Below are 288,358 nucleotides of genomic sequence, written 5' to 3' on the forward strand. Positions count from 1 at the left end.
TACTTACCATGTTTGATGTTCCAGGACTCCATGGGGGCATTACCATCACTGGAAAGTCCTTGAATGTGACAAGTCTCCTCACATCTGGACTCCAGAGGCAGCCTATGACTTTGGTTTAGAGGGTGTGAGGAGCTGAAGTATTTGGAATACTGGTGCACATGTAGATGGTTCTGGAGTCTGTTAAAAAATGAAGATTAACTCACAAGCTATGGATGCTGTAGGACTTAGATAAGCATGGGGATTTGCAATGTGTATAGGTTCCTCCTGGTCTTGGGGTAGGCACTATGATTGTCTTATGATTGCAGATCTCTCCCTGCCCCACATAGGTGAGCTGGTGGGTAGTCTTTTGTACAGATGATAACTGGTTTCCAGCTCTGCCTTCCGGGCAACATATGCATGCACCATGTGCGATGGGGGCTGGGCTGAGGGACAGCTGTGACCAAATGAGAGAAGTGAGGACCACAGCTGGTCAGAGCATCTAGCAGCCATCAGGATGCCACTCACCATATTCTCGTTCTCTTTGCCAAGGCTACTGGCAATGTTTGAGATGGCGCCTTAGGCTCACAGTGAATCATTTCATTATTCCATTCATTTACACTACTGATAAATTCATTTGCATGATAACTATTTTTCAACATAACTTGTTCCACTTAATGCCCTCTCTGTGCTAGGGACTCCCCACTACCAGAAGGACACTAGTGAAGGGAACATGGTTACCACTATCACCATGCTTACAGCCAACTGGGGAGACAAATGTTAATCAATTCATTACTAATTAAAAAATTAGAGTCTATCAGATTCTCTACTTTCAGCTGAACGAATCTTCTAGCTCATATTTGGATAATTGAATTCTTCACTATCATGGAATCCTGTTTCTTGTCCTGAGATCTAAATCCAGCTCATAAATTTCCCCTTGGTGAGGTGCTTGAAACTATAAAGGCACACTGTCTTGCCTGAGGAGGTAGAGTTCTCCAGGATCATTTCTATATTGCCCGGCTGCTATCCTCCTGTGAGGAAGCATATAGGTAGGGATATTTGTAGTTTGGGGGATAGGAAATTACTAAGGTAGTCTGTCACAGGATTAACTCAGCCAGGATCACAGAATGGAGCCAGTTGCAGCTTCTACAACTCCAGAGTGGCAAGTTCATGAACTTTTATCAGAAAGTAGTAGTGAGTGGGTCCTGCTCACTGAAGTCCTCAGTGAGCCAGGAAATGTGGGAATGAGGGCCTGTCCCAGGAATTCTAGGAATCAATGCCAGGATGAGAACACTTGAAACTTATTTCCACCTTATTTCAGTTGGTAGTGATATCTAAAAACTCACACAATTTGAGACGATTAAATGCAATGTCTGGCCCTAGAAAAGATCTTACAATCAAGAGGAAAAAAAATACTATAAAGTATATCAGATCAACTGGCAAAACTGGAATATAGACCTAGATTAGATACATGATGTATCTTATCAACATAAATTCATGAATTTGGTAACTGCATTGTGGCTGTGTAAGATAATCTCCCTACTGGTAGAAAAAAACACACCAATGTGCCGAGGAGTAAGGGGCCATGGAATGTGGAACTTATCCACAAATGGCTCTGAAAAAAATACCATGTCCAAGTATGTAGAAATTTTCAAACATCTATAAAAGTCCCATGACCTGTCAGGCTTTCTGTCTGGAACAGGCATGGATTTCTGATCAGAGCACGTCTTGCATAGCTACAATGTTCAAAGCTTATAAACTTGCCCAAAGTTGGCTCAAATAGTTTTCTCTTTAATTTTCTTTTGTGTTCTTTATCTACAATAAGAGTCCTTTGTGCTCCTTTCTTCCAGGAATCTAAGATCCTTTCACATTATTCTCTCTTGATTTTTATCTTCTGGGATCCTGAACTTGGACCAAAGGACTGAAATTTTGGAGAGGCCCGTTTCAGTTATAGAAAAGGTTGACCTTTCGTTGATTACAACGGTCTAAGGTGAGAACAACTATGCTGGAAACAAGAGTTTAAAACAAAAAAAAAGTGCCAATGAACGGTTTTCAATTCTTGCCCTGAACTTACCAGCTACTTGACCTTCAGAAATCACTTGGAGATTCATTTTCCGGCTCTGTACAGTGGGTATTTCCTAGGAATCACCTAAGAGGACCAGAGTGAGGGTTAAAAACGAGCATTCTTGAATGTTTTGCACAAAGTGTTTGCTCACTGAAAGTAATTTATTGCAGTAGGTGTTTTTATAACTTCAAGACCCAGAAAGAGACACACTCAAAGTCACACTATCTGTATTACAACTTTGACACAATAGAGACATTAAGAATCATTTATGGCAGTGATTTTCATTAATTCCGGAATCCGTCGAGCAGTCAATTTATGTTCCCGGTATGACCTCTTTGAATCCCGGGACATCACTTCACAGGCGGGCTTTATTCCCCAACTTCGAGGCAGCATTAAGGAAAAAAGAAGGGCTTCTCTACGCCCGCCTTCCAATACTCACACACACAGACAAGAAACTGAGGATCGGAGAAGCGAGGCCCTTCAAACAATTCGTTTACAAAATGCCTTTCGGGACGGGTCCGATTTGTCGGCTGCTCGGCTGTGTCGGCTGCTCGGCTGTCGCGGTTTGGTGTCCAGGGATGCCGGGGGCCAGCAGGAGGTGTTCCCGTGGGCTGGCCCGGGGCAGAAGGCTCCGGGCGCGTCAGGCCCCCGAGCCACCGCCCAGACCGCTCGTCGGCCGCCAGCGCGGGAGGAGCCGCGGGCGGGGCCGGGGGAGTTTAAAGCCCTTCGAGGGGGTGGGGAGGCCCCGAGGAGGCAGGAAGGGAAGGGAGCTGCTGTTGAGAGGGTGGGCGATCTTGGCGCTCGGAGACCCGCCGGAGCCCAAAGTTTCCACGCAGCCCCCGGCGGAGGCTGCAGTGCGGGGCGCCCCGGACAGTCCTGCACGCCGTCCTCGCCCCGAGGGGACTCTGTGCCCGCCGCCTGCTGCACTGAGTGTCGCTGGCGGCCACGCGGAGGCGGCGAGGAGCGGCGCCGCGGCAGGTACGGAGTTGGGCGGGGAGCGCGCCAGCAAGTTACTTTGTGGTCCGCGCCGCCGCGGGGCCGGGCGGACCGGGCGGGTCCCCGCCATCATTGTCTGCGCTCTAGCCGGCTGCGGCCAGGGACGGCGGGCCCCGCTGAGGCGCAAAGGACGGAAGGGCGTCGCCTCAGGGCCGGGGGCTTCTGCACCCTAGGCCCGTGGCGGGCGGTACTGTGAGGCGGGTCGGGGACTTCAGGTACGCTGGCGAGGTGGCGGGGCGCCCCGCTGGGCTCTCCCAGCTGCGCTCTCGACCCCTGGGGGGAGGTGTGGCTTTTTATTGTGTTCGAATTTTCTTGGGATTGGAAGAAAGGCCAACTTCTTACTGTTTGGTTTGATAAAATGTTGTGGTAAAGTAGGGGAGCCACAGGTGATTTTACAGGGGCCTTGATCTTTAGGATTCTTTTGAAAGAATGTTTTCTTGAAAAAGGTTTCATTCAAGAGATTCAAAGAAAAGACCCAAACAAGTAGTGCTCATGAGTAAATTTGCGTTATTGCACAACTTTCTCTTTGCTGCTGTTTAAAAGGCCAGGCCCAGAAGACTTTGTTTCACAAAATGCTGATTCAGCTGTTTGGAGGCCCTGAGTTTCAAGAAATGGTGTTCTATTTAACGTTTCTCTCTGTTTTACTAAGAACACATGTTGTTAGCGCAGCAACAGGCATAGACTAGGGTTTATAGCACAATGATGGTAATATTTTAACAAGAGTTGACCTAGAGCTCCTCTTTCCAGGAGAACAGAGAGGTAGAATCTAGATTTTTACAGCAGAGTGGATTCTGACTAAGGTAATGATGAAGTGTCTATTAGGAAAGTATTTTTCGAAGTAAAAGTCCTGAATTCAAACGTTTTTTTCACCAGGAATGATTGCTGATGTCCAGGTTTTTCTGTTAAAAATCAATTCTCCAGGATTCCTGCACATAATATTTGAGTTTTACTGGGAGCACTTGAAAGAGGAGGGCTGCACAGGCCAATCCCCAGATTACAGGAAGGGAATTTAAGCACAGACAGAGTTACATGCCCAGCAGGCATTGCAGTAACTGAGAAGTGTAGCCACTGATACTTTGGTAGCATTTCACAGTTTACAAGACACTTTCAAAAGCCTTGTTGCTTTTAATCCACTGTATAGTCCCCCTGATCCCCATTTTACAGGTCTGGAAACCGAGGCTCATGAGGTTAATTGGCACGCCTTAGGTCGTTCCGGCTGGCAAATGATAGAACTATCACTAGAGCCTAAGCTTTGGATTCTTTTTAGTCCTGTGTTTTATGCTTGTGCAAAAGTACATCCACTGCTGAAGGAGAAATGGCATGGAGGAAGTACACCCTGCCACTCACACAGCTGGACAATAAGAGGCTGTGGCATGATGGTACTTAATCTGGTGACTCCCAGCCTTCAAGATTAATGCCACATTGGTGAAACCATTATCGATATTTATTTTTTATACTTGAACACACATTTGTTTTGGGAAGAAACTTTGATATCCATGAAGTCATAAGTTTGATATGGTAGTTATGTTTACGATAATTAAAATAGAAAATCTGAGTACCCCCAAAGTCACCTGTTGCATATCATCTGTGGTCTGCATGGCTTTTGGAGCAGTGTTGAATTGGTTAAAATGGTTTTCATTTGTGGACCAGGAAACTGGAGCTGAGCAAGTTCATGGCAGCTAACTGTCCCGGGCTTTGTATGCTGCCCACTGCCAGGAATGGAACCCAGGGTAGCCCTGGCTCACTTTTAGTGACAGGGTCTGTGTCTTGTCAGTCTCCAGCAGGAGAAAAGAGTAAAGTTAGAATCTAAGTGCTGGCTCAGAACTCTTGATTTTGATGACTTAGCTGGGTCAGAGACTTTAAAATGTATGGAACTCAAACTCCTGAGTGAACAAAGAAATCTATCTTCATCTTGGAGCTGCAGATTTTTTTTGGTTGGAACAGCTGATAAAAATGAATGCTTTAAAGTGGCATAAGTTAAGGAACTTATTTCTTTGGAACTCTGTCCAACTTTTAACTACAGGGGAAGAAGAGCCTACAGAATAGTAGCATTTATTTGAGTTTGTAAGTGGAATTATGTTGCTAACCTGACAGAACTCAGAGCAAACTGCAGGGGATTTTGGTCCTGTTTCATAGGAGAGAAGCATGTGCATTTGCATGTTGACTGCATAATCCGTTTGTTAAAGTAATGTGGAGTTGCATGGGCTTGTGAGGAGAAAATATTTGCCTTGTCTTTGATTTAAGTACTCAGTCGTAGGTTCAAAATTTAAATGAACTTTTTCTGTTAGTGGAGATTTTTTTTAAATCTATCTTATATTTTTGCTTATCTGTGGAAATTTATTTCCTTCTTACTTGATTTTAATTTTGATGATTTGGCTGGGTCGGAAACTTTACAATGTATAGAAAACAAACTACTTACTACTTCAACAAAGGAATCTATTGTGCCTTTAGTGGCATCTTTAAGAGTCTTAGAATTTCTTGGATTGTTAAGCATTTCTTAAGGTGAATCTTGGGACTGAATCTAGACCTTTCTTTTTGAATGTAAGCATTTAAAGCTAGAAGTTACCCTCTAGGCACTGCTTTAGCTGCATTCCACAAGTTTTGATGTTGTTCTTGTTATTTTCTAATAAAATTCAGTTCAGAAATATGGGAGATTATGGAAGAAATTAGGTTGGTCAAACTATGTGGCGGGGCTTGGCAAACAGGTGCTTTGGGATTTGAGGTGTGTTCTTCAGGGTGTGCACAGTAATGGGTGTATGACTGCCCTGATCTATTTAAGCACTGGATGGTACTGAATTTGTGTTAATATTATTTGAGCAGTGCACTTTTAGGGGGCTTTCTTTGTTCTCCCTTCTGGTTGGAAATCCTGACGTTTAGCTGCCCTCACAGACTCTGAGATGCAACCTTTCCTGCCACTTGTCTTTGGGAGGCTTTTGTCTACCCTCCTAGTGATACCAGGACCTGTTCACTCTGGGTACATAAAAGCAGGGAGAAGGGTAAAACCACCTGCTCAATCATGTAAAGGCAGACTGACAAGTTCTTTAATAATGGGATGAAAAATGGTGTGATTGTCCTTTGAGAAGTCAGCAACAAAAACCATTTCTTAGGGTTATCAAAACTCATCTCAGAGGTAGAAATGAGTGGTGCTGGTTTCTGCTTTTTTTTTTTTAATTTTTTATTGTTGGCTGTTCAAAACATTACATAGTTCTTGATATATCATATTTCACAATTTGATTCAAGTGGGTTATGAGCTCCCATTTTTACCCCATATACAGATTGCAGAATCACATCAGTTACACATCCATTGATTTACATATTGCCATACTAGTGTCTGTTGTATTCTGCTGCCTTTCCTATCCTCTACTATCCCCCCTCCCCTCCCCTCCCCTCCCCTCTTCTCTCTCTGCCCCCTCTACTGACATTCGTTTGTCCCCCTTGTATTATTTTTCCCCTTCCCCTCACTTCCTCTTGTATGTACTTTTGTATAACTCTGAGGGTCTCCTTCCATTTCCATGCATTTTCCCTTCTCTCTCCCTTTCCCTCCCACCTCTCATCCCTGTTTAATGTTAATCTTCTTCTCATGCTCTTCGACCCTTCTCTGTTCTAGGTAATCACTCCTGCAAGGTAGGCGGGCCTGCGACCCACCGGCAGAAGAGGAGCAGCCGCCTGCTGAGAGGCTGAGCCGCCCCCTCCCCCTGCGCCGGCATAGTAGAGGGAACTGTGACCAAACACAGAGCAGGCCCAGCGGCTGGCTGAGGGGCAGAGCCGCCCCCCACCCCCCTCGCCTGCCAGGTAGGGGAAGGGTGACCACCGACAGAAAAGGCCCAGTGGCCCGCGGCGGGACAGAGCTTCCAATCACTCCTGCAAGGTAGGCGGGCCTGCGACCCACCGGCAGAAGAGGAGCAGCGGCCTGCTGAGAGGCAGAGCCACCCCCTCCCCCCCGCGCCTGCAAGGTAGTCGGAACTGTGACCACTATCAGAACAGGTCAGACCTGCAACCGAGAGACAGAACAGGCCCAGTGGCCTGAGGAAGGGTAGAGCCGCCCCCCTCCACGCCTGCAAAGTAGGCAGACCTGCGACCCACTGGCAGTACAGCCCCAGAGGCCTGCAGAGGGGCAGTGCCGCTGCCTGCGCCTGCAAAGTAGGCAGAACTGCAACCACCGACAGAACAAGCCTAGCGGCCCGCAGAGGGACAGAGCCGCCGCCCGCGCCTGCAAGGTCGGCGGACCTGCTACCGACTGGCAGAGCAGGCCCAGCGGCCTGCCGGCGTGGTTTCTGCTTTTGGCATATAGACAATAAGAAGATTTCCCTTCTTCCTATTTTAGAATATTAATATTTTTCAATCATCTGCTTTATATACGGATTTTCCTTGAGCAGATCTTAAATTCAAAGAGCTTTTTACTTAGGCTGGGTCCAGCAACACAATAGACTTTTTTCTTTTAAAAAATATGCATTTTTAATTGTTGATGGACCTTTATTTTATTCATTTATTGATATGTGGTGCTGAGAATCAAACCCAGTGCTTCACACATGCCAAATAAGTGCTCTACCACTGAGCAACAACCCCAGTTTTTATTGTTAACATTTACCAGGGCAATGGAGATAGGTACTGCATTTGGGAGCAGGTTGCCTTTCCCATCATATTGCTCCCTCTTTGCTTTGTTAGACCAAGGTAGCGGCTCACACTAACCATTCTATGAGGCTTATTGCGTCAATTGAACTGTTGGTTTTACCATTTACAAGTTTTGTGAGCCTGAAAAAGTTAATTAACTTCTTTCATAGAACAGAAATTATAAGATGGTTCATCTCTAAGTGTTGCCATGAAAGTAGAATGACATTAGGTTTGTGTGAATGATAGGAGCAGTGCATGACACATGCTGACTTTGGTGGTGATGTGTCACAGTACTGTGCAGTCAGTCTCAGAGTAGTTTGTATGTTTGATTGCTTCCTTTCTCTTCATTTCTAAGGTCTGCTAGAAAGGGGACCCTGCTCTTCGTATTTCTGTCTTGCTGTGCTTTGCACACATTCATTGTGCAAAACCTTGTTGAATTGATCTGAATGTTCTGTGGGCCACTGTCACTGTTAAGAATCTTTTTATTGACTATGTTTCGCATGGCAGTTTGAACTCCTCACAGGTAGGATGCTAAGATCAAAGAGAGGTGAAGGACCATAGACTTCACTTTTCTGAAAACCATTTGAAACAGATAATAGTGTATAGCAGGTATCAAAAATTGGTTCCCTGTGACCTGCAGCAAAAGATGCAAAGACCCCTGAAAGGCACAAGCTCAGCTGGCTGCAGTTTTGGGTGAACAGAGAGATCCCTTGTGGAGCCTATGACATTTGTGTTTGGGCCCCTGAGGTTGGAATGAGATGAACATGAGCCACTCATCCTGGATATGCTGACCATGCCTTTGGGAGTGCCTTTGAACCCCATCCAAGGGCTGTACTGGTGGGCAGCCCACTCCTCCCTGAAGTCTTAGCAGCGTTTGAGCCAGTTAAATGGTCCTAGGCATAAGCAGCTGCCATCTCACCAACTAACATGGGCTACTAAAGCACATGGCATGGAAAGAGCTCAGTGTATGTTGTGTAGGTACTCCAACCTGAAATCCTTTTAATATAAAAACCTTAATACTATCACAAATCTAACACAGGTTGACCATCTCTAATCTGGAAACCAGAATTCCAAAATGTCCCCAAACCTGAAACTTTTAGGGTGGCAAATTGATACCGTAAGTGGAAAATTCTACATCATGAAACTTTGTTTCATGCACAGAATTAGTAAAAATATCATATTTAATTATCTTTAGGCCATGTATATACAGTATATATGAAATATAAATGAATTTTGTGTTGGAATTGGATTCCCTCCCCAAGATACCTCATACTTGTTCAAATATTCCAAAATCTGAAAAACAAAATCAAAATCTAAAACACTCTGATACCAGGCATTTTAGAAAAAGAATACTACCCAGAGCAATAACTTTAGGATTCCCTACCACAGGAAATTTAAAATGATGAAAAATTGCTATGAATTGAATGACTTTTAAATTTAAATGTTTGTATAGTACCCTTGTGCCTGAGCACAAACCCTTCCTTGAGTCTGGGCCTCTGCTTGAGAGAGCTCTCTTTAGAAGGTCTTTGTGTTGGGAAGAAGGTAGAACTAGGCGAGTTCAGTGACCCTCTGATTGTCCTGAATGGGTTGGCTTCAGGCAGAGGCTGCTGCTCTCCTTTCCACCCTGGCAGCGTCACCTGGCCCAGCACAGGCTGTGGTGTGTTCCCTGAGAGCCTCCACGTTGCCATTTCTAGGGAGCTGCCTGTTCTCTTCCAATGAAAATTGTGTGGGTCTCACAGAAACTGCTCCAGGATGTTCCTAGAGATATGAGAACATTATGCGCCATGGCCTGCATCTCCTTATTGGGATGGGGGAGTCTAGGAGGAGGGAATAAAGCAAAAAGAGGAGCTCCTTGCTTCCTTCTTGGGTCATCCCCAACTGCAGGCCTTGCCTGCCCGCCCTACCCTGCACTCTGAGGCCTGCAGGCTGTGAGGGAGGGGATGCAGACAAATACCCCTATTGTGGCCCTCTGCTGAGACACTGTCCCTACCACATGAGTGTCTCTACTGTGTTCATCTGGAGGGGTACCTGGCTTTGTAATTCCTTGACTCTTGAACTGTTCTTTTTTTTTTTTTTCTTTCAGTTTAATCAATGATGGAGGGACATAGTTTAGAGAGTCACCTAATTCCCCAGAAATAACCAGGATTATCAGGATGTTTTTTCCCCCATGTTTACCTTCATATTTCTAAATAGAGGTCTGAATAATATATTACAATTTCTTTCCATTTATCCCTGTTCCACTGCCCTAGTAGAGCCCAGTTTTTCACATACTTCTTTGAGGTTTCACCCTTTTGCCATATCCTGTGCTTACTCCTCCTGTCCTCCTTAGTAAGTTTATCAAGATCATTATGCAGAGTGGGGACAGTACCCTAAATGTTGCTCATATTTGAGCCATAAAGTATATAGTGAAACTTTTTTTTTTCTTTATACATTATTTTGTTTTATCCTGGAGTTGTTTCTGCTTAGATGTCTTTACTCACTCCACTCCCCTCAAACTTACACAGTTATATGAATCTCAGAAGCATTAGGTAATCTGCTGGTTTTATCTTTGCAAGCAGTCTTCCAGGTGCTCTTTGGAACGGTCACTCTGAAGGCGCCCTGCACAGCTGTCATCTTGGAATCTTTCATCTCCATCATCCTGGAAATGCCCTTTGCTTTTCTCTTAGATTTCATGACTTGCTCTTTCTTGGTTTATTCCCAAAATTTGGAAATACATGGGATGTAAATTTTTTGAGACCGAGCATGTCTGAAAATGTTCTTAATTCTAATTCCACAGTTTATGATTTTATAAATTTCTAAACAGGACAGTTTTCCCTCAAAAATTTTGAAGGACATCTACTGTCTTTAGGCAGTATGGGGTTGTGGGGTTGAGAATAAAGTTCATTTGGTTCTTGATTCTGAGTATGAAAGAATACCAAAGTGTTTCTTTCTATTTTTTGGCTTTGGCTTTTGTTTCCTTTCGTTTTGTCATGGTAGAAGCTTCTAGGGTATTCTTTCTGTGTGTGTATTCTGAAGTCCTTGAAGAGGTGTCTTGTTGGGTCTGGATATATTATGTAGCATGTTGAGGTTCCTTTCAAGTTGGAAACTCAAATCTTTCTGTTTTTTTTTTTTTTTTTTTTTTTTTTGTTGTTGTTTGTTTGTTTGTTTTGTTTTGCTGGGGATCCAACCCAGGGCCTCATGTAAGCTGGGAAAGCATTATACTGCTGAACAACATCCCCAGCCCTCTTTCTGGGCTTGAACATGTTTTTGAATAAAATCTTTAATTTATTTTCTTCCATTTTCTCTCTCTCTTTTTTTTTTTCTAAAATGGAAGTTGTTAGCCTCCTACATTGGATCTCTTACTTTTTTTATCTTCTATTCTATATTGATTGTATTGTTTTAGGTTTTGGATTATATCCTTAATTTGATCTTTTTAACCTTCCAATTTATTTTAAGTTTCTGTTGACATTTTTAATTTTCAAGGATCTTTTTTTTTCTTTTTTCTTAATAGACTTTAGTTCAGAGCCATTTTAAGTTCACAGTACAATTGCCCAACCTCCTGTGATATCCCCCACTATGGAAAATTTGAAACCAGAGTGGTACATTTGTTACAGCCAATGAACCCATGCTAACTAACCCATTTTTGACACCAGAAGGAAATATTTTTTTTTTTTTTTTAGTGGCATGATATTCTTTTTCTGTAGATATAATAGCCCCTTTTATCTCAGCTGAAGAGACTTAAAAAAAAAAAAAAAACTTTTCTTTTTTTTTTTTTCATACTTCTTTTATTTTTATTTTTTTTATTTTTAATTTTTTATTGTGGGTTGTTCAAAACATTACAAATTTCTTGACATATCATATTCCACACTTTGATTCAAGTGGGTTATGAACTCCCACCTTCACCCCATACACAGATTGCATAATCACATCAGTTACACATCCATTGATTTACATATTGCCATACTAGTGTCTGTTGTGCTCCGCTGCCTTTCCCATCCTCCCCCCTCCCCCCTCCCCACCTCTCCCCTCCCCTCCCCTCCTCTCTCTCTACACCCTCCACTGTATAACCCTGAGGGTCTCCTTCCATTACCATGCAATTTCCCTTCTCTCTCCCTTTCCCTCCCACCTCTCATCCCTGTTAAATGTTAATCTTCTTCTCCTGCTCTTCGTCCCTACTCTGATCTTAGTTACTCTCCTTATATCAAAGAATACATTTGGCATTTGTTTTTTAGGGATTGGCTAGCTTCACTTAGCATAATCTGCTCTAATGCCATCCATTTCCCTGTAAATTCTATGATTTTGTCATTTTTTAATGCAGAGTAATACTCCATAATGTATAAATGCCACATTTTTTTTATCCATTCGTCTATTGAAGGGCATCTAGGTTGGTTCCACAGTCTTGCTATTGTGAACTGTGCTGCTATGAACATCGATGTAGCAGTGTCCCTGTAGCATGCTCTTTTTAGGTCTTTAGGGAATAGACCAAGAAGGGGAATAGCTGGGTCAAATGGTGGCTCCATTCCCAGCTTTCCAAGAAATCTCCATACTGCTTTCCAAATTGGCTGCACCAATCTGCAGTCCCACCAGCAATGTACAAGTGTACCCTTTTCCCCACATCCTCGCCAGCACTTGTTGTTGTTTGACTTCATAATGGCTGCCAATCTTACTGGAGTGAGATGGTATCTTAGGGTGGTTTTGATTTGCATTTCTCTGACAGCTAGAGATGTTGAGCATTTTTTCATGTACTTGTTGATTGACTGTATGTGCATAGTTTATTCTCTCCAATTTTAAACTTTTCTGCTTGTTTGTGTCTGGCTTACCTGGAAAGCAGACCTATGGCAAACACTTGTGTGTTTGAAGGAGGGTGGGAGAGCTGGGGGAGGGGGCAGGAAGGAGGGATCCTGCTGGGCCGCATTGCATGGAACTCAGTGAAGCTGTGTGTGTGTGTGGGGGGGGGCTCCAGTGTGGGTTTGACTTGTGGCGGGAACTCCTGATCCTCAGGACAGACTTGAGGAACAGGTGGGAGTGGAGGATGTATCTTCTATCAGTGCCCCTTGTCATGATCCAAGGGGTGAATCTGTACTGTTCTGTTGTTAGTCTGGGGGCCTGGAGGAACCTAGTGGTTCCCATGCAGGCTGCAAGGTACCTGGGAGCCCTGGGAGGAACATGCTCTGCAGTGGGCAAGGATAGGGCCCAGAGAGGTGAGGCCCACTGCTCCCTGTGGGAAGTTGGAAGTCTTTTATCCTGTGAGTCTTTATGAGTGGGTGCTTTGATTCACGGACAGATGCTCAGCTGCCCAGTTATATGGAGGAGGAACCCATACCTCAGGTTTCTTCTCCATGACTCTGAGAATCCTTATTTGTTCCTTCTGAAGTGAGGCTTGGGGAGCTCCCTTGACTGACCTGTTTTCAGTCTAGGACCAAAGAATTGAATGAACCTGCTGACCTAAGTCCAGAGACCTGTCTCATTGATTCCAGAAAAGAAGCCCCTTCACTTATCTGTGTGAGGGAGCCCAGGAGAGACTGTGGTTCTAACTCTTCAGTAGATTTCTAATTCATCCTCTTATTTTGGTCCTTGCCTTCCCTCCAATATTGGAGGTAAATGATATTTCTACTAATCTAAGGATTATTAGATAGTTCTGATAGTTCTGGCAATCTAATGATAGTTCTAATCTCTAATGAGATTTTCTGGACTTCCCTGAGTATAGCAAACTTTTTCTATTTTTTGACTTAGCTTTCAGCTCTTATACATTCCTAAGTCAGTTACCCCCATAACACGGGGGTTTTGGTATCTTCAAAAGATTTATCTTCCTTTGTTCTAGCAGAATAGGACTTCTCTGATTCCTTGCCCAATGTTGGACCTTTTTCCATTGCTCTTCCCACATCTAGGAAGAGCTGCATTGAGCTCGGATCTCCCCCCCCCACCCCCCCAAATCAGGGAAGTGTGTTAGGGAAGCCCTTTGTGGATGTAAACTCTTGTAGCCTAAGTGCCTGCAGGGTGGGTGTGATGTTCAGCTAAGGGAGTTCACCATGCAGACAGAGAGCAGCCAAGCAGGGAGGCCTAGGGACAGCTAAGCCACCTTTGTGGTATTGACTGCCGAGGTCGGGTGGAGTCACCATGTCAGAATTGCAGACAAGCCTCCAGTGAGTCTGGTGTACCAAAGGAAGACAGATTCTCCCTGCCAGCCTCTTTCTTGGGGCCTTCAGTGAAGTATGGAATCTCTCTGTGCTTGATATTTTAAAAGAATCTCAGGGTTGGATTCTGTTCTTCCATCTGCCATTTTATTCCTTGTGATGTTCACTCTGTAACAGCTCCACTTAGGTGGTGCCCAGTTGAAGTGAAAAGCCTTCACACCTTAGGTGATTGTAATGCAGTGCCTCCAGGAGCAGACAGACTGTCCCTGTTTGCAGCTGGAACACAGCCCATGTATTTCCCCTTTAGCCATGGCCCCTGTGCTCAGCATATTGGGTGGGGGCATGGTAGAGGAGCTTATTTTTCTCTTTCTTCTATTAGTCCAGAAAAAAAAAAAGGTGATAAAAGACACTTTATATTCAAGGTTCCAGGCAACTCTGTGCTGAAGCACAGTTTAATAGTAGTGTAGGGTGTGATATCATGTTGTGGATTTAGGATTGAATCCCTGTTGTGCTTCTTGTCCTTCCCTGTATCTGGACCAGTGCAGCAGGAATAATAGTTTCTGCCCTGTAGAATTAAGAATATTGTATGCTAACTGTGGAAGAACACAGTAAATGGAGTTAATGGCAAATTCACTACCAGTTTGAAGTGGGTGGGAAAGTTCCAGATAGGTAGAATAAAAATGTGAGTTATTTTTATTCCTAAATCTCTCCTAAGGATTTCCATCACCAGTTACTCCTTCAGCCCTCATGTAATTACCACCCAGAACTGGGCTTCTGAACTTTCAGAGAACACTGCATCTTTTGAATTTTAGAATTAGGTGACATTTAGGCGACAGTCTAAATTCACTGACATTCAACCCTTGTGGCCCCACAAAAGCCAGGCAGCTTGTTGAAGTATGTACTTGTGACTTAGTAAGAATATTTTAGGAAACTCTCTTGGACTAGAACAGTTTTGTATTCCTTTCAGGCTTGGGAAGCGGCACTTTGATGATGCCCAAGTGGAAAAATATGTGGGGAAAGACCAGGAACATCAGGGTGTACCCTGAACTCCCGCCGCTTAATGCTTATCTTTGGGCCCCTCTTGGCTCTCTGCTACTAATTTTCTAGGCCCAGGAAATGTCATCCACCATTTCTATGAGGCACACCAGGTGATACTTAACAGGCACAAAGTTGGGGAAGCGATGCTATGTTCTTGGCCTTGGAACCACCCCACTTTCTGGCGATTAGGTCGGAAAGTTGGCAGCTCCTGTCTGGTGGAGTTGTTGCCTGACTGGAGGGACAAGGGCAGAATGACGGGTGGCGTTGAGGCAATCTGAGCCCTGTGGCCCCTGTGAGGTCTGGGAACATGTGTCAACAAGAGGCCTTTGTGTGGGCTTTCTTATTCACTCTTCCATCAGACTTAAAAAAAGAAGTTAGCTCAGTCCCCAGGGCTCCCCCAGCTCCACCCAGTGCAGGAGAGTGAGAAGCAAGTCTGGCAGTTGATGTGGCCACTCATCCAAAATTGGCGCGGTGGATTGTATTTACTCATATTTCATAGAATTCTTTACCCAGGGTCCCTGGTTTTTGGCTTTAGGATGGTGTGAAAGCAATACACATTTGGTAGAAAATGTTCTTTGAATTCTGAATTTTGTTCTTTTCCTGGGCTAGCAATACGTGCTATTATCCTCTTTTGCAATTCTGGGAGCAAGCTCGTGAGGGGAAATAGCCGACAGACACCCTAGTGTACTAAATTGCTATAATGCTCTGTGGGTAGGTATCTTAACTGCGTTTCAACTTACAGTGTTTTAAACTCATGATGGGGTTATATTCTAATAAACCTTTGTTTACTTATTTGTTATCAAAGTAGTACTGGTGGCTTGAGACTGGTTATTTGCATTTGTCACTCAAGGCCATGCAACTCCACGCAGTGGTTTAGCATGTAGGTGGGGGTGAGAACTGCAGGGAGTGCTCTGATGGCTCTTGACAGGGACTCTTCCTGGAGTCACTGGAGTTGTTTGAGGCTGTCTTCTCAGCCCATTCTTGCCCTACTTAGATTGAAAATACAAAAACCTTTCATTGTATAGAAAAGGACAGTGAGAAGAGAGATGGTTCAGGATGACTCAGTGATAAATACAGGATTCCCACCCTTATCCATAGAAGATGTGTTCTAAGACCTCCAGTGGATATCTGAAACTGCAAATAATATTAATGTTAGTCAATTTTCCATTAGTACCACCATTAGTGTTACCTAAAAAAGGTGATTATCTCAGGCTCATGACTCATGGCCCATGAATTCAAGGTTTTAGTTCATGGTCGCTTGGTCCTGTTGCTTTGGGACCCATGGTAGTGCAGTATATCATGGTGGGGAATGTGTGGTAGAATAAAGCTGCTCATTTCACGGCATCTGGGAAGCAGAGGGTGGGGTGGGGTAGGGGATGGGTTGGGGAGAAGCTGGCATTTCACAGTTCCCTTTAAGGGTATGACCCCAGTGACCTAAAAACTCCCACTAGGCCCTTTCCTTTAATGGTTTCCAACTTACTCCTCTAGTGCCAAACTGAGGACCAAGCCTTTAATGTGTGGCCCTTTTGGAGACATTCCAGTTCCAAGCTATGGCACTACTGAGATTAACAACAACTGCTAATAAAATAGAGTATTATAACATTGTACTGTAAAAAAAATTGCACTTTGGGACCATTATTAAGTAAAATAAAGGGTTACTTGAACACAAGTACTGCAGTGCCCCAACAGTCAATTTGATTACTCTGATGGCTACTAAGTGATTTAACAGGTGGATGTTAAATTTTTATGGTGTGGATATGCCGGACAAAGAAACGATTCAAATCTTGGGTGGGATAGAGCAGGACGGCACAGGATTTCATCACGCTACTCATGCAAGTTAAAACTGATGAATTGTTTATTTCTGGAATTTTCCACTTAATATTTTCAGCCATTGGTTGACCGCAGATAACTGAAACCTTAGAAATTGAAACCATGAGTAAGGAGGGACTATTGCAGTGATATTAATATATATTTTTTAACTTATTTATTTTCTTGAGGCACATTTTAGGTCGGATATAAGTTAAATATTAACAGTGCTTGAAAATAGTGCTTCTTAAACTTTAATATGCATGTGATTCTCCTAGGGGTCATGTTAAAATGCAGCCTTGGTACGTGTGGTATGGGACGTGAGATTATGTTTTTTCTGACTGGCTTTATGGTGATGCCTGTGTAGCTAATTAGTGACGGAGGCTTTGTGTGGTAAGGTCTTAATGTACTTTCCTCCATTTTATCTTTGGTTTCTTTTTCTCTAGAAATTCTCTGAACAGGTCACTTCACTCTTTAGGAATTTTTGCCAACACATTTCCTGTGATTAGCCCGATGTTGTTATAAGTGACATTCTTAAATATGCCCATGCTTTATTCTAATAATAAATATTTGCACATTATCCTGCTTTTCTATTTACTTGGATTCCTGTGGGTTTTATTTGGTGATTTCTCTCTCTCTTTTTCTCCCTCTTTTTTTTTTTTTTTAAATAAGGATGGTAGAACCCTGAGAAATGTTTTGAACAGATTGAGCAGCCCTACCTGCCTGCATTTAAAAATATAAAATTTGTAGTGGGGCTCAGTGGTGCAGTCCTGTAATCCTAGCAATTTGGGAGGCTGAGGTTGGAGAATCGTAAGTTTGAGGCCAGCTTTGGCAACTTAGCAAGGCTCTGTCTCAAAAGAAAAAATAAAAAGAACTGGGGATATAAATCAGTGGCAAAACGCCTCTGTTCAATTCCAGGACTACTGCTGCTGTTGCTGCTATTACTACTAATTATTATTATTATTATTATTATTATTATTATTATTATTATTATTATTATTTGTGTTTACGTTGAGCTTGGGTACTCTAATGCCTCTCTTTTCTGGAGGCCCCTGCTAAGTGCTTCCACATCTCAGGTTATAGTTAGGAACTAGGAAGGGCTTTCAAACTGTGAAGAGAAATAACAAAGATGTCCCAGGGAGGCTGCCTTCTGGGGCCCTTGCACTGTCTTCTGTCAGCATGATCTTTTTTGTGCCCCATAAGGTAGAGTTGGGTGTCCTGATTATTTCCCTGTTAGGGGACGTGACATTAAATTAGTGTTCCTCTTACTTGTACCCATAGGTCTGTTTTCTCTGTGTAAGGTTGCACTCTGTGGATCACCTTCTTAGTGCCACCTTTTGAAAAATTCTGCTACAAAAATGCTTCCTAGTCATCCTTTAACAAGAATTTTCCTAGTCATGTTGTGATGTTAGACAACTTAGTGCTTCTTCAGGTTAGTAAGTACTATGAGATATAGTAACCTATAGCCAAAGAAGCTTGGAAATGGTGGGTTAAAGTTGGTTTCTTATGGCAGAACTGTTGAGAAAATTTAGTACACCATGTACTGTGACAATCCAAAGGGGAAGATGACTATGGTGATTCCAAATTTAGGCGACATAGGAACCCCATTTTTTCTGATATTTAATGGGGTTAGCTTTTCACGTAGCTTCTCTGTCTCTCTGTCTTAAAAAAAAAAAAAAAAAAAAAAAAAAAAAAAACAGCTTTCTTGAGATATGATTCATATACCATACAATTCACTCAAATTTAAAATGTACAGTTTAATTATAATTAGTATGTTCAGAGGTATGTGCAATTTGTTATGTGTTTGTGTGTGTATATATACATGTTGACATAATCTGAACGCATCCCCCAGATCCATATGTAAACTAAACAGCCACTGCGATAGGTGGTATTCAAAGTTGGAGTCCTTGGGAGGTGATTAGGTCATGAGGGCAAAGATGTCATGAATGGGATTAGAACTTTTCTAAAAGGGTTTGAGGGAGTGGATCCACTCTCTTCTGTTTTTCTACTATGTGAGGACTTGGTGTGTGTGTCCTCTCTGGAGGATGCAGCACAAGACACCTCTTGGAAGCAGAGCACAACACTCAGAGGATACAGAACCTGTTGGCATCTTGATCTCGGACTTCCCAGCCTCCAGAACCGTGAGCAGTACATTTCTATTATTTATAAATTTAACAGACTGTGATATTTTATTATAGCAGCACAAACAGACTTAAGAAATTTGTGTCTAAAATGGGTTGTTACTATAACTAATACCTAAAAATTGGGAAGTAGATGCTGGGATTATTTAGAAGTGTGTGCTAAAAACAAAACAAAACAAAACACCAGATTCTGTGAATAGTCCGATGGGCGATTCTGATAAGGGCTCAGAAGAAGAGAAGCTGTATAGAGAGCACAAGTCTTAGAAATTATCAAAGTGGTTGTAATCAGAATGCTTGTAGAAATACAGCGAGTAAAAGACATTCTGATGAAGTCTAAGAAATGAGGAGTATTTTTTAGAAACTGGAAGAAGGATCATTCTTACTAGAAAGTGGCAAGGAACTGGGCTGAATTGTGCTCTTGTCCTAGGGCTTTGTGGATCGCGGAGTGAAAGAGCAGTGAACTCTTTGATTCAGATAACCTGAAGAGCGGGATATTTGGCAGAAGAACTCTCCAAGCAAGGTATTCAAGGTGCTGTATGGCTTCTCTTAACTGCTTACAAAAAGATGTGAAAAGAGAGAAATGAGTTAGAGGGAAAATTTATACTCAAAAGGGAAACAGAATTTAAAGATTTGGAAAATTCTCACCCTGGCTAAATTATAAAAGCATGCTTAGGAGAAAATACTAAGGATATATGAAAAGCAGAAGGAAGCCAGATACGACTCAACAACACAAAGAAAGAAAAACCTTGAAGGCATTTGGGGGATTAATAATACTGTCTAGCTTTTATCAAGGCCCAGGGAACTTCAAAGGAGGTGCCCACAGGATCGCAGCATTCCTTTGCCTAGTGCCCCTTTGAGTCTCTGTACCTGCATTCTGGTGCAGCACTCCATGGCTGTCCCAGGTATGGCTCAGTCAAGCCCTGATGCAACTAGAGGACTGCCTCTGAAGGTACAGGTCTTCATGTGGTGCGAACTTTGCTGGCATGCAGAGTGTAAGATCTATGCAGGCATGGCTACCTCCACTTTGATTTCAAAGAGATCTTGGGTGCTCAGGCAAAGAATTGCCACAAGGGCAAGGCCAGGGTAGAATTCCTGCTACGTTAATGCCTGATGGAGCTTTGGGGATAGAAAGCCCTTCCAAGGACAATGCTCAATGGTACCATGGTAGCAGGGTCACCCTTGAGAGCCTGTAAGTTTAGAGCCACCAGTATGCAACACTAGCTTGGGGGACCTGCAGGCATTTGACTCCAACCCATGAGAATTGTTGGGTGGGCTGTACCTAGCGGAGATGTGGCGGGCAGGACCCTCCAGTGCCTTGGGGATCCAGCCTCCTACTCAGTGTATTCAGAAGATGGAGCACATTGAAAAGTCAAGATTATTCGCCAGCTTTAAGATTTAATATTTGCTCTGTTGTGTTTTGGATTTGATTGGGACCTGTTAACATCTTCTTTCTTATTTCTTTCTCCCTTTTGGAATCAAAATATCTGTCCTGTGCCTGTTGCTCTGTTGAATTTGGAAGAATACAACTTGCTTGATTTCACAGATTCACAGCTGGAGGACATTTTGCCTCTGGATGAAATATTCCTTTGAGTCTCACTGATACCAGATTTGGATGATACTTAGATGAAACTATGAACTTTAAAATTTGATTTGGTGGGCTGGGGTTGTGGCTCAAGGGTAGAGCACCTGCCTAGCATATGTGAGGCACTGGGTTCGAGCCTCGGCACCACATAAAAATAAATAAATAAATAGAAAAATTTTAAAAAGTATTGTGTTTAACTAAATATTTAAAAAAATTGAGTTGACGCTGGGTGAGATAAAACTTGGTGCTATTAAGATGGAAGGGAATGTATTTTATCTGTGAGAAAGACATGTATTTTGGGGGAGGGTCCACATACTAGGTTTGAATGCTTACATCCCTTCCAAAATTCACATTAAGATGTAATTACCAATTCAACAGTATTAAGAGGTGTGGCATTTGGGAGGTGAAGGGTCATGAATAGATTAGTGCTCATATCAAAGGGTTGGAGAGAACTAGGTGGGGTCTTCTTTTTGCCCTGCTGCCTTTTGCCATGGGAAGACTCAAGGATTCCAAAGAGGGCTCTCGTCGTTAATTGTGTGCCTCTTGATATTGGACTTCCAAGCTTACAGAACTGTGAGAAATAAATTTCTGTTCGTTATATATCACCCAGACTCAGGTATGTTGTTATAGCAGCATGGAGAGACTAAGACATACATACACATGTGCGTATTTTGTATGTATTAGCCAGATATTTGGAATCACTACTGTTGTCCGGTTTTAGAATGATTTCATGACCTCAAAATGACACCCTCTATCTTTAGCTATCAGTGCCCCCCACCCGCTGATTCACCCCACCCAACCCCACCGAACTCTACTTCTGTCTACACAGATTTCCTTGTCTAGAGTACTTTATACAAAAGTAATCATCTGTGGTGTTCGTGACTGGCTTTTTTTGTACAGCATGGTGTTTTCCAGGTTCATCCATGTTGTAGCATTTTTTTTTTTAACTTCATACCCTTTTATTATCAAATACTATTCCATTGAATATGTACAACACTTTTTGTTTATCCATTCTATTGTTGATGGGTATTTAGCTTGTTTATACTTCTCAGCTATTGTGAATAGTGCTTTTATGCTTACTGTTGTACAGGTTATCTTTCTGAGTACTTACTTTCGCCCCCTCTTCCCCATATATTTAGATGTGATGTTGGATTATATGGTAATTCTGTGCTTATCTTTTTAAGGAATTGCCAAACTCTTCCACAGTGGCTGCTCCATTTTACATTCTCATCAAGAATGTAAAATGTAGTGTCTGATGGGCCCAATTTCTCCACTTATTTTCTGTTGTTATTCTTACTATGGTCATCCTTAGTAAGGTACCATTCTTACTATGGTACCTCATTGTGGTCTGGATTTGCATTTTGGTTTTGAGTTGTAGGGATTTTTTTTACCCCATATATTCTGGATACTAATCTCTTATCAAATTTGATTTGCAAGTATTATGTCCCTTTTTATTGGTTATCTTCTGACTGTATTGGTGGTGTCCCATGATGCATGAAAATTTTATTTTTTTGGATGAATTTCAATTTAATTTTACTCTTTTTGTTGCCTGTGCTTTTGGGGTGATATTTGAGGCGTCATTGTCAAATTCTAAGTCATAAAGATTTCCTCCTCCTTTTTTTTTTTAATTGAGAAAAGATGATTTTACTTCTTCCTGTCAGTTTGGATGGCTTTTATTTTTATTTATTTATTTATTTATTTATTTTTTTTTTTTTGCTTAATTGCTCTAGTTAGGACTTCCCTGTGCTGAATGGAAGTGGCAAAAGTAAAAACCCTGTATTGTTCACAATCTTGGGTGAGTAGCTTTTACTTCTTTCACTGTTGAGTATGAGCTTTGCTGAGAGATTTTTTAGCATGCCCAGCACCCTTTGGGTTACTAGGTACTCAGTTCCCTTTCCCTGGGGGAGTTTTTTTGTTTGTTTGTTTTAAAGAAAATTCTGTGTTCTTTGACAACCCTTTAACTCTTGAATTGAGAATGGTCTTAAACCAGAACTACAAGCTGGCTGGTAAGTTTGGGAACATAGGTGATATTATTTTGTACTATATTGTAAGTAATGTCAGTTCTCCTTTGTTTCCAGATGTGGTGGCTATTTTGTGGTTCTGAGTGTGGTAGAAAAGGCTTTAGATTTAAGAGACAGGAAGTAGATCTTGTACCACAATTCCACAACTCTTTTGTGTGTGTGTGCAATATATACACATAAATATACACAAGATATATATATATATATATTTTTTTTTTTTTTTTTTTTGGTCCTAGCGTTCATATCCAGGACCACTCATGTGCCAGGTGTACCATTGAGCTATACCCCAGCCCTGTTGCTTCTTGTTTTTTTCAGAGCAATTGAGACTGAAGGAATGGTGACTGTGGTGAGTGAATTTACCTGAATAGATCCACGTCTCTCTTGTGATTTCCCATAGTCACTTTGATTTGGTACCAGGTTTAGGGTACACAAGGCATTCAAGTTAGGTCCACTTTGTAATACCTTCTCAGGGTCAGTTTTGGCCTCCCAGAGGGAGAACATTTTACTTTTGCAGCATACTGACTGCTCAGGGGTAGACGTGAGAGGTGTGAGCAAGGCCTTGCCCCATTTGGAAGAGTACATCTCACATTCTTAGGTCAGAAATAGATCCTCTTTCAAGTGTTGTGTCCAGTCCCCAGAGTAGTAATCCAGCCACGAACAAAGGGGGGCCTCGTGCTGGAGCTGCGGAGGCCTGGGACACAATGTCGCTCTCTATAGCCCCTCGGGTCATTCCTTCCCGGCAGCGGACTATGGTCTTTTAAAACATCAAACAGTTTGAACAGAAGACGCAGATAGCTGGTGTCAGGATAAGTGGAGAACAGTTGTTCTTTCTGTGGTTGGGAGGACCTAAACTTGGGCACTGATGTGTGCTGTTCACTTTTGGTCCCTGTTCTCACACAGGGAGAGGGAAGATGGGGAGGCTCTGGCCACCTGTGAGTGTTGGCAGCCCCGAGGAGACAGTCTGTCATGCGGCTGCACTTCACCCGGGGCCAGGCCTCGAACTCTGCCGGGAAACTGGAAATACTGGACGTGTGACATTTTCTTTCTGTCTCTCCCCATTGGTGTGGCTTATTCAGGAGGCATTGGAAGAACATTCTAAATGACAGAGTTATGCATCTTGCCAGAATCAACAAGCAGGATAAGCCTTTAGGGACTATAGCTGAGCCACTTTTCAAAGGCTCTGACCCTCCTGGGGCCCCTATTAGTCCCTTGAGAAGCAGAATGGAATGCCCTGCCCTGCCCTGCCCTGCCTTGCCCTGCCAGGCTGTGTGCAGCTTGCTGCACTGCACGTGGTCTGGCTAGGGATAATGATGTGTGGCCAGGTCTCAGGTGAAAACTTCTGGAAGTCAATTTTATTTTTAAGAAAAACTATTTAAATGAAGAAGTCTCCATGGGTTCTTATTGCACAAAAGCTAGGAGTTTCCCTGAAGAGTTCTATTGAGAAGCAGTGCAGTGTCCAGGGGGTGGTGGATGATCCCATGTACATTGAAGTCTTGGGTGCTGGGTGAGGTCATGATTCCCAGGGGAGCAACCCCAGGTGTGCAGGGCTGTAGAGGCAAAGGACGTTGTATCAGAAGCATCAGTTCTTAATCTGTTTTGGTCCCAGGGCCCTTTAATACTCTTAAAAATGACTGAAGACCACAAAGAGCTTGTGGTTATATGACTATATATACTTACATTTAACATTTTAGAAATTACGGCAGAAATTTTTTTAAAAAACCCTTCCATTTAAAAACAACAAAAAACAAAACCGTCATCTGTAAATATGAATAACATCTTTTTTGGAAGAATAGCCATATTTTTGAAAAAGAAAAAAGAACAAAAAGAGCAGCATTATTTAAAAATTTTGAAAATTCCTTTAATGTCTGGTTTCAAAGAAGGCAGCTGGATTTTCCTGTTTGCGTCTGTAGTCACATGTCCTGTGGTCTCCAGAAAATTCCAACCTACACTTATGAGAGAATGAGAAGGAAAAGGAGAGATCGCATCTTAGAGTTTTGAAGATAGTTTTCGGCCTCTCTGATCCTGGAGGTTCTGCCCCAGGGTTGGAGATCCATCATCACTAGGCTTCATATGACATGTGGGAGTAGAGCATCAGTCTGAAAGTCCAGGGGTTACTCTGAAGCCCTGGCCCTTGCTGTGAAGATGGAGTGTCAGACCCATTGGTTCCTTGGTGGATCTCTGTTTATTATGTCAACTTCAGACTCAGCAACTTAAACCTCAGGGATCCGGGGGGACACTTGGTCCATAACTCTTAAGCACCAAATTAGGGGAGCACTGGAACATGACTTAACATAATTAAGAGTGCTTTGGAACAAAAAAGAGCTAATCATACTCAGCAATGACCTGCACAGTTTGAACAGGTAGCCCATTTTATCTTACATGTAAAAAGGAGGGTTTTGGTGAGCTGAGAAATGAGGGTAGGGTGTTGCAGAAAAAGCAGAGGGTCCTGACTCCTTTCTTCCTCTCCTGCCCTTGCCCATGTGACACTTGGATGTGCTGTGCTGTGCCCCATCAAAAGGCCTTGTGAGCCTGGCTGGCACCTGAAGCCGGGAGGTCAAAAGCTAAAGGTCCCCTTCCAGACCCCTGAGGACAAGCTCATCTAGAATGTGTTTGAACATTAGCACGTAGTTTTTGCAGAACTGATAAAAGCAATGGTTGATCATGCATGGTACGAGTTGTTTGTCTTTCCACATTCTCATTCCTAGGTCTTGAACAATGATAAGATTTGGCCATACTCCTGACATCTTGAACCCGTAGACCTACAGAAACAAGGTTAGGGACCAGATTGGAGATGGCTGTGTAACTGATGGTACTAAGATTGAGAACATAGAAAGCACTTTAAAAGTGTTTGTTGAGTGAATTAATGAAAGAAATAATGAATAGAAAGAATAATGAATTTCAGGACTTAAGGTGATCAGGTAAAGGGTTAAGGAAGATTGTTAGAGAAGTTAAAACAAACCACACAGCAGATGGCCATGAGTCCGAGGTTTAAGAGAACTGGAAAAGTGATGAAAGCATCCTTACTGGTATAGAAATAATATTTTCTTCCTTTAGGGCAATTGATTCTAAATTGAGAGTCATGAAAACAGAAAGATGTCACAACACAAGCCTTTACCTTTTCTACCTAAATTACCAGAGCCAGGTAAAAACAGAAATAAGTGCAGGATCTGCTATTTCAGCTTCCCACGTTGGTTTCCCTAAATTGTGACATTGTTGGTTGTGTAGTTCATTTAGTCCAAAAGAAAAGAGCCAAAGCATTGCTACATGTCTGCCACTTTCATTCCACAGTCCATATCTACATCCTGGGAGCTGGTGCCAGGTGGAGAGCAACTGTAGGGTTGAGCTATCAGCGACGGCATGTGGTTGGGGGTGTTGGGATTTGAGAAGTTCCTAGCTGGGGCAGCACTATAGGCTACTGTGTAGATATTTTTGGACACAGATCACTTCCCTACAAGTGGGAAAAGCTCTCTCTCAGAACCCCGAGATAGGAAGCAGATGAGCACCCCAGGCCCTCTGCACACGTGAGAATTTGTGGTTTGTAGAACATGACGTGGTTTCTTTTGCTCACTCAGTTTGGACTCTCCCAAGTCTAACCAGGCAGAACAGGGTCACTGTTCTCATAATACAGGACCCAGATATCACTTTTGGAATGGGTTAATCAGGCACTGAAAGGGCTAGGTAGTCCAGTATTTCTGAACCATAGGGTCTCCCACTTCATAGGACTGGGCTGCCGGATAGTGGGGACTCAGCTGCTGCAGTGGTTTAACTGGGGACAAAGAGTATCAAGTACAACAGAATCATTTACAGTCTTTTTAAAAACTATGGATAAATTTTAGAAAAGTAATAAAAAGATTGCATTGTTAAATAAAGTCATTTTAAATTTTTATTAGGTCCATACCCTATATCTTATCATACCTGCCTAGTGCAATAGTAATTCATTTCAAAGCCATTTATAATTACTTTCTTATCATTCTTATTTGGATGAACCATGTATTTCTAGTATTCTTGCTAAAATGTTGATTTTTCTGAGCTGAAGGATCAATTTTTCTTACATATGAATGTATATACTTTATCCTGAAAAATGATGGCTCTTTGTAGTTACTTAATGAATATAAAGAATGATAACTGAGAATACAAAGATGTGATTAACTTTAAAATCTGAAGTTCTGGTCCTAGAAGTGATGCATATTTGGACTTTGGGGTTTACAGGGTAACTTGGCCAGTTTTGATAACAGGCTTCTTTTGGTGTGCTGATAAAGCATCTGAACAACATTGACTCCACTTCTCAAGAGAGCTGTTCATGGAGGAGGGCAAGATCTTATCTGTTTGCTATGCCTGCTTCGCTCAAAACTTCCTGCTTGAATAATGTTAATGATTGCATTATATAATTTATCTACAAGCAGTAGTGTATTTCTTCTTTACTTTCCAAGTATGCACATCTGTCTTTGTCTTGTTTTAAACCCCTTAAGAGAAGAAAGACGAGGAAGAACAAAGAAAGGAAGGAAGGAAAAGACAAGAAAAACAGAAGGCCAAGTCCTTCTGCACTTCTGGAAGCAGCCTGTACAGAGAAGGGTCTGTGCAGTTAATGTTCATGTGACTAAGCCTGATGCACTTAATAGGCTCATTGTGTTTAGGTATAGAGCAGGAATTTCTCTGGAATCCCTAGAAAGGGAGGGAGAGCTGGCCTAGGGTAGAGGGAGAATCACGGGAACTCTGCATGTAGATTTTGGGGTGAGGGCTGGAAGAAGCAAACAGGATCTTTGGTTCAGAACTTGACTAAAGCACTTTTTACATAGATTTCAATTTGACAAGTAATTTGAGATCCTTATTTAAAAAATTCAAACCTAGAGTGCAGAGTGAGAGATTGCCACTTCCTGCCTCTTGTCTGTACCACATGGCAGCCCTCTGTGGGGGTGGGAGTTGTTCTGGGTTCTTCAGCTTTTCCTTGTGTAGAATCACAACACATGTAGGCTTGTCACGTGTATCTTTTCACAGCACCAACTCCTTATTTCTACTCCTTGGCTTTTTTTTTTTTTTTTTGCCTCCTTCCTCACATAGTTAAACTTCTGTGAATCCCATGCAAAGCCTTTTGTAGAAATTACTGTCTTTTTGTTCTTACATGAGGCTGGGATTGTGGTCCTCATTTTACAGGTTAAGGAGAAAAATAGAGGCACTGAGAGACTAAATCCTTGCTGTGATCTTCTTCTACTTCTCTTTTTAGGGTTTTGTAGTTTTCATTATATAAATCTTTCACCTCTTTTGTTAGGTTGATTCCCAAGTATTTTATTTTTTTTGAGGATATTGTGAATGGAGTGTTTTTCCTCATTTCCGTTTCAGAAGTTTTGTCACTGATATACAGAAATGCCTTTGATTTATGCGTGTTGATTTTATATCCTGCCACTTTGCTGAATTCATTTATTAGTTCTAGTAGTTTTTTTGTAGACCCTTTTGGGTCTTCTAGGTATAGAATCATGTCATCTGCAAATAGTGATAATTTAAGTTCTTCCTTTCCTATTTTTATGCCTTTAATTTCTTTCGTCTGTCTAATTGCTCTGGCCAGTGTTTCGAGAACTATATTGAATAGAAGTGGTGATAGGGGGCATCCCTGTCTTGTTCCAGATTTTAGGGGGAATGCCTTCAATTTTTCTCCATTGAGAATGGTGCTAGCCTGAGGCTTAGCATAGATAGCTTTTACAATGTCGAGGTAAGTACCTGTTATCCCTAGTTTTTCTAATGTTTTGAACATAAAGGGATGCTGTACTTTGTCGAATGCTTTTTCTGCTTCTATTGAGATGATCATATGGTTCTTATTTTTAAGTCTATTGATGTGGTGAATAACATTTATTGATTTCCGTATATTGAACCATCCTTGCATCCCAGGGATGAATCCTACTTGATCATGGTGCACAATTTTTTTGATGTGCCTTTGTATCCGATTCGCCAGAATTTTATTGAGGATTTTTGCATCTAGGTTCATCAGAGATATTGGTTTGTAGTTTTCTTTCTTTGAGGTGTCTTTGTCTGGTTTCGGAATCAGGGTGATGTTGGCCTCATAGAATGAATTTGGCAGAGCTCCTTCTTTTTCTATTTCCTGAAATAACTTGAAAAGTATTGGTATTAATTCTTCCTTAAAGGTTTTGTAAAACTCCGCTGTATACCCATCCGGTCCTGGGCTTTTCTTGGTTGGAAGTCTTTTGATTGCTTCTTCTATTTCATCTATTGTTATTGGTCTGTTTAAGTTGTGAGTATCCTCCTGACTCAGTCTGGGCAAATCATATGACTTAAGGAATTTATCGATGTCTTCACTATCTTCTATTTTATTGGAATATAGGTTTTCAAAATAATTTCTAATTGTCTTCTGTATTTCCATAGTGTCTGTTGTGATATTGCCTTTTTCATCCCGTATGTTAGTGATTTGAGTTCTCTCTCTTCTTCTCTTCGTTAGCATGGCTAAGGGTCTGTCGATCTTATTTATTTTTTCAAAGAACCAACTTTTAGCTTTGTTAATTTTTTCAATAGTTTCTTTTGTTTCAATTTTGTTGATTTCTGCTCTGATTTTAATTATTTCTTGCCTTCTGCTACATTTGCTGTTGTTTTGCTCTTCCTTTTCTAGGGCTTTGAGATGAAGTGTGAGCTCATTTATTTGTTGGTTTTTCCTTTTTTTGAGGAATGACCTCCAAGCGATGAATTTCCCTCTTAAAACTGCTTTCATTGTGTCCCATAGATTCCGATATGTTGTGTCTGTATTTTCATTTATCTCTAAGAATTTTTTGATTTCTTCCTTTATGTCTTCTGTAACCCATTGATCATTCAGTAACATATTGTTCATTTTCCATGTGATGTAGGATTTTTCCTTCCTTCTTTTATCATTGATTTCCAGTTTCATTCCATTATGATCAGATAAAATGCATGGTATTATCTCCACCCCTGTATATTTACTGAGGGTTGCCCTATGGCATAATATATGGTCTATTTTTGAGGAGGATCCATGTGCTGCTGAGAAAAAAGTATATCCACTTGATGATGGTTGATATATTCTATATATGTCAGTTAAGTCTAGGTTGTTGATTGTGATATTGAGTTCTATAGTTTCTTTATTCAGCTTTTGTTTGGAGGATCTGTCCAATTGTGAGAGAGGTGTGTTGAAGTCACCCATAATTATTGTGTTGCGGTCTATTTGATTCTTGAACTTGAAGATCTTAGAAGATGGAAAAATATACCCTGTTCATGGATAGGCAGAACTAACATCATCAAAATGGCGATATTACCAAAAGTTCTCTATAGGTTTAATGCAATGCCAATCAAAATCCCAACAGCATTTCTTGTAGAAATGGATAAAGCAATCATGAAATTCATATGGAAAAATAAAAGACCCAGAATAGCAAAAGCAATTCTAAGCAGGAAGTGCGAATCAGGCGGTATAGCGATACCAGACTTAAAACTATATTACAGAGCAATAGTAACAAAAACAGCATGGTACTGGTACCAAAACAGGAGGGTGGACCAATGGTACAGAATAGAGGACACAGAGACTAATCCATAAAGCTACAACTATCTTATATTTGATAAAGGAGCTAAAAACATGCAATGGAGGGAGGATAGCATCTTCAACAAATGGTGCTGGGAAAACTGGAAATCCATATGCAACAAAATGAAACTGAATCCCCTCCTCTCGCCATTCACAAAAGTTAACTCAAAGTGGATCAAGGAGCTAGATATCAAATCAGAGACTCTGCGTCTGATAGAAGAAAAAGTTGGCTCCGATCTACATATTGTAGGGTCGGGCTCCAAATTCCTTAATAGGACACCCATAGCACAAAAGTTGATAACAAAAATCAACAAATGGGACTTACTTAAACTGAAAAGTTTTCTCTCAGCAAGAGAAACAATAAAAGAGGTAAATAGGGAGCCTACATCATGGGAACAAATTTTTACTCCTCACCCTTCAGATAGAGCCCTAATATCCAGAGTATACAAAGAACTCAAAAAATTAAACAATAAGAAAACAAATAACCCAACCAACAAATGGGCCAAAGACCTGAACAGACACTTCTCAGAGGAGGACATACAATCAATCAACAAGTACATGAAAAAATGCTCACCATCTCTAGCAGTCAGAGAAATGCAAATCAAAACCACCCTAAGATACCATCTCACTCCAGTAAGATTGGCAGCCATTATGAAGTCAAACAACAACAAGTGCTGGAGAGGATGTGGGGAAAAGGGTACTCTTGTACATTGCTGGTGGGACTGCAAACTGGTGCGGCCAATCTGGAAAGCAGTATGGAGACTCCTGGGAAAGCTGGGAATGGAACCACCATTTGACCCAGCTATTGCCCTTCTTGGACTTTTCCCTGAAGACCTTAAAAGAGCGTACTACAGGGATACTGCTACATCGATGTTCATAGCAGCACAATTCACAATTGCTAGACTGTGGAACCAACCCAGATGCCCTTCAATAGATGAATGGATAAAAAAAATGTGGCATTTATACACCATGGAGTATTACGCAGCACTAAAAAATGACAAAATCATAGAATTTGCAGGGAAATGGATGGCACTAGAGCAGATTATGCTTAGTGAAGCTAGCCAATCCCTAAAAACCAAATACCAAATGTCTTCTTTGATATAATGAGAGCAACTAAGAACAGAGCAGGGAGGAAGAGCAGGAAGAAAAGATTAACATTAAACAAATACATGAGGTGGGATGGAAAGGGAGAGAAAAGGGAAATTGCATGGTAATGGAGGGAGACCCTCATTGTTATACAAAATTACATATAAGAGGTTGTGAGGGGAATGGGAAAATAAACAAGGAGAGATATGAATTACAGTGGATGGGGTAGAGAGAGAAGATGGGAGGGGAGGGAGGGGGGATGGTAGAGGATAGGAAAGGTAGCAGAATACAACAGTTACTAATAGGGCATTATGTAAAAATGTGGATGTGTAACTGATGTGATTCTGCAATCTGTATTTGGGGTAAAATTGGGAGTTCATAACCAACTTGAATCTAATGTATGAAATATGATATGCCAAGAGCTTTATAATGTTTTGAACAACCAATAAAAAAAATAAAAAAAAAATCCTTGCTGTGTCTGCTTTTTTTCCTGGAGCTGGCAGAAGCTGGATTCTGAACCACTTTGAAACTGCCTGCCACAGACCAGAGACTCATTTCTATGGGAGCTCTTTTAAAAGGCTATTGCATGTTTTTTTAAAATTTTGTTTTTTCTTGTGGGGTTTGAACCCAGGGGCACTCTACCACTGAGGTACATACCAGGCTTTTTTTTTTTTTTTTTTCTTTTCTTCTCCCCCCCCCCACTGATTTTGAGATAGGTTCTCGCAAAATTGCCCAGGCTGGCCTCAAACTTGCAATCCTCTTGCCTCAGCCTCACAAATCACTAGGATAAAAGGTGTGCGCTGCATACTTTTTGTGGCCACTGCATACTTTTTTTTGATGCCTAGCATTCTGGAGGATTGCTTTACTCTATTTAAGTAGGTGCCTATCGGGGCATTTTTCATTTGTTCACCAAAGATTTGAGCTGCTTGATCTTGTGCTGAGAGTCAAGGATACAGCAGTGACTGGGACAGAGGGGTCCCAAGCTTCAGAGTTGGTTCTCCGAGGAGAAATCACTGCAAAACAAGTAGGCAGGAAGAAACAGCAACAACGAACCTGTTGTGTTCTGAAGAAGAGGAAGTCAATTGACTGAGCTACAGAATCACTGTGGATTTACTTGTACGTGAGTACACAGAGCAGCCAGATCTCACAGGGACGGGACAGAATGGATGGGAGTCTGGTTTCTACAGTGGGGCTGTAGACAGGAAGGTGGAAGGAGGTTGGAGGCTTGAATATTTGGGAGAATTCCAGATAGAGAACAGAAAACATGCCTAGCCTCTGAGGGAAAAGTGTGACTGGTGGATAAGGTGAATTAATCATGGGACACTGGTTTCTGGGTAGTCTGAGGGGAGTCAGGAGCCCTTGGATCATGCATGGCAGCTGGTTTTGAGTGTTTGAATGCATTTAGAGTGTAGCAAGTGTTGTAGGTTGAATGTGTCCCCCTAAAATTCATGTGTTGGGAACTGAATCCCTAAATTCATATATTAATGGTATTTAGAAGTGGGCCTTTTGGAAGCAATCAAAATTAGATGAGGTCATGATGGTGGAACCCCCGTGATGGAATTAGTGACTTTGTAAGAAGAAAAATAGAGACCTGAGCTGGTATGCTTGCTCTGGCCATTGGTTGTTGAGTGAGAGGCACTTTTAGGATCAGATTCCTACATTGGGATACCTTTAAATTATCTTTTCTCTTAGCTAAAACTTTTTGGAGAAACTTAGAGAGTCAGCCATGATCTCCAAAATCTTAAAGACACTCTTAAGTTTTTTTTTTTTTTTTCCTTTTTAACTTCCTAGCAAACACATGGCTTGTTATGGTATTGAACTTAACATGCCCAGAAATTTTTTTTTTTAGAGAGAGAGAGAGAGAGAGAGAGAGAGAGAGAGAGAGAGAGAGAGAGAGAGAGAGAATATTTATTTTTTATTTTTCGGTGGACACAACATCTTTATTTTATTTTTATATGTGGTGCTGAGGATCGAACCCAGTACCCTGCACATGCCAGGCGAGTGTGTTACCGCTTGAGCCACATCCCCAGCCCATGCCCAGAAATTTTTATGTCTGTCATTTTTCCGACCCTGAACTGAGCATGCCCAGAATCATCCGTGTTGGCCACCCTACATTTTTTTGTCCACCATTTTAACTTTTTACTTTGTCCTCTATAACCTTGACCTGAGGTGAGCATGCTTAGGAATGCACCCGCCATCTTTTCTTCTTGAACTGTGACGCTGATAAGAGCATGAGCAGAAGTGGACATTCTAAACTGTGCATGCTCAGGAATGCATCTCCCCCTAAAATGAATATATATAGATTGCCAAATCAAATCACCAAGGTTCCTTTAATCTGGGAGAACATTGCTTTGCGGACAACTCTGGTGCTCTCTTTACATGCTATGGTTAATATTTCTCCATTCTTTTATCTTCTGGTTGTGCTCTTTGTGTTTTCACTGACCAAGAAGCAAATATTCTATGTTTGGTCACTTCAACATGTGATGTTGTCCACTATGTGGTAATGCATCAGGAAGGCCCTCACCAGATGTCCAGCATATGCTGGTGCCTTGCTCTTGGACTTCTCAGCTTCCAACTTCCATGTAAATTACACAGTCTCGGGTATTTTGTTATATAAGACAAAAATGGATGAAGATAGAAAATTGGTACCGAGAAGTAGGCCCTTGCTGTAACAAATACCTGAAAGTGTTGAAACAGCTTTGGAAATGGGTAATGAGTAGAGGCTGGAAGAATCTAGAAAAGCAGGCTAGAAAAATCCTGTTTTGCCATGAATGGAGCAATAAGAATGATTCTGGTGAGGACTCAGGAGGTGAGCAGTTGAGAAAAAATCTGGAACTTCTCAAAGATTACTTAAGTGGTTATGATCAGAATGTTGATAGAGATGTTAGAGAAAGGCATTCAGATTCGGTCTCAGACAAAAATGAGGAGGAGTGTGGAGGATACTAGAGTGAAGGCCATTACTTCTAATAGTGGCAAACAGCTTTGCAGAATTGTGTCTATGTCCCAGGACTTCGTAAAATGTAGAACTTTGGAGCAATGAATTAGGATATCTGGTGAAAGAAATTTCTAAGCAGCAAAGACGTCAAGCTGCTGCGTGCCTACTTTTGACTGCTTATAGTGAAATGAGAGAGCAAAGAGATGACTTCAACATAGAATTTATAATTAAGGACATGGGAAAGGGTGGAAAGATTTGCAAAATTCTTAGCTTGCGCATGTGGTAGAGAATGACAGCATTTTTATAAGAGAAAATCTAAGGTGTGGCCAAGTGATCTTTTGCTTAAGAGATTAATAGGGAGAGAAGGAAGCAAGGTGCTATTTAGCAAGACATTGGGAGAAGGACCCAGAAAGCAACCTAGAGATTTTCAAGTTTGTGCCTCCCAGAGATCTAAGAGGCCTGAATGGTTTCTGGGGATGAGCCTGGGGCATTCTCCAAGGGCTTACTGCACAGAACCACCTGAGTCTGCACTGCTGCTGCTCTCAGCATTTTGGTACAGTGCTCCATGGTGTCTCCAGCTATGAATTAGGTGGCCCCAGGCATGGCTAAACCTGCTGCTCCGGAGGGAAAAAATCTGTAAATGATGGCCAGGTCACATGGTATTAATTCTTCAGAAAAACAGAATGTAAGGTCTCCGGGGCATGGCTACTTAGATATCCTCAGAGCATGCCCCCCTAGATTTCAAAGGCTGTTGTGGATGGCCATGGACCAGGCAGAGACTTGTTGCACACAGTCCCCACTAGGGCAGTGTCTGTGGGAATTGGACCACTACCAAGACCCTAGAGTTTTAGAATTATGAGTGTGGGCTGGAGCTGGGAGATCTGCAGTCATGAGACTCCAACCTGAGAGAGCTGATGCATGGTCTGCACCCATCAAAGCTGTGGGGTTATGGCTGTCCAAGGCCTTGGGGGCCTGCCTCTGTATTAGATGTATCCATGAAGTGGGATATGGAGTTAAGGAATTTTTTTCTGGAGCTTTGAGATTTAATGGTGTTTACCCTGTTAGGTTTTGGATTTTCTTGGGACCTATTACTCCTTTCTTCTTGCTTATTTCTCCCCTTCAGAATGAAAATGTCTGTCCTGTGCCTGTCTCACCATTATGGTCTGGAAGTAGACAACTTGTTTCAATTTCACAGATTCACAGAAGGAGGGAATTTACCATAGGATGAGTAGTGCTGTGAATCTCACCCATCACTGATTCACGTGAGACTCTGGACTTTGGACTCTTGAGTTGATGCTGGAAGGAGCTGAAATTTTCTAGCTGTGGGGGTGGAATGAATGTATTTTGCATGTGAGAAGGATCTGAATTTTAGGGGCTAGGGAAGAATGCTATGGTTTGAAGGTTTGCCCCCAAATTTCATCTGTTGGAAATAATCCTTCCATCCATACATTAAGTTACCTGGTCTCAAGTATTTTGTTAGAGCAACAAAAATGGATTTTCATGGCATGTAACCATTGCTAAGTCATAGGCCTTGTGGAGTTGGAGAATGGTGGGTGGGCACAGAGAAGGTACTGGGAGATGATGAGGCAGTGTTCATGTCAGGGAGAGGTGGCGGCCACTGAGATGGAAGGAAGTGGGTGGCTTTCATTTGCTTCTACAACCAAAGCTAATCCAAAGACTGGTGGATTGTGTGGAAAAAAGGTATGAGAGAAAGTTGTAAATGGAACTGTTACTGTTGGTTTTACTTGAGTCTAAAATTGAGACGCAGGTGGAGCCTGGGCCCGTCTATACTTTTAGGTTAGGTTTTGTTGGTTTCAGTGATGGCGGCCAGTTCCAAAGGTCTTTCTGTTGTGTCAGCATCTGTCCCTTGGCCCGGTGCACCATCTTTATGGACCTCTCTTGGTGTCTGCTGGTGGATGAGTCACTGAAGGAAGGACACTTGTGGGGTTGGACAAGATGAAAAGGGCTATAAAACTAAGTTGTTGCTTAAGTTTTCTGTGTGTTTGACTTTGAATGTCTGACGTTGGCAGTTAGGTGAAAAACGTCCTGCATTTTAACTTACTTCCTCTGCTGTATTCCTTTGTCCTCATGTTCTGAGGAGTTACAGCATTTAGACTGTGCACTGTCTGAATGTGCCCCCAATACAAGTGGCGTGAAGTGTGGCCTTTTTGTATTTAATGTTTTTTTTTTTTCTTTTGGCAGTGCTGGGGGTTGAATTTATGGCCTTGAACATACTAGGCAAGTCCTCTTCCACTGAGCTACACCCAACCCCTGTATTTAATTATTGATTCACTTTTAAGCTGTCTACAAGTTTTAGCAACAGCATTCTGAAATTCTATAATTACTTTTTATAGGAATTAGCCTTTTCTTCAATTTCATTTTATTCATGTATTTCTTAATTTGTCCTCATAAATGCCTTCTTACTTAGTGAAAACACAGTTGTCTCTGATATCAGTCCAATATGGAATTTAATTTTTGTAAATTAAAGGTATTCTGTTGCCTTTTGAGAAAGCCTAGACTTCACTCCAGAGCTGTCTGGCAAAGAGGCTGAAAGTCTTTGTGGTGAAAGTTGTGATTTGTTGGGTGTCTAAATAGTCACTGTTATTACTCTAAATATTTAGTGTGAGAAAGCTAGACAGAAGGAAAACTTTATAGGAATTTTTGGAAGATATCAAAGATCCTCGACAGGAATCAAGAGGCATTTTGTTCCTGAAATATTTTAGAAGTAAATAAAACATTTATTTTTGCCCAGGTTAGTATATTCTTTAATAGGATCTTAAGTTTTTGTCACGTCTGACTGGAAAACTGCAAGAGAAGCACTCTCTTTACTGATCGGGGAAATAGACAGAAATGAGTTCCATCTGGACTCTGTAGGTGCCTGTCCTGTAGTCAAGGTCAGCGTGTGAAATGTGCTGATCTGTGTTCTGGGTGTTTTCCTGCTGGGTGTAGGTGCCAATGAACTGTCCTGAACAGTGCTCAGAGGTTGTGTTTGCAGCGGGCTCTTTGATGGCAACCAGTTAGCACTGAGGTTATTGTCAAGGGATGTATCTTAGTCACTCTGTTCAGTTTGTCAAATTCAAAATTCCTATTGTCTTTGAAAATTGAAGTTTCTTATCAACTTTCTTGAAAATAGACAAAAATGGTTGAAGTAGTGATGAGCTTGACAGGACAACTCTATTTCCTTTTACCTTAATTATAAATCAATTTCTTGTGCCCAACCACAATTAAAAAAACAGATCTCCTAAGCATATGTTCTGATTTTTGAAGGCATATGCTTGGCAGATGCATTGGGAAGTGGTCCTGGGGCATTCGGATCAGAATTCAGGAAAAGATTAGGTTCCCTGGAGATGGAAGCCCCTCAGGATATAAGGATTACAAGTGATTCATAAGCTGTCATTATGGTGACCCAAAGTCCATTTCCCAATGTTCTGGCCCACTGCCATTTCAAAAACCATCTGTTTTTTTTTTTTTTTTTTTTTTTTTTTTTTTACTGTGTACCTTGCTTTTTTACCTTCCTTTCCCACCCCCCACCCCCCAAATTTTATTCCACTAGCTACTTGAATTTCAACATGTTCAGGATGACATCATCATTGTGATACTTTTCAAATATTCTAATTCTTTTTTTTAAAGGATTAAAGTAGGTACCCTTAATAAATTACCTTGAAGTATACATATGGAGCCTTCAGTAGTCAAATGGTCTTGAATTTCCCATTTGGGTCCTGAAGAGATCAAGATCCTCTTTAAACATCAAGCTTGCAGTTTGCAGGTGTTTAACTTTGTATCTGATTATGAGGAAATTGTTTGGCATGTTATAGGTCATGATAACTAGTATTTGTTTAGTGTTTACTGGATGTTGGATCTTGTCCTAAGTCTTTATGTGCATTAACTCATTTATTTCTTGTCAAGGTTGTACAAGGGAGGTACGTTTTTTTTTTTTTTTTTGGTTTGTTTTGTAACTGGGGACACTGAGGCTCAATGAGTTTAATAATTTGCCCAAATATCACCTGCTGTGTCAGGAGATAAACCAAGGCTGTCTGGTTTTCAAGGTTGAGTTCTTAGACAGGGTGCCTTACAGGACACACCAAAATGGCTGTATTTGCAGATTGTTTATCTGGATTCTGAGCTCAGGACTTCTTCCATGACAGGTAGGAGGCTGGTAGGCTTTATTTTCACCCTTTAATGTTAGGGAAATCTAGTTGTTCTTCATTGAGTGACCTGTTCAGAGCACACCCATGTCACAAGTGTACCAGATAGGGCGGGAGACACCCAAAACAGCAACAACCATAATAAAGTCTCCTTTTTTTATGCCCTTGCTCTGTGTTAATCACTCTTGTAAGTCATTTAGGAGTATGTTCCATCCAGCAATTTACACAGTGGCACCCCAGTGGAATATACTAAAATCCCCGATGATGTGGGTTTTATCCCTAGTGCCCTACTGAAGAGCCAGGGTGTGGGAAGGTGAATGAATTGCCCAATTCACTACAAAGCTTCCTCCTGAAGGACAAGGGTGTCTCACCACCCTCTCCATGACTGGAACAGTACCTTGGATTGCCAGGGCATAGAACTTAAGTAAATGAATCAAAGTCGATGGGAAGGGGTAGGAGCCAAGCTGCAGGCCTGCCTCCCTCTGCTGTGGGGAATCTGTGTGCATTGTTCTCTGCTCAGTGACCCTATGTGGAGATTGGTGTGGGGTTTCATGGGCTGGTGTCTGGTCTGAGGTGGAGACAAGTCTCCATGGGGTTGGTGGAAGGTATGGGTTTATCTGGGAGAATCCCTTGAAGGATGTGGTCTTTGACCTGGCCTTGAGACTTCTAGGTCAACTTCATCTTGAGTCTTTCCTTTGATCTTCTGGTGTCTTGGTGGAAGTGGCAACTAGAAACCTACTTTTCGTGGACTCGCTTTCTTGTTTTGTTCTTGGGAAGAGTCTTTTAAACCATTTCCTTAGAAAAAAAAAATTCAGTCCCAGGTATCCGTGTGAAGTGCACATTTATGTCTTAAAAGTTTGATCCAAGTTCAGTGATGGTCTCTTTGACTTTTCAGCTTTGGTGCTGACAGCGATGCTGAGTGGGAGGAGACAGCCCTGGGGAGCAGCGACCCAGTGACTGGAGGGGTTCTCACCTCTGTTGTCAGTGAATCCTGGTTGGCCTCCCAGGCAGTCAGAGCTGCTGAGCCAGCTGCTGACAGGTAAGTCCTGGGTGTTTTCAGCTACAGATAGTGCCTTTCTTTGCAGGAGAGTTGTCTGTTAAATATTGATCAAGGCAAGGTCAATAAATGCATGTCACTATAGACAAAGACTAACACTAGCTCCTTTATTCTAGGGTTCCCAAGGGCGTTTCCTTGCCTGTCTGTTCTTTCTTTTGCTCCTCTTTGGCTCCGTTGTGCTTGGGAACACTGAGCTGGGATGGGTGTGTTGGGAGAGCTGGGCCACTTGATCTTGCAGGTCCCTTCTGCCCTTCCATGAGGTTGGGGTATCAGTGCTGCCTCCTGGGTTGTTCTGGGCAACTTGTCACACTGTGGGCATTCAGAGTTGGTAGCTGTTGTTTGTAAAGGTGGGCTACCACAAATTGGGCTGGGGTGGAGGGCATCTTGACCTCTGACTTATTTCCCACAAGGTGTGTGTAGGTCTGCTGTGATCTTGAGTGGGCATGGGCTTCACTGACTGAGCTGAGAGGACCTGGGATCCAGGGCAGGACATCTGACCTGCATGCTCTTGTTTCTTCCCATTGTTCACCAAGATAGATGTTACGATTGGGTTCTCCAAGGATGAGTCCAAGAGAGAAAGTCTAAAACTTCTGTTTTTGTTGATTTGTTACATGGCTTCACATTGCACCCCAAGTCCTTGCCAGACAGGTACTAAAACCTAATCTGATAGAGATGTTGATAGTAGCATGGGTGGTACTCTCTAGGTTCTATGCTCTGGAATGTACGTTCTCTCTAAGACAGTGCCAACCCCACCAGGGCCACTGGCATCCCTGATAAGCCTCTGCACTAAAAAAACTGACCCAAAGCTAGACGCAGTTAACTTGGGAATGTTTTAGAATGTATTTGATTGAAATTGTTAAGAGGATTAGTTCTCAATTTCCTAACTTGTTGGTATTCATTCCATAAGTTACCGGTGCACACCCACCTAGTACCAGGTACTGTCCTGTGTGCTGCAAACACCATGGGCACTAGATGGCCAAAGTCCCTGCCTGGAGGGAGTATATTTTTAGTAGAAAGATATTCTGTCAAGAGCTTGTGTTCTGTTTCACCTAAAAGTTGAAGCCCAATTCCTTAGGGTATTAGAAGGATGATACAAAACAAGAGGGTGTGAGAGGAACCAGCTTTTGTCAGAGCACCTTATGGTTTACAGAGTGTCTCAGCTAAAGGCACCCAGGCCTGGGTGTAGACAAAGCTATAGGTGGGAATCAGGGACCCTATGTGATGGAGCCTCACAGGATAGATTATGAGGGGGTTAGGCGGGTATCAGGATAGGCCTTGCTTTTTTCTTCAGTGTTCACTGCATCTCAAGATCCATCCCTGTTTATTTGTGGTCATAGTGAGGAGAGAAGAAAGGGTTAGTCATCCAGTTTTATCTGGATTTTACATTCCATGTTTTCATTTACATGTGGTCAAGTGTAACCTCAAGTCACAGTTATGGTACAGTAAGATATTTTGAAAGAGAGACCACATTCACATAACTTTTATTATCTTATCATAATTGTTGTTTTATTATTAGTTATTATGATTAATCTCCTACTGTGCTTAATTTATAAATTAAGCTTTATCATGGGTGGTATATATGTGTATGAAAAAACATCGTATTATATTGTTCAGTACTAGCTGCCATCTCAGGCATCCACAAGGGGTGGGGAGGGGGTCTTGGATTATCCTGCATGGATAATGTAGGACTACTGTGTGAGTGTCTTAATCATTCCATTTTCTTTCTGTTCTCCTACTCTTGGAACTAAAGAGGACCAAGTGTTTGCCTTAAGCCTGTACCTCTTTGGGTCTAGTTTGGCTCTCTTCTATCTCCATTTTTGCCTGCTCATTTTGTTCTTATTAGAGAATTTCTAGGATCAACAGTTGAGTTGGGTTCAGAGCATGGCATCCTCAAGCTCAGTATTCAGTGCAGCAGCTTCCCACTAGTGCTACTGCACCTTGAGGAAGACACTCTCCTGTTCCTGGCTGTTGGGGACTGATCAACTTCCCCAGGGTGCAGCTCTCAGTGGGCTTTTCTCATAGAAGAGGGTGGTTCTCTGCTTGCTCTGCTTACCCTGGAAGATTCAATCGGAGGAGGGTGCATTATTGTGGCTACACCCATTCTTATTAAGCAGTCATTTCTCTGCCCAGTTGCAATGGTTGATCGTTCTTTCTCATTTATGGTATACTGTAAACCAAAACATTCTGACACTCTAACTTAAAAATGATATGACTTCTACCTTTTTCTTTCCTAAGTTGGAAAATTGTAGCAGCTGTGTCGCACAACTGGTCGGTAAGGTCAGATAGTCATGATCTGGTCTTTGAGAAACTCTTGTACACTGTGGTGTTGTATCTTGCTGCCTTCATGACATCTTGTTGTTTTTGCCTTCTTTAACAGTTAATACCCCTTATCCTCTATTTTTGCATTTCTTGTTCCCCCATCTGTTTGTCTACTGTTTGATCTATATGAAAACACTTTCATATTCTTTTGTTGGACTTGTGTTATCCTGTGGAGTTCCCTTATTGTTTTATTTTTGCCTTATTGGGGCACTTAACCCAGTACATTTTGATTTGGTGGTTTTGTGTGTGTCCCCTTTCAACACATTGCACCAGAAAACATATCATATATCATTTGTCTTGCTATCCCTGTATGATGCCTTTTCCGGCAGAATCTTGATAATCACCTGGTTGAATTGTTGCCTCAGTTGGCTTCTAATATGTTGGAGTCTTAACACGTTGTTCACTGATTCACAGAATCTAAAAATCACCAAGATTAAAGGAAGAAAAATAATCTCTCTGCTTGTGAGTAACTTAGAGATGTAGCACATTAGCTCTTTGTTTCAAGAGTGTTTGTGATTCTTGTGGAAGCATTTTTATGATGTCTGCTTTAAAATTCTTGTCAGATAATTCCAGCCTCTCTGTCTTCTTGGTGTTGGCACTTGATAATTGTGTTTTCTCATTCAAGCTGTCATTGTCCTCATTCTTGGTCTGAAAGGTGATTTTCACTTGTATTCTAGTCATTTTGAGTGTTACTTTGTGTGAATCTGGATTCTATTTAATCTAGAGGGCAGATTCACTATTGACCTGTAGTGTGTAGATCTGAGTTGGTGTGGGTATTCTGATCCTTGCTGGGCAGTGCTGACACCCACGTTAGGGGATGTGGAGGTGAAGGGCTCACACATACACTGCTTCAACATTGTAGGATGTGGGTGGAGACAGATTACATGGGAGGTGAGGAGGAAGCAGACGTCATTTAGTTCTACCTCTGACCACCATGTTCTCCGCATGGACCCGGGGTGGTGTTATAACTTGAGCTCCCTGTTGAACCTTACCTACTTTACCCCTGAGGAGGAATTGGCTCACTGCCTGCTTCCAAGTGGGAGATAGATCTGCTTCCATTTTGTTAACAGACACCATGATTGAAGATTAGAGTGTGAGTACCTGCTTATGCAAGCAGCCAGGAAGGGGTAGAAAATTAGCTTCTTACTTAGCTCCCCCCAGAAACTAGAGTGTCAGGAAACTGTTAGCATGTGGTTGGGCTTTTCTTGATCCTTTGGCTGAGGGACAGGCTTTCTTGGAGCTTTTCTGACCTGAGTCTGTTGGCAGTTCTGGGCTGGAGACTAGCACAGTATCCTGTCTGGGATTCGAAGAAGAATAAAGAACATGGGAACTCACTACCATATTCCTCCTGAGGCCCTTTCACAATCTGACTTCTTTTGGCCACTTTCTTGTTCTAGGATTGATCATACTTCATCTTGTTTGGAATTGGAAGGCTCTACTTTGGAGGTTTGAAGTCTCCTGTTTGAAAGCTTTTATTCTCTCATGGCTATTGAATGTTAAGGAGAAAGTTATAAAAGATAATTTTAATTGTCAGGATCCTACCTATTAGAGGAAAACTGCTTACAAAGCAAAATGGATGATTTTTAAAATTCCAGCATTTTCCAAAATTGGAAGGATTATGTCTCAGTAATATTAGTGGTTGATAACTTGTCAGTCTTCTCAGTCTTTTCAAGTCGTTAGTCTGTCTTTTTGCTATCATTCTGAAGATTCAAAACAAAAACAGTATTTCTGCCATTATTTCTGTCCATCAGAGTCAGGAAAAGATCTGATTGCTACTCAGGAAATCATGGTGCCTTAATTTTGGTGACTTCCATTGTATCTATAAAATAAGTTTTTCTCAAGAGTTGAAATTACATTAAAATATTAGTATTGGTAAGTTTCTGATAATTTGGGGGCATTGGCATATTTAGAGATAAGGTAGCTGGTATTATTTCCTTAAGCTTGAGGTTTTTAAGCAGTGATGATGCCAAAGTTACATTTGAACATAGTGTACTGCAAATCAAAGCAGTTTGTATGGTATTTAAGATAAGTTACAGAGATCAAAACCCAGCAGTCTCAGCTTAGGCACGATCTGTGGCGCCTCTGATGTCACAGAACGTGGTCTGGTCCTTGGAATGTTCACAGATATTGGGAGTGGTGTGTAGGGAAGTAGATAATAATGCAGAGAAGTACGTGACACATGGAGGGAGGGAGGTGCCTGTAGCTATGGATATAGAGTCCAGATCCGAGTAATACCAGTGGCAACAAGAACACCAGCTAAAACTCAACACACTTCATGTGTGCTTTGTATTGTTCTAAGTGATCCCAGGGATGAGCACACTTGGTCTTCATGGTAGTCAGGGGAAGTAACTATCCCTCTCTCCAATTTAAATGTTGAGGGTACCAGGGGCTGAGGCTGTGGCTCAGCAGTAGAACGCTCGCCTAGCACGTGTGAGGCGCTGGGTTTGATCCTCAGCACCACATAAAAAATAAAAGCAAATAAAAATAAAGGTATTGTGTCCAACTACAACTAAAAAAATATTTAAAAAAAGATGAGGGTATCAAGGCACAAAGAAGTTAGATACATATTTGTGAATTTGCCTATTTGCTAAAACTTTTTTATAATCCCCAAATTTATATTCATGGTACCCTTGTGATCATCCATGGACATGCAGAGAGCGGTGAGAAAACACACACATTCCCAGTGGAGGTTGAAGAAGGCTCTTGTACTGGGGACATGTGTCCTTTTGGTAGTCTATGTGGTGCCGTGTTTTTCCCATTGTATTTTTTTTGTTGGTGATTTCGCTGTTTGAAATGGCCCCAAAGCATAGTGTTGATGTGTTTCAGAGCTCAAGAAAGCTGTAATATGGCTCATAGAGAAAAGACTTGTGTTAGATGATCGTTGTTTGGGCATGAGTTACAGTGTTGTTGGCTGTAAATTCAGTGTTAATGAATCAACAATATATTTTAAGTAAGGCGTCTTTAAACAGAAACACATGTAAGCCAAGGTCATATATTGGTTGGTTGACAAAAATGTGACTAGAGCTCTGTTCCTCTATTCCCTCTATTTCCTGAAGGGCCAGTGACTCAGTATTTCCTGATTCACTAATTCAGTGTTCACAATGACTTGAGAATATAACTACTGCTCTACTTGTCCTTGGTCATACCAAGTCCCTTGGTAGCCTCTTGCCCAATTTGTTTTATTTATTTTTTTAAAAAAATAGTTGTTGAGGTGTCATACACTGAGGACAATAAACTACACATTTTTAAAAATGTGTGATTTTTTGTGTTTTGATCTATGGCGGGAATCGAGGTGATGAAAATATCCATCACTTCAGTTTTTCCCATGCTCCTTTGTAGTCCTTCCTTACCCACCCTTTCCTGGATTTGTTTTCTCTCATTATAGATTAGTTTTTGTTTTCTAGAGCAGTGTATAAAGGGAATCAATGTATTTTGTCTGGCTTCTTCCACTCAGCATATTTATTTTGAGATTATCTGTGTTAAAGCACATATCAATAGTTTGCTCCCTTTTATTGCTGAGTAGAATTAATGATGTCACACTTAGATCATCCATCCACCTGGGGATGGACATTTGGATGTTTCCAGGCTTTTGCTGTTTCAAATACAGCTTCTGGAGGTTGCTTTGTCTTTATCTGTTTATCTTTCTTGGCTTATAGGAATGCCTTATCTATCCTTCTGTCATTCTTTTTGGATTTAGTCTCCTTTTGCTGAGGTCATGGACATCTGGTTTGGTGCATGACTGTGAGTCTGCTAGTTATCTGAGTTCTGGTTTAGAACGGAGTAGGGTTGAGTGGTGAGGAAGACAAAGTCCAAGGTAAGCTGAGGCACCAAGCCGTAGACAACTGTCTCTGACAGGGCTGAAAGTTCTGGATGCATGTGGATCAGTTAATTGTTCCTGAGTCTGATCTCTAGTGTCAGTGGCCAAATCACTGTAGAGACCTCAGAATCTACCCTTTATTGTATTGATTCCAGGTGTGGCATAAGGTGGTTAAAGATAATTCCTGGGAGAGCTGTCCTCAGATACCCCAGCCTTTGGTTCAGGAGGGCCCATTGTGGTCAGCATGAGCTATTTTGGGACCCTGGAGATCAGTGCAAGCTTTACTTTGGGGCTCAGGGTGGATCATTATCCAAGGCCCTGCTGTCTTGCCCCTTCTACTAAAATGACTAGCTACTTATACTGGGAACTCCTATAACTCTTGTGATACTAAAGCTTTGCATTTCTGGCATTGCCATGGACATGTAAGAGGGTGGGCCTGGGAAACTCTGGCATGATACTTATCCTATATATTTATGTCCACTGTTGGTTATTTAAAACTGTAGGATAGCATGCTCTAGCACTTCTAGATGTCTCATGCCAAGAGTGACTCTTGCCAGACTCTCCTTCTGTTGTCACCATTAAAGCTTATCTTGAACAGGATTGCCCAGAAATGGAGACACAGAAGAAGAACAACCAACAGAAGCCTTGTCTGCGTGTGTACCTGCTTAGGTGGAAAACAAGAAAAGGTGCAAAAAAACAAAAAGTAAGGCATCTTGGCAATTTTGGTGTTGTTTTTTATTTTATTTTATTTTTTAATTTGTTTGTTTTTTGTTGTTGTTTTTTGTTTTCTTTTGGTTTGTGATCTTTATCCAGTGTTTGCAGCTAATTCAGTTTATATATAGGTTTCATGTATATGCAATGTTTTATATGTACAGCATTGTCTCTCAAAATGTTGCTTATTGTCATCTTTAAAATTCATGATTAAAAAAGAAGGTAAATTTTGCTAAGAACTTTCTTCCCTGGCCGCTCCTAAGGAAATTTAGTTCCTGAAGTAGCAAAATAAACTTGTTTCAGGGTGCTTCCCTGTGGAGAACTGCCAGGGACTTCTCTGTGTTTCCATGTATGATCTGAAGGCCAGACATTCCAACTGTCTTTAAGAAATAGGCTTTTCTTTTTTTCTTTTTGAGCATGGGGGCAGCCTGGTGACAATATTGCCAAGAGAGTCCTCAGATCAACAGGCGGTTACAATTCATTCTAAGTTGAAAGGAGGATTAATTTAAAAAAAAAAAAAATATAGTCTCAGTTAAGAGAAGATACAGGAATGTAATAACATGTGATGAGATTTATGATAAGAGGTACAACTGTGATTGAATAGCTACATGTAAAACATTTCATGCTTTCAGTAATGACAGAGCTGTGGGTGTAAAGACGGGATGGAGACGCGAAGAGGGTAATGTTTCAAAGGTGCCCTCTTCTTTGTACTGTCAAGGGATTATTTCCCTTGGATGGATTATTTCATAGATGAGTTGATGACTGAGGGCCCAGTATGTGTGTGATTGATGTGGATAATTTCATCAGAAGATGATTACTTTCTTAGTTATTGCAGTTTTTAGAGCCAATGGAGGGGGGGGAAGAATGTTCCTTTGAAATGACAGATCATGCAGATTTTTGCCAACTTCATACCTAAAACTCCTGATGGTCATTTGTAGTGACTCTGGCTGTTTGGCACCAGTGTGGCCAGAGTAGATAATCTTTTTTTTTTTTTAATAAAAACATTTAAAATTTTATTTTATAATTGGACATTAGGAATTTTAAAATAAAAAATCCAAGTTTTACATAAAGAAGATTGACATGTTTGTAAACATCTAGAACATTAGAGTTTTAACAATTTCAGCATGGTACAGATTAGATTCTAGACCCATTCCAACCTTTGTAGGTGACAAAACCATAGTTTTTGCATAATGTGTACTTTAATTTAGCATATCATTATAGAGTGTCTGACTTCTGATGGTGGTTTTGAAAGAAATGTCCTTGCAACTGTTCCCTTTTTTGTGGATGAGGGGTATATTGCTCCATTTTCTTGTTGGTGTAACAAAATTCCTAAGGCTGAGTAATGTATAGAGAAAAGAGGTAAGATGTTTATTTGGCTCACAGTTTTGGAAGCTGAAACTTCAAGATCAGGTGGCTCCATCTGCTTGACCTCTGATGAAGATCTCCTTGTCCGTATCACTACCTGGCAAAGAAGCTGAAAGGGAAATGACTGTATGTCGAAGAGGCCAAGAGCATGAGTGGCCTCACTTTGTAACAAGCCATTCTCTTAAGGACTCACCCCATAAGACCAGCATTAATCCCTTCTGAAGGCAGTGTCCTTGTGATCTAATTACTTTGCACTAATGTCCACCTCTTAAAGATTTGACCACTTCCCAGCTCGGCCACACTGGAGTTAATGGTCCAGCACATGAACCTTTGGGGGACACTCTCAAGCTACATTCCAAACTGTGGCAGTGGGAAACCTTTTATACATGGATTTCACATTATCCATGAAAACAGACTGTTGTGCCTCAAAGTGTGTGTGTGATCAAGATGCATGTCATTATGCTTTACCCCAGTTGGTTTCTATTCTCAGGATACTCTGGGGTTCAGAGGACCAAGTCCCAGCCACAACAGTGAAATGTAGGTGTTGCTTAATTCCTAAGCCTCAGAATCCTCAGGAGCAATAGCTGCTGAAATGTCGCGACCCCTTGCCCGCAAGGAAGACGCAACTCAGGAATCTTCTTTCAGCAGTTTATTCAGGCCCTTGATATTTCTTCTTCTCTCTCCCGGATGCCCCTCCCAGCCTTAATAAAGCATCTCAAGCCCCAATGCAAGGCTGCCACGTGGAGCTTTCTCATAGGGTGATAAGGGATTACGTGCCAACTCTCCAAAAAAGGAGTTGTTTATCACAGGCCACAGTGGAAGCCGGCGCCATCTTCTAATGGCGGCCACGGTCTATAGGAATGGCTCACCACACTGAAAAATGAGTAGGGAAATATACAGATGGTCCTCAACTTAGACAGTCTCAGTAACCTCACCCCAATTTCTCTCTGCACCCAGCTGCAGCCAATTCTCCACAGAAAAGCCAGGGTGATCCTGTAAGGTCTGCTCCTGCTGCCTGGCTCCCCTGCTCATATGCTTGCAGTGATGACCACCCACTTCTCTGAGCAGTATAGTAGAGTGCTCACTGTGTGTTCTCTACTCCACCTGCCCAGCCAGTTCTTTGAGGGGCTGAAGGGTGGGAGGCTGGGAAGGGAAGAGGAGAATGGGGGTGGGGAATGGAAGAAGAAAACCCAAAACTTGGAAAGAAGGTAACAGCATGTTTGAAAAACACTTCCTCCCACTTCTCTTGAGAGCTCTGCCTTGCTAGATTAAAGGCTTAAAGACGTGTTGGGAGAAAGTAAAACATTTGGCTTTGTATAAAACCCAAACTTATTTTACTGTAAAGCCTTTTCTGTTTTTGTGGATTTGGAAGGAATTTGGGAAGCCACTCCAGTCTTCCACTCTGCTTTGCTTGCTTCTTCTTCAAGAGCGTGTTTCCACGCCCCACTCCAGGTTGAAATTCTGCACCTGCTGCTTTGGCTTGGAGAGGACTCCTTGTCCTTCCTCAGCCTCGCCTACCACCAGTGACCACTAAGGGAACTCTAAATGCCTCTAATAAGTTTTCAAGGGATCAGAATCACTCACAGCTCACTGTACAGTTTCTAGCTGTTTCAAAACAAAGCCTATATTTACCACAGTTACAACCCTTCAGCCTGTATACAATCTAATCCCAAATATATAACCTTAGGGAAGACATACACTTAGGGTGCAGGATCCAGAAGAGGTTCAGCCACGTCAGATAATGGTGGGTGTGAGAGCCAGAGAGAACCACGGAAAGAGAGTTGTCTTGTACCTATGATCTTTGGAGAAGCTGGGAGAGAATTTCACTGGAGAGATTATGGTTTGAAGAGACTGCATTGATTTGATGCATTGGAAGCAATTGGTTTAGAATAAGCTTTATCAACATTTGTAAGAAGAGTGCAGAGAGACTGAAGAGCCAGAGAGGAGATGGTAAGAGAAAGCGTTCCTCTCCTTTCCTTTCCTTCTGAATATGGGAAATGCACACAAATATTTAAAACCCAAGGGAAGGAGACAGTGGGGAGGGAGAGATCAGATATAGAGGGGCAGAGCAAAGAGCACGATCATGGGGTGAACCGGAAGCAGAGGCTTTGGGCAGGATTCAGTGCTGGCAGGGGAAGCCTGAGGGCATTGGTGATAAGGAGAGGGGAGAATGATCTGTTCATCCTGAAGGGGTGTCCATTTTCTGCAGGGAAAAGGAGAATGGGATGGGGGAAGACTTAGGGTAATAGAAAAAAAGTGTTGTGGGGAAAGAATAAGAATAATGAGGATGAATGAAAGAGGGCCAAAGAGTAGAAAGGTTTCCTCAGAGTATGTTTTTTGGTGGTTGCCACTACCCTCCTTTGTGTTTCCTTAGAAAAGTCATAAAGCTTTTGATTTGGTGGATTTTTCTCTGACATGAGGGTGTTGCTGTAGTTTGAATCTCAAATGTCTCTCAAAGGTACTTGTGTTAAAGGTTTGGTCCCCAGCTGGGTACTATTGGTAGGTTGTGGTACCTTGAGGAAGTGGGATAGTGGAAGGTCATTGGAGATTGCTCTTGAGGGGAATTGTAGGATTCCTGTCCCTTCTTTCTTTCTTTATTTATTTTTTGCTTCCTGGCCATGTGGTAAGAGTGTTTTTACTCTACCATTGTGCTTTTCCCATGATGTGCTGCCTTGCTGAATGTCTAAAAGCAATGGAACCAATTCATTACAGAGTGGATGGAAGCTCCAAAACTGTGAGCCAAAATAAACTTTTATATTTATATTGTTTATTTCAGGCATTTTGTTATAGTGATGGAAATCTGACTCACACAGGTAACAACTTTTGTTTCTTTGGAAACCTGATCTTCAGGATAAAAGAAAATAAGTCACTTATCCCTTCTTTAGAGAGAATCAGCGTCTTTACTTGACTTGTGAGGTATTCAAGTCTTGCCAAGAACAAAATGCTTTAATAACTTGTCAGAAAAGACTTTATTTGTCAATTAAAATGGGTGTATTTTCTATTTCAGTTCTTTTGAATTATGAGCAAAACCTCATGCAACAAAATTGGATCTAATGGATTAATCTCATTCCTTTCTCTAGCACTACTACATCAAAACCAGGGACCACATCTTGATGGAGCTTAAAATTCCAGTGCTCTTGTTAAGACATGCAGCTTGAGACCAAAATAAGAGCCCCTGGAATTAGAGTCTCTTGGCACGATGACATTAAGTTAACTAAGATAGTAACCTGTCGTCATCGTCGTCTTTTTTTTTTTTTTTTTCGAAACCTGGTAACCTTTAATCTTCTAAACTTGGTCAAGAACAATTAGACAATTATCAGCTTTTGCAGTATTATTTATCACTGATACCGTGGACAAAAATTGATTGTTGGCTTCTATTGATTTTCAAAATTTATTGGTCAAGGGCAGTAGAGGGGCATACAATGGCCTTGTTTCTTCTCCTATATGTCTCTTTGGTTTGACAGTCATTGTTAGATGGACCTGTATGTCTTCTACAGTACACAAGATAAAATGCCAATTAATTATACCAAGGAGACTAACCTGGGAAGACATTTCTTAACTGATTTAACCTAGGTTTGGCAGTTTGTGGGGAACTCTGCATGGCAGTGTAGCTTAGAACAGATATGTCGCAAAATCAGACAATGAAAGATCACTTCAACAATGAATTACATAAACAAATCCAAGAAGCAAAAGATCAACTATACAGGGAAATAGAGGTTATAAAAAACAAACAAACAGAAATCCTAGAAATGCAGGAAGCAATAAGCCAACTTAAAAACTCAATTGAGAATACTACCAGCAGAGTAGAACACTTAGAAGACAGAACATCAGACAATGAAGATAAAGTATTTCAACTTGAAAAGAACATAGACAGCTCAGCAAGACTGTTAAGAAACCATGAGCAGAACATCCAAGAAATATGGGATAACATCAAGAGACCAAATTTAAGAGTCATTGGGATACAGGAGGGGACAGAGTTTCAAACCAAAGGAATGAGCAACCTATTCAATGAAATAATACGAGAAAACTTCCCAGACTTGAAGAATGAGACAGAACCCCAAATCCTAGAAGCCTACAGGACGCCGAATGTGCAAAATCATAAGAGACCCACACCTAGACACATTATAATGAAGATGCCCAACATACAGAATAAAGAGAGAATTTTAAAAGCTACAAGAGAAAGGAAGCAGATCACATTTAGGGGTAAGCCAATCAGGATAACAGCTGATCTTTCAACACAGACTCTGAAAGCTAGAAGATCCTGGAATAACATATTTCAAACACTGAAAGAAAATGGGTTCCAACCAAGAATTGTGTTTCCAGCGAAATTAAGCTTCAGGATGGAAGATGAAATTAAAACCTTCCACGATAAACAAAAGTTAAAAGAATTTGCAGCTAGAAAACCATCTCTTCAAAACATCCTTGGCAAAATATTACAGGAAGAGGAAATGGAAAATAACAATGAAAACCAACAGTGGGAGGTAGGACACTAAAGGGGGGAAAATAATCAAAGAGGAAAACAAACCATGTTTAGTAACATAAATAAAAAAATATGGATGGAACAACAACCCATAACTCAATAATAACCCTAAATGTTAATGGCTTAAACTCACCAATCAAGAGACACAGGCTAGTAGAATGGATCACAAAACAAGACCCAACAATATGCTGCCTACAGGAGACGCATTTGATAGGAAAAGACATACATAGGCTGAAGGTGAAAGGTTGGGAAAAATCATATCACTCATATGGACTTCGGAAACAAGCAGGAGTATCCATACTCATATCAAATAAAATAGATTTCAAGCCAAAGTTAATCAAAAGGGATAAAGAGGGACACTACATACTGCTCAAGGGAACCATACACCAACAAGACATAACAATCATAAATATATATGCCCCAAACAATGGTGCAGCTATGTTCATCAAACAAACTCTTCTCAAGTTCAAGAGTCTAATAGACCACCATACAATAATCATGGGAGACTTCAACACACCTCTATCACCACTGGACAGATCTTCCAAACAAAAGTTGAATAAGGAATCTATAGAACTCAATAACACAATTAATAACCTAGACTTAATTGACATATATAGAATATACCACCCAACATCAAGCAGTTACACTTTTTTCTCAGCAGCACATGGATCCTTCTCAAAAATAGATCATATATTATGTCACAGGGAAACTCTTAGACAATATAAAGGAGTAGAGATAATACCATGCATCCTATCTGATCATAATGGAATGGAACTGAAAATCAACAATAAAAGAAGGACGGAAAAAGAATACATCACTTGGAGAATGAACAATAGGTTACTGAATGATCAATGGGTTATAGAAGACATCAAGGAGGAAATTAAAAAATTCTTAGAGATTAATGAAAACACAGACACAACATATCGGAATCTATGGGACACATTGAAAGCAGTTCTAAGAGGAAAATTCATTGCTTGGAGTTCATTCCTTAAAAAAAGAAAAAACCAACAAATAAATGATCTCATACTTCATCTCAAAATCCTAGAAAAAGAAGAGCAAAACAACAGCAAAAGAAGTAGAAGTCAAGAAATAATTAAAATCAGAGCTAAAATTAATGAAATCAAAACAAAAGAAACAATTGAAAAAATTGACAAAACTAAAAGTTGGTTCTTTGAAAAAATAAACAAAATCGACAGACCCTTAGCCATGCTAGCGAAGAGAAGAAGAGAGAGAACTCAAATTACTAACATACGGGATGAAAGAGGCAATATCACAACAGACACTTCAGAAATACAGAAGATAATCAAAAATTATTTTGAATCCTTATACTCCAATAAATTAGAAGATAGTGAAGGCATAGATAAATTTCTTAAGTCATATGATCTGCCCAGATTGAGTAAGGAGGATATAGACAACCTAAACAGACCAATATCAATTGAGGAAATAGAAGAAACCATCAAAAGACTACCAACTAAGAAAAGCCCAGGACCGGATGGGTATACAGCAGAGTTTTACAAAACCTTTAAAGAGGAACTAATACCAATACTTTTCAAGCTACTTCGGGAAATAGAAAAAGAGGGAGAACTTCCAAATTCATTCTACAAGGCCAACATCACCCTGATACCTAAACCAGACAAAGACACTTCAAAGAAAGAAAACTACAGACCAATATCTCTAATGAACCTAGATGCAAAAATCCTCAATAAAATTCTGGCCACTCGGATACAAAAACATATCAAAAAAATTGTGCACCATGATCAAGTAGGATTCATCCCTGGGATGCAAGGCTGGTTCAATATACGGAAATCAATAAATGTTATTCACCACATCAATAGACTTAAAAATAAGAACCATATGATCATCTCGATAGATGCGGAAAAAGCATTCAACAAAGTACAGCATCCCTTTATGTTCAAAACTCTAGAAAAACTAGGGATAACAGGAACATACCTCAATATTGTAAAAGCAATCTATGCTAAGCTTCAGGCTAGCATCATTCTGAATGGAGAAAAATTGAAGCATTCCCTCTAAAATCTGGAACAAGACAGGGATGCCCTCTCTCACCACTTCTGTTCAACATAGTTCTCGAAACACTGGCCAGAGCAATTAGACAGACGAAAGAAATTAAAGGCATCAAAATAGGAAAAGAAGAACTTAAATTATCACTATTTGCAGATGACATGATTCTATACCTAGCAGACCCAAAAGGGTCTACAAAGAAACTATTAGAGCTAATAAATGGATTCAGCAAAGTCGCAGGATATAAAATCAACACGCATAAATCAAAGGCATTCCTGTATATCAGCGACAAATCCTCTGAAATGGAAATAAGGACAACCACTCCATTCACAATATCTTCAAAAAAAAATAAAATACTTGGGAATCAACCTAACAAAAGAGGTGAAAGACCTATACAATGAAAACTACAGAACCCTAAAGAGAGAAATAGAAGAAGATCTTAGAAGATGGAAAAATATACCCTGTTCATGGATAGGCAGAACTAACATCATCAAAATGGCGATATTACCAAAAGTTCTCTATAGGTTTAATGCAATGCCAATCAAAATCCCAATGGCATTTCTTGTAGAAATAGAGAAAGCAATCATGAAATTCATATGGAAAAATAAAAGACCCAGAATAGCAAAAACAATGCTAAGCAGGAAGTGTGAATCAGGCGGTATAGCGATACCAGACTTCAAACTATACTACAGAGCAATAGTAACAAAAACAGCATGGTACTGGTACCAAAACAGGCGGGTGGACCAATGGTACAGAATAGAGGACACAGAAACCAATCCACAAAACTACAACTACCTTATATTTGATAAAGGGGCTAAAAGCATGCAATGGAGGAAGGATAGCATCTTCAACAAATGGTGCTGGGAAAACTGGAAATCCATATGCAACAAAATGAAACTGAATCCCTTTCTCTCGCCATGCACAAAAGTTAATTCAAAATGGATCAAGGAGCTTGATATCAAATCAGAGACACGCTGTCTGATAGAAGAAAAAGTTGGCTACGATCTACATACTGTGGGGTCGGGCTCCAAATTCCTCAATAGGACACCCATAGCACAAAAGTTAATAACTAGAATCAACAAATGGGACTTACTCAAACTAAAAAGTTTTTTCTCAGCAAAAGAAACAATAAGAGAGGTTTATAGAGAGCCTACATCCTGGGAACAAATCTTTACTCCTCACACTTCAGATAGAGCCCTAATATCCAGAGTATACAAATAACTCAAAAAATTAGACAATAAGAGAACAAACAACCCAATCAACAAATGGGCCAAGGACCTGAACAGACACTTCTCAGAGGAGGACATACAATCAATCAACAAGTATATGAAAAAATGCTCACCATCTCTAGCAGTCAGAGAAATGCAAATCAAAACCACCCTAAGATACCATCTCACTCCAGTTAGATTGGCAGCCATTATGAAGTCAAACAACAACAAGTGCTGGCGAGGATGTGGGGAAAAGGATACACTTGTACATTGCTGGTGGGACTGCAAATTGGTGCAGCCAATTTGGAAAGCAGTATGGAGATTTCTTGGAAAGCTGGGAATGGAGCCACCATTTGACCCAGCTATTCCCCTTCTCGGTCTATTCCCTAAAGACCTAAGAAGAGCATGCTACAGGGACACTGCTACATCGATGTTCATAGCAGCACAATTCACAATAGCTAGACTGTGGAACCAACCTAGATGCCCTTCAATGGATGAATGGATAAAAAAATGTGGCATTTATACACAATGGAGTATTACTCTGCATTAAAAAATGACAAAATCATAGAATTTACAGGGAAATGGATGGCATTAGAGCATATTATGCTAAGTGAAGCTAGCCAATCCCTAAAAAACAAATGCCAAATGTCTTCTTTGATATAAGGAGAGTAACTAAGAACAGAGTAGGGTCCAAGAGCATGAGAAGAAGATTAACATTAAGCAGGGATGAGAGGTGGGAGGGAAAGGGAGAGAGAAGGGAAAATGCATGGAAATGGAAGGAGACCCTCAGAGTTATACAAAAGTACATACAAGAGGAAGTGAGGGGAAGGGGAAAAATAATACAAGGGGGACAAACGAATGTCAGTAGAGGGGGCAGAGAGAGAAGAGGGGAGGGGAGGGGAGGGGAGGGGGGATAGTAGAGGATAGGAAAGGCAGCAGAATACAACAGACACTAGTATGGCAATATGTAAATCAATGGATGTGCAACTGATGTGATTCTGCAATCTGTATATGGGGTAAAAATGGGAGCTCATAACCCACTTGAATCAAATTGTGAAATATGATATATCAAGAACTATGTAATGTTTTGAACAGCCAACAATAAAAAATTAAAAAAATAAAAATAAAAATCACAATAAAATTCTGAAAAAAAAAAAAAAAAAAAAAAGAACAAATATGTCACATTAAGATTATATGAGTCTCTCCAGGGTTCATGGGTAACTGATAGCACTTCCCCAAAAAGTTTTTAAGCCAACATAACATCTCCTATGTTGTAGGAGATGGAATTCTGGGATCTCAGATGGACCTTCATATTTCCAGTGTCCGGTGTGTGATGGGGACACTGTGAGTCTTTTTTTTTTTTTTTTTCTCCACACAGCCGTCTGTGGAATAAATGACTGGAACAGGGTTTGCACATTTTCTGCCAAGGACCACATAGTAAATGTTTTTGACTTTGCAGGCTACATAGTCTCTGTGACTACCCAGCTGTCATTTTGGTATGAGAGCAGCCGTACATAACATGAAAATGGGTAGGGTTGGGTTTGATTTCTAAAAACAGTCAGTGGCCAGTAGACCCCTGAAATCGAGGATCGTCTACCCAAATGTCAACCGTTTAAATTGGACCTGGGATTGGTTTTACTTGATATGGTAAGTTGTAGAAATGACTGTCATGAAGGACGAAATTTCTATTCATAGTTCTCTAGAAGTAGCAGGAAGGTCCCATGCAGGGTATGTGGAAAAACACCAGGGTTCATCAGGAGGCTAATGGACTGAAGGAGAACAGGGAAAGAAGATTTCTTGTGGTTTCCACAGGAAGCAACAGGTACAGAAGGGAAGCTGTCACTCAGATTCTATAGCCACGTTGTTCCTGGTGAAGCTCCTTTGGCTTCATGCTTCTTTGCCCCATTCTCAGCCACACTGGGGATAGAGCATCCCTACCTAAACTTACACATGAGCCTGATTGGGAAGAGAGGGCTGCACACCTTTCACAGGGTTTGCTGAAAGAGTGAGATTAAGACAATCAGATGCTGGGGTCTTCAGTGCTTTATAATTTAACCACGGATCTCAGTCTAGCGGATCCAAAGGGTGATTAAGGTATAACTTGAAGAGTTTTCCTGTAGGTAAAAATAAGTCTAACACCATGATTCACATTTCATTACAGGGACAAGTGTGGATTGAAAAGATTCTGGAGTATATATATTTTCTAAAGTGTTCAAATCCAAGGGCTATTTTATATTTTATTTCTGATGAAGTTTTGGACATTTCCCAACCATTACAGGATTTTGTTCAAAGTGAAGTCAAATCTGAATGCCTTGTTTTCTTATAAACTGTTCCATGTGAAATGTTGTGGTGGGGGGGTATGGTTGGTAATGGAGGTGTCATGGTTATTTCCTTCCCGTCCTTTTTGTTTTGAGGGGCTAGAGATTGATCACAGTGTTTCACACGTGCTAGGCAAGTGCTCATTCACAGAGTTAAAACCCTAATCTTCCTTTACATTTTTTAAAATTTAATCAATTTAATTTTTGTTTAACTTTTGTTTTCTTTTTAATAGATTACATGTACAAAGATTTTCCCTTACATGTGAAAACTTTCAGTAATTTGTAAGTTCCTAGAAAAGTAATGACACTAATTGGAAAAAAAAAAGAAATTTAATGAATCTAGAAAAATGTATGAAAATGTAAGTTTTTTTTTCAGTGACTCCAATTTTAGTTCTGTAGGTAAGTAATCTACACTTAATAATGGTGTTCTTTCTTCTCTCCCATATACCTCTGGGCAGTATCTGGGGTTTACTTGCAGGTAGGTAGGATGCTTTGATATTTGGGGAAGCTGATGCCACTCTCTCCCCGCTGTGCCTTTCTGTGATTCTCTAGTCTGACAACCTGCAGGATTTCCCTGTGGTTCTTTCCTTGTCCAAGAGGTACTGTGTTTGTAATGTCATGGTATCTGTGTCCTAACTGTGAGATCAGGACAGTGGTGCTGATCTGTTCTACTCACGTGACTAAGCTTCAATTTATAAATGTATTCATATTGTCATATGTACTCATCAACCCATTGGGCAAGGACATTCTCTCCTGTGAATGCAGCAATGAAAAGGTCTGTGTGAGAAGTTCACGTTGGTCCTCTCAGTACTCCAGAAGGCTCGTGGTGTCTTCCTCTGGTGAAGCATTTAGGATGGAGAGATTCTGGTATGCTCTGCCTGTGGGTGACTGAGGCTATTTTATGTGATTCTCCTTGCTCATGTTTGCTCTTGACTTTGTCCATTGATGCAGGTCTTGAACCAGTGGGGTCCCTCCTTAAAAGGAACCCTTGAGGGTTGGGTTAGCAATCCTGCCATGTACCTCCATTGCTGCACACAAGGCACTGCCAAAGTGAAGACCATGTCTTGGTCATGTTGCCAGGGGTGAGAGGACCTGGAAGTGGAAATCAACTTCTAGCATTGACCTCTCCTTGCTCATAGGAACTCAGTGCCACTTTTGGAAGGCTTATGTAGTGGTTCAGGGCTCTGGCTACGGATTTAGGGAGAGCAGAACCCGAATACTGACCATAGAGCTTCCCAGAAGTATAACCAGAAGCAGAACTTTCATGCTCTGTCTCCTGTCTCTTAAGTGAGAACAGTCAGTGTTGTCTCCACACAAGACTATGAAGGGGACTTGATGCTTCACACAATGGGGGTAGAGGCGTGGGTTACAGCTGTCACAGGGTGAGGCACTGCTTAGTGGAGCTGCATGTTCTGACCTCTACTCATGTTTCCAGGTCATTGAAACAGATTCAAAATCATGTACAGGTATTAAACATCTACCCTTTCTTATTGGGAGGCTCACCAGACCGTAGTGGAACGGGCTGTTGATACTTGAATAGAATTTGCCAGCAAGTCTTTTTCAAAAGCTGAGAATATAAAACTGTAGACCCTTGTTTCTAATAACATGTAGTGTGGGACAAGAGTGTTCTTTTCTGCTTCAGGTGATTAAAATAGCTGTTTATTCTAGGCCTTCTCCTTAGTCCATTGATACATTATGAAAGGAAAGCTAAACTTGGTGCTTTAGAGGGATTCTTTATATTTGTATAGAAAAAAAAGATGTTTAAAAGGTAGAAAACATACCAGGTACAGCTTCGAGTGAGGGTCTAGCGTTTATGGCATTTCTAGTAACTGACTATACTTACATTTATACTTACATTTAAATTTGTATTTATACTTCCATTTGTATTTATATTTAGTTTCCCCTTCTTGGCCCTCAGAAAATTATGCATGATTCTTCAAAGCTGTATTGCATTTTTTCCTCCCAAATTTTGCCCCCTGCAAACATCATGTAAAAGGAATAATTTGAAGAGAAGAAACGAGAGTAATGATTCTATTCTTTGTAAACACCTGAGGAACTTCAAACAAGACTTTCCCCCACCCCCGAGATTTCATTTTCATTGACTTAGGGATAGCCTGGGCACCTGAAGTTTTACAAACTCTCCCCCAAATTATAATGTGCATCTCAGGAGTTGGGGCCAAGTTAGGGTGATTCTCAAGCTTCATTGTGCAGTAGAATCCCCCAAGGGCTTGTGAAAGCACACACTGTAGGGCTACACTCTTGGAATTTCTGATGTAATTGGTTGGGCTCATGGCTCCACAACTGGCATTTGAATAAACCCCCAGGTGATGCCCATGCTGTTTGTCCTGGGACCATAGTTTGAAGCCATAGGCACTATAGATTAAAAGATCATGGGTTTCTGGACTGAGCTCCATCACCACCTTCAGGTCCCTTTTTCCAGACCTGGGACCATCATCTCCACACTATAATTTCTTCATGTGAACAGCGGATTAATAATAGTGGATACTCTGTGTGCACATGTGTATTTACACATTGACAAATAAGTGTAAAGCACTGAGCCAAGTGCCTGCTGTAACCAAGCACATCAGCATCTTTTCCCCTATGACAAATTTTAATAATTTATTAGTAAGAACATCCAAATCTGTGATTTTCTTTATATTGTGAGGTGGGAGTGGAGGAGGTTGAGTTTGACTCAATTTCATCTTTTGTGTTTTTTTTTTTTTCCTTTTTTAATTTGGTGATGGCTGGGATTGAATGCATGACTTTGTGCTGACAAGCACTCTCTACCTGTGAGCTACACCCCAGCCTCTTTTATTTTATTATATTTTTAAAAATTATATATATATATATATATGTATATATATATATATATATATATATATATATATATATATATATATATATATATATATATTAGTCTTGCTAAGTTGCCCAGGCTGGACTTGAACTTCTGATCCCTCTTGCCTCAGTCTCCCCAGGAGCTGGAATTACATGTATGAGCCACTGCATACCTGTATTTTCTATTTTAAGAGCTTTTCCTTTACTCTGATTTTGTTGAATATTTTAACAAAAATTATGATATCATTGAATTTTCTAAGGTTTTTTATGAATGCCTATCAAATTATTCTTAATTTAAAAATTATTTTTTCTCTTGATAAACTTTTATATTCTTACATTTTTTAAAAGATTTATCTATTTTATTATCTTTCTTGGATTTTAATAAATTTTGTCATGTTTTGCTCTCACTTGTTTTTGACTATTCTTCCTTTTGCCTTAAGAATAGGTTTGTGTTGTTCATTTATTTTATTTCTTTCTGTTATAAAAGACACAAGTGTCATGATAACTAGTTTTCCTCCTCTTTTATTTCTCTTGCCTCTTTTATTTGTCTTGACACATGATTGTGTTTATTGTCCTAATTGTCTACAGACTATTATTGTATCTTAATTTCCTCCTTGGCCCAGTTATTTAGGCCAGAGTTTGGTTTTAATTTTCAAATGACTAAGTTTTTCTTTCTTTTAAACATGTATGTAATTAATTTCTGGTTTTGTTATATTTGTCTATGGTGTGGAATCCCTTGCCAAATGGACACCCAGTCACTATAGCAGCACCTCAACCCCTGAGATTCCATTTGCAGCTTCAACCAGACCAAGAAAAAGTGACCTATAATAGGTTCTTCCTTGGAGCCACATTTTTTTTACACAATACTTTTATTTTATTTATTTATTTTTAGTGGTGCTAAGGCTTGAATCCAGTGCCTCACATGTGCTAGGCAGTACTCTATCACTGAGCTACAACCCCAGCCACAGAGCCATATTCTTAACCACTAGAGATGTTTGAATTTGTTCTTTGTGTTTTAGTCTTTTTAAAATAATAAACTATAGGAGTTTGCAAATGTGATTTTTTTCATAAATGTGCATTTGTTTTTTTCTTAATACACACAGCTTATGCATTCTTTTTACCCTAGTTTTATTTCTTGTTGTGCCCTGTGTGATGAATCCAAGTTTCTAATAGCAGGTGATTTTTCCCAGTTTCTCAGTGAGAATCCTTTTTTTCTTTTATTGTAGTATTGGTGATGGAACTCAGAGGTGCTCTACTATTGAGCTACATCCCCAACATTTTTTTAACATTTTTAAGATGAGATTTTGCTTAGTTATCCAGGTTGTCCTTGAATTTGCTATCCTCCTGCCTCAGTGTCACTATGCCCAGCTTCTTTTGCATCTTTAGTTATTTATTTTTAATGGAAACGTTTTATTAAATTATAACACTCATTCTTATAATTTTAGGCTCATGTATTTTGATTCTTTGCTTTTTGGAGGATAAAAGCTGGATGCTGTTTTTATGTATTATCAACTACACTTTCATCCAATGCATCACATTTTTAAAATTTGAATTAGTATTTTTTTGCCTTAAATTGTATTTTGCCACCACTACTTTCATTGTGTCTGTTTGTACTTGGTTTTTATATCTGTGCCCATTCTGTCTCTGCCTCTCCTTTTTCTCTTTTTAAAGCTTTTCTATTTCAATTTGCCTCAAGTGTTTTTTTTTATGTTAGAATATTTTTAATAGTGTCCTGAACCAGAGATAATTGGAGAGTTGACATTTATTGCAACATGTCATGTAACTTTTGTCATAAATTGTTTCTGTTTCACATGTTTCTTCATTTGTCTGTTCTCTGTTTTCCCTTTGATGTACTATTGGGTTCCTTTTATCCTTTTATTAGGATTTAGAATGCAAATATTTTGTTGTTAGTCCTATATGTGATCATCTTACTCTATCATTGCTCAATTATATTTTTCTTAACAAAGAGTAAGATTTTCTAGCTTTTATGCAAAGTATGACTTTTTTCTCCCTGTAAGTCCTATAAAATTTATTTTAAACTTGAAACTTCCTCTTTCAATTGTAATTTTTATATTGAATTTTATTACTTAACCTGCCTGTCAACAATTATGATTTCTAGACTTACTAGTTAGCCAATCATTTTGAGTCTCTATTACTATGTGGATAGGCGGAACATACTATGTATGTTCAAGGTCAGCCTTGGCAAGTTAGCAAGACCCGGGGAGCCAGCACATCATGGTGGGGACTGTGTGGTGGAGTAAAGCTGCTTGCCTCATGATGACTGTGAAGCAAAGAGAGATAGGAAGGATCAGGCTCCCAATATCCCTTCCTCCAGTGAACTCACTTCCTCCCTCTAGGCTCTCTTTCTTAAAAGATGCTACCACCTCTCCATAGTGGTGACTGGGGGTCTAAACCTTTACCACATGGGGCTTTGGAGGACATTCTAGATCCAAACTGAGGCATGGATTTTGCCCTAAACAATGAGTTAGAACTGTACATGTTGAAGGGGTCAGGTGGACAGGCATGTGACTATCACCTGAATGTCCCAGGAGTAGGCAGCAGCATATGAGGGGAACAGAGGAAAATGTATAAAACATCCATTCTGGAGAGTACAAAGATTTCCCAAGGAAACAGAGTAGAATTTCCTGGCAGTATTGAATATGTATTTTTAATTTGTGAAAAATCAAAAGCATCTCTTTAGCACATCTGTAGGAGTTCTTTAGTCTCATGCAGCTACTGAGGTACAGAGATTCTATAAGCTGATGAATAGTGTTTTCCTGAAAGAGCAAGTTAGAGGAAGAGATGGGCATGAGAGCCATGTTGTTTGCTGGGAATGATTCTGCAGTAGGCTGTGGATCCTGAGCCAGGTAAGAGAGGAGTTAGGACTGAGGAGTGAAGAGGAGTAGAAATGACAGAGCAAGTGAATCCTCCTCTCATGCTAGATGTGGCCTGGGTGGGAGGAAAGCAGTTCATAAGTTTAGAGCCATGGGCAAGGATAGTGGGTAGGAGTCGGGGGTCCTTGGGTAGAATTGGTAACCCTGGCTTATCGACAAACCCAAACCCCACCCTGACCCTATTTAAAATTGTGGATTACAACCCATCAAATCATGCTTCAAAATCAAGTTAGTAGGTTATAAAAAGCATTTTAATCAGCAAAATTGAAGAGGGTGGTTCACATAGAAACTTTGCATGCATTGGATGCAAAAGGTGATGAGCTTTTGTCCCAGGAGATGAACAGGTGAGCCTGGATTGGTCATGATAGTGTCAATTTGGTCATCTGTTGGCATCATGTTGATTTTTCTAGTAGATGATGTCAGTTTTGGGGAGGGGGTACTGAAGATTGAACTCGGTGGCACTTGACCACTGAACTACATCCCCAGCCCCATTTTTTTGTATTTTATTTAGAGACGGGGTCTCACTGAGTTGCTTAGCACCTTACTTTTGTTGAGGATGATTTTGAACTTGCAATCCTCCTGCTTCAGCCTCCCAAGCTGCTGGGATTACAGGCATGTGCCGCCATGCCCAGCAATGATGTCAACTTGACCATTATCTAAATAGGAGGATGAGCATTCCACGTTCAAATTTACCATAAATGTAATTTTCAGGTTGTTGTGATATCAAGAACCTAAGATTGTCATCTGTAGTTTGTCAAAGACTCCAGGGTTCTCTTCTGAGCACCCAGCATACTTTTCAGAAAACATTATTGGGTGTAATATTTTTCAAATTTATTACAGTTGTAGAATTTTAATTTAACCAGCACAAACTGCTCTTAAAATGGAAAACAACCAACAAAACATAGCGTCAAAAGAACAAAGGCATGTTCACATTCGGTTGGTGGATCCCAAAGTATAAATATTGACATTGTTAAGAAAAATGTTGACTTCAGTGTCAGCCAACTTTTGACTTTACCTGAAATATTTTTTAACTATAGTCTAATAAAGAAGTACAAACTTTATAATGAATGTTATTTAAATTTTTATGATAAGGTCAAAACTCAATTAAGATGAACAGGCTTCTATACATTATTTATTATGGTAGTCTCGCAAAGGAGGGCTTAACCTTCAATAGTGAAAGGACATGTGAAATCAACACAGTAAGACAAACTTGGCAGTAAGCTTCTTTAACCAAAGACAGACAGTAAGGATACAGTCATGGCAAATTTTCGTAGTCATTCTATAATTGTTAATGATTAAACTTTTTGTTATGGATATAAAGCTGCTATGTATTACTGGCTTATAAAATTGTTCTTTAATATCTATGAATGTGGTGAACATAATTTTGATAACTCAGCTGATGATTTAGAACTTGAACTTTTTAAGGTAGCACAATAGTTAGGTGCGGGGCGCACGCTTGTAATCTCAGAGACTCTGGAGGCTGAGGCAAGAGGATCACTAATTCTGAGACCAGCCGGGACAATTTAGCAACTTTTTTTTGTCTCAAAAAATAAAAAGGCTGGAGATGTAACTCAATGGTAGTGCATTCCTGAGTTTAATCCCCAGTAGTGGAGGAAAAAATAGCACAGTAGATCATCAGGTATATATAATTGTAGGGTACTTAGAAATGAGGGTTTTGAGCTGGTTTGGTACAGGTTGGGTAACCCCTATCCAAAATGTTTGAAAACAGAAGTGTTTCAGAGTTTGGAATATTTCTATGAACTTTCTATATTGAACACCCCTAATCTAAAAATCCCAAACCTAAAATGCTCCAAAATTCAAAACTCTTTGAGCATGTACAAGCACTCCAAAAATTTTGAATTTCAGACCATTTTGAATTTTAGACTTTCAAATATGGAATGCTCAATCTGTGTAGGTATTCTAGTCTTCGTAAAAGCACCGATAATGACAGAACTTTTAATCGTTGTTGGGTATGGGTGGCAGAATAATTTTGTAGATGGATTGCATCTGACCTTTTGGATGCCTGGTGTACATAGAGTTACAGAATTGGAAAAATGCATCAAAAACTGTAAACAAATTCCAAGTGACAAATGTGATCAGAAAACATGATAGTGTTATTTCTTTTAAAAAGCTTTAATTTATACAAAAGTGCTGTTTAGAATCAGTACTTTATATATTTCCAAGCTTTGTTTTCTTAAGACATTCTGCTAAATTTCATGGTTGTATCAGAAATTCAGTGGAAATTATTAATTTTATTAAAGGTTGCTCACAATTTTCAATTTTTTGATAATTTTTTGGGGGGATAAACTATACAAAACATAAAAGTTGATTTTTTTACTACTTTTAAGTGTACAATTTAGTGAAATTGGTATGTTCACAGTTGTACAACAATCATTTTTGTATAACAATCATTTCCATTTCTAGAACTTTTTCATCATCCTAAAGAGCAACTGTGTACTCATTAAACAATTTTCTCTTCCCCCAAATACCTTGTGAATTCTACTCTACTTTTTGTCTATAATTTTTTTTATAATACTAGGGATTGAACTAAGGGTACTCAACCACTGAGCCACGTCCCCAGCCATATTTTGTATTTTATTTAGAGACAGGGTCTCACTGAGTTGCTTAGCATCTTGCTTTTTCTGAGGCTGGCTTTGAACTGGTGATCCTCCTGCCTCAGCCTTCTAAGCTGCTGGGATTATAGGCATTCAGCACTACACCTGGCTATCTATAAATTTGTGTATGATAACTATCTCATATGAGTGAGATTATGTTATTTATCATGTGACTGATTTATTTTGCTTATCATACATAATGCCTTAAAATTTCAGCTATGTTGTAATGTAAAAATTCATAACTTTTTAAGGGTGAGTATCATTCCATTGTAAGTATACTTTACGTTAATTTATTGATGATCAATGGGGTTGCTTTTGCCCTTTGATTGTTGAGAATAGTGCTATGTAAACATGGTGAAACAAGTGTTTTGAGTCTCTGCTTTCAGTTCTTTTGGGTTTTATTTCTAGTAGTTGAATTGTTGGATCCTTTGTTAGTTAATTCAGTTTTCAAAGAAATCATTGTAATGTTTTCGATAGGAACTGTACCTTTTTACAGGGACTCTGATTTCTCTACATCCCTGTCAACACTTGTTAGTTTCTGTTAGATACATATTTTAGTCCTCCTGAGTGTGAACTGATATCTTATTGTGGTTTTGATTTGCATTTTTCTAGTGCCTTTAAGCATCTTTTTCATGCACTCATTGGCCATTTGTTTATCTTCATTGGAGAAATATCTATTCAAGCTTTTTGCCTATTTTTGAATTGGTTTATTTGGAATTCTTTATATATTCTAGATATTAGTCCCTTATCAGAGAAAGGATTTGCCAATATTTTGTCCCATTCTGTGGCTTATCTTTTCAATCATTTTTTTTCTTTCCACATTTTTCATTGGTACATTATAGTTGTATGTGATAATAGGATTTCTTGTTACATATTCATATAAGGTATACAATAAAACAATATAATTTGGCCAGTATTATTCCCTGACACCTCTCCACTCCCTCCTGTTTTTTATAAAATATTTTTTTAGATGTTGATGGACCTTTATTTTATTCATGTATTTATATATGGTGCTGAGAAATGAACCCAGGGCCTCACACATGCTAGGCAAGTGCTCTAGCACCGAGCCACAACTCCAGCCCATCCACTCCCTCCCTTCTTTCCACCTACTGTTCTTTCAATCTCCTTATAATTTTTTTATGTACAAAAGTTTTTATGGTAAAGTGCAATTTATCAATTTTTTTGTTGCATTTTTTCCCCATTGCTTTCTTCTATGAGTTTTATTGTTTTAGTGCTTAGATTTAGGTCTTTCATCTACTCTGAGTTAATTTGTTTATATTGTAAGGTTAGGATTAATTTTATTCTTTTGTGTTGATATCCAGTTTAACCAGAACCATTTATTGAAAAGACTGTCCTTTCCTCAGTGAATAGTCTTGGCATGCTGTTGAAATTCTATTGATATATGCAAGGATTTATTTTGGGGCTATTTTATTCCACTAGCCTATATCTGTCTTCATGCCAGCATTATGTTGTTTTAACTGCTGAGCTTTGTGGTAAGTTTTAAAATCAGAAAGTGAGTGCTCCAACTTAGTTGTACTTTTTCAAGATTATTTGGGCAATTTTGGGTCCCTCAAGAATCTCTATATATTTTAGAATATTTTTTTTCTATTTCTGCAAAAAATGTCAATGGGATTTTGATGAGAGTGCATTGACTTTGTAGATGGGTTTAACAATATCAGGTTTTGAATCTATGAACATGGGGTGTCTTTTCATTTATTTATGTTTTCATATTGTAGCAGCATTTTATTATATTTAGTATATAAGTTTTTAATAATATTTAGTATGCAAATTCTTAAATTTGTTCCTAAATATTTTATTATTCTGATGTTGTTGTAAATAAATTGTTTATTATTCTTAGGATTATCCTTAATTTAAAAACACAACCGATTTTTGTGTGTAGCTTTTGTGTCCTGTACTCTTGCTGAATTTATTAGTTCTAATATTTTTTTGTGTGTGATATCTTTAGCATTTTCTACATATAAAGTCATTTCATCTGTGAACAGAGACAATTTTTATTCCAATTTTGGTGTTTTTATTTTCTTTTGTAATTGCTTTGTCTTCTATCATCTTAAATGGAAGTGGGCATCCTTGCTTTATCCCTGATCTTATGGGAAACCTTTCCATCTTTCATCATTGAATATTATGCTATTTTTAAGTTTAATACATTTTATTTAAGACCAGAGATAGTACTACTTTCTTACTGTATCTTATAGTAGTTTACTTGTCCTGAAGGAGAATTCAGTAGGGATTGTGGAACACACATTTTCCTGGCTGAAATGCAGTTTTATTTGGCAGATACTTTCAAAGGTGTTTTTAAATGTTAGTTTTGAGACTTATGCACAGTAAGTTTGATACAACAGGAAAATAAACATATAAATCTATAACTCTTGGATATCCTGAACATAGCTAAGCATTTCAGAGGGTAGACAAATTAGGGTAAATAAGTGTATATGGATTGAGCCTAGGGAGACTGGAAATAACAGCAGTAGGAAGTCATTTGTGTGGGGCATGGGGCAGCCTGATGGGATGAGCAACAGGGACTGCTCTTCTGGGGCTAGGAAGAACTCTTATCTGATGCAGCCTATAACAGAGTCTTATCTTGATTACTACTGTTATTTTTTAAGCTATTTTTGTCAGTAGAATAAATATCCCTTATTGTACGCAATAGCAGGTACTGTGTCCTGCTGGAGAGTGTGTTGAATCAGTATGGTTTGATGTCCATTAAGAATTATGGTTTATTCTTGGCTGTGGCTGGTGTAGTCAGCATTCACACAGGTGAAACTCAGTTTTTCTGGCCGCAACAACACCCACCTTCCTTTAGGAGTTCTTTGGAGGCTAAATTCCAAAGTGATAAAGTCTTTAGGATGTTCATGAATGCTCTGGGGGAAAAAGAGCTAAGCAATTTAGGCAAGTACTGACAATGAGTGAGTTTAATTTAGTGGATTCAATGTCACCTTCATCCTCTGGCTGTCCTTCTCCCACAAAGACTGAAGCTACTCAGATATCTTCTCAAGGTTCTATACATGTTGACAACCATCTCCTCCTGAAGGAAGAAGCTGGCATCCCCGTGAGCAGGCCTCTTAACAAGACCCACAAGTGTCTTCCAAGCGTAACCCACTCAGACAAGCCACACTTGAGCCAGTTATAAGCCCTGACTTGTTTCTCGGCTATGGCTTCTCACAGTTTGTCTTTTTTCCACGTTCTGTGGTGCAGTAAATGTAATTTGAAGAAGGCAGAAGGAACTGGGCTTTAGCTGGCTGCCTAGATTCCTTTTAGCACCATCAGTACTACCAGGTATAGATGAGCATATACATCAGATTCTGGCAAGATGGTGCTGGTTGAGGGCCAGAAAGAAAAGGTAGCCATCAGCCTTGGACCATTTCCCTTACTAGGACATCACCAAGGAAATGCCTGAGTAGGGGCAGGTGGCTGGCCTCACAGTGCAGAAAAACTTGGCACGTGTTGCATCCTTCTTCCTTCTGTTGCTCTGAGTTGTAAGAAGATAATACAATTATTCCAATTTGACCACAGCATCCTCTTCTGAAAGAGTTTCATTGTCACACAAACTTGTCTTCTGATAGCTGAGATTAGTATTGGGGAGGAAGAAGGAATTTTCACCTCCTGGCTTCTTAAATTCTGCATGGCAACTTGGAAGGATGATGATGAATATTAACAGAATACCCGTGATGGGTATCAGCTGCAGGTAAAGAATGAGAATGGAAAAGGAGCAACTGGTTTCTTTATGGACAACTTCTTGGCCTGATTGTTACCTGCCATTTACAGAAAGAATCCTTTCCACAGTCTGCCTTCTTTTCCTGGTGGCCTCAGATGAAGTTTTGTGGGAGGACAAGTTCATTTCTGTTCCTTCAGTTTCTATAACTCTTCTTCATGGGCTGCTAGAAAAATTCTATCTGTAGGTTTCTTCACTTTCTGGAAGGGATTTGATTTTGAACTTGTACTTTGAGGTATTAAGGATACATTTTTAAAAGATGGTCTTTGTCTTCTGATATTTGATGAGTAAAATCTTGGTTTATTCTTATCAATACTTCTATTGAAGGAAGCACTTGGGACATTTCTCTCCAGGACTCTATCCATCCAGCTGGAAGAGTTCTGAGTTTCGAAGTCCTTCCATATGTTCTAGCTTTGATCAGATTTTTGAATTTGTGTTTTTTTCCTTCTGTAGTCTGTGAAGTCTCTTTTTTAGTTTTAAAGATGAGAATTTGCCTACAGTGTTTTGGCTACAAAGAGAAGTCTCTTTCATTTTTTTGATCTCCAAGTGGAACAATCCTTCAGAGAAAGGCTGAAGATGAGGAACACCATTGATTCTAACCATTGAATGTGACACAAAACCAAAATTGCTTACACACTGAAGGAGACAAAATCTGTAGCACACGTTGGGTAGTGACCTCCACATGGACTCTTTAGGCTGTGACTCTAGGAAAGGCAGATAATCGTTTCTTCATTCTTTTAGAAGCCGTGGTGAATTTAAGGTCCGTGCTACATCCACCAGTCACAGGCATGATCTCGTGTAGCCACGAAGCATTGGCTCCTCTGGGACCAGGCTGCACTTCTCGCCCCAGCCTGATGCCCTGCCTTTCATACCTTCAGTCCCAGGAGAAAGGGATCATTGAATTCAGAGGATAGCATCCCAAGAGGAAGTCTGTCTGAAAGTTAATTTAGAGAAACTGGGTCATTGTGGGCAGTGTGCAGGATAGACTGGAAGGGCTAAGTCATGGCGTTGGGAAGGGTCATGGCACTGAGCTGCTCTGACTTCTCCCTTACCTCCCGCTGGCATTTCCACTTCCTGCTGGTACATACAGAACGGGCAGAAGCATAAACTCAAGTCAGGACCTTATTTCATAGAATTGTTGGGTGTTGGTCATCCCTGCTTCTGTGCCCAAGACCTCTCCCCAGGAGCCAGGACACTGACTGAAGCACCAGTGGGCATTCCCCAGACTCCTCTGTCATCCTTTGAGGAAATGCTCAGTGCTTTTCAGTGGCTTCTTGAAGACACTGTCTTACTCTTATAAATATCCAGCACATGACTTGGCAGCATTTATTCTGTGTTCCTGGAAAATTAGATGACAGTTCCAGAATTTCTCAGAAGACGGGATGATTTACAGTGGGTTCTAGTCTTGAGCAATCTGCAATTACAGCAATTAGAGAAATCTCCAGGGTTTTATAGGGAAAATTTTCTTCTTAAAATCTTCAACATACAAATAATTTTCTAATTCTAGCTGTATTCACTAATAGTTGTGGCTTGGATCGGATATATGATTTAGTCAGTGAGTCACTGATAATATGATTTTTTTTACAAAAATACGTGCAGAAGCACCAAAATTATTTTGCACCATTAATTATCCTGCTTTCTGCTTTAGGATGGAGGTGGTGGATTGGAGTGGTGAGGCAGGGGTCTGGCAGGTAGAGAGTGATTGGATTCACTTATAAAACCTAGGCTGTTACTTTAAATAGTGATACTTTATAGTTCTTTTATGTTGGAGAAATCATGCTACTTTCTAGCACCTCAGCTGGTAAAAACGGATTGATGCTGTCCTGGCTATTGATGGGAATAGAGGATATGCATGGAAATTACCCAGCTTTGGGTTCATCACATTTCAGATGTTTGTCAAGGATGATGATTTTTAAATTTTAATTCTTGGGACATTGACTGAGCACAAACCAGATTATCAGGCAGACTTTGGGGGCTAGGGAGCCATTTTGGAGCTCAACAGACGTATCCATGGATCCTGGAATAGGAGGCAGACATGGAATGATTGGTAAATGAGGTCTTCATGAATAATAATAATAAAAACAATTCTGAAGCAAACGAAATAGGACAATAAGTGTAGAGGTGGCTGCCTTGGCTAGAAGGTGAAGTAGATCAAGAAATAGTCTGTAGTTCATTGTTGGTAGTTATGGAATCTCTGGACCCTGTTCTGTCAGAATCGGACTGAACTATCCAGAACTCTGCTTTCCATGCCTTCTGCCTTGGCCACATATGAGATTTATGGAGATCACCATTGACCCCAGTGTGTCTGTGTTTGTCTGTTTTTATTATTGTGACCCTGCATTTGTTTTGCATCCAAAATATTCTTAATCTTCAAACATATCTACCTTCCAGGGTCTTGAAGAAGGGAATATGCACCAGTGGCAGGAGTTATGGTAAATGAAAGCAACATATATCATCTTTCAGCAAAATACAGTGAAATGTACCAAGTACACCTACCTGCACACATTATAAAACTATTATGCTTTAGAAATGAATCATTTGAATTTAAATTTTATGTTATTAAACTTCCTTTATTATTGAATTTCCATAAGCAGTATTTTAATTTTAATTTTTTTCTTGATTCCTAAATTAAAAACTTACCTGACTGTGTTAGAAACGAACTGCCTTATAAGTCCCTGCTCTCCTCTCCAGAGCTGTGGCTTGCTGGTGATTTGGACAACAGCACCAGTGCTCATGAATTCCCTGCTGCCCCCAGGTTACCAAAAAATGCTTTTTTGGTTCTGGCTCAGTGCTGCACCTCTGAATATTCTCTCCCTGCATAGGAATTAACATAAACTACAGCCCATGGCCCAATCCCAGCCCACCACCTGCTTTTGTACATAAAGTTTTATTGAAACACAGACAAGTTCATTTATTTATTTCCCTGACTGCTTTCTGGCTGTCTCATCAGAGTTGAGTAGTTTTTGGTCCTTTACAAGGACCACATCTACTTCAGGAACTTTGTTTATAATAACTTCTGCTCTTATAGTTGAGGTGAGGGGCCACAAAGATCACTAAAAGCATTTTTTATATATTTGACTGTGCCAGCTGATAGGACACTCACCTCATGCAATTTTACAAATTATATAAAACTGTGATTCTGAATTTAATAACAGCAGCCATATTATAGAGATGTTTTCTGAGGTGAAACATGCAGTTTATAAATGTGTTGACATTACTATTCAGCTTCATGTGTAGGTACTTTTCAAAAAAATTCTCTATACACTTCTTCTGTTTACAGTGTCATTGTGACACTGTAAACAAAATTAGAAATCACTTACAAAAAGCCCTTGGCATTGTGCTTAAGCACATAAAAAACCTTCATTAAAAGAGCCTTTATTTTCATCAGTTTCAGAACATGAGCTGGCTATGTGATTGTTTTTTTAAAGATATGGAATTATTTTTTAATAATATAGAATTTTTAAGTGATTTTTATAATGTAACATTTGAGATATGATCTTTCCAAGTCTTTGAGATAACAGTGGAATACTCACTTAAAAAAACAGATGTTATTTGGTTTGGGGAAACACTTCTTTATGTTTTGGATTCCAAGGTAGCTAATGATTGTGAAAAAATATTGCGTGCTTTTTATACTTTTGGTAACTTAAGCAATCAGTTTAAACTCCCATTGGTTAAATGTTCTGACTGACTTTGGCTAATTTGTTTAGTTCCTCACCATTTCATGGATACAGCTGGTAGGCAAGTTGGGGTACAGGATGAACAGGATCCACACGTACCTCCAGAGGACTCCCAGGCCCAGTGGGAGGTAGACAGGTGCAAAAACTATCCAGGTCAGCATAGCTTGGGATGTTGTCAGTGGTGTGCTTTGTGAGGTCAAGGAGCGGGGAGTGGGATTAATTGTCCATCTCATGTCATTCCATATTCAACAGCCCACAAGCTGTCCACTCATTGCGAGTGAGGCGGCATGGGGAAAAGATGAAGAGCTTTCTGTACACATATTTTGTCTTTACGTGTTCCACCATCCCTATGAAGCAGATAGCTTCATGATAACCATCTTAGAAATGAGAAAATGGAGGCATTTACTGTGTGCTGGCCCTCTTGCCAAGGGCTTGACTTGTATTTTTCTACTTAAACCTTCTACCAACACTCTGAGATGGGGACCTTCAGGTTTTTTCCCTTTCAAATGAGAGTACCAAGGCAGAAAAAGGCCATCTCACCTCCTGAGTAACACAGGAAGGCTTGTGTCTGAGGGGTGTGTTGTTTAATGTTGGTGAGACTGAGCAGATGATGAAGAGCTCATTCTCCTCAGAGTTACTGTAAAAAAACATTTAATTTAGATCCTGTAATTTTTCTCTTATTGAATTTCTTTGTTCCTAAAATGACATAAGTCAATTTTAATGATAGCTTTTCAGCCTAAATAAGAAAAAGATTACAATTTATAATCAATTTCTAAATGTGTACTGACCATAAGGTGTTTACATTTCAAAATTAGTAAGAAGGGGAGGCATGCCTTAGAACCAATAAACTATAACAAGTAAATAAAGATACATAAATATAAATGTGTACATTTTCTTATATATGTGCATGTGTATATATATATATAGAGAGAGACCTGCAATATTCTGTAATGCTTTTCTTTTTAATGCATAAATTTCATCTTCTATAGTAGTGACATCCCCTTAAGTGTGAACCAAAGTCTTAAGACTTCTTCTGAGTACAAACAGTATTATTTTGTGCCCAATACCTTGGCAGTTCTCTGTATGTGTTCTTTTTTGTTGTTTTTTTTTTCCCCTAAGAAACCAAGGCTTGCAGATGTTGTTCTTAGTAGAAGGTCACGCTGTTTGTATATGATAAAGCAAGGATTAAAGTAGTGTTCCTTGTTGGAAGCCCATGCCCTGACCACTATACAGTCCATGTCTCTGTGGTAATGCATGTATGTCTGGATGGGTGTGTGCAGGTTGACTGATGTTTGAGGGGTGGAAGTCATTTCTCTTTAGTAGGAATTCATAGGCAGTAGAGGAACAGAGATCATTATCAGTCTATGAATTTGTCTTGTCTTCAAGAGAGATACATACACCTAATTCTAGACACCTATATTCCACTTCTGTTTTCGTCCTGCTTGTCAGGGACAATAAGTCCCCACAGAGATACCCATATTCTTTTAATTTTCCATCCTACGAAGGTCAGATCACCTTTTGATAATCACCTTTTCCTTTCCCATATGCCCATGGGTCATTGGGGATCCACTTATCAAGTGCCTTTTTTCTTTGTGCTCATGAGATCAGAAGGTTGCCTCTTCAGTTGTATGATCTCAGAGTTTACATGCACCTACAAAAACCAAAAGTCACCTGCTGGTAGGCAAGGCCAAGTCCTGAGAGACAGGCAGGAGGCGGGCAGCAGATATAAGCATGACTTCTCTTGCACGGCTACTTCTCTACTACAGACAAAGGTGTTGCAGGTTCTTGGAGTTGGAAAGGCATCTTGGTATAACTAGCTGCCCTCTGAGTCCTTGATTCAACTATTTTCCTTGCACAGAGTTATTTTATAGTAATTGGTTTGTTGAATTTAATAATATAAAATTGGGTATGTATCTTACCTTTGTTGTTTTATTTTCTTATGTAGTCATCCCCTCTTATCAGCAGAGGATATATTACAAGACCCCCAGTGGGTGCCTGAAACCTTGAAGTACTAAACCTAATACATGTTTTTTATTCCTGTTCATACATACCCTTGAGCTATTTTAACTTGCAAACTAGGCACCGTAGAGATTAACAACAATATCTAATAATAAAATAGAATAATTAAAACAACATATTGTAATAAAAGATATTTAAAGCTTAAGAATTGTTTATTTCTAGAAATTTCCATTTAATATTCTTGGATCTTGACTGCGGCTACATGAACTGAAGAAAGCAAAACTGCAAATAAGGAGGGACTGCTTTAATTCACTATAGCACGCTTTATGAAATATACATGTTTGACACACTGGACACAGGATAATCAGCAAAACCTCCTTCCCCATGGGTGGTTTGAGAAATGCTGGTCTGGACCAGCTCAGCATATACCAGTTGTGCTTGTGGCTTTTCTCTTCATGGCAACTTGAGAGACCCAACCTGACTCCTACTGTTCTTTTGCCAATAATCTCTGACCAACTGCTTGCCCCTGCTCTGGGGTCTGAAGGTTGAGGAGTTTTAAGTAGTGAATTTCTCTGAGCTCTCAAACAGACTTGTCTTCTGTCTGTCTGTCTGTCTGTCTTGAGCAGCTTTCTAGTCCTGACAACCTTGCCAAGAGACCATGCCTGTCATGGATGTTACAGGGCTTGGTTTGAGTGAGCTAGTTCCAGAGCCAAGCAGTCCTGGGTTCTCTGAACCTTATGCTGCTACTGGGTACCTGAGTCCAACAGTTGTATTCTCACTTTCATGAAATGGGAGACTCAAGGGCCAAATGAGTGGAAACTTGGGACTTCCCATTTGACTAGGGCCACTATGGGATGGTATGTGAGACGCTCGAGAAGTCAACTTATATCTTTGCTCCTGGAATATAAGGAACTGTTTCATGAAGATGCTCCCCTTCTCTGCCACAAAGCTCTGGTTCAGTAGGCACTGGGGTCTGTCCAAGGAGTTTATCATATGCAGTAGTCCCTCCCTATCTATGGGATACATATTCACAGACCCCCTATTAGATGCCTGAAATTATATACAGATAGTACCCTCTATATATACTATTTTTTTCTTCTATATGCATTAATGGTAAAGGTTTACCTTTTCACTTAAAGGAAAAACCCTATGGGCCCCTCTTTGGCATATCCAAATCTCCAGCATGACATTCTTGTGCTTTGGGGCCATTTTTAAATAAAATGGGTATTACTTGAACACAAGTACTGTGATACCACAGCAATCTAATGAAGAAAGCGACCAAGTATCCTAACAGGTAGGTAGCTTATACAATGAGGATACGTTGAACAAAGGGACGATGCATATCCAGGTCATGACTGAGCGGGACAGTGTGAGATTTCATCATGCAACTCAGGACAGTGCTCAGTTTAAAACTGTAAATTGTTTATTTCTGGAACTTTATTTAATATTTTTGAATTACAGTTGATCATAAGAAATGCGTTTGTAGGTAGGGGGTTCTTACTGTAATTTCAGACCAGCTGAAATCCAGCTAGTTTTAAGATGAGAGTAAACTACATTATAACATTTTGTTGTTGTTCTTTGGACAATGTGGAAATGGTTGTCATTTTCCATCATGAAGCTTTGAAGCCATTGATCCTTGTACAATCTGTCTGCTATGTTCTTGCAGATGGAAACATACTTTATTTGCCTTTAAATTCTTAGAGCAGGTGAAATTTTCCATGTTTGGGCTGACATGCAGGGTTGCAGGTGCCTTAAACGGATCTACATTTGTTGTCTGGTGTCTCTGTCATCTTACCTCCTGAAGCACCAGGTAAGCAGTTTTGGGGCCTTTAAGAGGCCCTTTGTATCTTTCTCTTAGGGAACTGCTCCAGATCTTGGATAGACCCTTACTGGAAGCCTACAGTCATGACCATAAGTATATGGTCCATTCTTCAGGGTGTCCTGTTTGGGAAGGGTAGGGAGCCATGGTGTGACTAGGTAGTGGGTAGGTTCACCTGGTGAAGAAGTAGCCTTGGACTGCTGGGATCACTGGGGCCCCTGTGGGCAATCTGGCCAGAGGAATGTGGTGGGGTTGCCCTCAAGGGGAGTGGAATCTGGACAGGAGGGCCTGGGCCAGCCGTCTCACCCTGCATCCATGTTCTATCCCTGCCCACCATCAGCCCAGGTTCTCCCTTGCCACGGCAGTGCTGACCACTGTATCCTGGCCTTCTTCCAACCTTTCTCCACATTCTCTCTTCTATTGCTTTGCACAGCCCTTTCCTCTGCCTTTTCCCTGGTCTCCATTATCTCCACTGAGCTGACCCATCCCTAAAGTAAAGTCCTGCTGCTGCCTCCACTTGAGTTTCTCTTCATGCTGCCATCTTTTCTATCTTTTGGCCATCTCAGATGTACTACCTAAGGACAGCAAATTCTGTACACCACCTTGCTTGGCCCCTCCCTGGTGAAGCGCTGGGATATAGATGGCCCCATGTGGGACTATACCCTGCCCAGGTCAGAATGCTGAGGCCTTATGTTGTGGGGATTGAAAGGCAAAGGCTGGTAGGGTAGAGGATTGGGCCATCCCAGTGGGAAAGTGGCAGTGGGATCTGGGCTTTTCACTTGTCTTCCTTATGGGCTGTACCATGTAGGGGAATATGGTGGGGCTGCCCTTAAGGGGAGTGGAATATGGACAGGAGAAAATGGACAAGTGTAGCCCTTGCAGTGGTGGGTCTGAGGCTCTGGCTACTTGGAAAGCTTTGATCCCTTCTGTGTCTTCCTAGGGTATTCTTTTGAGGGTGAAGTAGGGAAGAGGATGTGCATTGCATTGTGGGTGGTTCAGCATGGCTGATACCTGCTCAGGAAGGTGGGCATTGGTTTTTGAATGAGGCTGAAGCCTGCTCAGCACACAGTCCTATAACCGTTTCCAAGAAAGTTTAAAATATATTCATGGCAGGGTACCTTTACCGTGTTATAATTACTTAAATGTGGCAAATAATACCCATGGTATTCATGCTAACTGTTTATGAAACTTCAGTGAAGCAGGATATTTCTTTCCTTTTTGGCACCTGGATGAAGAGGGTGTTTGTTATGACAATTTCACTTGCTGAATTTAGATGCTGTAAAACTTCTGTGTTCACTCAGTTGCAGAAGAGAAAAACTATTGGATACTTGCTGTTAGCTGTTTGAATGGCTACAGAGAAAAATGGTATAAGCAGTAATTATACTGATTGATGAAAATTCAGGTAATTGCAGTTATTTATTTAAAAAATGATGTATTAGGTGGGACAGAGGAACTTTAAAATTGCTCCTTTTATTAAAGCATACAGAGTAATTTAAACATGAGTTTCTTTATTTCACTTCCTATTTAAGTGTTTGGTCTTTAAAGTATCAACTATGTTTAAATTTTATTTTTATGTTCTTTTACCATATTGACTCATCCTGGATTTTGTAATGGCATGAACAAATTCTTTTATTGTCACTATTCTTTTCTTCCTAGGTAAGTAATGCCTTTTTTTTTCTGGCCTCTTTGCCTGAGGCATGCTGTGTCCCCTACTCCATACCTCACATGGCACATGTGGTATTTAGCTTTCTCACCTGCTCTTGCTGCCTCCAGTTATAATCCCCTGAATCTCAGCAGAAAGAGGGTCATTTATACTTCACAATCATATCTTTGTCACACAGGAAGCAGCTCTCTTTGTCAGTTTCCCCTGAATGTATTAAATAGTCCTATATGTTTGAGGCTTATCCCCATCCCAAGAAAGTGGTTACATTACACGGGTTTCTTCTCTTCCTCTTTCCTTACTCTCTCTCTCCTACTCCTTCTTTTTCATATTTTGTTAACCAAGAAGAAACAAGAAGTATTTGAAGTTATTATGATATGAAAATTGACATTATTTTTGATTTCTGTGAGATTTATCTATAATTAATTGTCTAAAGAAAAGGTAAATATTTAGCTTATGTTCAGTTTTTCCTATTTCTGAATTTTCTGTAACTCAGCCATGTTTCCTAGTGTTTCTGAAAAAGTGGTGGGAAGCCCCACATTTCTCTTTCTGAAGATGAACTTCTGCCTGCAGCTGTGCTCTGGGGTTCTCTGGGCTTCTGGGGGAGGCATTAACATCCTGGGACAGTTGTCACTTCTGCCTTGGGCAGCTGGGGTGCTGAAAGGAGAAGGATGAGTTCCCATCAGCTATTTCTAGGTGCCTGAGGATCTGCTTAAGATACTGGAACTGGGATTTGACCACTTGGTAGGAGTGCTTAAAATATATGTTTAAGAGGAGCCAGGCTTGATGGTGCATCTAATCCCAGAGACTCAGGAGGCTAAGGCATGAGGATGGCAAACTCCAGGCAGACCTCAGCAACTTAGCAAAATCCTGTCTCAAAATACAAAATAAAATGGACTGGGGATATACGTGACAGGAAAGTGCCTTTGAGTTCTTCCCCAGTACTAAATAAATAAATATTTGCTGAGAGATGATAGATAAATGAGAGGGGGGTGAGGGGAGAGGGAGAGAGAGAAAGTGTGTTTGTGTGTGTGTGAGTGTGTGTGTGTGTGTGCAGAAAGAGGTATGGAGAGTCAGAGCAAATACAGGAAAAACCAATTTTCCATTATTGGTGGCAAATTCCAAAGTGTGATGGAAATCTAAGGAGGTAGTAGAGAGATTTTTCTCATGGGTAAAGTGACATTTACTTAACTGTAGGGATGATTAAGATTTAGATGAAGCCTTATAGATCTCTTAGCATGACTGTAGCATACCTGACCCTTGGAGACCCATGACTCTAGCCTTCCTCCGTAGTGCCCCCCTCTTGCCCACCTTTGGGAGGCTGCTCCTTCTGTTCCCTTTAAATTTCAGCCTCCTGCCTTGTTCTTCTCTTCAGCCTCTTTTTATTCCTTAGCAATGTTCTCTTACATTTATAAATAAATAAATTGCATAGCATGTTTATTGCTATTTGTTTTCTCCAGATAAATTATAAACTCCATGAGGGCAGGATCTTTGCATTAGTCACTAATGTGCCAGGCATAGACTAATAGGTACTTATAAATATTTGTTGAATGGATGAGTCACTTTGCACAACAACTATATAGATAATCTTCAGCTTACAATGGGGTAAAGCCCATTGTAAGTTGAAAATACTACCATAAGCTGAACATTCATTTAATCATCTAATTTATTGGCCATCCTAGCTTTACAACCCAGTATGCCTCACAGTGTCAGTTTCCCCTAGAGATTCAGGGCTGCAGCTTTCTGCCACTAACCTGCATTAGGAGAGAGGATTGTATCATGTTTATCATTAGCTGGAAAAAGATCCACATCAAAATTCAGGGTATGGATTATATCAAATGTGTATTGCTCTGGTATCCTTGTAATGTTAAAAAAAATCTTAAGTCAAACAGGCATGTCAGGGTAATTTGTGTTCTCTGCTTAGGTGACTCTAAAGTCATACACTCCACGTCTACAGAGTTCTGTGTTTGGGTCCCCCATGGCTGTGTCATCTTTAGGGAGAAATTTGTTCTACAATTGTGAGCCCCTTCACAGTCCTTAGTGAAGCTGTCATCCCTGAGACCAGTGAACAACAATTTGTACTTTTGATGGTTGGAATTTCATTATGGTCAATGTGTATGTTGAGTTTCTTGTGAATCAGATCTTAATGTTTTTGAAACCCTCTTTTTAATGTGCAAACTGATTTGGAGTGATTTTTATTAATCTCCGTTTTTTTTCAAAGACTGAGATAGGAGGTGTAGAATAAGGATGTAAGATGAAGGCTCGTTGGTCTCTGGGTTCCATGCTATCTAGCTTTCCAGGGAGTAGGATTCTGGCAGAGCAGTCACTTCTTGGCTACCTCAGTCAGTGGTGTTCAGGCCAAGACAGTACAACCTGAGCCCAAAGTTCTTTAGTGGCTATGAGAATAGCGCATGGGTGGAAGTCAATTTAGAAGGTAAAATAATGAGGATTTGGTGACCAGCTTGAACATGGATAAGGAAGAGTTTGGGCTTCACTATGATTTCCAGCCTGGGTCACTTACTGAAGGTACTGGTATTCAGTAACCTGGTTCTCGGGAGCAGGTTCATGTCACCATTTTAGAAGAGAGGTGTGTCAGCTCAGATTCCCTTTCCTATTCCCCAACTAGACGCTGCCCTTAATTCCTCTCTCTGTGTTAATTCACCCTTGTCCTGGTCACCCAGGTTTTCAACTTTTGAAAAGCTGGGATTCCCCTGCCAACTTCTCTTCTACATCCATTATATTTTCTCCATTGCTTCCTTATGAACATGGTTCCATGTGTCTCTGGTTCCTGTCTTGGAAACCCATATCTTGTCTCATATCCCAGCATTTAGTCTCCTGGGCTTGAATCATTTGGACAGAGCTCTTGGTCTCATTCCTTCTCCAGGCTCCTGGAGCTCCTGGGCTCCCCAGAGTGGCGGAGGAGTCATAACCCTGGGAATCAAGATCATGTCAGCCCTGTTCCCAGTTGCTCCATCTTGAGCAGTTTGGAGAAGCATTGTGTTCTCATCGTTTCCAATTCGAGCAGCTGGAATAGAGTCAGTTGAAACTGTTGATAACTCTTGTTATCACTCCTCACACATCCCTCCAGGAACTGGTACCAAGGCAAGGTTAACAGATGTGTGTATCAGACTATTGTGTCATATGAATCCAGGGACTTCTTAGCTTATGGACCCCATTCTAGTGAGTGAAACCTTAGATAGAGGTGCTTAAAGCAGTTTTAACACCTGATTGAGATATGCTTAAACAGGAATGTACTCTTCTGAGACCCACTGAAAATGAATAAGACTTATAACTCATGGGTTGGATGTGAGGTGTCCCCCTCAAAGCTCACATGTGAGAGAATAATAGAAAGTTCAGAGGATAAATGATTGGGTTGTGAGAGTCTTAACCCAATGGGTGAAATAATCTCCTGATAAGGATTAACTGAGTGGTAACTAAAGTGGTCGGGTGTGGCTGGAGGAGGTTGGAATTGGAAGCATGGCTTTGGAGTATATATTTGTATCTGGCAAGTGTAGATCTCTCTCTCTCTCTCTCTCTCTCTCTCTCTCTCTCTCTCTCTCTCTTTGCTTCCTGATCATCATATGAGCAGCTTCCCTCAACTATCGTACTCTTTTGCCGCAATATTCTGCCTCACTTTGAGCCCCAAGGAATAGAGCCAGCCTTCTATGGAATAAGATCTCTGAAACCATGAACCCTCAAATAAATTTTTCCTCCTCTACAATTGTTCTGATGGGTCCTTTTAGTCATAGCAGCAAAAAACCTGACTAAAACAACTAACTAGGGAGAAAAATATTTGGGCAAAGAAACCTTTTGTAACTTTAGTGATAGAAAAAGGGCTTGTAGTAGGTGTAGATTATCTCTGCCTTGTGTGTGTTTTCTGTACTGCTTGTCCACATGTACAGTGTTGTATGTTATCTCCGTGTGGGTATACATACACATACTCCCATACTTCTTCATCTTCTCTTGCTAGCATTATTCCATTTGGTGACACTATTAGAAGCACACAGCCTGGCAGCTGGCTTCCTGTAATGGAGGCCAGCTGGCTCTACCTCCCTTGCTGTCTGTTGAAGCTGGAGTGGCCCTATGAATAGCCAGGCTGTTGCCATTTATAACTGCTATTCAAGGATAGAAGAGAATGTACACCTCTGATTAAAAAAGAACAGTGAAGACCCTCCATTTTCTCCACTGGATTCTCCTTCCATCTCTAGCCCATATTAGGATGTGACAAAGTGGAAGACTGTCTCCTTGGGGATGGAGAAGACAACTGGCATATGTTTTGTGACAGGACTTTGGACTTTTTATATCCTGTCTCACTTACTGCCCAGCATACCCTTTGAAATAGGGAATATTATCAGTATCATTAATATCCAGATTTGCCTGTGATGAAACTGAGGTACATTGACTTGTGTTGACTTATCTAGCTACGCCAAATATCTACAAAGTAGAAGACACCAGCTTCCACATCAATGCTCTCTGGCCCCAAACCTGAGTTCCTTTCCTGCACCCCCCTCACATGGAGTAATTTGAGGGAGTTGGTCATTATCTTTTCTATCTTTGTTTATCCTCTGTGTACCATTCTGGATAGTTCTGTTGCTTCCCAGACCGTATCATCCTTCAATGTCAAGGAGCCTCCAGGAAGTGTCCTTGGACCATTGGTCTTCAGGGAGGGAGAATAGAGAAGAAAGGTGGTTATAATCTTTGGTTGATCTCATCCAAAATATTTTTCATTTCACATGATTTTTTAATCTCCAGTGGCTTGGTTTATTCATTTTATATCTTCCCTTTCTCTCCTTATCAGGCTCATGGTTCCTTTTACCTCCGTGACCATATGAAATATGCTTCTTATCATTATTTTACCCTATTGTCTTCTGTTTGTATCATCTTTGACATTTCTAGATCTGTCTCTCTGGGTCAATTTCTTTTATCGTTTTGGGTCTTATTTTCTTTTTGTGTCTGGTAATTTTCATTTAGATGCCAGACATCATGAGTTTTACATGATCGGGTGCTGTTTTATTTTCAGGGGAAGATAATCTTTTCAATATTTTTGAGCTTTATTCTGGGTACATTTAAGCTTCTTAGGAATAGTTTGATCCTTTTAAGACTTTCTTTTAAGCTTTGTTAGTTGGGTCTACACATACTTTTAGTGTGGGACTGATTTCCTGTTATTATTTTAGAAGGACCCTTTTGGGGACTCTGCTTAATGGCTCCCATGTAAGGAAATTTTCCATTTGGGCTTGTGGAACCATGCTTTTCTCTACCCTCTTAAGCTCTGAGGATTGCTCTGCCTCCTCCTTTCTGGTGGTTCTTCTGCCCTTTATATGTGTGCACTAATCAATACTCAGCTAAACATTTGCAGAAAACCCTCTGCAGAGCTCCAGAACTTTCCCCTTTGGAGCACTCCTTTCCTCTTTGCTTTGGCCTTCCTGAATGCTAAGTTCTTTCTCATTAGGAGACCCCCAGCCTCTGCTTGGTATGCCACCCCTTGTACCACAGCTTAGAAACACTCTAGCAAGTGAAATAGATGCTTGTGGGACCCACTATTTTGTGTCCTCTCTCCCAAGGATCACTCTCCCATTTGGCCTATTGTCCAAAGTATGAAAACTTTTTTAGTCATTTTAGGAGAGAGGGTTCATTTGATCCATGTTTGCCAGAAGCTCACTAATCAAATGTCATATTATTTTAACTGTGGTTCTAGGAGGAGATTAGCTTTAGAATATTTTTGTGTAGTGGGCAGACTCAGCCTTGATGGTAAAAAGAGATTTAGTGATGATGTGGTCCAAAGACCTGAATTTTTTGGATGAGGAAATGGGCCCAGAAAGTGATGTTATTTGCTCAGTATCACTGAATTTGTCTCATAGCTGTTTATAAGAATTTGGTTCATTCCACAATATGGTTTTTCATATAGGGAGTAAGAGGTGAACTGTTTCTTGTAGGGATGAATCAGTCCTGCCTGCTATGAGGACTAGCTGTTTTGCCTTACAGGGGAAAGTAGCTGAAGGACTGAGTCTGCTGTGTCCTGGAATCTGTGCTGTATGTTCATTTTTTTTATTATTAACCTGTTGCTTTATCTAAAAATCCATTTAAGATAGACCTCAAGGAAGCATCTCTTTGAACTACTATCACCTTGACCTGTCAGCCATCCTTTTCATTGTGTTCTTGGCAGCTGCTCTTTGTCCTTCCTTGCTCTATCTCATACCTGTCTTCTGACGAACTATCAAACCTGGTCCAGGTATGCCATTGGGGACTCAGACTGGAGCTCTGGGCCAGATCTCTCTCACTTCCTTCAGACTCCAGGTTCTTGGCCGCAAGCCGCCATTTACCCTGGGGTCTCTGCCCTCTGCCTGCCAGAGGGACTTAGAGAGGAAGGAGGAGCCAACCCTGGGGCCTTTTCCTGGTCAGCCAGGACAGTAAGAACTCTTTCCAAGTTCTGAAATTGTTGTTGAGCAAGTTCAAGGAAGAGATGTCAGTGCTTATTCTGCTAAATGGAGAAGAGTATAGGCATATCTTTTCATGTGCCTACTATAGTATGTACTTGATTGTCTGCTATAAAGTTAACATTTTCTCAGTAGTTCCAGCTACATATAATTTGCATCTCTGGTTTTAGTGCAGATGTTGCAGGGGTTATTAAAATGAAAAAAAAAAGCAAAGCTTAAAGCTGAAGAAGCTGTATTCAGCTTAATTGCAGTGGCTTTGTGTACCACCATATGCTTAGGCTTCATATTTCAAAAGTCAGCTGAAGCTCAGAGATGCTAAGGAATTGTCCCCAATTCCTTAATACACTAAGATTGCAAACCTTATCTTTTCAGGTTCAGAGGTATGTTCTTGTTAGCATTCTATATGCTAACTAGTACCTTGGTCTTTTTTCTTTGGGGTCTGTGGGTTCATATGTAGGAGAGGGGGTTTTGGATTTCTCTTTTGTCTTCTGGGGGGATTTGACTCATTGATGGCATTTTGGCCTAGTTCTCTGAGACTCCTGAAGCCCAGTACCCATAGTGATTTTCTGTGACAGGGAGGAACAAGTGATTGGAGGAAGTGCTCAAAGAGTGAAAACATGAATCTCTTCCATTTTTCCAGAAATTTATGTAAGAGTTGGCCATAATTACTTGGGGCTAGAGTGAAGATACATTTTATTCCATTTGAAATTTTGTAATTTGTTTTTCAAATTACACTCATACCATAATTTGCATCTTAACTGATAATCTTAGAGTACTTTAAAGGGTAGGCTGTTAGCGTTATTTATGTGGGAGGTTCAGAGATTCTGTAGTTGGATCTTCTAATTTCCTGAGTGAAGCTACTGTAGAACTCATAGTGGGTTAAGGTGCTGCTTTCTGACTATTCTAACAAATTAACCTTATGTTAATAAATGGGGAAGTTTTGGTGTCTATTCAGTTGCCTTTTACAAAGAGGTTTGTTCAAATTGAGGATGAAGAAGCTGGTGTTGATAGAGGTGGAGACGACGGAGATCACAAAGATGGTGAAGGTAGAGTTTAAGTGAAGGAGGTTGGAGCTGGTAGAGATGGAGGTAATAGAGAAATGTGGTGGTGGAGATGGAAGAGGTGATGGTGGTGGAGGCAGAGAACATGGAGGTGGTGGAGGAGGATGAAGTAATGGGTAACTAGTGGAGAGAAAAGGGGAGGAGGTTATGGAGAAAGAGGTGGGTCCATAGGGATGGAGTGGAGGTGATGGAATGTACTGTTAGAGGATCAGGTAGTGGAGTAGTGGAGGGGAAGGTGGAAGTGGAGTTCATGGGAGGAGGTGAAGGAGATGATGGAAGTGCTGATCATGAGTGATGGTAGAGGTGGAGGAAGTGATGGTGGAGGTAGAGGTAGGGGAAGGAAGTGGAAGTGATGGTGGAGGTAGGAGGTAGAGGTAGGGTGATGGTGAAGTTGACTGGGAATGGAAGAAGTGGAGGTGATGGAGGAAGTGATCACCAAGATTGCAGGAGGTGAGGGTGATAGGGAGTTGGTGAGAAGAGGGGGAGTTAGTGGAGGAGGGGATATTGAAGAGAGTGGGAAGTGGAGGTGGGGTAGTGGTGGAGTTAGTAGCAGGGAGTGGAGGAGGTGCTGGTGAAGATAGTGGGAGGTAGAGGTGATGGTGAGGTTGGTGAGAGGGAATAGAGGAGGTAGAAAAGATGGAGGTGGTGGAGGAGATAATGGGAGGTGGAGATGAGGAGCAGCAGGAGCAGTAGTGGTTGTAGTAAAAATAGCAGCTAACATTTACTGAGGAGGGATTTATGTGCAGGATCACACTAAATCTTTAAAACAGTCTTCTGAGGTCACGGGAAGGCTGAATGTCTTCCCCAAGGTTATGAAGCTGTTCATCTGCAGAAATTCTAGAGCTAGTGCCCTTCACCTTTAGGATGAGCTGCTTCCTTGATGTGGGAATATTGGATCAAAAACCGGGAACAAAACTGACTTGGCAAAGGCATTTTATTTTGGGAAAACCATTTGTCAAGATTGACAGGCCCTGGGCACGAGGTTTCTTTGTGGGGTGATGGAAATGTTCTAAAATTAGAACATTGTGAGGGTTGTTCAGATCTGTCATTATACCAGCACTCATTGGATTGTATACTCCCACCAGATGACATGCATATTATATAGCATATCTCAATAAAGCTATTTGAAAAATGAAAGATTGACGGATTTCCCCCTTCCATGAATAACTGAAATTGATGTTTCTGTGTCAAACATTGCAGAATGGGTGGTTAGGATAGACAATTTATGTATTACCTTTGCTGAAATTGTCAAGAATAGCTGCACATGGAGGTAGTTATGTTGAAGGAAATGTCTTTGTGTTCAGTACCTATGGCTGTATTTGTCTTTTTAGATGTACAGAGTTGTGTGCAGGAAGATTTAAAGGAAAAATTGATCATTTTTTAAAACATGGTAGCATTTTTGCTGCAAGTTTCTTATATTCCAAGAAAAATCCAGGTATTTTTGTGTCATACTCAGCAAAGTACATAAATAAAATTATAAATAAATGCATCATTGAATACCATTAATACATTTTTAAAAAGTTACCGTCATTGCTTGATGTGGACTGTTGGCATGTTGAGTTTTCCTTCTTTCATCTCAAGATCTTGGAAACAGTTTTTACTCTGGATTTTTAAAGAGGAGTTTGACATAATTCTCTGTTGAGAAAACTCTCACTCCCTTTGCTTTTATGTAGACATAAAGTGTGGAATCTAAACAGGCAGTGACATTTGAGGCCCCCCAAAAAGGGGGTACCCTAGCTCATTTGATACAAATGTTATTTCCATTTGAGGGGACTAATTTACACACCTTGCAACTATCAGAATTGGAGTGCTGATATGGTGACTTTTAGCACTTCTCTGATACTTCAGGGTTTTTTTGGTTGTGAGGATAAAGATAGATTTTGTAGTACCCAGCTCAGTTGTTAAGAATGTATTCTCTGTGTCTACACCCACAGGTATAAACTGTGATATCATGGACAATGTGTCTCCTTCCTTTCCCATATCTACGCCAATGTGCTAACAACATAATGTATTACAGGAAGAATTTAAATAATAGTCCATATAAACTTTCTAGTGCCACCGAATTGGAAACTCAGGAATTGCAGTAGAAAATGTTGTTTCTGCATTAAGTTTTTTAATAAAAATAAGAAATTGTAGAGTTGGATGGTAAATGTTATTAGTCTTTAACTACATCACACCTAAATATCATCTGCATTTGAAAGTTCTGGAATAGGCATGCCTACAGAAAGTAAAAGTGGGCATCTGGCATTGGAAAGAGGTTGATAAGATGGTAGGACGATGGCTCCTCTCAGAGGTGCAGGTGACACAGCAGCAGATAGCTTTACCACTTATTCTTCACTAGGCCAGTAATCTCACACGTCAGTGGATTTTCAGTTCGAATCACTTTAACTGCATTTTGTGTGAAACGACATATCCCAAGTCTGTTATATTTCATATACCCATCTTGGGAAGCATTGCCCTGTTGTATTTCAGGTAGGGCTGCAACAAGTTGCACCAGCTGTCCCAGCCAAGGTTCCCAGGTGGGCAGGAGGTCATGGATCAATTGTGAGGTTTAAATTAAAATGGCACAAACTGTGAGCTTGTCAGTGACTAAAGCAACCTAGGGTACTGATTGGCCTTACACCTACACACCAGGCCCACTAAAGTCCACATCCTGCTCTGCCACTTTTCTCTCTCCTGAGTCACTTTTAAGTGCATTCATTGAAACCTCAGTAGAATGGGGAAAATTAAGTGACCTGCCTCCCTGGACCAGGGTCTCAGAAGTATGCATTGGGTGCCATCCTGGAGGGCTGGAGAAAAAGATTTGAACAAAAGGGGGAGACAGGTGGGAGGTCAGGGGAATCAGCAGATAGAGGCCCCGGCCTGGGGACCAGTAAGGGTCTTGAAAAAGCCTGGCCAGGGGCCTTCATGAGCCCCCTGAAGTATTATTTATGGAAGGAACAGCTGAGCCGGAGAACCAAGCCCTCATCTAGTCCTTGTCCATTCCTGGCCTGCCTTGTTCCACCTGCCACCACTACTGGAAGCCAGGAGTTATCTGGCATGCACAGGAGAAATGAGTGGAGGAGACTGTCCTCTTCACCTGCCTCCCTCCTGACTCTAGGGCTTTGTATGAGTTCTGTAGAATAATAAAGGATTGGGTCCCTCTGGGGAAAAGTGGACTGTTCTTGTGGATTTTTATGAAGGTGGTGTTTCTGCCTAGGCTGGATTTTTACTTTGGTGAGTATTTCCAAAGCCATATGAAAGGTCCAGCATTAAATAGTGAAAAAAAAAAAAAAAACTTGTGTGACTATGAGGAGGTTTAGGACAATATTCTTCCATCCTTCTACCTTTGCCTGGAGGTAGACAGCATAGTCATAAAGAGCTACAAAAGGCATTTGCTGCTAACTTGACTTAAAGAAGAAAACCCCAGCTTCCCTTTCCAGCATGCTGGGGCCTCTTAAGTGCAAGACATTGATAGCTCTAACCATAAGGCAACGTTGTCCTCCCTGTCTAGCCCTTCCCTTATGGGGAGCCATTGGAGGCTCGGAAACAAACACACAAATAGAGGAAACCATGTCAGTGCAGTGATAAACCTTTTAGTCTCGTCCCAGTGTTTACTCCCTTCCTCCTGGCAACCTGCACTGTTTGTCTCTGAATGGTGGATGGACATTTGCTCCTGACCTTCCAGGCTATAGGAAATTTTTTTTAACTACTCAGTCAGTGGTTAACTTTTCCCCGTTGCCTTTTGTGTGTTGGCTTTATTTTACAAATGCTAACTTTATCCATACTATAGGTTGTGCATCCCTAATTCAAAAAGTTCCCAAATCCAAAACTTTCTGGATGCCAACAAGATGCCACAAGTGGAAAATTTTACACCATGAGACTTTTTTTTTTTTTAGGCACAAAGCTATTAAAAATATTGTATAAAATTACTACCTTCAGGCTATGTGGGTAAGTTCTATATGAAACATAAATGAATTTCATATTTAGAGTTGGATTGCCTCACCAAGATATCTCATTATGTGTGTGCACATATTCCAAGATCTGAAAAAAATCTGGAACACTTCTGTTCCCAAGCATTTCAGATAAGAGATAGCCTACCTATATTAGTTATTTCTTGGCTTCTCAAGGGAAAAGAATCCTTGTCTGAAGCTCTGGTATGTTGAATTGAAAAAGGTACAACTTTTTTGACCTTGAAAATTCATAAACACTGAGCCACTTGAGATTTCATGGTTGCTGCCATACTTTCTCCTGAAAGCCTGTCAGACATTGAACTTGTTTGAGGCATAGAGTTGCCAGATAAAAATAGAGAATGCCCAGTGAAAATTGCAGGTAAACGACTAATAAGTTTTTTAGAATATGCCTTATAATATTTGATACATACTCGTACCAAATAATGATTAGATATTTTCTGAAATTCATATTTTAGTGGGCATCCTGTGTTTTTATTTGGTAAATCTAGTGACACTATTTAGGCAAGTTTCCATTAAATTACGTTTTCCAGTGACTTGTCTTTTAAATTGGTGATGTCATTGGAGCCTGGCTTCCTTGTCACTTAAAAGGCTTTCCTAGGGAAAGTAGAGCATCCAGGGATCAGTGGGTCTCAAACTTGAGTGTTCCCAGGAAACACCCAGGTGTTGGTTAACCTGTAGGGCCATGCCCATCCCCTGAAGGTCCTTACAAGTGTGTGAGTTTTCAGGCACCAAGAGGCTGGTCCCATTCTCTCTGGTGTTATGTATCTATTTGACATACTTTTCTCAGTGTTTCTATGATCTGCTTCCAAGGACATGATCCAGTAGCAGAATTTGTATGAGGAATGCATAGCAATTACTCATTTACATGTAAGTACATATTTCAGATGAGAAGTTTTAATAATGCAAGAAAATTTTAAGACTGAAATCATGTACCAGGGATATTCTGAGAAGTGCATTCTTAAGTGATTTTGTCATTGCACAAACATCATATTGCATAGGTACACAAACCTAAATGATATAATCTACTAGGTTATGTGGCTTAGCCACCATCACACCTGTAATCTGTGATTGACAGAAATGTAGTTATAGGTGCATCAACTTTTTCTTAATGTGTATTAAATCTTTCTTGGCCCTAAGTTTGTTTGGAAGAAAATGACTAAGGAGTCATGCAAAAGAAGAAGAGAGGAAATATTCTGCTGATGATAAAACATGTTGACAGACTGTGAATAGAAAAATGTGGGGTGTCAGCCCAGGAGTGGGCAGCTCTACAGAGAAACAGATGAATGTGTATATAGGATTATAATATGTGCACAAAGTGACTTCCCCAGTAAGGCAAAATGAAGAATCATGAGATACATGGTGCTATCGTTTGTGTGTTACCTGTCCCCCAAAGGCCCAGGTTTTAAAGGCTTGATACCCAGGATAGCATGACTGGAAGAGGTGGAATCTTTAAGAGGTGGGGCTTAATGGGAGATATTTAGGTTATTGGGGGCTTGTGCTGAAAGGGGATTGTGTGACCTTGCCTCTTTCCTCCTTTCCTTTTAAGTGCTGGTCATGAGGTAAGCTGTTTTGCTCCCATTGCCATTTATCTGTTTTCCCACCATTGCCATTTAGCACCCCTACCAGAGGCCCGAAAGCAGAGGGGCTAACCAGTCCTGGACTAGAACCTTCAACAGTGTGAGTCAAAATGTGTGTGTGTGTGTGTGTGTGTGTGTGTGTGTTTCATTTTAAGTTGATTATCTCAGGTATTTGCTATAGTAACAGAACACTGAAAGAAATGGGTTGGGAAAATGGGTTCACCATGGTTGAGGGCTTCAGTGTAATTTCTCCCCTCTCACTAGCCACCAAAATAAACATCAGCTAAATGAAAGGTTAATACATCATGTCAGAAGGGAAATTAGAATAAAATACAAATGAATGCTTTTCAGTTTTCTTGATAAATGATGACAACAGTTTTTAATGCTCAAAATAATGAATGGAAAAGAAAAGTTTGGTCAACTTGATTACACTGAAGGAAACCTCTAAGAATCAAAACTATAATAGCATCTAAAGAAAAATGGGATTGGAAGAGCATTTGCTACAAGTGTAAGTAAGCTAGTTTCCTACAGCATTTAAAAGTCTTCACAGGAAAATTAAGATACAATGAAAGTCCCATGGGCCAGCACATGAATGGGTCACCACAACAAGCCAACTTGATGTTCTGCATTGTAAACAAACCTCCCAGCAGTTACTAAGAGATTCTTTAACCCATCTTATTTTATTTTATTATTTTAAATTATTTTTGTAGTTGTACATAGACAGCATGCCTTTTATTTTTTTTTTTTTACGCTGTGCTAACGATTGAACCCAGTGTTTCGTACATACTAGGCAAGCACTGACACTGAGCTACAGACCCAGCCCTAACCATTTTATTGAGGAACCAGTTGACTGTAAGTAAATGGCCCCAAGCTAGTGAATGGTATGAAGTTCACAGGCATATTTATTGGAAAGCTCTTGTGCTCTCAGGAACTAGTATAGCTAGCCTAAGAGAACCTCCCAACCTCCAAGAAAAAGAAGACCCAGGGCTAATATGCTCATGAAAAACTGCTCAACCTTAACATTAAAGATCTGCATATTAAAACTGGAGGGTTGAAGGCACTGCTTACCTCTGGAATTGGCAAGAAAAAAATTTCCAGAAAAATAACCAGTCACAGTCCTGGCTTCCTCGGGTGTTATGAAACGGACACTTCACCTCTACTCTGGGCAGAAGGGTAAATTGGGTGAAGAAGAGTTTAACAGAATATTATCTAGAGTCTTTAAAAAAAATTGCACATGACCATTGGCCTATTCATTCTACTTCTAAGGATCCTACACAAATAATCAGAAATGTGAGCAAAGTTTTATGCCCAAAGATATTTTTCTCTGATTACTGTTCATGTTATTTGCAAGTTTGAACTACGGGAGAGTGTCTACTGCAGTAGTTTCCAATATGAAAAAGGTGATGTTCATGAAGGTTTAAAACAACCTATATGTTAATTACAGGTGCGTAGGAGGGGCAACAAAACACAGAATAGTTTACTCAGTTTGATTTCCACAGTGACTATCTATGCACTAAAAAGGTACAAAGACCACGAAACTGCCTTTATCCTACCATCACAGGATTTAGGCTAATTTCAGTTTTATATCTATTATGTATTTCTAAAACTTTTACATGGTTTGTTTTAAAATTCAGAGAAGAGAAAAAGGTTCATACCAATCTCAATTTTATATGTAGTCTATTTTCCAAAAAAATTTGGGTTTGTTTTAAAATTCAGATTAGAGGGAAAAAGAATTTTGCTTTGAGGGTAAAGAGCAAATTGGATAGGATGACAACATTTGCTATAGAATTTCAGAAATTAGATGGGCTGACCCCAATAGGATGCCACTGAATCTGGAGGGTTGGGAGTCTTATTAATCAGCCATGAGAGCATACCTCCTTTCTCTTGTCTTCTGGATACCACTTCCCCCAAACTATCCTTCCCTTCTTTCCTAGTCAAAAACTTACTGTATTATTCAGATATCCGTTACTGTGACAAAATACCTGAAATAATCAACTTAAAGAGAGGAAAGGTTTGTTCTGGCCCAATGGTTTCAGAAGTTTTGGTCCATGATGGCTTGGCCTGTCTGGTGGAGGATACCTGCTTATCTCATGGTGGCTAGGAAGCAAAGAGAGGAAGAGGTTCTGGGGTACTTTTCATTTCAAAGGGCACTCCCCTGATGATATAACTTTCTCATACTAAGCCCCAGCTTTTTAAGGTGTCACTACCTCCAAGTAGTGCCATGGACTAGGGACCAAGTCTTCAACACATGAGCCTTTGGGGAATATTCCAGGTATAAATTATTGTACTTACCATCTATATGCTCACCAGTAGGTTACTAGCTAAATAAATTACCTTAGAACATCCTCTCAGTGAGGTGTGATAGACCTACGAAGGAATTCTGTCAATAGAGATAATGTTTATTGAAATGGAAATTTTCAAAGATATGCATTAAAACACAATAATATAGAATATATTATTTTATATATATGGAATATACATAAAAAGCACATGTCCCTCCCTCCACAGTTGCTTTTAAAATAGGATCATTTGTGACTTCTATGTGATTCAAATATAACATACATGTTCTCTGTAAATAATGCAAATGTTCTGCACATGTGCACATGATTTTTTTTTTCTCTCCCCTCCCATTCCTTTTCCTTCCCATTTGTTCCTTTCCTTTGCTGAAAGAACATTTGTGAAACTGATTAGATAACTCCCTGGGTATGAGAATAGAGAGAGATTTGCTTTGATTTTTTTCTTCATATTTTTCTTTAATGCATAGATATTTTCATAATTAGCGAGTATTCTATCTAAGTAACAAAAAGATATTTCTTTTGAAGGGGAAAAATGAAAAAGACAGACAGAGGGAGGAAGGGTGGGAAGAGAGGCACCAGTGAAAATATCTGCAGTTTCGTAGAACTTTGTTTTGTTTTCTACAGATTTTCTGGAGGAGGGTGTGAATGTAACTTCGCTTTTTTTTTTTTTTTTTTTAGTTTTTTTTTTTTATTGGTTGTTCAAAACATTACACAGCTCATGACATATCATCTTCCATACATTTGATTCAAGTGGGTTATGAACTCCCATTTTTTACCCCAAATACAAGTTGCAGAATCACATCGGTTACACATCCACATTTTTACATAATACCATATTAGTGACTGTTGTATTCTGCTACCTTTCCTATCCCCTACTATCCCCCCTCCCCTTCCCTCTCATCTTCCCTCTGTACCCCATCTGCTGTTGTTTAATTCTCTCCCTTGTTTTTTTTTTCCCCTTTCCCCTCACAAACTCTTATATGTAATTTTGTGTAACAATGAGGGTCTCCTTCCATTTCCATAGTTTCCCTTCTCTCTCCCTCCACTCGTCTCTGTTTAATGTTAATCATTTCCTCATGCTCTTCTTCCCTGTTCTGATCTTAGTTGCTCTCTTTATATCAAAGAAGACATTTGGCATTTGTTTTTTAAGGATTGGCTAGCTTCACTTAGCATAATCTGCTCTAATGCCATCCATTTCCCTGCAAAATCCATGATTTTGTCATTTTTTAGTGCTGCGTAATACTCCATTGTGTATAAATGCCACAGTTTTTTAATCCATTCATCTATTGAAGGGCATCTGGGTTGATTCCAAAGTCTAGCTATTGTGAATTGTGCTGCCATGATCATTGATGTGGCAGTATCCCTATAGTATGCTCTTTTAAGGTCCTCAGGGAATAGACCGAGAAGGGCGATAGCTGGGTCAAATGGTGGGTCCATTCCCAGCTTTCCTAGGAATCTCCATACTGCTTTCCATATTGGCCGCACCAGTTTGCAGTTCCACCAGCAATGTACAAGTGTACCCTTTTCCCCACATCCTCGCCAGCACTTATTGTTGCTTGACTTCATAATGGCTGCCAATCTTACTGGAGTGAGATGGTATCTTAGGGTGGTTTTGATTTGCATTTCTCTGACTGCTAGAGATGGTGAGCATTTTTTCATGTACTTATTGATAGATTGTATGTCCTCCTCTGAGAAGTGTCTGTTCAGGTCCTTCGCCCATTTGTTGATAGGGTTGTTTGTTATCTTGTTGTTTAATTTTTTGAGTTCTTTGTATATTCTGGATATTAGGGCTCTATCTGAAGTGTGAGGAGTAAAGATTTGTTCCCAGGATGTAGGTTCCCTATTTACCTCTCTTATTGTTTCTCTTGCTGAGAAAAAACTTTTTAGTTTGAGTAAGTCCCATTTGTTGATTCTAGTTATTAACTTTTGTGCTATGGGCGTCCTATTAAGGAATTTGGAGCCCGACCCCACAATGTGTAGATTGAAGCCAACTTTTTTTCTATCAGGTGCAGAGTCTCTGATTTGATATCTAGGTCCTTGATCCATTTTGAATTTACTTTTGTGCATGGCGAGAGAAAGGGGTTCAGCTTCATTTTGTTGCATATGGATTTCCAGTTTTCCCAGCACCATTTGTTGAAGATGCTATCCTTTCTCCATTGCATGCTTTTAGCGCCTTTATCAAATATAAGAAAGTTGTAATTTTGTGGATTGGTCTCTGTGTCCTCTATTCTGTACCATTGATCCACCTTCCTGTTTTGGTACCAGTACCATGCTGTTTTTGTTACTATTGCTCTGTAGTACAGTTTGAAATCTGGTATCGCTATACCTCCCGATTCACACTTCCTGCTTAGAATTGCTTTTGCTATTCTGGGTCTTTTATTTTTCCATATGAATTTCATGATAGCTTTATCTATTTCTACCAGAAATGCCGTTGGGATTTTGATTGGCATTGCATTGAACCTGTAGAGAACTTTGGGTAATATCGCCATTTTGATGATGTTGGTTCTGCCTATCCATGAACAGGGTACATTTTTCCATCTTCTAAGATCTTCTTCTATCTCTCTCTTTAGAGTTCTGTAGTTTTCATTGTATAAATCTTTCACTTCTTTTGTTAGGTTGATTCCCAAGTATTTTATTTTTTTTGAGGATATTGTGAATGGGGTGGTTTTCCTCATTTCCATTTCAGAAGTTTTGTTACTGATATACAGGAATGCCTTTGATTTATGCGTGTTGATTTTATATCCTGCCACTTTGCTGAATTCATTTTTCAGTTCTAGTAGTTTCTTTGTAGACCCTTTTGGGTCTTCTAAGTATAGGATCATATCGTCCGCAAATAGTGATATTTTAAGTTATTCTTTTCCTATTTTTATGCCTTTAATTTCTCTTGTCTGTCTAATTGTTCTGGCTAGTATTTCAAGGACTAAATTAAATAGAAGTGGTGAGAGAGGGCATCCCTGTCTTGTTCCAGATTTTAGAGGGAATGCCTTCAGTTTTTCTCCATTTAGAATGATGCTAGCCTGAGGCTTAGCATATATAGCTTTTACAATGTTGAGGTAAGTTCCTGTTATCCCCAGTTTTTCTAGTGTTTTGAACATAAAAGGATGCTGTACTTTGTCGAATGCTTTTTCTGCATCTATTGAGACGATCATATGGTTCTTATCTTTAAGTCTATTGATGTGGTGAATAATATTTATTGATTTCCGTATATTGAACCAACCTTGCATCCCAGGGATGAATCCTACTTGATCATGGTGCACAATTTTTTTGATATGCTTTTGTATTCGATTCGCCAGGATTTTATTGAGAATTTTTGCATCTATGTTCATTAGAGATATTGGTCTGTAGTTTTCTTTCTTTGAAGTGTCTTTGTCTGGTTTCGGGATCAGGGTGATGTTGGCCTCATAGAATGAATTTGGAAGAGCTCCTTCTTTTTCTATTTCTTGAAATAGCTTGAAAAGTATTGGTATTAATTCTTCTTTGAAGGTTTTGTAAAACTCCGCTGTATACCCATCTGGTCCAGGGCTTTTTTTGGTTGGTAGTCTTTTGATGGCTTCTTCTATTTCTTCCTTTGTTATTGGTCTGTTTAAATTGTGTGTGTCTTCCTGACTCAATCTGGGCAGCTCATATGACTTAAGAAATTTATCGATGTCTTCACTGTCTTCTATTTTATTAGAATATAGGGTTTCAAAATACTTTCTAATTATCTTCTGTATTTCTGTAGTGTCTGTTGTGATATTGCCTTTTTCATCCCGTATGTTAGTGATTTGAGTTTTCTCTCTTCTTCTCTTCGTTAGCATGGATAAGGGTCTGTCGATCTTATTTATTTTTTCAAAGAACCAACTTTTAGTTTTATCAATTTTTTCAATGGTTTTTTTTGTTTCAATTTCGTTGATTTCCGCTCTGATTTTAATTATTTCTTGTCTTCTGCTATATTTGCTGTTGTTTTGCTCTTCCTTTTCTAGGGTTTTGAGATGTAGTGTGAGTTCGTTTATTTGTTGGTTTTTTCTTTTTTTGAGGAATGAACTCCAGGAAATGAATTTCCCTCTTAAAACTGCTTTCATTGTGTCCCATAGATTCCGGTATGTTATGTCTGAATTGTCGTTTATCTCTAAGAATTTTTTGATTTCCTCCTTTATGTCTTCTGTAACCCATTGATCATTCAGTAACATATTGTTTATTTTCCATGTGATGCAGGATTTTTCCTTCCTTCTTTTTTCATTGATTTCCAGTTTCATTCCATTATGATCAGATATGGTGCATGGTATTATCTCCACTCCTTTATATTTACTAAGAGTTGCCCTATGGCATAATATATGATCTATCTTTGAGTACGATCCATGTGCTGCTGAGAAGAACGTGTATCCACTTGATGATGGTTGATATATTCTATATATGTCGGTTAAGTCTAGGTTATTGATTGTGTCATTGAGTTCTATAGTTTCTTTATTCAGCTTTTGTCTGGAGGATCTGTCTAATGGCGAGAGCGGTGTGTTGAAGTCACCCATAATTATTGTTTTGTGGTCAATTTGACTTTTGAACTTGAGGAGAGTTTGTTTTATGAATGTTGCTGCACCAGTATTTGGTGCATATAAATTGATAATTGTTATGTCTTGTTGGTGAATAGTTCCTTTTAACAGGATATAGTGTCCTTCTTTATCCCTTTTGATTAACTTAGGTTTGAAGTTGAGTTTATTCGATATGAGTATGGCCACTCCTGCTTGCTTCCGAGGGCCATGTGAGTGGTATGATTTTTCCCAACCTTTCACCTTCAGCCTGTGTATGTCTTTTCCTATCATATGAGTCTCCTGAAGGCAGCATATTGTTGGATTTGTTTTTTTGATCCAGGTTACCATCCTGTGTCTCTTGATTGGTGAGTTTAGTCCATTAACATTTAAGATTACAATTGAAATATGATTTGTACTTCCAGTCATGTTTATTTATTTATTTATTTTAGTTTGGCTAGTTTTTACTTTTTGGTTGTTTTCTTCCGCCTTTACTGAGATACCTCCCGCTGTTGGTTTTGGGCACTGTTTTTCCATTCCTCTTCTTGTAGAATTTTGCCCAAAATGCTTTGCAGTGCTGGTTTTCTGGCTGCGAAATCTTTTAGCTTTTGTTTATCGTGAAAGATTTTAATTTCATTGTCAAATCTGAAACTTAATTTTGCTGGATACAGTATTCTTGGTTGGAATCCATTATTTTTCAGCGTTTGAAATACATTGTTCCAGGATTTTCTCGCTTTCAAAGTCTGTGATGAAAAATCAGTCGTTAACCTAATTGGTTTACCCCTGAATGTAATCTGCCTCCTTTCCCTTGTAGCTTTTAATATTCTCTCCTTGTTCTGTATGTTGGCTATCTTCATAATTATATGTCTTGGAGTTGACCTATTACAGTTTTGGATGTTTGGGGTCCTGTAGGCTTCCAGGATTTGGCAATCCATTCCATCTTTCATCTCTGGGAAGTTTTCTAGGATTATTTCATTCAATAGGTTGTCCATTCCTTTGGCTTGAATCTCTGTGCCTTCTTCTATCCCAATGACTCTCAAATTTGGTTTTTTGATGAAATCCCATATCTCTTGGATAGATTGCTCGTGAGATTTAAGCATCTTTTCAGTATTGACTATATTCTTTTCAAGTTGATAAACTTTGTCTTCATTATCTGATGTTCTGACTTCTACTTGATCTAGTCTATTTGTAATATTCTCGTTAGCATTTTTAATCTGGTTTATGGTTTCTTGCATTTCTAAAATCACTGTTTGGTTTTTTTTTAAGATCTCTATCTCCTGGTAAAGCTCGTTCTTTGCAGTTTGTATTTGTTTGTTTAGTTGGTTTTCAAAATATACTTTCAATTCTTGGATTTGCTGTCTCATGTCTTCTCTAAAATTCCGTTCCATCTGAGTTAGGTATGCCTTGATTTCTTTCCCTGTCCATGTTTCTGATGCTTCTAGGTCCTCCTGTAGATTTAAGTTGTCCTGCATTATCTGTACTCCTTTTTTCCCTGTTTTTTTCATGTTGTTCACGTTACTTTCCAGCTCTATTTGACTGCTTTGTAACTGCTTTCTCCTATACATTTGTTTTGGCTTTGTTTATATCTGTTGTTTCTCCTTTGTGGTGGGAGATTATGCCTATAGATGTTGGGCTTTATTGTACTTTAGAGCTGATTCATTCAATTTATAAAGGGCTTCCGGATTTTGTATGCATATGGTGATTTGTTTTTTGTTCTTAGGACTTTATGTTGAGTGCTATGAAGGTATACGGGTTAGTATGTCTTGGCTACTTTAGAAGATTGCTCTACTGAAGGGGGATGCTAACCGTCAATTGGATCAGGGTGTTGGTAGTAGCTAGGTATTTAGGAGCAGTATAGACGGCCTCGAAACATTCACCTGTTTGCATTTAGACAGTTACACGAAATGGAGGATGTAATGCTTGGGATGAAAGTTGGGGGGAAGGGAAAGGAAGGTGCTCTTGAAAAGTAAGAAGGAGGGGGAGTTAGATAGCATAGAGGAGAATGGAAAGAACAATAAAACTTGGAAGGGGAGAGAAAGAGGGAAAAAGGGAGAGAAAAGATAAAATAAAATGAAAAATAAAATTAGGTCTTAGAGATCCATTTTCTTCTCTTCCCATAGGCAAAGCTGTGCCCTCCAGGCTGAGATTTGCCCTCAATGTGTCAACAGCAATCCCTGTAAGGCGGCTCCTGGGAGTCTCTCAATCCTGTTGGTCCAGAGCCGTTTCACTTCTACGGCCCCTCCTCCCCTTCCTCTTGCCAGCCAGCCAGGTCCTGTGCACCGGAGGAGGTTCTCCAAGGATTTGGTTACACTTTCAGCACCTCTGGGTGCTCTATTTCCCTAATGAATGAGCACTCTCTCTGTCATTCATCTAAGCCCCAGTGCTGTGGAGCTGTGTTCTGGGAGTCAATAGTTTAATTTTTCCTGACCCCTTTGGTGGGCACACCTTCGGAGTCTGGCGGCTAAGACCATTGGTGTCGCCACTGGTGGTAATGGGAGTTGGGGGTCAAGGATCCCATCTGCTTCCCTCAGCCCCTACAATCACGACCACTCCGCTAGCAGTAGGAGGAGTTGGGGGTCTGGAGTGTCCTCTGTTTCCCTCCGCCCCTACTGTCACGCCCTCTCAGTTGGCGGTTGGGGGAGTTGGGGGTGGGGAGTCTTCTCTGCTTTCCTCCACCCCTACAGTCATGCCCACGTCACTGGCAGTATTGGGAGTTGGGGGTCGAGAGTCCTTTGGCCCTTACAGTCACGCCCACGGAGAGATTTTGAAGTTTCCCGGTTGTTTGTATCTGATGCGGGTGGGAGTCACACACCTGCCAAAGTAGATTCCGCTGGGAAGGAATCTCTTTGGCCGAACTTTGGTGACTTCCCCTCTCTGCAAGGGCGGGCCCCTGCCTCCTTGCTGGAGTGTCCGAAGGGAGGGGTGGAACTGGCTTGTCTCTGGTCTGACCCAATCTCTGGTTTTAGTTCCCAGTTCGCTATTTCATAAAGGCTTGGTTAGATTTCCTTCACGCCCTCTCAGGGGGGGAGCCGTTTGCCGGGTGGGCGGGGCCGTTCGCAGTGGGGGCGGGGCCGTTAGCAGAGCTGGGAGGGCACAGGCCGTCTGCCGGGCAGGGACCCTTCTCGAAGCGCAGGGCCGCTGGGGGCCGACTGCAGAGCCTGGGGTGGTGGCCACGGGAGGGGTGCCAGCAGAGCCCGGAGGGCGGGGGCCCCCGTTTGCCGGGTGGGTGGGGCCGTTTGCAGAGCCAGGGTGGCAGGGGGCCCGTTAGCCGTGTGGGCGGGGCGTTAGCAGCGCTGGGAGGGCACAGGCCGTTTGCCAGGCCAGGTGGGGATCCTTCTCGCTGCGCCGGCCGCCGGGGCCGCCTGCAGAGCCGAGCCTGTGCTGGCCGGGGGCGGGGCCGCCAACAGAGCCGGGAGGGCGGGTGGGGGGGGGCGTTTGCCGGGTGGGCGGGGCCGTTAGCAGAGCCAGGAGGGCGGAGGCCGTTTGCCCGGCCAGGCAGGGACCCTTCTCGGCGCGCCGGCCGCCGGGGGCCGCTTGTAGAACCCGGTAGGCAGTGGCCTCGTGGCTAAGAGCCGGGCGGGCGGGGTGGCCGATCACCGAGCGAGCGGGGCCGCCAGGAGAGCCAGGATGGCGGGAGCCGTCTCCTGGGCCAGGCGTGGACCCTTCTCACTGCCCCGGGCCGCCGGTGGCCGCTTGCAGAGCCGGTTGGGCGGTGGCTGCAGGATTGGACCTCTGCACCCGCGGCCGGCCAAGATTCACTTGTCTGGGGCCAACTGTCACCTCTAATATAACTTACTACTTCCTGGCAGGTCTCCTTTCAGCGGAATTTTGCTAGAAGTTCCTCAGTAGGTAGAATGTAGCTGTTTTAATGGGTGTTTCTGATCCGGTTAATGTGGAGATACTGAAAGTGCTGCTTCCTTGCCGGCCGCCATGTTGGATCCTCGTAACTTCGCTTTTCTTCGAAGTGTAGATATGAATGAGCTGGCTCTTGTGGAATCTCTTCCCTGGGCTTTCCCTCTTCTTCCCCCATTGTGAGCAGCCCCAAAGCACAGCATGGACCAGACATTAACTGTTCACTGGCAGATTGTTGTGCTTGTAGATGAGAAGTTAGCATTTAGTGTGTTTTGTACATGACAAGAAACACTCTGGGCACAGGAGCCTCTTACTGGGAGGCATTCAGGCAATGAAGTATTCATGCCCTGCTCCTCTGATACCTTGGTGAAACCCGTGTCCTGTTTTTAGTCTTTTGGGGCCTTTGGATGCGAACAATCAAGGAACATGTAGCCAGCTGCTCGCATCCTGATGCTGAGGTGGCTTAGACCACTGGGGATGGTGGGTGTAAAGGCAGTCAACCTTCCTGTGCCTCCATGTCTTCCTCTGAGAAGTAGGAGCCCCACCTCGCACAGTATGCACACTGGGCACGTTGGCATTTGCCAGCACTCTGCAGTACACAAGCATGCCAGATATTTCACATGCTTCAGTTGTGATGCTGGGAGGGATAGATAGGGATGAGGTTGCTGATGTCAGCTGGGAGTGAGCCTCGTTTTTGAAGGTTCCATTTAATAATTTTTTTTTTTTAATTTTACAATGGTGAGAAAGCAATATGCATGCAGTAGAAACTCTACTTCAGATGTTGAACTGGGAACTTTTCCTGAGCCATTGCTATGAAATATGATGCTGTCTTGTGACGTTGGGCATAGGCAGCAAGCTGTAGCTTCCAGTCAGCCCCGTGATCAGGAGGGAAACAGCCAATACTCTACAGTGGGGTGTGCCACTAAGAGTGATGTTTGGTAGGTCAGGTGAATTCAGTGCATTTTCCAGGTACAATATTTTCCATTTATGATGTGTATTGGGTGTAAGTCAAGGAGCATGTCTACTATATTTTGAATATATGTGCTATGTATTAGTAATCATTTTTAGTGAAGACTTTGTGCTTTGGGCACAATTCATATTCTTTCTAATTATAGAGGTAGTATACATGATTGTAAAAACTTCACAGGTTTCATTAATCTGTAAGAGGAAGTCAGCATTTCCCCACTGTAAGTTAGTCATTGTTGTTTTTTCCTAAGTATGTAAATATTAAAAAGCACCCCCAACAGTTTATTGTGCCTTTCATTAGCAAATTGTGTTTCTATGAAGATGTTTTTCTAGAATTCGTGTGTTTGATATTGCTGTTTTAAATTTGCCAAAAAATTTTCCCCTCACTCTGATATCTGAAAAATGCCACTGAACTCCTTATCCATTGTGGAGAGAGCCATTTATAATACACTATCTGGACATTTCTGTTCCAGGTAGCAGAAGGCCAAGGCTCAATTACCAGTAATTGTTATAGAAAGTACATGTGCTCCATGGAATGTTAATTATTGGCATTCATCGCCTAAGCTAAGCAGTTGATAATCATTCTTTTTGAATTTCTATTCAGGGGCGGGAGGGGGGGCTATTTCAGTAGTAACTATTCTTCTCACTCCATCACCAACAGGTTATACCTTTTCATGATTGACTTTCCTAATATAGTATATTCTAGACTATCATTTAAAATGAAAAGAAACTAAATAAGTCAAAAAGAATTAAGGAACTGAGCAGAATGGAAATGCCATGGAGGATGGTTATTGAAAAGTGTGAAATGCCTCATTTGACCCTGTTGTCCTTTTTTTTTAGGAAAAAGCGGAGCAGGCACCTCCCAGTCCACGAGAGCTGGCACAATCTGAACGAGCGAACAATCCAAGTAAGTAATGAGCAAGAACTCAACTATAGCTTTGCAATAGTACTAGGATTTTATAGTCCTCCTTTGTGTTCGTGGGGTGGGGCAGGGGTGGGGGGGCTCAGTTCCATGATCCTGCAGAGACAGCAGAACCCAAGAATACTCAAATCCCTTGTATAAGATGTCCTAATGTTTGCATAGAACCTATGCATTACCTTCTGCATACTTTTAATCATTGTTAGATTAGTTACTTAATACAATATAACTGCTAAATGAACAGTTGTTATACTGTATTGTTAGGGAATGATGATCAAGGAAAAAGTCTGTTTGTGTTCAGTACATGTGTCATGATTTTTCCCCCCAAATAATTTCAATTCATGATTGGTTGAATTCATGGATATACTGCAAAAATTATTCTTGACACAAATGAGTAAGATTCTAATCTTACTGTTTTTAAGGAAACAAATTCTAATATAGTCATCTATATTTCAATGAATATAGATTTCACTGAGCTAAACTTCAAAAATCTGTTTTATGCAAGTTTCTTGGTATTCCACTTAAGGCGATTTGATGTTACCTTTTGTGAGGGATTGTGCACAGGGGAACCCCTTTGTTTTAGCATTTTTGTATGTTTTTTAGCCTGGTTTTGCATCTATGTATTCTTGGTATTTCTTGACCCTTTTTGAGTTTCTTCTGTTCCTTCTCCTCTGGATCATTATGAGGAAGTAAGGAATCACATTAAAGGAATACAAAGTTACTTCATAAATTAGAGAAACTGATAGAGGATGGGGAGTCTGCTCCCTACATGAAGCACAAACAATGTAATGGATTATTGTAGCATTTAAGTACAAGGAATCACAAGGTTTAGAGCTGGTAGGCATTAGAATAATCAGTTTTAAAAATTGCTTAATGAGAAAGAAGATGACTTTAGCCAAAAATCAAAGCTGAGATCTAACTAGGAAGTCAAATAAATGTGTTCCCAAGCATTAGAAGATTTATCATAAAATCAGTCAGGATTTTCTGTAACAAGTCTAATTTCAGGGTCACATTTCAGAAAACATTCATATGAGATGATGGAAGGGAAAGATATTGGTTTATGAGTACTGGTTTTGAAATTTTGAACAATTTTGACTCATTACATTGTATTGTCTAGAATGATCTCTTTCAAGCTGAAATAATCTAGATCTTGGTATCGATGTTCATTTAGAATTCTGTTAATGCTTTTATCAGAAAATTATAAGAAAAATTACACGGAGAGAATTTCCATAGTTTATCTCTCATCCTTTGTCTTTTTTTTTAATATTTATTTTTTAGTTTTCGGAGGACACAACATCTTTGTTTGTATGTGGTGCTGAGGATCGAACCCGGGCTGCACGCATGCCAGGCGAGCGCGCTACCGCTTGAGCCACATCTCCAGCCCATCATCCTTTGTCTTTACATCGTACTTTCAGATACTCTCTAGGTATCAGATATACCCAAGCAGTGTCCTGAAGGGGAATTTGCAGAACAGTACAGGGAATAGCCTTCCACTAGAAGAGAGCTAGTTCTCCATTCTGGCTTAGAGTTAAGCAGCACACAGTTGAGTCTGGGTCTCTGATGCATTGCAGTTCCTGAAACAAGGCTTAAAAGAACAAAGGAGCATTTCTCCATATTGAACTCCACTTCTCAACCTCCCAGAGTTCTTACCTATAAGTGCACTCATGACATTGGCTTCAGTCCTTGTTCACAGGTAGCATACAGAAAAGGAAAAGTGAAGGACACAGCTTGGTTTAGAACAGGCTATTCCACAGAGGACTGAACAGTGCTGGCACAACCAAAAACAGCCACCAGTGCAGGCCACTCAGTCCTGGGGATGGAGGTCCCTTCCCTATGCCAGTGTTGGGGAGCAGAACCAGAGCCAAGCCCACTGTATCCAGCCAGGAGCTGGGGTAGGGCTTCCCTGCTGTCAGAAGATGCTGGAAAAAGACTGTTGCCAGGGAGGACTAGAGCACATGTGAACTCGTGGCCAAGCAGCCAGGCACAGCCCTGCCGCCAGAGCTAAATGGAGCAGCGTCCTGGTGGGCACAGTGACTCAGGCTGCAACCTCCACAGTCTTCCACCAGGCAGTGGCTGCAGACTGCCCCGGCTCTACCACTCCATAGGGAGGAGTAGGCAGAGAGAGTGGTGGAAAAGACAAACAAAACAATCCACCCCAAATGAGTCTCCAATCCAACATTCCAAAACACATGAAGCAATCCCATACTAGGAAACACAGCTAACAAAATCAACAGATGAACAATTTAGACCATATGCAATAAAAATAAGTCTCACAAAGGCTTTGAAATAGGCATGTTTATATTACTCAGATGAATGAAAGACTAATGTCTGTAATACTGCAAGAAATCATGAACACAACCTGAAGAAACAAAGCAAGAATAGCTGGGTATGAAAAAGAACTGCTAGAAATTTTGAAAATGAAATATTTCAAACACTGAAATATTTTTATTGATGATTATTGATATTATTATATCATTTCCATTTTTTAAAGTGTTTTCTTCTCTCTAAAGGGGGTTCAAGAGTTGGAAGTTAGTCCTAAGAGAGTCAACTTGCATAGATTACAGAGAGGTAAAGGAAGAGGGAGTGAGCAGTCAGGTACCAAAGATCCTACAGTCTTTTGGGGAGGGAGAAGTAGAGAAGGAAACTCAGAGATAACAGAGATAAGAGCTGAGAATTGGCCAGAACTGAAGAAAGATACAACGCTCAAATTGCATTCAAAGAACTACCAAGGAAAAAGGAAGATTAGTTCATATCTAAAAGCATTTAGGGGTAGTCCAAAAAGTGGAAGAGAAGAAGTCTTGAAGGAAAACACAGATGTACTTACACAGGAATAACCTTGGGGTTGATGTTGACTTAGACACAATAAATGCCAGAGACAATGTGATGTACTCTCAAAGTTCTGAGGCAAAAAATAACTGTCCATCTAGAATTTTATACCAACATATTGCTCCACAGTGAGAGCAAAGTACAGCTTTCTAAGGCAAAGATGGAGAAAATGGGTTTACCAGTAAAGACCAAAAGAGTAATTAAATTTACTTCAGGAAGAAGGAATGTGAAACATGGCATATAAGGAACAGTAATGTGCAGAGACATTGGTACAATGTTGAAAATGTAATCCCATATGAATTGTTAAGATAAGGTTAAGCTGAAACTCCATATAGATGTTGAGAGTGTGTATGTGTGTCTCTGCGGGATTCGGATTACTCGGTGGTTAAATCCTAAAACGGCTTCATATGGAGGAGTAAAATGTGAAATAACTGGACATCTTTTTAGGGAAAAAATATATTTAATCATGTGTTTTAACATATTATGTGCAACTAAAATATTGACTGTTATCACTGAAAGAATACACATATAATTTATAGCTTTTAACCTAGCAGAAAAAAGTACAAGGGGATACATATTTTTAAAAAATCAAACAACATCAAGTAGAAAAAGAAGAAAAATTAAGATATGAAAGAGAGAAGATGTTAAACAGAAAATACAATGTAAGATAGTAGGGGTAATCCCAGAAATATACACCACAGTATTGCCAGACTTCCATTGGTAGAGACACCTAGGACCCTGTACCCAACAGAGAGACAGTCTTGATTCTTCTTAAAACCTGTCTTAACTTTTTTGAGAAATTGACCATATATGGAAAGTTGCACTAAATTTTAAGCAATCCATTCAACACAAGCCACGTTCTTTGACCCAGTGTGATTAATCAGACATCAACACAAAAAGTTCAAGACAAAACATGTAAACATGTTTGTGGAAACTTTAAAAGAGACCCATATTTTACTCATGGGTTAAAGAGAAACTCACAATGGAAATGTCAGTCATTTAAAACCTAATGGAAATGAACATAGTACAAGTGGAAAGTTGTATAGTGCTACTCAAGTAGGACTAAATTCCTAAGCTTCAAAAGGAAGAAAAATTGAAATTAGAAAAATGCAAATTGAATAAGTCTAAGAAATGCAGAAGGAAGTAATTATAAAAATTAAAGTGAGAAATTATTGAAATAAAGTGTCAATAAACAAGAACAAAATGAAAGCCAGTCCTTGTTAAAAACAAAACAAAACAAACAAACAAAAAACATCCTAACAGGAAACCTCTAGCACAGATGTGTAGAAGGACAAAGGCATGAAAGAAGATAGACAAATTTATTGCAAAAATATAAAAGTAAAATTGATTCTTTTTGAAATCATTTTTTTTTTGGTGGTCTTGGGGATTGAACTAGTGTCAGGGCCTCATGCATGCTAGACATGTGCTCTACTATTGAACTACATTTCCAGCCTCCAGGTACAGAAATATTAAATAACTCTGGCAATAATCATTACTGCCCCTTCAAAAATACCGAAGTAGTTCTGTAGATTAATGTTAGCAAACTTTCCAGGAACAAATAATGTCTTTCTTTATACAAATGTTTTCAGAGGTAGACAGAGGACCAAGAACTTTCCCCTATTTATGATACGTTCAGGTAGCTTTGAGACAATACTAGAAATCAAAATCCCATTTCACATGTTTACAAAATGAAACAAAAGTCCAAGTAAAACATAAATGAATCAGATTCAGCAATTTCTCTTAAATGAAATGTAAAACAATTAATATGACCAAGTTGGGGTTATTATAGTAATGCAAGGATGGTTTACCATTGTAGGCAGTAACACATTTAATATAAAGAAAAAGCAAGTGGTCATCTCACTAGACATGAAAAGAGAATTTTCTGCTTATTGTAACACAGAACAAACAACAACAAATCTCTTAAGAGACCAGGACTGAAAAGGAAACTTTTAACCTTTTAAAATTGATTTGTTGAGGCTGGGGTTGTGGCTCAGTGGTAGCTAGTGCCTAGCACATGTGAGGCCCCGGGTTCAATCCTCAGCACCACATAAAGATAAATAAATAAAATTAAGGTATTATATCCATATACAACTACAAAAATATTTTTTTTTTAAAAAATTGATTTGTCCAGAACCTACAGCTTGCATCATCCATAATGGAGAAATATTAGAGTCATGCCCAGGAATATCCAGAATCAGACATAGATGTATACTAGAGGTTTTAGCAGTTGCAATAAAAGAATAAATGAAGACACAAAAATGTAAACTTTGAAATGGAAGAAATAAAATCTGTAAATATTTGCAAATAGTATGATTATTCAAATAGAAAATGTACACAGATATACAAACTATTTTTAAAATATTTATTTATTTTTTTAGTTGTAGTTGGACACAACACCTTTATTTTATTTATTTATATGTGGTGCTGAGGATCAAATCCAGGGCCTTACACATGCTAGGTGAGCGCTCTACTGCTGAGCCACAACCCCAGCCCCGATATACAAACTTTTAAAATGAATAAGAGTTCAGTAAGATGGCAGATATAATGTGATATCAACAAGTAAAATTTAATAGTATTCTTCTATACTATTAAGAAACAATCAGGAAATATAATGCCCAAAGAAATCTCATTTATATTAGTAATTAATTTTTTTTTCTTTTTTGGTACCAGGAATTCAAGGGTGTGTAACCACTTAACCTCGTTCCCAGCCCTTTTTAATTTTTTTTCATTTTGAAGCAGGGTCTTGCTAAATTGCTGAGGGCCTCACTAAGTTTCTGAGGCTGGCTTTGATCTTGTGATCCTTCTGCCTTAGCCTCCTAAATTGCTGGAATTGCAGGAGTATGCCTCCATGCCGGGCAGTAATGAAAATTATAAGGTGTCTAGGAATAAACTCAACAAGATTACCAGACATAGGATGTTGCTAAAGAGATTAAAGTCCTGAAGAAGTGGAGAGTTATACTATGGTCATAGATGAGAAGACAGAATATAGTGAAGATTATTACATCTTTTCAAGTTTATCTTTAAATTAGTTGCAGGTGCAACCAAATATCCAGCAGAGTTTTGTGTGACTTTGCAAATGTTTCCTAAGTTTAATAAGGAAGAGTGAAACTTAGTAAGACTTTGTAATAGCCAAGAGAAATGTGGAGAAGGACAAGACATGTGGAGGGGTGATTTGCACTATCAGATAGCAAGATTTCTCATGAGACTTCACAAGAAGAAAGTATATGGTTTACTCATGGGCAGAGAGATAGATCCAAGGATCAGAGTAGATACCCTGTTGACACCAACACATTAACAGAAATGGCATACAGCAACAATAGTCATGGGAGAACTGAGATCACAGGAAACATGACTATGTATATTGGGGGCGAGTCGGGTGCCTGGAACCTTACTATGTATTATACGTAATACTCAATTTTAGGCAAGTAAATAACAATAGTGAAAAAAGAAAATGTCTTTTATTTATTTGATTAACAGAAATTAATGAATAGTGAGAATCTTCATGTAGTATGTCAAAATCAGACTTTACTAAATAAGATGTAGCTGTACTATAAAGGAAAAATGGTAAGTTTGCGTATAAGTGTACATTTTTATGCAAACACACAAGATGATATTTAAAATACTAAAAGCACACTTCAACCTGGGGAAAAAAATATAATGCATGTATCATGTGGAGAATTACTGTCTTCTGTTTATTTAAAAAAATGTTCTGTAAGTCCTATAAATAAAATAAGTAACAGTCAAATAGAAAAACTAGCAAAGTGCATAAGCAGGAAGTTTGAAAAAAAAAAAAAAGCAAACTGATTCTGGACACTTATTTTACATGAAAAATAAGGAAACCAACAGAGCTGGAAATCAAGGGAGCCAGTGCTCCGAGGTCTGTTTCAGGGAACAGAAGGGCACAGTCCCTCTTTCAAGTGTGTCCAAGTGCAGTGTTCATCTTCCCTCTTAGCACATGCACAGCCCTGGGAGTCTATGATGAGTGGACCTGGGATGTGCTGCTCTCTGGCAGTGCAGTACAAAGGCTCATTCCCTCCCTGGGAGCGGTTGGCCAGTCTCCCAGGCCAGCATGGAGCACAGTCTGCAGGACCTATAGGAGTCTGTGGTGTGCCTTCTCAGTACTTCCCTCACATCTTCATTCCCTTCCCTTCCCATTCTTGTGCCTGACACCAAGTTCATCCTGTGGAATTCTTTTTAACAAAATGCCATGAGATGTGTGATCAAATATGACAAGATATAGTGCCATTTTTTGTTGTTGCATTTCTTTTTCTGCTTCCTTAATTTTCAAGTCCTAGTCAGATACTCTGATTTAGATCTGGAGTTGCCTGGTTCCTTACAAGGGGCCTGATGTTGAGAATATAAGATTAGCTGTGACTTTCCTTGACCTGTTACTTCTATCTGGAAAAGAGGATTTATTGCTCTTGTTTTATTACCTTGTTCCTAACATAAGCTGCTTATTTTTGTGTGACAGTTGCTAAAAATGCTTCATGCCTTTCTTAGTAGCACCCTGCAGGATGGGGTGCATTTTCCTTTGAAAGTGCTTGGTTTTGTAATAGCTGGAATTACTCTTAAACAATTTCTAAGAACTATTTCTTCATTGTGGTAAAATATATAAAACACAATTTACCATTCTAATGATTTTAAGTATGCAGTTCAGTGACATTAATTATATTCACAGTGTTGAGCAACTATCACCATTATCTATTTCCAAAACTTTCTAGCACCCCAAACAAAATTGTACCCATTAAGCAATAATTCTCCCAGCCCTGGTAACCTCTAATCTACTTCCTGACTCTGAATTTGACTATTCTAGGTAACTCATATAATTGGAATTATATAATATCTATTCTTTTGTAACTGGCTTCTTTCATCTGGCATATTTTCGAGGTTCATCCATTTTACACATATTAGAATCTCATGTCATTTATACCCGAATAATATTTCTGTTGTATGGATATACCACATTGGTTTGCCCATTCATTGTAGATGGGCGCTTGAGTTGTTTCCCCCTTTTGGTTTTGTGCATAATGTTCCTATGACCACGGACATTCTAGTGCAATGGTGGAATGGGAATCAAAGCCAAGTGCATTTAGCACCAGGTTTAAGATAATTCAAGAGGGCCACCAGGCACACACCTGAAAATACATAAAATGATACTTGAAGGAGCTTTGCCTTTCCCCTGTCCGCTTTCTCCAGAGAATATAGATTTCTTGAGGACTCTAACCAAGTCTTACTTTAATCCTGAAGGTTCTACCATAGTGCGCTTTTTGGAGTCATGTTTCACAGATATTTATTTAATGAATTCCTGAACTCACATGTCCTAAATAGACGTGAGTTCCAGAAAACTCTCAAGCCCTGCCTGCACATGTGACATTCTGGTAATTCCAGGCAAGCAAAGACAACCAGCTGACAAAGCCCTTCCCTTCTTGCCAGGCTATTCCTGGGCATCAGGAGAAGCTTGGATAAGGACAGGATCATAGAGAATACACACAAGTCTCCCAAGAAGACAGTGGCTCCTCATGGCTGCTTTTGAACCAGGCTTGCAGAATCTTTAATGACCTCTCATTTAGTCCAACAGTCTTACAAAAATGGCTTCCAACTTTTAATCATTTCTTTGTATTCATATATATGTAAAAGTAACTTTTGTTTTTCTCAATTATCATTTCCTTATGATATTATACTATACTATATCATTTCCTTATGATATTATACTATACTATATATAACTATACTATTTTCAAATATGTTTATTTGAAACAAATAGTTGTGAATATGGGCCTTTGATTGGCTATTGATACCTAAGATTATGCTAATTTTGATTTGTTTCCACTTCCCCCCAATATGCCTAACACTTTTTATTGAGGTTGAGATGCCAGAAAAGCTAGGAGAATCATCGTATAATCCTTTCCCCACAAAATTCTCCCAATGTCCATGTTCTTTTTGCTTTATGGAATAGGAAATGGGCCATACCACATAGAATAAGGGCAAATACACAAGTTGGTGATGATCCTCCTGTAGTGTCAGGTAATGTGATGATATGGTAGTCTTTTAGATTTCTGTGATTTCTTTCTTCCCATCTTCTACTTCCTCCATGTTTAGGTGACTTCCCTATTATAAAATTAAGATCTTAAACTATTAAGAATTTCCATACTTAGAAGTTTAGGTTAGAAACTGATTTTTATATATTCAAGGACTGAGCAAAGAAGTAACTATTTTATCTAAATAATGGGATTTAATGTCAGAAAAAGTATGAGAAAGGAATGGTGGATGGCTCAATAAGTCCTATGATGTTAGAATGTAACTGAATTTTTCAGTATGAACTCATGAAGGTATCCAGTATTAAATTATAGTTGTTTTTTTATTTGGTAGGGGAGAAAAAAATCTTTCCTATTATTTTTTGATTTACATAAAATTTATTTAAATGTTAATATATGCTGATATATCAAAACATTGTCATTATCATAATTATCACAGTTAACACATCTATCACCTTAATATTATATTTGTGTGTGTTGAGAACATTTTACCCCATTGAGTCCACCTAACTGCCCCATGATGGAGGTATTATTATTTCCACGGGAAGAAGCAGAGGCCAGAGGTGGGCGAGTTGCCCTGGCCACACCCATCATGTGTTACAGAACTGAGATTTGACCAAGGCCGGTAGACTCCTCTTTGAGCCTTTGGTTCCTCTGCTTTTCATACCTCCAGATTAGCCTGCCTTCCTTATCCAGGCCCACCAGTATTCTCCTTCCTTTTTGGCTCTTGAGATTTTTTCAGTGACTGGAACTGAGATTTCAACTGTAGGGATCAATTTTCCTTGGCCTTGAAGGCAGCCAAGGAGATGGGATCTTTGCAGCCCCACCCCCATCATGGACCGTGGCTTCCCCTTAATTGTGCTTATTCCTTCCTTTCCACTTTGAAGATAATTTATCTTAATAAGGAAGATAGGAACAAAAAGGCAAGGCATTGAGGAGCTTGCATTCTCTCTGTCTTTCCCCAATGTCAAGCAAGCAGCAGACCTCTTCCTCCTGGTCCTTATTTGGAGCAGAACTGAAAAAGCCATTGTTGTCCTTTGTCATTTTTCAAGTCTCAGTTATTCTGCGCCTTCGCTTTCCTGATGCTCTGACAGTTCACGCCACTCTTTTGTCTCATCCCTTTGAGCAGATAATTGGACTCCATTAATGTTTCATGTTTCCTTTAGCTGTCAGGATGCTCCCTGCTCAATAGAGGGCTTTATCCCAGCAACTCTTTCTGTTCTCCTGGTGGGTTTGCTTTTCCTCCGCTCGTTTGCCCTGTGGTTCTTCCGTGACTTCCATTCATTCGTTCATTCGTTCGTTCACTCATTAAACGAGTGTGTCTGGTGCTTGTCAAAGCCATGAGAGGCATGGGGCCCAGGCCTAGGGCATACACAGTGATCCCTGTGTCAATTCTGTCTTAATGATCATGTAACGTGTGGATCCTTTTGCCCAAGGAAGTACAAATTCTTTTTAGGTTGTAGCAGGATTCATTTAGAAATAAATAATTCTTTTATTTAATTATGAAAGAATATCTTTAAATTTCCTCCATGTAAAAAAAACCCAAATTATCCTTTCTCTTACAATTCAATATTATTATATTTTTCCACCATATTGTACCTTACCTAATTTTTTAAAAATTTATAGTTAACCTGTATTAATCAGCCTCCATCCGTATCAGTACATAGAAAGCTTTTTTAAAAAAAATTTTGGAAGGAGTTCTTTTTCTTACATAATTTTAAACTCTATCCCCAAAGTAAGACCTCAAGCTAGAGATTTTAAGGAAGGTTAAAAAGCCCTCTGTCATTCAGTACAGAATGTACTACTGCCTTCAGAAGCAATTTAACAAGATCTACAAAAATCACTTTCATTAACATAGCTAATGCATACCCCACTGTGAATTAATCCCACTTCTAAGTAGTTACTCAAAAATGTTAGTTCCTCACCTGTGGACAGGCACTATTATGCATGCATATTTGCAGTGAACCTTTGTAGCTAGAAGGAGTAAACATTTTAGGGGAGTGAAACAGTCTATCAACTATCCAGGATGCCCCTGGAATCCACAAGGGTTGGAGAGCCTGCTGCTGTCCTTTCCTCCGCCATTTTCTATAGGAAATGTCCTATGATTGGTTGCTGTTCAACTCTAGATTCAATTCTGACCAAGTCCTTGATAACATTCTCCATGAGATGATGTTAACTTTTAGTTTCTTAACCTCCCATTTTGTCAATGTATATTTATTTTTTATATTTTTAGTTGTAGATTGACACTTTGTATTTTATTTATTTATTTTTATGTGGTGCTGAGGATTGAACCCAGTGCCTCACATATGCTAGGCAAGCACTCCACCACTGAACTATAGCCTCAGCCCCTTGTCTGTGTATTTTTAAATGTATTTGGTTGTCAAATAGCATAAACTAATAACTAATGCTTCCTGCTGGAGGACTCTGTGCAGTGAATGGGGACTCTTGCATCCCTGTTCTTGATGGAGGAATAGGCTGAGTCCTGTATCATAGAAGGCGGACTAGCTGTGGAGCAGATGGGGCAGTTCTCAATGTGATTCTGTGGCCCCTGTGGGAGGCCTCTCAACTTTCTGACTTACCACACCACATGGCACCTGTACACATCCCTTGGGCACAGTGACATAGACTGGTTGCTTTTCTGGAACCTGCTATTGATTTGTGACCTTCTCTATCTGGTGTTTTAGCCACCCATCATCCAGGACTAGCTATAACCATTTCTGTATGTTTACATTCAGCTATTCTTTGGTCCATACCACTACTGCCTTCTCCCTGGGCACTTCCCTTTGTTCTCCACTGACCATTAAAATAAATTGCTTCCTCTTTGTATTCCTTTCCAACTTTTTACTGTTCTTCTAAACATACCACACTTTGTTTTATGATTTGTCAAACACATCTCTGTTCTAACAGTTTATTTCTAGGTATAGTCACACAGTTACCAAGATATATAGTGGAACCTCCACCTCAATTCAAAGTAGGACATACTTCATCCTTTTTATATGTTAATAATTTAGTTAATTCCTTCCTTCCTTCCTTCCTTTCTTCCTTCTTTCCTTCCTTCCTTCCTTCCTTCCTTTCTTTTGTTGGACTAGGGATTGAACCTAGGGATGCTTTACCACTGATCCAATCCCCAGCCTTTTTAACTGTTTTTGAGTCAGGGTCTTGCCAAGTTGCTGAGACAAGCCTTGAACTTGAGATCCTCCTGCCTCACCTCTTGAGATTACAGGTGTGCTCCACTGTGCCTAGCTTCTTTACAGTTTCTCACACTTTTGGAGACTGAATATCCAAGATCAAGGCCTTGGCAGTTTCAGTGTTATATGAGGGTCCACATCCTCACAGATGCCATCTTGCTGTGTTTTTTGTCTGGTAGAAGAGTTAAATGAGCTCTCTGGGGCCTGTTTTATAAGGGGGCTCCACCATCATGACCTAATCACCCCATAAGGTCCCACCTCCTCATACCTTCACCTCAGAAGTTAGGTTTCTATTAACACATAGATTTTCAAGGAAAACAAGCATTCAGATATAGCAGGATCTCTGTCCTTCCCTTGAGCCAAACCCAATAGGGTAGGATTCAGTATATCAGGTAAGTGCCAGGAAACTGATTTCACCTATACCGCCACCCCCAACCCCTGGTGGTCCTGCCGATGGATGGATTGACAGAGGAAGTTCTGGGTAAACCACCCCTCTGCCCCATCCTGAGTGCCCTGTCCTGGATAAACTGCATTCCCATCCAGGTCCTGGAGAGCCAGCTCCTGTCTCCTGGGCTTTTCAGTTCTGGGAGATGTGCCAGTTCTTGGAATCGCCTGGTAGGGTTCTCCTGGGATGACTTTCCACCTCCAGATGCCTCAGAATCAAGGCTTTTTTGAGCTGAATACCCTCTCCATGATTGACTTGCCTGGAAACAGAGATCTCATTTTAAAACTCTTCTCTCTGCCAAGCAATAAGCATAACCATGCTAGGAGAATTTTTGGCCCCTGGTATATGTTCATAGAGCAGGAAGTTTATTCATTTCACCACGGATCTCTTCGTCTGAGGACATGATCTGTACTCCATATTCCCTTTAACTTCCTACCTATCACTAAACTGTACTCAAAATGCAGGGTCTTGGGACCTCCCCTCCCCATCCCAGCCCTTTTCAGCTTGAGGCATGCCATTTCAGTTGGAAGCCTATTCTTTTATTCCTACAGGATACATCTACCTCCTTTCTCCTTGTTAGTTGCCACTTAACCAGATCAGGTTTTAACTTCTTTGTAGAGGGAATTATTTTTCCAGAGGTAGTAAAAAAATGTTTCATATCCTTCTGTGCTACTTTATATTTAGCATTGGAATCCTTTTCCAGAGCTTGTTGCTTAAGGCATTACATCTGGGTGGCAGGGATTTTTGTTTTAATTTACACATAAACATTATATGTATTTATGGAGTATCATGATGTCTTGATACATATATAAGTTGTGTAATGTTCAGGTCAAGGGAAGCATCTCTCATCTGTGTCCTTAAACATGCATTTATTTGTGGTGAAAATATTCAAAAGACATTGGACACACTATGCATTTGTGTTGTCATCCTTGCACAGGGGCTGTGCTGATGGCCTCTGTATCGTTCCAATTTGTAGGTGAATCCTGTCTTTGTTAACATCTGTATTCTAGCACCTGAAACGATATTGGATATGCAGTCAGCTTTCAGTAAATATTTGTTGAAGGAGAAAAATGTTGGTCACATGAACGGATTTTAAATTTATGGAGTTAAGTTCATGGAATTATAGAGTGTTAATGTTGAATGTGATAATAAAGATTCCCCAGTGTCTCATTTACCTTTAAAACATTGACTTTTTTTTGAGAGCCCAGTGCCAGTGAGTGACAGGATTTTGTACCATAAGCTGGATTTTCCCTTTTCAATTCCAGTGTTCTTGGACTAATATTTTTAGGGTTGATGGAAAATGGGTACCTTCCAGAATGACAAGTTATTTATATAGTTTCTTGTACCCAGGCTTCTGCCTGATTTATGATGTAATAGAAGAATTAGGAATTAAAATCAAAAGGTTGAAAAGAAACATTAAATTGCTTGAGAAAGATACAGTTTATCTTTCGCCCTTTTTAAATGATATTTTTTGGGTAGATTTCTCCTCCTACCCCGTTTCTTCTAAAATACAAAGAAAAAATTGCATAGCTGAATCTGTGCTTTTAAAATGCAATTTGTAGCTCAGGTCCTTGGTCTTTACTTGGCAGGGTGAAACTTTTTGGTAGTGGAAAATTCCTTTAGTGTGTTGTGTAGGCTCTGTGGTGCAGAATTCAGTCAGTCTTAAAGGACCCAACAGAGATTTAGTAATGCCCAGGTGCTTCCTTGCAACAATGTGGCAGGATAAAATATAAGAAAGAATACTTTACAAACTTTACTAGGTGACACTCACTGAATCTTGGATGCCAGGTCTTTAATTTTAATGAACGGAATCATTGAGTAAAATAATAGATTTCCTTATTTTAAAAATAGATTATTGTACAGTGCCCTAAAACGTAGATTAAAATATAAATCTCAGTGGAATCAAGGCACACAGGGATTAATCATTATCTTGCTTTTTTTTTTTTTTTTTGGTTTGTTTATTTGTTTGTTTTTTGGTGGTGGTGGTGGTGGTGGTAGAGGTAGAATTGCCTAGTCACCAGGATATCTTGATTTGATTTTGAGATTTGCTCTAGACCTTAGCCTATACCAACTATATGGGGAGTCGCCCTGAGGAAACGGTTGTCTCTAAGAGTAGATAGACTTTCTATGTATATATAGTTCTATTTATTGAGACTCTGTTGGCACTGAGGGTTTGCATATACCATTATAAAGTGAACACTTTGAGTAGATCCTACCTAACACAGTCCAGAGGATTGATGGAGGAAGCATGCAAAATTTGTACTAGAAATCCTTATTGTTGTTGGGATAAAGGAATATGTGTTTACTGCAACTCTACAAAGAGATGGACAGACTTGTCTTTAACAAGCCAGTCTGCTTGTCATCTCCTGGAGGGGAAGCCAGTTCCAGGTGCCTTTGCACATTCTCACCTGTTGCATTGGGCCTCCTCCTTGTTGGGGTTTTTATGAGTCTTATTTTTCCTCCTGACCAGGTCCATGCCTCATCTTGTTGATTGAATATTTCTTTTTGAGAACTGTCCCTTGACATTTTCCTACAACTAAGCCTGTGTCACCACTGATCATCCAAGACCACATTGAGGCTGACTTCTGTGAGCCCAGCCCCTAAACTGGCCACCCTGAGTGACATCCATTCCTGGAGTTTTTCAGCTCCAATCATGGAGGAGGACCAGTTTGAGTAGGCATGCTGGCCCAAGAGTCAAGAAAACAGTGACGAGAGGGCAGTTCAGTGATAGGGATAAATGATCCCCACAAGGGCTGGAGTGAGAAGGAGATGAGCCCAGGACAGACCCCTTTTGCTCACCAGAAGGGGCAGTGCATAGTGCTATGGGGTGGAGACTCTCTTCATGAAGAGTGAGTGTGGCACTGTGTCACATTTAAGGTAGATTAGGAAGACAGATTTTAATTGACCATGTTTGAAGGTATTGACAAATCCAATTTTAAAATGTTTTTTTTTACTATGGTTAATTATGATAAAACATGCCTAAAATAAAATTTGCCATCTTAACCTTCTTAAGAATCATGCAGTTCAGTGACTTTAAGAACAGTTACCTTGTTGCACAACTACCACCAACATCCATTTGTAGAACTCTGTCTTCTTCCCCAGCTGAAACTCTGTAGCCATTAAATACCAACTCCCCATTCCCCACACCCCACCACCCTGGCTTCCAGCATTGCACTGTCTCCATGAATATGACCTCTCTTGGGACCTCATGTACGTGGATCATAAGTTTTTTATTTACTAATTTTTGTGATGAACTTATTTCATGGAAAGAATGTCCTCAAGGTTCATCCATGTTATAGGGTGGCTAGTATCTCTTTCCTTACTAGGCTGAATAATAGTCTTTTGTGTGTATATTACATATTCTTTATGCATTAATCCATTGAGGGACACCTAGGTTGTACCCATCTTTTGGTTGTTACAAGTAGTGCTGCTGTCAGCATGGTTATGCATTTTTTTTAAAGCTCTGTCTTTAGTTTCCCTGGGTATATTCAGTTATCCTTCAGATCTTTGGGGGATTGGTTCCAAGACCCCACAGAAGCCAAAATTTTTTGGATATTCAAGTCCCTTCTGCAAAATGGTGTAGTTCTTGGATATAACCTGTGTGCATCCTCCCATATACTTCATATCATCTCTCAATTACTTGTAATAAGTAGTGCAAAGTCAACACTGTAAATAGTTGTTACAGTGCTTGTTTAGGGAATAATAAAGGGGAAATCTGCCTATGTTTAATATAGGCACAGGGTTTTTTGTTTTGGTTTGGTTTGGTTTATCCCCTGAATATTTTTGAGCCATGGTTGGTTGAATATGTGAATGTAGAATCCAAGGAAATGTAGGGCCACTTTCCTGCTTTTACAGTTTGTAAATGAAACAAAGAATAACTATATTGACTCTTAGGACTTTCATCTAATTATTGAAGATGTTTAACAATTAAATATTAATATACCCAAATTTTCTATTGTAATGTTTTAATAGGACATTGAGGTGTAGCTCATTTATGTTTCCTTCTCTTTTAGGTTGGAATGGAAATTGTAACATAGTTGCTAATTACCAAATCTGTTTTTCATAATGAAGTTTATTAGGTAACCTTTCATCAGATTCAAATATGTTTCCCAAAATGTAGATTTTCATTTCTGTCTTGAAGCTTTTCAAGCCACTTTTATGAAATGACAAGTCAAAATGCAGATAAACAAAGTAGCATGCAGGTTGCTTTTTTGGCTATGTGAAAAATGACAGGAAATAGAAAAGTCTTGGAAACTAAAAAGCAAAAATGGGAGCCAGGTGCTGTGGTATACTTTTGTAATTCCAGTGACTCAGGAGGCTGAGGCAGGAGGATCTCAAGTTGTCTGCCAGCTTCAGCAATTTAGTGAGGCCCTAAGCAACTTAACAAGACATAGTTTCATGGTAAAGTGTCACTGGGTTCAATCCCCTGTACCAGAAAAAAAAGTGGGACTTTTTCCCTAGTTAGGATGTTATCAAGCAATGGTAGGTGTGATTATCTTTTCAAAATATTGTTAACCAATCTTTTCCCCTCACTTAACCAAAATACTGATCTTTGACTTGGCTTGAGGGGAAATAAATGACTTTTCCTAAGGGATTCTAGATCTGAGGGAAATGTTAGCTACAGTTTAGGTCAAAATGAAATACTCTAGTAGTCTACCTGAAAAGAACTGTTAGTAACACTGCATAACTGGTGTGATTCTCACTTCACACTGTGCGAAGGGACCAAGAAGTTATGAAATAATTCTAGTTAGCCAGTTGGTCAAAGCATTCTGGGGTGAGCTGTTGTCCATTCTGTCCTGGAGTCATCCCTCATGCCCTTCAGGTCCCTTCCCAATTTTTCAGCCACTAGTCAAAGAGGGAGGGAGAAGAAGGATGGGAGAGAAGCTGTCCCCTGCTCTGGCTGGTCTGAGGATCACCTAACATTCTGGATTTGTTGACTAGGGGCCTACAAGGCTCCTTTACCCAACATTAACACAACCAAAATCTAGAATTCTACCAGTATGCCATCACTGTCTGTAAAATTCAACAGAAGTGCAGGTGCAGAAGTAGAATAGCCAGTGCAGAGTGTTTGATGAGGAAGTTGCTGCACGGGTGTGGATGGAATGGTGGAGCTCCCGGGAAACATGAAAGACGCAACCTGGAACTTGCAGAGAAATGTGTCAAAACATTGGCTTTCATGTTTCCAAAGAACCCCATGAACTCAAATACACTCAGATGCCCAGGAAGATTTTTTTAGGGCTTCATAACACAGGAGAGGGGATAATATACCTGGATTCACTCAACAACTAGACTGTTTCTAGTTTTAGCATTTGGGAATTACAAGAACAGTTCCGCCTTCCATGAGAGAGAGATGATTTTAGCAACTCAATTCTGCAGTGCTGATCTTCTCCATCCATTGTTAATCCTCATATCTTCAAGGAACTAAAGATTAAGGGGTGCAGGCAGCCCTGAAGTTGGTCACCATCCTGGGGCCTTAGTTGATATCATCCCCCAAGTCAGGAGTAGAAGGAGACCTGAGGATGGGGAGCAGCTTGTCTAGAGTGGAACTGGGGTATGGAGTGAGTCCAGGGTCCTCTTGCATTGCACTGGTAGGGAGCCTGAGGCTTCTCGAGGGAACTCCCGACCACCACATGGCTCATGTGTCCAGTCAGGCAGCCGTGGACTGCCTACTCTGCAGCTCATCTGCCTGGTTGTACACAAAGTTTAGATCTCAGTTGGTTGTTGATTGCTCAGAATCTAATTAGCAGTTATGGATACTTAAATAATCATCAGGGATAGTACTTTACTTGGAAGGAATATTAGAATCTAAATGCAGTTTTAAGGGGAACAGCATATAAATTTCATGAAAGCAGAATCAGTGGTTAACATTTCTCGTATTATCTACAGATCTGTTGAGTAGGATGCTGAACCTAAAACTTGTTAGTAGATGTTCTTAGAGGAGGATTCAGATAAAGTTCTAACGTGATAGAAGAAAATGCTTAGCACTGGAAATAGTGATTATAGGACTTAATATGTATGCAGCCTCCTTGAATGCATGGCCTTACATTTGCTTTAGGAAAAGGAAAAGCATTACAAGAAAAATCACTAAGATGCCACCTGTAAATACAATGCAACAGATAGGTTGAGCCAGCATTGACAAATTAGAAGAGCCATTGTGAGGTTAGCTTTGTTAGACTGTGGTATACGTAGGATATGTGTTTATTTTTATCCAGATTCATATCACCAGCAGATCATTGAAAATACTTTGGATGATTATTCTTCTCACATAAGCTGTGGGTCCTTGACTCCAGGTGGGGGCTAGAGAATTTACACAGGCACAATGCATTGATTGGAGCCCAGCAGCTGCTCTAGGCACTCTTCCAAATGTATATGGCCACCAAGCAAGAAAACAAACAACAACAAAAAGCATGGTATTCTTACAAATTATTAACTCAATCAGCTTGTTCGTATGCATTTTCTCAGTAAATAGAGATTGAAACTGGCAATTAACTAACATTGATGTGAGTTGGGTAGAGAGAAAAGGATGCCCTTTTCATCCAAGGTTAGGAAAAGAAGTTTCTCTTATAAACACTGAAAATTTCGGTATTATGGATGAACAACTCTGATTTTATATATGAGAGTACTTACATACATTTACTAGACAGACTAATTCTGGAGCTTTTATTTCTTGTCTGCCTTTAGGAATTACTGCAATAGAACATCAATTCCATGTGTTTTTTGTTTTTGTTTTTGTTTTTTTTAAATAGTGATATGATTTAGAAGTTGCATTTGAGTTTTTCTTTAGCGTTATTAAGTGATTTGCTTTTACATTAGCTGAATATCCTCAAGTATCCAGAAATATATTCATAATAATACAGAAAAATATACTAATAGTATAGTACTTGATTTTTCATATGCATATTTATGGCCAAAACCAATTTATATTGCGATCTATACACATGTGTTAAAAAATATGAGAATAGAAAATATGAGAATAGAAGATGAATTGGTATGCAAAAATATTTCAGTAAGACTGTTACATTTGCATAACTTTTAATTGGTTAAAAGTCAGCAGAAATAGCTTGCCAAGTGAACAGGTCTGGGTTTAAACACTTTCATAGCCTAGCCTTCAGCTCTTTTCCAGATAGGCATGGGTAGGAACTTTGACCTTTGCACTTCTCTTAGAAACTTTTCAGGTATAGTACCACCTTTTTTTTTGTTTGTAGGGACTCAGTCTGTTCTTGCTTAACCATATATGACACATACCCCCGTCCCACAGCTCTTTGTTCCCTAACAAGATGGACACTCAATGTAAAAATAAAAGGAAGGGATAAGAGAGGAAACAGGGATGGCATTGCACCTTACCAGAACTTATGTGGGTCTGCACACAAAAGAAGTAGTGGGTGTATTCTAAACACATGGTGCAAATTGCATATCTTTAAGGTGCCACAATAATTTATTGCAGAGAATCCAATGCCATCTTTAATCTCTAATTAACATAAAGAAGACACTAGATGGTGCTGTAAACTAAGAAGTGCATTATTCATTAAGGAGGTAAGGTGGTGTAGGAAGTTAAATCCTCCTCTGCTAACACCATCTTTCTCCTCTTTGCCATTTCCTGGTCAGCATGTCTCTCTTGGTTTGTGGAAAACATTCACTCATAATGGTTTATAAAGCCAAATGCAAATTTGTTTCCCTGAATTTATTTTAGAACTTAAACTAGCCTCAGTTTGCTAATGACAGTGACGGAGAAGAGATGTGAATTTGAGTTAAGATGAGCTACTCAAATATTTGGGACAAAGTACATGCCCAATTTTGGACTGGGTTATTTAAGGAAGGAAAGTAACTATTAATAACCTAACAGCCATGTTTTTTAGCTATATTTGTGCAGTAAATACATTCTCACAAATTCATATGAAGTAGCATTTTATATATAAAATCATTTTCCCTTTCACTTCTAGAATTCCTTCCAGAAAGATAAACTCATGGAAAATATTTTTGTACCACGTTAGCATTGAATAGATACTTAATCTGAACATTCATTTCCAGAAGCATCAGTTTTTCTGATGTTCCCACTTCCGTTACCTGGCAGAAAGCCTTTCACAAATGGGTGATTATTGATCTACTTGGATTCATAGGACTAGAAAAGAATGTAGAAGTTGGCTACATGTATGGAAGAGACATACAGGATTCTCACTGCGATGGATGAGCTGATGGAACACAAGCCATATGGAATGTTTATAAGAACTAAATGTGATTTCAGTAACATCCTAGTCTACACTAAGAGTTTTAAACACTTGCTATAAAATATGAAGTAGTGTTAGAAAGATTTCATTTTGTTTCACTTTAGAATTTAAGGAAGTTTGCCTAAAGTCAGATAACTATAGTCATTTTATTATCAAAACAGATAAAATGCTAACTGACCCTGCAGGACATTTTAAAGTTTATTTTACAGGAGGGCATTTCAGATTCTTTAAAAAGCTTTGTTTTTGCTCTAAAAGCTGTAGAATGTTTACAGGTTTGAAGTATATATATATATATATATATATATATATATATATATATATATATATATATATATATATTCAATTTGTGAAAATCATAACTAAGTGAATGTTACCAGATTAACCTGGCTGTGTGTTTAAAGAAACCCAAATGTACTGAAGTAGAAATTAGTTGTAAATAACCTACTTCGGAAGAGAGTAAAAATATTCTGAGGACATGTGTTACCTTTCTGTTTTGACATCTGTTTACCATATATTTACTGTAAATAATGTCAAAATTGTTTTGCATTTGACTTGACTACAGAGGTGTAACCCAGGAATTATTTGGTTGACTGAGAAGTAACAGGAGCAAAAAGACCAGAGACACTAGGGACTGTCACTGGGGGTGGGCACTGCCAAGGGCTGTCAGAAATACCCAGGGGGGAAAATAACTGCAGCTGAAAATATGCCAGCAAGAATCGAGACATTTTATTTTCTCAGATGAGACCTGTCTGAGAGTAAGAACTGAATTACCGTTTGATTTCTAAAGCAGGATGTGAGCGGTGAAAACAGGGGCCTTTGTGTTCTGCCAGGGTTCCTCCCGTCTTTAAATACTTAAAAAACATCCCTCCATGAAGTGCCACTGGATTGGCAGAGAGCTCCCTCAGTCTGCGTGTGCAGGTGATGAGGCCCCCCTGGTGCATTCCCCAAGACTGACTCCATAATTACAGTGAACTTTGTGTTCCACCCAGTATTGATTCTTAAATGGTCCATTAAGGTGGAAATGTTGAGCAGTTAATATGGTGAGTTAAGAGCAGCATGTGACCTTAATTGTTTTACAGTGCTTAGATTAACCCACTATTACCACATCAGCTAAATGCGGTGAGTGTAGGTGAGTGGCATTCATGATGCATGTATTCTAGAACTTTCCCAAAGCCCCATGTTTGTGAGCTCTAGTGTAACTTACACTTTTCTTCACAATGAGTTCTCTGAGGTCCTAATAAATATAGAACTGAAGTCTTTTCATTAGCAGTTGGCTGTCTCTGGACAGCTACTTCCCGACATTTGTGCCTTTGCCAAGTGTTGCCCTGATGCTGTACAGAGGAGGATTTCTCCTAGGCCACACAGCGTCAGCAGACAGCAGAAACTACAGGCATGTATACACTAGCTCCCACAGGTTCTGGTTTTCTGTCAACCAACTTTTTCCCACTGTCTTCCCCTACCCCCAACTATAAATAGGAGTTCTGCCTGCTGACCCCGAGAGTTCTCCCTTGTGATATATTATTTATTAATTATATGGTGACCATTAGTTATTGATTCAGCACTTTTGTCCTTTTAATATCTGGCCACAGGATTAATATTTGACTGCTTATAACCTGAACTATAGCAGCATTCTCGTCCTTTCTTCTTCTTTCTCCCCACACAGACCCTGGACCTTCAGGGCAGTCCAAGTTTTGAGGTCCAACTTGATGTCTGCACCTTTCTCAGAATGATCCCCATTCTTTCCCAGTTCCTATTTACTCAACAACCCCAGCATCTCTCCCACATGGCTTCCATTCTTCATTCCAGCTGGGACTGGGCACATCAGACATCATGGTCTTATTGCTGCTATTTTAGTCCCCTGATGTCTGTCTGTCTTCCTCATGACCTTGAGCATGACCTGCCTCATCAGAGACCCTCTTTGGGTACCATTTCTTGGAGGGTAAGGAGCACATGGAGGATTCCATGGCCCTTCTTCTTCTGCCCAAGGTTTCCTGTAACTGTACATTGCTTTACCCCTTGTCCTGCTGACCACAGATGCCCAGATGCTAACCATTAGGCAACCCTGTTCTATTCTCTCCCATTCTCTGTACCATTTTGGCTGCCAGGCCTTCTTTAGGCTGGGTTTTGAAGTGATTTTGTTCTGTTATGCCCTTTAGTCTTGAAATAAGGGAAGCCAAAGCAAAGACCCTCTGAGACTTTTTTTTTTAGTACTAGGATCAAGCCCCATGCCTTGAGCATGCTAGGCAAGTGCTTTACCACTAAGCTCCACTCCCCACCTGTCATTCGAGGCTTTTGTGTAGGGAACCGGAGAGGCAGGAAGAGCCAAGTGTTCCAGGAAGAGCTGTGTGCTCATCTGTTGTGCACACACCTGGTGAGGTCAAATGAGTAGCTGAATTTGTTTTCAAATTCTAGGTTCTATAGACACTGCTTGTGTGACCTAAGTCCTCCAGACCTATATGTTGAGCTGTTAAACTAGTTAGTCGTGACTGCTTTATATTATTTTGTAAGGAAGATGAAATAGAGCTAATAAATAGCATCTTACTGTTTACTCCATGCCAGGCACTATGTAAAGCGTAATCCTCCCCCTCCCCCAAAGGTGTGACTACTATTGCTCACCCCATGTTAGATTTGAAGATGCCAAGAATAGAAAGCTGAGTCTCTCGCCCTGGGCCTCAAGGCAATAGAAGCAGGGCCAGAATAAGCAAGTTTGCAGTGTCCAAGTTTGCAAATGTCTCTGTGTTCCTTCCTCCCTATTAGAAGCCTGTATGTAGCCTTTAGTAGCATGAGGGTCTTGATGTCTGTGATTCTTATGTGTGGGATGAATGTCACTTGAGATTATTTTGGGAGCAAATAAGATGGTGAATTATGTTAGTTGCAAAGTTCTGCATTACAGTGAGCCTAGGTGATTATTTGTTTGGTTTTTATTAAAAAGGGGCAAACCTGAAAATGCAAAAATAAAAAAAAGGGGTCAGTTTTATTAGGAAACATTGGTAACAGATAAAAAACAAGCTCAAAATAGCTTAAACACATGCAAATACAATTATTATAGAGGTGGGAGAATGTTTTATGTGTCTTCCCTGGGCTGGCTATGTGACCTAGTCCTGGTTCCTTGTCTCTTTTCCCATCCCCACTCTCCTCCATCTCTGTGTACTCTTACATCCCTATGTCTCTGTGCAGTCAGGGTTTTCTAGAGACAGAATCAGTAAGAACCCATAAGATGTATGTAGAGAGATGCACACTGAAGTCAAATGATTGTGGAGGCTGGCAAGTCCAAAATGCACAGGGTAGGCAGTAGGCTGGGGACTCAGGAAAGAACTGTGTGTCAAGTCTAGAGATAGAATTGCACCTTCCCCCCAGGAAGTCAGTCCTCTTCTTTTTGGCCTTTGCCTGATTGGATAAGGCAAAGGCAGTCTGCCTGCTCCATGTCCACTGATTTAAATATTAATGTAAGCAACACCTTCAGCACAACTTCTATTTGGTTGTTAAAAGGAAAACTTCTATTTGGATGATAAGCTGGAATACCATGGCTCAGCCAGTTGACACACACAGTTAACCATCACAGCCCTTGTGTGCTCACTCATACCTTTCTCTGTGTTTCCTGTCATTCTCTTTGGCTTGCCCTCCATACCATCGTGCCTTCTGTCTACGTGTGATTCATGCCCTCCACTGTCAGAATGGGCTTGCTCAGACTTCAGGCCACTCAAGGGGTGGAGGGTGGTGCCTAGAAGTCTGTAAGCATGTGTTTTAGCAGTAGCTGCACAGTGACTTCTATGCCACTGTCTCTCCACCTTTTAGTTTTGTTGGACTGGGACTGGTGTCAAGGTTTGGTGCCACTCTGTTCTTGTCTTTGTTGTACTTCTGGAATTTCAAGGAAGGAAGAAGAGTCTGGCCTTAGGGCTCACTGTCCACTTGGGATCCTGCCAGCAAAGACTAGGACAGTGGGGTCATGTTATATAACCTTGGCTATGCACAGCCCACTCCAGTGACAGTGGGGAGGAAGGAAAGAGGTGTAGAAGGAGGGTATTAAGCTATTCAGGGGCTCCACCTGGTACTCCCTGTAAAGACATGTGGAGGTGCGATTGAATTATGGCTCTATGTATCAGTAATTATTAATGCAATATGTTTGGTTACTTGAAGATATTTATGAATCCTTATGTAATATTTAAAAAATATTGTTGACTTTGGTGACCAGTCACCAAAAAATGCACATTTGGGTATGAAACCTTGCTGCCACTAACATTTCATTCTGTTCTTGCCTTTTCATGTACAGAGGATGATGTGGACCTGGAAGTGCTGGTGAGTGAAATGAACGCATCTCTGGAGAGCCTTTACTCAGCTTGCAACATGCAGTCCGATACGGTGCCTCTCCTGCAGAATGGGCAGCATGCCCGCAGCCAGCCACCAGCCTCGGCCTCAAAGCCTGCCCAGCCACAGGCATCCCTGAGGCAGAAAGTGCAGCGCTCCCAGCCGGTGCACATCCTCGCTGTCAGGTAGGCCCAGCAGACAAGATGCTGCCCTGTGCCCTTGATGTGGTAATGGGATGTGACTGTGCAAAGTCAAGAGACAGATGAGTTCCCTTTATTTTAATAATGGATGTGGTCATTTCTTCTTATCCTTGGGGCACATTCCAAGACTCCCAGTGGATGCCTAAAATCAAAGATAGGACTGAATCTTACATACAGTGTTCTGTCCTATACATAACAGACTTGTGATACAGTTTAGTTTGTAAATTAGGCGAAGTGAGAGGTTAGCAACTAATAATAAAATAGAAGGATTATGATAATATGCTGTAGTAGATTTGCCAGCATCACTACCTGGTTTAGTCAACCTTTTTTGCTGCTGTGATGAAAAGGATCTGATCACAACAACTGTAAGGAGGAAAAGTTCACTTGAGGGCTCGTGGTTTCAGAGATCTTAGTCCAGAGAAGGCCGGCTCCATTCAAAGTAAGGCTGAACATCATGGCTGGAGATGGTGTTAGAGGGAAGCAGGTCACATCATGGTGACCAGGAAGCAAAGAGAGAGACTGCACTCTCCAGATACAAATATATACATCAAAGCCACGCCCTAATTCCCACCTCCTCTAGCCACACCCTACCCCTTCAGTTACCACTCAGTTAATCCCTATCAGGGGATTAATTCACAGATCAGGTTAAGACTCTTCCAACCCAGTCATTTTCCCTCTGAACAGTCTTGCATTGTCTCACATGTGAGCTTTTAGGGGACACTTCACATCCAAAACACTACTTTTGCTACTGGAGCTATTATTAAGTAGAATAAGTAAGTATTCCTTGAATACAGGCATGTTATGCTGTGACAGTCAGACTGATAACCTGGATGGCTTTATTCCTTTTGCTGGGGATCTTTCTTGCTTCCAGAAGCTTCTAAGAAGTTTATTTCCAATTTGACACCTTGGGTCAAAGCATCTCACCCAAAGGGACTTCTCTTTCCTGAAGAGGCAGAGAGGGTGCTTTGGTGTTCTGTTGGGCCATTGCTCAGACTTCCCACTGTTGGTCACAGTTGGGGATGGTGAGTCATCTCCTCCTCCACTGTTTGTCGCACTTTGTTCTCTAGAGTGTCTCCCCTGTATCTGTCTCCTGTTCAGTCCAGAGGGAGTGACCTAGTTGGGATCCAGGCATCTAGATCCATCCCCTACAGCCTCAGGGGTAAATAGGTCCATACCTAAAAGGTGGGGAAACCAGCAGTTGGACCTAGGCTGAGGGGCTATGCAGCTTGGATGAGATAGGCCTTGAGCCTTGTTCTGGGTCCATAGAACACAGTCCACACTGTGTGGAGCTAGGTGGCCACTCCACAATCAGATGGGCTGGGTGGAGCCAGGGACAGAGGACAAGCCTAGAGCAGGTACACAGGCTTCATAGACCTGCTGAGAGTTGAGCTGATTTGTGAAGGAGGAGGAGGGTTTGGGTGAGAGAACAGAGGGACTGTGAGTGTGCTCTCAGCTGGACAAAAGGATGAGCTAGGCAAAGGCACAGAGAACACAGAACAGGGCCCACCTCCACCCCTGCCCTGCCCTCACCTGCTCCTGCCTCCAGATTATGGCACTTTTTTCACCCTTTCTGACATCTTTGAATCTTAGCTCATCTCCATGGTATTTAAAAAAAAAATATGTAGTTTTTTAGTTATAGGTGGAAACAATATCTTCATTTTATTTTTATGTGGTGCTGAGGATCAAACCCAGTGTCCCACACATGCTAGGCGGGTGCTCTACCTCTGAGCCACAACCCCAGAACAGATTTACATATTGAGGAAGCAGAGAGAATTAACATACCACTAATGTGCCAAGATGCTGAGAGAGAGAGAGAAAGAAGAAGAAGAAGAAGAAGAAGAAGAAGAAGAAGAAGAAGAAGAAGAGGAGGAGGAGGAGGAGGAGGAGGAGGAGGAGGAGAGAAGAGAGAAGAGAGAAGGAAGGAGGCCAGGAGAGCCCCCAGGAGGAGCTCTAGTTAGGAAAACGTAGAAATGCTAATAACAACTTCTTTATTTCTGAATTTAAGTTGAGCTCAGTGGGTACTTTGGAAAGGCTTTGACAAGCTCCTCTTTCTTTCAGCCAATAAAGATTTTCATGTGGCCACATAATAACTTGTTACAGCACATTTTTCCATCTGCTGTTTAAATATAATTAGTCTCATACTGTAAACCCATCATTAATGAAACATAAATATTGTCTTTGCCTTTCATTTTTTGGGGTATTGGCTTATTTCACTTAGCATGATAGTCTCCAATTCCATCTATTTATTATTAAATATGATAATTTCGTTCTTCTTTATGGCTACATAATATTCCATTGTGTGTGTATATATGTATGTATGTATGTGTGTGTGTTTACACACACACACAGACACACACACACACACACACACACACACACCACATTTTCTTTATTCATTCATCTGTTGAAGGGCACATTGGTTGGTTTCATAGCTTAGCTATTGTGAATTGAGCTGCTATAAATTCTGATGTGGATGCATCCCTGGAATATGCTGATTTTAAGTCCTTTAGGTATATACTAAGGTGTGGGATAGCTGGGTCAAATGGTGGTTCCATTCCAAGTTTTCTGAAGAATCTCCACACTGCTTTACAGAGTAGTTGCACCAATTTGCAGCCCTATAAGCAATGGATGGGTGGAACTTTTTCCCCATATCCTCACCAACACTTATTGTTACTTGTATTCTTAATAATTATCATTCTGACTACAGTGAGGTGGAATTTCAGTGTGGTTTTACTTTGCATTTCACTAATTTCTAGAGGTGGTGAACATTTTTTTCCACATATTTGTTGACCATTTGTATTTCTTCTTCTAAGAAGTGTTTGTTCAGTTCCTTTACCCACTTATTGATTGGGTTATTTGGTTTCCTGTGTTCTCTTTTTATCTTGGAGATTAATGCTGTATCTGAGGTTAAGGTGACAAAGGTAAGGATGGACCTTCTGACCATCTGGTCCTGGATCCCACACTCCTCTGTGAAGTTCTGTACCAGGCAGGCCCTGAGACAGAGGTGAGTGTGTCGTGCATTATGTCTTCAAGGACAGTCCTGGGCAGGCAGAGGAGAGAGACATGAACAAATAGAATATTACATAGCTGATTAGCAACTCAACATCAGAAATATGTACAGGACCCCTAGAATCCTGGAACCTGTAAGCAGCCTAATGTCTCCAGGCTTCTGGTGGCTGCCATGGCCTGGTCCTTGCTTAATAGCATAGGTTTTAATTAGTAAGGTAACTGTTCCTTCCTGAAGGGTAGCTCTGCTGGCCCCTCCCCCTGTCCTTAACTTGAGCTGCTCTCCATGGTGTCTGGATACTGTCTTTCCTTTTTTTTTTTTTAGCCAAGTTGGCTAAGAGCCCTTTCTACCTGTGTTTCATACCTTGCAATTTCTGGAGTTCCAGTTACCTGTTGTTTTGAAGAGAAAAAACTAAAACCGAAAACCATGGAAGTCCAGTACTTTAAGGAAACTGCATCTCTTGTGACTTTCTTATAAATTCACGTTTCCTGTTTCATTTTGGAGGATTCAAAAAAGCCTACAGAAAAGAAAATGCATTTGACTTTAATTAACATAAAACCCTCAAGGTGTTTTTGATTTGGTTTTGTTCTGTTTTAATCACAGACCCATTTTACACAAATCACCTATAAACTTCCCACTGAACCCATTTTGGGCAAGGGTGCTAAGTTGTCCTGGATCATATTTAAACCAGTCAAGGCTGTAACTGCCTGTTTCACATTTCTCTAGCAGTATTGCTAAATCCTCACAACCCTCTGGGGAGTGCAGCCCCTGCAGCCTAAGAATAATCCTTACGGCTCCGACGTGACAGTACCTTCATGTTTCTATGTTTGCCTCCAAACAAGTGATGCAATTGAAGCAGGAGTCATGACCTGGAGCAGGCCATGTGTTTGGCTAAATATGAGACAGGAAATCGTCCTAGGAATCTCATGTGAAATCCCAAACACTAGTGTTTCTCTGGACTATAAATATCTCTTTAACTATAAATTCTCTCAATTCAAGGATTCTAAAACTGATCCCTTATTCTAGCATCAAACACCTCTTACCTTTCAGGAGCGCTGGAAACATAAGCAATTCAATGATCTATGTCTTTTGCAGGAAAACTTGCCATACTTTTGCCCCAAATCTACATCTTTGCCTTACTGGTGTGTGGACCCAGTATGGTGAGAGTCCTGCTGCAGAATTAAAGCCCAGGTTGAATGGAGTTGGGACTTACCTGTGCTCATTGGTGTTCTCCAAACAGGCCCACATGTTCTGCAAGGAATAAAAAATGATTTTCATTGGCAGAGTGAGCTTCTCATTCTTACCACTGCTTTGACTTAGTTTCATTAGAAAATGGGAAGTCATTGGCAGTCAGCTTTTCCCCTTGATTATCCTGTACGATGGCTTGTCATGGTGCATGTGATCAAACACCCTGCCATTTTGTGTTTGTGCTTGTGTTGGAATACGCAGTTTACCAAATGGAGGAGGCTTGTTAGATCCATAGAATATGACCATCAATGCTTTAGTAAAACAAGTTGAGCATATCTAATCCAAAATCCAAAATGCTTCAAATTCAGAAGTTTTTGAGCACCAGCATGATATTCCAAATGGAAAATTGCATACCATGAAACCTTGTTTCATGCACAAAATTGTTAGAAATATTGTGACCTTCATGCTAACTGGATAGGGTATATATGAAATGAAAGTAAGTTTCATATTTAGACTTGGGTCTCAGATAACTTCATCATGTACCTGCATATGTTCCCAAATCTGAAAAAAAAAAAAAATTCAAAATCAGAATGACTTCTGGTCCATAGCATTTTGGGTAAGAAATACTTGACCTGTATCTGTGAACAGTCAGGAGAGAATTCTGCTCTTTCTTGTAGTCTGCGCTACAAGTCACACGTCAGTTCCTCTTGGTGTAGGATTAAGTGTCTTACAAAATTCTGAAGTTGACGAGTCTTCTCCTCAACTAGATGTTTGGGTCTTGGTCGAGGGCATTCCATGTTGTGGGGAAGTCTTTACTATCCTTCTTGGGTGTAAGATTGAAGCCTTTTCCCTGCTGCAGCAGATACTAATCAGAGCATAAAACACACTTCCCCAGGCTGGAAGTCGCCTTTCTCCTGGTCTCCATGGCCCCACCTGTGCAGTGCCTGGAAGGACCCTTCATGCCTCTTACACCCCACACGGCAACCACTTTCGCTATCCCTCCTTATCTCCTCTATTCTTCCTTTCTTAGGTTCTCACCTCAGTCGCTTAGTTAGCATGATGGAAAAGTAATTGGAGTCATAAAAATGTAAAAATGACTCAAAGACTCCCTGGAGGACACCAGAGGGTGTTTTGAGTGCCTTTGGAAGAGGGAATGTGGTAAACATCCTCCTGCTGCTGGTGCCAAGTCTCAACATTTCTAGGAAAGAGAACACAGATGTTGACCCCATTTGGGAAGGTTTACAAGTGCATGAAACATTCTCTGCTGGTAATTTTATATGTGTGTGTGAGGGTTGGGAAGGAGGGGGGTCTCCCTGAGAGAGCCAGTGCTAATGAGTAGGATGGTTTTTCTTTTACCTTATCCCAAAGTAATTTCCTCCTTATAACTGCACAATAGATATTCTCCCGAATCAAAGCAGCTCTTCCTATCCCTTATATAGAATGCTGGTATCTTCTGATGTATTTATATGAGGAGAACCCCGAAATGAGATAAATGGAAATACCAAGTTATGCAGCACATTCCACAGATTTTGCTCAGAGGAAGCATTTCTGTTCACACAGCACCTAGGCTCTCCACAGAGCCCTGGAAGGAGACCAGAATAGTGGCAGGAATATTACAAATACTTGAGGCAGTGGGAAGCACGTTCTTTTTCATTTGAACTTGAAATATCAGTGTGATCACCATTTAGCCCTGACCATTGAGCTACAAAACAGTTATTTTAAATATAATATGTTAGCTTCCCATTACTGTGACAAAATACTTGAGACAATTAACTTATAAAAAGAAAAGGTTTATTTTTGCTCAGGGTTTTGGAGGTCCCAAATATAAAGTGGCCCCATTTCTTTGGATTGCTAGTAAGGGTGACACATCATAGCAGAGTGGCAAACCAAACTATTCACCTCATGAGCCAGGAAGCAGAAAAGAGAGAGAAGAAGAGACCAGAGTTTCACAGTCCTCTCTTCAAGAGCATACCCCCAATGACTTAAGAACCTCCCAAAAGTTCCACCATCTCCCAGTTTTACCATCTGGGTTACCAAGCCTTTGACACATGGACCTTTGGAGGATACTCATTCAGTGCATAGCAGTAAAAGACAAAGTTAGCTGTTTTTATCTGCCCATAGTTTGGTCCAATACCTATCATTCTGTATTTTACCTGGCTTTAGTAAAGGCAGATATAATCTCATATACATTTTAATTCATTTTTTAAACCATAAAGTTTTCTTAATGTGAGCTTCATACACACATACACACACACACTTCATAGCTGATATTGTTGGTTTCTAAATACCATTTACCAGTAAATGGAGCCATGGTTGCCTCCAGGTGCTTAGATAATGAAGAGGACATGTCATAACAATCTGGAGCCAAATACAAGGTCCAGATAAAATACCTTCTGTGAGGGGAGTCGGGTTGGCAAGCACCCTCAGCCAGGTGGTCCAACAGCCACCTCCAGGAAGCGGGCAGCTCAATGTGGCATGCCTTTGGAGTGGCACACTGTTGAGGATACAGCATTCCATTTGCAGTGATCCTTCCCCAAACCAGAGCTACAGCAAATCCTAGGGGACATTACCCAAACCAGAATTTAGACACATTCTACAAAGTGGCATAACTCTTCATAGTTGTCCAGGTCATAAAAGCTCCCCAGGAAACAAAAACTAACCATAAAAACTAAAACTGATTTCTGATGAACTAAAGAGTCATGACAGCCAAGTGCAGCTTGTGTCCTGGACTGGATCCTGAACCAAGAGAAACATTTTCTCCCCCTTTCTGTAAAGGACAGTAGTCAGACACGCAGCTGAATGTGAATGAGGTCTATAACTTAGCTCCCGGTGTAGATCAGTGTCAGTTCCCACATTTTGTTCACAGTGCTGTGGTTATGTAAGAGAGCATCCTTGTTTTTTAGGAAAACCACACCAAGCCATCCAGCAGACAAAAGGCCAGATGTGTTCAGCCCACTCTTGTAGACAGGAAAGAAAATGAGAATACCATAAACCAAACTTACTATCTGGGGAATCGGGATGAAGATATGCGGAAAGATTTTGTACTATATACAAATTATATGCAAGTCTGAAATCATTTCAAAATAAAATGCTAAGTGAAGAAAAAACACTGTTTGAAACCAAAAATATATACCTCTGTAAGCATAGATGTTTCAGTGTGCTATTCTCCAGGAGAAAAAATATGGCAGGAGGCAAAGTCACCAGAAAATGCCTCCACAATTCTCCATATTTAGCAAGAGTGTATCTTTTTTTTTCAGAGACTTTTTTGTAGTTGTAGATGGACTGAATACCTTTATTTTATTTGTTTATTTTATGTGTTGCTAAGACCAAATCCAGTGCTTCACACGTGTTGGGCAAGCACTCTACCACTGAGCTACAACCCCAACCCAAGACTGTATCTTCTAATACACACATCAGGTCAGACTCTGAGGGCATGCCCTGGCTTAGTCCTCTGGTGAGGGTCAGCAGCAGCCACCTAAAGGCAGAAGGACATTTGTGGCCATCAGTGGACCTTCGTTGCTGGGTTTCATTGACTTCTGGGGCCAAGGCATCTTTGGGAGCTGGTGCTGTTGGAAAAAGTAGACATGCCCAGAGTTCCTCTAGGGTCACACAGCTCTTCCAGGCACTCCACTCTTGTCAGAGGAGAAGTCTAGCACATGCTGCTTCTATTTCTTCTTTAATTTTAAAACATATGGAGAAGCTATCATGTGTTCATGTAAAACACTGCTAAGTAGATTAGTCTTTTCCATGCTCTGCTTTGGTGCATATTGACGTCATCCAAGGAGAAGAATTCTTGAGACTTTAGTTTTTGAGCCCTCATGTACGATGAAAGGCTCCTGAGAAGATAAAAGGTAAAAGAATGAATACCTCATCACCTCAAAGGCAGTGCCAGCTTCCTCACACTTTGGGCCTGATTTAGATGACCATCTGTACCTCTTCCATCTCAAGAGCCTGCATGAGGAAAATTTTGTTTAAATTTGTACTGCTGTGAACCTAAAGTTTAGATGCCCTCTTTTGATCTGCTGAATGTGAGTAGATCTTTCATTCATCCACGGGGGCTGATAATGGACTCTGAAAACAGTGGTAAAGTGAGTGGAACTAAAACTTAAGCCTTTTCAGGATGTGTTGCTGCAGCAGTTCAGGGAAAGCCAGTGGCTTGCATGGTCTCTTTTTGTTGGTGGGGGGGGGGGGGGGGGCAGAATGTGATAAGATTGACAGAGCTGGGAGGGCTTAAAGCACATGGGCAGTTGAATAGAGTCGTATAAGCTATATATGTGTGCACATATATACCTTTTTCTGTGAGATGAAACATCAAGTCTGAATCTCTCCCAGAGCCCTTCTGCTCCCTTGGCCATCTCAGATGCCCTGGGGTGGGCTGCTACCAATTGTTTTGAAGTGCAGTGCATTCAGAGGCTATAAGAAGTTAGTTGTGTTCGTTTCACCCTTGTACACACTGCTCCTACTTGCCAGGTCAGTGATGAGCTGAGATGGCAGTGGTATAACACAGGCTCCGTCCTGCGGCTCTGGCTGCTTCTTTCCTGGATGGCTATATAATCTCCCTTGGAGCACATACTGGGGTCCATGACCTGGAGTTGATGATGCTGGGGGTTGGTGGAAAAGGCAGTGCCTACTGCTGCCTGTGCTCGAGAGGACAGCCCGTGACCCCTACCAACCCTGTGCCCACAGAGGAGGTAGCCAACTCTCAAGAGCTGCTGGAATTGGTTTGAAGCAAGCCCTGGTTATTTTGTGCTCAGCTTGCTTACCTCTTTTGTAATCAGTTATACAAAAAGCAAAAGAAACAATTTTATTCCATTAAGACTTCAATATGTATCAAGACCATAACTGCGGAACACATTTAGGAATGGTAGGTTTTTGAAAACTAGGAATTGTATTATTAAAAAAAGGAATTGGAAGAAGGAAGACCAAGCCCTTCAAGAATCCAGGGTAGAATCCTAGTGCTGGTGATTCTTAGTCACAAACTCTATAGGGGGGAATATGCCAAACTATGAAGTAAGGAAAGTAGAGGAGATAGCTAAGGAATAACATTTTGATGGGAAAATTTGCAGTCTAAACAAGGTCTCTTTGGTGTCATTGCTGGGAAGTCTTATGCTATGATGAGTTTCAGTTATTTTCTAGGACCGTTTTGATTGCTATTAAGCAGTAGAAGTCTCTGAATCTGTCTCCTTCCACTATAAAAACCGTTCAGTCTTTGGACACACATTTGTTGAATCTTATTCATCTCTGCATGTCAAGTGATGCTGCGTGGCCACCTGTCCCAAAGGCTTTTTTTTTTTTAAGCAGCCAGGTATGCGTCCCACTCTCCCTGAAGGTCCTTTATCTCTTATCCTGCATCCATCTTACGTAGTATAAAAAGATCAAGTGGCTTTTGTAGAAAGCAAAGCTTTTGCCGTAGGTGTACGATTTTTATTTCATAGACTATAAGAGCCATCCATGCTCCCTGATGTGAATATGAAACCTGCTGCCCAACTAGCCAGGTCTCAGCTACTTAAGGGATGTCCACAAAACTATCAATGCATATGTTTTTGCTTTCTCTTTATTATAGATGCTTTTCTACTGAGTCTTATAGATGGAGTTTTTGTTTTAATTTCGTTTTTTGTTATCTCAGCCACTGAATCAACCAGAAACCTACTGGTGTGCTGTGATTTTTCACAGTCTAGCTTTTTTCAAAATCCAAAATTCTACTGAAAACTTCCAGAATAGATCAGGGCACTTCTGAGTGTGGACACACTTTAGGTGTCTGGGATGAAGCAGTCAGAGGGACAGCCCATGTGGGCCCAGAGAGGCTGGTCATCCAGACCACGAGTGTTGTCAGTGGGGTCCAGTCCTGAAGAGAGGTTGCATTTGATGGGAGCATGGAAGAGGCCATTTGAATTGCATCTTTGATGGTACTTCCTTCAGAAGAGTGGTTGGGCTATCATACGGCTATGGTTATGAGAACCACACAGTGCTGGTTTAAGAATGGAGAAATGAGTTCCATGTGCTGGCGTAGTGGAGATTGTACCAATAATCAATAAGATAAAGATAAATCTCTTTTCTTTGTTAGACAGTTACGAGCATGGCATCATTATTGAATTCATTGTACTATGACACTTTACAACTTATTTGGATGAAGAGTAATATATTTTTTAGCAATATTATGGGTTATGTCCCCCCAAATTCATATCATGGAGTCTTACCTCCAATATGTCTGAATGTGGCAGATGTATTAGGATGAGGTACTATTAGAGTAGGGTAACCCCTCGTATAATATGGCTGGTAGCCTTACAAAAAGGGGCTTACAAAATTTGAACTGAGATACACACACAGGGAGACTGCTGTGTGAACATTAGAGATTGGAGTGGTGCTTTTATAAGCCAACAAATGACAGTGACTTCCAGCAGCCCAGCAGAAGTTAGAAGAGAGGTACGGAATGGATGCTTCTGAGGTCCCCAGAAGGAACCAACCCTGCCATCATTGTGATCTTAGACTTCCATTTCTGGGAGGCAAGAAGTGCCTCTGAGACCCCCACAGTTTGTGGCACTTTGTTACAACAGCCATAGCAAATGAATACACATATACTAAAATAAATTTTAGATTGATTGATGGATGGATCTGTTAATTAAAAAAAAAAGTTAAGTGGAAAAAAATATTTAATTAGTCCTCAGACTAGGGAACTAGGGAATAACCCTGGGACTAGTGAGTAACACCTTACCTGTTAAAGCAATGATGGAATCACAGAGTAGAAGAGCGATGGATTTGACCATAAAGAAAATGAATGTCGTAAATTAAATGTTAAGCTGTTGCGAACATAGGAGAGAATATTTGCACTACTTCTTTTCAATATCCCGAGTAAAGAACTCTTACGAATCAATAAGATAAAGATAAATCTCTTTTCTTTGTTCCTTATCTCTTTTCCTCCAAAGACTTTTTCCACTTTCCGTTCTTTTAATTCCTCCCAAGAAAAAGACAGCTTTTCATACCTCTTCTTCCCTCTGCCCTGCTACCCTTGCTTCAGATTTAATGGACAGGAACTGCTGTCTAAAAGAGCTGCCTATTCTGTCCACCACCTGTCTATCCCACCTGCCTCTGCACCCACCGCCTGTGTTCCCATCCATGTAGGGACATGTCCCTGCATCTCCCTGGGGCCAGCCCCTCCACTCTCAGCCTCTGCCTTTCCCTTTCAAGGATGCTGCCTGCAGTTGTCCCTCTCCTTCCTTCATCAGCAGTCTTGTCCTCATTCCTGGGTCATTCCTGTCAGTGTCCAGACATGCCTTAATATGTCTCATCTGAGGGAGGCCCTCCCTTCACCACCCCCCTCTCCAGCTGCTGCTCCAGCTCTCTGTCACTTTTCTGGCAGAATTCTGGACCGGCTGTTTGACTCACTGTCTCCACTTCTCATCTCCTGGTCTTGACTTAGCCTACCCTAGTGATTATTTTAGTTCCACTAGTTTGCCTGAAATGGACCTTCTCAAGAAGACTAGTCACCTACCTCTGTCAAAGCCAGTGGTCCATTTTCGGGGGTATCTTCAGAGACACCTTGACAGCTTCTGATACAGCCTTGATTCTTACACACTTCCCTCTCCAAGATCCCATGATCTCTGTTTCTACATCTCTTCATTTGCTGTCTTGGTCTCCTCTATTCTTCAGTAAACTGCTTACCCTAAGTAAGGTCACTTGCAACCAGGCCATTATATGTTATCTCCATTCCCTGGATTGGGCTCTGTCCTCAAATACCAGGACTTATCCACTATTGGAAGATGCTTTACTTAGGTTTCTAGTTAGTATTTGAAATTTAGCATAAATGAAATATGGCTGAAATACATTCTGCTGAAGCCTCACAACCTAACACAATGGCTTGGCTGTCCACTCAGTTTCTCTGGCCAGTAATGCAGGATTTCATCCTTGATTTCTCTTTTTGACTCATGCTCGGATCCAGCAGACTGTCCATCTGTAGAATGTCCCATGTCCAGCCACTTTTGGCCATCTCCACTTAAATTTCTAGTCTGCGTCTGGGCATTACAACAGTTCTTCAACCGTCTTCCCACACTACCCACTGCCCACAGATTTTGTGCCATTTTTGGAGAACCAAATAAATCCTATGTTTCTCTCACTGTACCTCAAATTAAATCCAGACTCAGCCAAGGGTCTCTGTTCCTTCTACCCTCAGGATCTCCTTCTTGAAATCTTTCCTCGATTGCCATTTTGTCATCTATCATCACTCCCTCTGGGGTCCTTCCCAGGCCACCTTGGGGTGAGCAGTGGCCGCAGCCCTTCTCTAACATGATATTCTGCAGCGATGTCCATGCATCTCCTGAGATGAACTTGTTTGTTGGTACCTTTGTCCTCTAACATTTACCATGAGAATATGAGGACAGGATCAAGGTCTCCTGTCCTATCCCTACATCCATGAATGGAGTCCAGTACACCCCAGACATGCTAGCACAAAAGCAGTGGGGCTTGTTTCATGGAAGTGCCATGTGTTGCCCCAGTGGGATGGTTGCCCTCGCTTTGGCAGAGGAAGGATTAAATCCCAGTTCTTAAATACAGTGTTTTACATCCAAATCTGCTTCCACGAAATAGCAAAAAGAGGAAACTTTTTTTTTTCTAACCAAAATTCCCCAATCTTTTCAACAGACAGTTCCATCAAAAGATAGATCAAACCATTCTAAGGTGACCCATGGCCTGGGAATCAAGCCCAGAGTATTTTCTTTGTCTTCTACAGGTAGAATCACAGAGGTAGGGATTGTGTCCCTTGGAAGCTTCAAAATAAATAGGGCCAGGTAGCACTTGCACCATGAAAATATTTTGAGTGTCTTGATGGCCTCTGGAAGTAGTGGGATGAGGCTTACAGTGTATTACACTAAAGAGTTTAACTCAATACCCAGAATAATGGAGCAGCAGGAGGGATGGGGTGTGTTTTTAAGTAGGTTTCAGTGATCCTGCCTTTGTAATCCTCACTCCACCAAATTCCCTTTGTTGTCATCATGGTGACATCATAGTGATTTAAGCCAGAGGGTCCATCCAGTCTTGCCGAACCTCTCAGCAGCATCTGGCCTTTTCCTCTTGCTTCTCCCTCTGCCTAGAAACACCATCTGCTCTTCTTTCCCAAAACTTGGTCTTGGCTTCTGCTTCTCTTCCATGACTGTCCCATCTCAGCCTTCTTTGTTCAGTCTTCCACTTTCCCATTCTGAGGAGTGGCCAACAGGGCTTAGGGCTGAATCCCTTCTTCTCCATGTTGACTCCCTGGGTGACCCCAACCACTCTTGGATGTCCATTCTGAAAATCAGTTTACATTCTCATCCAGACATGTTTCCAGCTTCCACTTGGGATCTCATCCATGTACATGTCTAAAAGACACTTCAAACTCAACATGTGATTCTGCCCCCAAAACCTGATTCTTCCAAGATGCCCCATCTCAGTGAAATGGCACCGAGTCCTTCAGCCACCTAGGTCAGAACCTCTGATCTCCTTTTTGTCTTTGCTGTGGTGTTCCATACCACATCAGTCAGTGTTCCAGAACTGAACAGTCTTTCTACCTCTGCTACCAGAACCTAGGTCCGAGTTTTGCCTTCTTGCATAGACCTTTGTGGAAATTTCCACATCAGAAGGTCTCAGCTTCAGCTGTTGCCCAGGGTGTGTCCCCACACAGCACTCAAGTGATGATTTGAAAGCCAGCTGTCAGAGCATGGCATCTTTTGCATAAGGACTTTGCATTTCATGGTGGGAGCCCAAGTTTTCTCAGATACTAGTGAGGACCTCCTTTCCCTGGTACCTTCTGCTGAACTTTTGTCTTTCACTTTCCAGCATCTGACACTGTCTGGATTTTGCTTCTCTGATTGTTCTCTGATTTTTTTTTCTCTTCCTCATGCAGGTAGATCTGGAATAGATCAAAAAGTTTCCCCCAATCTAACTCCAATATAAAAATATAGTCTTTAATGGTTTATTACATTCTAGGTTTAATATTTCACAGTATGTTTGGTTACTACTTTTGAAAAAAAAAACCCTCTTAAAAATGTTACTTATAGAAATCCCACTTGTAATTGTGTAGTGCTGATTATTTTGATCTGCTTTTCAGGTTGCAAGATGTTATGATTGGATGCTGTATCTTTATAGCAAAGGTTTCTATGTAGAAGATGACAGATCTTAAGATTTGTTTTTTTGGTGCTGGAGATTGAACCCAGGGGTGCTTTACCACTAAGCTACATCCCCAGTTCTTTTTATTGTAAGATAGGATCTTGCTAAGTTGCCAAGGATCATACTAAGATGCAGAGACTAACCTTGAACTTGTAATCTTCCTGCCTCAGCCTCCCGATTACAGGAGGCAAGTGCCAGCAAAAGCCTAGCTTTTAAGAGGTTTTTTCCTTGTTTGTGTTGTTGTCTTAAGATGATTGTCAGTAAAGACAATTGCACTATAATTGTGCTATTCATACAAAATGAGCTCTCTTCTGTTAATAGGCATATTTCATCCTATGCACAATCTGTTCTGCACCTTTCCAGTCTATGGCATTTTAAAGCTCATTTAGAGACACCTGCATTAGCTGACTTTGTGGTCAAGCTCAGTGAAGGGATGATAAACTTGCTGTGCAGCAGCATTCCTCTCTCATTTCCATCGTTTGGCCAGGTGGGAATGGCACTCACAGCAGCCACAGTTGAAATCTGTACATGAGACCTATAATTGGTCTTTGGTTCTTTATACTAATTGTTTTGAGGGTCACCCCTACCGGGGGGGAACCCTCTGATAAAAGCCATGCACTAGAGTCTAGCTTTCCCCTATACGTGTTCACATTGGAATGTCTGCTCATCCATCCCCACCTATCGCCATCCAAGGAAGCCAGTTCATCCACTTGGAGCATGACAGTTGTCAAACATAACACTTCAAACAGGATTAGGAGTCAGGAATAAGTTATGATTTATTAGCAAATGTTCTGTGTCCAACCAGGAAGAAAAAAGAAACTGGTTTTTCTAAATTATAAAAGCAACAAATGTTCCCAGTAATAACAAAAAGTGAAATTTACACTAAAAGAAGGTATATAATAAAAAATGAGGACACTTTCTCCTCACTTCCCAACTGTAGTCTCATTCCCCACAGATGAGCAGTGTAGACGGTATCCTGTTTGTCTTTTTTACAGAATTTATGTGCTTTTTCACAGTTTACCCCCCAAATCTCAGGAGTATCCCACTGAATGGAGGTGACAAGATTTATTTAACCAAATCACCTGTCAATGAGCAGTTCCATTGTTTCTAGTTCCTTCTTTTATTAACAGAATGAAGTGAACGTTCTCGTTCATAGGTCTTTGTTCATTTAATGGATGGGTGGATGGATGATTGGTAGATAGAGAGATAATTTCTAGTAGTGTCATTGTTAGATTAAAAGATTTATGTGTTATTTTATATGTGTAAAATACATTTTATAAATCACGTCAAAGTGCTGTCTATCCCTTGTCATAAAATGGAAAGGCATGTGATCTGGCCAGGGCTCTGTCATTTGTTGCAGTGTGACTGTGGGCAAGTTCTTCTCACCACTAGACTTGGCAGCCCTGGAGCTCAAATGACAGTGGTTCAGGTCATGGTGAAGGCGGTGTCCCAGGGAATCCGTCGTGTTGATTGGCTGTTTCTATAGTTCAAGAAACTCTAGAAGATGTTTACTGAGCCTGTCAGAGAGCAGAGGAACAAATCCAAAGAGGTTTGACAAGTGACATTTGCTTTCATATAAACCCTGGAAACCTTTTTGAGCCTGAGGACAGCAGGCAATTGGAGGATGGTGGTAAGATGTGCGCTGTTGGTTTCTGATATTTATTCCTTATGGCGTTAGACCTTCCCAGCTCATGTTATGTAGAACCTTTTCATATTCTTGGTTTTCGAAGAGTCACTGCCCACATTGCTGTGTTTTGGCTTATGTTTCTTCTATGTTTGTCCAGCGGACATATCTGCGTACGAAATTGGAAGTTGCCATAGGCCGTCAGCTCGGGTGATTTTTGCTTGGGCTGCCTAGTTTCTTTGTGTGCTGGAAAAACAGCAATCTGGGAAACCATGTGGTTTCAGTGAATGTATTCTGCTTTTTAAAAGAAATCTCGATAATTAATGTACTTAGTTCTTGCTAGTCATCAGTGTTTCTGTGATTCTGTAATCCATTTTAATGATGAATAAGTTTACTTTTCAAAAAGTTATGGGTAGTATATAGATTATATGTACAAACTGTGCTCATAGCAATTGTATTTTGGGGATGAATTGGATATGACCCTAAATGGCAGCTCTCTATGAAAGTTTTATCATGTCCTTCATTTTCTTTGTTGTTCAGAACTGGAAAAGGTACAGAACTTATTAATCTTCACCATCCTGAATGAGCTCTCTTGCCCCAATTTCTAAACTTCCAATAAATCTGCCAGTCTTCCTTCACCAAAGTGTCTACCCATTGCAGACCCCAGGTCTGTCTGTCTGTCATTAATGTGTCTGTTCAGCAGTGTACCCCACCCTCCCACCAACACCACAGTCACAGTGGGATCTTTGCAGACGGACAACTGAGCTCCAGTAGGCTGCGTAGAGGCTGATGTTCTGTTCTTGGTAATCCAGTGCTGCCATCCAGGGCACTGCTAGCACAGCTGATCTTAAAAAGGCTACTAAAAGTTACCTTGCTCAAAATTAATACTAGGGTCTCTCCTGCTTATGGATGGGTATAGGCAAGAATTTTTCCAAAATTGAGTTAAAAAAATAAAATCTTGTATTGTAAATTGCCCTAGTAAAACCAGAGTATTTTCTTAAAAGTAAATTCATTATACTCGATTAATTTTAGATTGTTTGGGAGGAACTGCATTGGGTGAGGTTGCAAATTCATTTCCCCACTATGTGCCTGACCTCAGCCTTCCCATAGCCACCAAAATAGTATAGGCATTAGCCTGGAGCCCTGTGATGGCCAGCCTTGTGGGACCTGCCTGGGCTGGTACAGACACACATCTGTAAGTCGGCCTGATTCCAGGAATGACCTCAGAGAGCTCCACATTTGCTCAGGGGATATTTTGTTGACCCCTGGTGAGATATTTGACTCGGACTGAGCCATGGTGCCTGCGTGTATTGTGTTATAAATATCCAGAAGAATGAAGATAACTGCTTGGTGGAGAAGAGATGGAAGTGCTCTTGGTAAAGAGACCAACCAAGCAAATACCTGCAGTGTCATCTGTAAAGTTTCATATTCTGGGGATAATGGTTAGCGATGTGAAAAGACACTTGAGAAAAGCCAGGTGGGAAGAGGAGACCCACATACCATTACTTTCACACAGCATATTTTTCTAACTTCCATTTTGAATTAATTTCAACCCTCTTGAACAGTTGTGGTAATAATACAAAGAGCTCATGTATTCTTTACTCTGATTCCCCAGTTGTTAATACTTGGCACATTTCAAGCATTTTTTTGTGTGTGCGTGTGCGCGCATGTGTGTATGCACATATGTAGAGATTACATTTATGCATGTATATACATTAATACATGAATATATAGCATTCTTTTCTCTGAACCATTTCAAACTAACTTGTAGATATCAATTCCCTTTACTCCTAAATACCTCTGTGTCCATTTCCTAAAGATACGGTTGTTCACTTACAGCAAGTACAGTTATTAAAATTAGGGTGTTTAGCATCAATAAAGTACAATGTTTTGCCTGCAAAACATGCTCAGATTTCCTTGATTTTCTCTATTATATCCTAAAGATTTTCTGCTTTTCTGATTCTTAAACCAATTGCATTCATTGTAATAAACTCTTTAATTTTTTTTTTCTTTTGCCGTGGCGTGAAACTCAACCCTTCCACATCTCTGGTAGCAGAGAGGTTTATTTTTTGTTTGTTTTTGGTTTTTGGTACTAGTGATTGAAACTGGGGCGGGGGGGGCCTTATTTTATTCTCTTTTTGAGTCAGGGCATCTCTAAGTCACTGAGACTGGCCTTGAACTTGCAATCCTGCTGCCTCAACCTCCCTAGTTGTGAGGATTACAGGCATGCACCACTGCATCTGGCCAACAGTTCTTTCTTGAAGGACCCAGTATGGTTTGTATGGCACATCCTTGGAGTTTAGTCAGGTCCTCAGAAGGGAGCATATGTCCTTCTCTGGATATCACCTCAGGATACTCATGTGATAATCTGTCCAGTTTGTACTGATATCAGTATTTAATGCTTGCTTTAGGTGTTGTCTGCTAAGTTTCTCCTTGTTAAGTTACTGCTTTTCCCTTTGTAATTAAGAAATAATTCAAAGGAAAGTAATTTGAGACTGTATTAATACTCTGTTCCCACCAGACTTTCATGGACTAGTTTTGTCATGTGTTAATGATTCTTGTCTTTCTAACTCTTTCATTCTGTGTTTTTGAGTTGATGTTTTATTGTAAGGAATGCCTTCTCTCCCATTTGTTTATGACATAATTATTATCACTTTAGTAAATGACTTGTACTCCATTAATATCACTTGCTTCTATGTTTGGTGCCTGTGGGAGCCTCTCTCAGGCCAGCTCCTGCTTCCTGGCAACCTGTCCCTAACAAACTGCTTCCTTACTACCTCATCAAGGATTTTTCTGCTCTGCAGTCAGCAGGGTTGGCACTGGTATGGATAACTCCTTGTGGAAGGTTCCCTGTGCAGTGTTGGAAGCTGAGCAGCATCTGGGACTTCCACCCAGTAGGTGACAGCAGTCCTCCAGCACTGCTGTCAGATGACAGTGTCATTACTGTCGTCTAGGTGATGTGGCACTACTAATGACAGCAGTTCCACACTCATCCTAATTCTGACAACCAGACATGTCATCACGGGGAGTGCAGATATCCCTTGTAGGCAAAATCCACCTCCCTCCCTCAGCCCCTGCTAAGAAAGGGGGTGAAGGAATGTTGTTTCTTTCCCGAATTTTATGTTTAGTAAGAGAAACCATTGAATTCTTCCAATAGATTGAGCAGGAAAAGTAGCAACATATTTCATTTAATTTAGTCATAGAACAAGAATAAGAGATACATAGAATGTTTAGGCTTTTTTTTTCTCCCTAGTCTATTTTCTAAATTTTAAGACTTTAAAACTGCACAAAAGTAGACAGAATATTGTGATGAACCTCCATGTCCCTCTTGCCTGGCTCCCATATCTGTCAGCCTGTGGCCTTTTGTCTCAGCCTTACCATATGAGCTACTGCCTTTTGTGATGTTTTGACATGAATTACAGCTGTTCTATCATTCATCCTTAAATTTTTTAATGTTTCTGTAAAATGTCATGCAGGGTTTTTTTGTGTGTTTTTGTTTTTCTGTAATGTTCACACATGGACCTAGCATACAGTAAGCAGGTGCTATACCACTAAGCTATATCTCCAGCCACATTTATATATATATATATATATATATATATATATATATATATATATATATATATATATATATATATATATATAATAAACCAGAAAATGCTAAAATGCGATTGTTCTACCTAAGACTTAAATTAAGAGATATGTTTTAAGTTACTTCTTTGCAGTCCTAGTGTAGCAAGTTCCACTAAAAGACTTTGCAACCTCAGGAAAGGTTTAGTGTCAAAGAGTTTAATCCCATTGAATACTCTGGTCTTGAAGACGCTGGGCCCAAAGTTGCACTGCAGACTACATCCCCTTTATTCATGCTTTGGAGATGCCTGTCCTCCAAAAGCTTTCTTCACCCCTTAGAGATTATCTGTTACCTGCTAAGAGATTCTCAGATGGGCTGCTTAGAGATCATCATCATCACCCACTTAGTGATCATATCAGGTTAGCCACTTAGAGATCAGTTGATCACTCACTTAAAGAGCATATCAGGTCCACCCCTTATAGATCATATGGTCACCTGCTTAGTTATCATCAGCTCTAGCCACTTAGAGATCATTGGGTTACCCACTTAGAGATCATATCAGATCAGGCACTTAGAGATCATATAGTCACCCATATAGTGATCACATCAAGTCTACCACTTAGAGATCATCTGGTCACCTGCTTAGAGATCATCAGGTCACTGCCTACAGATCATCTGGCCACCCTATTTGAGATCAGATCAGATCATCTACTTAGAGAGCATCTAGTCACCTGCTTAGCAACCATATCTGATCAGTTGCTTGGAGATCATCTGGTTACCTGCTTAGCGATCATATCAGATCAACTGCTTAGAAATCATATCTCAACCTCTTGATCATCTAGATGATACTGAAGTAGAAAACCCCTCCACAGCCCTCCCTTCAACCCTTGTGGTGTCCTGCTTTTGCACTCTGTTCACTTCCCGTTCCCCTTGATGGTCAGTATATGATGGGGGGACCACTTCCTTTTCTCAAACCATCACTTCCTTTTTCATCAGACCTTGGCTTCTGTAATTAGAAGACAAACTCCTAATTACAAGATTCCCAACTGTTTAAACCTGAAACTGTTCAAACTACCCTAAATATCTGTGGAGCAGAAGTTGCAGGATAACCTCTTTTCTGCCTGCCCAAATGCCATCTAGGTGCACGCTACAGAGGTGTTGATCTGGAGCTGTACCCCTGGCTGTCTTACAGGCACTAGATGCCCCCCTAGCAACCTGGCCACAGAAGAAGACACATGAGTCTGTTTCAAAATGATCACTTACTTAGTACTTAATCTATTAGGAACATTATGCTGCTTGACCCTCAAGCCTATGGGACAATCCCCCATTTTATTGCTGAAAACATCAACAGAGGGGTTGACACAGGCAGCAAGCAGCAGAGTTGCAGCTTGAATCCCAACTAGCAGGTTTCAGAATCTGTGCTGTGCCAGAATTTCTTTCCAATATTGTGCTTTTGAACAATTTGGACATGGGCAGGGGCATGTTCCACAGGGAAACTGTAGCTATTCAGAGGAGTGAAAACTACATTAGAGAAGGTGCTCACCAAGTGTTTACTGAGCAGACTGAAAACCCAGAGATGCTAAATGGACTTGTTCACAGTTCCCATCTGTTCTCAAAAGATTTGACTTTAAGCAAGATTATTCTACCAAAAATTTGGTGATCATTTCCATTCTTGAAAATGTTTCTTTATTGGAGATATATTATAATAGATCCTTATACTTAAAAATTTATTTAAAGAAAATAAACATACAACTAAGACTCATGGGTAAGGATATTCCTAGCAGTGCCATGACAAGAACAAACGATTAGAGAAAACTCCAATGGGAAACATTGGAGAATTTTTTGTGTTTGATTCAACTATTCTTCATGTTTGATACTTTGAAGACTATAAGGCATCAAAGAAATGTTGACCTGGTAAGATGTTGATGATATAGCCTGAAGCTACGTAAGTGTGATTGTAAAACTGGATGCAAAATGATTGCATTGTGTCTGTTTGTAAATATCTGTGCAAAGAATCCTGCAACAGTAAGTCTAGGAATTTTCAGTTATTATTAGGAACTTTTTTCCCTTGGTTGTTTATTGTATTTTTCTAATTTGTTACAATGAACACATTATTTTTGCAAAAAAAAAAAAAATAATAATAATAATAATAATAATAATGTATGTGTCTATGCCTGTGTATTTATGTATGCTTATATACTGTATGTGTATATATGTATATATTTATATATATGTATTTGTACATTTATGTATGTATATTGTTTGTATATATACATGTGTACGCATATTTGCATGCATATGTTTGCATATATGAGGGTGTACATGGACCTGTGCATACATGTATGTATCTGTATTTAGGTGTATGTGGGAGTGCACATGTACGCACATATCGGCACTTGTGCACATGTTGGTATGTACGTGTATGTGCTAGTGTGAACTTGTGTGCACATGTGTACTGTGCATGTGTTTTGTCTGTAAATGCATGTTTGTGTGTATGCTTTATACACATTCATGTTTGCACATTTTATATGTGCATATGAATGTTTCTGTGTGTGTGTGTGTGTGTGTGTGTGTGTGTGTGTGTGTGTATATATATATATATATATATATATATATATATATATATATGAGAATATGTATGTGTGTGTGTCAGAAGTTACTAATCTCTTAATAGTTCAGTTTTGTGGTCATCTCTGACTCAAAGGCAAATACATAAATTCTAAATCTAAATACAATAGGTTGGAGGTTGCAGCATCTTTCTGAAGTTCATTATTTTCTGGAAGGAGGGTGCAAGGATAAAATGCTCAGCTTTTGGTAAACCTGGCCTGTTTTCATAGTCTCCAAATATTCCATGGGTATTCCTCTGGGACGTTACCAATTTGAAGGTGACCGGGAGGGTTATGGTTATTCCTTCAATTGTCACTCTGTACCTGGTCCCACCACTGTCATGACAGTGCATGATTTAAGTGAAAATTTAAATAACAGAACTTGGTCCATATCTGGGTCTCCAGCACTTCCAGCCAAGCCATCTTTTGAATGTCAGTTTTCTCTTAAAATACACACACACATACACACAAAAAAGGAGTCATGTTTGGAAATAGAAATCTAACAGCAAAGCACAGTTATGTGCTTTTTCTGGAATCTTCACTCCAGTGACTCTAAGAGGGCCTTGATCTGCTTTGGGGAGACCCTTGAAGTGGTCCCCAACCCAGATCAGGATTTTCTGAAGATGACCATGCCCATTAAGGACATGAGGATACTTGTATCGATGGTCACAGCTCCCGAGCCTTTTATAGCATACAGTTGTCCCATTACCCATGCTCTCACTTTCCTCAGTTATTCAAAGTTAACTATCTGAAAATATTAGATGAAAAAAGTCTAGAAATAAATGTTAAGTTTTAAATTGTGTGTCTGTAAGGTGATGAAATCTCATGCCGTCACCCTGCATCCCACTTAGGATATGAATCATCCCTTCATCTGGAATATCTACCCTGTATACTCCACCCACCTGTTAATTATCTAGTGGCCATCTTGATTACCAGATCATCTGCCATGATATTGCACTGCTTATGTTCAAGTAAACTTAATTTTAGTTAATAATGTCCTTAAAGCCCAAAGTAGTGACACTGGCAGTTTGGATGGTACCAAACAGAAGCTATAAAGTGCTTTAAGCTTTTATTGTTAATCTATTACCATGTCTATAAAAATAAACTTTATCCTAGGTATGCACATACAGGAGAAAAAATCAAAATGTGTATAGAATCCTCAGTTTCAGCAGTTGCTAGAGATCTTGAATGTATTCCCTGCTGTGAATAAAGAGTAACTATACCTTCTTTTTGCTACTCTTCAATTCACCCATCAAAGATTCTTTTCAAAGTAGTTTTCAGTTTTATTTTCTATAAATGAGACCATTTTATAAAAATTGCTTTTGTCAAAATAACAGGCTGTACGTAGCCATTTTAGGTAAGTTAAAAATATATACCCAGATGACCAAATCGAAATAAATTCTTCCAGATAAACTTCTCTGCCTGGTATAAAACTGTTGTGGGGGGTTACTTAACTGGTAAGAGACCCATTCAGAACTGAGTAAAGTCCTGTTTGTGTCTCCAAACCCATGGTTGAATTTCAAGAACTATTTTTTTAAGTTATTTTTAGAACTATATCTCTTTGGGAAGAAGTTTGCAAGTTTAAAATATTTTAAAATCTCACTGAAAACTTGGAATCCATAGATTAATAAAGCAAATATTTTTTTTTAATTTTTTATTGTTGGCTGTTCAAAACATTACATAGTTCTTGATATATCATATTTCACAATTTGATTCAAGTGGGTTATGAACTCCCATTTTTACCCCATATACAGATTGCAGAATCACATCAGTTACACATACATTGATTTACATATTGCCATACTCGTGTCTGTTGTGTTCTGCTGCCTTTCCTATCCTCTACTATCCCCCCTCCCCTCCCCTCGCCTCCCCTCTTCTCTCTCTGCCCCCTCTACTGACATTCGTTTGTCCCCCTTGTATTATTTTTCCCCTTCCCCTCACTTCCTCTTGTATGTACTTTTGTATAACTCTGAGGGTCTCCTTCCATTTCCATGCAATTTCCCTTCTCTCTCCCTTTCCCTCCCACCTCTCATCCCTGTTTAATGTTAATCTTCTTCTCATGCTCTTCGACCCTACTCTGTTCTTAGTTACTCTCCTTATATCAAAGAAGACATTTGGCATTTGTTTTTTAGGGATTGGCTAGCTTCACTTAGCATAATCTGCTCTAATGCCATCCATTTCCCTGTAAATTCTATGATTTTGTCATTTTTTAATGCAGAGTAATACTCCATTATGTATAAATGCCACATTTTTTTATCCATTCATCCATTGAAGGGCATCTAGGTTGGTTCCACAGTCTAGCTATTGTGAATTGTGCTGCTATGAACATCGATGTAGCAGTGTCCCTGTAGCATGCTCTTTTTAGGTCTTTAGGGAATAGACCGAGAAGGGGAATAGCTGGGTCAAATGGTGGCTCCATTCCCAGCTTTCCAAGAAATCTCCATACTGCTTTCCAAATTGGCTGCACCAATTTGCAGTCCCACCAGCAATGTACAAGTGTACCCTTTTCCCCACATCCTCGCCAGCACTTGTTGTTTGACTTCATAATGGCTGCCAATCTAACTGGAGTGAGATGGTATCTTAGGGTGGTTTTGATTTGCATTTCTCTGACTGCTAGAGATGGTGAGCATTTTTTCATGTACTTGTTGATTGATTGTATGTCCTCCTCTGAGAAGTGTCTGTTCAGGTCCTTGGCCCATTTGTTGATTGGGTTGTTTGTTCTCTTATTGTCTAATTTTTTGAGTTCTTTGTATACTCTGGATATTAGGGCTCTATCTGAAGTGTGAGGAGTAAAGATTTGTTCCCAGGATGTAGGCTCTCTATTTACCTCTCTTATTGTATCTTTTGCTGAGAAAAAACTTTTTAGTTTGAGTAAGTCCCATTTGTTGATTCTAGTTATTAACTTTTGTGCTATGGGTGTCCTTTTAAGGAATTTGGAGCCCGACCCCACAGTATGTAGATCGTAGCCAACTTTTTCTTCTATCAGACGGCGTGTCTCTGATTTGATATCAAGCTCCTTGATCCATTTTGAATTAACTTTTGTGCATGGCGAGAGAAAGGGATTCAGTTTCATTTTGTTGCATATGGATTTCCAGTTTTCCCAGCACCATTTGTTGAAGATGCTATCCTTCCTCCATTGCATGCTTTTAGCCCCTTTATCAAATCTAAGATAGTTGTAGTTTTGTGGATTGGTTTCTGTGTCCTCTATTCTGTACCATTGGTCCACCCGCCTGTTTTGGTACCAGTACCATGCTGTTTTTGTTACTATTGCTCTGTAGTATAGTTTGATGTCTGGTATCACTATACCGCCTGATTCACACTTCCTGCTTAGCATTGTTTTTGCTATTCTGGGTCTTTTATTTTTCCATATGAATTTCATGATTGCTTTCTCTATTTCTACAAGAAATGCCATTGGGATTTTGATTGGCATTGCATTAAACCTATAGAGAAATTTTGGTAATATCGCCATTTTGATGATGTTAGTTCTGCCTATCCATGAACAGGGTATATTTTTCCATCTTCTAAGATCTTCTTCTATTTCTCTCTTTAGGGTTCTGTAGTTTTCATTGTATAAGTCTTTCACCTCTTTTGTTAGGTTGATTCCCAAGTACTTTATTTTTTTTGAAGATATTGTGAATGGAGTAGTTGTCCTCATTTCCATTTCAGAGGATTTGTCGCTGATATACAGGAATGCCTTTGATTTATGCGTGTTGATTTTATATCCTGCGACTTTGCTGAATTCATTTATTAGCTCTAATAGTTTCTTTGTAGACCCTTTTGGGTCTGCTAGGTATAGAATCATGTCATCTGCAAATAGTGATAATTTAAGTTCTTCTTTTCCTATTTTGATGCCTTTAATTTCTTTTGTCTGTCTAATTGCTCTGGCCAGTGTTTCGAGAACTATGTTGAACAGAAGTGGTGAGAGAGGGCATCCCTGTCTTGTTCCAGATTTTAGAGGGAATGCCTTCAATTTTTCTCCATTCAGAATGATGCTAGCCTGAGGCTTAGCATAGATTGCTTTTACAATATTGAGGTATGTTCCTGTTATCCCTAGTTTTTCTAGAGTTTTGAACATAAAGGGATGCTGTACTTTGTCGAATGCTTTTTCCACATCTATCGAGATGATCATATGGTTCTTATTTTTAAGTCTATTGATGTGGTGAATAACATTTATTGATTTCCGTATATTGAACCAGCCTTGCATCCCAGGGATGAATCCTACTTGATCATGGTGCACAATTTTTTTGATATGTTTTTGTATCCGAGTGGCCAGAATTTTATTGAGGATTTTTGCATCTAGGTTCATTAGAGATATTGGTCTGTAGTTTTCTTTCTTCGAAGTGTCTTTGTCTGGTTTAGGTATCAGGGTGATGTTGGCCTCGTAGAATGAATTTGGAAGTTCTCCCTCTTTTTCTATTTCCCGAAGTAGCTTGAAAAGTATTGGTATTAGTTCCTCTTTAAAGGTTTTGTAAAACTCTGCTGTATACCCATCCGGTCCTGAGCTTTTCTTAGTTGGTAGTCTTTTGATGGTTTCTTCTATTTCCTCAATTGATATTGGTCTGTTTAGGTTGTCTATATCCTCCTGACTCAATCTGGGCAGATCATATGACTTAAGAAATTTATCTATGCCTTCACTATCTTCTAATTTATTGGAGTATAAGGATTCAAAATAATTTTTGATTATCTTCTGTATTTCTGAAGTGTCTGTTGTGATATTGCCTTTTTCATCCCGTATGCTAGTAATTTGAGTTCTCTCTCTTCTTCTCTTCACTAGCATGGCTAAGGGTCTGTCGATTTTGTTTATTTTTTCAAAGAACCAACTTTTAGTTTTGTCAATTTTTTCAATTGTTTCTTTTGTTTCGATTTCATTAATTTCAGCTCTGATTTTAATTATTTCTTGCCTTCTACTTCTTTTGCTGTTGTTTTGCTCTTCTTTTTCTAGGATTTTGAGATGAAGTATGAGATCATTTATTTGTTGTTTTTTTCTTTTTTTAAGGAATGAACTCCAAGCAATGAATTTTCCTCTTAGAACTGCTTTCAATGTGTCCCATAGATTCCGATATGTTGTGTCTGTGTTTTCATTAATCTCTAAGAATTTTTTTAATTTCCTCCTTGATGTCTTCTATAACCCATTGATCATTCAGTAACCTATTGTTCATTCTCCAAGTGATGTATTCTTTTTCCTTCCTTCTTTTATTGTTGATTTTCAGTTCCATTCCATTATGATCATATAGGATTCATGGTATTATCTCTACTCCTTTATATTGTCTAAGAGTTTCCCTGTGACATAATATATGATCTATTTTTGAGAAGGATCCATGTGCTGCTGAGAAAAAAGTGTAACTGCTTGATGTTGGGTGGTATATTCTATATATGTCAATTAAGTCTAGGTTATTAATTGTGTTATTGAGTTCTATAGTTTCCTTATTCAACTTTTGCTTGGAAGATCTGTCCAGTGGTGAGAGAGGTGTGTTGAAGTCTCCCATGATTATTGTATAGTGGTCTATTAGACTCTTGAACTTGAGAAGAGTTTGTTTGATGAACATAGCTGCACCATTGTTTGGGGCATATATATTTATGATTGTTATGTCTTGTTGGTGTATGGTTCCCTTGAGCAGTATGTAGTGTCCCTTTTTATCCCTTTTGATTAACTTTGGCTTGAAATCTATTTTATTTGATATGAATATGGATACTCCTGCTTGTTTCCGAAGTCCATATGAGTGATATGATTTTTCCCAACCTTTCACCTTCAGCCTATGTATGTCTTTTCCTATCAAATGCGTCTCCTGTAGGCAGCATATTGTTGGGTCTTGTTTTGTGATCCATTCTACTAGCCTGTGTCTCTTGACTGGTGAGTTTAAGCCATTAACATTTAGGGTTATTATTGAGATATGGGTTGTTCTTCCAGCCATATTTGTTTATTTATGTTACTAAACATGGTTTGTTTTCCTCTTTGATTATTTTCCCCCCTTTACTGTCCTACCTCCCACTGTTGGTTTTCATTGTTATTTTCCATTTCCTCTTCCTGTAATGTTTTGCTGAGGATGTTTTGAAGAGATGGTTTTCTAGCTGCAAATTCTTTTAACTTTTGTTTATCGTGGAAGGTTTTAATTTCATCTTCCATCCTGAAGCTTAATTTCACTGGAAACATAATTCTTGGTTGGAACCCATTTTCTTTCAGTGTTTGAAATATGTTATTCCAGGATCTTCTAGCTTTCAGAGTCTGTGTTGAAAGATCAGCTGTTATCCTGATTGGCTTACCCCTAAATGTGATCTGCTTCCTTTCTCTTGTAGCTTTTAAAATTCTCTCCTTATTCTGTATGTTGGGCATCTTCATTATAATGTGTCTAGGTGTGGGTCTCTTATGATTTTGCACATTCAGCGTCCTGTAGGCTTCTAGCATTTGGGGTTCTGTCTCATTCTTCAAGTCTGGGAAGTTTTCTCGTATTATTTCATTGAATAGATTTCTCATTCCTTTGGTTTGAAACTCTGTCCCTTCCTGTATCCCAATGACTCTTAAATTTGGTCTCTTGATGTTATCCCATATTTCTTGGATGTTCTGCTCATTGTTTCTTAACAGTCTTGCTGAGCTGTCTATGTTCTTTTCAAGTTGAAATACTTTATCTTCATTGTCTGATGTTCTGTCTTCTAAGTGTTCTACTCTGCTGGTAGTATTCTCAATTGAGTTTTTAAGTTGGCTTATTGCTTCCTGCATTTCTAGGATTTCTGTTTGTTTGTTTTTTATAACCTCTATCTCCCTGTATAGTTGATCTTTTGCTTCTTCGGTTTGTTTATGTAACTCATTGTTGAAGTGATCTTTCATTGTCTGATTTTGCTGTCTGATGTCTTCCTTGAGACTCCAGATCATCTGAAGCATGTATATCCTGAATTCTTTATCTGACATTCCATCTGCTGCAGCTATTACCTCTTCTAACGTTGAGTTGACCTGCATTGCTTGTGGTCCTTTCTTTCCTTGTCTCTTCATACTGTTCGCGTTCCTTTCTACTTGGTGAAACTGTTGTGCTATTGAATTTTCCCCCTATATATTTATATTGGTCTTGTATAGTTGCAAAGTCTCCCTCGCAGGCGCGGGTGGCGGCTCTGCCCCTCCTCCAATTGGGGCAATGTGCCTACCATGCCGGCAGGCCGCTGGGCCTGCTCTGCCGGTCGGTAGCAGGTCCGCCGACCTTGCAGGCGCGGGCGGCGGCTCTGTCCCTCTGCGGGCCGCTAGGCTTGTTCTGTCGGTGGTCGCAGTTCTGCCTACTTTGCAGGCACATGCAGCGGCACTGCCCCTCTGCAGGCCTCTGGGGCTGTACTGTCAGTGGGTCGCAGGTCCGCCTACCTTGCAGGCGCGGGGGGGGGGCGGCTCTACCCTTCCTCAGGCCACTGGGCCTGTTCTGTCTCTCGGTTGCAGGTCTGGCCTGTTCTGATGGTGGTCACAGTTCCGTCTACCTTGCAGGCGCGGGGGGGAGGGGGCAGCTCTGCCTCTCAGCAGGCCGCTGCTCCTCTTCTGCCGGTGGGTCGCAGGCCCGCCTACCTTGCAGGAGTGATTGGAAGCTCTGCCCCTCCGTGGGCCACTGGGCCTTTTCTGCCGGTGGTCACAGTTCCACCTACCTGGCAGGCGCGGGGAGTGGGGGGCGGCTCTGCCCCTCATCAGGCCTCTGGGCCTGCTCTGTGCATGGTCACAGTTCCCTCTACCTTGCCGGAGCAAATATTTTTAAAGTAAACTTGAGTAAGTGTAATGGAACAGAATTATTGTGTATGTTCTCATGATGGCAAACACAGACATATATTCACATGTAGTTCTTTGGTTATCATTCCTTTTGTTTTAAAGTAACACCATCCATCTAGAGCAAAAGTGAAAAAAAAATCTTGGTAGAATTCTGTTCTTTCTCACTTAAATTAACTAAACCTAGCCTCTTGCATATTTCAAAGTCAGTTGAATTTACCTCAAACCTCCTAGGTATAAAGAACCTCCTCCCCACCAAATTTAGAAACATTAGGACTACCTAGGATCAAAAGCCTTTTAACATGAGCCTTGGAGTCCTCCTGGCAAGAAAGATTCTAGGTGCTGGGGTGCACCTTGCTAATGTTTCCTCGGTAAGTAGATCTTACCAGTCAAGTGACCTCTGCACAAGGGCAATGGAATGAGAGAGCCCTGAGTTCAACTTCTGGCTCCAGTACTTTCCATTCTCCTTCATGTTGTGCCAGGTTTGCTGCCTTCCAGAAAAAAAGCTGCACATCTGGTAAGGGGTGTGATATATCTGTTTCAGCGTTTGGTTTTCTCTACCTGCTTTGGCTCAGCTGTCTTCCTGCTTTCTTTGCTTGAGGTTCCATAGAATCACAATAAAACAGGGTTTGTACCACTTAAAATAGGACCCCATCAGTGTTCCATGGCGTATCCTTCCTCCTGAGGACAGCCTCCTCTTGGCTCTTTGATTACAACCCAGCTTCTCCAAAGTGTTTACTCCCCAGTATTCAGAAGAGGCTTCTGGAGTTACAGAAAACTCCAGCCTACATCCTGTAAGAGTTCCTAACCTAAGAATTACCTCGAGTGAAGAAGAATGAAGATGACACTAGGCCCACCAGCTTCTGGGGCAGACGCCCTACGAGGTCCTGGTTTCTGTATGGATGCCTGGGGGCAGGGAACCTCAGCAACTCTTGGTCAGTCTGTGCACCATGGGGCCGGGCTGTCTGCCCAGGGACATGTTGCACTGCAGACGGCTCTGAGGGAGGCAAAGAGCTGAGAGTGGCCCATTTTCTATTTGTATAAGGTGATTATCCCTGAGCCTTTGGCAGAGGCTCACTGCCAAAGTCAGGAGGTCTTTTGAATTCAGTAACGAGATTCCCTGAACTTGTAAGTCAGCCGGCAGCAGCAGCAAAGTCTGTCTGTTGCATAAAGCTGAAATGGGATGTCTATGCTGATATTAGGAACTGGAAGGGCCCAGAAGACCCTCACTGTGTACCTGCTGGGGACCACTGAGATTAAGAGCCAGGCATCCCAGAGTGGAGTTTGGACCATGGAGCTGACTCTACCCTCAGATCTAATTGCTCCTAAGCTCCTTCCTTCAAATTTGCAAAGAATGAAACACTTACTTCTCTGTACAGTGAATGTATAAAAAAAATGACCACGGAAAGTCTGGAAATGGTGGAACATTCTACCACTGCTTCATTGCTAACTTCTATAACATTAGATTAAAGTCAGCCAGCCTCAGCAATTTAGTGAGGCTCTATGAAAATCAGTGAAACCCTTTTTCTTTATAGAATATTTTATTAATGGCTGAGAGTGTTTCTTAGTAAAAAAGCATATCTGATTTCAATTTGTCATATGAGAGAGAGAGAGAGAGAGATCTTGCAAAAATTAAAAAAATTAATCAGTGACACTGTTAGTTGCCGCAGTCTGCCTGGGCACAAAATCACGAGCCACTCACAGCCTTGTAGATTCAAACAGCAATTCTTTATTCCTGAACTGTCACCAGCACTCTACACGCAGGTTCTGGGGAAAAAGCACTTCCACTGGGCTCTGCATCCCAAAATACTCTCTGAATCCCGCGAGAACTCAAAGGGAACTCAAGGAGTGGGCGGGGCCTGAGGCAGCAGGATACGCCCTATTCCCAGCAGGGTCCTCCTTAAACCTGGAACTGCCCTAAACCCAAGGAGCAGGCGCCTGAGGCAGCAGGATACTCCATTTCCCAGCAGGATACACCCTAAACCTGGACCCACCCTAATCCAGCAGGATTCTCCCTAAACCCGGATCCATCCTTGTCCTTGAGCAGGGTCACCTTACTCAAACATACATGCAATGTCACTGCAAATGACCTGGGTCCAAGGCAAGCCCATTTCCACAATGGAGAGTCCTCTGTCTAAGCAACATGGGGTAAGCTGACAAGGAAATTGCCATGAGTCATTCTTACTTTGCTATGGGTCTCAGCAGTTAGTGTCAAGGATTAAATAATTTAAACGTAATAGTGAGCTAGTTGGAAAACTCATCTAGGTTATTAACTACTGCTTGGGAAGTTAGTCTACTCTCCAAAATATAAAAGTTAGAGAGAAATTCTTTATTAAAGTGTATATAAGAAAAAAGAGGAGTTTTGACACAGCTTTTAGATGACCCAGACTGGGTCAACTTTAGCAGGTGATTAGGGTTCTGCAAAGATGATAAATCCTTGAGTTATTTGGAATAATGTGATTTTATCTAGTCTTCATAAATGAAGATTGTGGTCTAATATAAATCAGGCTTGGTAAAGGAAAAACATTTCAATGAAAAGTAAATGTATGAATAAACACATAAAACAATATTTAACCAAAAGTCAACATTCAGAATATTTATGCAATTATGTAATCACCAGTAATGTAAAAACAATGACAACTAAAGAAAAAGTGAATTAATAAAAAACAAATAAATAATGTAATGAATGAATTAATTAATGAATAGCTAACAAGTGCAAAGATGTAATGTGACTGGAATTGTCAAAGTCAGCTTGTAGCCATGAAAAAGTGTAAAGGTACAAAGAAATGGTGTTTTACTACTTACTGAGACATACCCTATGAACTATAAATTCCACTCCTAGGTGGGAAGAGTTAAACACAGAACCCATTCACCTGGCTCTCTCACTTGGGAACTGTGCAAAAAATTACCTTTTTCTTTCCCTCAAATTTTATTGCTGCTTCCAAGAACACTACCCTCTATATTCACGCTATCATTGTAGACTTGTAGCATGTGAACCCCTCTACTGTTCAAGTTTTTCTTCTTTTTTTCATTGCTCTTTTTCTCCCTACCCCCATATCATCCACCAATACTTCTTTTGTATAGCAAAATCTACATACTCAGCAATCACCAGTCTTATATCTTACTATATCAATTTCCTACCTTGTGCATGACCACTTTGAGATCCCCTCCATGAAAACATCAATAGTCCAAAGTGATCAGAATGGGGGTAAAAATTGCAGAATATTAAATGTCAGTTACACAACAAGAAAGCTATAAAAAGTGGGCTTCATTTAAAGTTGAAAATAAAAAGAAAATCTTTAGACTTCACTAGTTAAAATAAAGGATCAAAAATTTATGAGTCTCAATAATTTGAATTATACTTGTGAGTCACGTTTTTGGGGGAAGGGATATAAGAACATTGCTGAAGAGTTTAAAGTTCAAACTGTTTTTTTTATGAGACAAAGAATAGAAAAATTAAAAAAATATATTAAAGTAATTGTGATATCATTTTCATAAAAATATATATACATATTTATTCACAAATTGCTTTAACCTTATAAACAGTTATAAGTGTCAATACATTTCTCTCTGGGCGAGGTCCTATTATTGGAAGAAAACTTTGCCTTAAAATAACCCCATACAGAGGCATTTAATGCAATTAACAGGCCTTAAATAATAATAATAATAATAATAATAATAATAATAATAATAATAATAATGAAGAAGAAGAAGAAGAAGAAGAAGAAGAAGAAGAAGAAGAAGAAGAAGAAGAAGAAGAAGAAGAAGAAGAAGAAGAAGAGGTGAGGTGGGGAGGATTTAAGGTTGTGAAGAATACCTGTAATATAAGTTACTTGAAAAGACATCACAGGAGAATTTTATACATTTTCTGAAGACATATATGTATATATTATTTATAAAAAGTGTTTATGAGTTCTGTAGTGAGGGTGCACAAGTCCAATACAAATTTTTTTTCTTGAATTTTTTTTGTTGTAGATGGACACAGTATCATTAGTAGTTTGTTGGCTTTTTTTAATATTTAGTTTTAGTTTTTGGTGGACACAACTTCTTTGTTTGTATGTGGTGCTGAGGATCGAACCTGGGCCGCCCGCATGCCAGGCGAGTGTGCTGCAGCTTGAGCCACATCCCCCTCTTGGGTGGCTTTTTAATAAGGTGCTTCGTGTTCAACCAAGTACCTCATGCATGCTAGGGATGTTCTCTACAACTGATCCATAAACCTAGTCCCCAAAGTCCGTTCCTTAATGTATTTTTTTGGTGGGAGTATATGTGTGTAGTGCAGGGGATTCAATCCATGGCCTTATATAAGCAAAACAAGCACTCTACTGACTAAGCTATATTCTCAGCCCTGATCTGTAGTCGGTTAACAATGACAACGGAGCAGCCTGTCATTTAGACTTTGATTCTGTGCCCACTTGGCTCAGGTTGGAGGCAGTGCCTGAAGCCTTGACCAATCAGTCACTTAGGTGAGAACTGTCCAATCGTCAGGCAGCCAGTGATGAGGGGGAGGGCTTCCACAATCCTCTGTTCCCTTGGTGTCTGGAACCCGCCATTTTTTCAATCTTTTTGTAGCTTCTGTCCTGGATCCAGAGCCCAGGTGTCTGTGCTATGCAGAATCTGAAAAAAAACCACAGGGAGAACGCTGAGAACCTTGAGAGCCAGGAGATGGTAAGTGTGCCTTGTTATATTGAGACTGCTTAGGAAGGTGGCTTAAAGCTGACAGGAGTGGCAATGGTGGAAACTGGCAGTGATGGTTAGGGACTCCTCCTGGTTCTCTCCAGAGTCTTGTGGCCAGAGGGTCTCTCTGTGGTATCTTAGCCTTCACCTCCCTCTGACTAATCTAGTGAGGCTTAGATCAGCAGTTGAAAACCTGGGCATTTTGTTCCATAATTGTATGGTGTTTTCAGCTTCTTTCTAAAGCCCTTTGTGGGATTCCATGTGCCATGAGTCCAGCATGTCTCCAGATTGCATGGTGAAGACTGAGATAATTATCAAGAGAGAACTCCAAATCCATTTATTGTATTTATGCATGAGAGAAGTTGTTAATTTTAGGGCTTGTCACTCATCAGGGTTTGTTTGTTTATTTATTATTATTATTATTATTATTATTATTATTATTATTATTATTATTATTATTATTTGTGTGTGTATTGTTTTTTTTTTTTTTTTTTTTTGGTACCAGAAATTCAACCCAGAGGTGTTCATCCACTGATTCACATTCCCACCCCTTTTTTAATATTTTTATTTAGAGACAGGGTCCCTTTGAATTTCTTAGGGCCTCACAAATTTGATGATAGTGGCTTTTAACTCATTCTCTTCATGAGTCCTGAGATTTTTAAATGTAGCAAAAGCAGTATCTCAAATCCAAAACAAAAATCTGAAATCCAGAACTTCAGTTTAGCTCTCCATAGGTCTCAGAATAAACCCCTAGTTTTCTAGCTCTCTGTTCACATATGCAAATCTAGGGTTCTCTTTTCACAGGGAATAAGTATAAAATAGAATAGATAGTATAATGACCATGTAATGTGGATAATGGGCCTCACTCAAACACACCTGGTGGCTAACTGAAAGATGTTAATGAGCACCATTAAGGCTTATTTCAAATGTAAAAGGCCTTGAAGCCTTCAACAAAGTCCTTTGTCCCAGGGGTGATTCCTGATTGAATTTGAAGAAAAAAGGATGGGTCACAGAAAGAATGAAAGTGAAGCCACATGGTAGTCAGGATGCCTTTTCCAAAGCCTATTCTAAATGCATTATGCCCCATGTTCTGCCCAAAACTATCTGTAAACTTCTAAGATGGTACAGAAAAATGAGTTTTTTTTTTTTTTTTTTTTTTTTTTTTTCTGGTATCATTCCTCATACCACATGGTGGGAATTCTATTTCTTCTTGCTTAAATAGATTTTTTTTTTCTTCAAAATTTATGAGACAAGCACCCAGATTCAATTGGCAAACTGAGAAATTTTGGTTCATCTCAAAAATCCACTTTCAGCATTATGGATCATTATTTTCCCATGTTTTATTTCAAAGGTATGCATCATTTATAATGTTTTTCTTCAAGAACTGGAGGACATTTTTAAAAGATTTTAATTTATAATTCTGAGATTTTCTCATGAGAAGAAAGCAGAATAAAATTAGGTGACATTAAAAAGAATGAATCTCTCCTAAATGAGGTTTATGTGTCCCAATTAAGGATTTTTATAAACTGTAATGGGTCATCAATTGAGGGTTTATGTATTTATTAATTTGTTTATTTATTTATGGTCAGACAATCTGGGGTTGTGGCTCAGTGATAAAGCACACACCTAGCACGTGCAAGGTCTGGGGTTCGATCTCAGCACCACATAAAAATAAGTAAATAAAAATAAATAAATAAATAACCCACAGAAACATTCCAAATATTTCAAGAAACCCTTTTATTCTGGTGTGGCAGGAAAAAATAAAAGTGGGACTAACTTGAATTTAAATTACATGCAATTTCAGTCTCTCTCTCTCTCTCTCTCTCTCTCTCTCTCTCTCTGTACTGGGGATTGACCCCAGGGCCTCATGCTTAGAAGGCAAGCACTCTACAAGCTGAGCTATTTACTCAGCCCCATTTTTTGGGGGTGGGAGACCAGGGATTGAAGTCAGCGGCACTCTATCACTGAGCCACATCCCTACCGCTATTTTGTATTTTATTTAGAGACAGGGTTTCACTGAGTTGCTTAGTCCCTCACCATTGATGAGACTGGTTTTGAATTCATGATCCTTATGTCTCAGTCTTATAAACAGCTGATATTACAGGAATTCATCACCATGCCTGGCCAACTTCAATCTTTTTTTTTTTTTTTTTTAAGAGAGAGTGTGTGTGACAGAGAGAGAGAGAGGGAGAGAGAGAGAATTTTTTTAATATTTATTTTTTAATTTTTCGGCAGACACAACATCTTTGTTTGTATGTGGTGCTGAGGATTGAATCCGGGCCACACGCATGCCACGCGAGCACGCCACAGCTTGAGCCACATCCCCAGCCCCAACCGACATCAATCTTAAGGGCTAAAGTACACACAAATTAGATCAAAGTCCATGTCAATATCTTGGTACTATATATATAAAGTTGTTGATAGACCTTCTATTTTATTTACTTATATGTGGAGCTGAGAATTGATTCCAGTGCCTCACATGTGCCAGACAAGTGAGCTCCACTAAGCCCCAGCCCCCTGGTACATTTTTTATGGGGGATATTGGAGATTGAACTCAGGAACACTTGACTACTAAGACAAATCCCCAGGATTTTTTTTTTTTTTTTTTTTTAGAGACAGGATCTCACTGAGTTTCTTAGCACCTCGATTCTGCTAAGGCTAGCTTTGAACTTTTGATAATTCTTCCTCAGCCTCTTCAGCAACTGGGATTACAGGCTTGAACCAACACACCCAGCCCCTGATACATTTATAATAACTGTTTTATGTAGATTTTAACCAGTAGCCTTAACTTTTTTTCTAATATATATTTGATATCAATACATAACCCAGAAATCAGTGAAACAGAATCTATTTTTTATCTCCAACACTGCTTTTGGTTATGTCAGTGTCTGAGTTAAGATTCTCCATTAGAGAATTTATTATGTCTTGTGTTCTCATTCTGACCTCCCATAGGACCTAGTTCTGAGTTTTAGAATATCTGAAACAAGGTTCCCAGAGATTCCAAATTTTTTGAAGTATTTATAAAACACCACTCTCTGAGTCTTGCCTTCTAGGGACCAGTTTGAATTTTAAGTGTGTAGCTTTTGAAGGGATGGACTAATTGGATGCTTTGCAGCGGGAAGGCATTTTCTGATATACTTTCTATCTAAAAGATACTTTATTTGTTTTCTTTTATTAGATACTGTGAATAAAGGTACAATAAAAATAGATGTGAGGCAATACATTTAGCAAAAGGATTTCAATTTTTTACATATATACCCAGAGTTATTATTACTAGATTTTATGGCATTTTTTTTTTACCGAGAATTATTATTTATATCTTTTATTTATTTAAATACTGGAGATTAACCCCAGGGCACTTTACCAGTGTGCTACATACCCAGTCTCCAACACTTTTATTTATTTATTTATTTTTGAGAGAGGTTTTTACTGATTTTCTTAGGACCTTGCCAAGTTCTTGAGGCTGGACTTTAACTTGAGAATGAATCCCTAGTTTTCTACCTCTTATTCTCCTAAGCCACTGGGAGTACAGGCATGTACGATTTTGCACTGCTACCCCAAATTATTACTAGTGGATTATGTGGCATTTTTATTTTGGGCTTTAAAGAACCTTAACACTTTTATAAAAATATATTTATTAAATTTATATTGTCACCAACATTTTTACATATTTGTGTACCCTGGAATCCCTATTAATTATGAGATATTTGCTTGGTTTTGTATGGTTTGGTGCTGAGTATTGAACCCAGATGTGCATACCACTGAGATACATCCACATTCTTTTTCATGTTATATTTTGAGACAGGCTCTCATTAAGTTGATTGTAGTCTTATTATGTTACTGAGGCTGTCTTTGTACTAACAATTTTCCTGTGTCATTTTCCATAGATTCTAGGAATTTCAGGCATATGCCACCATACATGACAATTTTAGATTTTTATAATAGCCATTCCAACAGCACTGCATAGGCTGAATAAAATCTATTTGATTAATGCATTAAATACCTGAGGCAATTTTATGTGAAGTAGCCAGTGTAGGAGTGTTGTGTAAAGATTAGCAAGGATTGTGGAATGTGATAGACATTATTATCTAAAGTACATATATGGGGATGGGGATGTGGCTTATGTGGTAGTGCACTCGCCTGGCATGCGTGCAGCTGGGGTTCGATCCTCAGCACCACATACAAACAAAGATGTTGTGTCCGCCGAACACTAAAAAAGAAAAAAATATTAAATTTTTTTTTCTCTCTCTCTCTCTTTAAAAAAGATAAAGTACATATATGAAGACAGGAATTGATATGAACATAGTTTATATACAAACAGAGGTATGAAAAATTGTTCTATATGTGTAATAAGAATTGCGATGCATTCCACTATCTTGTATTTAAAAAATAAAAAAAAAAACTCTTTATATGTTTTTCTGAAAATCAAACTCAGTGCTTTGCACATTCTAGCAAAGTAGTCTACAACTCAGACACAACTCTAGCCCATGTACCCAGCTTTTTATACTCTCTTTGTAGTAATCAGAAACAACTTTAAAATTAAAATTGCATTTATATCACTTTTTCTAGTACAGTAATGTATTACTAACTAAAATTATTCTTAGTATTTTTTAAAAATAATCTAATGGATGACTGTTATTTTTTCCAGATATTATTTTATCACTTCTTTAGGGTTTGGTGAATGGTCTTTTTTTTCAGAATATAGATGTCTTCTATTATCAAATGGGTCCATGCTAACTGTGTTGAAAATAGTGATTCTAAAAGTTCACACAATCTACACATTTCCAAGACTATAGGGGAAAGGGAAAGACAATATTCACAACCAAGAAACCATTTCCCATGGAAGCATAGTATCAGTGTCCAACCTGGAGTGTAATCCAGATCTTTCAGTGGTAAGGTTGTTTAAGAACCACAACGATAGGTTTTTGAGATCCTCTAAAGTACACTGAATGGCTTTAAATCACTTACTCTTCTTCAAAATAAAATTTCTGCTACCTACTTAAAAAATAAAGCACTATGAATGAGAAAGGTGAATGAGACTTAAGTTCTATGGAGGTACTGAGGTGGACCTTTAATTATAGTTTATAAATAGTCAAATAAGAATGGCCTTAGGGTTGTCTTATCTTTTCCAAGACATGATATGGAATCCTTAGATGAACTGACATGAAAAATGAAAATGCATTTCAGAGAAGTGATATCACAGAAATTTTCATGGTAGAATCTTGGAAATGTTTGAAAAATATATTCATATAGATATGCATTTCTATAGAAAAAAATAAGTGATAAGTACATGATTATGAGGGTAAATTCAGTGTGCCTCATGCATTGTAGGTTGAAGGTAATGATAAAGTAGTAACTGAGGAGATCCAGAACTCTATAATTGTGAGAGACATTAATAGCAATTTAGAAAAAGAAAATATAGTCAAATCCCTTTAGATTTGCCTATGTCCTCTGTTCCTCTTATGAATTTGATTCTGTCAAATGAGATTATGTGGGTATGGTACTCTGTGAATTTATGTTTTCTTTTGTTTTTAGGATTATGTCAGGTAGGTCATGTCTTAAACTCACTTTGGGGGCCCTTTTACCTCCTGTTTTGGACTGCAGAGCAGAGACTCACCTCACTCATTCTGTGCAATGAATTGACTTTTGTCAATCTTTGCAAACAATAGTTGGAAGAACAAGCATATTGGAGGGTCTTTCATATCCTATAATATGGTTGTCAGACCCTGTGGGTTAAAGAGTAGTTACTTGCTATATTAGAAACATCTTCCCTATGAGAAGGGCTTATCTATATATTTTTTTGTTTTGGAAGCCCCATAAAAACAGAAGAGAAGCATTTATGGTTACAAACAATGAAATGCCAGAAGCCATTAGATAGGAGAAAATACAAAAAAAAATAAAATAAAATAAAATAAAATCTTCTCATAGAGCTTTTATAGGTAAAAAGTTTATTTCTGTTTTGTGCAAGAAAACTAAAATTTCTCTTTGGCCTGACAATATTTTGATATTTTAAACTTGCTTGCAGTTTCTACCTGTGTTTTGAATTCACCTATGCCTGGCTATCCCTTACCAGATAACAACCCTCTATAAAACCTTACCGGTGCCTCATAAATTCTGGCTCCCACTGACCAAATAACAATTCTCTCTAAATCTCAGTGGCAGCTCATAAATTCTAATGTCTGGAGCTGAATTTATTTTCTACCTTGAAATGTTAGCCATGTAGATCCTTAACCTGCTATTTGCCTTTGTACTATGATTGTCAAAATCTTGTTACCTGTACGTACCTTAGACACCCACCTCCTTTGTAACTTTTGTGCTGTAAAAACTTTTTTCTGAAGATCAGGGGGATGATCTCTAGCATAGAATCTTGTAAGAGACAGTCCTGGCCAGCTTTTGTGCACACAATACTATCTTGATTTAATTTGATTTAAAATTTGAGTTGGTGGTCTTTTCTTTGTGTTTTGGTTTAACATTAACCTTTTTTTAAACTTCACTGTAAATAAAACCAAAGAACACAACAGAACTCCTGTAAATGAGCCAGGTGCATACAAATAGTCATTCTTTACTGAAAGCACAGTGTTCATTATAGAAATGATATAAGCTTAAAAATTAAAAGATATCTCAAATATCAAGGGAGTTTAGGATTTAGAAATTTTTTCTTTCAGTATATAGGTAGTAAAATAGGACAAAAGAGAAAATGTGAAGCATAAATATATTAAGTGATATGTGAAAAAATCACCAAAATATTTATTACAAAAAATCATATCTACAGAAATGGTTCAAAAAAGCAGTCTTTTTGTCAGGAATAAACATTTGGACAGGAATGGAAGTTTTGATTCTCTTTTTAAGTAATTTTACTCCTAGTGAATAATCTTTACACTATTTCTACATTTTACTGGTTGGAATTAATTATAATTCATATATCTACAAAAAAGGTACTGAATGCAGAAAAATATTATTGCTCATGTTTAAATCACCTGCATTATCTGATCTTTCCCTTTTTAAACCAAAAATCTGCATAAAACCATCTCTTAATAAATATCTCTATCTCTCTATATTAGCAGCAACTGAGTTATAAAATTTGCTATGATAACTTGTCTCTTCATATACTTAAAGACTATGAATTTGCTGCTTAGCACTTAGGTATAATTATCTCTAATGTTCTCTATTTATTTATGTCTCTATGCCAAGTTTTATACCAAGCTCTTAGTATGTGCTTTAATTACTCTGTGTAGCAATGTAGGATTTATGTCTTATTTGTGACACTTTGTTCCCAGAACTGTGTCTAAAGGGAAATATATACAAAATGATTATCCAGGAAAAAAATCTATCTAATATTATATTTTATTTTATATTTATTTATATGTTTATGATTACATATTTTTATTATTTAGAAACACACTTTGGTATGAAACTACTGTGATACTAATGTATTTTGGCTTGAATTGGTTGTAAGAAACAAACTAAAAAGACATTTCTCTGTGTTGGTTGGTGATTTCTGCAACCTTAGGAACCTAGTGAATAATAGCAGAAATAAATAAGTAACTATCTAGTTTGAGGCAGAACCACCAAACTAGATGATGTTTTGCTTCTGCTATTTATCTTGATTATTAGAAACATACCTTTAAATTTACATGGAACACTTTTGGAATTCTGTTCTGTTAGTTCTTCTAAAAAAATCAATGAAAGTGAAAAATAATGCAGGAAAGATAAATAATTAATTTCAAACAATTCGTTTCTTAAAATAAATATTTTTTTTTTCAAATCACAAAAAATACTGAAATGTTAGAAAAGTTAAAAGCTTTAGAAATATCCTAAGGCAATTTCTCTTTTGCTCAGAACAGTAGACTATGTCTCCAACTCATTCTTCTCTAGAATTGAACTGTGTGCAAATATGAAAAAAAAAATTGCTAAGATGCCCTACATGTCTTATAAGTTTTAAAATCCTGACAGGAGCTCAAATCTGCCATTTTTCTACTTTACAAAATACAAAATCTTAAATTTGTATACTTAACAAACGTTTGCAGAAGTGTAATTCAAAATGACCTAAAAAAATGAAAAAAAAAATATTGAAGGACTGACACACTGATCATGAGGGACTTATAATATTGAATCCCTTATATTAAATTTCTTTTTATCATTGTCAAAATTTTCCACATTTATAATATCAATATATTAATCAAAATTTTTATGGATTTAATAACAAATATCTAATTTCCTATTTTATTCAGTCTTCTAAAAATCAGTAGTAATTAATATTAATAATTTAATTCTCATACTTGCTAAAGTATGCAACATATATTTTAAAAGCTATAGCCATAGCAAGTAAAAAATCCAGCCTAATTTCCTTTTAAGTTTTGGAGCCATCTCATCATAAAGGCATGAAAAGTTAATTTCTGCTTCATTATAAATTTCTGTGATTTGTAAACTTGCTTGAAATCCCTACCAATGCCTTGAACTCACCCATGTCTGGTTTTCCTTGATGAGATAACAACTCTCCCTGAAACTTTAGTGATGACTCATAAATTCTGGCTTTCTCTGACCAAATAACAACTCACTCTGAAACTTTAGTGGTGCATCATAAATTCTGATGTTGTGATCTAAATTTGCTCCCTAAGTGCTAAACAATTAAGACCATAAACCTACTAAGTGTCTTTGTATTATGCTTGTGAAAATCCTGTTGTTTGTGTAAGTTCTCAAGTCACCCCCCTTTTGTAACTTTTTGTGCTATAAACCTACAGTCCTAGAGAACTGGAGTGCTGAATTCTTTTCCCATGGGTTTCAGGAGAGATTGTTCCCCAGAGACCAAGATCAATGTAAGAACCAAAGAGGTTTTTATTGCAATCTAGGTCAGTCCTCCACACACACAGCAACTGGTGGTTTATAGGACCTGAGCCTGGGGTTTTCAGCAGATTTATAACTATTTGGGGAAGGCAGGTACCCCACATACATCATAGCATCTCTTAGCAAATCATCACACACCTTGGGAAAATCATAAACAACTCTAAAATATGATTAGCACATTCACTGGTGGGAACAAGTTGGGTAAGCATGATTGGTTAGTACAAGATGGGGATTCATTTGAACAGATTGGCTTAGGCCATGAGGGGAGTATATTCTGAACTATATGGTTTCCCAAAATGTTATCAACCACCATAAACTACTGGAAGTGTCATTTGGAATCCCAGGAATTTTCCCTTCTCATGCTGATTGGTGGCTGCCAGGGGGTTGCTATGGATCCTCACCTAGCCTGACTGAGTCAGGGACACCAGGCACAGCAGATCTTTCCTGTTATTTGTAGATAAACAACTCAGCCTGGTGGGTATGAGCCTAGGAGTGCTTGGGTGTGTCTTTCCAAGGATAAGAGTCATGCACTCTTCTTTGGACAATCTTTGCTCTGAGGTAGAGGCTGGTTTCTAACCTTTACCTTATGTATTTTTATGTTTGTTTTTAGCTGTAGCTGGACACAATACCTTTATTTCACTTATTTATTTTTATGTAGTACTGAGGATCGAACCCAGGATCTTGCACATGGGAGGTGAGCACTCTGCTGCTCAGCCACAATCCCAGTCCCTTATGTGTTGTTTTTATTGGGCACTTTTTCTTTAGGGGTTTTCTTCCCAGTTCAAAGTTCAACCTGTCACCTAAAAAGAACAGAGATCAAAAAATAAATATATAAAATTTGATAATTATTGTCATTATTTTATATTAAATCCTGAATAATATACAAGCATATAAAATCCATAAACTCAAATTACTTTATATGTGTAAGGGTCCCGCGAAACGTCGGAGAAAGAGAACACCAAGTGACAACTCATGCAATTGGCAGAAGGGGGATTTATTGAACCAGCATGCTGGGGCTCCGTGCCCACTCAAGAAGGGAAAGCAGCCAGAGCCCCGAGCAGGGGCTGAGCACTGCTTAAGTACACTTTTTGGGGAGGGCAGAGGGCTTTGTATACATCAGAACAAATCATCATTAGGCACGGGAAAATTGAACAACAACTCCTAAACCTGATTGGTTCATTCATTGGCGGGAACAGGTCAGGCTGGAGTGATAGGTCATTCCTAAGGAGGGGGTTACATTTAAACTGATTGGTCCAGGCCCTGCAATGCCTATGTGTGACCACACAGAGCCCTATACAACCAAATAGTCAGGGGAAATATTTACTGGGCAGTTCTAAGCATTGTCTTAACAGCTACAGATATTTCGGGTTTTGCAGGTAGCATAGAAACCTAACAATACCTCCTTTACATTTTAACTCAGACCTTCCTTGCAGCTTAGAAACTTTTACAACACCTGGTCTTTTACCCTTTAACTTTTACGCTTTAACTTCAATTTATTTTACCCTTACATTTGTAAGTTTAAATGAAAATGTTCTGTTGGTTGGGTTAGTTCCCACTTATGGGAAACAAACTTGCTTTAAAATAACAGCAGCCTGAGACTCTGGGGTACATTTCTCAGATTAAACAAAAAAAAAAAAAAAAAGCACTCAAAGACCTGAGATTCTAGCCTTTATTCATGCCTGGATTGGATAATATTCCCTGTCACTCAAAAAATTGTTCACTTCTCTCAGATTCAATGTTCATGATCTGAAGCCCTTTCCAATCAAGAGCATTTTGTGGGAATTGTCCAAAATTGTCCTGTGTCATCAGGGAGGGTGGGCTTTTCACTTCTTATCTCCTGAGTCCTCCATTTTTGCCATCTGTAGTCTCACACTTCAGAGTCACATGTTGTTCTGCTTTGCAGAAACTGAGGATCCCAAGTAGCCCTACTTCTGAGAACCAGGAAATGGTGAGTGTGCATTGGCCTAGCAAGGGAGGCTGGTGGAGAAAGTCTATTGGAACCACAAGACTGGCTGTGTTGAAAGCAGGAGCTAGCAGATTGGGACTCTGGGCAGTCTCTGGAGTCTGAAGGCTTAAATCCTCCACTGGGCCACTATTTCCTCAGTCCTACTGGCCAACCAGATGGGGAACATGTCAGTGGCAGAGACTCTGCTGCCTTCCTTATGCTCAAAGGGCATCCTCAGAATCTGCATAAAATACTATGTGGCAGGTGTGTTCCTGAGGCCAGTGTCTTATCAGATGCTGGAGATTGACAGGTGGAATAATTATCAAAATTTAATCTCCAAGTTCCATTTTCCTGCAGGAGAGGAGCTGTCATTTTGGGGTACCTAATTTCCTTTTGAGCTAACTAATTTTCATTTTGACATTCTTTTATTTTTAATTTGTTCATTATTATTATTTTGTTAAAGTTAGGTGAACTCAGGGATACTGTACTACTTAGCCATATCCTTGGTAGTGAACCCAGATTTATAGATAGGTAGTTAGTGTAGTTAGGCAAATTGGGTCTAATATCCAGTAAAATCAATAATGAATACCGTATTGAGAATGGAGTCCAGGATAGCAGGAATTGAAATCATGTCCCCAAGGCCCTGAGCCCATCCCTAGGAAATTTTAATGAAGCAGCTCACAGCTAACATGGAGATGCTAATCCAAAAGCCCTTCCAGCCCAAATTACTCCTTTAGCCCACCTGTCCTCCACACTTTGGGTCTTCCCACCTACATTCCAACACTGCAAGATAAGAGAACAAAGGACAGGAATGTGACAGGAATGTGGGATAGTTGAAGGAAGACCTTAGCTATAAAAAAGCTAAAAAGACCTTAGTTTAAAAAAAATCCCTTTCATGGATTTTACCTCTTTGGTCCCCTTTTTCTTCTGGGGAGAAGTCTTTTCTACTGTCCTTTAATAAAGCTTCTACTTTCCACTCTAAACGTGCCTTGGTGCACTTCTCTGGTGTTATACTTCAGCATTGGGGAAGCAAGGACTCTTCATCAGTAAACAGCCCTAACAGGTTTAAATTTATTTTGAGAAAGGCCCTAGCTAAGTTGCTGAGATCATTTTTGTTATGGTTTGATTTATCTAGAATTTGCTATTGCAATAAAGCATACTGTTTTTACATACATATGTATTCATATGGGGATCTTATTTATATTGTGATTTTTTTATTATTGCAATATTATAATTTCACAATATATATGAATAGTAGGCCATGATAAGTTCTTTTTTTGCTCTTATAATTGAAAAGGTTTTGGCTAAAGTTACATATAACTTTGTAGATGAATTTTAAAAATTTATGCTTTGGTTTCTTCATTTAAAGTAAAGCTTGATGATTTTTTTTATTATTGCATTATTCTTGTATTTAATAGTCAGGTTTATTTTGACATAACAATAAAACATGAAATATAATTTGCTCCCCTTCAGTATCCAGTAGTTCCCCTTTCTCTATTCTCCTATTTTCTTCTATCATATATTTATGTAAAGTTTTTTGAATTATTGCTTTATAGAATACACATAAAAGTAGACTTCACTGTGATATATTCATATTTGTACATAGAAGTTTTGGTGAGATATATTGTCGGTTAATTTGGGGGAAAATTATCACCTTTGTAATGGTGAGTTTCATTATTTACATGGGATGTAAAATTCAGTCTTTTATGTGCTTTTTGTGACTTTTATTTTCTCATAAGTTCTACATATTTTGTTTCTAAAAATGTACACATGTGAAATACCACTTGCATAAGGCACCTATGTAAAATTTATACATAGTGTTTTATGCTCTTTTTTAAACTGGATATATTATGAAATGTTACTGGCCCCAGTGACCATTTTTCCTACAGATTATTATTTGTCTCTTCCAAGATGTATATTGTATTGAGCCATGCCCTTGGGCTCCAAGTGTTTGGATGAGTACCATTGCATACTTACATGTTGTCATGATCACATATGCTCTAATTTCAGTAAGTCTCTGTGATGGGGAGTATCATGTATATTCAATAGCAAAATAGTTTCCACAAATAGATACTAATTTAAACTCCTTTTGAGTTAATGATTATTAATTTATTTTAAATGTTCATCAATATTACTTAATTTTTCTCATGATGGGTTTTTATTTTTTGTTTCTTAAATTTCTAAAGATTTTGAATTTTTATAGTTAATAAACATATCTCATGTATAAATTTGAAGTTCAAACTTCTGTCTTTTATATATTTTTGCCTTAAAAGATGAGAAAAGGATCCAAAAATGCAGCTAGAGATTGATTTCAAATCAATAAAAACATTTAAATTATTTTTTAAAATTGACTTTTTTTTTACTCATTTATTATAGGTTTCTTGTATAATTGTAAGGGTAGATTATTTAAAGTGGATTCTAGGGCTTATCTTTGTTAATTACTACAGGAAAAATAAATAAGAAATTTCTCTACACTATGGCTGCAGGAAAATGAATAAATTTCTTTCAAATCATATGGTAATAAAATTGTTAAATGACTCCTTAAAATTTTTTTTTCTGTAATATTTTTGGCAGTGAATCATGAATTCTATTATCTGGACTTTGGAATTTAATATAAAATCATATGGAATAAATTTGGCCAATCCTATAAATATCCATCCATAATTTGTTGTTTATCTAATGACATGTTGTGGAGATAGCAACTAATGAACATATTTATTTTTAGAAATAGTTACTTTTTTGCTTTTCAGTTTCTTATAAGCCTTTTAGATTTATTTCCTTACTGAGCTGAGTCACTCAGGGCCACTGATTTTTTTTTTTTTTTTTTTTTTTTTTTGTAATCTCGAGACATTTACCCTTCTAAGAAATCTGTCCTGTGAGCTCTGTTTCTGAAGAGTTTCTTAATATGAAAGAAAAAATGTATTTATGTTGCCCCTGAAATATATTTTCAATGCACTCTCTTCAAAATGGAGAGAAAATAATATTTCCCCAGACTGACATCCCTGTGTCAGGAGCTGACAATACATTGATGGTCTTTGAAGAAATTTCATACAGTTCTGTCTCTGGGTAGTTTTCTGTGGACTGCTGAATTGCCATTTAGTATCCAGATACCCATGTTTTTTCATCTGTACTATGGGAATAATTTTAGAGGGCACAGATGAATAATGCTCTTCATGAGGCTATGAATTACCTGTATGTTCTGTAGTGCACAGCTGACAAAGCCCCTGGAATACACTGTGCAGATTCTATTTGGTTAACCATTATCTGCCACTCACATAAATTTTCTTTCAAAAGCTTGTAATAACCTTTTCACTTTAGGCATCCATGTCATCCACATTCCAAAGTATAAAAGTTTGAATCTTTCTTTTCTGAATTCCAGGTTCCATTTCTCTTGTGGTTCAATGTGGTACAAATAATTATGTTCTTTTTTTCTTTCTCTTACACTGTGTTTCTAATAAAAATGTTCTCTGCTCTAAATCTATATTTCCCATGTCCAGCTATGTTTACAAAATGACATAGATAATTATATTTGATAATTTATAAGAACTGAGAATAATTCTTGCTCGTGTTTCCCTTCATTAGAAACTGAACCAGAAGTGTTCTTGGTACTGAAAAGGGAGGACCATAACCAATCATATATAAAAAAAAAATGTTGATTAATTGTATATTCTCTTCTAAAAACTCTCTGTTCAGATCCTTGGCCCATTTCTTGATTGGGTTATTATTATTATCATCATCATCATCATCATCATCATCATCACTATTAGTATTATTTTCTTAGTCTTTTGAGTTCTTTATGTAACCTAGAGGTTAGTGTTCTATCTGATATGTGAGTGGTAACATATTCCTCCTAAAATGTAGGCTTTGTCTTCACCTCACAGATTGTTTCTTTTGCTGAGAATAAACTTTTTAGTTTGATTCTATCCCATTTATTGATTATTTGTTTTAATTCTTGTGCTATCAGTGTCTTATTGAAGAAATTGGGGCCTAATTCCCACATGATGAAGATTAGAGCCTGTATTTTATTCCATTAGACACAGAGTATCTGGGTTAATTCCTAGGTTCTTGATACACTTGGAGTTGAGTTTTGTGCATGGTGAGAGATGGTGGTTTGTTGAAGAGGCTATCTTTTCTCCAGTGCATGTTTTGACACCTTTGTCTAATATATAATAATTATAATTTTGTGGGTTAGTCTCTGTGACCTCTATTCTTTACCATTCGTCTGCTGTATTTTTTTTTTTTTTTTCAAATGCAATGCTGTTTTTGTTACCATTGCTCTGTAGTATGGTTTAAGGTCTGGTATAGTGATGCCACCTGCTTCACTCTTTCTGCTAAGGGTTACTTTAGCTATTCTTGGTCTCTTATTTTTCCAGATAAATTTCATTGTTGCTTTTTCTATATCTATATGGAATGCCATTATGATTTGGATCAGAATTGCAGTAAATCTGTATAGTGCTTTGGTAGTACTGTCATTTTGATAATATTAATTGTGCCTATAGATGAGCAAAGTAGATCTTTCCATCTTTTAAGGTCTTTTTTGATTTTTTTTTCTTTAGGTTTCTGTAGTTTTTCTTGTATAGACCCTTTACCTCTTTCATTAAGTTGATCCCCAAGTATCTTTTTTTTGAAGTTATTGTAAATGGGATAGTTTTCTTCATTTCTTTCTCAGAAGATTTTTCACTGATATACAGAAATGCCTTTGATTTATGGATGTTGATTTTATATCCTGCTACTTTGCTAAATTTATTTACTAGATCTAGAAGTTTTCTGGTGGAGCTTTTGAGTCTTCTAGGTATATAATCATATCTGGCATTTGCAGGTAAATGGATGGCATTGGAGAAGATAATGCTAAGTGATATTAGCCAATTCAAAAAAAAATTGCCAAATATAAGGAGGCTGACTCATAATGGGGTAGGGAGGGGGAGCATGAGAGAAATAGATGGATTCTCAATAAAGAAGAGGGGTGGGATGAAAAGAAAGGGGACATGGGATTTGCAAGAATGGTGGAAGGTGATAGAGACCATAATCAAAAGTACATGTACGAAGACACAAATTTGTATCACCATACTTTATATACAACCAGAGATATAAAAAATTGTGTTCTATACAAGAAATAAGAATTGTAATGCTTCTGTTGTCATTTCTTTAAAAAAATTGATAGAAATATGAAAAAAAATTGTTCATAAATTATATACACTAAATATGTTCAATATATATATATCCTCATATATGTTTATATATAGATCTAGGGAAATGCAAGTCTCTTTCCTGAATTTTTAAAAATCAATTAATTTATTAATTTGTTCTAACTTGCTAATAGAGCAGAATACATTTCACTTCATAGTGCACAAATGGAGCACAAACTTTTATTTCTCTTGTTGTACAGAAAGTATAGTTACAAAACCCATGTAACTCTACTTTGTGTATAACAAGATTTTCATCTCATTCTGCCATCTATAACATCTCCCATCACCTCCCTCCCCTTTGTCTTATTCAAAGTTTCTTCATTTCTTCCATGCTACCTTCCACTTCCCTCGTTGTGGATCACCATCCACTTAGCAGAGAAAACCTTAGGTCTTTGGTTTAGGAGGATTGGCTTACTTGCCTTAACATGATACTCTCCAATTCCATCCATTTATTTCCCAATTCCATAATTTTATTCTCTTTTAATGCTCAGTATTATTCCACTGTGTAAATAGACCATATTTTCTTTATCCATTCATCTATTGAAGAGCATATAGATTGGTTCTATAGTTTACCTATTGTGAATTGTTTTGCTATGAACATTGATGTGGATATGCCTCTGTATTATGCGGTTTTTAGCTCTTGTTGGTCTAAACTGAGGAGTTGGGTAGCTGGGTAAATTTTGGTTTCTTTCCAAGTTTTCTAAGGAATCTCCTTATTCTTTTCCAGATTGGTGTCACAAATTTCACATTGTTACAGTGGGGCTTTTTCCTCACATCCTCACCAATATAATTCATCTTCATTTCAAGCTCACTTTCTTAAGGGGATTTCATCATAGAAATAAAAAGAAAATGTTATAGACAGGCCATTGGATCTAAGGCCATGTCATAAAAATAAAGAATATTCCATTAGTCAATTTAAATAATAGACTCAAATCTTTGGATCTGGGGGAAATATATATATATATATATATATATATATATATATATATATATATATATATATATATATATAATACAAACACACACACACACACCATACACTTTCTGGTGAAATCTCCTTGCCCTGACTCAGGGCAGTTTCTCTCTAGTTTTTTATATCTCAGGAGAAATATTGGTAAAAAAATAATAAATGTATCATTCACCTGTACAATCAAAAGAAGTGATCATGTCCTTCATCTTCCTGAACTCATAACTCTCAAATATGGTTCTGTGAACTGAGATTTTCTGGAGTCTTGACATAGTTTTGAGGGTGCTGTTCCAAAAATACATATACTTTACTAGTAATATTTTAAATACATAATGGTAATTTTCACATAGTGGAAATTATGGGTTATACTATAAAATTCAATTTTACTTTTTATATGAATTCTAAAAAAATAATTATCTTTCCACCTCATATAATTTTAATGTTCAATCTGTTTCCATACAAGAGAAGTTAACTGAAATTTTACAGGATTGTCACTGTATTATTTCCATCCATAAATAATATATTTACATATATACTCTACACATTCAAAAGGCCTCATATGCAAGTTTAAATGCAAATGCTTTTCTGGGTTGGCAGGATTTTACTTCTCCAAGGATACCTTGCCATAAATTTGATGCAGCCTAAGGATCTGGATTTCAATTCCCAGATCCTCAAAATAAAATAAATGAATAAATAAATAAGTGTACAGACAAGACCCTACAATTGTGACATCATTTATTTCTGGATTTGAGGTTTATCCTGACTCTCAAAAAACTCACTAGGTTCAGATTGAGCATATGAAGACATAAGTTGTGTCCAATCAGGACTCCTTATATAAGCATTGTCCAATCTACACATATTCAGTAAAGAGAAGCAAGTTTTGACCATCTGGTGTCAAGTCTGCCAGAGTGGGTATCCACTTCTAGGCTTCCTCACTTATGTTCAGTGAACCTGATTTTTTTTTCTCCTGTATAGGTACTTTGTGATTTATAGAGAGGACATGTGGTTCCTAAAAATAGAGTAAATGATGAGTGTGCAGTGAAATCCTGAGACTGGATGGTGAGTCTGGTTGAAACTGGCTGCACTGACTATGGTGGGAACTGGCAATGGTTGGCTAGAATCCCTGGTGTAATCTTTGGTTTCTGCATTCCTGTGTCTTCTTCTGAGAAAGGTCAGCCATGAATTTCCACTGGCCAGTCAACTGGATCATATATTAACAGTAGACACTGGAAGTCCTATAGTATCCTATAGAATGTCTTCAGCCCCTACCTTAAATTCTATGTGAGAACATTTGTGGCAATATTTCCGAATCTTCTCAGATTGTGTTGTGGATTCTGGAGTGAGGAGATCATCATAATCACAAATCCATGTGTTTTTTCCTCCAGGAGCGGGGTGAGATACTCTATAGGTATCTCAGTTTTTCTTTCCTCCTGAATTCATTCTCCTTCTTTTTGGAGATTGTGGTATTGTGGATTGAGCCACAGGTACTGTACCACTTTGCTACATACCTGGTACTTTTAATTTTTTTTATCTTCAGACAGTTGCTGAGTGTGATTTTAAATTTATGCCCCAGTATTGTGAGTTGCATTTATATATAAAATTTTAGCTTTCTGTTCAATGACAACTTCCCCCTTTTCCAATATTATCAGTTACATTTTTGCAGTATTATCAGTTATTTTACCCATATTATATTTCAAATGAACATGGTATTTTCAATTGTTATACCCAAAACTGCAGGAGACTTTAAAGTATTTTTTTCTCTCTGGGTGCAATGATACATGCATATTAATTCCAGAGACTCAAGTGGGCTAAGTCAGTAAGATTGCAATTTCCACTTAAACATCAGGAACTTAGGTAGACTAATTAGACAATTAGAAAACCTGTCTCAAAATTTTAAAACATGGCTGGGTATGTACCCCAGAATTAACATGCTGCTGTTTCAAATCCCCAGTACCGTAGAAAAAAAATCAAAAGCAAAAATTTTTGTTGTTGTTGTTTATAAGCATTTTACATAATTGAAAAGTAAAGAAGAATCACTTGATCTTGGAAAAATCATGTGTTTCTACTCTTCCTTTCTGTCTCCAAAGTCAGACAACCTGTCAGAGTGTCTTTATGCTCATTTGTGAAATGTATATGAGAGCATTCTCATTCCATACTCTGGTATTTTCCTGGAACTGTGTTTCAGAACTATGTAATATGAGGTTGCCACAGCTGGCACATCTAATGCCTCTCATAAGTCCAGACCAGTACTTGGGGCTTTTCTTGTTCAAGAGCAGTATAAATGTAGAGAGCTTAGTTTCTCAAAGAAATAACTTATAGAACTCTCAACTTCCATTTTTTTAAAATGTCTTCACTAATTTTGTAGTCTAGCACATTGTTTCTTTCTTCCATATTCATATAATTGGAGTACTACTTACTTTTCCACTTTTTGAGAGTAGCCATTCTAACAGCTGTGCTCATGCAGGAGATCTTATAATTGGATGGTGAACTAAAATTCTGATGCAAGCTTTTTAGATTCCAGGGTGCCTTATGCTCACTGGAAAAAAAATTGATATGCACCTATTTTAGAAATAAAGAGGGATCTGTGATTTAACCATTTTTCTTCACTAATATTCGAGATTTTAGCCCATTACAATGTTTGCACACCAATGTGAAAACCCTTCTTTTTGTTCTAGGGAGATTTGCACTTGCACAGTTACCAGTGTTTTCAATGCTTTGAGGTTTCATATGTAGTCCATTGAATGGAAAAAGTTAATATCGGGACAAATTACTTACAGAAAGAATTGGTTAGGTCTGGTATTATTAGTAAAGTGAGCTGGGTGAGAGAGATCAGGAAGTGCTAAACTGCCACTTGGGCTTTCAGTGGTGGTCTGTATTTCTCTGTTAATATTTTGGTACTGTCTAGATAAAAGTTCAACTGCCAGCAACAGCTATTTGCATTTTTAGAAAATGTTGGCAAATCCCTCTCAGGGATTAAGGGGTTCCCTTAAGATTTAACACCTCTTCCACTCTGGTCTAATGGAATAAAGCCCATGGATCTTGCATGGCCTTAGAAAACCACTTATTTTTTTCCTTCCTGGAGTAAATACTCATGTACTCATGTATATCTCATTCCTTCCTCTGTGTGTACAGATAAATTAGCATTTAAACTACAGGGAATTTAGAGTTAAATAATATATTTCAAACCCAAATCAATCTTCCTTTATTTATATTAACACTTGATTTGGGCATTTTTTCCAGTAATTTTGCATATTGCTCAAATTAGGAAAATCTTCAAGTGCATTCTACTTATGTCTTTTTTTTAAAGAGAGAGAGAGAGAGAAAGAGAGAGAGAGTTTTTAATATTTATTTTTTAGTTTTTGGCAGACACAAAATCTTTGTTTGTATTTGGTGCTGAGGATCGAACCCGGGCTGCACGCATGCCAGGTGAGCGTGCTACCGCTTGAGACACATCCACAGCCCCTCTACTTATGTCTTGCTCGATATATTTTTTTTCAGTTTTCCAATTTGTGTGCCTCTAATTCCTTTACAGTTTTAGATGGACTCAAAACAGGAGTATATATTTATTTGGTGTATCCGTAAATGGAGGGAGGCTTATATTCTGCTTTTATTTATTTTTATTTTATTTTTTAAAATTATCTCTCTTTATATCTGCTGTTTGGTGGATGCTTGTGTATAATTCCAGTGTCACACACATTCCGCATACAAGTCGCTTTTGTAATCTATGCCTTTTATTCTCACATCTACCTTGAGGTTGGATTGTAGCATTCACTCACATTAAATATTTTATTGATATGTTTTGATTTATACACGTATAATAATTAACAGTAAAAAGATATTTGTATACATATGAATTGCCCTAAGTTGTTTTCTGTATTGTGATTTCTTTATCTTAAAATTACTACACTGTTGTAATATTATAACATGCATTAGTGTCAGGTAATGATCACTAGTACATTTGCTCTTATATATGAGAGAGTTCTTGTCTAATTTTATATACATTCAACTTTCCAGGAAAATTTTAGAAGTTTTTGCTTTGATTTATTCTTTAACAAAAAGCAAAGAATGGTAAAGTTATGACCAGTTTTTATTAAAGAGTACCTTGAGAAAAGTGATCATTTGTATAATAGTTTTATCCTTTGTAAATATGTTGAATATTTGAGTCTTTTATGTTCTTTTCTCTATTTTTATTTTCTCAAATACTGCATATTCTTTTGTAAACATACTTGCATATGAAATGCAACATTCATGTGACATCAGCATAAAATATACATGGTATTTTATTGTATTTGTCAAACTGGATATAATACATCAACAAATATTCTAGCTCCTAGAAATTACATTTTACAAAATTTAATAATTATTTCTTCCTCTTTATCCATGCCCCTTGGTTTCAACTCTGGAAGAATGTGGCTGTATTCTTATGTACAGTTGCTGTAATTTTAGTCTATGATTACTGTGTGGGTGTATCATATACATATGATTACAAAACAGTTTCTACAAATGGATAATAAAAGCTTTAATTATTATTTTCCTTTTTTTGTGAATGCATTTATTCCACATATTCATCAATACTATTTAATTCATCTATATGATGTGATTTTATTCAATGTTATCTAATTTCCAAAGATTTTGAGTTTTTATGATTATTGAACACTTAGATATATCCTTTTTATTGTGACTCTTCAAGAATTTTTTGTTTTTCTTTTGCAATCTGTTGTATTTGTTCTTCTTATAAGCATTTGATTATATGTGAGGAAATTAGGGTTTTTTTCCCTTGTCAGTTTTGCAGCTTTTAATGTAATCATTTGATGAATACATTTTTTTGTATTAATATTTTGTAATCCATAAGTTTAAGTCTGTTATATTATATAATTTTGAAAAAAAATATATTTTTTTCTTTTGTGATATTAGGAATTCAACCAAGGTGTCTTAATGCTGAGCATATTCTCAGCTCTGTTTTAAATTTTATTTCCAGATGGGGTTTGCTCAATAACTTCAGTTGGCCTTAAATTTTGAACTTCATGCCTTAGACTCCAGAATAGTAGATATTTCAGGTGTACACCACCATATGAACCCTATATTTTGTATATAAACTTTTGAGCTTTGTACTTTCTTATACATTTCATTATTATTTATTAATAATTTATATTCTGCATTTAATGTGTCAAAATATGTTGTTATGATTTATGAGTGAAGGGATAAAATAGCATTTTATTATCACACTCTTTTCCCAATATCCTAGCATGTTTTAAGAGTTTTGTTGTCGGTGTTTTCTGTAGTTCCACCATTTATATTATTATGAGGTTTACCCTGATTGATTTTACTTCATAACATCAATCATGTGGCATCATGGTATTTTGGTCAGCAGTAGACTTTATGTACAACCATGGATCTAGCAAATATCTTAGCCATGTACTAGTCTATACCATCTAGATTCTGTCATTGCACTCAGAGAATTGGAAAATTGCAGAAGACTCTTAGGATAAATTTTCCAGAGTGTATTTCCATAAAGTGAGAAATCATTATATATGCCTATATTTGCAATTACACACTGTATAATTGATATATTTTTTATTTTTTTAATTTTCAAATTTGCTAGTGCTTTTTTAATTGTAACTGCTTTTTTTAAAATTTGTATTGAAGATTGAATGCAGGGGTGCTTAACAATAAAGCCACATCCTCAGTCTTTTTTTTATATTTTATTTAGAGACAGAGTATTGCTGAGTTGCTAAGTGCCTCACTAAGTTGCTCAATACAACATATATAAGACAATATTATATATAATATTGTCTTATAATTTATGATCCATTTTTCTTATCCTCCTTAGTCACTGGAACTACAGTTGTCCATCACTAGACTGGGCTCATTTGCTTTTTAAAAGCACCAACATTGATACTGGTTACTGTATTATGTTTATCTTTGATAGCTTCTAATTTTTCTCTTTTGCTTAGACTTTCTTTACTTTTAGTTTTTAAATTTTACTTTTTAGGGGCTGGGGATGTGGCTCAAGAGGTAGCTCACTTGCCTGGCATGCGTGTGGCCTGGGTTCGATCCTTAGCACCACATACAAACAAAGATGTTGTGTCCACCGATAACTAAAAATAAATATTAAAAAAATAACTTTTTATTGGGATGGATGATTTGATAATAAATCCTAGCCATTTTATGGCTTATAATATTTTTGTGTATGTTTTATTTTCACCTCAGGTAAAAATGAATTCCAATTTTTCCAGCTGTATGGAGGTCTAAGTGAAACATAATAACCTGTATGAATATTGTTAAAGAAATGGAACCACAATTTTACCCAGTTTTTTGACTGCACTGTATATGCCCAAAGGACTTAAAATCAGCGTACTACATTGACACAGCCACATTTATGTTTATAGCAGCACAATTCACAATAGCTAAGCTATAAAACCAACCATTCAATGATGAAATGGGTCCATTCAATGATGACAGGACAAAAAAACTGTTGCTTATGTACACAATAAACTATGAATTGGCCATAAAAAAGAATGACTTTATGATATTTGCCAGGAAATGGATGAATCTGGAGATTTTATGTTAAGTAAAACAAACCATTTCTTTAAGAGCAAAAGTTGAAAGTTATTGCTGATATGTGAAATCTAAAGCTCATAAAGTGGGGAAGGGTAAGAAAAGAAGATCAGTAGATTGCACAATGGTAAACAAAATATAAATAAATGAATAAATAAATAAATAAAAGGGACAAGGATAAAAATATAGAAGATATATATCTGTAAGTGAATCCTACCATTGTAACCACCAATAAGAACAAGATTTTAATTAGGATAAGACATATCACATGTTTTCATAATATCATAAAAATTGATTTTACTGTCAGGTAGAACTAGAAAGAACAAATAAAAAAACAAATTATTTGTTTTAAGAGCTATATGTATATTCTATTATAAATATACAATATAAACATCGATCAAAGTTTGTATATATATATATATATATATATATATATATATATATATATATATATATATATATATATAATTTTGTATGTTAATAGATGTTAAAATTATAGAAAGGATAATTCAAACAGGATTGTTGTTGCTATTTTTTATATTAATAACACACATAAAAAACATAAAATGTTTGAACTTAAATAAACTGTTAAATATTTCCATTAAGTGGTCTGTCTACCTTGTTGCATTTCAAAATTTCTCTTATACCATTGATGTTGGAGTTACTAGACATCTCACTACACATTCAGAATAGCTAGCTCTATTAGAGAAATGACAAATAAGATTCTACACACTAGTAAATCTCTGATTAGTGGTTGTACAATTAAAATTTGAGGGTTCCCATTCTTAATTACCATGATATTCTCATCTGAAAAATATGTATAATTTAGATCAAGACATAAAAATGAAAAATATATATATATATTTTTGTGATAATGCCTGAGTTTTATATTGTGTTTCATAAATGTGGTGTATGTATACTTTTTTGAACTTCAATCACTTTTTCTGCAGAAGTGCACTACCTACATGATAGTCTACTAACTCTCATTTCAACTTTAATTACATTACAGACTGTGCAAATGTTCATGTGGTCAATGTGTTATTTATTTACCTATTCTTATTTTAGGAACTGTTAACATTTATGGATATAGCCATTGATTTTACTGAAGAGGAGTGGGAATGCCTTCAGCCTGCTCAGAAAAAATTATATAGAGATGTGATGCTAGAGAATTATAGAAACTTTGCCTTCCTGGGTAAGTTTAATTTCCCTTTAAAATTATTAACTACTAATTATTATTTAATTTACTTCTGTTGCAGAGTATCTTATGGGAACTTCTCTATAAGAATGAGTTTCAGATTTGTGTTTCAAAGAAAAAGGGCATAAGGGCATTTTTAGTACAGATATTCTTCACTTTAGATAAGTAGTACCTAGTATAATTTAGTGATGTAAACTACTGTACACATAGCAGGGGACACAGTTGAGTCATTCAAATGTCAAGGAGAAAACCAAACTGAAAAATGTTGAAAGAGTAGTTATCCAGCAGAAGAAATTTTCAGAAGCTTTGGTTTATTTATTTTGATTGTAATCATTGAACACATACTGCCGTATATTTATCACATTTTCAAATTCCTTGTTCTCTGTTTTCTTCTTTAGTGATGTCCCAGTTTATTCAAATTAGCCATCAAAACTTACCTTTTGTTCTGAGAGCCAGCATGATCTGTTTCATATCTTCTTGTAAGGAAACTTTTAAAGAAGCAAAGAGAAGAGAGAGACACACACAGTGAAAAGGAAAAAAGAAAAAAAAATAACTGGCCACCCCTCTTAACAGCTGCACATATAATACTCCAAAATTACATACCTTCTGATATCATGAATACATTCTAACCCAGGTTTTCTTTAAGCCCAAGTGCTAGCTAACCAATATTAGGAACAGTTAATACAAATATAGAGCCCCTTCTCCCTAAGGACATTACCACAGAAACTAGATAGTGCACCTGTAGAGTTGTCTTAATAGCTTCAGGGAGAAACTGTTGGGCATTACAATTTTGGGACTCAGGGTGCCAGTTACAATCACTCCAACACTTTCCTGTCTATTCCAAGGTCAGAATACATAATATCTCCCCTCTTTTTAAAGGCCTTTTGAATAAACAATATTACTTATCTCCGTAATGCTGGTGGGGGCAAAAAATAGGGCAGACATAGACAACAGCAAGTTCCAACATCAGTAAACATCCACCTATGAATATTTTTGACCCAGATGAAATTGAGTAAACATGAAGTTAACCAATCCAACAAGTCCAAAATCCATCATCTTGTTCAACCTTATTAATGATATCTTTAAGGTAATCTAAGTCTTTTGAAATAAAATTACTATTATAACTTAAATTGAAGGAACACATGTTATTAAACTTCTGATATCCTTTATGATGTAACAATAACAGACAATCAGTTGCAGCATGAATGTCAAGTATGGCTTGACAATGTTGTTTTTGTTCTTCATTAAGCATATTTACATCCATGGAGGCATGACTAATACTGTTTATGATAGCATAGGCGAGTTTCATAGAAGTTTTATAAGCCCCTAGAGCTAGTCCAGGTAAACCCACTAAGGAGAATGTCAACCTATTAAATTCTGCCTTAGAGAGAAGCTTCACTGAATCATCACTTTTTTATCAAGAGGAATAGATCTTATATGTATAAATTGCACAGGATGGTGACCTATTAAATACTACGTGGATGGTAAGGACACATTATTCTGCTAAGACAACAATGAGACATTTTTTGCAGGTATATAACAATTTTATGCAAGTGAGTTAAGATATTGTAATGGGTTCTAGAAGTTCAGGATCTGACAGTACTGATTTTCCCAGAGCTGGTGTACAGAAACAGAGCAAAATTGTTATTAAGACCAAAGCATTTACAGAATTTTGTGTGAGTTTATCAATCAAAGCAGTAACAAAGTTATCTAGAGTACATTCTAACCCCATTTTAGCCAACACCTGTTGTGCTGAGGCTGTTAATGGTTTTATATCCCCCGCCCAGTAACTAGAATTAACTAGAATTCATGTATCTTGGGGTCCTATTTTAATGATTCTTCTCTTTTGAGAAGAATGATTATTCTCTTGTTTGGATGAACTCTTATCTTCCAGGGTTAAATGAAACTTAGAAATCAGCTTGTGAAGTCCCTGATGTACATTTGTAATTGCTATTTTTCATGCATGAAGGTAGAGTCCAAACAGGACATGTTGGCATAAGAGTAGCAGTTTATGCTTTTCCCCACATGATCAAAGGCATAGGATCTTGTCATGCTGGTCAGATGGAACCTCATATATTACATAATTTTTTTGGTAATGGCTTTTTTGAGAATAAAATGTCTATTCAATGCAGATGACCAATTTTGTGTATTAACTTTATGTTGTATATTGAGCACATTACCTGTAAATAAAACAATATTTAATGCATATTAATAAAAGAGAGGCTAGATCTTTGTTTGTTTCTGTTTTAAAAGGCAAATATTAGGATACAATTTGCTCACTCAACAAAGCTCGTCCAAAAGAATAATGAGAAATTTCATGATTTAAAACTATATCTCATTGATTAAAAATTATGCAAAAGGATGAGATGTAAAGGCAGGAGCATTATCCATCTTTAAACAAATAGGGCCTCTAGGAGCAGATCATGTTTGGTTTCTTTCCATGCTGTCTGCTGGAACTGACTTGACATTTTCTTTTTTTAGATTCGATTCTGTTAGTATTTTTTTCTTTTGTTTTGTGTTTTCAAATAATGCATTAGTAATCATAAATATTTTGAAGTGAATGAATCATTATAATTTTATTTTGTGATTTTTTAATATTTTTTATTTTTTTTAAATTTTGATTAGTGATTTAATTTCTGGATCATTGTTTTTTTATTGTGGTATGCTTGGCTTCTTTTCACACTTCCTATATATATAGGAAATGTGAAAATATATATGGAGTCTTTAACTATAATATTAACCCTACACAAAACACAGTATATATACATATATAACACTTCTCTTTATATATTCTTTAGATTTTTAATTTTTACAGTATTGTACAAGTTGCTTAGACTTTTCTTAAACTTGGTACTTCTTGATAAGCCTCTCCCATATTGGTAGAATTTCAGATTTGCACACTAGTAATGCCCCTCTCATTTTTTCTTAAAGAATTATTCACATAAACATTGTGCTCATTGATGTTAATATTTTTCAATTTCACTCCCTAAACTTTTTTTGAATAGTGATTTAGTGTTCTTTGAGTAATTCATAACTGTCAGTCTCCTTATGTTAAATTCTTAATGTTTTTTTTTTTCTTTTTTGTCACTTGGATTTAGCCATGCTTATCTTTGTTTATATTTGCTGTACTATTTTTTATTTGTTCATTAAAGGAGCCATCAGTAGATTATATAGTCCATTTTTGGGAAAAAAGTATAGAAACGTTTAAATAAATAAAAATAGGCAAGAACAGTGCTGCATCCTTGTAATATTTGCTAATTGGGAGGCCATGAAAAAGTACTTCATTTGAGAGAAGTCACAGAAATTTAGAAACGACATGGCTCTAACAATTTTAAAAAAGACTTGTGTTGTAGTTTGTGATATAGAATTTTGGGGGGTAATCTCAAGCATTACACATGAAACATTAAAAGTTGGATGACCTAAAGATCCAGAATTGCCAGTACTAAATATGTATCCATGAACAATTAAATCAGAAAATTGAAGAGATACCTCTGCTTTTGTGTTTAGTGCAAACATTTTTCTCAGTATTAAAGCTAGGGTCAAAATGTGTAATGTCAAATGTAGCCCATCAATGTCGAATGTGTAAAAATATGTACATATATACTATTATTATTTAGTTATAAAATATTTTGTCTCTTAAAGTGTTATGAGAAATATATGCAGGACTTTGAATTAAGTGAAAGGTGGCAGGCAGATATTAAGTTGTAGGAGCATTTGATTCACATGTGGAACTCAGAAATTAAGTGAGCAAAATTTTGCTCACCAGGTACTGTGTTTTGTGTAGGGTTGATATTATAGTGAAAGTCTCCATATTTTTATTTATTGAGCATAATAGGGTCAAGAGTTTTATTTTACCACATAGTGAGTGTATTATGTTCTTCATAAATACTAGTAGAAGGAATATAATACCTTGTAAGAACAAAATTGATAATTATATGAAATAATGATTGTGTTAATTCATTCTATTTAGTCATTTTACCTTGTATATATAGTATAAAATACCATGATATATTTATAGATAAACAAAGTTGTATTTGTCAATAAAGGAAATTCTCATATCACATGAATGTAAAAATATAAAAATCAATTTAATATACTTGACTCTCATGTGTTGAATTCATCCAAGTATTATGGCCATAGGCTATGCAAGGTTTTTATAGTCTTTTAAAAAATGTTTTTTATGATAAATTTTATAGACATATTTGTGTATATTTCTTAGTAAATTTTTTGTTCATATTTCTTTTTAAGAGTCCATTGCCTCTTTACACTTGTTGAATATTTATGGAATTATCACTCAAATTCTGCTAGTTATTTTCATGTCTCTATGTCATGGTAGACAAAAAACATTTTTTGGACATTCTTTAAAAAAGCCAGAAATGTTTGTATATGTTTTACATTTTTCTTGTTCTACTGACAGTGAAGGTAGCTGGTAAATATTGCCTAAATACACAATACTATCTTATTAAGGAAAAAAGGCTGTTAATGATACTTTTCTACACTTTATTATATTACTCTTCTTTATGATGTACTCCTCTTGGATACTGTGGTCTCTACAAGAATTTTGGTAATATTCTCAATGTAATTTTGTCTGTATATTTTTTATTCAACTAATATATATTTTGGATTTATGGTGACTTTGGACTTACTAATATGCTACACTCCTGATGTACTTATTTTACCTTAATTTCATGTTACGTATGCAAAATATATTTATCCCAGTCTAATAGTTATTGTTTTTATTTTTGTTTATTTCAGCCATGACTCCTAATCATACCCAAGTATATTCACCAGAAAAGGGCCTAAAACATATATTTCATGAAGTGATAAGTGCAAAATATAGAAGTTGTGATCTTGAATATTTACCGAAAAAGAAAATAGGGAAAACTCCAAGTGAGAGTGAACACCAGAAATCATATAAAAAATCAGGCCTTGTTCTCCACCAGAGAATTTATACTGGAGAGAAGCCCTACAAATATAAAGAATGTGGCAAAGCTTTTAGTAAAAAAAAAGGTCTTATTTACCACAGAGGAAACCACAATGGAGAAAAGCCCTACAAATGTAAAGTATGTGCCAAAGCTTTTGGTCAAAAATCACACCTTATTTGCCACAGCAGAACTCACACTGGAGAGAATCCCCACAAATGTACAGAATGTGGCAAAGCTTTTGGTCGAAAATCACACCTTATTCGCCACAGAAGAACTCACACTGGAGAGAAGCCCTACACATGTAAAGATTGTGGCAAAGCTTTTGGTCAAAAATCAGACCTTATTTGCCACAGAAGAACTCACACTGGAGAGAAGCCCTACAAATGTAAAGAATGTGGCAAAGCTTTTGGTCAAAAATCACACCTTATTCGCCACAGGAGAACTCACACTGGAGAGAAGCCCTACAAATGTAAAGATTGTGGCAAAGCTTTTGTTGAAAAATCAGAACTTATTTACCACAGCAGATATCACACTGGAGAGAAGCCCTACAAATGTCAAGACTGTGGCAAAGCTTTTGGTCGAAAATCAAGCATTATTTGCCACAGAAGAACTCACAATGGAGAGAAGCCCTACAAATGTAAAGATTGTGGCAAAGCTTTTTGTTACAAATCAAGCCTTATTTGCCACAGGAGAATTCACACTGGAGAGAAGCCCTACAAATGTAAAGACTGTGGCAAAGCTTTTGGTCAAAAATCAAGCCTTATATGCCACGGGAGAACTCACACTGGAGAGAAGCCCTACAAATGTAAAGATTGTGGCAAAGCTTTTGGTCTAAAATCAGACCTTATTTGCCACAGGAGAACTCACACTGGAGAGAAGCCCTACAAATGTAAAGATTGTGGCAAAGCTTTTGGTCGAAAATCAGTCCTAATTTACCACAGCAGATCTCACACTGGAGAGAAGCCCTACAAATGTAAAGACTGTGGCAAAGCTTTTGGTCAAAAATCAAGCCTTATATGCCACAGCAGAACTCACACTGGAGAGAAGCCCTACAAATGTAAAGATTGTGGCAAAGCTTTTGGTCAAAAATCACACCTTATTTGCCACAGCAGAACTCACACTGGAGAGAAGCCGTACAAATGTACAGAATGTGGCAAAGCTTTTGGTCGAAAATCAAGCATTATTTGCCACAGCAAAGCTCACACTAGAGAGAAGCCCTACAAATGTAAAGAATGTGGAAAAGCTTTTTGTTACAAATCAAGCCTTATTTGCCACAGGAGAATTCACACTGGAGAGAAGCCCTACAAATGTAAAGACTGTGGCAAAGCTTTTGGTCGAAAATCAGTCCTAATTTACCACAGCAGATCTCACACTGGAGAGAAGCCCTACAAATGTAAAGACTGTGGCAAAGCTTTTGGTCAAAAATCAAGCCTTATATGCCACAGGAGAACTCACACTGGAGAGAAACCCTACAAATGTAAAGATTGTGGCAAAGCTTTTGGTCAAAAATCACACCTTATTTGCCACAGCAGAACTCACACTGGAGAGAAGCCGTACAAATGTACAGAATGTGGCAAAGCTTTTGGTCAAAAATCAAGCCTTATTCACCACAGCAAAGCTCACACTAGAGAGAAGCCCTACAAATGTAAAGAATGTGGAAAAGCTTTTGGTCAAAAAATAGACCTTATTCATCACAGCAGAACTCACTGGAGAGAAGTCCTACAAATGTAAAGAATGTGGGGCTGGGGTTGTGGTTCAGTTGTAGAGTGATAGCCTCGCATATGTGAGATCCTGGCTTTGATCCTCAGCACCACATTAAAATAAATAAGTGAAATAACGGTATTGTGTCCAACTAAAACTAAAAAATAAACATAAAAAATGAGAGTAAACCTTATTAACAACAGAATTTATACAGAAAAGAACCTCTAAAAATTGAAAAAAAAAATGCAGCAAAGCTTTTAAAAAGAAATCAATTATTTTCACCACTAGGCTACTTATTCTGGAAAGAAGACATATAAATGTAGAGAATGTAGAAACATTTTAAATTATATATCATAAATTACAAGACATCAGAGAAAGCACATTGGAGAGAAGCTATAAAAATGAGACCATTGTACCATTACTCTAAGAAAGGGACAACATTTAATCCTCATCACAATAACCATAGCATAGAGAATGTTTTGAAATGTGAAAATTGACTATGTGACAATGCCTCCAAAATTTATTCACCAATACTCAGAACCTGTGGATACGTACTGGTTAGAAAAGATACAAATGGAAAAAAAATATAGCTACATGTTTCTTAAACACTGCTTATTTTTGGAAAATTCATTGTGCCCAGAAACCCTAAAAAGTTAAATAATATATCCAAAATGTATTTAAATTTTAAATTCATTGAACATCTGAAAACTTATACTAGTAGTGAACATTGAACAGATTTTGTCCAAAATATATGCCTTATATAACAGTGTAACATTTATAATAAATGTGAGAGTATAGTAAAGTTATTATCTATATATTACACCTTGATGTATATGAGGATCAGTAAAATACAGAACCCATTTAAGTTTAGAAAACAAGTAGTTGTCTTTAGCTTTTGCTTAAATTTATTAAGCATTATCAAGTTATTTTGTAGAAATAAGAGTCATAAATATCATACATGCATAGTGAAGAAACGTCATCTTTGAAAGAATATAATTGTTATTCTAAATCAAAAATTACTATTTTCACTTTTGAATACTGAGAAAAGAATTATATGAAATCTATTTTTTTGTTTAACACTCAAGTGTAATATTTTAAACTTTAATTTTTTGTTGTATTTCAGTTTACGTTTAGGTATTTTTATACACTGAGCCACATTCTTAAGCCCTCTCTCCACTTTTTCAAATTTTGAGACTGTATTGCTAAGTTGCTTGAAACCACACTAAGTTGCTGAGGCTGAATTTAAACTTCTGAAACTACTCAGCTTCCCAATTTGCTTGGATTACAAGCATGGACCATCATGCCAGGTTTAAAGTGCATCTTTTTTACCTATATTTACCTTATGTATGCAATATGTCTTTATAACTGAATATTTGTTTATATGTTAACACTCATGTATTGCATCCTGTTGTTAAATGACAGATATAATAGTGTTCCACTTGACTAAATGTTCTATGTAACAGTAAAACATACTGTTGAGTGAATAATACTCTAGCATCTGTTAATACTTTTACACATTTTAATCAAACTTAATGTGGAATACAATTTGCATAAGTCAGATCATTATTTTTTTCTGTTTGTATTTATGGTGAAATTAAGAGTTATAAGAAGGATATAAATATAGGAAAATTAGCCCCAGATTTTCATATCTTGAATTATAAATTTTAAAATTTTAACTTTTTAACATTTTAACATTTCCTAGTGATTTTAATAGACTGAATTTCCACAAACTTAAAGGTAGCTCTTTCAGGAGAGAAGAGCTTTATCTTTCTTGTGTGCATAATGGTCTTCTAGACTTCGTCCTCATTGGAGACTTTTCATTTTCTGTGAATGAGGTCAATGATCAGTGTTTTCATGTACATTAGTAAATTCTGACATCCTTGTTATTCTATAGGTAGTGTTATTTCAGGGCAGGAATTAGAGAAATGGATGTGGAGTCAAGGTTGAGTGAGTCCTTATACTTATGACAAAATAATCAATGAGCTATGTTTTATAGTCTCATTTTCTGAGGACCAAGTAGTAAGAGGTAAACTGAGAAGGTTGTATGTAAAGATTATGTTTCTTATCATAAAATGTTGACTTTTCAGCTACAATAGGGTAAAAGCTTCTTATACACAGAATCCATACAAAAATCATATTGAATATCATTCACAATTTTATAAACATTACATATAATTCATGAAGAACAAAGTTTACAGCAACATATGCTTAAGAAGAAGGTCTGAAGAAATTGTACACTCTCCAATATAGACATATTCATACTAATTTAATTATACATGAAACTACACTAAATGAGAAGAAAAATCAATTACACCAACACACAATGATATAGAAATAAAAACTTGTAAATACTTAAGCTAGAGACCAATACTGGATGAAGTGTGTTTTCCAATGCTAGGGAAAAATGGACATATAATCAGTTAAAGGTAATTGAAGAAAGATAAGTTACCCACTTGTAGCTACAACATCATTTGAAAGAAAAAGTGTCACAAAGTAAGCAAAGATTATTCACTTCCATTTGTATGCTTTGTAATATTTTCCAAAAGTATTCTGCTTATTTTATTGCAGTCAAATTGGGAAACAATCCAGAAAGTTAAAAAAGACAAGTATTGCTCTTCTGGTTTTAAAAGCAAGAAAAGGAATAGAGTGAGATTTATTGAGCTAGAAAAATTTACTCATTAGAGTTAAAAAAAAAAAAAAAAAGAACTGAGATTACCAGAGTCTAAGTATAATGTATTTCAGCCTTCCCTGGCTGCACAGGGAATTTTTGCTTAACAAAGAATTTGTTCACGAATCTACGCTTAAAGAACATTTCTGTTTTTAGCCAGTCTTTTTCATTAATCACAATGATGTACCTTTCAACAGTTTCCAGCCACAAAAATACACAATTTCAGAAATCTTCTGGTTCATCCTCCATATATTCTTCCACAATATTCACTGGACAAGATAATATAAACCTTTTGTCAGCCCCATCAAGGCATTCACTTCTACTAATTTTAAGGCCAAACATATAGTGCATAGAAAAGTATGATACATGGAACAACATAATTTTACTTAGTAAAAATATTTTTTTTTCATGAAAAATATATCCCAACTCCTTTGTCTTGGGATTACATTAGAAAAAAATATGAGGTAATTATACTGTGTATTATGACCTTAGGCTATGAGCCTTAAAATTACCTTAAAATACAAAAAAAAATTATATTAATGTTTATTTTTAAATATAGTTTTTATATTTCAAATATTCAAATTCCACAGCAATCAATGATACAAAAATATGAGAAAAACAACTGCAGTTTGATATCTCATCATGACATTTCAATACCTGCTGTAGATTGCCTGTGGCTTCCACTTTTAATTTTAAAAAATAATGATTTTTCCATACAATTTGGGTGAAGTGGAGGTCAAAATCTCCTGCATTGTTTTCCTGAGCAAGCCATCATACTTGAAACAACTGAAACCCAAATCAAAATATGTTTACTCTACATTCTAATTATATCAGTTCTTAACTCATCTAGCATAAAACAAGTCCACGTTCTTCTGGTTGAATATCTTGAGCTCAAAGATATGTTACCTGAGAGCTAAAAAAAGTATGACCTAAATGAAGAGACCTTTTTTGCATAAGGCAAATCACACTTTTTGTATTTGTTTTTTCTGCCTGTGAAGATCTACATTTATTTTCCTACAATGGTATTATGATTGATGGTGACTTGTGTGATTACAGGAAGCTTAAAATGTGTGTTTGAGTCCTTTCCCTGGTAAAAAATACTATAATTTGTACTCTAATAGGAGACTCAAAATGGTGCTAGAAAAACCTATTTTTTAATCTGCCTCTTTATTCATGGTTTTCTAATGGTTTTGATCTAGTCAGTTCAGACCATTTCTGATTAATGGGTGTCATCAAGATGTAAATTCCCACTATAATCATTAGCAATGAGACAATTCTTCCCATTACAAATAAAAACATTCTCATAGAGTCTTTGCTATATTCTAAGGAACAACTCTTGCTTTTTCTTTACTAAAAAAATAAATTCAACATATTTGAGTCCCAAAGTAAATGGCAATACATTAACCTAAGCACCATGAGGAACATAAGAAATAAAAGATATCACCTTTGAAATATAAAAACAAATAAGAATCAGAAATGCTAAGCCATTACCATCTAAACTATACAAGTGCTTTTAAAATGTAATCTTAGATGTTCTACTCGCTCTCATAGTAAGATGCCTTAGACTCAAAGATATTTAATCACTCACTAAAGTCACTCAGTGAATTCATAACAGTTCTTATTCTAAAGCTTTTACAGAATTTTTTTGATAATACATTGCAAAGTCTCACCTGTCTTCTTTAGAAATAAGACACAGAAGTTGTTTTAGTCTGTTTTATAATGTTATAGAAAAATAGCAGAAAAAGGCCAATGTATAAAAAGAGATATAAATGCATAAAAATATTTTCTGAGAGGCTGGGGTTGTGGCTCAGTGGTAGACTGCTCACTTGTCACATGAAAGAAGCACTACATAAAAATGAATAAATAAATAAAATAAAGGTATTGTGTCCAACTACAACTTGTAAATAAATAAAAATATTTTTTGAGTACATAGTTCTGAAGATTTAAGTGCACTGTACCAGAATCTTCTCAGCTCCTGTGACAGCTCCTTCACCTGCATTACACATGAGGTGGCATTATGGTGAGGGCTCATTTGAGAGTTAGAGAGAACATAATGAGACAGGAAGTCAGAGAAATTCAGAAAAAAAAGACTTGCTCTTTTGTAACAACTAGCTTTAATAAGAACTATGTTGTGCCCCATGAAAGTTACATTAGCCCTTTCCAAGAGCATCTCCCCCAATGATCTCACCACAATTTACTAGATCTCACTACTTAAACATTCCACTATTTTCCAACTCTTTCCCTTTGAAGCTAAGTTCCAAACACACGAGCATTTGGGGGACATACTCAAATCATAATGAAAGTAATACGAGAGAGACAATGGTAAAAATGAGACATAGAATGTGATTTCTTAGTAGTTATAAAGATTATAGGTACTGCAATAAAATGCTTTAGAGTATAGAAATTATTTTAAGTTGATATTTTATTTTAAAGACAATAGGGAATTTAATTAAATTACTTTTTGAAGAATGAATGAATTTGAATGTGACAAGACTAATGGGCTAGGTATATTAAAATAAGGGAAAAGTCTGTGCAAAAACTCAATGAATGTTTAGTAAACCATGCCTAGGTATAAAAAGAGAATGCTGGGCTTTCTGATTATGCTATATCAAGCCAAAAGTTTACTGGCTAAAATCTGGTGGCCCTCAAACCAGAACAAATATTCCTATAAAAGATGCAGTGGACATCAGTCTCAAGAGCTTCCTACTTAAAATATCTGCTTCCAAAGACTGCATAATTCATAGAAATTCTCAGGAGTATTATATTTCTTTCAATTTCAATTTTTAGCTTTCTATATAGTTACCGCACCATCTCATGGCCAGATCAATATTTTCTTGAACTTCTTCATATATTAATATATACACTATCGCAGATATGTTTGTTTCTAGATTGTCAGGGATCCCTCCTAGTGAATTCTGAGATGTGTGAGAGGTTGAACAAGCATAGAAATTTGCTTATGAAAAATAAGCCATGTTGTAGGTGGGAAGTAAAAGGAGAAAAGATGCAAAAGTCCTCATCTGAATTTGTATGTGCTGATACTACACAAGGTTATTCCAATGATGTCTGGTTTGGGTTAAGGAAGCAACTTTTCTTATACATTATGACACAAAGTTCATCAAATATCATTGTTACAGACTTTTTGAGAACACCTAAATTTTATTAGTAATTTCTACATTGAAAAACTACTGTTACCTTTAAACAAAACTATCCATTTCAATAAATCTGAAATAGTTCTTTAATATTGCAAAACAGAAAATTGATGGCATTATTCACTGAATGCCAATATTTTCCAGTAGCACCTCACACCACAATATATGTGCCTTATATAGTTTAACACCTATATGGATTCTTAACACAATGGATAGATAATTAAAGTAAAGAGTTAAATGAGACTCAGAAACAACTAATTATAGTAAAAATTATTATTACCTTATTTCAAATACCAGTGCACCCTTTTGCATTTTTTTCCCAAAAGTTAATTTTTTTAACCTTTGGTATGATATTTCACTTTATTTAAATACCATGATAAATAGTTCTGTTTTTTATATGTACTCTCTGATGCATCTCAAATATATTTGCATACCCCAAGACCTTAGCAGATTTCTATACACATTATTCACTAGAGAAACAGTAGTTACTTCTGAAATCTATACTGCTCTTTTCAAATGAGGTCTTGCAGTTTTTTAAAAAATATCTGAATTTAGCTACAAATTATTGAATATTATAACAATCTTACTATGTGAGTAAGATGTGGGTATAATGAACCAATAATAAATAAAAATTGCATGCTGCATTGTTAGTAATTCTCCAAATTTTTTTTTTCAAAAACAGACACTCTGATGTGTGGTTTTTGTCAACTATTATATAATTAATGAATGAAGCTCAGTAAATTAATAATTGGAACTACATACTTGCTTAGGGTGACTATCATCCATTGTTAAAAAACCTTTACCTATATAAAATTTTAATACTGTATGTACCATTGTGATATAATGGAATTTTGATAAAATTTACATTAATAATGCTAAAGTCTTTCATTGAGTTTTATATCAGTTTATGAAATCAACTTACTATATGTGATTTCCTCAATTCAAAGTGTCTTATGCTTTAAGAAACTGTTGGGCAATGCAAATTAAAGTTAACATTCTAATATCAAGAGCAGAAGCACCATAGGAAAGATAAAAACAAATAATTGGGAGATTCCACCATTATAGATGTAATTTTCTCAACATCTTTTCAATGTACCTAACCCACTATTGATACCAAAATTAATGAGCAAACTCTTCTCATGCTGATTGCGTATGATGCTATTATATAAAATGAAAACAAGCAAATGTGTCAGAGATGCATTTTACAACATTAGTTGAAAATACAATTGCTTGTTCAGTATCTCACTGACCCCAGCAAATACCTTCTCAGTGTGCAAGATAAATGGGTAAAAATTTTAAAAAATCAAGTAAAATTTATGTTAAAGAATAGCAACTATTTTTTAATAAGGAAAATGCTAATGTCTTTTGAAACAACATGACAATAAGCTGTGCCCTATCACATAAAGGAAAGCAACAATTCTGGTAAACTTCTTCATTTTATTCTTTGAATATGCCAAGTATTCTTTGGCAAACTTCCACATATATTGTTTTAATTTCACAGGTGTAAATTATATCTGGTTTCCTCTAAATTGCTACTTATTTAATATAAATTTGTTGATAAATTATTTCTGCATGTGCTGATAGTGAAATATAGTGAGAAATGGAAGTCATTTAAAGCTCTATGAATTGCAATCCCAGAATGCTGGGAGGAAACTGTATATAATCATGAGAAACATATTGAGTACTATGAATTTGTTCCAGATATTTATTTCCCTTAGTATCCACTTTTCACATAAACTTGTGCTTTTAAATGAAGCTGACTATTAAATATCATAGAAAAGGCCATCAGAGTAACCAGAAGAAGAAGTTTAAAAGAGAAACAGTCAAATCATAAACATCTGGTTGAAACAAGAACTGACAAACTGTTGGATCTTAGCTTTTGACTTTACTAAATTTTCTCCTATCATTTTTTTTATTATGACTAAGAGGAAGGTACTTCTATTAAAACCATGACCAGAAAAATTTATAGCAATTTGTTTTTCTAAAACATGGATAAAATTGACGTGCTAACTCAGGATAGAATCTAATGAGTAAATCTTGTTATGGTAAGAAAAAAAAGTATAACTACCCAACATGAATATTGGCCTTTTCAAGAAAATAATATTAGGGTGAAAACCAATTTGGTAAGATAGTATTGAATATTTTATATCAAAGAAAAGGCAGAAATATTTAAAATAATTTTGATTATTAGATGCATGTAAAAAAAAAAGTAGTGTCCAAGCCTGATGTGGTGGTACATTCCTGTAATCCCAAATATCATAGAGGCTGAGGCAGAAGGATCACAACTTCAAGGCAGCCTTGGTAACTAAGTGAGACCAAGTCTCAAAATAAAATATCAAAGAATTTTGTATATATATGAGTGATAAAGCACCCCTAGTTAAATCCCCAGTGCCATATAAAACAGTAGTTTTCAAAATTTACACCCAAATCAGCAGCCTACACTCTATCTGCAAGTATGTAATGTTTTAAAAGGAAACTAAATTTAGCCATACCTACTACTAGTTGTCTGATTATATTGATCATAATCTTGAAATATATACATAGAAGACCCTTCACAATGTTTTATGTGTTCCCATTATTTTTTCTAATTGCAATGAGAAAGGGAGGAAAACCAATTTAACTTATGGGGCCACTTCTTTTTCTTCAGGCCTAATGAATCAAATATTAAAAGGATTTAGCATTTAATTGATTATCGTTTATGATATGTGTTCTGTGATTTCTTTCTTAATCTACATTGGAAACTTTATTATTTCTGAGTATCAGCATCTGTGCAGGCCACCACACCCCACTCTATTTTTTAATAGTTACAAGTCCCTGTGTTCATGCTTCCTCAGTTAGTTATTCTCTTTTAAAAATAATTATGTGTTGAATTCTTTGTCTACAGAAAATTTATGAAGGTTAAAAACCCTTAAGCATTTTCACAAGTTTGACTTTAAGATAGTTTTCATCACAAAACACACACCAGAAGTAAGAATAATTTTTTTCTCTAATTTATTAGCCTTTCTGACATCCAATATCAGGACATGAATGCTGCACATGGAGGGATTTTCTTACCATCAAGTACAATCAATACTACTTTCTTCAATCCCATTAAATTTTACAAAAAGTGCACATTTTACTGTATTTCATATACAGAACTTGGCTTTCCATTATTTGTGTTTAGTGCATTTTAACTTTCTTTTTTCATCACTTTGTTTTTCCTGTATTTTCTAATATTCAGTTTTTTTGTGGTGAGAAAAAATAGATCACTAGAATCTTCTAACTTTTGCTACATTCAATCACTTGACTATTCACTAGCTAATATTTCTATTAAATGATCATTTTAAAGGTAGGACTGAGGTATGCTAACAAAACTGTTTTCAAGGTCTACTGCAGAATCAGCATAACTTTCTTGAGCTCTGCAGTTAAAACCACTGTTTCTGTCCAAAAACTCTGCTCCCTTTTTTAAAATTTTTTCTTCTATATTGAGTAACTCTTTATGAAATGAAGCATGGAAAATAGCTTTTTAGGTTTTTATTATTTATGAAAAATCTATTTTTATTTATCATTGATGGACAATCTGCTTCATTTTAGAATACAACCTGGTTCATTTTGAATACTATTTTTCCTTTAAATCTTGAGGTTATTCTGTATTTATCATCTATAATCCATCTTTAAGGATAAATACTTGGGTTTTATTCTTGCTTTCTTGATGCTGACCATGGTTTTTCATTTCAGGATATTTTCTTTGTTTTAAGCATAGCTACTTGAGAAAATATGGAGATATATTTAGCATATTTAAATTTTATTTTCTTGATTAAAGCACTAAATAAAAATAAAATATTTCCAGACCTAATTTTCTTTTCAGTATATACATGTAGGAAAATGGATAAAATATGAAAAACAATATATCTGTTTTACAGACACCAAAAACAGGCATAGCAGGTGAGTGAAACCATAAGCAATAAGTGCAGACTGGTTAGGCGAACTATAACTTTCTTTTAAAAATGGTTCTTAATAAGTGCATTTTGATAAAACTTTGTTAAAACTTATGGGTACAGGAAAAGTAAAAATAATCAAAGTATACCACTGTAAGAAATACTTGAGGTCTGGCACCTGAGAGAAGACTGTGGGGGAAACTTCATGTTGCGATAGGAAAGAATCCCCCACTTTCTCTTCACCCTCTCACCCACTTAACCTCACCAGAAACCACCAAGACTCCCAGAATAAAAGGTCTCAAGTTTAATAGTCACACTCTTTCCAACTACAAAAAGCAGTTAAAATTCAACTGAACAAAGAAGCTAATGTGCAAAGTTAAGGGGATCTGAGACATCATATAAAAAGTTAGGTTAAAAATAATTCTGTTTTTTATTGTGTGTGTGTGTGTGTGTGTGTGTTTTGTTTTGTTCCAAGGGTGTGGCTATTCCTTGGTCACCTGAACTCAGCAAAGAAACTGTTATTTTGATGAAGTGTTAGTGGGTGACCCACATTAAAAAAATGTTAAAAAATTTTTAAAAACCCTAATTACCAAAAAAAAAATGTTGCTACTTTCTCCCTCTACATTTTGCTTTTTAAAGTATCTATTAAAAAAACTCCTTTTTTCATTTTAGGTGGACACAATATCTTTATTTTTATTTATTTTTTTAACATGGTGCTGAGAATGGAACTCAGTGCAGCACGCTACTACTTGAGCCATATCCCCAGCCCTAAAGTATCTTTTCTAAGTTTTGATTTTTATTTTTAATCCTGAAAAGTAGACAGTAAAACAGCTTCTGGAAGAATTTACAACCAAGTGCATGAGGGTCTGGGAAGCTGAGAGTCTGAAGTAGGACTGGGAGGAGCAGACCGGAAGTATGACTAAGGAGCAGACTTCCCTTAGTCACTGGAGGCCAAATATAACTAAAAAGAGACAAAAATCAATAAGTGTTTGTAAACCAGGAAATGACACAGATTATCAACTTAGTATCAGTTATAAAAATTTCATGTAATCAAGAAAATAGAGAAATCATGAACAGGATTAGAAAAATAATAGGTGTAATTTTTATTTTTAGAAGCTTATTGGTGATACATAAAAAATAAAGATGAATTTTATGTTTTGATTTTAAATGGAAGGCAGAGAGATATGGAAGTCATATAGTACTTCACAAACTTTACTTCGGTTACAAAAGTATAATCAATTGATAAGTTCTATTTATTTTGCTCTCTATCTTCCTTGGCATTTCACCTGAGGTCACAGAGTGACCAATAACTAAGCAAATAAGTAACCAAGAAGATAGTCACTGAAGTTACACTCTTTCTCAGAAAACCCCAATCAATTTCAGAGCAAAGGTGTGATACAACACCTATTCATTTCCTTATTTGGGAAAAGGTCCCTTTTGTGAATCAGATAGAAGAGGAAATTGGCCAACCTCTATCAAAATATTACTAGAAATAAATATGAGTTATCTTCATTTAGAAGTAAAGTGAAATAAAATAACACCATTGTACAGTATCTTTCAGGATTACCCTTGAAAAATAAAAAATGAAAAAAAAAAAAAAAAAAACTCTTTCTAAAGAGCAGAATACTTGGCAGCACACTTCATCCTTAATTTCACATGGAAAAAGAAGTTACCTCAGGTAAGAAGGTACATAACAAGGTACATAAAATAATAGGAAGAAATCAAGACTTGGTCAATGGTTTAGAAGAAACTTATGAAGACTATAAAATTTGGGGGGTACAGTAATAAGGATGGATCTCTGAGAGAGACAATGCAGTGTAAATATCATAAGATTTCATGCTATGACATACCAAAGCATATGCATCATGGACATTTTACAAGACAAACAATTTGACAACTTGACTTGGCCAGTTGTTTTTATCCAGCCTCTGATGCTGCACAGGATGAATGAGGACTGAGTACCATAGTGGTTTCCAGTCACCATATTTTATCTATCAAATGCTTCTTCCAAATATCTAGCCAGCTAGGAGGAGAGGTCTATCTCTAGGTTCTTGTTACAGCATCATTCTTTTCATCATTCTCTCATAATAAATTAACAAGTGGACATCTTTTAATGCAGAAATAATTTTAACCAGAAAAACCCACACTTTTTTTTTTAATTTTGCTTTTACAGACAATAAATGCTAAGCAAGTAACACTAATAAAGTGTCAATACATCATGCCTAAAATTGAATCAGACTACACTTAACAAAAATAATGATATAACTATTGGTCTATGACCATGGGATCCACTGTATTATCATCTAAAAAAGAAACAAAAAGCTGCTGGCCTGGTAGAATTCTGGAACAGGTGATGGTGTTGCTAACACTTCTTAAATTTCACATCATTATATCAGTTTGTGCTACCAAGAGACACACTATATAGATCCAGGAACCAGAGTGTCAAATTTTAAGAGTCTTAACTCACCATCACTCCTACTAATGCTCTTGGCAATTATATTTTCTTACGCCATGCTTCTGCATCCTCCACTCTTAGAAATCCTAATTATTTAAGAGGACACTATTCCAACAGGATGTCTAACAAAATTCCAACTAAAATTTAAACTGCATTTGAGGACTCTAAATTCTATGTACTAAGAAAACAGAAAGCAAGAGGAGAAATTACAACCCTAGCTAGGTGAATTCACTCTCCTCACCAGAAGGACATTGATTCCATGTTGCAATGCTAAGCAAGTACCACTAATAAAGTGCCAATACATCATGCCTAAAATTGGTTCAGACCACACTTAACAAAGATAAAAATATTACTATTGGTCTATGACCATGGTATCCACTGTATCCAAATATAAAAGTCTATTGTATATTTGAAGATAAAAATCAGATGATTCAATTTGAAAACAGATGATCCAATTCTCTACTTTTTAGTATTTACTTTCCATACAGGAATTGTAAAAGTATCAGTGCAGGAGTTGTATCTTGAGAAAATTATAGTAAGGAGCCTCAAATGATTTGGGGATGAGTATAGAGACCAAAGGAAGTATGTTTAGTGGATCTGAAATGAACAGCAGAAGAGACACAAGATGACCATTAATTTGACATTCAGTCTTCACAGCTGTCAAAACTGTAATTAATTGCACTGTTTTCCATTCTCATAAGTTTTCTTCAGGAATAGAGTCTCACCAGTACCATAAACTAAGTAAAGAACTTAGACTGAAAAATGAGATTTTTGTGGTGTCACTATAGGGAACTATGCTTTATGGCACCATTAGGACTGAAGGATTCATTTCCCAGACAATTGCTGAAAGTGGTCTTTTCAAAATATTTTCATTAGTAGAAGATCGTTTTTCTGGCTATTACCATTTAAGGCTTCCTAAACTCAAGATTGTTTGAGACTCATGTAAATCACACTCCATGTCTCAAGTAGGAAATATATAAGAGTGCAATACAGATCCATAATTTCACTTTGAGTAAGCAGAAGCCTCCTTTGAGATTAGACTGCAAACCCAGATTCTGTGTGCCCAAACATGCTTTCTTCCCTTTATTTCCATTGTGCTGATCTGAAGCACACTAACTTATGGACTTCCAAGATGCCTAGTCATGGTCTTAATCCACCTCCTGGGAAGCCCTAATTAGAACTCAAATGCATCCTTCATCTACTTCCAGACTTTCTGTTTTCCAGAAGTTCTTGGAAGTCTTTTGTCACTGGAGATTACCTCCTCTTTTCATTGTGGATGTTTATCTCATTTTATGCTTCTCTTTTACTGTTACTTTAATTTATTGTTAGTAAAATAGACTTGTATATATTTTTTAAAGAGAGAGGAGAGAGAGAGAGAGAGAGAGAGAGAGAGAGAGAGAGAGAGAGAGAGATAATTTTTAATATTTATTTTTTAGTTATTGGCGGACATAACATCTTTGTATGTGGTGCTGAGGATCGAACCCGGGCTGCACACATGCCAGGCCAGCGTGATACTGCTTGTGCCACATCCCCAGCCCCAGACTTGTATACTTGAAGATCCAGATCTCTAAATAAAATGGTTAGCTTAGTTTATGGGCTTATAATACACAATAAAAAATGTTCAATACATTTTAATATGAATTTAAATCCATGATTAAAATTGGAGGAAATAAAATAGGCTTCATTAGGATGTAATTCTGCACTACAAAATTTCATTGTTTTTAACAAAGGATAAGAATTTTGGAAGATAACATGACAACAAGAAAAAGAATCACTATTTTTTATATATAGTTGTGCTTGAAAGAGAATAATTATGTCACTATAAATTGATGATATAATATAAAACAAAAAGCTTTATAACCAAGTTCTGTTTATTTTTGACAAAACATATTTGAAGCAAAAATACCAAATCCATGAATCTCCTCAAAATACTATACAGTGAATAGCATTTCTACACAAATCATGTAATTTTTATGATATTATGTAAATTTTCTAGACATAGATGTAGAAGTTAAATACACTAATATTATTTCTCAAGGCACATTTATTCTGAAGCACAGTTCCATAAATCTGCAAATACAATTAAATTTTACTTATTATACAGAGATCAGTACCTCAAAAATTACCAAATACCTGGATATATTTTCTTTGACAGATTTCTATTTCCTAGACAATAAGGTCAGCTTTAATATAATATATCTCCTACCTTTTCAGTGACACAGAATTTTTAAATTTTAAGTAAACTTCTCATATAGGCTCAAAATTCACCATATAACTATGGTACTAATGAATTAGTGATGGATGTTACAAGAAAATTTCTTAGTTCTTTTAAGAGAATTTTTTGAAATGAAACACTATATGAACACATGATCCTTCAAACAAATTATGATAATGCATGCACAGCAATAAATTTGGAATAAAGAAGGTATATATATTTATTAGCTACAGGACTTTGAAAACACATGCTTTGGACCTAAAAGACAGTTATTTTGCTTTGTAATTGTAGCATTATTATAGCTGTGTGAGGAGTTTTAGGTCTATGTTTTTGTTTTGTGATCTCATGTGCTTCATTTATTCAGATGTATTAATGTAATATATGCTTATATGAGTTATATGCCTCTTTCTAATTATAGAATACATTTTTAGAAACTCTTGGTAATCATACAGTTTCTAAATTAGAGAGCAATTACCATGCAAGCTAGAAAATGCACAGTGGCTTAAAGAAATCCTCATCCCAGAGTCCAGCCTTAGAGTTTTCACATTGTTGATGATCAATAAATTTATATGTTTCATAAAGTTAAGATCTGTTTAATCTTAAAGTAAAGAAATAGGAAGCCAGAGAGGTGCTTCTTCACAGATATCAAGCTGTCATTACTGGGAAACCCAAGAAAAAGTCCTAGTGGGCAGTCTGTCCCTCTGATTGAGGTAGTTATGTAAAACTCAAGTCCTGCTTTTCTTCCCCACAACTTTGGCTTTCCTGTGTCACCTTGTTCTTTGTGTTTCAGTGACCAGAGAATGAAATAGGTTTGCAATTATTTGTTCATGCTAAAAACAAAAAACAAACAAACAAGTGAAAAAAGAACTAAAAAACAACTGAGTTTGTGAAAACATCAGAAATTTATGTACAGTTATCAGGATAGGATGAGATTCCACTGACCTAAATGTTCCTTTAAGAAAAATTAGAATCAGACATTTCTGTTGTGACAGAAATGAGAAAGGGCATATATGTATTTATATAGTCTCATATATATACACACATGAAACTAATACATAAAGAACGAATGAACACAAATATTCCTCCTCTAAACTTGGAAATTATATTCCTGTGTATTTTTAATCCAGGAATGGGTAATTACTAGTACATTCATTGATTTTCAAAAATATTCCGTGTGCTTCCAAACCCTTTTATCATGATCCTCTCATTTGTCATTTCCTAACTTAAAGAGTACAGGGTGTGGACATTTTTAATCTTTTGAGTTAAATTGGATCCAAAGACTTTATGATAAATATAAGTAGTTTATGGCATTGTGATATTGCCCTCTATGAAATGAATTTTTTAACATAGAATATCATTTCCTTCTAAAATTTAAAAAAACTTATAATTACTCAAAGTATAGAATTCATATGAATAGTAGTTCTATTTTATTTTATAATATTACAAAAGCAAGTTTATAAATAAAAAAATGCTAAATTACAGATGAGGATATGGCTCAGGGGTGGAGCACTTGCCTAGCATGTGTGAGGTCCTGAGTTTTATCCTCAGCACCACATAAAAATAAAATAAAGTTTATAAAATATCAAGGTAAAACTCATGTCTTCTTTTATAATATGTATACAAATAAGTAATTTTTAAAATCTCTAGATGACATTCCATATTTAAGTTGTATCACTAGAACTCATTAAAGTTAGAACAAATGGAAAACTAAAATTAATCATTTTTCCCTATTAAAAATGACTAATTTTAGAGGATATAAATTAAAGAAGCAAACGTTGTTAGAACAAAATATCCTCAGTGAACCATACAGAACACAGTTTTCTGGATTGAGTAAGACCTATCCTATTATTAGGGATAGATGTGGATTCACCCAACACATATTTTTCTCACTTCAGTTATCACCCTCTAATATCCTCCAGGTGACATTCCAATATTATTACCAAATTATGTCTGAATTATATAATGGCAACTGTGTTCCCACCATACACAGCTTTCTTATAGATTCAGAATTACCATATATTATCAAAATAGTTCTTGATATAATCTCATGTTGAGGTTTTCTGGGGTAGTATGTTACTTTGATTTCATTTTTCTCTTCTTGATTAAGCAGTAGGAACATATTGAAAACTCTACAATTTTCAGTGAATTGAAATGGAAGGATTGCACAAAAGTAAAGAATTGCAACCATCTGAAAAAATGAATCTCAATGTAGTAGGAGTGCACACCAATGTATTTTTTTAGTGCTGTCTTTTGACCATTTACTACCCGACCTAATGCCTTTAATATATCATCTAAGATGACACAGAGAAGCATGCCCTCTAAGGCGATATTTTTATTTGTATTTATAATTTTTTATTGAGTTAAAATGTTACCTTGATGCTAAATCTGATCATCTTGTATGACATATACAGAGTCTTATTACATATATTCTAGAGGTATTGTGTATGAAAGAAGAACACATATGGATGTGTTTCTGAAATTAAAAGTCCTCAGTAGAAATTCTGGCCATTGTTTTAATTATGCAGTTCCTGATATATGTGATTTAATAGATTTAAATCTTTTATTTTAATAATGGCTACATATGTTTTTGCTTCAAATTGTTTTCATAAAGTTAAAATATTCTAGCAATATGTGTAGAAAGCTCGTTGGCAGTATTTTAGGCCTGTCTTTGAATCCCCAATGTAGCTATCCACCTTGCATATATGTTATTATCATGACCAGAAAAAATATCTTAAGTGACCAAATTCCAACTATTGAATATCAGTAGAAATATTTTATTATTGTCTTCTCCTCAGTCATCTGGAATAAAGGTGGTAATTCAAGTCACAGTTTAGATAGACTCAAAGTCATTCCATTGTAAGGTTTTTAATTAAAGATCAAGAATTTGACCCAAGCGTAAAAGATAAACTTCCATAAAATCCCAATATTCATCTGCTTGAAGGAAGCAGAATGTGTTTCTTCAGTAAAGAAACCATACATAAAATTGATACAGAAAATTTGATGTTCATCTGATGGAATATTTTCTATAAAAGGCATGTTGTGTTTTAAGTCAAGTGTCTGAAATAGTAGGTATGTGTTTTAAATTGTTTCAAGCCACATATTTAAAAACACCAGTCATCAGGGCTAAGATTGTGGCTCAGTGGTCTAGTTTTTGCCTAGCACATGTGAGAAACTGTGTTCAATCCTCAACACCACATAAAAAATAAAATAAAGTGTAAAAAAGGTTTGAAAAAAATAGCAGTTATCAGAAAACCATGTGGATGAGGCTAAATTGTTCCATGACTCTTTAGACCTTTTAGATATAAAAGACATAACAATAAGAGAAACCAAAATAGTGAAACGTTTATGAACATAGGATACCATTTTAAAATCTGAGGTAATGTAGATATTTGGTTAAAACATCAAAGTGTTGATTTCTGTTTATTTTAATTTTTAACTGGAATCTACTATTTGTACTTGGATATGAGACCCAGTATTGTAACTCAACATGTGTATATAGTGTGTAATTATCAGATCAGGGTAATTTTCATCTCATTAAAATTATTCTTTTTTTAAAACCTGCAAATTTCTTGATATTTTGTTTTGTTTAAGAAGTTATTATAGAAAATAATCACCTTATTGTGCTTTAAAATCTAAGACTTACTTTCTGGTCTTAACTTTTTTTGACACTTCTTACACAAAATCAGTCTCTTTCTCATTCTTATCATAAATCTGGTTAGCACTTCTGTTTTCAGTTTCTGTGTAATCAACTTTTCAGCTTCAACACATGAATGCCACATGCAGTATTTGTGGGAAAATAAATGTCATTACTAGGAAAAATAAAATATTATCCTCAATAAATAATTTGGGAAATTGGCATAATTCTCTGCATTCACTCATTCAGTGTTTTGAACATGTCTCTAATAATAAATTTGGAAAAAGAATAAAAATATATAAATCAAATATACATATGTTTTCAAGATCTTATGGGTCACATTTGGTCAATGAGAGTAAGTTTTGTGACATTTATTTTTATAAAAATGGCATATGCTAATTCTTATAAATTTATTTATAATAAGTGTATATATTATATGTAAGTTTTTGTATTGTGAATTTAAATAGATCTATATTTCCATGGAATAAATAACTTTAAAATTTGTATTAGAGTTGGCTCAGTAACACAGGCCTGTCATTCCAGTGAATGTGGAGGCTGAGGCAGGAGTATTGAGAGTTCAAAGCCAGCCTCATTAACTTGGTGAGGTCCTGAGAAACAATTTAATCCTGTATCAAAATAAAAAAAAAAAAAAAAAAAAACAAGAAAGAAAAGAAGACCCAGACTCAGTGGCACACACCTGTAATCCCAGTGGCTCAGAAGGCTGAGGCAGAAGGATTATGAGTTCATAGTCAGCCTCAACAATGGTGATGAACTAAGAAAATTAGTGAGACTCTAAATAAAATACAAAATAAGGCTGGTGATGTTGCTCAGTGGTGGAGTATCCAAGAGTTCAATCTCAGAAGGGCCAAATAAAATAAATAAATAAAAAGTGCTGGGGATGAGTGGGCCTGTGGTTCAGTGGTAATACAATTGAATTGCATGGCATGTGTGAGGCACTGGGTTTGATTCTCAGAACCACATATAAATAAACAAAATAAAAATCTATCAACAAAGAAAAAATATTTTAAAAAACTGGAGGTGTATCTCAGTGGGTAATCACCCAAATGCACTCACCCTGTATCCCTTCTCCAACTGGGATGCCCACCCTGACACATGTGAAAGAACAATATCTCAGCCTGGCCACCTATCCAGCAGTTTTCCTTTAACAGCCCATGAGGACCCATTCCTCACTTGATGCCCATCCTTTCACCCCACTGTGTGACTATGCACTGGGCCTACACTAAGCCACCCGAGCACAACTGTTTGTTAAGGTCCAGGTGCGGGTATCCCTAATTCATTCCACTGGGACGTTATATTTTATAAAATGGTTTTCTAATACTTCAAAATGACAGGTTTAGGGCTGAAAGTACAGTTCAGTAGTAAAACGAGTGTTTCCCATGTGCCTGGCTCTGGGTTCCTCTGCCACACGACGGGCGTGAGCTTCATGAAAGAAGATTCAGTGCATAAGAAATTGCTAGAGAGTTTTAAATTAAAGAGACAGACTCTCATACCTTTAATGCAGCTCTGAGATGGCTTCTCCTAGCTCCTTCCTCCAGCCACCTAATCTGTTGTTGAGGTTTACAGAAGAGACTAGCGAGAGAGGTAGAGCATGCCAGGGAGTGAGCTTTTATTGGGCAACAAAAAAATTCAAGGGAAAATACCAGCCAATGAAGGATAAGGGGGTCAGCATCTCAAGGTCAGGGCTGGCAATTGGGTCTTCAGGTCAGTGGCCAGGCACACCTCTGCATGAACAAGCCCTCGGACCTGGGAAAGGGTGGGGAAGGCTTTTTAACACAGGCTGTGTTTAAGCCCCTCTCACCCAGCCAGGGAGGTAACTCAAATCACATGTAAGAATGGCCTCCTACAGGATCCAACTCCAGCATGTAAAAAAAAAAAGCCAGGCAGGCCTGGTGGCACATGCCTATAATCCCAGTGACTATAGAGGCTGAGGCAGGAGGCTCAAAAGTCTAATGTCAGCTTCAGCAATGTAGTGAAGCCCTAAAAATCTTAGATAGACACTGTCTATAAACTATAAAAAGGGTTGGGGATGGTTGTTCAGTGCTTAAGAAATCCTAGATTCAGTTCCCACAACCAAAAAACAGAACCAAACTCAAACTAAAAATGAAAAACAAACTGTATTCCCCAATATTATTTGCAGGTAGGGGTCTCTATGATTCTGTGCTGGCCAATGAGATATCAGTGGAAGCCACTGGGCCTCTTAGATCTTTGTTTTTTTCCTTCTTCCCTTTCCCCTGATTGCTGTATTGAATGGACTGCAGAATGAAAAACAGAAAGGGTTCTGAGGCATGATGGCATAGCTGGATAGCCATAGCAGCCCAGACTGCCAACCACTGGGCTTTTTGATTTTCAAGTAAAAGGAAATCTTTTTCAGTATTTGATGGGTACATTTTTCTAGCACTGGAAAGACAGATGCATTGATTTTTCTCCTTGTTCTACTTTCTGTTCATTGTCCTCAGGTTCAGGAACAATGCAGGTCAAAAGAACCAGCCATCTTTGTCACCAATTCTTTTTCAGGTCTCTGGGGATGGAGTGGAAGTACAACACAAAACCTCTACAGTACCTAATCTGAGCCCTTGGGACAGAGTTAGTCCTGAGTCATCTCCAGGATCCCTCATCTGTCCCAGAATGTTCACAGAGAGTGAGTATATTTCCTCTTGTTGCCAACACTCAAGTCCAAAATCCCAGGACTCCCATGGCTCTCCTGAGAACTGTTCCACAACAGACTAACACTGGTCCCAATCTCAATTCCTGCACTGATGGGACATTGGGAAAGTGATTTTAAGCAAGCCATACTGTTCCCAATTTTGAAGTGGGTCTTCTCCAAAAAAGACTTGAATCTAAATGAACACAGAAGGAAGAAGCCTGGGTCCAAGGACTGAAGATGAACCCTGCCTCCAGAGAAACCTAGGATTTTAAAAGATTTCCAATTAAAGTGAGGTGGCAGGTAAAGTATAGACCTTGACATAAAACAATAGGCTGAGAGCAAAATGTCAGATGTGGGCAAAGACGTATGTGTGAGAGACTGATGTTTCACAGCCTCCACAACAGGTAAAAATGAATGCTAAAATTGTAATATGTAACATAAGAAAAAGGAACCACATTTTTTCTTTTTTATTTCTTTTATTTTTTTTGTACAAGTGTTTGAAACTAGGGGAACATAACCACTGAGCCTCATCCTCAGATTTTTTAATGGTATTTTTTAGCTTTTGAGACACATTGTTAATCACAATATTGGGGTATTCTTATATCAAACAAGCATTTTTATCACAAAATAAATATGTCATGTTAGCAGCTACTTCTCTTTTACTGATTTTGTTTTTTTCTTTCCATAAATTCAAGTGAAAATGCTGTTTTTTTCATATTTAATAACTTTTTATAATTTTAACCATTATTTTTTTTGTTTTGTTTTTATGTGGTGTTGATATAACCCAGCACCTCGTGTGCACTAGGCAAGCACTCTCCCACTGAGCCACAAACCCAGCCCACATTTAACCTCATTTTAATCAAATTATTTTCTTTCTTTCTACCCATCCTTGTTTTTTTTTATTCACCCTCCAATCTATGTGACTAAAAAGTCCTGGGAAATGATACTGCCTTATGTTAATTCTGGTGTTTGGGGCACTGGGTTTTGGCAAGATTTCCACCCCTTGCCCAGTTTTGCAGGGTTCTGCTGTATATTTTGAATTCTTTATAGAAGCCTTTAGCATTTTTGTGGAACAATGAAATAAGTTTCCCAAAGTATGGCACTATTTTTGAAAGGTTTGGAGATATTGAATGACATGATGAGAAAAGCACCTGGCATAGTGTGGTTGTGTGATTTTGAGAGGACACAAATTTCTTTGTGAGATCACAAATGGTGTTCTTACCTAGAATGTCCTTTCCTTTGCTCTTTAGCATACTTCAATTTATCCTTTAATACCTAGTTGAATGTGAAGAATTTGCACTCCCAGCCAATACCTATACCCAGCCTACTGGACTCCTTCTCTTTGTTGTTTTGCAGCAACAAAGAAACAGCAGGAAGGCTTTCAGTGTGCTCATATAGCAATGGGGTTCAGTGAGAACTATAAATGGGTTTTGGCCACTGAAATCACCTGGCAAAACCCAGCTCCTGGTTTTATTAAACTTTACTATCAGATTCCTTGACCTCCCCAGTGTCATTTTTTTTTAAAAAAAATAAATCACCCAGTTCAGTTTCTGCAGCTTGAAGCCCAAGTCCCCAACTGCTTCCCTGTCTCTATGGCATTGGATCAGGTTGTCAGAATAAACCATAGTTATACAGAAGTCATTATAAAGAGGCTTTCTCTTCTGAGACTGAACCTTGAGAAAGATGGCCATGACCAGATACCTATGCTTCCTCATTCTGAGATGCCCCAGGCTGGCTGGAGAAGAGATCATAGATGACTCTTGTTTGCCAAATAGCTGTGCCCATCCTGTGCTGAAAGGGGGAGAAAAGGTGCTGAAGGCCACAGAGCTTAAAAAAAAAGCAGAAGGCCATGTCCTTTGAAAACATGCTTTTTAAATCTGGCTGGGCTCTTTCACAAATAGGACAGGGACATTGCTAGTTGCTGTACAGTGCCTCTTCTGCATCCATAATACAAAGACAGTGCTGAAAACATGCTCACATATATGCAAAAAAGTATTATCATCAGTTGGAATTCTGTAAATGGAGATACTCTGTGGTTAGCAGAGTGGTTCAAGGTGAACCATTGAAGATGTGGGGTTCAAATGTGACCAGAGCCCAAAGGTAATTGTCCCTTAGACTCAGTGGTGTCACAACCATGGATATCTCAGCAAGATCTCTTTCATTCATTTCAGATGGAGTTTTCAAGGAGCAGTGGAGAGGCCAGGTTACAGTGAGGCTGGTGTAGGAGTGAACTTGCTGGAAAACCATGGCTAATGAAGAAGAGCAAAGCCATTTTGTATGCTAGTGGATGGTGGTGGAATTGGGCCAAGCCAGAATGCAAAGGTTCCAGGGCTAGAGGGAAACCACCTGCAATCCCAGAGTGTTAAATATGTCATCAGAAGATGAGTCATGTGGACAGAATGCAGAGGATCAAATTGGTGGAGTGGGTGTGGCTCTCAGAACAATGCAGGTAAGAGGCCAGATGCTGGGTGGCACCTATTAAAAAAGTGGAGAGGACCTTGTGGGCAGAGCTGGTGAGGCAGAGTCAGGCTGAGTGAATGGAGCCCAACTCCTAAGAACAGTGGGCGGGGAGAAGACAGGGGAAGCACGTGGGAGGCAGCACCCCACCCAGGACCCCTTAGGTGAGCACAGCCTAGGAACCAGGAGGCACAGTAATGCAGGAGCAGAGGGCATGGTGGGTGCATCCACAGGAGGCAAATGGAGTCAGGAGAGGCATCCATCCGGTAATTCTGTCAGGATTCACTATGGACCCAGAGGGGAAGCAGGGTCTTTGGCCTCTGAGATAGTAATGTGACCTCAATGTCTGCTCCATTGGGGGCCTCATTTTCTCCTCTTACCCACTGAGGCAATGGAAGGAGGCTGAAGATGCCATGGCACAGCCTTTCTTTCTTCCTCCCACTCATTGGATGCTGTGCACTTTCTATATTTTCAGGTTGGTTGGGTCCCATGGGGTTTCTTGAAGGGGTCCTTGGGATATCGCCTGAGACACTTTGTTTTTGGGGAACAATAATTTTTTTTTTCCTGTGTGTTCACAGAGACTTCTCTTGGTGCCTGCTGTTTACATGTTGGGACCCTGAAGTCCAGAGAGGGTGAGCCTGTGATGCAGCCATCACTTGCTGGAGTCTGATCTGGATCGCACAGTCCCCTTCACTCACTCACTCACAGGCAGGGGTTTCATAGCACCTGGGCAATAAAAAAAGCATTGATGAGGGAAGAGGCCTTGGCTCTTTCCAGGTGCTACTTTGGGACACTCCCTAAGTCTGTAAAGTGGGACACAAAGTGACATCTGACTCTCAGGCTGGTGTAAGACCAAGTTCCAGCTTCATGATTCTCTAAAAGGCAATTTGCAATGGATGGGGCAGGGGATCTATTTTGACAGTATTATTATTTAGTATTTTTTTAAAACATTCATTTTTTTTTAGTTTTAGGTAGACACAATACATTTATTTTATTTTTATGTTATGGTGAGGCTTGAACCCAATGCCTCATGCATAATAGAACACTCTACCTCTAGGCAAAACCATAGCCTTCATTAATTTTATATATGGAAACATAACTGCTTGCATTAAAAACAAAACAAACAACAACAACAAAAAAAAAAACTATAGTACCAGGCTCTGTCCTAGGCAGAGAGGACACAGACATGAACAAAACAGCAAGGAATCTCTGCTCTTATTTTCGTGGGGGCTACCATTCCCCTGCACTGACCCAAGAATTCAGGCACTAAAGAGACATGAAGTACTGACCCCCTTTAGGCATCTGATCTAATGTTACCATCCATGGCAATGTTTTACCTTCTCAATTATTCTAAAACACACCCTTCTCCATATCATTTAGCTGCCCCAATCCTTTCCTAGCTGTGAGATAAAGGTCTCCTTAAAGATCCCTTCCTTGCTTGCTTCTCCAGTTGCATCTCCTCACCCCTCTTTTAGGTTTCAAGAATTCCTGTCTCATCCCTAATTGTACTTACTGCTCTGCTTAATGTGGGTACTTTCCCATTGTTAGAAGTGCTAAGTCCTAATTAGACACTAGATGGTATCAGAACTGTACTTTTGACATTTTTCTATCTTCCACCAGAGTATCTGCCTACTTATTGGCTGGCTTGGTTATGAAATACTTTAGAAAACTCTTCAGTACTTGCTTTACAAGCAGCTTTTTATGTTTTTTTGTACAAATCTTCATTAATTGTATGTATGAAATTAATCATCCAGCTATGAAAGGGAGTATTACACTAACTACCCAGTGTATATGTGTGTGTATGTGTGTGTGTAGATATATATATATGTGTGTGTGTGTGTATATACACACACACACACACACACACACACACACACATATATTTTTTTTCAAAATTTATTCAGAAGTGGGATAAGGATTTCAATTCAATCATGGCCTCTTTCTACACCTGTTGTGCCTGGAATGTTTCAGGAGTCCTTACTAATATTGCAGGTATTTCTTTCTATTTTCTATGCTGTGATTATTAAAAGCCATTAAATAGAATAAATATATCTCAGAGATGCCAAGTGTTATCTCACTTGTAGTTGTTCATTGGGCATCTGTAGGCCTAAGTGAATATTCACAGCTTTTTGGCAAAAGCATTCCTGTATGGAGCAGAAAAACCACATGAGGCAGGAAAAAAGTGTGTTAGTCTTGAAGAAGGCTTTTGTGTTGATGTTTGTGATTTCTCCTTGATATCCACATAAGGTGAGAGGAGAGGACTGGGAAGAAAATGAATATTTGGAAGGCAGGGGAATGTGAAAAATACTGCAATGAGACTGAGCATGACTCAGGTTTGGGTGAAGTTATATAAGTACAGGGAGCATTTCTCTGAGCTGGGAACACACCTATATTTAGCCACGGAGAAGGAAATAATATGAAGAAGACAGAGTGTGGGCATTCAGTTAAGGAGATAGAAAACCAGGAAAATGTAATGACATGAATTTCTGGAAGAGGTGATTTTAAAAAGAAAGGCAGAACCTCTTGTTCTAAAAAACACTAAAAAGTGAGCCACAGGGTGACAAAGGAGGGACCTTGAGTTTTGGTGCCATAGGGGTTTCTGATAATCTCAGTGGAACCTCTGTCCTCAGGTGGTGGGAATTGAAGCCAAATTGAAGATTTATGGAAAAAATAAGGTCAGCATAGTGAAGGCAATAGCTGGAGGTCATTTTTCTGGTTGTTTACAACGAGATAAAGGGAGACTCAACCAGGTGTTAACATTTATGTTCTCAGAGATGTGGGGAGAGTTCATTCCTGCAAATGTTTGTTTGTGACTGCAGAAATCTTTTTTCTATTACCATGTTTATCACCTACACCTTAGAGTTGATTTTTTAGAAGTAATATGGAAGCCCAATAGTAATTTCTGGAGAGTAGGAAGGGTGCTGGGGCAGGGCAATCAATGAAAGTAGAAGATAGATAATTAGATATGATCACTGTGTACCATGCATTTGGAAATATTATGCTCAACTCCATTAACATGTGCAGTAAATATTTGTTAATTAAAAACAAATTAAAACTAATTATTCTATTTGATCACTGAAAGGTAGGCACTCAACACTGAGGAAGAGAGTATCCTTATGGTTTGTTTCCTGCTTGTGAAAATGGTCATTGTTAGTCACCTATAAAGATAATGGATTAAATAATTTTGGAAGAAATCGTATGATTTCTTTGATTTGAAGTGCCTTGTTGTCACAGCATGATGAGGTTATCTGATGGTCACTGAAATATTTGAAGTGCTACAGTCCATCCACTGTCAAGGTAGTTTGTGCCAAGTTCATCCTTTGGGACTGTAATATTTTACTTATTCTTTCACTATTTGTTGCAATCAAGTCACTGAATCTGCCCACCCATAAAATGACAAAGATACTAAGCTCCACATGCAGGATGGGATGCTATTCTCCTGTATTGTTTTGAACTCTTGTATATGAAAGATTTTTTTCCCATCATTTTTATCAATGTAGTCAATATTTCTCAGTAAATATACATTTATTTGTTGCTTTCACTTATAATTTAATATTAAAGTTTTTTATTTTATTGCTCATATTTTCCAGCTTTCAATCTTTCAGGATTTTTACTTTAGTTCTTATGTCATTTATCAGGAATTCACATGTGTGAAACCTTGAGAGACTCTCCTCCTACTCTTCATTCTCTTCCTCCTTCATATGTTAAGGCTCATTTTTTTTTTTAATTTATCTTTCATGATGCTAGAATCACCACTTTCTCCAGGGAAATATACACCTTTTTACTGGTATTTTTAGGGCAACTTGTGTAATTTGTCAGGACCAATGCAAAATGAAAACTTAGACTCCCTGTCTAAAAGCAGGTGACCTCTACCATTGACATCATGCCACAGAAATCTATTTCTTTCTTCTGTGATCTCTTCACATGTCATTGTACAATTTGTCTTTTAATTGTCCTTCTTACTACAGAATTTTAAATTATTAGCAAGACTTCTAACATTCATCTTTTTGTATGCCATATCAATTCTAAATGCAAACTTATGAGAAAGTCACATTGGAGAGCTTACACATCCATGTTGTGTTCATTAATACCAAAGCAGTGAATATGTTACACAGAACCAGTGCAATTGCATTTATTACACCCTGATAACTGTGAACAATTTCTCCAGCTGGTTTGTTAATGAGTTTGAAAGAGCTGGGAGAAAAGTGACTGTGGATTACCCTGCTTTCCCTATCCCTTCACATCCTCAGCTGGAAAGTTGGGTTAACACAGTGAAATACCTTGAGTGACAAAGCTGTCTTCTTTCTATATTTGAATCTAATTCTGGTTCGACATTAAGGTGTGTCCTACCTGGGTTTCATCATGCTCCCTTTTTTTTTTTATACTTGTGGATAGGACATGGTCACTTTGTACCCAACTCTCTCTTAGCTCCCATATTTCCGTGGCCCACTGGAATTTGTGATAATGGGAATGAAAACTCAATGTTTATGAGGTGTCCAAAAGCACTATACCTGCAGGTTACATTTATGTGCTGTGTTTATACCTGTGGTCCATTGCCTTCTTGGAATTTACTTTTGAAAATTAAGTAGTAAGATAAAATCAATAAAAATTATGATAGCAACAGTGAATATTCAATCAAGAACAGGTCCACTTTGAGCAGGAATCCTGACTGTGTAGGAAGAGCATCATGGGGCTAGTCCTCCTTTCCCTGCCTTCTGGCTTCAACACTCTCTTCATCATCTTTCCCTCCCTCAGTCCCTTGTATCCTCCCTTCCTCCCTTGCACAATAGTAAGAACACTAAGTAGGATATATGTACTCTGAAAACATGTAAGTGAACATTATACTATTGTAAAGTGTAACTACAGAATTATGCTGCAAATATCTAGAAGTTGTTTATCTTATGCAATTAAAATTTTATATCCATCGAAGAGCAGCACCACATTTTACCCTAACCACATTTCTTTGCAAACAGCATGCTACTCTCTGTTTATATTTATATATTGCAACTACAGATTGAACCCACAGCACTTAATTACTGAGTCACTTCCCCAGAGTTTTATTTATTTATTTATTTATTTTAATTTAGAGTCTGGGTCTCACTCAGTTGCTTAGGGCCTGGCTAACGTGATGAGGCTGGTTTTTAACTTGTGGTCCTCCCACGTCAGCTTCTCAAATCACTGATATTCAAGGTATGTCCCACTGTACCCAGCTCACTTAATGGTTTCTCATAGGGATATTTTGTATTTCAGATTTTATACTCTTCTCAGGTGATGTGTCAGTCATTTCTCTCATTCCAACAGTTGAATCTCTTCGCTGTTCATGCTTTACTGTGCTGTGTAGAAGCTTTTGGTTTAATGGAATTATACTTCTCTGTTCATGGTTCTCTTCCCTGTCCTTTTATTGTCATAGCAAAAGGACCATTACCTAGAGCTATCTTGTAAAGTGTTTCTTCTGTGTTTTCTTTGTATGTTTTGCTCACAAACTTATGCTCTTCTTTCTTTTTTTCTATTTTAGATTAAAAATAGCAACTTCATCTGCTTGTGTTGTATGGCATGATATTTTAATACATATAACACTGTGTAGTGATCATATTTGTCACCTTAGTAGGATGGGAAGAGATTGGTAAATGGGACCCCAGTACAGTCTTCCAGGAATTATACAGGTTCACCTCTCACTTTACATTTTCTCCTCTTTGAGTTGATGTTTGATATGATGTAAGATAAATTTTTGTTTTCTTTCTTCCCTGTGCAGATATTGAGTGTCCTCAGCACCATCTGTTAAAGAGACTAACTATCCTTTATTCATTCTGTATTATTGGCCCCATTCTCAAAGATGATTGTGCAGTGAATGTCTGGGCTTACCCTTGTTCTCTTTTCTGTGCATTGGTCTATATGTTGCTTTCTATTTCAGTAAAACAGTGTTTTAATTATTGTATTTTGTAATTTATTTGATTCTATCTTTTTGGCATTTGTTAAAATTAGCTATACATAACAGTATAATGCATTGACACAGCATACATAAATGGAGTATAACTTCACATTTTTTTCTTTTTGTACATGATGCAGAATTACACCAGTCATGTAATTGCATAAGCATGCAGGGTAATAATATCTGATCCATTTCATGATCCTTCAAAACCGCATACCTCTTTCCCTCCCTTACTAACCTCTCTATAAATCAAAGTGTATTTATTCTTCCCTAGTGCCTTCCATTGTGAATTAGCATCTGCACATCAGATAAGATATTAAGCCTTTGAAATTTTGTTATTGGTTTATTTAGCTTAGCATGGTATTCTCAAGTTATATATGCCAGCAAGTGGCATAATTTTATTATTTCTAGGGTTGAGTAATATTCCATACACACACACACACACACACACACACACAACACACACACAAACACACAAACATACAGCCACACAGGCTAATCTATCTGTGTGTGGCTGTATGTTTGTTTGTGTGTGTGTGTGTGTGTGTGTGTATATATATATATATATATATATATATATATAAAATATATATAAATGTTATATTATTTATATTATATATAACATTTTATTTATTCATTTATATGTTGAAGGATACCTAGGTTGGTTCCGTAGCTTAGCTATTGTGAATACATTGATATGGCACAAGCAATGTATGAGTGTACCTTTGCCTCCCACATTCTCATGAACAATATTATTGCTTGTATTCTTGATAATTGCCATTATGACTGCAGTGAAATAAAATATTGAAATAGCTTTTATTTGCATTTTTCTAATTGCTAAAGATGATGGTCTTTTTAATGTGTTTGTTGATCAATTGTATTTCTTCTTTTGTGAAGTGTCTTTTCAGTTCCTTCATCCATTTGTTGATGGGTTATGTCTCTTTTTTTTGGCAATAAGTTTGTTGAGTTCTTTATATATCTTGGAGATTTCTGCTCTATTTGATGTGTTTGTGCTAAGGATTTATTCTCCCATTCTGTAGGCTCTCTCTTCATGTTATAGATTGATTCCTTTGCAGAGAATAAGCTTCTTAGTTTGAATCCATCCCATTTTTTGATTCCTAATTTTACTGTTTGTGTTTTAGGAGTCTTGTTCAAGAAGTCAGGTCCTAAGCTAACAGGATGAGGATGTGGACATTTTTTTTTTTTTTTGTTAGGGTCTCCATTCTCATGTCTAAATCTTTTATCTACTTTGAGTTGATTTTTGAGCACAGTGAGATATAGAAGTTTAATTTCATCTTTCTACATATGGATTTCCAGTTTTCTCAGCACCAACTGTTGAAGAGGCTTTCTTTTCTCCAATTTATGTTTTTTTCACCTTTGTCTAGTATGGATTGGTCTATATGTCTTTTGGTACTTTTTTTTTCTTTTTTTACTATGTCTCTGTAGTATAGTTTAAGGTCTAGTATTGTGATGCCTACTGATTCACTCATTTTGTTGAGAATTGCTTTGGCTATTGTGGCTCTCCTATTTTTTCAAATGAATTTCATGATTGCTTTTTATAGTTTTATGAAGAATGTCATTGGGAGATTAAAAGGAATTGCATTGAATCTCTATAACTATTTTGTTAGTATCACCATTTTGACTATGATCATTCTGCCTATACAAGAGTATGTAACATCTTTACATTTTCTCAGATCTTCAATTTCTATCTTTAGTGTTCTGTGGTATTCATTGTAGAGGTATTTTACCTCTTTTTTAGTTTGATTCCCAAGTATTTTATTTTATTCTTTCTTTTTCTTTTTGAGGCCATTGTTAATGGGGTGGTTTTCCTAATTTGTTTTTACATTGGATTCATTGCTTCATTGCCGCAGTCCGGCTGCAGCAAACTAGCGGGCGGGGGGGGGGGGGTGATGAACAACTTGTGTACATTGATACAGCAGGAATGGGAGCTGTTTACTGTAGGACAGGAGCGGTATTTATACATTCCACACAGCTTATCTTATTAGCATAAACTAGATACAGCAGTCAACCAATAAGGAATCTCCACACTTAATGGCTTGCTTTTGTTACTTCACAAACCACTTCCTCTGGCATTTTGCCAGGCGCCATCCAGCCTTGTTTACAGACTCTAGCATTTCTCTGGCAAAATGCCAGGTGCCATCCTGACTTGTTTACAGACTCGAACACTTCATTATAAAAATTCATTTGGTTTCTGAGTGTTTATTTCATGTTATACTATTTTACTAAATTTATTAGTCAAGAAAGTTTTCAGGTGAAATTTTTTGGATTTTCTAAATATAGAAGCATGTCATTAGCAAATAGTGATAGTTTGATTTCCTATATTTTCTATTCATTATCTTTAATTCTTTCTTCTAATTGTTTTGGATAGAGCTTCAAGGATGATGTTGAATAAAATGACAAAAAAGGCATCTTTTTGCTTTTTTTCAATTTTAGAGGGAATTCTTTAATTTTTTCTCCCTTAATAATAATGTTTCTGAGGAGCCCCCCACAGAAGGGCCAGGCACAGAGCCCACTGGCAGGGTGGGCCCAGGACTGACTGGGCAGGGGAGGGGGTGGGAGACCCCAGGACAAAGGCCCTGGCCACCCTCCCCCAGCAGAGACAGCCTTCGGTGCAGCAGAGGGTGGAAACACTTTTCTATGGTGATGAGGCACTGAGAAGCCTGGGCAATAGCGTCAGTGGCAGTGGCAGCAACTTTGTGTCCCTGGCCCACTTGTCCCTGAGGCGCCAAGATGGGCAGCAGGCAGCGTGGTGAAGAATGATGCCCTGAAGCTGAGCCTGAAGGAACAGGTGCCAGCAGAGCCAACTCTGCCCCCCCATTTGCAAACAGCACACACAACAGGTGCCCCCTGACAGCCTGCTCTCCAGCCCTACCTGAGGCTGCTCAAGCTCCCCTCTCCTGAGCTCCAGTGCCTCATCATCCAGACCAATGGGCTGGTTACCACTACACCGAGGAGCACACAGTTCTTCTACCCCAAGGTGTTGGCCAACGAGAAGCAGGAGTTCACCGAGGACTTTGTCAAGGCCCTGGAGGATTTGGAAAAGCAGCACCAGCTTGGCGAGTGTGCAGCCCCACTGCTGCTGCTGCTGCTGCTGCTGCAGCCTCTGCAAGAGGACCCTCTGTCAGGCATCAGGCGCCATACCCTCACCCCCCAGCTGACATCGGTCTTCAGGAACCTGAGCAGCTACAGGGGTGGGGCCGGGGGTGCTGCAAATGTCCCCTTCACCTCCAATTCCGTTCCCTTCTCCCCGTCACTGCCGCCCCCCCGCCCCCCCCCCCCCCGCGCACTGGGGCTGCCATGCCTAGCTGTGCTCAAGGATGAGCCACAGAAGGTGCCCGACTTGCCAAGCTTCAGCGAGAGCCTGTGGATATCGCTCATCGACATGGACACACAGTAACACATCCAGGCTGAGCGCAATCGGCTGCTCAACCGCATTGCAGCCTCCAAGTGCCCCAAGGGCAAACTGGAGCATCTCTCCCTGGAGGAGAAAGTGAAGAGGTCAAGAGCCAGAACACAACCTGGCGTCCACCAGGAGCCTGCTGACTGAGCAGGTGGCGCAGCTCAAGCAGAACGTCCTCAGCCATGTCAACAGTGGCTGCCAGCTGCTGCCCCAGCATCAGGTGCCCTTGTACAGAGCCCAAGCACTGGGTGCATGCGCGGCCCCCCTCCTTGAGGGGCGGGCTCACAAGGGGAGGGAGATGGCGTGAGCGCCCTGGACTTGGGAGGGTGCAACCCTGGCGACCACCTCCCCGAGGGTGCCCAGGACTCGGAGAGGGCCCGGTCCCCAGGGATCCCCATGGGTGCCCTGGGCTTGACAAGCTGGACCCCCTGCTCCTTTAGGGGGGTGGAGTCCATGACCTCCACCCACCCCCCCGCCTCTTTTCCCTGCGCTGCTGCCAGGTGTTGCACAAACCCGCAGGTTGCCCCTTCCTACACACCACTGCGGAAGGGGTCTCTATGGGGCACAGCCTCCAGGCTGCCTTTTCTTTTTCTGTTTTGCTTTTGGGAAAGAGAAGAACAGAGTGTTAGATTCTGCCCCATTTATGTTTCTATTCGTGAACAAATGGTTGTGTGTCCCTGTGTGTTTCCTTGTGTTTTTTTTTTAAAGAAATGGGAAAAAGAAAAAAAAAATATTAAGCCTTTTCCTTGCTCTCACTACCCACTTTTGTCCTTCCAACACCCCTCCTCCCTGCCCTTTTTGTTCTTTGTTTTTGTTTTGCTAGGAGTCCACATTCCTGTTTGTAAATCTTTGTTCCCTGTTTTCTGTTTTCAGTAAAGTCTCCTTACTCCAAAAAGAAGAAGAAGGAAGAGGAGGAGGAGAAGGAAGAGGAGGAGGAGGAGGAGGAGGAGGAGGAGGAGGAGGAGGAGGAGGAGGAGGAGGAGGAGGAGGAGAATATTGTCCATGTGTTTACCATAGATAGTTTTTATAGTATTAAGACATATTTCTATTATACATAGTTTTCTAGTATTTTGACTATGTATTTAGTCAAATGTTTTTTTTTCTGCATTTATTGAGATAATTTTTTTTATTCTTGTCTTTACATCTATTTAATTAAAAATATGTTTATTGATTTCTATGTATTGAACCAACCCTGCATCTCTGGGACAAAGCCCACTGATCATGTTGTACTATCTTTTTAATATGATTTTGTATGCTGTTTGCCATAATTTTATTGAGAATTATGACATCTCTGTTCATCAGGAATACTGGTCTGAAATGTTCTTTCCTTGATGTGTCTTTGTCTGGTTTTTGCATCAGGTTGATATCAGTTTCATAGAATGAGGTTAGAAGGTCTTTAATATTTTCTATTTCATAAAATAATTTTAGAAGAATTGGTGTTCATTCTTTTTTCAACTTCTTGTAGAACTGGGCTGAGAATTCCTCTGATCCTGGGTTTTTCTTAGTTGTTAGGCTTGTGATAATCCCTGGCTTGTGAGAATTAATGTAATATACTCAAGACTTTATACTTTAGAGGAGAAATGCCTACTCTAACATTAGCCTGCTTTAGCAAATGTTAGTCCTCAAATAACAATATTGTTGAACATTTTTTGTTTTCCCCAGAAGAAGACTGACATCTCCAAGACTCCTTTCTTTAAACATGTATGTGAAAATGTGTATGTGTGTGTGTGTGTGTGTGTATCCAATGTTTTGTGATCACTTGGTAAAACTGCATTAAATAACACAGCCATCACATCAATTTGGGTACTTTACTCAAGCATTTTAGCCCACATCTTAAATTTTTGATCCATACAACAGTTTTAGCTATAATTTCTATCAGAGTCTCTACATGGAAATATGAAATAATGAGATAAAATATTTTAACACTCTAACTCTCCAATATTATAAAATTTATTTCTAATTGAATTTAATGTTATTCATACTTCACATAATTCTCCTGAAATAAATATAAAAACTTTGAAATAAACAAAACACAAGTATATCATTCAAGGGAAGTGACAAAGACTGCATGAGAGCAGGTTGAAGATTATAAAATATTTCTGAATTAAAATCTAAGTTCCATGAAAAGTTGAATCAATATTTTTATGTTTGTGTATTGAGATAATTACTACACTAAGACATTTAGGTGTTTGTAGAGTAGGAGGATATAAGATACTATTGCAGTGTTAAGAAATAGGGAAATAAGAGGAGCTCTATCATGAACATCATGTTGAATTTTGCTGAAAACCCAAATGTGAAGCCTAGGGATGTTTTGTAGAAAGCAACAAAGTTAAGCAAATAGATCATCAGTTTTCTTGCTTCTGAGTACAGTCTAGAAGGTAATAGTTTACACACATATTTGTAACAAATTCAATAAAATGCTTCATTTCAAGGGAAACTAATAAACCAGGCTGTGGTTGAAGGAACTATCAAGTTCAACTTGTTCAACTGTCTTTAACACATCTATAACCGAGAAGAAAAAATGACTATTTTCCATGAATAAACTCAGTAATAACAAAAAGTTTTCTCAGATAAATGGCTACACTTTGAAAAATATTGCAATATTCATTAACTCTGGTTCTGCTTACAGAATAGTCTCAGAGTTCCTGAAAGACTCATGGGTACAAAGAAATATATATGAAGGTCTTATAGTCTTCTTCAAAAAAAATTCATTTTTTTCCAAGATTTAGCCATCCTGACATCAATGTGTGGATTCAGATATTTGGGGCAACGCTGTACTCTGATGATCCGTTTACCTTTTTCTTTTAAAATTACAAAAATTTCTGTAGAAAATGTTTACTTTACCCAAACACCCAAAGTGTCATTCTTTGAAAGAATTTAAATTGTCTTTGAAGAGCATTTTTTCTTGAAAGTTTTCAATGAACAAAATCATCCTTTGATATTTGGGTGAAAAATCAGTGAAAATTCCTTTGAAAGTTTGAATACTTCTCAGAAAAAGATAAAATACCTTTCTCTAAATTATTATAAACTGCTCTTATTACAGAAAAGTCAGTAATGTAATAGAAAATAATTTGGTATTTATTGATGTTGTCTTTTTTTTTTTTTTTTGGTTGTTTGTTTTTGGTTGTGTTCCTCGCAAAACAATGTAAGACCTCTCATTAGACCCTGGACGTGTATGGCTTGTTGTATAAGAAAATAAATTAAACAAACAATCAAACAACAACAACAAAAAAAAAACTAATGTTTTATGTGAGTGTGTATACTTTTAAAATATATTTTTCAGGTTTTTCAACTAAAACCAATTCAGAGTAATGACACCTAATATAAATGGATATGCCTCCCATAGAGCTTTATTTTCCAAATGACTAGTTTGTGAGAAGTAAATATGAAGAGTGAACTGAGACATCTTCTCTTAGAAAGAAATCAAGGAATGAATGGAGAGTGAGAGATAAGATGGAAATAACCAATAAAATGAGGAAGGAAGAAAATAGAGAAGAGAGAAAGAAAAAAAGACATTTGACTTTTAATTTTTTTTCATTTGGGAATGAAGACAGGTTAAACAACTTCTTCCTGAGGGAGCCAGTTTTCCTTCCAATTACTCCCTTTCCATTATAGTCCATCTTCTCATTCTCTCACACTCATCATGTTGAATATATAGCAGATATACATTGTGATTATGAACTAATCTGTGCTTGAAGATAATTTCTTCAGCCACTGTACAGTCCAGCTTAGCCATGGGCAGGTAGTTTAAGAACTGTGGAAAAAAAGAACTGTGGTTGCCAATCATGCAGGATTTTCTTTTTCCCATTCTAGGAACCAAAATGAGAACCTCTTTTCTGTTAACCTTAGCTGAGAATGTAAGCGAAGGTCCTGACTGGCCCTGATTATGTCCAACTCTACTAAATATTGTTGTGAGCGTAATGGAACTTGATCTGGACAGAAATGACTCAAAGTCCCTGTTATCTGTTTGGGGTAGGTTAGTGTTAGTAACTACCAAAGCTCAGAAATGCAAGATCTACCCGAAAAGGGTTAATTTATTAAAAAATGAAGAAAGAATATGGAGCTCTCAGTATTACCAAATGCCTACTATTTATCAGATCAATTGGACTGTGTTTCTCAGTAATATCACCCACAATTTATCTGGCCTTTAATGTGTATCAGCACACCTCTTTACTTGGACTATCTTTATTTATTTCAACCAGAGATTTATTGAGTAAGAAAAAGAAAGTACTCTAATTTTATAGGTAGTATATTGGAAGTGAGGTAGACTTAAAAAATCTCAGATAATTTTCACATGAATATGAGTGTAGTAAAAAATGTTTAGAACATCTTTTCCTTAGTATTCGAAGAATTACTACCTATGTAGCAGAGTGATGAATAACCATTTTTTATTGATGTAAAAGCATCTTTTGAATGTAAGGTACTAGTTTATTCACTAAGGACTTATGTTCACTGTTCTCTAAAAAGATAATGAAAATTGTAAAAATAGAAAAAAAAAAGAAAGAAAAATAAGGTTGTTGGAAATTATTTATTCTTAGTACAAGTTTTATTATTGAGGACCAGTCCTAGGGCTGTGCATGTTTGAGGCAAGGAAAATCAGCAAACCTTCTCTGATTGTTTTAATGAACAGACTTTATTTTAAGAAGAGTTTTAGATTTACAGGAAAATGAAGCACATAGTAAGTACCTTGATATGATACGCCTTCCCTTATTTAGAGTTTTCACTACTTTTTTCTTTCTATATGACTGAGAAATATTTGATATAAGCAAAAAATCAAAATATTTTTCCAATAGTTTTGGTATTAAGTAATTATTAATGGCAATGAATAGTTTAATTATTTATTAAAACACTAATTTTACAGTTTTTAAAGCATTGACAAAGAATAATGTCAATTTTCTTCATGATGGTGTCTTACAGAGTATATTCACCACACCAGAAGTCCCTGTTCTTCACCTCTTTAGCATCTTGTACTCTCCCTGATTTCTTGGCAATGTTTAACATTTTTAATGTTTTGACTTTTACATAATCTCACAAATATGACATTTCAGACAATATATTCTTTCTGGCAAATATAAATTTATGATGCCTACATTATTTTTATGTTTGATAGTAAATTTCATTTTTTTTAAGTTTTGAATGACCCTCCAGTGTATGGATGTATCACAGTGTTTACATTAATAACAGGTAAATAGCTACTAAAGTCTCTCTTAGCTGCTTCCTGTTTTGGGCAATCATGAATGAAGAAGCTGTGGACATTTGTATGTGGGTTTTGTGTGGACTTAGTTTTTAATTCCATTGAAATAACAGTGAGAAATACAATTAGTGAACCATATTAAGTGCATATTGTAATTTTAAGAAGCTACCAAACTGTCTTCCACAGTGGCTGTCCAATTTTGTGATCCCAACAGCAGTGTACGAGAGTTCTTCTTGTTCCACATCTTTGCCAGCTCTTGATATTGTGAGGTTTGAAATTTTGTAAATTTTTATAGGTTGTTTAATTTGTAATTTATTAATGACATATAATATTCAGTAATTTTTTCTATGCTTTCCAAATATATAGTTTGTTTTCTGAGGAATATATTTATTTCTTTCATTCAAATGTAAAACCATTGTATTAGGGTAATACCAAAATACAATAAAATATACATATATAATTCATATTTTGTCATGTTTGGACATACCTATTTACCAATATAACAGTGACCACAATCAAGTTTTTTACATTGAGAGTTTATGCATATGTTTCTTGGTGCCCTGTTGTAATTTCTACCTCTTGTTTTAATTTCTCCTCCTCCTACAGTGGGGAGGGGGGTGGCAAACCAAACCAAACCAAAACAAACAAACAAACAACAAAAAAACATGGACTTGTATTGTGATACATGATACAGTAAATTGTAAATCACACAAATTAATTGTGAGAGCCTTAGTCTGCATTGATGGTGACCCTGGGACAATCAGTCATCCCTCAAACTTAGTGTACTCATCTGTAAGATTAGAAGTCTTCCAATCAGGACTCAAAATAATGGAAAGATAAGGACAAAGTAAAAAATGAATGTCTGACACAGAGAAAGCTATTGAATTCTGTTATCCAGTGTTACCATCCAAGCTTTAGTCTCATGATGCAGAGTACATGTGGGTGACTACAACTCCATAGTTTCTTTCTTTTTATTATATTTTATTTGTTATTTTAAAATATTAATAATGATAGGAAATATTTTGGAATATTATGCATACAGTGAGTATGACTCATTGTAGTCAGAATTCTATATTTGTGATTCTACATCATGCAGTTACTCTGGTCATCTGTTCAAATACAAAGATAAGAAAGTTATGTCCAAACACATAGTTCATTTCTGTAACCTCTGGCTATAATTGTATAGACTTCAGTGTTTTCACAATTTTTTTTTTCTTATTGGTGTTATTGAGGTTTAATTCTCATAAGAGTGCCCATCAAAAAATTAATTAAGTATTGACATTTACAATTTTGTGGTAAAATTACCACAATTACCTTGTTTTAAACATTTTAATAACTGATTTAATTAATTTAATCTGTTAATCAACCACTTAAATGCCTTCCAAGTCCCTGGCAACAAACTCTCTCCTTCCTAACTCTATGATTTTCTAATTTTGGATGTTTAATATAAATGTAATTATCTCTCACCCATACAATCAATAACTGATTCCTACATGGATGGATTAAGAAAGAATCTGCTAATGTGCCCCTTTGGATGACATCCTAGGAAGAGACCTTTGTGGTAACCACATGGAGCTATGCACTTGAAGGAACTAACAGTCCATTTTGGGTTCAATGTGCCTTGGTCTCTGGCCAATCTAGATGGACATGTGCTTGGTCAAGTAGCAAATAGGGTGTCATATTGCAGAGGTTACTGTACAGTCTGGTAACTCCTTCCATGTTAGTCACAGACTTACTAAATGACCCAGCAATCCTACTCTAAGTGTACACCCAAGAGAATCAAAGGTATATGAGTATTCACAGCAGCATTATTCAAATAGCCAAAAAGTACAAGTGATTCAGTCAAATAACAATACAGATTAATAAATATGGCATTTCCATCTAATGGAATGTTGTTCTGCAATAGAAAGAATGGAATACTGATGACATGCTATTATATGAATAAACCTTGAAAATATTAGGCCAACTCAAAGAAGCCAGTCATAAAAAAGACAGGGTCTCACTTAAGGCTCTGATTTTATCCTTGATGAAGGAAGAGCCACTAGGTACTTTGTCCCAAGTGCAGACAGCCACACACCTCTCCAGGCACAGTTAGAGAAAGGTTCACTGAAAAGTTCTAAGGTGAAGCCAGGTTTCTCAGCATGCTTTGCATGGTTCCTCCCCCAAGTTCCCTGATGTCACAATTCCTTTCAACACCTATTCTTCTAGTAGATCCTCCAGACAGAAGGCAGCATCTTCCAGGATAGTTCTTGTCATGCCATGTCATTGCCCTGCCCGAACTTCTCCATTCCTGCCTTTCTCTGGACCTCACCAGAGAGCCACTTTCAAGGTTGCTCAGGGCAGAGCTCAATGCTCTAAGGCAGCAGGCCCTACAGCCTCTAGGAGGTGCTCTTCTTAGAGTCATGGGCTAATGGAAGAGAGGGGACTCAGGAAAAAGTGCATCATGTAATTTATATCACAGAATTTTCCTATGGGTACGTAAAGTATATACATATTTTGAATAGAGGTTTACATGTCCCAAATGAAGGTGTCATTTCTTATTTTCAGAAATCTGTCACTTTAAAAAACTCTAATAGAAGGCCACATTTGTTATATTTATGACCTTCATTCAGTTGTATGTTGAAAACAAAAGTTGTATGTTTTCCTCTGACCCAATATTAATATCGCTAATGGCATAATGACTTATTCAACCAAAATTTCAGGCAAGGATTTATGAACAGCCTGCCATCACCAACTAAACCCTCCCAAATGAATCCTCAAATGAACACCTCACCAGGATGGATATCCCAGCATGTGGCACCATCTAATATATGTATTGAAGTTGAGTCACCTGCCATCCTCACTGACAACTCACCTCTCTGTTCTTTTAGACTCACTGCTCCTTCACTGGAACCCCTCAGTTGTTTGTTTTCCATTTTAAACACTGTATTGTGGTTAAAATAGACATCACATAAAGTTTTACATGTTAAGCATTTTTTAAAAAATATTTTTTTAGTTGTAGATGCACATAATAACTTTATTTTTCTATATGTAGTGCTGAGGATTGAACCCAGGACCTTGCATGTTCTAGGTGAGTGCTCTATCACTGAGTCACAACCTCAGCCCTCAAATTTTTTTTAAACGTAATTCTTTTCCTCAATATAAATACTCTCAGGTCCATAGCATATTTGAGAAATATTGTTATCCCTGAATATATGAATTTAATTCATTTCAGCAAAATTCTACCATATACATTTCCTCTATTTTAGAAGAGTAGATGGTGGCCAAGTGCTAGGAAATACTTCTTCAGGCCTTTGGTAAAACCACTATAGAATCAAGGAATCCCTGTAATGAATAGAGTATGTGAAAATAATTCAGGCCTAATTGTTATTGGTTATCTATTTTGGGCTTGTATTTATTTTATAATGTAGATATCCTCATTATATTTTTAGATTATTATTAGTGGTTATTAGAACATAATCATGGGCTGGGGTTGTGGCTCAGTGGCAGAGCTCCTGCCTTGCATGTGTGAGGCATTGGGTTTGATTCTGTATCCTACATATAAATAAACAAGTAAAGCAAAGGTCAATCAACAACTTTAAAAAGTCATAAATAAAACGCTTAATCATATACCTATTAGTTTCATTCACTTGTACTATATTTATCCACATTAGTCATGTAAAAAAAAGACTATTTCTTTAATTATGACAGCGTGAATATCAGGAGGAGGATTCCTCTTTAGTTGTGGAAATTTTGATTTTTACAATAACAGCCCAATTATTTAGGTAAAGTACATGTAAACATGTACTGTATATATTACTTTATTTTATTTAATACTTCCTTATTTTTCTATAAATTGCCGAATTTTAATATTGTTTTATTTTATTTTACTGTCATTTTTTTAGAGCTGTAAACAATGTTGGAACCTGATTCACTAAATGCTGTCATATTTAAAAGGGCCCTTCAGGTTTTTATTCTGAAGCTATAATTTTTTATAGGACTGTATCATGGTATTTAGGCATCAGTACTGTTTTCAACATGAAATTATATTATTTTCGGTTTCTTGATGTAAAACATGAACTATACTAGCAACTATTCTCCTACAGTAGTTAGGGCAGAAGTAGTTCTTGATTAATATCAGTGGGGAATAGTCAGCCCATTTTATAGAAACTTTGGATGTAGACTGCCATCCACTTATTTAGAGCGAGTAATGTTTTATGCTGGAAAGTAAAAATTATTTATAGGATTGATTTAACAACCAATGTTACTTTTGAGAGAAAAGTGATTAGATTTATTGAACTTATAGAGTTTCTTTTTCAAGGCCCAACTTTTTCCTCATTTAAATTAATTGTGGGCTCAAGTATCATTGAAAGTCTTCACTGGCCATCAATTGTGATAAAGCTACTGTTTATATTTAAGAAGAAAGTTATATTACTGTATTTATTTTAGACTTAAATATATAATCTTCACAAAAAACTGAAGAACATATTTATACTTGAAAAAAAGCTTTAACCACTAATTCTTAATTAGGGTATTTTTTATAAATGTTCTTTCTTGGTCTCTATCAGGGAAGCATTGTTCAAAGTGTCACCTCTGGACTGGTGCAGTTTTGGAAATTATTACTTATTTGAAATGATATAGAAATTGAACATAAGAACTTCAAACATGTTATAGTAGTTTAGCAGAGTCATTTTATGCTTATTGAATCTAACAATAACAAAATTTTGAGTTATGTCTTTGTTTCTTTATTTCAGTGTCCTAATAATTTATTTGCATTTTACAAAACTCTCCCTGGGAACAAAACAAAGACTAGAACACTCCCCATATCAGCATCATGTGTATGAAATAAAGAAGATGTAAGAAAAAACAGGGACAGAGTGAACTTAAATTATGGTTTTCATAAGTTTTCTGAGAATTGTAATTTTTTTCTGTATTCAAAGTCTCCTATTTCCATGACATGTTTAATTGTGTTTCCTGGCTTACTCTTAATATGCTCTAGTTATAACTTTTTTTAATGGAAAAAGTAGCAGATTTTTATTATCATTATCAATGCCAAACAAGACATTAAATCAATTAAAATCTTTCATTAAGCATAAAATTACTTTCACATTTGCTACAATCACAGTAAATAGGTTTCTTTGTATAAAGGGACAGTCTTTGGAATTTAAAATATCCCCAACTGAAAGATTACATATTTAAAACTCTGTCTGTTGCTCATATAATAGTGGATTACTCAAATTAAATGTTATACTCTCTTAAATAAGATAAAATGGAAATAATTCACTCATAAGATTTATAAACCATCTTTATTTATAAAATACTATCCTCAGAATTATAATCTCATCAAGCTTCAATTGGAGCAAAATTATAATCACTTAAATAAAAGCACATAAACTAAAAATGAGAACTATATTACTTTTGAAGGCAGATAAAAAATTATTGTCAAGTTTCCTGTTGTACTTCTGAATGTTCAGTAGCAGAATCTTTTGAAGGTGGAATCCACCCTGAAGGGAACTCACTTCTACTTTCAGAATGCAGGGGAGAGAGGAAATCCAGCTCTGGGGGGAGATAATGAAGAAAACATCATGGTCCCATTGAGAATGGAGGGGGTGGTGGCCTTGGTTGGAAAATATTCTTGAGATGCTCCATACATGTTTTCTGGAGGAGGTGGAAGAAAAAAAGGTCCTCTTCTCATGAACTTACTCCTTGGATCCATTGGAAACAACGGATGTTTGATATGAGGGAAAGGTAAGAAAGCAAAGCCAGAGTCAGTTGCTTGGATTTCAGCAGGGAGAGACGAATCAGTTTCATTGGAATCACCAAGATCAACTTGGTATCCTTTCTACTGGCTTTCATTTCTGAAGATGAGGCCCATCCAATTAATCCAAGGGCAGCATATTGGAACTTCTGACTTCTGCTTATCAAGATGGTTTACTACCATAATTAGAATAACATCCATCTTGCCTTTGTAGAGGAAGATGTGGCTGGTGGCAGGATCATTATCCTATGGGCCTGTTCCCATGGAGGTGCCAGGGGCCCAGCACCAGAAGGTGCTCTCTGAAGATCACTTCACAAATCACAGCTTGATTCTCTTTTTGAACTGCTGATAAGATGGTCCAGAGGATTCTATGGGCCCCTTGGCCTCTTTCTCCTCCCAATGGCACCAAAGGTGAGAGTATGAGTGGACCCTTCTTTTCTGAATGAGAAGATCTTATTTCACATGAATTTTGACTCAATGGTGAGGAACTATTTGGGGAATTCTGCTGGCAAAGACTGAATATGAAACATCAAGCACAGAAGGATATTTTTCCACAAGTTTAAATTTGAAATCCATTTCAGTTTATTTTTGTCTATTGAGAGCATTTTGTTTCCTTAAATCATTGAGGTATCTTTCAGCATTCTGAGCTGCCAACACATTATCATGTGCTTTTTTTGTTTTCATAGTAAATAAAGTGTGCCTGATAAGAACAAATGGTTCTCTCGAATTCTTCAAGATCGTTGGCTTGCTTTCTATAGGTCTCCAGTGGTTTAATTATATGGCTTATCTTTTCCTCCACTTTGGAATGTTTGTCCTCTTGCTCTACCTGGTAATTTTCTTCTCTTATTAATTTCCTTTGGAGTTTCATTACATTTTCTTGATATAGTTCCATCATGACTTTAAGTTTATGCTAAAGATTCTGATTTTTGACTTTCAAATTCTGTATTTTCTGCTTGCAAAGTGTGCTGTATGTATACACATGGACGTATAACCAATGTGATCCTGCAATCTGTATACGTGGAAAAATGACAATTTATACCCTATCTGAATCAAATGTATGATATGTCAAGATCATTGTAATGTCTTGAACAACTAATAAAAAATAAATAAAAATTTTAAAAAAGAGAATATAAAAAAGATGCTTGTTCTGTCTTAAGATTGTTAATGTTCTATAAGGTCTTCCTTTGTTTTACCTACTTCAGATAATAAAGTAAAAATTTTATTTCTTTCTCTAAGCTTTTAAAAGAGGCATTTAACTTAGCAACATAAACCAGTTTTTAAAGCTCCTTTTGGCTGATCTTCTAAGTGAGCACCAATTTCTGATTCACTTTCCATTTCCAATTCCAAGTTACCACCATCTGTTAGCACTTCTCCAAGCAGAGGAACCCAATCTTTCATCTGCAGCAAGTGTTCATTCAGAGACTTAATGTGATTTTCTTTATTTTTTAAAACTTGTTCTGCATGTACTTTAGAGTGTTCATGTGCCATTTATTAAGGCAATTCAGTTTTTCTTTTCATACTTCAACTTCTTATAAAAGCTATTTTTGTCTTTCCTGAAGTTGGGGATTTTTATTCAAAGAATTTTTTATTGCTACCGTAACTCCTTTATTTATTTGACATATTCTCAAGGTTGTTTTACTTTCAGGTATTTGTGATTTGAGGAATTTTGATTTATCTACTAGAAACTTAATTTTTTTTATATATCCCACTATCAATTCATCCTGTTGAGAATGTTTAGTTTTCTCTTCTTGTAGCTCTTTTTCTAGAAAGAATATTTCATCCTCAGGTTTAGATACAGATCTATCCAGGTTTTTATATATTGCCACCAATTTTTCTGCTTTTATTGACTCTTTCTCCAAAATGGCATCCTTTAAAGATGACTTTAAGCCATATCCACAATATATAAAGAGCTCTTACAATTCAATAATAAAAGATAACATAATAAAAAAAGGCCAAGGATACAAACAGATATTTCTACAAAGATACAAATAGCCAATAAAACACAAAAAATGCAGTCTCACTGGCCCTTGGCAAATACAAATCAAGTGAGAGGCCACCACACACCAACCGGGACATCTACAGTGGACAGTAACAGATGTCAAGTGGCATATGGAAAAACCAAGACCCTCAGACATTCCTGGTAGGAGTATGGCAATAAAGCCAACTTACTGGCAGTTCCTTGGAAGGTCAGTGGTGCTGTGTGACACAGCAGCTCTACCTCTCCACACAGATCCAAAAGAAAGAAACTGCAGTCCCTGCACATCTGCGGCAGCATCACTCCTACAGCCAAACCTCCCAACGGGCTGGGGCTGATGAGTGCACAGATCCATGAGCTGGTGAAGGCCCCATGCAGTGGGCGCTCCTCAGCCACGGGGGATTCAAGGGCCTGGAGGACAAGGGTGAATCCTGTCAGTCACACCCCACACAGCCACAGATGGCTAAGGGACAGAAAGCAGCCTCCCACTGCCTGAGGTCAGGGTGATGGATGGGACGCAGCAGCAGAGGGGCTGTGGATGGCTGACAGGGATGGGGGTTGCAGTGTTCTAAAACCGACTATGGTGGCAGCCTTGCGATTTTGTGGACACACTAAGCACTGCTTGAGTTTTCCAGGGTGTAGGAGCTGCATCTCATAGAGGGCTGTTCAAAACCCCACCTGGGACTAGGCCACAGGCTCCCACTGGGACCAGGCCACACCACTGCCTATGGCCTGGCGCCTATGGCCTGGAGCTAGCCTGGCACGGGAGGCACTGGGCTCCCTCCTTAGCCCCACACAGAAGAAAACGAGGAGGCCAAGTCCGCCATCCAGACTCACCACCTAAGACTTTTTAAAAAGACTGGATGCTGCAGAGGCCCACGCCTGTCATCTCAGCAGCTTGGGAGGCTGAGGCAGGAGGATCGTACCTGGAGGCCAGCCTCAGCAAAAGAAAGATGCTAAGTAAGCAGCTCAGTGTGTCTCTGTCTCTAAATGCATTGGGTGGGGGGTGGGCCTTGAAGCCAGGTGCTGCTGGGGTGGACACTTGCTGGCTCTGGCCTGGGCAGGTCCCTGAGTCAGGACAGCCCCACGGGCTCTCAGCAAGTCAAGACGTCCCACTGCCGCTGAGGTCCCACGTGCAAAGCCAGGAGAAAAATCCCTCAGCCAACACTATACCTTCTTCCCCTGTCCCTCATGAGTTTTGGGGTCAGACATGGGTCTGCGGGGCAGGGAGCGGGAAGGTCCCCTTGGGAGCAGCCTGTTGGCAGCAGGTCAGAAGTCGCCGACAATGTGCTCATGTCCCAGATACTCTTCAGCCCCCTCCCCAACCCCATCTTGCCCAGAGCCCTGGGTCCTGGCCCAGTCCAGCATTGGTCACAGCCCAGCCTGCCTCTGGGCTGCACGCTCCCTGGACACCAGGTCACAGCCCCTGCTCCTGGGCTTGGGGGGCAGGGCCATGTCCCTCAGTGCTACTCAACCATGTCCCCGGGACTAGGCACCAGAGTCCTATTCTGGAGACCACGGGGCTCCATCCCCACAGGCAGGTTCTCGGGCCAGAAAGCTCCTTCCCGTGGAGCTTTCTCTGGGGCTCAGGGTGGACAGAGCAGCACCCTCTGAAGACACCTGCTGGCCAGGCCAGGGACCCTGGGAGGGGGCTGTGAGCAGGGCTCCCCAGCAGAGGGTGCCATGTATCCATGTGGAGCCCTCGGCCAGCCAGGCAGGACCCAGATAGGGGACCCAGTGAGGGGACCCATTGATAGGGACCCAGTGAGGAGATCCAGTATGGGGAACCAGCGAGGGGACTCCTACAGTATCAGGTGGTGGCTGAAGGGCCCCCGGCCCCCAATGCTACTCAGAGTGCCCTGAGCTCCCCCAGCAGCTGGCCAGACTGACACCAGCTGCCCCCAAGCTGCAGGAGGTAGTTTCACCCTGATCTTGTTCAGTCACGTCAGGGGACTTGGGGGGACCACACAATGCTGCCCATGAACCTGGGTCATTCACTCAGATCCCAAGGGCAAGGGAGCACCCAGTGGCAGGGACTCGTGGGTGGCCTAGTGCTGTGGTCCCCTAGCTCCTGAGATGGGGCTTCTCCATTGAGAGCAACTGAATTTCCCACTGTCTGTCACTCAGCAGCCAGTCTGGGCAAATGGGGGGGTCACTTCTGGCTCTAGCCGTCCTGAGACACTTGGACCACAGGGTTCTTTTCTAATTCCTGCCCCAGCATGCATTCTCGGGGACTCGTCCCCATAGCCCTCGGCTGCTGGGGTGGAAGAGGCCCTCCTGCCACCTTTGCTGAGAAGACCCAGGCCCAGCTCCTGTTGAACCAGGAAGACAGAAAACCCTGAGGGCGCCACCTGACCACTGAAGCTGCTGGCACGAGGGGAGGCGGGAGGCCTCCAGCGCAGGGGCCCAGGGAGGAATATCCCCCAGCTGTGGCACAGATAGCAGAGCCACTGTGCTAAAGGTGTGTCCACGCCATTCTGCACAAGACCCCCTGTCCCCACAGCCTGGAGTAGCTATACTCAAAGGCAGGCTGAGGCCAGGCAGGGGCCAGAGGCCCCACTGTGTCTCCAGGAAGGTCTTACTGTCCTTACTGGTTTTGTTCCTGGAGAGACCTGCGTTCTCCTCAGTGTTTAGAGCAGCTCAACTCACAGTAGACAAGCTACAGAACCAGCCTAGGTTCCCCACAGCAGATGGACGGATAAAGAAACTGTGGTCCCTATACACAGTGGAATATTACTCAGCCATAAAGAAGAATGAAATGATGTCATTTGAAGGTCAGTGGATGGAGCTGGAGAGGACTGTGCTGCTTAAGTAAGCCAATTCCAAAAAACAAAGGCTGAGTGTCCTCTCTGACATGCAGATGCTGACTCACAATAGGGGAGAAGAGAATAGAATTTAATTGGATGAGACAAAGGGAAGGGAGGGGAGGGACTGGGGGATGCAGGAAAATAAATGGATGTCACTTTCCCATGTTCACATAAGAACACAACCAGGGACACCCCACAGTAGGGCCAGTCACAGGAATGAAAATCATACCCTGTGTAGGTGACATGGCAGGATGCATGCTGCTGTCATGGGGAGCTAAGAAGAACCAATTCAGAGACAAATCTGTGTTCCCACCTATGCCAAGGGACAAGGTGCAATGTCATTCAGTGTCCTCATTGAAGATGAAACGGGTTCTGCTGGCCTCTGGATGCCAGTGTGAGGAACCTGACACTCAGGTCACCAGAGGGGCCCCACCTCCTCAGGCCTTTGCTCCCCACGGGAATGTCGAGCCTCAGAGGCCCATGGAGACCCTGCCCATCAGGGACATGGCAGCTGCGGCCTTCAGTCCCCCTGCTGTCTCCTCCCAGGGGCAACATGCACTCCCTTCATCCCATCCTGACTTGTGACATCATGGGAGGGGACAGACCCGGGCAGCAGGGACAGCTGGCAGCACCTACCTGATAACACAGTGGCCTCGATTGGAGGCAAAAATCACGATGGGGGCAATGGAAGATTCCAGAGCTCAGTGCAGGGAGTTGAAGCCCTCGATGTCCAGCATGTGCACCTCGTCCACAAACAGCATGCTGGGGACCCTCTCAGCCACGCCCTGGTCGATGCACTTGTTCACCACCTTGTTGACCTCGCCTTGGGCAGGGTCCCAGCCAGTGGGGGAAATGTCACCTGCTCTCTTCTCCACACCTAAATTCAATCAAGACCCAACCCTGCAGCCTGGTTCTCCTACTGGCTCTCTGACCCAAGGCTGGGTACTGGACCCATTCCAGGTTTGGTGTCATCATTTGTAAACAAGAATCATGCCAGTTGTGGTGGCACACGCCTATAACCCCAGCAGCCTGGGAGGTTGAGGCAGGAGAATCACAAATTGGAGGCCAGCCTCCACAACGTGGTAAGGCCCTGAGCAACTCAGTTGAGACCCTGTCTCTGAATAAAATACAGAATAGGGCTGGGGATGGGACTCAGGGTCAAGAGCCCATGAGTTGAATCCCTGAACCCTCATCTAAAAAAAAATAAAACAGGCATCATCGCCCCCAAATGCCACAAAACGCCTTTTGTGGAGCTGTGTGGGGCACAATGACCAGGAGCTGCCCCATCAAGCCCTGACCCTGATGCCAAGACACCTCATTTGGGAGCTCCAGGGAGATGTGTTTTCAAATGTGAATTCCCCTCTGCTGCACTCAGTCAAGGAGCTCTTTTGGGGGCCGTGCATGACAATGCTTAGGTTAATGAGCTTTCCATCAAGTGCAGTTAGAATCCTCTCCCCAGGAAACCTGAGCAAGGAGGGTCAGAGCAGGCCCAGCCTTGGCCCCAGAAACATCAGCCCTTACAGAACAGCAGGCCCACCTCAGGTCTCAGCCCTCACCTTCCAAACCAGCGTCCCCTGTCATCAGGATGGAGCTGTTCCCAAAGAACCGGTATCTGAGGCCTGTCCTCGCCCAGAGCCATGATGCATGGCTCTCAAAACCGAATTCAGAGACAGATCTGCTCTTGGCCACTCATGGAGGAGCTTAGGCTGCTGCAATGCCTCAAGGCAACAGTGGATTCATGTTGAACTTACATTTTCAGGGAGTAAAGTGGTAATGGTCCGGAGAAGGACACAAAATTAGGGAAGAGCCAGGCGCGATGGCACATGCCTGTCATTCCAGCAGCCAGAGAGGCTGAGGCAGGAGGATCACAAGTTGGAGGCCAGCCTCAGCAACCTAGCAAGGGCCTAAGCAACTCAGCCAGGCCCTGTCTCTAAATAAAAAATAAAAGTGCTGGGACGGGGCTCAGTGGTCGAGGGCCCCCGAGTTCAATCACCGGCATCAAAAAATAAATAAATAAATAAGTCCATAAAGGAGCAAGGGAGACCCACTCCCTGGTGTCAAATTCGGCACCTTTCTGGGACCTCAAGAGAAGCAGATGCTGACCTCTGTGGGGCCAGAGCACACAGTGTGGCCATGGCTTCTAAAGGGAGTGAAGACCCAGAGCCACGCAGTGGGAGGCGCTCAGAGCCAGGAGCTTGTCAGAGAAGGGCTTCAACTTGGCTCCAGGCTTTGGCTTTGCCATGTGTCCTACCTGTGATCTCTGTCTTCTTTGGTTTCATCAACTGGCCCATCATGGACAGGACATCTTGTCCCCCTGTACCTGAGAGGACTTTCTAAGGCAGCTACCAAAGCTCATCCTCCTTCCTCCTGTGGGTCCCTGATGTCACTCAACTTGGAGGCCTGAGGTGGACAGGCCCAGCACACTCCCCTGGAAGGGATGAGGGGCTTCTGAACTCAGAGGGATCCCCTTGAGGTTTCCCCTGACCTGCAAGAATCAAGCAGAGTCGTGCGTGGTGGAACATGTCTTTAAAAATCCTGGCAATTTGGGAGGCTGAGATAGGAGGACCGCAATTTGGAGGCCAGCCTGAGAAACTTAGTGAGGTCCTGAGCAACTCAGCAAGACCCTGTCTCTAAATACAATATAAAAAGGGCTGCGGATAGGGCTCCATGTGTAAGCACCCTGGGGTTTAAGCTTCAGTACAAAACAAAACAAAAAATACTTCCGGCCAAGAAGGAAGAAACTCCAATCTCAAGAGTCTCTGGCCTCTCCTGGGAAAAGCTCCAAGGGACTAAAAGAAAAACCAGATTCCCAGCAGAAAGCCCGTTCCTGGTGGGGAGGAGGAGGCCCCTTCAGGATGAAGAGCAAACCTGACTCTCTGTCCAGTGGGGCCCAGAGCAGCGCCAGCTGGGAGCTGGAGGATTTGGAGCTCTTGCTCTATAGAGGCCAGAGCCTCCGTGAGGCTGTCTGAAGCCCTGTGAAGGCTCCCGCCAGGAACCCCCAGCCCGGGGTGGAGAGCAGCCCCCAACAGGCTGGCAGGCGGCCAGGGGCAGACAACGCCCAGAGATCAGCGGTGACAGCATCTGGACATTGGGACAAAGGGGCCGAAGCTCATGTCGTGCTCATTGCTGAGCCTCTCAGAGGGCTTTCAGGAGGACAGCACGGCCCTGACAACTGGTTCCCAGGGCCTTGGGCATGTGCTGGCCCAGCAGAGCCTGTCCCTGGGGCCTGGTATTGGCCACATCCAGGTCATGCAATATCCCATTCTGGATGACCTCCTTCTTCTTGTGCATGTCGCCCTTGGGCAGGGCATGTCCTCATCGGCCTCCAGGGTGAACTCCGTGGCCTCTGCCTTTGCCAGCAGAGCCATGGGGCACCGGGACCACACAGAGCTCAGTGACAGCCAGGTCTCTGCTGCCCACCGAGGGCCCCCAACAGCAACCTCTGCCTATGCCCCACAGCCGGGGGCCCCGCTTTGGCTCCCAGACCCGCCCGGGCCACACCTGAGACTTTCTGGAAGATTCTCTCCCCTTTCATTTCACTCCTGATAAAGGAGCATCCAGGGGACTCACTGGAGCCGGGGTCCCGGGCTTTTCTAGGTGGTGATTTATGGGTGACACGAGGCCTTAGGCTCATCCATGCACCAGAGAGGTGCAGCCACCATGGGACGCAGCAGCAGATAGAAGACGAGCCACCTGGTGCAGTCCCCAGGTTTAGGACTCAGGGAGGGACACCAGGGAGATAAAGGAAAATGGAAGATGCTGCCTGGTGCAGCGGGAAGGGACAAAGGCTATCTGGTCCCTGTCCCCGACAGGGTTTGCATCTTGCACACTCTGCCTGCTTAAGTCATGAGGAGAGGAAGACAGAGAAATCCAAGGTGACTTAGGTAAAGGGACAGCTGCTGACCTTCCCCCACCCACCACCAATGAGCAAAGTGACACCCTAGTTACCCAGTTGTCCCCCTGGCAGACCCTCATGTGTAACACTGTCCCCGGGGAGCATACCTTCACAGCCCCGATGTTGGCCTCCATGTAGATGACGTCATTGGCCTCCACTCGCTCCTTCTGCAGACTTTAAAAAATGCTGGAGTTCAGCTAAAACCAAACCAAACCAGACAAAGGGGGACTCAGACCACCCTGATGCATGTTCCAGTTCCTCCTGACCCTGAGGGAAGGCACCTTTCCGGAAGAGACCTGAGAGGCCAGGCACAGCAGTGCACACCTGTCATCCCAGGGACTCGGAGGCTGAGGCAGGAGGATCGCCAAGTTGGAGGCCAGCCTCAGCAACTTAGCAATGGGAGACTCTCTCTCAAAACAATACAAATCAAAATAAAAAGGGCAGGCTTCTGGCTCCCTGCTTAAGCACTACGGGTTCCGTTCACAGGACTAAACATCCATGGGAACGAGGTCCCTTGGAAGGTCATGACAATATTCTAGAATTAAGATGGAGAGTGTAAACAATGTCATGCATCAAAATCCTGTGTGCTACACAAACTTAAAATGGGTGGATCATGTTCACAACTGCACCCCAAGAGAGCTGCCAGAAGCTCAACAGGACCTGGCCTCTTTGGCCTCGTTGGGGCACTGTGCAAACAGGAGCAGGATTGGGGAGTCCCTAGGCAAAAAATTCATAAGCCTCCTTCAAACTCAGACACTTCACAACTCCACACAACACACCTGAGGTCCTTCTGTCCCAGTATCTCATCCATGTGGAAAAACTGCCCAGAAGGACATGAGTTTTGGGGGGGCTGGGGGTACCAGGGATTGGGCTCAGGGGCCCTCAACCACCAAGCCCCATCCCCAGCCCTGTTTGGCATTTTATTTAGAGTCAGGGTCTCCCTGAGTTGCTTAGGGCCTTGCTTTGGCTGAGGCTGGCTTTGAACTTGCGATCCTCCTGCCTCAGCCTCCCAAGCTGCTGGGATCAGAGGTGGGTAGCACCTTTGTTTTGGAAGACAATTTTCCTCTTCTCTGTTAGGCTCATTTCTTTGAGAAGCTGGTCGAAGCAGAGTGATGGATGGCTCAAATTTCCACTGTGTTTCTGTGTCCTCTCTCCTACAGGGAAGAGGACAATTTTTCTCTTTTCACCTCAGGCACTTTTATTCGGTTGATTTTCCAGAAGAACTTTCTCAAGGTGTTATTCTTGAGAAGGGGCCACCTTCTCAGAACCTCATTAATCCAGGATGGACAGGATGTGATGAGGGATTAAAGAGATAAAGACAGGTTGTGGAGCCAAGCTCCTGAGATGAAGGCCCCATTAGGAAACAGAAAAATAGCCCTTGGAAGAAGTGACATTTTCATGATCTCCATAAAGCTGTGACCAAGAAACTACCTCAGAGGATCAAAGAATCATCAAGTTATAAAAGGGGGAAAGATGGAGAGATTCTATGGTGGATGGAGAGTGGTCTAGAGATGAGAAACTGAGCCCCAGAGAGCTCAGAGGACATGCAGGTGTTACCCAGCACCAGAGGACTCGCAGTCACCCTGGCCCTCAGCCAGCACTGGACACAGGATGACTGTGGAGCCTCTTTCTGAGCCTGAAGACTTGATCTGGAAAACAGGGGAAATGAGATTCCTGGCACCTGCACACACGGGCACACAGCTGTGATGAGCCACAGGTAAAACACCTCCCCAAGCCCACAGCAGGGGACCTGGCCATGCAGCAGGGGAGGTACAGAGCTACTGTGAGTCAGTCATAACACAGTGGATGAGTAAAAACATTATGAAAAAGAAAGAAAAAAGTAAACAAAATTATGTCCACTTAGACTTTTTGGGGAGGTGAGGGGGCAGTTTGGGGATTTGAACCCAGGGGTGACTTATACCTGAGCCACATCCCCAGCCCATTTTGTATTTTATTTAGAGACAGGCTCTCACTGAGTTGCTCAGGGCCTTGACTAAGTTGATGAGGCTGATCTCCACCTTGTGATCCTCCTGCCTCAGCCTCCTGAGGAGCTGGGATGACAGGCATGCTCCACTGTACCTGGCTGGCCAATGGTTGTCATTTGGGGGATGAGATGGCATTAACAATTTCTTGACTTAACCACACAACTCACAGAAGCAATGAAAAAAGAAAGACCTACCTTATGAAGGGACCTCTGTCCTAGTCCTTACGAGGTGTCCCTTTATACTACACGGTGTTATCCTGAGTGTCCCATATGGCATCAACAGTGCAGAGGCCAAGGAAAGGGGGACACAGAGGTCACACTACCTGCCTGTGCCACAGTGCTGAGGACAGGGCTCAGGACAGACTCCCCTTGAGCTGTGTGGTGCCCTTGGCTGTCTTGAGCCCTATGATCACGTGGCTGATGGTCTTGCCATGGGGTTCTCGGTCTCACATGACGTCAGCTCCGTCACCTTCCCCTCATAGACCTCCTTGGCCTCCTTTATCCACAGCCCTGGAAGGGATGGCTGATGGGTACATGGTGAGAAGTGGGACCATCCTTCTCTTCACATACATCTCCTCCTCACCAACAACCTTCTTACCTCAAACTGCCACAGCACAAGAACTGACAAGTCACCTTACAGTACAACCCAGTGACAACATCATGGGTGGAGAGCAACTCTTCTGGGAGCGGTGACACAGGCCTGTCATTCCAGCTCAGGAGGCTGAGGCAGGAGGATTGTAAGCTGGAGGCCAGCCTCAGCAACTCAGTGAGGCCCTGATCAACTCAGGGAAACCCTGTCTCCAAATAAATTCAAAACAGGGCTGGGAGGTGGCTCTGTGGTTAGGATCCCCGGGTTCAATCCCTGGTGCCCCTCCTCAAAAGAAAAAAAAAAAAAAAAGGTCGCTGCTCTCCCAACAAATGGGGAGGCCACAGAAGACTTCTGCTGGCAGGTGGCCATCAGGATCCCTGTGAGCTGATATGGAAATATCCCAAAGGCAGAGACACACAGCCACATGATCAGACACTCAGGCCACTTCCCTCGGTTCAAGGGGGGCATTATCTTATCACCCTATCCCTTGCCTTCTCTTCTCCAGAAACCCAACCAGGACAAGGACACTCAAGACTGGAAGCTAAGGGCCAGCTCTCCTCTGCCTGTGATCCACCTGAGAGCCTATAAGTGGGGCTTGTGGAAAACATCCAACAGGGTAGCCACATTCTGTGTTTGATGAACCAAATTCACAGCTCCTGAACCCCAAAACAAACTTCCCAAACAAAGCCCGAAGCAGCTGTGCACACCTTGAGTCCAAGTAGCTGCAGAGGCTGAGGCTGGAGGATCATGGGTTAGAGGCCAGCTGCTAAGAGCCAAGTATATGATGCATGGCATTTTTGGTTGAAAGGTGACGCCAGCTAGCCATTGAGATGATATGATTATGTTAAGATTTGCATTCATATGGATATTGGACTCCTGCTGTTCACCTAGGCCGGCTACGGGACTCCTGGAGAGTTCCCATTGGTTGGGGAAGTACAGTAGGAGGGAGTTCCGGGGGAGGAGCTCGCTCGGCGGTCCGAGAGGAGGCCGCGTGGGTGGAAAAAATCTTCCCGGGTGGTACCGGACATTGGCGGCAGTTTCAAAAAATAAACTTTGTTCCTGCTTGAGTGGCTCGTGATTTTGTGCCCAGCCAGACTGCGGCAACTGGTGGCCCGCACGGGGAACGCCTGAAGTTTGGAGGTGAGTAAAATTGCTCGCCCCTGAGGGAAGGCAACAAAATGGGTGACCATTTCAAAAAACAATGTGTTCTCGTTTTGATTTATCTTGTTTTTGTTTCAAGCTGCCTATCCCTAGAATTTTCTCAGGCAAACTGGGAAAATTGGTTGGCTCAAGGTTTGAAGTTGTTCGGCCCTGAGAAAGAGAAAATTGATACAACTATTCTTTGTTCGGTTTTTGTTTCATTCTGTTTCGGTTTTGTTTTATGCTATCTTATTGGGTTGCGTTACCTGTATAGTAGATTAGAAACTAGTAAAAAACAAACCGAAAGACTGTTAAGTAAATTGTTAGAGGTCCAGACTATGGTAGAAAACATGTTAGGTCAAGCGAAAGAGAAGGTCTCTCAAGCTAGTCAGACAGAGGAAGATTTGAAGAAAGAAAGCTTAGAGGAAAAACAACCATCAGGCGGGGAATTACAACAGGAGGCTGCTACTAACCCCGTTCTATCACCAGAGGGCGTAATTCAACCAACAGCTCCATCTACAGCTGAGCGGCCCTCAACTCCCGTAGTTGATGGACGGAATCCTGAGGCAGGACCCCAAAGATTAGCATGCCCTGTACTTGAGCAGGCAGGAGGGCAACGAATTCACCGTGCTTTAGATTTCAAAACAGTGAAGCAATTAAAAGAGGCTGTAACAACCTACGGGCCGCAAGCATCCTTCACTGTGAGCATGGTCGAATCCATTACCAACTTAGACATGACGCCAGCAGATTGGGCTAACATGTGTCGATCTGTGCTAAATGGAGGACAATATTTGTTATGGAAGGTTGCCAATGAGGAATTTTGCATGGAGACAGCTAGGCGAAATGCAGCATCCAGTTACCCTCAAAGAAATCTAGAGATGTTATTAGGAAAAGGACCTTATGAGGGTCAACGGCAACAAATTGAATATGATCCTGGCGTATACGCACAAATTGCTGCAGACGCAGTTAGGGCATGGAAAACTTTACAGGGGCATGGAGATTTACAAGGACAATTATCTAAGGTAATACAAGGAGCTAATGAACCTTACGCTGAATTTGTAGATAGGCTTATTCAGACAGCATCTAGAGTATTTGGAGATACAGAACAGGCAATGCCATTTATAAAACAACTGGCTTATGACCAAGCAAATCGTTGCTGCAGAGAGGTCATCAGACCATGGAAACATGAAGATTTAAACACATATATTAAATTATGTAGAGACATTAATGAACAAGGGCAAGTCTTAGCAGCAGTACAACAGGCTTTAGATGCCAGGCCAAAAACATGCTATAATTGTGATCAAACAGGACATTTTAAAAGGAGTTGCCCCATAGGAGGAGGGTTTAACAAGGCTAGGTATCAAAGGAATAGAATACCGGGTATTTGCCCACGATGCCGTAGAGGGAAACATTGGGCTAATGAATGCCATTCTCAAACCACCATAGAAGGTATTCCGTTATCAAAAAACAGACAAGGACCAAGTGTTTACCCACGATATCATGGAGAAAGGCATCAGGCTCCATTGCCAAAAAACGGACTGGAGGGCCCAATGCTCCGGGGCCCAAAACCACAAATATACGGGGCAGTGGAGGAACCCAGCAACACCATCAAGGTAGTGCCCAGGACACATTATCCATTAAATCCCTCATCAGACAAACTAGTGGGAGCGCAGGGTTGGACATCTGCGCCTCTGCCAGAGCAGTACTAACTCCAGAGATGGGAGTTCAAATCATTCCCACAGGAGTAAAAGGACCTCTTCCCCAAGGAACAGTAGGCTTATTATTGGGACGCAGTTCTTCAACACTAAAAGGACTTATGATAAGTCCTGGGGTAATTGATCCCGATTATGAAGGTGAAATAAAAATTATAGCTAGTTCTCCAAGAGGTATATCAGTAATTTCACCAGGAGATAGAATAGCACAGTTATTAATAATACCCAGCCTACATGATAAATTTTCCAGTCGTACTGTAGAAAGAGGTTCCAGGGGATTAGGCTCCACAGGTGTAGATTGGGCTATGCTGTCTTTAAATCTAGATTCTCGCCCAATGCTAAAACTAAATATTCAAGGACATGACTTTAATGGGCTACTTGATACAGGTGCAGACCTTAGCATAATATCTCGTCAAGAATGGCCAAAACACTGGCCATTACAACAAGCCACTCAAACGCTTCGAGGCCTAGGAGTGGCAACTAATCCCCATAGAAGTGCAATGGTATTAGATTGGAAGGATCCTGAAGGATGTGAAGGAACTATACAGCCCTATGTATTGGATCATCTTCCTATAAATTTATGGGGACGAGATGTCCTAGATCAATTAGGTTTGACATTAACAAATAACATCAATCCTAATGCGCCCACTACTAGGGCTAGACAAGGCTTTAGGAAAGAAGAAAGATTAAGAGAACAAGAACAAGGTATGACAGCACCAATTCAAATAAATCAAGAAACAAATAGACATGGATTGGGTTTTCAGAAAGGGCCACTGAGACAATCAAAATTACTTGGAAATCAGAAAGACCAGTGTGGGTTCCTCAGTGGCCCCTGACTAAAGAAAAGATACAAATAGCCCATGACCTGGTCAAACAACAATTAGCGGAGGGACATATACAACCTTCCGTATCTCCCCATAATACTCCCATTTTTGTCATTAAAAAGAAATCTGGTAAATGGAGATTATTGCAAGATTTAAGAGCCATTAATAATGAGATGGTTATTATGGGACCTGCTCAATCAGGGATTCCCCAATTGTCTGCTTTACCAAAAACCTGGTATGTTTTAGCTATAGATATTAAAGATTGTTTTTTTTCAATTCCAATTCATCCCGAGGATAGTCCACATTTTGCATTTACTATCCCTGCACTAAATCATGAAGGTCCTGATCAGAGATATGAATGGAAAGTACTCCCTCAAGGGATGGCTAATAGTCCAACTATGTGTCAAATTTATGTTAACAAAGCAATCCAGCCACTTAGAAATCAAAATCCTGAACTACAAATATTTCACTATATGGATGATGTGTTATTGGCACATAAAGATAAAAACACATTGCTAGAATGTTATGCCACACTTACAAATTTATTAAAAAATTATAATCTAGAGATAGCAATAGATAAAGTACAATTAAATCTTCCAATTAATTATTTAGGGGTTTTATTATCCTCAACCATGGTCCGTCCACCCAAAATTCAAATACGAGTAGATCAACTCAAATCACTTAACGACTTTCAAAAGTTATTAGGAGACATAAATTGGATAAGGCCTTATCTAGGCATACCAACAGGAGAGTTGGGACCTTTATTTGATATTCTAAAAGGTCCATCAGATCCAAATTCACCCCGCATGTTGACGCCTGAAGCAAGAAAGGCATTAAAAATCATTGAAACATATATGGAAAATATGCATTTGGATAGAATTGATATAAGTTTGCCTTTATTATTTATTGTACTGCCAACAAAAAATATACCTACAGGAGTATTCTGGCAAGAAGGTCCATTATTGTGGATACATTTATCTTATTCTCCTAATACTATTCTTACTAGGTATCCTGAGGCTGTAGGACAATTAATACTCAAAGGAATAAAAGCAGCCAAGGGAGTGTTTGGGATTTCTCCCAATAAAATTATTACTCCATATACTATAGATCAAATTGATGAGTTAGCTAATGAGTTAAATACTTGGGCAATAATCATGTGTAAATCTAATGTTTCATTTGATAATCACTTACCGTCTAATCCTTTGTTGTCTTTTTGGTCTAAACATCCTGTAGTTTTTCCAAAGATGACAAAAAAACCCCTATCATGAATGCTCCAAATATATTCACTGATGGGTCAAATAATGGTACAGCAGCAGTAGTTACCCCTGATCAAACTTTTACATTTTTAGTACCCAAACAATCAGCTCAAAAGGTAGAGCTTAATGCAGTATTACAAGCTTTTATGATGTTTAAAAATTCTGTATTTAATTTATTTTCTGATAGTCAGTATGTAGTTAATGCTATAGTATCCCTTGAAGATGCTGGTAGGATTTCCCCTTCTTCTACTGTTTTCTCTTTGTTTTCTACTATACAAAGTCTAATCTGGGACAGAAAAGATCCATTCTTTATAGGACATATCAGGGCACATACAGGATTGCCTGGAGCCCTTAGTTTGGGCAATGAGTTAGCAGATAAATCTACACATGACATACATATTTTCTCCACAATACAAGAAGCTATAAATTTTCATAAAAGGTTCCATGTCAATGCTAATACTTTACAAAAGTGTTTTAAAATAACTAAAGAACAAGCCCGACATATAATAAAACAATGTCAAAATTGTGTGACATTTTTACCACAAGTTAATCTTGGAGTCAATCCTAGAGGACTGATACCTAACCATATTTGGCAGATGGACGTCACACACTTGCCAGAATTTGGAAAATTAAAATATTTACATGTTACAGTTGATACTTCTTCCGGATTTCTGATGGGCTCCCTTCATGCTGGAGAAAAAACTAAAGATGTTATAGCTCATTGCTTACAAAATTTTGCCACTGTGGGTGTTCCAAAACAGTTAAAAACCGATAATGGTCCTGGTTATACGTCCACCTCTTTTAAACAATTTTGCTCATCATTTGGCATTACTCACATAACAGGAATTCCATACAATCCACAAGGACAAGGCATAGTTGAAAGAGCTCATCAAACTATTAAAATGTACTTATTAAAACAAAAGGAGGGAATTGGAAAGGGGTATATATCCCCCAAAGATAAACTTAAAATAACCCTTTTTACTCTAAACTTTTTAAATTTGGATTCATCAGGGCTTAGTGCTGTGGAAAGACATTTGTATCCAAAAAATGTACATAAGCCTAAGGTACTTTGGAAAGATATTCTAACAGGACAATGGAAAGGTCCTGACCCAGTGATAGTCTGGAGTCGGGGCTCTGTTTGTGTTTTTCCACAGGAAGAACAGCAGCCGATTTGGATTCCAGAAAGACTAACTAAAACAGCTCCTACAGAACAAAAGGAAGATGATTCCACTCAAATCCATAACAGCTGATATCCAGATCTCCAGCTTGGCTATTCTTACATCTGTGACAGTGATTAACCAGGATGTTTTTTTCAATATCTATTTTATTATTGCTTTTTCCCACATCATAAAGTTCTATTTTATTTTTGAGCTCATACAGACCTAGGTTAATGTTTTTTTCTGATCAGTTTTTTTGACTGTGGAGTTTTTGAACATTGCAATGGAGATTTCACCTAGGTAAAGCTACAAGGCCTTTACTATTGTCTTATGTGTTATATGTTACGTGTGCACACTTCTGTTTTGTGTTGTATGTCTGTATGTGCGTATGTCCATATTTCACATATGAGGGGCGCTCATGCACATGGATCCAAAAAAAATTTTTTTTTTATTATTCACGTGATTTTAATAGTTTAATTTAATTTGGGTAAACAGCTGTTGAGGATTGTTCTAATATATGAACAAATAGAAGGTTAACAAATCTGTTTGTTTACTTTCACCTTTCCTTTTCATTATATTTAATAATTCTGTTCAGGATAATGTAAATTGTTCTAAATATTGTTGTCTTAGTACCTGTTGAAATGTTACATATTTTTTTTTTAGCATCATTGTCAAAATTCCTATTTTCATCCCAGTGCCGGTGAAGACAAAGATAAAACCAAACTACAACTTCTTTGAGAGTTATCACAACAAACCGTGTAAGCTGATACATCAATGATTTATAACTCAACAAGTAATGCTCAATCAATGAGTCGATTTATTTTGGAAGGATATGGACATATTGATAGATTCCTCTGCTTTGAACTGCTTACAGAACTTGCCTGGACTATGTATCACTTGTATGCTTTATTTTGGGAGGATATGGACATATTGATAGATTCCTCTGCTTTGAACTGCTTACAGAACTTGCCTGGACTATGTATCACTTGTATGCTTTGTGATCTATTTGTTGATGCAGCGAATTATGGTAGTGCTAGCGTATCTTTGCTGATGTGTCACCAGTGATGTAATTTTTCCTAGGAGCCGTTAATTGACTTGGTGTCATGACATTTCTGTATCCTCCTCCCTTCTACTAGTGATGGTCTAATTTTGGGGGCCAACAGAGGTGAGGTAAAGAACCTCATCCCCCCACCAGCACCAAGGCCAATTTTGGGGGCCAACAGAGGTGAGGCAAAGAACCTCACCCCCCCACTGGTACATAGGCCTATCCACAAGTATGGCTATATGCTGGACCGGTAGTCAGTGACGGGTATGATCCAATTGCAGTGGTATCAACCTAAGACAGGAGGCTGACGCCTAAAAGTCAGTTTTCCGATGACGGGTAAGAACCATATGTTGAATTGGACAAACCTAACAGGCACGGTCCCTAGCCAGATTGCTTGTTACTTAAACAGAAGGGGGGAGATGCTAAGAGCCAAGTATATGATGCATGGCATTTTTGGTTGAAAGGTGACGCCAGCTAGCCATTGAGATGATATGATTATGTTAAGATTTGCATTCATATGGATATTGGACTCCTGCTGTTCACCTAGGCCGGCTACGGGACTCCTGGAGAGTTCCCATTGGTTGGGGAAGTACAGTAGGAGGGAGTTCCGGGGGAGGAGCTCACTCGGCGGTCCGAGAGGAGGCCGCGTGGGTGGAAAAAATCTTCCCGGGCGGTACCGGACATTGGCGGCAGTTTCAAAAAATAAACTTTGTTCCTGCTTGAGTGGCTCGTGATTTTGTGCCCAGCCAGACTGCGGCAGCCAGCCTCCACAACACTGAGTCCCTGAGCAACTCAGGGAGACTCTGTCTCTAAATCAATGCAAAATAAGGCTGGGGACGGTGCTCAGGGGTCGACGGCCCCTGGGTTAAATCCCTGGTACAAAAAAAAGAAATTTTCCAGACAACATGAAGGTATCAGAAAACTCTATCAAGCTTGGAAAATTCTGGGCTTTTAAGCCTACTTTGATTTTTTTAATAGAACCATTTCTATTTTGCAAAGAGGAAATTCCTCCAAATGGAATGCCTGCCCATACTCACTGTGAGGGGACAGTGACATTAAATTTCTCCAGGAGAGGAAGAAAGGCATCCCCAACTCTCAGCCACTCATATTTGTCTAGAAGTTTCTTGGTGGTGACAAGTAGACAGAGGAAGGCCCAGTGGACCATGGGCCCAGCTTTTGGCCAAGAGAGAGGCTGTGGGCGCTGTCTCTGGCCAAGACAGCACAAAGGACACAGGTTTCATCTGCTGGCTCAGGTTTCTAAGTCCCTGACAGGGACTTTATCACATCAAGGAAGTGGCACAGACGGGGACAGATGACCCTCTCTCCCTCTCTCTGCAGCTTTGCAGGAATTCAAAGATGTGGGAAAAGCAGGCTTCTGTCTGAGGGGACACCACAGCTTGCCCTTTATTCTGTGGTAGGATCTAGAAATTTCTCCTCACCTGCTGCCACCAAAAGCCCTGCTGTGTCCCCAACCACACCACTCCAGGGGCCACTCCCATCAAATGTGCCTGGTGACCTCTACTTTTTCAAATTTTAAAGCATTTCAGTTCCCACTGAGCCATTGAAATACAAGCAACTGTGTGAAGGCCAGTTTTATCAGGTTTTTGTCTCACAAAAATGGGGGTTTTAAATTTTTTTTTAAGTTGTAGATAGACATAATTTCTTTATTTTTTCAATTATTTTTATATGGTGCTGAGGATGCAACCCAGGGCATCACACATGCTAGGTGGGTGCTCTACCACTGAGCCCCTGACCCATCCCAGAAAAATGGTGTTTTTTAAATTTAAGTTCTTAAAATATTAATATCCAGGTATTTGAAAGGTAGTAATATCTTACTTGTCACATATTTTTCTTGGTTCCTTTTTGTACCAGGAATGGAATTCAGGGGCCCTGAACCCTGGAGCACCATCCCCAGCCCCTTTTATATTTTATTTAGAGACAAGGTCTCACTTAGTTGCTCAGGGTCTGGCTAAGTTTCTGAGGCTGGCCTCCAACTTGCTATCCTGCTGCCTCAGCCTTCTGAGCTGTTGGAATATGGTTCATATGTTTAACTTATGAGTTGAATAAAATCATTGGCACATGTTTAAATAAGGAAAAGTAATCCAGGCACCGTAGCACACATCTGTAGCCATAGTTACTCAGCATACTGAGGCAAGAGGATGGTTTGAACCCAGGAGTTCCAGGATTGCCTGGGAAACATAGTGAGATCCTGAAAAATAGGACATGAAAAGGGAAAATAAAAGAAGATATGAAGAAAAAAAAATAGAGAGAAAATTTTTAAACGTAAAACCCAGTTGTATACATGTATAATCCCAGCATCTCAGGAGGCTGAGGCAGGAGGATCGAGAGTTGGAGGCCAGCTTCGGAAACTTGGCGAGACACTGTCTCTAAATAAAATATTAAAAGGGCTGGGGAAAGGGCTCAGGGGTGAAGTGCCCCTGGGTTCAATTCCTGGTACCAAAAAATAAAAATAAAAAGCCTAAGTTCAATGTGACACAAAGCTTAGCTTCTAGACACAAGTTCAGAATTAGAACTCTTCAGTTCAGCATTAGTGTCACACAGGGGCTAGGGGTGGCTCAGCAGCCATGGTCTCAAAAGGAGAGAGAGAGAGAGAGAGAGAGAGAGAGAGAGAGAGAGAGAGAGAGAGAGAGAGAGCCTGCCCCATACTTGAGTGCTTACAGGGACCTGCTGGGGAAGATCAAAGGCAGAGCCAGTCCCACAAAGAGGAACCACAGGAAGATAGAGTGCCAGCCACGGGGGTACCAGGTGGCTGTGGGGGGGTGAAACAGGGTCCCATGATGTCTCCCCACTTCCAAATGCTGCACCCTCCTACTGCGTTTTCTTTCCTTCAGCATTAAATCAAAAGTTCCCCAAGTAGACTGCTTAGTCTTTTTATTTATTTATTATTTATTTGGGTACCAGGGATGGAATCCAGGGGCCTTCGACCACTGAGCCCTGTCCCCAGCCCTTTTTATATTTTATTTAGAGGCAGAGTCTTGCTGAGTTGCTCAGGGCCTCAGTAAGTTGCTGAGGCTGGCCTCCAAATTGTGTTCCTTTTACCTCATCCCCCTAAGCTGCTTGGATGGCTAGCTACTCTTGCCTGTCTTGTCAACAGCACCAAAAGAACATGAGCATTTTTAAGATGAAAGGATTCAAAGCACCGGAGAAGCAACAGCCATCTTTCACACTGATGTGATACTCACCAATAGCCCTGCGGAAGTTCTCCATCAGCACCTCTGTCTTCTTGATCTCCATGAAGTAAACTTTGCTCCCCACCAAGGAGCAGAAAGGCACCTTACTCCCCAGCTCCTGTGCAATCGCCAGAGAAAGGGCTGTCTACAGAGGCAAGAAAGGAAAGGTTTTCATTTTACAGTCTTGAAAACATAATTCAAACCCATCTATAAAAATATTTATTCAAGAGGCTGAACATGGTATTGCACACTTGTGATTCCTGAGACTCAGGAGGCTGAGGCAGAAGGATGGCAAGGTGGAGGCCAGCCTCAGCCACTTATCAATACCCTGGGCAACTCAGTGATACCCTGTCTCTAAATAAAATATATAAGTTTGGGGAATGGGGCTCAGGTGTTAAGTGCCCCTTGGTTCAATCCCTGGGACCAAAATAAATAAATAAATAAACAACACTAACAAATCAGGAAGGATTTATTACATGACCTTTATTTTATGTTAAAAGGCCAGAAAATAATGGATAATACATGAGGCCAAATCTGTAAGCGGTGGCTTGGTCTGCACAAGCTCCCCCTGACAGTGCCCTGTGGTCAATTATAAATTGATGCTCAGTAACATAACTTTGGTTGGAAGATACTAAAGAGAACCTGGTGAAACAGACATGTCATCAAATACCAAGTTTTAGAAAGCATATGGTCTCAAGTGGGTCCAGGACTGGGAAATGCCATGGCCTCTGAGTGCCATTTCATCCTCCCTCATCTCTGAAATAAGAATGAGGTCAGACCCTAGGTGTGTAGGCCAAGCAGAGCCTCCTGAGATGCTGAGGGCCTCACTAAGTTGCTGAGGCTGGCCTCCAACATTAGATCCTCCTGCCTCAGCCTCCCTAGCTGCTGGAACAAGGCCAACTGAAGCTACTGCTTCAAAGATGGACCAGGGAAGGCTCCTCTTTTCAATGCCCATTTGGTTTCAGCTCTGAGCAGCCGACATGGGGAATGATCAGCGAATGCTGTCAGGAAAAATCCACTAGCCCATGGGGCAGAGGTTGGTTCTAGTTCTGATCTTCTCCCTGTTTTCTAGGGTGGTCTTGAGCACACAATAGTGCTAATGCTGGACAGCCTCATCTGGCGAACTAAAATACTGTTTAGATTACAAGAAGCCAACAAGCTGCCCACAGGATGGTTTGATTGGGACCACGTAGTTTTATATGTGCCTTTAAACTTGGCTTTTGTGGGGGGGGGATTGAACGCAGGGGCCCTCAACCCCTGAGCCCCATCCCCAGCCCTATTGTGTATTTTATTTAGAGACAGGGTCTCCCTGAGTTTCTGAGGGCCTCGCTTCTGCTGAGGCTGGCCTCAAACTCGCTATCCTCCTGCCTCAGCAACCCAAGCCAGCCACTGGGATTAAAGGCATGTTCCACCGTGCATGGCTCTTGCCATTTTTTGAACCCTAGGAACTTTCCTGTTAAAATCCAACTATTTGGTTTCTGTTGAGAAACCAGGTCTGGACACAGTGGCCCTCTTTAGTGAAAGGGCACCACATCCTTGGGCTTGAGCAAGTCACTTTGCTTACCTCGCTGCCCGAATGCTTAGGCACCTGAGTTGGCAAGCCCAAAGCATGTGTTCTAATAGCAAAGGGAAAATGAACACAGAGGGATGCGATTCCAACACCATGAGGCCCAGGGGAGGCCACAGGTGGCAGTGCTCATCTGTTTTATTTTGATGTTCCTGGGAATGGAACCCAGAGCCTTGTATGTGCCAGGCAGCTGTCCCACCACTGAGCCTCAGGCCCAGCTTTCCTTATTTAGAGACAGGGTCTCACTGAGCTGCTGAGACTGGCAACCACGTTGAGATCATCCTGCCTCAGCCTCCCATGTTGCTGGGTTTACAGTTGTGAGCCACTGTGCCTGACTCTTCCCTGTTCTTTCACAGCCCCCAACTCCCCATTCTCAGTTTCCAGTGTCAAAGACAGTGCCCACTAGCCACTGAACAGCATCCCTGCCTCCTTCCACCTAATACTGAAGGGGTGACCATTACCCTTCCATTCAAATAGAAACAATACTTGGTTAAGAATGGCTCCTTTTCTGTCCAGCTTTCTCCAATTAAAAGCTCATGGAAGGGGCTGGGCTGGGGCTGGGGCTCAGTGGTGGAGCACCCGCCTAGCATGTGCAGGGCCCTGGGTTTCTTCCTCCATGTGACATAATAATAAATAAATAAAACAAAGGTATTCTGTCCAACTACAACTAAAAAACTATATTATAAAAAAGAAACTCATGGAAGAAAGGCACATATACCTACCCTTTCCTATGGAGCTCTTTATATCTCACTGATCTTTCCATAGCCTGTCATCTTGAAAGTCTAACTTGTATTTTTTTAATATTTTAATATTATCAGGCCTCCCAGCTGATCAATCACTACCCACCAAGACACATCCCAGACCTTTATGTTGTTTATTTTTGAACAGGGTTGCATTATTCATATTTATTTTTAATTTTTTTTTCTTCGAAACAAGTTTAATTTTGTTCCAGCCCTAAATTGGGGGAAGAACTTAAATCTTAAAAAATTCTCAAAAATCAAGCCATTATAAAGTTAAGCACCCCTCCCCTTAGCAATAAATATTGAACTGATATAGGTGACGGAATTAATATAACTGATTTAGGTGTAGATGGACACAACACAATGCTTTTATCTTTATGTGGTGCTGAGGATCAAACCCGGGTCCTGTCCATGCTCTGCGAGCCCTCTACCACTGAGCCACAATCCCAGCCTGCTAACTTGTATTTTATGGATTAAGAAACTGAGAGCTGGGTGTGGGGGTGCACTCCTGTCATCCCAGCAGCTTGGGAGGCTGAGGTGGGAGGATGGCTAGTTGGAGGCCAGGCTCAGCAACCTAGCAAGGCCCTGAGTAACTCAGCAAGACCCTGTCTCTAAAATAAATACAAAAATGGCTGGAGATGGGGCTCAGGGGTTAAGCACCTGAGTTTGATCCCTGGAAGCCCCCCCAAAAAAATAGGAGAGTCTTTTCTCTGTTTTTTGGGTACAGCCTTGCAGTGCAGGTTTTTTGGCAGCATCGCTGGCCACTAACACTGGAGTCCCCCCATCATGTTTTGAAAACCACAAGAGACAACTCTCCAGATAGTGGCAAAGATCTTCTGGAGGGCAAAACCAGCCCAGGTTGAAAATCACTTCAGAGCTAATCTCACCTAGCTGGACTTCCAGAAAGAGCACACAGAGAACAGGAACAGGCCACAGCTCAGGGGTTCAGAGCTGGCGACTGTCCACACCAACGACACCAAACAGTGAGTCTCAGAAAGCCCTGTGTACATTAAGAAAGGGAAATCAGGGGAGGGCGCCCTATCCAAAAGTACCTCCAAAACATCCAGAAAGGAAGGTTCCAACCCTGAAAATCAGACTTCTTAAGAGCAACACTGGAAGACAAAAAGTACCAAATAACACTGAGTAAAACAGCACTGAAGGAAACAGCTATCATGCTGGTGCTGTGGCGCAGGCCTGTCATCCCAGCAGCTCAGGAGGCTGAGGCAGGAGGATCAAGAGTTGGAGGCCAGCCTCAGCAAAAGTGAAGCCCTAAGCAACTAAGTGAGACCCTGTCTCTAAATAAAATGTAAAAAGGACTGAGGATGGGGCTCAGGAGTCGAGAGCTCCTGGGTTCAATTCCTGGGGTTCAATTCTTGGTAACGCCCCCCCCAAAAAATGGAAGACGACTTGGACAAGCTAATGTTCCTGTAAGTGCACACTGTATGGCATTCCAGCCTCAAAAATTTTCCCCCAGATACAGGACTTCTTCATCCACCATCAGACACCACAAAACACACCCTGGCAACTCCATATGTACAACTTCAAAATTAGAATTCAAGCTTTTTTCACAGATGATTGTGTTTCTGCTTCTGAAAGGTCAAGTGGCCTGCCCCAGGCCTCCCAGCTGATCAATCAATACCCACCAAGATGTAGCCCAGACCTTTATGTTGTTTATTTTTGAACAGGGTCACATTAAGTCACTTAGAGCCTGGTGAAACTGCTGAGGCTGGCCTCCAACATGTGATCCTCCTGTCTTAGCCTCCAGAGTCACTGAGATGACAGGCAGGGGCCACCACCCCTTGTAAGAGCCCACTTCTTTACATACAAGAGTGCAGGCTCCTACTCTCCTGTGCCAAGAGGCCCTTCCAGAGAACAAGCCATGCCCAGACCAGGAGCTCTGGGAAGCCTGAGGATCTGGCCAATCCCCTTGCAGATCCCAACAAGCTCCACTATGTGTCCTCTTTTGTCCCCTGGAAAGCCCAAATCGGGGGGAATTATCAAACCCTCTGCCCAATTCCAGCATTTATAATCAGTCAGCAGTTTGAAGCTCAGACTCAACTGAGCCATTTTGTGCCATCAGGAGACTTCCTGTTTCTCTGCCCAGAAAACACTAGAAGCCCCTTGAAGATCAAAATTGTGTTTCTGTTATTTGTCAATCATGCACGTAGCCAAAATAGTGGTGGGCAAATTTTGCATTCAAAAAAATACTGGCTGACTCATTTTCCCCCTCCAAAAATGTGCCACAGAAGATTTTTAAATATTTTTTTAATTGTGCATGGACATAATATCTTTGTTTCATTTTTTTAATATTTATTTTTTAGTTGCAGTTGGACACAATACTTTTATTTCACTTATTTATTTTTATGTGGTGCTGAGGATCGAACCCAGGGTCCTGCACATGCGAGGCGAGCACTCTACTACTGAGCCACAGCCACAGCCTGTCACAATTTTTTACGAGGCCCTGGACCAACAGAAATGGATTTTCAGTTGGGCGCGGTGGTGCATGCCTATAATCCTACCACTCAGGAGGCTGAGGCAGGAGGATCACGAGTTGGAGGCCAGCCTCAGCAACATAGCAATACCCCCAGCAACTTTAGCAAGACCCTGGCTCTAAATAAACTACAATCATGGGAAGTGACTCAGTGTTGATTGCCCCCAAGTTCAATAACTGGTTAAAAAAAAAAAAAAGAAGAAGAGAAAAGAAAAGGAAAAGAGATACATTTCCCAAGCAAAGGAGACTTGAAAGAGTTCAAGGACCATCCCAGAGACCAGACCCCTCTTAGGACTTTCCCCTCCCTCTGACCAGGATGATTTTCATTCTAGAAGTATGAGTTGAGATCAGATTCCTTTCTTAAACACACATGTGACCCACGTCGCTAAACAAAGACTAGTTAAGATGCATATTCCAACTGGCTTCAACGTGAGAATCGTCCTCTTGGGCAGCAGAAATCAACGAGAACACAAGCACCTTTCCAGTTCCCAGGGGTCCGGCCCACAGCAAGGCTCTTCCTGCCATTTTCCTGCTTTCAATTAATTCTTCTATGATGTCACATGCCTGCAGCACAGAGGGGAGAAATGGTCACTATTACTGTGTTTCAGTGGGGAAAAAAATGCAGTCCCTGGTCCAAACAATTCACAGACTCGTCCAACCAACCCTGAGAGCCAGCACCCTCCAGGCACAGCTCTGGGTGCCCAGACAGTGGAGGTGAGAGAGGAAAGTCTGCTGGGCACAGTGGCCCACACCTGTGATCCCAGGGACTCGGGAGGCTGAGGCAGGAGGATCTCAGTTCAAAACCAGCCTCAGACAAAGTGAGGCCCTGAGCAACTCAGAGAGACCCTGTCTCTAAATAAAATGCAAAATAGGTCTGGGGAGGGGCTCAGGGGTTTAGGGCTCCCCCCGCCCTCCAAAAAAGACATAGACAAGAAACCAGAGGCTTTTCTTTGGCCCTTTCTGTTACTAGGAGACTCCAAGGCCACAGTCACAAGCTCATATAAATTGCAGGTTTCTGTAGCTGCTCAGCCTCCAGGGAGACCATGGGCCATGACTCTAGGGTCCAGCAGCTTAGAGGTGGTGGAGTGCAAACCTCCAGCTGTCATTACTAAACTCGGTGGCCTATAGATAGGCCATTTTTTTCTGCAAATAATAATAATAATAATAATAATAATAATAATAATAATAATAAATACCGTAACTGAAGGGACTTGGTACAGTTGCCACTTAACAAAAGTAGAACTTACTGGTAAAAGGATGGTTAGGGTTAGGGCACGATGGTGCAGGCCTGTCATCCCAGGGCACCTGGAGGCTGAGGCAGGAGGACTGTAAGGTGGAGGCCAGCGTCAGCAGCTCAGCCAGATCCTGTCTCGGAATAAACACAAAAGGGGCCACAGTGTGGTTCTGTGGGCAGCGCCCCCGGGGTCAACGCCGGGCACCAAAGTGACACTGAGTCGGGGCGAATGCCAGGAAGGTCCCCACGCCCCCCAGCCCCGCCCGCCATCCCTCTCATGCATTCTCCTGGCCCAGGAGCCCCGAGGCCGCCTGCTTGACCAGGGCACTCTCGTTGAGGCCCAGCCCCTTCCCGTGGCTGTGCGAGGCGATGCGCGGCATCTTCGTGGTGCTCTCCACCTCCTCCATCTTCAAAGTGCCAGCCAGAGCCCAACCAGTGCAGGAGCCACTACCCTGCACCCGCCCAGGGGTTACCAAGGGCCATTACAAGGGCGGCTGGCAAGAGCCCGCCTCTGTCGGTGCCCCATTGGAGGATATTGGAACACCGCCACTCTCCATTGGCTCAGGCATGTGCTCATCGCAGCTGCCGGTAGAGCTCCACCCACACACTTCCCGCTGTGTCTCTGGGTTGACTTCCCTGGCAACAGGTTCTTCCAGCTAGCTCTGAGGGTGTGATTGCAGGAGGGAGCCAAGAGTTTTGCTGCCTGGCTGAAGAGCTGAGCCCAGGGGGTGGGTGGCTCCGAGGAGCGTTATTCTGGGTGTTTATTTGGTACCAAGGATTAAAACCAGGGGCTCTAAATCACTGAGCCCCAGCTCCAGCCCATTTTGTATTTTATTTAGAGACAGGGTCTCATTAAGAATCTTAGAGACTTGCTAAGTTGCTGAGGCTGGCCTCCAACTAGCGATCCTCCTGCCTGAGCCTCCAAAGCTGCTGGTATTAGAGGTGTGCGCCACCATGCCTGGCACTTACTCAGAATCTTAATAAATGAGTGAGAATTTATCAGAAGCAAATGGCATTGCACCATTTTGCAGATGAATAAAATGCATCCAGAGAAATACAGAACTTCCAGGGATAAGTGAGTTCACAGGAGGGTGAAGACACGCCCGAGATCCAGCCCAGCTGTGGGGGCTCCTGACTCCCATGTGATTTCTTTGTCCTCTCTAGTCTGACTTTAAAATCTAATTATTTTATTCTAATCATTGACATCATTATTGAGTCAATGTTTGCCTCTATCCCTATACTGCTTTACATTATGAAGGTGGAGAACACATATTTACCATTTTAATTTTAATTTTGGAACGTGGTACACAGTCTACAAACAAGCTTCTAGATAAGACTTCTGATGAATTCAAAGAAGGTTCTAGAAGATATCCCCCTGCACACGCACATACACTGTTGAATCCATGCTCTTTAGTTTTATACTATGGATTGAACCCAGAGGCACTTCACCACTGAGCCCCATCCCCACTCTTTTTTATGTTTTATTTACAGTCAAGGTCTCACTGAGTTTCTTAGGGACTCACTAAGTTGCTGAGGCTGGCCTCCAGCTTGCAATCCTCCTGCCTCAGCCTCCCAAGTCACCGGGATGACAGGAATATGCCATTGTGCCTGGCTTCAATTATATTTTTATCCACTAATAGGTACTAAAATGCCAGATCAATGCAATGAAACACACACCAATAATCCTATGGAGAACTACCTTCCAGAACCGTGCACTGGACAAACCATCTATCCCGTCTCTCAGCTTCTCACTCCCATCAAGTTTCACCTTAAGTCCTTCCACCTCTCTTCTCTCCAGCCCAAGACTGAGGCCCTCAGTCACTTGGTTCCCAACTCTTTTGCTCCCTGCCTGCCTTGACCTCTGTCCCATCTTATCTTTGAACCCCCAAGCCTGGGATCAAGCCTGCCTTTCCTTCTGTACTGCTGCTCAGGAGGAGAAAGTCACCCAGGGTTCCCCAGGAGCCCTTGTGTCATCATAGCCTCCGACCTCAGCTGAACACTCACAGCTGTGCAAGTGATGATCTAATATTGTATTAGTTAGAATGTTAGTATAACTGCATTAATGGAGAGATTCAAAACAATGGTGAGTAAAGCAAAATAGAAGTTATTTTTCTCAGTTGGGCATATTGGTGCATGCTTGTAATCACAGGGCTCAGGAGGCTGAGGCAGGAGGATGTCCAGTTGGAGGCCAGCCTCAGTAACATAGTGAGACCTAGTCTCAAAATAAAACATTAAAAGGGCTGGAGATGGAAATCAGTAGTTAAGCACCCCTGGGTTCAAGCTCCAGTACAAAAAAAAAAAAAAATTATGGCTATCTGCAAGGGATTTCCAAGAAAGAAAAGCAAAGCCCGGGACCCAATGGCTTGACTCAATTTTGAATTCTATGATATATTTAACGAATGAACACCAGCCAGGCAAGGTGGTGCACTCCTGTCATCCCAGCAGCTGGGGAGGCTGAGGCAAGAGGATTACAAATTAGAGGCCAGCCTCAGCAAAAGCAAGGGCCTAATCAACTCAGTGAGGCCCTGTCTCTCAGTAAAATATAAAAAAGTGCTGGGGATGGGGCTTCGTGGATAAGTGCCCCTGGGTTCAAATCCTGGTGCCAAAACAAACAATGAAACCAAATGCATTTCAAACTCTTATCAAATAAATAAATAAATAAAGAGGAAGAAATGTTTTCTAATATGTTCCCATGAAGCCAGCGTCATCCTGGTAACAGCATCTGGTAAAGATTCTACAAGCAGAAAAAAAAAAAAAAAAAAAAAAAAAAAAAAAACAAGGTCAATATCCCCATGAACATAGACACAAAATTTTTCACAAAAATCTGGTATTAGTAAACTAAATTCAGTGGCAGTTTTTCTCATTGATTGTGGTCCTAGGGAGGGAACCCAGGGATGCTCTACCATTGTGCTGTATCCCTCGCTCTCTTTGGTGTTTTTATTTTGAGTCACTGTCTTACTAAGGTGTGGAGGCTGGCCTCCAACTTGCTTGCCATCCTCCTGCCTCAGCCCTTGAGCCACCTGGATGACAGATGATCACCACTGTGTCCTGCTTGAATGAGATTCTGCCACTGCATCAGACTTCCTGCACCTCTGATTCAGTGTGACATTAGCAGATCTGTTCAGTTCTGGGGGTGACAGGGAGCTCAGCTGGAGGCCTGAAAGTCTGCTCTGAGGTTGGTGTACAACCCACTGAGGATCACACAGGGTTAATGGCAATTGCTGGCAAGGTAGGTCCCCTCTGAGAAAAGAGAAATTTCCATTTCACTCCTGAAAGCATCTTTAAAGCCCAAATTTCAATCAAAGGGGAAAGTATAATAACTTCCTCTGGGCAAATTTATAATGAATCCAGGATTAATTGCCCTTAATAAAGTTGAATTCAGGACTGGCTGTTTGTAAAGAAGTCTGAACCACCTCAGTTTCAAAATGGCATTGAAAACACAGAAATAAGCCAGCATCCTATGACCATGAAGAACAAATTCCAAAATCATCCAGTTCTGCAGGCAGTTTTCCAGCAGTCATGTCCCCAGGGATGGTGCCCAGCTTGTGGGACTGAAGGGGACATGGGGAGTGTGCTGTGGAGGAAGATGCCTATATAGGCTAGTGCTCTGGGGGTGAATCCCACTCAAGTTGGGGTCATGGTACATTTACACATGTCCATGCATCCTCAGAGATGGGTATGGTGGCACATTCTCTCATCCCAAGAGCTTGGGAGGCTGAGGCAGGAGGTTCAAAAGCTGGAGGCCAGCCCCAGTAACTTAATGAGGCCCTGAGCAACTCAGCAAGACCCTGTCTCTAAATAAAATATAAAACATGGCTGGGAATGGGGCTTAGGGGTGAAGCATCCCTGGGTTAAGTCCCCAGTACACACACAAAAAGAAAAAAAAAAAAAACAGGAAAGAAGACCAGCAGCCCTCAGAACGTGGGTGGCCTCAGGAGGGCTGACCTGTGGGCTAGCCTTTATGCTCAGTCCCGAGGCTGGCTTTGAACTCAGGCATGTGGCTGGTGTGGAGGGACATGGGGCTGATGAGGGTCTTGGGCACATCTGGACCACAGATGGCTGTAGAGATATTCTTACTCGCCTGCTCTCTCCAAATGACAAGAAGATAGAGAAATGTTGACAGAGGGCTCCAACTTCAAGTCAACCCTTCAACAAGCTGGGAACCATAAATGGTGAGCCTTAGTTTCTAAATCTGTGAACTACAGCCAAGGACAGGAGCCACACTGCCTACTGAGAGGTCTGTGGAGAGAATTACAGACTAGAAAATATGGAAATACTCATGAAGCTTTAAAAAACTGTTCAAAGTTGGTGACAGGTAGAGATTCAAAAATGTCTGTCAGGTATTTCTACAGATGATACTTGAGATGTGTGGGTGCTGTGAGTGAAAGAGGATAATATGTGTTTTACATCTGAGTCAGAGAAGCCTGTTCTGTTTTGCTGCCCACCATAATCTGTTGAGATAGGTGCAGAGTCTCACACTCATTACTCATGAAAATAAAACAAGGTTTCTGAGCATGGAAGGGACTTATCCAAATTCCCACAGCTCCTCTGTGATGGAAATGAGGGCACATTGCACTCTGCCATTTGGGCTTTTGTAGAATTTGGTACAAAATCCTTTCTAAAGAGTCAGATTGACAAAACTGGGTGGGGAGCAGACTGGGTGTGATGTCACATGCCAGGAGCCTTGGATTCAAGTGGATTATTGCCAGTTTCTGAGACTTGAGTGTCTCTTTTTCCCTTTCCTGTTTTCCTGAGGAGTATTTGTGTCTTCAGATCAACATTCTGTGCTCTCCTTTCTCTGATATTTGGCCACCCCTGTCCTTGAGCCAGGAATTTTCTCCAGGAAGAAGCCAGGTGGTTATATGATGCAAAAGATAAAATCTAGCTTTTGGGCCAAACAGATGTAGTTGGATTCCCAGCTTCACCTTTTCTTAATCTGGGACATTGCACAAGCCATGGTTTCTGAGCCTCAGTTTCCTCATATGAACTGACTCCTCTGTGTCTCTGAGATGCTTTCAAAATTTAATGAAACACAAATGAAAGAGCCCAGCCTGGGGCCCAGGACTGAGCCAATGCTCAAAGAGAGGGGGCACCTTTTTCATTCCCCCTCCACGGAAAAAGTTCCATGGGAATATAAGATCAGTGTGTCCCAGGGAGCAGGCAGGCAACACCTTACTAGCTATGGCCACCAGGGACCTGAGAAAAAAGCAAAGATTCAGTGAGACGAGTCCAGAGAAGGTGGTGTGGAAAAGTTCAGAAACATGTGGCTAATAATTCCCTGGGAGAAGAAGGAAAAGTTGCTTCTATAAAAAAATCTATGTCAAGAAAAAAAAATCGAGGGAATCTTAGGGACAAACACTATTCTGTACAGAGTTGATAGGGCCTTGAAGATTATCTTATCCAGCTCCTTTGACCCATGTGGAAATTGAGGCACAAAAAAGGAGGTTACTATTGGGGTCACAGAAGGCATTCATGGAAGACTTCCAACTTCCTCTAGTGTTCTGAAAAACCAGCCTCTACCTCAGAGCAAAGCCTGTCCAAGGAAGAGACATGACATTTGTCCTTGGAAAGACCCACAGAGCACTCCTAAGCACATTCCCACCCTGCTGAGTTGTTTATCTACAAATAACAGGTGAGATCTGCTGTGCCAGGTGTCCCTGACTCAGTCAGGCTAGGTGGGGATCCATAGCAGCCCCCTAGCAGCCACCAATCAGCATGAGACAGGGAAATACCTGGGATGCCAGTGGTTTATGGTGGTTGATAACAAGTTGGGAAACCATGTAGTTCAGCACATACACCCCTCTTGGCTTAAACCAATCAGATCAAATGAATACCCCTTTTGTACTGACCAATCACCCCTACCCAACTTGTTCCCTCCAGTGAATGTGCTAATCATGTTTTAGAGTTGTTATTTGATTTTCCTGCGGTGTGTGATGATTTGCTAAAAGAGGCTATGATGTATGTGAAGTCCCTGCCCTCTCCAAAAAATGTATAAAAATGCTGCAAACTCTGGGCTCAGGGCCTCTCAGCATCACCAGTTGCTGTGTGTGCGCACGAGGAGGACCGAGCTAGCTCACAATAAACACCTCTTTGCTGCTTACATCGATCTTGGGTCTCTGGTGGTCTTTGGGGGTCCTGAATTCGAGCATAACAGTTCATGAAACCTCCCATGCAGGCTGTTTGGGACTGAAAGAGGGCCTACCTGTGTCATGGAAAGGGAGATAGAACTGTAAGGGTCCCGCAAAACGTCAGAGAAAGAGACCACCAAAGTGACCACTCATGCAATTGGCAGAAGGGGGATTTATTGAACCAGCATGCTGGGGCTCCGTGCCCACTCAAGAAGGGAAAGCAGCCCAGAGCCCCGAGCAGGGGCTGAGCACTGCTTAAGTACACTTTTTGGGGAGGGCGGAGGGCTTTGTATACATCAGAACAAATCATCATGAGGCGTGGGAAAATTGAACAACAACTCCTAAACATGATTAGTTCATTCATTGGCGGGAACAGGTCAGGCTGGAGTGATAGGTCATTCCTAAGGAGGGGGTTACATTTAAACTGATTGGTCCAGGCCCTGCAATGCCTATGTGCGACCACACAGAGCCCTAAACAACCAAATAGTCAGGGGAAATATTCACTGGGTGGTTCTAAGCATTGTCTTAACAGCTACAGAAATTTCGGGTTTTTCAGGTAGCATAGAAACCTAACAATACCTCCTTTACATTTTAACTCAGACCTTGAAACTTAGAAACTTTTACAACACCCGGTCTTTTACCCTTTAACTTTTATGCTTTAACTTCAATTTCTTTTACCCTTACAGAACCTGCTCCTATCTTTTGGTGGTCAGAAGAGAAACAGGAAAGAAGGTGGGTCCATTGGCAGCATCCAAAGCCTGTACCCCAACATTTCTGTCCAAGGCCTGGTGGCCTTGCAATGACTCTGATCTGCCAGTTGAAGCTGGCTGGACAGCCCTACCTGTCTAGAATTCTTCCTGGCCCATCCTGCCATGAAATAAGAAATTCTGCACTCAAAGAGGGGGCTGGGGCAGGCAGGATGTCCTTGGAGGTCCTTAACAGCTCTGGAAGTCTTCACACAGGGTCTCTGGAAAAATGAGAGGTGATGTTCCTGCAGAAGAACCCTTAGAAACTTCTGTGTGATGGTGACACATACCATTTCTTCTTCCATAATCATCCATGCTATAGTCCTGGCTCAGGTCAGACAGCCTGCCATGCATGCACTTTATTTTAAAATACCTCTTGCTTTATCTATATCTATATCTGTATCTATGTATCAATCTCTCTCTATATCTATCTACCTACCTATCTACCTATCTATCTATATATCTATATATCCATACATCTATATATCTATACATCATATCTATCTATATCTATATATCTGTATATCTATATATCATCTATCTATCCCTGTGAATTCCTGAACTCCCAGTCAGAAGAAAGCACTCAATTCTGTCTTTGAGTATGCTGATGGTGATGTGATTTCTCAGACAGAACCCTCTGAGCTCTGCAGCAGAAACAAGCCCCCTCCTGATGTAATTTAAAAGAATAGCCTCCCAATTTTCTCATCTCTTTGCTGGATACACCTTATCCAAGGACAGGATAAGCCAATGTTTGGTTAAATAGCTCAGAGGTTAATTCTCAACAGATGTGAGAACTTTTTTCTTACATTCCTCCACTCTTAGAGGGAATCTGGTCAGCTCTTCTTGCTGGATTCACAAGGCTACCTTTGGCCCACATGTTCCCCACTCTTCAGGCCTTCACACCTACATTCGATCACTGAAAGATAACAGAACAAAGGACAGGAACCCTGACAGAAATGCAGGAAAGCTAAAAGAAAACCTTAGCTATAAAAAGGAGAAGAAGACCCTTCCACGGATTCCACCTCTTGGGTCTCCTTCTTCCTCTGAGACGTCTTTTCTGCTGTCCTTTAATAAACTTCTACTTTCCTCTCTGACCTTGCCTCAGCGTGCTTCTCTGGTGTTATACTTCAACATTGGGGAACCAAGGACTCGTCACTGGTAAACAACAACAACACTGGTGTCCGAAGAAGTGAGGATTTCTGTCCTTTTTTGTATTCTAGGCTTCCTTTGTTCTCATGCCTTTTCTTCTTATTTTTCTCTTTTCTGAATCCTTGACTAGGCCCAGAAATAGGCCAAGTAATTCTTGGTGGGGTGGCCCAAAGGTGGAACACAGGTGGGCTGAAGGAGGAAGAGCAATACAGAGAGCGAAAGACAAATGAACCACCTTAAAGCTTCCTGTAAAGAGGGGGAATTCTTGGGACAGATTACCTTGGTTACAGGTGGAGGGGTGAGGTTCTTGACAGGGGTCAAAGAAGCACTCTGAGAGAGTTAAAATTCTTCCCTTATTGGACAGTCTCCAAATGGTTGGAATCATTCAAAATCGGTCTTCTTGATTTTGCCTGACTCAAGTTATCTATCTGTACTGACTGCCTGTCTAATTCTGGCTTCATGAAAACATTTGCTTTTCAATTTTCAGTATTTTCCCTATAATTTAACATTGCAAAAAAACAAAGAAAAAGGAACCATTAAATCATCAAGGAAAACAATTAATGGAATGCACTTGGGCCCCTTCCCTTCAGTCTCTGGACACTCTCTCAGCATTCCTGCTTTTTTTTCTGCCAGGGTCACAGGAAGCACCTGGGGTAACTGTGTTAAGATGATGAGAGTCACGGCCTCAAGAAAGAGTGCTTTTGTAAAGTGATCCCAAATAAATAGTGAAGGAGAGAGCAGAGTTCAAAACTAGGATCTCCTAAGCCCTCAGGCACAGAATAGGCTCAGTATTCATTTCTAGTTTTTTTTTTTTTTTAATCTTCATACAGATTTCCAGATTTGTATTAATTTGCAGATCCACTGAAAGACCCAAGCAACCTCATTCTACTTGGGACCTCATTTTGCTCTGAAACTTAACCTTTGACCTACTATAGTCCTAAAGTCAGGAAAATACCACAGAAAAGCTCTGTGGAAACAGTTCTAAAAAAGCCGCAGATGGTGATCGCTGAAGACAGGCCAAGATATTGTAATATCTGAAATTCCAGATGCTCCCATCTAGGTGTGGTGGCCAATATCTAAACTAGAAGCCCTGCAGCTGGGCTCCTGCCCCCCTTGCCACACCCTCATGGTTTAAACCAATCATTTTACTTGCATCAAACCCTTGAACTAAGAATCCTTTCCATATTCTTAATCCGCTAATCCTGTTTTAGAATTGTTGTTGGATTTTCCGCGGTGTGTGGTGATTTGCTAAGAGATGCTGTGATGGATGTGGGGTGCCTGCCTTCCCCAAAGAGTGTATAAACTGCTGCAGGCCCTGGGCTGGGGCCTCTCAGCGCCCCCAGTTGCTGTGCATGGAGGACTGAGCTAGCTCGCAATAAACACCTCTTTGCTGCTCACCTTGATCTGGGTCTCTGGGGGTCTTTTGGGGGCCGCAAATTAAACATGACAGCACCTGGGTTTTAATCCTTCCAGGTCACGATGGTTGGTGGAGAGGATTCCAGGAAGGGCATATGGATAAAAGGTCCTGATCCTGGGCTAGGGCTCAGTGACCCAGACCAGTCCGCTATCCCTGGGGTGAGGGCGGCGGAGTGCAGAGAGGAGGAAAATCTCGCTAGTACTGGCGGTGGTGGGGCCAACACGTGAGCTGCAGGCAGCAGCAGTGTTCGGTGGAGGCTGAGGAGGTTAAGGGGGGGTATTTGAGGAGGTTGAGAGCGGCAGAGACCAAGGCCGCAAGGGGAGTGGGTCGGGTGGGTGGCCCGCATCTTCGGAGGTAGCCCAACAGGCCCGAGGCTACAGCAGCACTGCCCAGCGCTGCCCAGTCCCTGCCATTTGGGGACCCAGCACAGGGCAAGGCACCAGGTGCCGTGGGCCAGTCCCCCTGGCCATTCAATCCTTGCACTCGGGTGCAACCCTGGGGCCCACCTCAGTTTCCCAGGGTGGCGGGGTTGGCACTGCTGGCCATGGCACTACCACTTTGCTGTGTACCAGGCACTTAACTTGTGCGTTTCCATGCTCAGGGTGCACAGAGAGGTGCAGCGCCCTGCCCAAAGTCACACTGCTGGGATGTGGTGGGATGAGCTTCCAATACCCGTGCAGGCCTGCACACTTCCTGGCCTCTGGTCCTTCTCCCAGCGGTGCTCACAACTGGTTCCCTCAGGTCCTGGTGGGGCTGCTGAGGGTGTTCTGGGACTTGCTCTGAAATTGGATGCAGCAGAGTGTGTGAGTTCCTTGGGACAGGCTTTTTCCATGCCTTTGTCCAATTACTGGAAGGTATTCCTGTTAGGTGCCCTCTGAATCTGGCTGCAACCAAATAAAACTGTTTCCCCATCTTCAGTGCTATCTTAGGTGCCTTGCCTTGTCCATCACTACAAAAGTATACTTCTATACACTTAAACATTGTTTATATTTTCATGAAACGGTAAACAGATGAGATTAATTGTGTACTTCAAATAACAAAATATCACTTATTAAAATGGAATAATTTGCCTAAGTTCAGAAATTTACAAGGATTGTTTTAAAGTGTGAATAAAGAAGAAGTTAACAGATGGGAAAGAGAAATTAGAAGGTTCTAAGTATGGATTTAGTAGAAGGAAAATTTGTTTTGGGATAAGAGAGTGTATGTGATTAAGTAAATCAGAGGGTTTAAACAAGTGATAAAGAAGGTCTGTTTATGTTGGCTATATAGGATTCAGTAAGTCATAAAGAAGGTCTGTGTAAGTTGATTATATATGTAAGTTTTTTGAGCAAGTAATCTTGAAGTAATTAAGCATTATACAACTGTGGTTAAACCACAACTGTTATTTTGCAATACTGTAGTATGTTATTTCTTTAAGAGCTAAACTTGATTAATATAAAATCAACTATAGTAATTGTGGTAGTATTACTCTTTTTTGTATATCAAATGTGTTCATGTTTTCCAGGTATATAAGTCTTTAAATTAGAAGCTCGACAACAACAACAACAACAACAAAAAAAAAACCTTATATCAAGCTGGTGTTCTCCAAACTAAAGTTGCATGGTAATTTTAGACTTATAAGAATAACATATTGAAGATTTATTTATATCATTTAATTTTCTATAACTGGACCTGTTATCAATAATATAAATATGAAGTCCTATACACTGGGTAGAATTCAAATGTAACATCATATTTTGTTAGCTAGTATTCATGTAACATCAAACAACAATATATGTAAACTTTATAAAATGATATTTAAGAAACAAAGATCAACTTCAATACTAGAACACTTTACCTAAGATTTATAAAGAGCCTTGCCTTCCCTGAGATAATGTTCTGCCTACCATCTTACTATATATCAGAATGACTCCAAAGTAGCCCTGACTTCAGCTAAAAGCCAGTACTCTTAATTTAAGGTGAAACTGACTTTGCTGGATCTTTAAGATCAAGAATTAAAGTTAAATTAAAAAGGCCAAGAAAACCAATATTTGACTCTTGCCCTCTGAGTCAGTCTGAATCTAGGGAACAGGGAACTTCTATAAAGAGCTTTGCAACTCTGGACCACATAACCTCCTGATCAGGGAGATTAATGAGACCACTGGAGAATGAAAACCCAATCAGTGAACTTGCCGTGAATAGGAGGGTCATTTGAGACAGGAGATGCCCCTGATTCTTCCAAGGAAAGCCACATGGTCAAGCAAGATCTGGACCCCTCATTGTGCAGATAGTACTAGCAGAACTAAGAGGCTGCTTTCAAGTTCTCCCACAAGTGATCCCTATGGGAACTCAGCTGACTCTTAATGATAGAAACAAAGTCAATTTTGACCAGCTTCATCTTAAACACCTACCAAAAACAGTTAAGCTAAAACACAGTAATTCCTGGGAGTAATGAAGGACAGGAACAGCTAGAAAAGAGGAGACAGCAACTAGGCCAACAGAACTCCAGGGGTGGTGTTCAGTCAAGTGTGGCCTTGGCTCCTCCACCTCACAGGACCCCTATTAGTCCTCTTTATGTTTCTCCTAATAGAACTCTGTATGTTAAATTGCCTACAGAAGTTCCTGCAAGATCAGATACACAAATTCACCAACCAGCCGGGCAATCAACTACTTCTTTAAGACTACCAGCCCCTGATGCCCAAGACAGAGACCTACGACTCATGACCAACTCTTCTAGTGAAAAACCAGCCTATACCTCAGAGCAAAGCCTGTCCAAGTAAGGGACATGACCATTGTCCTTGGAAAGACCCACAGAGCACTCCTAAGCACATTCCCAACCTGCTAAGTGGTTTATCTACAAATAACAGGAGAGATCTGCTGCACCAGGTGTCCCTGACTCAGGCTAGGTGGAAACCCATAGTAACCCCCTAGCAGCCACCAATCAGCATGAGACAGGGAAATACCTGGGATGCCAGATGACCCTCCCAGTAATTACATGTTGGGAAACCATGCAATTCAGCATGAAAACCCGTCTTGGCTTAAACCAATCAGTTCAAATGAATATTTGTAACCAATCACTTCTACCCAACTTGTTCCCACCAGTGAATGTGCTAATCATGTTTTAAAGTTGTTATTTGATTTTCCTGCGGTGTCTGATAATTTGCTAAGAGATGCTATGATGTATGTGGGGGTCTCTGCCTTCTCCAAAGAATGTATAAAACTGCTGCAAATCCTGGGCTCTGGGCCTCTCAGTATCACCAGTTGCTGTGTGTGCGCAGAGGACCGAGCTAGCTCATAATAAATGCCTCTTTACTGCTTACATTGATCTTGGGTCTCTGGTGGTCTTTTTGGGGGTCCCGAATTTGAGCATAACACTAGCTCTAGACACTCTTTCCCACCTAACACCCTTCATAACCTCTTTTCCAGATATTACAACCTCTCTTTCACTTCCTAGAAATGAGATCTGCTCTCTGGCAGGCCCACTCTACTTGGTCTGTCTGCTCTACAGCATCCCCACCATGAAGCATCAAACCTAAACTCCCCACACATCAGATGAGGAGCCACCAGTCAGATGAACACTGGCAGATCAACTTCACTCACATGCCTAGGCACAAAGAGCTTCACTACCTACTTACTTTGGTTGATACATTCTCAGGTTGGATAGAAGATTTCCCTACATCCAGGGAAACTGCTGACACTGTCACCTCAATCCTCATCAAGCAGACCATTCCCATGTTAAGAATTCCCACCTCCTCCCAGTTAGACAAAGGTCCAGCCCCCACTTCTCAGGAAACAAGCAGACCAGTGCCTTCCTGCAACATTCATCACCTCAGTCCCAGCACAACCACAAACTGAATTGGACCCTCTTCAACTCAGTCTTACTTCAGGAACTACATTCTCAGTTGTTGCAACCTTGCTGGATGGGACCCCATACAGTCATATTTACTACCCCAATGGTGACCAAGCTTTTAGACATTCTCCCTGGTACCATGTCTCCCACCTGAAAAAGGCACCTGTTCCAAATATCCAGTCCTGGACTTCCACCACGCCCACTAAACTCAAAATTTCTCACCAATCCTGTTCTTCTTTTACTAATCATTAAATTTCTTTCAAGTTTCTATCCCAACCACAGATGGTGCTTTAACATCCAAGTGACATGGCATGAGGATTACACCACCCACTCTCAGTTTATGGGTCAATTGCCCTTCCACTGGCTGAAATTGGGCTGTCACCCTTAACATTACTGGATTCAACCAAGCTACCTCTGATACTTCCTAGAGTCCCTACGACAGGACCAAAGGCTGATACCAAGGATCTCCTCTGCCCAGGACTGATTTGAAGCCATCGATCACTTGTGGTTTCAAGGAACTTTTATGGACTTTACCCCTGCCAAAATAACTGTTTATAGCCACTGGGTGTTATTTCTGGCTGCTTGGTGTTCCCAGACCTGTCCCTGAACATTCCTCCACTTTCTCCCCTAGGTCCTACGCTGCCCACCATTAAGCAGGATGTAGCCAGAGGATTTTATGATTTCCCCATGTCACTTAGAAAAACAAATGGGAGGAATGTTAGGTTCAGGACAGGCTGAACCCAGTTGTATGTAGGGCAGGCTGAACGGATGTTAGCTGCAGGATAACACATGCCCCCCCTCCCCCTGTTCTTTATCACCTGTTTACATCAAGTCTGAACACTCGACCCCCACCCATCTGGTGCAACAGAAACCCACATCTGACCCCTGCACCATCTGCCTGAAGGCAGAAGAGGATACCCTTAGCAACTACTGTGTAATCCAATCATTGTCCACCAACAAGGCAGCTTGCAGACCCAGAGACCCCATTAGAATTTGGCTTTAAAAACTCCCTCCTGCTGGTGCCTCCATATCTTGTTCTCTCTTTCTCAATCTCTTTCTTCACTCTCTCTTTCTCTCTCCTCCTCTTTTGCACTGCTGCAATAAAGATCTCTTGGTCACTCCGAGTGTTGTGGTCACTTTCCTTTCACTTCTACCCCTAAACTATCATTTGGCCCTGTGTGAGAGAGCAGAGGTGGGCTTAGAGTGATCTTTGTACTCCAGAGGTGGTGTCACTCACCCAAGGAAAGTGAAATACTGGAGCCCAAGCCTTGCCTCAGGCAAAGGAACGTTTAGATAACCCTTGAAGCATGGGATTTCAGTCTGGAACAGTTGGTTGTCAACCCCAGAACCAAGGTTCCTCTCCTTGGTATTGAATGTTTATCAAGCCCACTTTGCTACTGAGCAGTGAGGTTTGTACACAACAGAACCTGCCTACACACATAAGTGAAAGTCAGTGTGATACATTCACATACATGTAGAAGAGAAATAAAGGGAGGACAATATATGACATGCATTGCAGTCTCACTTATAACCAGAAACTTCAGCTGTAGTGAAAGACAGCATGCATTCGAGTGCTTGCACCTGCTGCTAGTGAAGACGTTTGAGTTGGTTAAAAAAAGAAAGAAAGAAAAAGTACTAGGATCTAGTTCAAACAAGAAAATCCAAGAGGGAGATGAAGATGGAAACTAGTGTTGGGACACTTAGTGTTGGGACAACCTTATTTAAACTAATAAAAAATAGAGGCTAGATTGAACTAGGGATGACACGCCAAGGTCAATTACAGGCTGCCTCAGTCTACCCACAGGTTGTACTATGACCCTTCCATGGATCCCTTCAGTTGCCACTAATAACAAGTAAAATATTAGCAAGATTGTAATTTTTAGATTCATTGGGGTGATATTTATGTGCCATCTCATACTGTTAGCATATATACTAGTCTATGTTTACTCACTATAATTTTAAATTTATGTTGAGTTAATGTGTAGTGTGAAAAAATGAGCACTAATTTTCATAAAGTTTCCTTATTCTCCTGAAGCTCCCCTTACTACTTTGTGTTACATAATTAGAGGCAAGGGGTAGAGTTTCCTATAAAAACTTTTAAATATTGTGTCTTAAAATAATTGTCATTTAAAGTGGGCTTGATTAAACCATTTTAAGATCAAAATTCTTGTGACCAGATGAATCTTGATAATACAGATCCATCCCACCCAAGAATTGTGTGAAGCCTAGATCCTGGCACCCAAACACTAAATTGGTGTCCCTCAATATATTTGATAACTAAAAATTTTCCTTAAGGACTGTTCTGCCTCTTTGAGAATACTATTGAGAACATATCCATTACCTACTTTATTTTAACAAGAAAGTGATGACAAACAACTTCTTTCTGGGAAAATTATTTTTTCTGATGTGTCTGACATATAAAAAAGGCTATGATCTTGTTTAGTGACACCTTTGTCAATTATTCTAGAATCTTGGAAGGCAAGGTTATGTTTGTCTGTGTTTAATGGGAATTCACATTAGAAATGTTGACATCTAAACACTAATATCATTTTAGCAGTTTGATGTGAGAACAGAGTTGGGAAGTGACAGCCGTGTGTATGATAGTAGTTCTGAGTTGAGTAGAATATACATTCATGTCATCACTTTGGCGGGGTGGGTTACTTACTAGGGGTTGAACCCAGAGCCACTCTACCACTGAGTTCCAGCCCTTTCTCCCCTTCTTGAAATGGCAGTCTGAAACTTGGGATCTTCCTGCTTCAGCCTCCCAAATTCTTGGGATTAACAAGAAAGCAGCACCATGCCCAGCTGTAATCACTTTTAAAATAACCCTTTCTACTTACTGGTGTTCATATTAGCAAATTTGAAAAATGCAGATAGATGTACATACACCAGATCTCATGGTATGACTCATTACAAATTATCTTTTCATTTGAAGCACTGCTAGTTATGATAGAGAAAATTAAAATAGCATTTAGCTCAAGCTAGCTACAATGTAACAAAAATTTCTTCAACTTGTTTAACTTTAAAAAGGATGTTTATTTTGACTTTTTAAAAATCTTGTAAAGTGTTTGTTGCTTATTAGTATTGAAAGGTGCTGTGGAAACATGTAAGTAAAGACTTCTCGGAAGAGAATATATTTTCAATTGTGTAGAGATGTATTGAATCTCTTTGACCTGAGAAGCCAGACAAATTGAAAATAATTACTTTTTTTTTATTTTAAGCAAGAAAAATTTCCCAGAGTAAAAGAGGTCAGTACTGTTAAAAATACTGTTAAAAAATCATTACTTTTTTTCATATTCACATATTCCTATGTAAACTAAATAAATAACGAGTTACAAAGATATTGAAAATGTTCCAGTTTCTAAGCATGGAGGAAATGTCATCAAATGGACAAAACATGCATGCCTTTTTGGAGTTTTACATTTGAGAGACATAAGAGTTAATTGGAAGAAAAACAAATAATTTACCATACAATTCTGTGGTTTATAATTAAGGCATTTCATTGATTTTTAAGATGCACATCTGAGATGGATGGAATCTTAAAATTGGCATGTTGTAACCACATGGAAATTTTTCTTCTGAGTTGAACATAGAATAAGAATGTTCTAAGTGTCTTAAAGGTGGTGGCATCTCAGAGAGAATGAAATAGGAAATATATAAAAATGTCAGCACATTGGTTAATTTTTAGCATCCAAAACTATTCAAAGGTGACTTGTAAAAAAAAGTTACAGATTTCTATATCCTTCTTTTTTTTTTTTGGAGGGGGGTGAGTACCAGGGATTGAAATCAGGAGCACTCAGCCACAGAGCCACATCCCCAGCCCTATTTTATATTTTATTTAGAGACAGGGTCTCACTGAGTTGCTTAGTGCCTCACCATCCCTGAGGCTGGCTTTGAATTTGAGAGAGTCTTGTCTCAGCCTCCAGAGCTGCTTGCTGAGATTACAGGCATGTGCCACCACATTTCACTTCTAAATCTTTCTGTCTAAACTAGAATCTTTTTTTTTTTTTTTTTTTTTGCAAAGGTCAAGAATGTTTTATTGTGGCTTGGGTGGGGAGGGGAGCGCTGCAATTGTTGCGAGCCCAGAGGTGGCAAGAGGGAGGGGGCCAGGTCTGGAGGCTGAATCCAGCTAGCCAACCAGGGCCCTGCCCATTGGCTGCCGGGTGGGGCGGTAACCATGGCAACGGCCATTGCTAAGCCAATCAGGGCATCACCCGGGCTGTTTCAAAAATCTCCCTGCAGCGCTTGGGGGAGGGGAGGCCAGAGCTGCGCATGGGGGAGGTGAGGTCAGAGCGGCGCGTGGGGGAGGGGAGGGGAGGTCGTGGCCCAGCAGGGAAGGTCCCCCTCCACGTTGTCGCGTGTGGGGCCTGGGCGCTCACTTGCAGCCCTTGGGCACCTTGGGGACACTGGGCTTGTCTGCCTTCTTCAACTTCTTGCTCCCAGCCGCTGCCTTCTTGTCCTTGCTGCTGCTGCTGCTGCTGCCCTTGTCCTCTGTGGCAGCGGCCTTCCGGGGTGCGTGCTTGTTGGCTGTGGCACCCTTGGTGGGTCAGGGGTGCTGCCTGCTTCTTGGGTTTGTGCACTGTTAGCTGGCCGTCAGCTTTTGGCAATTGAGCTTGAAGGAGCCGGTGGCGCCTGTGCCCTTGACCTGCAGTAGCAAGTCACTCTGCACCAGCGTGCACCAAGTACTTGAGGTAGGTGCAGCTGTTCTGCTGGTTGAACCCCTCCACCTTCCTGGCCTCTGCATAGATGCCCACCAGCGACAAGCTTCTGCTTGCTCAGCCTGCGCACGTCTCCACCACTAGCTGGCTGACCGGCTGGTTCTTCTTGCCGCTGCTTTTATGCTTGGGGCCACCACGGCCCTTGTCGCTGCCCCCCCCCCACCTCGCCGCCCTCCCCATGGCCCCCTTGGCGCCCAGGAGCTGCAGGGCCTTCTCCAGCTCCACCAACATGGTGGCCAGCGGGTTGGTGGCAGGCAGTGCCAGGAAGAGGAAAGTGGGGGGGGGGCGCTCAAGGCGCGGGTCCTGGGGCTGGGTGGCAGGGCTGGGGACAGATGGACGAGCTCCATCGGGGAGCCGGGGTGGTTGTCTGGGGCAGCTCTGGGGCTCAGGGAGGGCTCAAGCTCGGTCCGAATCTCACGGCTGCTGTGGCGCCGCTGCTCCAAAGCTGCCCGCCTTCTGGATGTGTGTGATGCGCTCTGCTAAGCTACAATGTTTTATTCAGAAGATTCCTGTGAAAGACCCCAGCCCAATAACTTTAGGCCCAGTAATAAATCACCAGGGCTTGCTTCCGCACCTGCACAGACGTCAGATGTATTTTTCAGAAAATCAGTTAAGTGTAACCGATTAAGAAAGGACAGGATGGTTGGGAAAGGAACCGGCACGGTTGGGCAAACGGGATCATACAATGAAAAACCATACAATGAATAACAAATGGTTTTTATATGGTTTTTCCAGGAACCTATAGTGAAAAACAAGTTTACCCTTTAAGTGACCTATATGCTGGATTCAAAAGAGCCAATGAGATACCTGTTACTGTGCTAGGAGGGAAACTGACCACTGTACCCTATAAAAGATCTGTACCCCAAAGCCCGGTGTGCCAGTTCACCGAAGCTCCGGCTGAGGTTTCGCTGGGCACCCGCAGGCGCCTGTGTATCAATAAATCACCTCTTGCGTTTGCAGCCAGTGCCTCGTGCGTCTTTCTTGGACAGGGAATCGGTGGGTCTTTCACCTGTACAGATCTTTCTCCTTGTGTAAAACAAATGGAAGACCAGTGTTCATCAACATGAGGACAATTTTTTGAAAAGGGTTTGAGGGAAACAAACTTCTTGGTGCTTTTCCATGAAAGCACATGGTGGGAAGTTAATGCATTTGAGGTTAAGTTGTTCACACAACACAGGCAGAATTTATGGAATATGGATTATTTTTGTTTCTTAGCCCAATTTCTGAAAGTTTGTAGGTCCACTTATAAGTTTTTTCAAGTGAGACATCCTTAAGTTGAATTTCAATGATTCATAGTTGTTATTGTTTTTATAAGAATGTATTTGAAAACATTTATTTTCTGTGTACAGTTTATGTAGGAAACTAGCTCCATGATATCTCTTGGCTAGGAAGCCTGTATAAGGACTTTTTCCATCTGATACTGAGGACAGGTTTCATGGGAAACTCAACCATATGAAGGTTACATACCTTTTTCCCCCAGGAGGACTTCAGCTTTGCTTATCCAAGTGTGGTCCTATGTCCTGGAGCTTGTTTGAAATGCAGACTGGTGGCGTATCTGAACCTGTGGGAAGAACCAGACAAGATATGTGACTCTCAGACTTGAGGGTATTACCAGGATTGCTGGACTAGTACAAAGTTTCTGATTCAGTAGTCTGGGTGGGAGCCTGAGAATTTTAATTTTAACAAGTTATCACATGCTGCTGATGTTGCTGGTACAGGGACCATACTTGGAGAACCATTATATTAGAGTGTCCTCATTGTACATTTTTCTCCCCTTTCCAAATTTCTTACTCATTTAAATAGCTTTTTAAAAACAGATTTTCATATTCTTTAACTTGATTGAAGGGGGAAAAAGCATTTTTTTTTTTTGTAATGACCACACCAAGATTGCTTTTCAGCATCTAATTTCAGAGCAAAAAATCTCTTTAAACCTTAGTTTTAAATCTTATCTATGGGTGTCTCTTTCTCTTCTTTCTGTAATATTCTTTTTAATGTTTAAAAATTCTTTTAATGTAGATAACATGTTCTTATGGTTCAAAAGTTAAAATGACACAGGCATGCTTCGGAAAATGTGATTTCCAACTGCTTTGCCCCCCCTTCACCCCTCTTTTTTAGATAACTACCTTTAATTTATTTCCCATAGATGTCAATTGTTTCCTTTTATAGTAGGAGAAATGCCAGTGTACTATATTCTTTTTATATAAAATGTGGTATACTATTTAAGTAATTCTATCCTATTGTTTTTTCTTTATATGCTCTTTAGATTTTTTCCTATTAGTATTTATTTAGAATGAATATAATATTTGTTTATAGAAAACACTTAAAAAAAACAGCTGTGTTTAAACAGTGTCTATTAAGTGCCTTGTTTACTTATCCAGCCCCCCCCCCCCCCGTAGTGTTTGGGTTGTTTCTAGGTTTATCACAGACCATACTATGGTGAACCAGCTTGTATACATATCATTTTATACATGTGCAAGTACATCTGTGGGATACATTCCTAGAAGTGGGATCACCGTGCCAGTGGGCATTGCATTTATAATTTAGTTAAATGCTTCCTTTCTTAGGTGTTGCACCATTTTAAACTCCCACAAGTACAGTTGCTCCTCATTATTCATAGAGGATTGATTTGAGGACCCCTTTGTGGATGCTGAAATACAAGGATGCTTAAGTCTTTTATATAAAAAGCATAGTATTTGCATATAACCTATGCACTTTCTCCACATACTTTTAAATCATCTTTAGATTTCTTAGAAGACTAATACAATATAAATGCCATATAAATAGTTGTTACACTGTATTGTTTAGGGACTAGTGACAACAAAAAAGTTGGTATGTGTTCAGTATGACAATATTTTTAAAAAATATTTTCACCTATGATTGTTGAATTCAGTCTGAATACCACAGATACGAGAGGGCAGATCTCAGTGTATGAGAGAGTTCCTATTTTTTCTGGGGCCTTTCCAATGTACTGTGTACAACCCTTGAATTTGTTAACAGTTTGATAGATGAGAATTATCAATATAGAGTAATTTAATGTGGATTTCTATCATTTTTAATAAGGCTCTGCATATTATGCTTAAAAACGAATTGTATTTTTTTTCTTGTGAACTCTCTGTTAATTTTTTTTTTTTCACATTTCTGTTTTGGGTTGCTTTTTTCCCATTATCAATTTCTAGAAATTTGTAAATTGGAGAGATTAGCCCTGTGTGATATCAATTCTAGTTTTCCCCAGATTTTCACTTATTTTTATTTACCTTCACATATTTTGATATACAAAAGTCTTACATTTTTTTTAAAATTTTACAGTTTATATTAATCATTATGGTATCTTGATATTTTTTAAAAATATTTCTTTATTTCTATGTGGTGCTGAGGATCAAACCCAATGCCTCACAAGTGCTAGGCAAGCACTCTACCACTGAGCTAAAGCCCCAGCCCAGGTATCTGGAGTTTAAGTCACTGAAAGGCCTCCAAGATTTTTAGAATTTGCCCATGGTTTCTTTTAGTACTTTTATGGTATCACATTTACATTTAAATGTTCAAATTATGATTTATTCTGGTGTTCAGAATGATGCATAGGTTCAACTTTATCTTTTTCTGTGTGCCTGTTATTTTCACCTGTTGCTTTTAGAGCCCTTCTTTGAATCTCTTATGGTGTTGTTAAATTTTGGAGGTATTGGGGTGTCTCTGGGGTTTGTATTCTATTAGTCTTTTTCTTCATATACCAGGATCACATTATTGATTTTATAAAAGTTTTAATATCGTTTAAAACTAGTTTCCCCTTTTTGCTTTTCATATTCCTGGGAATTCTTGCTTGCTTATTTTCCCATGTACTTTTGAACTGTTTTCTCTAGTTCCAGGAAAACAAAAATCTAAAGGAAATAAACATCAGATTAAATGTATACATTTAAAATCTATTTAACTTCTCCAAACTTTTTTTTTCAGGTTCTTAATAAAGGTGCTATGAAAGAATGTAAGACAGGAAAATAATTAAATATTTTTACTGTGGTAAGTGTTTTATGATTTTACATTTTAAAAATTATTTTATTATTATTATTATTATTATTATTATTATTATTATTATTATTATTATTTTAGTCTGCTTCCTTAATGTGTAAAAGGGATATTGTTTTAGGAGTGTTTGAGTTCATACAA

The 288,358-nt window shown here is 39.6% G+C and overlaps 1 long non-coding RNA gene, 1 other non-coding gene and 2 pseudogenes across 2 annotated transcripts; 2 read left to right on the forward strand and 2 right to left on the reverse strand.

Annotated features, from left to right (window-relative positions):
- The first annotated feature begins 45,837 nt into the window (after positions 1-45,837).
- LOC139707141 (uncharacterized) lies at positions 45,838-129,107 on the forward strand. The gene is made up of 3 exons (XR_011708683.1): positions 45,838-45,939; positions 104,012-104,078; positions 129,080-129,107. It is a non-coding gene; the product is annotated as an uncharacterized lncRNA (long non-coding RNA).
- On the reverse strand, positions 117,476-117,581 carry LOC139707158 (U6 spliceosomal RNA). Its single transcript, XR_011708696.1, has one exon. It is a non-coding gene; the product is annotated as a U6 spliceosomal RNA (small nuclear RNA).
- A 46-nt stretch (positions 129,108-129,153) lies between the features above and the next one.
- LOC139707012 (transcription factor JunD-like) lies at positions 129,154-228,736 on the forward strand (annotated as a pseudogene).
- Positions 228,737-243,991: 15,255 nt separating this feature from the next.
- LOC139707142 (ruvB-like 1) lies at positions 243,992-265,522 on the reverse strand (annotated as a pseudogene).
- Between the last annotated feature and the right edge of the window lie 22,836 nt (positions 265,523-288,358).

The sequence above is a fragment of the Marmota flaviventris genome, chromosome 9 (assembly GCF_047511675.1).
Source record: "Marmota flaviventris isolate mMarFla1 chromosome 9, mMarFla1.hap1, whole genome shotgun sequence".
Lineage (NCBI taxonomy): Eukaryota > Metazoa > Chordata > Mammalia > Rodentia > Sciuridae > Marmota > Marmota flaviventris.